General features: G+C 44.6%; 1 protein-coding gene across 9 annotated transcripts; it reads left to right on the forward strand.

Annotated features, from left to right (window-relative positions):
* Positions 1–17,343: 17,343 nt before the first annotated feature.
* On the forward strand, positions 17,344–237,319 carry COBLL1 (cordon-bleu WH2 repeat protein like 1). Of its 9 annotated transcripts, none has more exons than XM_040357844.1 (15): positions 17,348–17,495; positions 32,321–32,421; positions 169,597–169,782; positions 170,474–170,681; positions 175,024–175,252; positions 177,421–177,459; positions 179,880–179,968; positions 186,156–186,389; positions 189,176–189,335; positions 192,770–192,844; positions 201,037–201,298; positions 205,286–205,350; positions 210,215–212,052; positions 220,854–221,009; positions 236,530–237,319. In XM_040357844.1, the coding sequence occupies exons 2-15, from the start codon at positions 32,360–32,362 to the stop codon at positions 236,614–236,616; spliced, it is 3,690 nt and encodes a 1,229-aa protein (XP_040213778.1). In that variant the 5' UTR covers positions 17,348–17,495; positions 32,321–32,359; the 3' UTR covers positions 236,617–237,319. The 9 variants fall into 9 exon arrangements, with proteins under 9 accessions (XP_040213781.1, XP_040213778.1, XP_040213774.1 ...); XM_040357840.1 differs by having other exon boundaries at positions 17,349–17,540; positions 201,034–201,298; XM_040357841.1 differs by having other exon boundaries at positions 17,349–17,535; positions 201,034–201,298.
* Positions 237,320–274,806: the final 37,487 nt, after the last annotated feature.

The following is a 274,806-nucleotide window of genomic DNA, read 5'->3' on the forward strand; positions in this document are numbered from 1 at the left end:
GAAAACGTACTTATTTACAAAAAAATTAACAGAAAAAAATAAAAACGTATTTTTTTTTCAACATTTTCAGTCTTTTTTTAGTTGTTGCGCAAAAAATAATAATTGCAGAGGTGATCAAATACCACCAAAAGAAAGCTCTATTTGTGGGGAAAAAAGGACGCCAATTTTGTTTGGGCACAGTGTAGCATGACCGCGCAATTGCCATTCAAAGTGCGACAGTGGTGAAAGCTAAAAATTGGCTTGGGCAGGAAGGTGCGTAAGTGCCTGTATGGAAGTGGTTAATTGAACAAGCTGAAATTAGAAGCTGATTGGTTACAATACATAGCTGCAACAGATTCGGAGTGTGCCAGTTTTAGTAATTCTCCCCCTATGTTTCATATTTTATGGATTGTTTTTTGACCATCTTTTTTTCTGACAATTCTATTTATGGTATTACCTTTTTGATGGAGAAAGAATTAAAGAAAAGTAACGTGCAAAAAAATAGGACATTTACATTTTTTCCTGGGGTTGTACTTTAAACTTTACTTTACAGCTTTTTCCTTTAGTTTTTTTGCTGCAAAACCATAGCAGAAGGCAATTGTTGTACTCTTTAAATATTTAATGGTTTTTCAGCAATAATAATCTTTAAACATCCTTCCATAAGGGACAGGTGTTCATGTTTGAAAACCTTTTTAACAATAGAAAACTGTTTTCAAGAACCATAAAATAACTGACATATGTCAGGAATGGCCGGTAGCAGGGCCATAAATAAACCGGTTGAGACTCTTGGAGTGTATTTGTCATCTATGAAACATTTGTTTAATCTGAACCATTATTCATATTATTTCTGACACTTCAATTCACAAAGGACTACAGTGGAACCTCGGATTACGAGCATAATCCGTTGCAAGAGAATATCAAATCGAGTTTCCCCATTGAAGTCAATGAAAACGAAAAGAATTTGTTCCGCATTGACTTCAATGTCATGCAATACCGGATGTGGCCAGAGGCGGGGGGGATTTATAAAGACCTCTTATGACATCACAGTCCCATGATGGGACTGTGGCGCCGCCGCTAGTAAGAGAGCTAAAAAGAAGATAGCGGCGGCCAGCCCCGAAGAAGGCACCGGAGAGCGAGCGGGAGAAGAACCGGGGAGCGCCGAGATAACAGCGGAGAAGACGGAAGAAGACGCCCGGAGAGTGGAGAAGACCCCCCCCCCCCCCCCGGAGAGGGGAGAAGACCCCCGGAGCTGACTAATAAATTATTTTAAAACCCTGCGTTGTGTGTTTATTTTCTTTTACACTTTTCCTCCAGATTCCGATAAGCCCCCCGCCCGCAGACCCCGACAACCAACGGCCAGGGTTGTCGGGAAGAGGCCCTGTCCTTATCAACATGGGGACAGGGTACTTTGGGGTGGGGGGCTGCAGGGCACCCCCCTGCCCCAGAGCACCCAACCCCCCCATGTTGAGGGCATGCGGCCTGGTACGGCTCAGGAGGGGGGGCTCGTCCCCACTCCTTTCCTGACCGGCCAGGCAGCATGCTTGGATACAGGTCTGGTAAGGATTATGGGGAGACCCCCATGCCGTTTTTTCGACGTAGGGGGGTCTCCTTGCAATCCATACCAGACCTAAGGGCCTGGTATGCCCTCATGATTCATACCAAACGCCGTGGCTAGAATTGGTGGGAATCCAAGTCGGATCCCCGTCGATTCTCGTAGGTGGTCAATCTCGCCGAGAAAGGGAGCGAGATTGACACAATATCGCGGTCACCTACAGTAGTCCTTCTGCAGAAAAAAGAAATGTTCCTGGACTGCCGCACTCTGATAGGCGATGTATTAAAACAAAATGAACAAAGGATAAAATCCAAAGCTGTATAACATCCAAAAATTCATGCAACACTGCAATCAATGGTAGAAAGTGGTCATAGGGGACAAAAAAGCTAACATGTTTCACATCATGGATAGATGCTTAGTCATAGCTAAGCATCTATCCATAATTTGAAACATGTTAGCTTTTTTGTCCCCTATGTCCACTTTCTACCATTGATTGCAGTGTTGCATGAATTTTTGGATGTTATACAGCTTTGCACGGATCAGCGCAGAGTCTGCACCTGTCAGTACTACAGGGCGGGAGCACAGCATAGGTCGCCGGGCTTGGAGCGGTACTCTTTTCCAGTTGTCCTTCTGCATCACTTGTATGATGGCAGAACATGTCTCCGGGATGATGATCCCAAGCGCCTGGGGGGAGATGCCTGAGAACTTGAGGTCCTACAGGCTTCTCCCAGTCACCAGATACCTCAACGTGGCAATGAGCCTCTGCTCAGCCGTGATGGCTTGGCGCATCACAGTGTCCTGCCTCGTGATATAGGGGGACAGAATATCCAAAAGATGGTGAAAAACGGGGTCAGCCATACGGAGAAAGTTCCTGGCGCAACCAATTCTTGGCCTATGAACTCCTCCTCGCCCTGTTCATGGCCACAGATCGGGTAACAATATGAACTGCAGAAGACAACCCATACGAACTCGATGCATAGGAACCTTAATGCATAGGATGCATTAAGGTGAAAAACCACGAAAGTTTACAACCCCTTTATTGCATCCTATGTCTGTTTTTACTGGCCCCCGGTGATCCGTGTGAAAGGAGGTGTATCCCTGGTCCACACTATGAATCGCAAAGGAATGTGCAGCATATTCCTGTGCAATTCATATGCGATTCAGTGCAGTGCGATTTGACCCTATTCACTCATTTTGGAGACTCACTGCAACTAATTCACGTGGTACTTTTGTACCACCCGATCCAGTTCAGGCGAACACACTGCGTTTGCGACCAGTTTTTGGGGTGTCATTAACTTAACATTGGCAGATCGCAACTGCAGTGCATTTTGAACGCGGTTCAGCAAATGCACGCAGATCTCAGTTTTTCGCACAGCGTTCTGGTGTGAAAGTAGGCTTAGTGCTTTTTAACAATTTTAGTAATGCAACATTCATAAACAAATGCAAAACATAACATAAAAAAGTGTGAAATTAGCCATTTTTTTTATAATTCCCAAATCTGTTATTTTCTATCTTCTTTCCCGTGTGTTTCTATCTTCGATTTTTATGCTTATTTTAGGAAATAGGCAACAGAGCAAACAGCCCTTAGAATTCCTGGTATGCCGAAGCACACTGCTAACCTTCTCACTGTGTTAATTAAAGATACACATTAGTACTGTAAGGGCTTGTAAATAGGAACAGACTTTTTTTTACTTCTCTCCTTTAGAAACAGACCTCCAATTCATATGAGGCTGACTAGGAAGGTTGTCAGAAAAAGTGACCTTCACCTGGAGCAGCAGCTATGAAAGCCGTAGTATTTTGGAGAAATGTTGTCAGAGTTCGGAGCAGGCTTGTTTGGAAATGTAAGTTCTGAAGACAACTATGCAACTGTCTGCTAGACTTAAAGCTGAACTCCGGCTTTACCTTCGCTCTTGCAAAGTTCTACAGGCACCTCTCCTGTACTAAAATTATGTACTCTAAATTCACTGCACACTGTCAGCTTCTCACAGTATGCATTAGAAGCTGCAGCACGTTACATAGAGTTCCAATCATGTCCTGGGTGGAGGACATCTAGCATTCTCTGGTCCAGTCTTTCTCAACTACATATCCATAGCCAGGGCCGCCATCAGGAATCATTGGGCCCCTTACACAGCTTCAGGCATGGGCCCCCTGGAGCAGAGAACCGGAGGGGGTCGTGCTGCCGCCTCAAATTGAGAAGCGGGGGGCTGCCGCAAATTCAGAAACGGGGGGTGCCGCCGCTAATTGAGAAAATTGTGAAGCGGGGGGGCATGAATTGAGAAGCAGGGGGTGCCACGCGATTTGAGGTTGGGGGGCTTTGTTGCTGACGAACAAAAAAAAAAGGGGGGGTTGCCCTGTGGACCTCTGGGCCCCTTAAAAAAAAAAATATAGAAAAAAAGGGGGCCCTTTAACCACTTGAGCCCCGCGCTATTGACAAAAGACGTCAACAGCGCGGTTCTCAGGTGCCAAGTGGACGTCTTTGGACGTCATTTGAAATGCATTACCCGCGCGCGCCACTGGGGGGCGCGTGGCGGGTAACCACTGTGCCGCCGCATCGCTGGGGACCCAATGCGTGTGCCTGGCGGCCGCGATGTCCGCCGGGTACACGCGATCGTCGGGAACACAGCCTGTAACAGCAGGGACGTGGAGCTTTGTGTGTAATCACAGAGCTCCACGTGCTGTGAGGCCCCGTACACACGGCCGAGGAACTCGACGTGCCAAACACATCGAGTTCCTCGGCCAGTTCAGCTCCCATAGAACAACGAGGAAATAGAGAACATGTTCTCTATTTCCTCGCCGAGGTCCTCGTCGGCTTCCTCGGCCGAAAGTGTACACACGGCCGGGTTTCTCGGCAGAATTCAGCCAGAAACTCGGTCGGAAGCTGAATTCTGCCGAGGAAACTGGTCGTGTGTACGGGGCCTCAGAGGAGAGGAGACCGATCTGTGTCTCTTGTACATAGAGACACAGCATCGGTCACCTCCCCCAGTCACCCCCCACACAGTTAGAACCCAGGCTACACAGTTAACCCCTTCCTCACCCCCTAGTGTTAACCCCTTCCCTGCCAGTCACATTTATACAGTAATTAGTGCATTTTTATAGCACTGATCGCTGTATAAATGTGAATGGTCCCAAATTTGTGTCGAAAGTGTCCGATACGTCCGTCGCAATATTGCAGTCCCAATAAAAACCGAAAAATACGTATCGGCCTCAACTGAGAAAAAAAATTGTTTTTTTTTTTTAAAAAAATGGGAGATTTATTATAGCAACAAGTAAAAAAAATATATATATTTTTTAAATTGTCGCTATTTTTTTGTTTATAGCGCAAAAAATAAAAACCGCAGAGGTGATCAAATACCACCAAAATAAAGCTCTATTTGTGGGGGAAAAGGGACGTCAATTTTGTTTGGGAGCCACGTCGCACGACCGCGCAAATGTCAGTTAAAGCGACTGAAGCTGAAATTTCGCCTGGGAACGAAGGGGGTTTATGTGCCCAGTAAGCAAGTGGTTAATAAAAAAAATAATATATATATATATATAAAAAAAAACAGGGGTTGCTATCCGGGGCCCTTGGGACCTCTGGGCCCTTTAATATAACAATCAAAAAATATATATATATGTTTTTTTTATAAAATAAAAAAAAAGGGGGGTTGCCATCCAGGGCCCTGGGGACCTATGGGCCCTTTAATAATCAAAAAATATATATATAAAATAAAAAAAATATATAAAAAAAGGGGGGGTTGTCATCCAGGGCCCTGGGGACCTCCGGGCCCTTTAATAAAAACAATAAAAAATAAAAAAAAATGTATAAAAAAATTATATAAAAAAAAGGGGGGTTGCCATCCGGGGCCCTGGGGATCTCTGGGCCCTTTAATAAAAACCCAAAAATATATATAAAAACATTTTTTTTATAAAAACATTTTTTTTAAAAGGGGGGTTGCCATCCGGGCCCCTGGGGGCCTCCAAGCCCCTTACAGGTGTACTTCCTGTACCCCCCTGATGGCGGCCCTGTTCATAGCTCTCAACCGTCCCTGATTGCGAGGGACTGTCCCTGATTTGGAGCCTCTCTGTCTCTCATTGTCCCTGATCTATATAGTTGTATAAAAAATGCACTTTTTATTTATCAAAACACTACAACGAGCCGAGAAAAATTAAGTTCAATGATTCCGAGCATGCGTTGAATTGATTCCGAGCATGCATGTTTTTTCCGTAAATTGCATACAGATGATCGGCATTTTGCTCTCAATTTTTTGCTGTTGGAAATTCCATGCTACACTCTACACAATGATGACGTTCTTTTTTTTTTGGGCGTGTGTTGTTTTCCTATGACTGAGGCCTCGTACACACGACCAGTTTCCTCAGCAGAATCTATCAAGAAACTTGGTGGGAGAGTTTTTTTGCAGAGGAAACCGGTCGTGTGTATATTTTTCATTGAGGAAACTGTCGAGGAACTCGTCGAGCCAAAAAGAGAGCATGTTCTCTTTTTCCTCAACGGGAATGGAGAAAATTGTCTCATCAAGTTCCTCGACAAGCCTAACAAGAACTCAACGAGGAAAACGATGTGTTTCGCCCGCCGAGTTCCTCGGTCGTGTGTATGAGGCCTGAGAAATGTACAAAAAATTTCCCTGAAGCCTCGTACACACTACCGAGGAACTCGACGGGCGAAACACATCGTTTTCCTCGTCGAGTTCCTTGTTAGGCTGTCGAGGAACTCGACAAGGCAAGTTTCTCCATTCCCGTCGAGGAAAAAGAAGACATGCTCTCTTTTTGGCTCGACGGGATCCTCGACAGTTTCCTCATCGAAAAATGTACACACGACCCTTTTCCTCGGCAAAAAAAAATCCCAGCAAGTTTCTTGCTGGTTTTTGCCGAGAAACTCGGTCGTGTGTACGAGGCCTGACCCTTTTTTCAAAATCATGCAACTCCGGCACCATGGGTTTTGGCATTTGGCAAAAAAAAAAAAAAACATGTTGGCAGATGCATGGGGGTGCCATTAGGAATAATTGGTACCATCATATGTCTGCTAAGGGGCAGCGTATTTCTGTGTCTGTCGGGAAAGCATGTGATTTTGTGCGCAGTGTGAACCTAGCCTCACTGTTTTTCTTGGTAGTGTGCATACATAGGGCTAGATTCACATAGACTTACGACGGGCGTATCAATAGATACGCCGTCGTAAGTCCGAATCCCCGCCGTCGCAACTTTAAGCGTATTCTCAAACTGATATACGCTTAAATGTTGCTAAGATACGACCGGCGTAAGTCTCCTACGCCGTCGTATCGTAACTGCATATTTACGCTGGCCACTAGGGGCGTGTACGCTGATTTACGCCTAGAATCTGTAAATCAGCTAGATACGCCGATTCACGAACGTACGCCCGGCCGTCGCAGTAAAGATACGCCGTTTACGTAAGGGGTTTTCAGGCGTAAAGATAAACCACCAAAAACATGGCGCAGCCAATGTTAAGTATGGCCGTCGTTCCCGCGTCGAAATTTGAAAATTTTATGTCGTTTGCGTAACTCGTCCGTGAATGGGGCTGGCCGTAATTTACGTTCACGTCGAAAGCATGACGATTTGCCGACGTAATTTGGAGCATGCGCACTGGGATACGTCCACGGACGGCGCATGCGCCATTCATTAAAAACGTCAAATACGTGGGGTCATCAGATTTTACATAGAACACGCCCCCAACCAGCCTATTTTGAATTAGGCAAGCTTACGCCGGCCCAGTTACACTGCGCCGCCGTAAGTTTCAGCGCAAGTTCTATGTGAATACAGGACTTGCTGCTCAAACTTACGGCGGCGTAGTGTATCTGAGATACGCTACGCCCGCCTAATTCTACCTGAATCTAGCCCATACTGTGTACTCCCAAAACATGCTTGTTGGTTATAATTGGCATACATTTATTTTACCATAATGGGTCACTGTCCTCATACGCCGATGGTGTCACACCAGTGCAATTGTGCACAGACGCATATTCTGAAACACTTTGCTCCACCGATATCACTGAGCAGGCAGTGCAATGCCCAATCAGTAGGATACATGGAAAGATTCATGTTGGATGTAGTCCCAAAATGTATTCTTTACAGCTTTTATTTGATATTCCAAAAGGTTTCAACATATTTCAATATTGTTTAATAAAAGCCATGTGCTGGGAATGATTCACCATGGAATGGATGTGTTCTAAATGCACAAAGTATATGCGGCTACTAATATTTAGAAGAAATAACAATGTCGAATGTTCATCCAGGGAGTATCCAGTTGCTTTTGGGGATCAGGGTGGAGGTTTTCCTGTTAGAACACCCAGACTATACTTTATAATGGTTTTTGCCTTCCTCTGGATCAATTGTGGTTTGAATATGGATGGATGGTTTTATTTATTCGGGTGCATTCATAGGACATGTGTGTCTATGTAGCTATTCAGGATCACTAAAGACTGACCAGAGTGGCAATGTGAGCTTGGATTTAGTAAATCAAGCCTATAAACTTTGGATGTCCGCTTACATCTTTGACAAATGTGAAGTGTTTCCCAGTGGCGGATTGGGGTATTTTTATTTTGGGTGTGGGGGGGGCAAACAAACAAACACCCACCCCCCCGGTCCGGCACTTACCCCATATCGGCGGGTGGCAGGCAGTGTGGTGCAGCAGCTTTTCTCCGACGGTCCTCTCCTCCATGGCGGCTTCCAGCTCCTCCCCTCCTCCTCCTAGGCGTCCAATAGGATCGCTTGTCATTTCAGCCAATCAAGTGACCGGTGTCAAACCCTACTTCCTTATTGGCCGGGAGGAGGACCAGTGTTACAATAGCGAATAGTGATTCGCTGTTGTAACACACCTGGGTGGGCTTAGAGCGCACTCTCTGCAACCCGATATTGAAGCCTATTAGAGCCTCTCCTAATCTGTACTTAAAGCGGGGGTTCCGCGGGTTATCCTTTTTTTTTTTGCATTCTTCTGGCGCTGTTATCTTTAGCACCCCTCCACCAGTGTGTCCCACTCCTTTAGCCGCCGTAATCTGTCTTCTCGAGGGAAAGATAGTTTATAAAAACGAGCGATGGTCGTTTCCATTTTAACTGCGGGCACTGTGAAGCCCACAGGGTAGTCTTCCGGGATACGGTGAATGCTGACCTCCCAGCATTCACCGCGCATGTGCAGTGCTGACGGCGAGCGTCGCCGTCAACACTACACTGTTGCCATAACAACGGATGCCGTAATAAGCTCACGCCCCGTTGTAAAGACTCCTACCTTTCCTATCAGCTGTAGCTCAGAACAGTCACTGAGCAGCTGATAGGAAAGGTAAGCAGATAGAGTTTCCACTGTGCCCTCAATACGAGATAGTGCCCGCTTGCTGAGTCACGTGACCCGCGAGCACAGCGCGTCTCCTGGGATTCTCATGACTCCCAGGAGACATAGTGCTGGTCGGGGGAAAAGGACCATACACGCCCACTCCCCGCGGTGAATGTTGATTGACAGGACACAAACGGCAGCAATACAAAGGTAAGGATGGCGATTAAAAAAAAACAAACAGCGAATTATTTCTTGTCTATGGCTAGTATTTGATATCAGCCAAAGTGAAAATTTAGAGTGAACCACCGCTTTAACCTCTTTAGGACCAGGCCTATTTTTCAAACTTGTTTACAAGTTAAAACATTTTTGTTTGCTCGAAAATTATTTAGAACCCCCAAACATTATATATATATTTTTTATAACACCCTAGAGAATAAATTGGCGGTCGTTGCAATACTTTCTGTCACACTGTATTTGCGCAGTGGTCTTACAAGTGCACTTATTTTTGAAAAAATACACTTTTTTTTAATAAAAAAAAAAGACAACAGTAAAGTTAGCCCAATTTTTTATATTGTGAAAGATAATGTTATGCCAAGTAAATTGATATCCAACATGGGTGTTCACACTCGATTCCAGGGCAGCAAACAAATGGTGCATGCACATTTTTTGTGCAGGTGCGGTGCGATTTGAACCATACAAAATTAATGGTCTCAAATCGCACTGCAAAGAATTGCATATGATTTAAACAGGAATGCCGTGCGATTCCTATCTGAATTACACGCAGTTCCCTGCACTGGATCAGTGTGAACTGGGACTTAAAGCGGAACTTCAGTTATTTTTTCATCTTTTCATCTATTAAACCTTCTGCCCCTGTTGTTTACCTTTGGATAGTAATTTTTTTTTTTTCCTGCAAGTAAATACCTTATACAGCCCACATTAGTAATTCATAGAAATATATTATTCAACCAGTAGATGGCAGTGTTAAAAGTTTGTAGCTGCATCTATGGTATGCTCTATGTCTTAAAGTTCCTGTTCCTATCTGCAATTAAGCAGCAACGCTCATGTGAACTGTGCACTGTCTGTTCTGTAGGGCTATTTCTAACAAGCCAGCTTCATTTTCTGGCAGGAGAAGGTCCGGCATCATCTAGCCTTTTCCTCTCCAGCCAGACTCTCCTTGGCTTGTCTTTTCCATTTATTGTGTTTTAAATATTTTAAGCAAGAAGGCTAAGCCTCATGTGTGGGTGTTACCTATGGAAGTCTGCATGTAAATACAGTCTGCCTAGGATCTCCCAAACCTCCAGACTGACTCCACCCATCAAGATATTTGTTTTTTGCATAATCCTCCCAAAAGACATCCCACTGATTGCTTTATGAATGAGTGCTCTTCAGAAGAGAACTGAAGCAGAGTGCTGTGATCTTTTTAAAGCGGCGTTCCGGCCACAATTTCACTTTTGTTATCAATCTGAGTTTTATTGAATTTTTACCCATGCCCAGATATACATACAATTGTACTATAATCGTATCGACAAAACATACAGATACATAGTATATAATGTCTTAACTGGAGCCTCGAACAAACAAACATAGGAAGAAAAAAAATAAAAAAAATAAAAAAATAAAGAGAAATAAGGAAAAAAAAAATGTAATTAAATATATAAATAAAACAATAAAATAAAGAAAATTTAAATAATAAATGGAGAACATAGAGGGGAAAGAAGAAGGGAATAATAACCAATCAGTATTGATCTCCCCACCATAGCTACTCGTCGGTGTGATTCCGTTTAACCCATATTGGGAATTCATCTGATTTTCGAAACTCGGTCCATACAGACCAGATATGGGAGGACAGCTTTGTCCAGGTTATCCTTAGGGGAGTAGTCGTCCAGCTTTGCTGGATGGACACCATGTAATTCCTGTTAAAACATATCTTAGCCAAGATGGCTTATTTATTTATTTATGTATTTAATTAATTATTTATTTATTATTTTAATAAAGTTGTAACCCCCCGTTTATGGATAGCACCGTGGCCGATTTATACCATTAATAAAGGTGTTGGATTATATTTTGTGTTGTGTTTTTTATTTACATACCTTTGTGCTAGCCCATGTAACCAGGAGGAAAAACTTGAGTCCTGCCGGTCAGAAAAGAAAGCAGACATCCAAATGAATGGGACTGAACGTCACTGGATGTGTTTTGTATAAAAATGTCACCACATAGCAATTATAGAACAAGATTTTCTCCTAAAATTCCGGTTAGATGCAGGGGGGTGATAACTTTACATTTCAATGGGTACTGAAGAGCGCAGGAAAAGGAGTCATTTGGAGGGCTGAGATAAAATAAATACATTTATGAGACAATAACTCTCATACTTTACTGAACTGAGCCCAATGTGACAACAATGGCAAGTTTGTTTTTTGTGTTTTGCAAGGCTGTATTAAGGAACAGGTTTGCTTAACCACTTCAGACCCGGGAAAGATTTACTCCCTTCCTGACCAGAGCATTTTTTGCGATACGGCACTGTGTCGCTTTAACTGACAATTGCACGGTCATGCGGCGCTGTACCCAAACAAAATTGATGTCCTTTTTTCCCCACAGTGGTATTTGATGCGCTTTTTATTTTTTTCGCTATAAACAAAAAAATGACGATTTAAAAAAAAAAAAAATATATATATATATATATATATATATATATTTTACTTTCTGCTATTATACATATCCCAAATTGGTTTTCAAAATGTATTCATCAGTTTAGGCCGATATATATCCTTCTACATATTTTCAGTAAAAAATTGCAATAGGAGTAAATTGCTTGGTTTGCGCAAAAGTTATCGTGTCTGCGATACTTTTTTTTTTGTATTGTTTTTACTGGAAACGGCAGCAATCTTCAATGTAGTGGGACTGCGACATTGCGGGGGACAAAACTGACCCCAAATTACACTTTTTGGGGACCAGTGACGGCAGCGGGGGATAAGCTCACTGGGACATGACAGAGATCACTGGGAACAGAAGATCTCTGACATGTCATCTAGCAGAATGGGGATCTGCCTTGTTTACACTTACAGATCCCTGTTCTGCCTCTGTACACCGCAATCGCGGGTCGCCAGCGGACATCGCAGGTCGCCGGCGGAAATCGAGGATGCATTAGAGGTGAAAAAACACAAGCATTTACAACCCCTTTTAATCCTGTCCCTCCCTCTTCTGGTCTGGAATTCTATAGCTAGTTTTAGTTTAGGGCTCAATAACCAGCCAGGGCCAGGTTAGTCATCCAACGGTCACTTCTGGTAGAAAATAGGTCTGGTTGCATGTCAGATCAGAAACTACTAGGGACTAAGCGCAGAGTAGATAAGAAGACTCTGAGTTCCAGTGCAACCACACAGTTCCTGCAGGTGAGAAGCTGCATTCCAGGCTGGTTGGATAAAGGATGGAGGGTCTCCCTGTCACTGCACATCTTGTCTTCAGGTCTCTAATACCAGGACAAACTGTGCATCACGATCATCCTCAGGGGCCCTTGCAACTGGACTTTGCTGCAACATTCATCTGGAAATATTTTTAATAATAGCTATATACATAGGCGTGCGCACAGGGTGTGCCAGGTGTGCCTGGGCACGCCCTAATCACCTTGTGCTGCACAGATTTCCCCTGCTGCTTGGCTGCAGAGAAAGGGACTGGGAATCTTTGTCCCAAAAGTGAGACATCAGGGGTCTGTTTAGACCCCTGATATTTCAACAAAGACCCCAATGGGGCTCCTAAAAAGTTGTAAATAAAAAGAACAATGATTGTAAAAAAAAATTGTAAAAAAAATGCCTTACTGACACTGTCCATTGTCTTACTTATATATATATATATATATATATATATATATATATATATATATATATATATATATATACATATATTATATATATACACACACACACACGTGTGTTGAGCTTTGGGGTGCACATCCTAATGCAATAGGCTGCGCACACCTATGGCTATATATTCCCGGGTATATGTGCACAATTCCACCATGACTCCTCTTGGCCCCTTTGCTGATGATACCTGTTTGTATATTTGATGTATGTACTATTGGCAATCCTTTTGTAGATAAAGCTTGAATTACTTCTATACTGGTGTGCATCTATATACTTATGGTTGATGTTATTAATGTTACCCAGGCCCTGTCCTGGGTGGAGGCATATTCCCATTCTGTCAGGGGAGGATAGACAGATCTGCTGTTCCTAGTGATTAGGAACAGCGATCTGTCTCCTCCTCCAGTCACTACACTCCCCCCACAGTTAGAAACACCTCTCTAGGGAACACTTAACTCCTTGATCGCCCCCTAGTGTTAACCCCTTCCCTGCCAGTGACATTTAAACAGTAACCAGTGGCTATTTTTAACACTGATCGCTGCATAAATGTCAATGTTCCCAAAAAAGTGTCAAAAGTGCCTGATCTGTCTGCGACAATGTTGCAGTCCTGCTGAAAATTGCAGATCACCGCCATTACTAGAAAAAAATAATAATAATAAAAATGCCTTAAATCTATCCCCTATTTTGTAGACATTATAACTTTTGTGCGCAAACCAATCAATATACGCTTATTGCTATTTTTTTACCAAAAATATGTAGAATACATATCGGCCTAAACTGATGAAGATATCTTTATTTTACATTTTTTTGGATATTTATTATAGCAAAAAGTAAACAATATTGTTTTTTTTTTTTTCAAAATTGTCGGTCTTTTTTTTGTTTATAGCGCAAAAATGTAAAACCTCAGAGGTGATCAAATACCACCAAAAGGAAAGCACGACACTCCACACCAGGGAGAAAGCCTTGCATTACTGTGTGGAGTTACAGACAGAAGAACAGGAAGTGAGGATTTCTCAGAAGAAATAAGGACATTTAAAAGCAAAATGGAAGGATGAGGTAAGTGAAGGAGGACTGCACTAAGGTAAAGGAAGCTATTTAGGGGAAAAAAAATTACCTTTACAACCCCTTTAAGATACTTAGAGGATTAAAAAAATGAAAAATCCTGTAGCATGATATGTATGATTTATGTGAATGAATTGTGACAATTACCACTTCTCTGTTTAGTATCACTTTCAGGCTGAACTTGATACATATGTAACAAAGCACCATTTAATCCGGTTATGCATCACGCTTTCTCTCTTTTGCTGTCTACATTCTGCAATCCGTTCCCTCTTCAGGTGAGTCTAGGGTGCCATCCTTTAGGCTGCATTCACATCTAGGCGGACGAAATCGCGGCGTTTTGTCGCCGCAAATCGCGGTAAAAATAGCGGCGTTTTGTACCGCGATTTGCGGCGACAAAACGCTGGTATTGTCCGCCTAGATGTGCCCCAAGATGACCCCCTCTATGGAGATGATTCCCATCTCCTAGCCGAACGCTCGAAGACGCCTGAAAAAAAGGTCCGGGACCTTTTTTCACGCGGCAGGCGACAGGCGTCCGGCGTTCGGCGTGGAGATGTGAACCATCTCCATAGAGGGACATCTGTTTTCAGCCCTCTGGCGGCAGCAGCGTAGCGCTACAGGCGTAAAAACGCCTAGGTGTGAATGGGGGCTTAGGGGTGTATTATCATGCCAGCCTGGGCTCACAGGAGATTGCTGTAGAGAATGGCCCCCCATCCTCACATGAGTACCGTACTCGGCAGCATTCAGAGCCGCCCAACACTGAGTACAGAAGAGGAGGAAGAGGAGCCCAGGAAGAAGACAGTGTTTATAATTTAGATTGGATTTCTATTGCTTTTTTTTCATTTACTTTCCATTTTGGTAATTGATAAAACATAAAATATTAACACTTCTATTTCTGAAAGCATTGCTAATTGACAGCATTTCTTCACTCATGCCTAAAACGTTTGCATAGCATATGTATATAGTGATTGGGAGGTATAAAGTTACATATTTATGTATATAGTGAATTGCGAATATATAGTTATATATATACATATGTATATATATAGTGACCGGCGAGTATATAGTTATATACAGTATAAGTACATAGTGAATGGTAAGTATATAGTTATATATATATATATATATATATATATATATATATATATATATATATATATATATATATATATAAAACATATGAAAGGAGGAGGTTGTGTAGAGTATTAGTTGTGTATGTGTATATATATATATATAGTGACTGGCGAGTATATATGTATACAGTGAATGGAGGAGTGTATAGAGTAGTTATTCTGTATACAGTGAATGGCAGAGTATATAATTGTATATCTAGTGAATGGAGGAGGTTGTGTATAGAAAAAACGATGGTGGTTATGTAGAGTAGTAGTTGTGTATAGAGTAAATGGAGGAGGTTGTGTAGAGTAGTAGTTGTGTGTAGAGTGAATGGAGGAGGTTGTGTAGAGTAGTAGTTGTGTGTAAAGTGAATGGAGGAGGTTGTGTAGAGTAGTAGTTGTGTGTAGAGTGAATGGAGGAGGTTGTGTAGAGTAGTAGTTGTGTATAGAGTGAATGGAGAAGATTGTGTAGAGTAGTAGCTGTGTGTAGAGTGAATGGAGAAGATTGTGTAGAGTAGTAGTTGTATGTAGAGTGAATGGCGGAGGTTGTGTAGAGTAGTAGTTGTGTGTAGAGTGAGTGGAAGAGGTTGGGTTGAGTATTAGTTGAGTGTAGAGTGAGCGGAGGAGGTTGTGTAGAGTAGTAGTTGTGTGTAGAGTGTATGGAGGAGGTTGTGTAGAGTAGTAGTTGTGTGTAGAGTGTATGGAGGAGGTTGTGTAGAGTAGTAGTTGTGTATAGAGTGTGTGGAGGAGGTTGTGTAGAGTAATAGTTGTGTGTAGAGTGTGTGGAGGAGGTTGTATAGAGTAGTAGTTGTGTATAGAGTGTGTGGAGGAGGTTGTGTAGAGTAGTAGTTGTGTGTAGAGTGTATGGAGGAGGTTGTGTAGAGTAGTAGTTGTGTATAGAGTGTGTGGAGGAGGTTGTGTAGAGTAATAGTTGTGTGTAGAGTGTGTGGAGGAGGTTGTGTAGAGTAGTAGTTGTGTATAGAGTGTGTGGAGGAGGTTGCATAGAATAGTAGTTGTGTGTAGAGTGAATGAATGAGGTTGTGTAGAGTAGTAGTTGTGTATGGAGGAGGTTGTGTAGAGTAGTAGCTGTGTATAGAGTGAGTGGAGGAGGTTGTGTAGAGTAGTAGTTGTGTGTAGAGTGTGTGGAGGAGGTTGTGTAGAGTAGCAGTTGTGTGTAGAGTGTGTGGAGGAGGTTGTGTAGAGTAGTAGCTGTATGTAGAGTGTGTGGAGGAGGTTGTGTAGAGTAGTAGTTGTGTGGAAGAGGTTGTGTAGCGTAGTAGTTGTGTGTAGAGTGTGTGGAGAAGGTTGTATAGAGTAGTAGTTGTGTGTAGAGTGTGTGGAGGAGGTTGTGTAGAGTAGCAGTTGTGTGTAGAGTGAGTGGAGGAGGTTGTGTAGAGTAGTAGCTGTATGTAGAGTGTGTGGAGGAGGTTGTGTAGAGTAGTAGTTGTATGTAGAGTGAGTGGAGGAGGTTGTGTAGAGTAGTAGTTGTGTGTAGAGTGTATGGAGGAGGTTGTGTAGAGTAGTAGTTGTGTATAGAGTGTGTGGAGGAGGTTGTGTAGAGTAGTAGTTGTGTGTAGAGTGAATGGAGGAGGTTGTGTAGACTAGTAGTTGTGTATAGAGTGTGTGGAGGAGGTTGTGTAGAGTAGTAGTTGTGTGTAGAGTGAATGGAGGAGGTTGTGCAGAGTAGTAGTTGTGTGTAGAGTGTGTAGAGGAGGTTGTGTAGAGTAGTAGTTGTGTGTAGAGTGTGTGGAGGAGGTTGTGTAGAGTAGTAATTGTGTATGGAGGAGGTTGTGTAGAGTAGTAGCTGTGTGTAGAGTGTGTGGAGGAGGTTGTGTAGAGTAGTAGTTGTGTATAGAGTGTGTGGAGGAGGTTGTGTAGAGTAGTAGTTGTGTGTAGAGTGAATGAAGGAGGTTGTGCAGAGTAGTAGTTGTGTGTAGAGTGAATGAAGGAGGTTGTGCAGAGTAGTAGCTGTATGTAGAGTGTATGGAGGAGGTTGTGTAGAGTAGTAGTTGTGTGTAGAGTGTGTGGAGGAGGTTGTGTAGAGTAGTAGTTGTGTGTAGAGTGAATGAAGGAGGTTGTGCAGAGTAGTAGTTGTGTGTAGAGTGAGTGAAGGAGGTTGTGTAGAGTAGTAGTTGTATGTAGAATGAGTGGAGGAGGTTGTGTAGAGTAGTAGTTGTGTGTGTACAGTGAATGGCGGAGGTTGTGTAGAGTAGTAGCTGTATGTAGAGTGTGTGGAGGAGGTTGTGTAGAGTAGTAGTTGTGTGTAGAGGAGGTTGTGTAGAGTAGTAGCTGTATGTAGAGTGTGTGGAGGAGGTTGTGTAGAGTAGTAGCTGTATGTAGAGTGTGTGGAGGAGGTTGTGTAGAGTAGTAGCTGTGTATGGAGAAGTTGTGTAGAGTAGTAGTTGTGTAGAGTAGTAGTTGTGTAGTAGGGGAGGGAGGGGTGTTGTATGACAGGTGCTCGGTGTGTCCCGGTCGGATTGGCTCCCCCCGGTGGTAGAGACTGTGTATTGGCCGGGAACGTGTATAGTGATGAGGAGGGATCGGGCGCTCATGTCCCGGCATGAAGATTAGACAGTGATCGCACAGACTCAGAGGAGGAGGAGGAGGAGGAGGGAGGTTGGCACGGCGGACACAGGCGGCTCTGTTCCCAGGATCGCTCCGCACACAAGGTCAGTGTGATCTCCCCGGACACCCGGGAGAGGAGGAGAGGTGCGGTAGGTACAGAGGGGGAGGGGAGGGGTGGGTGACATTCCATATGGTGACCCGGCAGGGAGGAGAGCGGACTGTAGGGCTCGGTGACATCACATGGAGCGGGAGGTGAGGCACATTGTGTTCTGTATAGGGGAGGAATGAGACTTTCTGTCGGAGTGTACAAGTTCTATAGATCACCTGAACCAAGAACTACAACCCCCCCCCCGGACTACAACACCCACCCCGGACTACAACACCCCCCCCCCGACTACAACCCCCCATCCCGGACTACAACCCCCCCGGACTACAACACCCCCACTAAACCCCCCATAGATCCATCCATATACACGCTTCGATGGGGGCTCATTCACAGTCACAGGACTATTTTCTGCACAGGTACTTACCGGCAGAGCAGATCCTCCATGAAGTCCTCCGTACAGTTCCTGTGGTGTCTCCAGTATGTATGGATAGAATTACACATATCTGTAGGGTTGTGACATCACACTTCACGTGTACATCGCAGAATGCGGCGCACGTTGTACTTTGTGGGCGCAGAGTGTGTATGAGCCCCATTGATTCCTATAGTGAGGATCGCAATTTGTACGAAACGTCACACATCTGAAGGCGGCGGATCAGAATGAGCCCCATTCACGCCACAAACGGCACATAACTGCGCATTTTTGACTGCATGTTGAAACGCGTTTGACGCACGCTTGACATGCGCTTGAGTGCGTTTTGCTCTGCGTTTGCTGTGCATTTTCTCTACGTTTTTTGGCGTAATGGTGCACAGTGCAGGGCATTTGAAGCGCGTTTGGAACCCGTTTGTATCGCTATCCCTGTATTTGTGGTGCAGAAAAATGCAGCATGTTCAACGTTTTTTAAACTGCGCTGAACGGCAATGATGTGAACGGAGCCCATACATGGGGTTACCTGGATTTTAGGCTCGCTATGCAGTTAGAGCAGTTAGACGGCGTTTCAAATTGTAGCCAACTGCGTTCCGTGTGAAAGAGCCCAAAAGATCAATTTTTTTTCAGATCAATTTGTTCCTATAGAAATAATCACTTTGTAATTGACAACCCATCTATATGTCACACAAGGGGGGAGTGGAGTGATAATTGGATGATACGATTAGAAGTGATCGATGTTTTCACTGCGCAATGTCATAATCCCATCCAACACAATCAGCGCATATTGGGGGCTGCCGATCCATCGATCATTTTCCCACCCTGCACATTCTACGCCGTTTGATGGAATCCAATCTGAAAGGGAAGTTGTGTAGATTCAATTGTTTGCCAATTGGATCAGATAATAAAATCAACGCGTGTATGGCCACCACAAAACACGATCTACTAATATACCCAAATGGATGAATAGTAATCAATAAAGAAGAGCTGAGCTGTGTCACCTCAAAGGATTAGTTATTAACTTTTTGTTCTCATTAATAATTATACTGAGTACCCAGCTCAGGGCTTGTTATTTATTATTATTATTATTTATTGTTATTATTATCATCATTTCTTCTTTATTGTTTTTATTATTATTAATTATTATAATTTCTTCTTCTTTATTATTAGGTTTTATTTCTATTAATCTTTATTGTTATTATAATCATTCCTTCTTCTTTATTATTATATTTATTTTTTATTTTTATTATCATTTACTTTCATTATTTTGTATTATTATTTATTGTTATTATTATAATAATATCTTCTTCTTTATTATTATGTTTTATTTTTATTAATATTTATTGTTATTATTATTATCATTCCTTCTTCTTTATTATTTTATTCATAATTTTTTATCATTTACTATCATTATTTTTTATTATTTTTATTTATTGTTATAATAATAATAATAATAATAATAATAATAATAATATCTTCTTCTTTATTATTAGGTTTTATTTCTATTAATATTTATTGTTATTATTATTAGCATCCCTTCTTCTTCTTTATTATTATATTTATTCTTTATTTTTTTATCATTTACTATCATTATTTTTTATTATTATTTATTGTTATTATTATAATAATAATTTATTCTTCTTTATTAATTAGGTTTTATTTTTATTAATATTTATTGTTATTATTATAATTATTGTTATCATACCTTCTTCTTCTTTATTATTATAATTTTTCTTAATTTTTTTATAATTTATTATCATAATTTTTTATTATTATTATTTATTGTTATTACTATTATTCATCTCTTTGGGTTACATTAGTAGATCAAGCCCTAGGCTTTGTGTAGACTTGCGGTTGGTGGGGGCGGCAAAGATGCTCAGTTAAGCCACGTTTGAGCCACCCACCAACCACCCCCCTTAAGCTGCAATTAGCAGCAGATTGAAATGTTTGCATACCACGGCCGCAATGCTTATCCAGTGGCAAAATTCACCCGACATGTGGGACGCAAACCCCTGAAGGCTACACAGTGAAGCAAATGGGGAAGCATCGCAAACACCCTGCAAACGTTTTAAATGTACAGTACATTTTGGCAAAAATTGTGTTAAAACAGGCGGTGAGGAGGCATCATATCGCTTCTTCACCACCTGCCAGTAACCACTGAAGTGTGATGGCGGGCGTCAGAGGAAAGGGAGATTTAGACCCATGTCACATTGATGTTGGGGCCATTGGAGTCCAGTATTCATTTATTTTGGGGGGTGTGATTAGAACACAGACTTCAGACCCAAGAGGGGGATTTTTTGGGGGCCATTCGTTTTGAAGTCTTACACACCCAGGGGCGGACTGACCATTTAGGCCCTCGGGCACTGCCCGAGGGCCCCATGCCACTAGGGGGCCCCATCAGGGTTGCCAGCCCCAGTAAAACCAGGGCTCCGCCCAATCACAGTGCGGGAGCCTCGATACCCGGAGCTAACTCCGGGAGTGATGTCGGCAGCCGGTGCTGTGTACGGGCACCGCAGCGAGGGCTTCGATCTCAGGTTTGTACTGTATTACATAATGAGCTAGTATGCTATGCATACCAGCTCATTATGCCTTTGTCTTGCAGGTGTTTGTTTTTTGTCAATATGGATTTGCAACCACTTTAAGGGCCATAGAATTCAATGCTAAGTTGTATAAAAGTCGTACCTGAATGTTTTACATGCAACCGTGCGCCCAACTTTGCAGAGGGACAACAAGTCACATCCAAGTTGCACCCATCCAAAGTAGTGTCAAAGTTGCACTCCAATGTCCCCGACTTTGGAGTTGTACAGGTGTGAATGGAACCTTAAAGAGGAAGTAAACTCTGATGGGTTTTACTTCCTCTTTTTTTCCCTAAAAAGTAAAAGCATAATGGGCTAGTATGCATCGCATACTAGCCCATTATGTGCCGCTTACCTGCAAACAAAGCCTGTGATGTCCCCGCTGGAGGCCGCATCCATCTTCACCCCTCTTCCTTCCGGGGCCGTGGACTCTGTGACTGGCCGAAGTCATGTGACGTCACTCCCGCGCATGCACGTGGGAGCCGCCGGCCAGGCTCTTTATATGCGGCACGATCGTGCCCTTTCTTCAGTGTGAATGCGCCAATGATGTCGGTGCAAGGGCATATGGTGAATATCTCCTAAAGCGTGCAGGTTTAGGAGATATTTCCGTACACGTAAGCCTTATTATAGGCTTACCTGTAGGTAAAAGTGGTGTAACTAGGTTTACAACTACTTTAAAAGCGCGTCTATGAGATCAAAAACACCTGATGCTGCTCCTGTACTACACGGAACAATTAGAAGCGTCACGCGTGTGTACAGCGACACAAACTGTTACATTACCTGCTTGGGGGGATTTACTAAGGCTGGGTTCACACTACTACACTACTTTCATCCTACTTTGCTCTGTGTTCAATGTTTCCCTATGAGAGCGTCTTGTAGCGTCCTACACAAGTCGGTCTGACTTTGAAAATGCTCCCTGTACTACTTTTGGTCCTACATTGATCCTACTTCAGGCCCATTGAATATCATTGAAGTCGGACCAAAGTAGTATCCTGTTCATGAAAGTAGGATGGATGTAGGACCAATGTAGGATAAATGTAGGACCAATGTAGCAGAGCAAAGTAGGATGAAAGTAGTGTAGTAGTGTGAACCCAGCCTGGAGCACTCAGAATCTGGTGCAGCTGAGCATGATAGCCAATCAGCTTCTCACTTCAGCTTGTTCAGTTCATCTTTTGCAATAAAACCTGGAAGCTGATTGGTTGCACCTGATTTTTCACTCTCCAGTTTTAGTAAATAAGCCCCACTGTTAGAGATTGTAAAGTCCCTGCTACAATCCATTCTACCATTGGCTGGATTAGGTTTCGTTCTCTGTTGGGCGCTCTGTACAGCCCCCATAGTGATTCCTCGTGTGTGATGAGAGCACAGACAGGGCATGCTGGGACTTGTAGTTCTCTGGATCATATATAGCTAAAGGGTGCTTTGCATTGACTTAGGAGAGGATGGTCAAGATGCATCGAGGGCTTGTCAATAATCTGGAGCGATTGGTGTCAATTCTTGATCGAAAAACAATTTTTTTTCCCCTTTGCCAAGATAATGACTTTTTTTGGGAAATCCAGACAGTTTTTGGGGATTTCACTTAGTATAATATACGCATACATGGAACCTTAGAAGTAGAACATACACTTTACTGCACATTGCCACATCACATGCTAACGCCTGGCTATATGTGTACTGCGCACCCAATGCACATATAAAGCATGTGAAAATACAACTGTGCTGTAGGGGTTGATTTACTAAAGGCAATAGACTGTGCTCTTTACTCCAGAGCTTAGTAAATGAAGTAAGGCTTCACTTTGCAAAGAATACCAAATCACGTGCAAGGAAAAAAGAAAAAAAAAAGAACATTTTTGCTTGCACATGATTGGATGATGGAAGTCAGCAGAGTTTCTGCTCATTTACTAAGCTCTGGAGCCACTGCCCTTTGCAAAGTGCACAGTCTATTTCCCTTTAGTAAATCAACCCCATAGTGTCTACGAACTATGGCATATTGAGATATATATATATATATTCAATTCATAGCGGGACTGCGATAGTATGGCAGGCAATCTGACACTAACTGACACTTTGTGGGAACCGGTGACACTAATACAGTGATCAGTGCAAAAAATATGCACTATCACTGTACTCATGACACTGGCTGGGAAGGGGTTAAACACTAAGGGTGATCAAAGAGTCAAATGTGTGCCTAACCAGTGTTTGTGTGTTTACTGTGTGAGGTGCTTTCACTAAGGGATATGCTGGTTTTTATTTCCTGCTTTGCATGGAAACAAAAACCGGCACATCCCTGATGACAGGACAGAGCTCTGTATTGTTTACATTGGCAGAGCTCTGTTCTGTCATCCTCCTCGCCAATCAGTGGGGGACGGCGTTCATCCATTGGCTGGCATCTGCTGATCAGCTTGTGTTGTGACTAATCACAGCCAGGGCGCCAGTGGCTCGTGCTCATGCCCCCTACCCGGAAAAGCAGAATCACCTATTTATACGGGATTCTTCGCAGCCGACCCACACTGCAGCAGTAAAGCTACAGTGCACGATCGGCAAGTGGTTAAAGACGAGCTGTAGTCTGGAAATAAAAAATAAATAAAAGTCAACAGCTACAAATACTGTAGATACTGACTCTTAATATAAGGACACTTACCTGTTCAGGGATAACACAATGTCGGCACCCCGAGGCGATTTGTCAATGGGTCTTGGGCGCAGGCACCAGCATTGCAAGTAAGGGAAACCGCCAGGGAAGCCTTCAGGCTTCACAGTTGGTAACTACTGCGTACGCGTGAGTCACGCTACGCTTTCTGAATTGTCTTGTCGTCTTCTGGGACCTGTGTGTGTCCCAGAAGGCACCGGGGGGGTGGAGGAGTGGCTGGAAATGTGATAGATCGCCAATCTGTGATCTTACCTGCAAGTTGGAGCGGGTACCTGTCAAAACCAGGTACCCTCTCCCCCCCAAAAAGTGCCAAATGTGGCAGCAGAGGGGGAGAGGGTGTGAGCAAATCACCCCCATAGTGCTGAGTGGCTGCTTTGCTAATAAAGTAGGTCAGGTTATATTTTTGAGGTGCAGTCACAGCCCATTTAAAATGTGAAAGGTGCCCTAAGTTCCTAAAACCCCCTTAGGCTTCATGTACACGGGACATTTTATAACCTCTCCTGAACGATTTAACTTGACAGATAGTAACCCACGTTTAAAAACGTCCGCTTTGCTGCATTTACATGCCGCGTTTAGTTGCGTTTGGAAGTATTTTTTTTTTATCCCTTCAAATAGTCCAAAAATTGAAAATGCCTGTTAACTAAACGCGAGTTACCGCATTTACACGCTGTTACAGGCGTTTGGCGTTTCAAATGCCTCTGAACGCATTTTTTTTTTGCTTTCCAAAAAAAGCTTCTAAACTCAACTGCCTACAAATGACTATAAAGGATGCATGCATGTACCGATAAGATAACATAGAGGAGAGTTCAGGGGCAGCTGACAAAAACGCCCAACTGCTCCTAATGAGCCTTTCACACTGGGGCGGTGGGTGTGTTATTTTTAGCGGCGCTTTACCGTCAATTTGGTGGCGCTATTCGGCCGATAGCGGGGCCGCATTTACCCCCCGCTAGTGGCCAAGAAAGGGTTGAAACCACTGCAAAGCACCACTGCAGCAGCGATTTGCCGGCGGTATAGCCGCGGTGCCCATTCATTTCAGTGGGCAGGAGCGGTAAAGGAGCAGGGTACACACCGCTCCTTCACCACTCCAAAGATTGGGCTAGCAGGACTTTTTTTACCGTTCTGCTAGCGCACTGCTCCAGTGTGGAAGCCCTCGGGGCTTTCACATTGGAGAGACAGCAGCGGCTCTTTTAGGGCACTTTGCAGGCGCTTTTTTTAGCGTTATACCGCCTGCAAAGCGCCTCAGTGTGAAAGGGGTCTAAATGTCGTTTTTTTCCCAGCAGCAGTGTACATGAAGCCTTAAAGCGGGAGTTCCGCGGGAAAACGTTATTTTTTTTTAAGACGTTTTTGTAACGCTGATGGTAGAACGAAAATTGTACTCACCAGTCTCCTACTCGCAGCCGCTACCAAGACGATTTCCCCCAAAAGAATATTTTATAAAAATTGATGATGGACATTGCCATCTTAACTGCGGGGCACTCTGAAGCCCTCCTGAAGCCCTTCCGGGATGTCCCAGCATTCACCGCTCTATCCCGCGCACGCGCAGTGTGACGGCGAGCAGCGCCGTCAACACTGCGCCGTTGCTAGGACAACGGCCGGCAGCGTCCTGAAAAGGACACTCCCCGCTGTGACTAGCAGACAAGTTACTAGTCACGTGACCCGCGAGATATCGCGGGATTTCGAACACAGTGCGTCTCCTGGGATTCTCAGGACTAACTCCCAGGAGACATAGCGCTGATGGGGGATTTTGAAAACCACGCCCACTCCCGCGGGGAAAAGTGAGTGACAGCTCACTAAAGGCCCTCATTCCAAGGTAAGGAGGCTGATTAAAAAAAAAAAAAAATGGATACAGACCGTACTATGGCAGCTGGTTTTAAACAGGGAAAGTTGTCAATTAGGGTGAACCTCCGCTTTAAAGTGGATGTAAACCCGATTCATGAAATTTGCGCTGGGCACATATATCTGCAGTATTTTGTTATCTCTCTTCAATGAGCTAAAGTCCTGTAGCTCTCTTCTGAACTGTTCATTTGTTATTAGCCTGATAACTCCTGACAAATTCTCAGACATTTTAGACAAAAGCAGCCTGAATCTTCTGTCTGGGGAGGTTGCTAAAATAGATTAGCAGGGAGCAGGTCCTATTACAAAGCACCTCTGAGGCGGCGTACACACGGTTGATCCAAACCGATGAGAATGGTCCGACGGGGCCTTTCCATCGGTTCACCGCTGAAGTGGCCTGACCGTCTGATGTGCGTACACACCATCGTTCCAAAAACCGATCGGGTCAGAACATGGTGACGTAAAACACACGACGTGCTGAAAAAAACGAAGTTCAATGCTTCCAAGCATGCGTCGACTTGATTCTGAGCATGCGTGGGTTTTGAACCGATGCTTTTCTGTACTAACCATCGGTTTGGACCGATCAGTTAGCGGTCCATCGGTTCGGTTTTAAAGCATGTTTTACAATTTTGGACCGGAGGACAACAGACCGATGGGCCATACACATGGGCGTAGGAACCGGGGGGAACGCATCTCCCCCAGGAAATAATGCGGGGGGGACAGGTATGGTAAAATCCCCCCCGCCGCCGAGAGAGCCGTCGGCGCCGTCGCCGAAGCAATCTGCGACGAGCCGAGCGAGCGGGATGTGACGTCAGACTACTGAGCCCGCTCGCAGCCGCCCCAGCATCCACAGCGCGCCGCCTCTGCGGCTGGAGAGTTAGCTCCGCTCGGCTCCACCCACCTCTGCCATCTTCAGACAGCGTGGCTAAGAGGGAGAGGAGCAAGCGGAGCATTTTACAGCTGAGCCTGAGCTGCCTGCTGCCTGATTGAGCTTACCTTCCTTCTGCCTGGTCTGACAGTCTGACTGAGTGCCATCTGCCTGCTGCAGTGCCTGTCTTGCTGAGTGCTGACTGCACCTGACCTGGCTGGCTGCCCTGCACCATGTCTGTAAGTAATTAATTTACTGTTTGCCATTAAATCCAGCCACTGTGCCCATCAAAACGCAGCCACTGTGCCCTTCCAAACGCAGCCACTGTGCCCGTCCAAACGCAGCCACTGTGCCCATCAAACTGCAGCCACTGTGCCCATCAAACTGCAGCCACTGTGCCCATCAAAATGCAGCAACTGTGCCCATCAAAAACGCAGCCACTGTGCCCGTCAAACGCAGCCACTGTGCCCGTCAAACGCAGCCACTGTGCCCGTCAAACGCAGCCACTGTGCCCGTCAAACGCAGCCACTGTGCCGATCCAAATGCAGCCACTGTGCCCGTCAAACACAGCCACTGTGCCCGTCAAACACAGCCACTGTGCCCGTCAAACGCAGCCACTGTGCCCGTCCAAACGCAACCACTGTGCCCGTCCAAACGCAACCACTGTGCCCATCAAACTGCAGCCACTGTGCCCATCAAACTGCAGCCATTGTGCCCATCAAAATGCAGCTACTGTGCCCATAAAAATGCAGCTACTGTGCCCGTCAAACGCAGCCACTGTGCCCATCAAACGCAGCCACTGTGCCCGTCAAACGCAGCCACTGTGCCGATCCAAATGCAACCGCTGTGCCCATCCAAACGCAACCACTGTGCCCATCAAACTGCAGCCACTGTGCCCATCAAATGCAGCCACTGTGCCCGTCCAAACGCAGCCACTGTGCCCGTCCAAACGCAGCCACTGTGCCCGTCCAAACGCAGCCACTGTGCCCATCAAAATGCAGCTACTGTGCCCATAAAAATGCAGCTACTGTGCCCGTCAAACGCAGCCACTGTGCCCGTCAAACACAGCCACTGTGCCCGTCAAACGCAGCCACTGTGCCGATCCAAATGCAACCGCTGTGCCCATCCAAACGCAACCACTGTGCCCATCAAACTGCAGCCACTGTGCCCATCAAATGCAGCCACTGTGCCCGTCCAAACGCAGCCACTGTGCCCGTCCAAACGCAGCCACTGTGCCCGTCCAAACGCAGCCACTGTGCCCATCAAAATGCAGCTACTGTGCCCATAAAAATGCAGCTACTGTGCCCGTCAAACGCAGCCACTGTGCCCGTCAAACACAGCCACTGTGCCCGTCCAAACGCAGCCACTGTGCCCATCCAAACGCAGCCGCTGTGCCCATCAAACTGCAGCCACTGTGCCCATCAAACTGCAGCCACTGTGCCCATCAAAATGCGAGTAAAAATGCTGTCCCCCCCAGATTTGTAAGGGTTCCTACACCCATGGCCATACACACGGTCGGTTTGGACCGATGAAACTGAACTTCGGTCCATTCTCATCGGTTTGGAACGACCGTGTGTACGGGGCCTGAGAGTCTCGGCCTATGATGAGAGGGGGTGTGTGCCTTTCCTCCAATCAGCAATGTTAGCTATCTTGGCTGTATGCCCAGACATCACACTGTTAACCAGGAAGAGAAAATCTCCTAACACGATCTCAAATTTTTAAACAGTATATAAATGTGAAGACGGCAGATATACATGTAAAACCTATGTAGGGAGATTTGGTTCATCTCTGTGTATCATCTGAGGCTGTTCACTTCACTGGGTGTATGGGGGGTTTACTTCCACTTCAATGTATAGTGTTCTGGGACCTCCAGCCAGGCTGTTTCCCAGAACTTGGCTGTCTGACAGTATGAGGACCTCAAAGATACGCATTTAGGTTTTCACATTTGTGGATTGGGGGGAATGCAACACACAATTTGCACACATTTCCAGAATGCACAAAAAACACACATCCCCCTGGCAGTGCCATTCTTAGTGGCACCCAAACGCGCTTTCCTAATGCAAACTCTTTCCTGCGTTCTGAAAAGGAATAGCAACAAATTGGTTTACAAAAAGGGTCATTGACTAAATTGAAATAAATGGTCTGCCTGAAATGCGATAACGATCAAAAGAGTGTGCGCACCTTTCCATAGGTGTCAATGAAGTCCTCAGAGGTTGGGAACACCTGATGTACAGCTGCTCATGGTGTACACTTCTATACATAGCATACTTCTGTACCTCTGCAGAAAGTTGCAGATCAGCTGTGGAAAGTTTGGAACGGGGACGAGTTTGACAGCTTCCAACTTTTTTCTTTTTTTTGCCCAGAGCAGAATTTGAATGCAGCATGTGACAGAGTGGAATTTCTCCAGACTTGTATGTAGACATGTGTACAGGAGCTGGGAGATCCGGGATGGGTTCCTAAGCATTGCTGTCTGTCTGCGTGCCTCCTGCATCATACACTGCCCATTGGTAGAAGTGTGAGCCAAGGATGCCCGGCATATGCCAGACTGAGAGCCCAAGCTTACAGTGGAGCAGTTTGAAACAATTGTGAAATCATTCCTACTTTATGAATTCTTAGGTCCCATGTACACTGGGTGTTTGCCCAACTCTTCTAAATGAGAAAAGCTGCATCAAAAACACACCTAAAGCTGCATTATTTCAAACGCGTTTAGACGTGTTTAGGTGCGTCAAGTGCACTCATTTCATTAGCCAGAATATTTAGTGCTTAACCTGCCTGGCGGTATCACCGAGCGTGACTCGGGGTGGGTTTTTATGTTGCGATCGGTATCCCCGAGTCACGCTCGGGGTAAGCTATGCAGAGCCTGCAGCGTGCGCTGGCTTACCTTGTCCTGGATCCAGCGATGCCACCGCGCTGTGTGAGCGAGCGGGACCTCGCTCGATTTACACAGCGTCCTCCTGTGCCGCCGATCTTCGTTCCCTGCGACGTTACGACGCACGGGAGCGGAGAACGGCGCCAAATTCAAAAGCGTAAACAAACACAATACATACAGTATACTGTAATCTTATAGAATACAGTACTGTATGTAAAAAACACACCCCCTTTGTCCCTAGTGGTCTGCCCAGTGCCCTACATGTCATTTTATATAATAAAAACTGTTCTTTCTGCCTGCAAACTGTAGATTGTCCATAGCAACCAAAAGTGTCCCTTTATGTCAAAAGCGGTTTTAGAGCAGCTAGAAAACAGCGATAATAAATTATAATCACTTGCAGAATTGTGCGATAGCGATTTGTGGGGAAATTCGTCATAAAAAAAAAAAATAATGACAGCGACAATTTTGCAACTGAGAAAATTTCAGTGATTTTGATTTGATTACATTATTGAATAATTTTTATTAGAATTATATTATTATTTGTTATAATTATTTATAATTATTTATTATATTATAATTTATAATTTTGTTTTTTAAAAAATGTCATACCCGGGATGCCTATTAGAATCTTGTTTGGTCAGATTTAAGTGAGTTATTCCTAAAAATCACAGGCCTACAGTATAAAACGCCAAATTTCCTTGCAAATAATTGTACCGCTTTTGGTACGTAATTCCAGACAGAATCATACCGCCAGGGAGGTTAACTAATTAGTGCTTATTCTTAAGCTTGTTAAATTAATTTAGGTATGGGGGTTATTTACTAAAGGCAAATCCACGTTGCACTACAAGTGCACACTATGGCCCAGATCCACAAAGAAATTACGCCGGGTGATCTATTGATACGCCGCGTAATTTCTAAGATGCCCCGGCGTATCTTTGTTTTGTATCCACAAAACAAGATACGACTGAATGTGGGCTAGATCCGACTGGCATACGTCTTAAGGTGCATATTTACGCTGGCCGCTAGGTGGCGCTTCCGTCGATTTCCGCGTTGAGTATGCAAATTAGCTAGATACGCCAATCCACAAACGTACGTCCACCCGGCGCTTTTTTTTACGTCGTTTACGTAAGGCTTTTTTCGGCGTAACGTTACCCCTGCTCTATGAGGCGTACGTTAAGTATTGACGTGGGGCCAGCGAAGAATTTTCCGTCGTGTACGTCGTTTGCGTAAAACGTTCGCGAATAGGGCTTTGCGTAAATTACGTTCACGTCGTCTAGGCATTGAGCGGGCGGCATGCGCCGTACGAAAAAAGCGTCATTTACGTGGGGTCAAGCATGTTTTACATAAAACATGCCCCCCTGTTCATCATTTGAATTCCGCGCCCTTACGCCGGGAGATTTACGCTACGCCGCCGTAACTTTAGAGGCAAGTGCTTTGTGAATACAGCACTTGCCTCTCAAAGTAGCGGCGGCGTAGCGCAACTACTATACGCTACGCCTGCCTAAAAATACGCCGCCCTACGTGGATCTGGCCCTATAAGTGCAAAGTACATTTGAAATTGCACTGAAAGTGCACTTGGAAGTGCAGTCGCTGTAGATCCGAGACATGCAAGGAAAATAAAAAACAGCATTTTAGCTTGCATATGATTGGATGATAAAATCAGCAGAGCTTCCCCTCATTTCAGATCTTCCACTCAGATTTACAGCGACTGCACTTCCAGTGCACTTTCAGTGCAATTTCAAGTGCACTTTGCACTTGCAGTTTGCACTTGTAGTGCAAAGTGGATTTGTCTTTTGTAAATAACCCCCATGGTGCTTTTTTCTGCCAGAATGCTACTGTACCTGAATGCACTGGCAGTAGGTTTTTTTTTTTTGGCCTCTAAATGTCTGAAAGTCCTGGTTCACACCGATGTGGCTTTGAAATCACGCTGCTTCAGTGCAATTTCAAAGCCGCACATGTGTGCGATTTGCACTGCCGATTTCATTGTGGCTTGCGACTTCAGAACTCTATGCAAGTCGCAATAAAAATCAGTAAAAAGTAGCGCAGGAACCTTTTTCATAATCGCTGCGATATGAACGTGGGGTGCAACTTGTTATGTGATTTAGAACTGTCAAATAGCATGACAAGGCACACCGGTGTTACCAGGGGTTGATTTACTAAAGGCAAAAAGACTGTGGGGATTATTTACTAAAACTGAAGTAACACTGTTGTAACACACCTGGGTGGGCTCCGTTCTCATTCTCTGCGCCCCGAGCCCATCCTATTTTGAAGCCTATTAGAGCCTCTGGCTCTAGTCAGGCGCTTAAAAAAAAAACTGCCATTGTAATTCATGCATCCGACGTCCTGCAAGGGGCCGGACACATGGATAGGGAGAGGCGGCGATGGATAGGGGGGGCGGCGCCCGTGCGCCCTTAATGGATTATAAGTGCCTATAAGTGTTATATAAATTGCAGCAGAGAAAAACGAAGGGGTTGATTTACTATGCGAATAGAGGCCCAGGTTCTCAAAGGACTTACGACGGCGCAGCGCCATGTACGCCGTCGTAAGTCCTAATCTGGGCCGTCGTATCTATGCGACTGATTCTTAGAATCAGTTACGCATAGATATCCATTCGATCCGACAGGCGTAAGTCTCTTACACCGTCGGATCGTAACTGCAATTTTTTTTCCCCGCTAGGTGGCGCTTCCGTAGATTTCCGCGTTGAGTATGCAAATTAGCTAGATACGCGAATTCCCGAACGTACGCGCGGCCGACGCAGTAAAGTTACGACGTTTACGTTAGGCTTTTCCCGGCGTAAAGTTGCCCCTGCTATATGAGGCGCAGCCAATGTTAAGTATGGCCTTTGGTCCCGCGTCGAAAATTTATAAAATTACGTCGTTTGCGTAAGTCGTCCGTGAATGGTGCTGGACGTAATTTACGTCCACGTCAAAACCAATGACGTCCTTGCAAAGTCATTTAGAGCAATGCACGCTGGGAAATTTTAGGGACGGCGCATGCGCAGTTCGTTCGGCGTGGGGACGCGCTTCATTTAAATGAAACACGCCCCCTACCCGCCGAATTTGAATTCCGCCGGGTGATTTACGCTACGCCGCCGCAACTTTACAGGCAAGTGCTTTGTGAATAAAGCACTTGCCTGAAAAACTTGCGGCGGCGTAACGTAAATGAGATACGTTACGCTCGCACATTTTTGCGCCCATCTACGAGAATCTGGGCCAGACTGTGCATTTTGAAAAGTGTAGTTGCCCTCTGCAAGCGTTGGTTGCTCCAGAGCTTAGTAAATGAGGTAAGTCTTCACTTTGCAAAAAGTAACCCAATCACATGCAGGGAAAATGAAAAAAAAAAAAAAACAGCATTTGTGCTTGCATATGATTGGATGATGAAAGTCAGCAGAGCTTCTGCTCATTTACTAAGCTCTGCAGCAACTGCAGTCTATTTGCCTTTAGTAAATCAACCCTTAAGTCTCCTGTGCTACCAGAGAGGGGTGTGGTGTGTGCCAGGGCTGTGTAAATCTCAGGACAGGATGGACAGAATTGCAAATCCTTGGTTCCTTATATGTATTTCAGATGTTTGTAAGAGAATGCTCCAGCTAATGGTGTGTTTTGTATATAGCTGGTGTGAGGAAGATACTCTACAAGCAAGACACTGAGAATGGACGACTCGGGATCCTGGTCTGAGACCTCCAGCCCTGACGCCACATTGCCTTCACAGGGGTAAGAAGAACCTTAGCAAAGTACTAGCTGCCAGTTTCCTTGTATGGCAGTCTGTGGACTCCTGACCCTGTTGTGCAAGCATAGAGCGGTCTGTCACAGTGAGGCCAAATGATAATGAAGGTGAAAACTTTCTGTACATTGCCCCAGTCAGCCATTACATTTCGTTTTTGTTTATTTGCTTGCTTGATGTATTATTTTAAATGTTTTATGGCTACCAGCTAAGATCTGTAAGACCTGGAAAGCTATCAGTGACATTTTCCAAATCCGTTATACGGCACACTGTGGGCATTATTTACTAAAGGCAAATAGACTGTGCACTTTGCAGAGTGCAGTTGCTCCAGAGCTTAGTAAATGAGGGAAAGCTTCACTTTGCAAACAATACCCAATCACGTGCAAGGACATGATTGCACATGATTGGATGATGGTAGTAAGCAGATCTTCCGCTTATTTCCTAAGCTCTGGAGCAACTGGTCTTGTGAATAGGGTTGCTACCTTTTCTTCAAGTCAAACCCGAACATTTTAGCGGCGCACAGCAATTTTTTTTTTAATAGTATAAACTATACATATATTTTGATATTAAATAACATTTCTAACCATATGAAGTTAATAACAAGAGTCCCCCTTTACATCTGAACTTGCAGAGTTCCCTGTCACTGTAAGGAGAGACTCTGCAGACTCTGATGTAAGTGAGATCTTAAAGTGGAGGTTCACCCAAGAAGTTCATTTTTAACATTAGATTGAGGCTCATTTTGTCAAGGGGAATCGGGTGTTTTTTTTTTAAATCTAAGCAGTACTTACCGTTTTAGAGATAGATCTTCTCCGCCGCTTCCGGGTATGGGCTGCGGGACTGGGCGTTTCTATTTGATTGACAGGCTTCCGACAGGCTTCCGACGGTCGCATACATCGCGTCACGATTTTCCGAAAGTAGCCGAACGTCGGTGCGCAGGCGCCGTATAGAGCCGCACTGACGTTCGGCTTCTTTCGGCTACTCGTGACGCGATGTATGCGACCGTCGGAAGCCTGTCAATCAAATAGGAACGCCCAGTCCCGAAGACCATACCCGGAAGCGGCGGAGAAGATCGCTCTCTACAACGGTAAGTACTGCTTAGATTTAAAAAAAACACCCGATTCCCCTTGACAAAATGAGCATCAATCTAATGTTAAAAAAAAAAAATTCGGGTGAACTCCCGCTTTAACTGCATATTTACGCTGGCCGCTAGGGGCGTGTACGCTGATTTACGCCTAGAAATATGTAAATCAGCTAGATACGCGAATTCACGAACGTACGCCCGGCCGACGCAGTACAGTTTCGCCGTTTACGTTAGGCTTTTCCTGGCGTAAAGTTACCCCTGCTATATGGTGGCGTACATGCGGCGTACCAATGTATGGACGTCGTTACCGCGTTGAATTTTGAAAAATTTACGTTGTTTGCGTAAGTCGTCCGTGAATGGGGCTGGACGTCATTTATGTTCACGTCGAAACCAATACGTCCTTGCGGCGTACTTTGGAGCAATGCACACTGGGAAATTCCACGGACGGCGCATGCGCCGTTCGTGAAAAACGTCAATCACGTCGGGTCATGGTTAATTTACATAACACACGCCCACCTCTTCACAATTTGAATTAGGCGGGCTTACGCCGGCCTATTTACGCTACACCGCCGCAACTTTCTTTTGAGAATACGGCACTTGCCTGTAAAAGTTGCTGCGGCGTAACGTAAATAGGATACGTTTCGCCCGCACAAAGATACGCCATTCTACGTGAATCTACCCCCAAATGTGTACAGAGCAATGGAAAGAGGATCAATCCAGGGTGATGATAAGGGGACATGGAATGTCTTGTTTGTTCGGTTTTTGCTGTGGTTCTCCATACTGAATTGAGAAGTGAGGTTGGTGATTGGTGGTGTTTACATTGCAGAATGCCCGCCACCCCTTGGAATTATTTACGTAATGCCATAGATAAGGAAAGGTCAGGGATAAACCAAAGAAGCCTAAGATTGGCAAACACTTCATTCAAGTATTATGTGATAAACCAGGAGAAAACAAACACTCGAAAGAGGATCGAGAGGCTTTAAAATATTGTTCTGATCGTGTCCCATGGCCAGGTCATGTTTTCTGTGCATGTCAAAAGTGCTATAGAGTTAAATAGTGATTGCGTTAAATAGTGATTGCGTTCAGTGGTTCTGTCATGATGGGAGAGGATGCATTCAACTCCTGTATTGAAGGGACGTAAAGCTGTATCCGTGGTGTAGTATTTAATGCTGGAATAGAACATATTAAAAATACATAAGGACCCTTTCACACGGGGCGGATTCCATTGTGATCAGCAAGGGATCTGTGAGCGGACCCCTGCTGATCGGAGCAGAGCGAGCGGAGGACTTAGCCCTCTTCCATTTTTATTAGTGGGCCTGAAGGGACCTGGAGGTAGGTGGCTGTTGACAAACACAAGTCTGTTTACACCGACCTGTCCATAGGTATGAATTAGAGCTATACGATTCTGGGAAAGATGAGAATCGCGATTCTTTTGTATAAAATGAAGATCACGATTCTCAAAATTTTATTTATTTAAAGTTATTTTCAACACACAAAACGGAGCTTATGTAGTTAAATACAGAATATGTAAATCTGACAGACTGTTTACATGTTAAATTTTAAAAGCCGCAGCAAACCTGCTGACCTTACATGCGTGCTAATGTGGAAGAACACCTCTGATTTTCACTAAATGTGACATGTAAACAGGCACCTACCCCACCACACCTTTACCTACCAAGCCACTCCTCCACCTACCCTGCCACACCTCTACCTACCAAGCCACGCTTCCACCTACCACACCTCTACCTACCAAGCCTCTACCTACCCACCGCCACGCTTCCACCTACCACACCTCTACCTGTCAGGAGGACCCCACTAACGCACACCAGGGACAGGAGGACCCCACTAACGCACACCAGGGACAAGAGGACCCCACTAACGCATACCAGGGACAGGAGGACCCCACTAATGCACACCAGGGATGGGAGAACACCACTAACACACACCAATGACAGGAGTACCCCACTATTGCACACCAGTGACAGGAGTACCCCACTATTGCACACCAGTGACAGGAGTACCCCACTATTGCACACCAGTGACAGGAGTATCCCACTAACGCACACCAGGGACAGAAGGACCCCACTAACACACACCAGGGACAGGAGGACACCACTAACACACACCAATGACAGGAGGACCCCTCTAACACACACCAGTAACAGGAGGACCCCAGTAACGCGCATACATTCCTCTCACACATAAGCAGAGGCCGCCCACAATAATGTATACAGAGTCCGGGGCCTGAACTCCTTCTCCCGCCTCAGGCCGGTGATAGTGAGCAGAGCTCCGAGCTCACATACATGACAATCAACACCTCGTCTTGCATCCCCTCCGCACATTCTGCCCGGACACGCCCTCTATTGACGAGCCTGGCCAATCACAAGATACACAGCCGCCGGGTGTACCAAGATGGCCGCCGCTCCGGAGCTAGGCCAAAGCCGGGGACTTTCCTATGGCCGCACCCGAAAATCACGGGTCATCCGTCCTGGAGATCGCGGGGGGGTGAATCGAGATCGCGATTTTCTTACGATTAATCGTGCAGCTCTAGTATGAATATACCTTCTGATCAGGTCCACCTGAATAACTGATAGGACTGATCAGAACACTCTTCTGAAATGGGCCTTACAATACTTTTAAGGGGTCAAGTCAAATTTGATGTGAGTTTTTTTTTTATCTTGTAACACAGGGCTCGACAAATCCCGGTCGCCAGGTCGCCATGGCAACTAGAAATAGGGTCCTGGCGACTTGGCTTGGAAGGGGGGCCATGAGCTGGCGCCATCTGGTGGTGAGCCGTTGGTATTACAAGTTATTACCACCAGATGTGAGCTGGCGCCATCTGGTGGTGGCCGTTGGTATTACAAGTTAAGCATTACAAGTTAAACAGCAATTCTAATGTTATTTTTCACTATTTTCACTTCCATCTTCTTCCCTCTAATTAGAACCCCCAAACATTATATATATTTTTTATTTGCAATACTTTCTGTCACGCCGTATTTGCGCAGCGGTCTTACAAGCGCACTTTTTTTGTGAAAAAATTACACTTTTTTAAATTAAAAAATAAGACAACAGTAAAGTTATCCCCATTTTTTTATTTTTTATTATGAAAGATAATATTACGCCGAGTAAATTCATACCCAACATGTCACGCTTCAAAATTGCGTCCGCTCGTGGAATGCCGACAAACTTTTACCCTTTAAAATCTTCATAGGCGACGTTTAAAAAAATCTACAGGTTGCATGTTTTGAGTTACAGAGGAGGTCTAGGGCTAGAATTATTGCTCTCGCTCTACCAATCGCGGCGATACCTCACATGTGTGGTTTGAACACCGTTTACATATGCAGGCGCTGCTCACGTATGTGTTCGCTTCTGCGCGCAAGCTCGTCGGGATGGGGCGCGTTTTCTGGCTCCTAACTTTTTTAGCTGGCTCCTAGATTCCAAGCAAATTTGTCAACCCCTGTTGTAACAGACCTGCATTCAGGTCATGGTGGGGCCTCATGTGTCATGGTGGGTCTCAAATGTCTATATGGAAGATATCACTTCAGCGGTCCTGTCACTGGTCTTGTGATCGAGTCATGTAAGGGGGTGGTCTACTATACCTGTAATGGGCCATGTCAATCTAGCAATCCTGTCACTGGTCTTGTGATTGGGTCATGTTGGGGTCTGGTCTTCTATGCCTGTCTGGACCATGTCACATCAACAGTCCTGTCACTGGTCTTGTGATCAGGTCATGTAAGGGACTTGATCTACTATATCTGTAAGGGCCATGTAAGTCAAGCGATCCTGTCACTGGTCTTTCATTTAGTTAATATTGGGGCCTGGTCTTCTATGTGTGAATGGGCCCATGTCACATGAGCATTCTGGTCACTGGTCTTGTGATTAGGTCATATTGGGGCCTGGTTGTCTATGTCTTTATGAGCCATGTCACTCTAAAAATCATGTCACTGGTCTTGTGTTAAGGTAATGTTAGCGCCTGGTCTTCTATGTCTGTATGGACCATGTCACATCAGCAGTCTTGTCACTGGTTTTCCAATCAGGTCATTTGGTCATTGGCAAAAAAATTGGGCTAACTTTACCGTTTTGTAATTTTTGAATTCATGAAACCGTAAAAGAAAAAAAAAGGCGTTTGAAAAATTATTGCGCAAATATCGTGCGAGATCCTGATGTAAAGCGCTGCGCAAACTGTTGGCGCTATATAAATCCTGTATAATAATAATAATAATAATAATAAAAAGTTGCAATGACCGCCACTTTATTCCGTAGGGTGTCTGCTAATATATATATATATAATGTTGGGGGTTCTGAGTAATTTTCTAGCAAAATAATTATGATTTTTACATGAAGGAGAGAAGTGCCAGAATAGGCGCGGTATGGAAGTGGTTAATGCTCTCCCCACTCCCTTGCTATAGCCCCTCCCACGAAATACGGCTTTAAAACTATGCAAGTTATTTTTTTTTCTAAGAAAAAAGGATTATCATTTCTAAATGCTATTTTACTTTCTGGTTTCAGAGCCCTGTGTTCACAAATACTTACAATATTACAATACCTTGGAAACGTTTCCTTTTTCTATTAAAAGTTAAAGTATATCTAAAGCTAGAATGTTTTAGTTTTGGATGGAGTAGGGAAGGGTTAAAACCATAGTCAGGTCTTTTTCTGACATTGGTGTCCCATTAGGGAGATTTCTCTCGTAGACACAACTACAAGTGAAAGGCTATCTCTTCAAAGGTTTAGCTCTAGATAACCTATACATTTGGCATCCTTTTGATGGACAGTATCGTGACCAGGTATGCCATATATGATCTGCCAAGGTATGAGGGAGGGGTTAGCGCTCAGGCATAATTAGGGCTATAAGCCCCTTTAGCTGAGACCATGTGACCAAAACGTTGAACCTGGTCAGGTGACTAGGGTGACCACATTTCCAAACTACCATTTAGGGACACCCCCTTCCCAAAAATCAGCTTGTGCTGTAACGAATCACAGCACAGTGATTGGAAACAAGAGGAGGGGTTTATGATTTCTCCAATCACAAGCAGGGGGCGGGGATTGTGCTCCTCCAGGCATTCCCGGCCAGGGCAAGTACTGTCAGTGAGTAAAGCAGTGATGTGGCAGCCTTTTTGGGGGCATCAGATTGGCCTGGGGGGGGGGGGGGTGGCTGTGTCAGTTTCATTCCGGGACACTGTATTGTCCTGGAATGAAGGTGCCCGGGACAGACCTGCAAAATGCGGGACTGTCCCGGGCAATCTGGGACACGTGGTCACCAAAGGTGTGCGCAGCCTATGGCATTAGGGTGTGCACACCAAAGCTCAAACACACATGCGTGTGTAATATACCGTATATGGCCATGGGCAAGTCAGTAGGGCTTTGTCAGCAGGGCAGAGATTGGTGTCAGTGTCTTTATTTGTATTATTATTATTTTTTATTTTTACCATTTTATTTTTATTATTTTTTTATTATTTTTGTTTTAAATATATATATATTTAGTAGCCCTGTTGGGGGGCTTTGGTGAAATATCAGTGGTCTAAACAGACCCCTGATGTCTAACTTTTGAGGCAGAGAAAGGGACTGAGGACAGAGATTCCCCAGTCCCTTTCTCTGCAGCCAGGCAGCAGGGGGAATCTGCACAGTACAGGGTGATTAGGGTGTGCCCAGGCACACCTTACACCCTATGTGCGCACGCCTATGGTGGTCACCCTACAGGTGACTGAGCACCAGGATGGGTGACAATTGTGGCTTCTTATTGAAGTTTGCTATTCAGCAGACTTCAGTCCAAATCATTATGGTATAGGGTTGTTTTTTAGGGATTGGGCTTGGCCCCTTAGTTCCAGTGAAGGGAACTTTTAAGGTGTCACCATACCAAGACATTTTGGACAATTTCATTTGGGGATGGCCCCTTCCTGACCAACATGACTGCACACCAGTGTACAAAGCAAGCTGCATTAAGACATGGATGAGAAAGTTTGGGGTGGAGGAACTTGACTGGCCTGCACAGAGTCCTGACCTCAACCTGATTAGGGTTGCAACTAACGATTATTTTCATAATCGATTAGTTGGCCGATTATTGTTTCGATTAATCGGATAATAGCCTTAAAAAAAAATAGTTGTTTCGGCCCTAAACCTGATAGTACACCTTTGGGATGAATTGGAGTGGAGACTGCGAGCCAGGCTTTCTCCAACATCAGTGCCTGACCCCACAAATGTGCTTCTGGAAGAATGGTCAAACATTCCCATAGACACACTCCTAAACCTTGTGGACAGCTTCCCAGGAGAGTTTGAGCTGTTATAGTTGCAAAGGGTGGGCCAACTCAATATTGAACCCTACGGACCAAGACTTGGATGCCATTAAATTCATGTGTGTGTAAAGGCAGGCGTCCCCATATTTTTGAGACTATAGGCCCAGATTCACAAAGCACTTACGCCGATGTATAGCACGTTACGCCGACGTAAGTGCAAATGTGCGCCGGCGTATGTGTGCGGCAGACCCACGAACCAACATGCGCCTAAAAACAGGCTACACCCCGCCGACGTAGCTTGCACACGCCGGCGTAGGGTGGGCGCACATATGGGCTGGACGCATGGGGCTGCTCCAATTGATTAGCCATTCAAACATGCAAATGAGGGAAATATGCAGATTTACGAACGTGCATGTGCCCGGCGAGATGCGTGTAAGTTGTACATCCAGCGTAAAATTATTCCCCATAAATGAGGTGCAACCCGGCAAAAGACATGCACAGGTCTGCACCAGGGAACACAAGCCGGCGTATTGTGCGTTGGACGTGTGTCTGGCTGGGCGTACGTTATGTTCACGGCGTACGCGGTGATCCGACGTAGCTTAGGCAGTTGTGCCGGCGTGGTTGTGAGCAGGCGCAGGGGGGTGCTGTGTATGCGTTCACATCACGGCGCTTGCGCAGTTCGTGATACGTACCTGTCTGGCGCTCGGCCCATCATTTGCATGGGGTCACGCCCACTTCCACCTACGCCGGCGTGCGCCTTCGAAACCTACGCCACGCTGGCGCAGTGTTGGGAGCACTGGCTTGCTGAATGCAATGCTTTCCTTCTCCGCGCGACGTTGGCGTAGCGTACAGTGTTTGCTCTACGGCGGCGTAATGTGCGCCTTGCTCTCTGTGAATCTGGGCCATAGTGTATGTTTTCATTTCTTTAATGAAACATCATTTTTGTTTAAGACATGTCCACAGTTTGGTGAAGGGGGAGGGGGATATTCCATCACACATTTTCTGGGCAGGATGGAACGTTTAATCCAGACTTCGTGCTGATTCACATTTCTGTGGGCTGAACATCCTTTGCATGTCTAAGGTTGATGTTTCCATTTACTTTGGCAGTGTGTGATCGCTGTCACCTACATCACTGAGCACATTGGGAGGACTCTGGGTGGACACATCTTCTTTGTGTTTATGACGAATAATTTTTTTTTCTTAATATAAAAGATCTTCAATCTTATAGAGAACTGCTTGCTAACCACGTTTTGCAACTACTATGCATGGCCACATAAAACAACTTCATTGATATTTAACACAATTATTGTGCACATGGCAGCTACTGAAGCCGGCTGGCCATTCATGGATCTAAATGTGGCTGGTTCAGCAGGGATCGGACATATTTCCATCCATGTATGGACTAGCTGTAGAGGTCGACCGATATATTGGCCGTTTTGGAGAAATCGGACGATTTTTTTCCAAATTAGGCCGATATTTAACATGGCCGCTAGCGGTGCCACGGATCTGGAGCTAGGCCGAAGCCGCGGCCTTTCCTAATGCTGTGACCGCGGCGGCAATCCGCGGATTGCCGCCGCGGTCACAGCATCAGGAAAGGCCGTGGCTTCGGCCTAGCTCCGGATCCGCGGCCATCTTGGTACACCCAGCGTGGCGGCCCTCCTCTCTGTTTACACCCACAGAGGAGGAGGGGCCCGCGCTCGTGGGACACACACCGCTCTCTCTGGTGTCTGTACTACGGGGGCAGGGGGGGTCTGTACTGAGGAGGGGGGGTCTATACTGGAGGGGCAGGGGGTCTGTACTGAGGGGGGTGACACTATTTTTTTTGCACCAGTGCCACCTGCCAGTGCCAATTTGTGCCACTTGCCATCCAGTGCCATTTGCCAATGCTGCCTGCCAGTGCCAATACCAGTGCCACCATCCAGTGCCAATTAGTGCCACCTTCCACCCAGTGCCACCTACCAGTGCCAACTAAAGCCATCAGTGCCACCTGCCAATGCCAACCAGTGCCATCTGCCAGCGCTAACTATTGCCATCCAGTGCCAATTAGTGCCACCTGCCAGTCAGTGCCAACCAGTGCCACTTGTAAGTGTCACCTGCTAGTGCCACCTGCCAGTGCCACGTGCCAACCAGTGCCATCTGCCAATCAGTGCCACCAGTGCCAGTGTCAATTTTTTTTAAGTTGGGAGTTGGGCTTTATTCTGATTTCTTCCACGTGAAAATCTATAAAACATAAAAAAAACATGGTTTCCATTTAACTGGTTATAGTTACTGATTTCTGTAGTTTCTCGTTATAAACAACTTCCTGTTCTCCAGGAAATACCCACGTTCTTTAATCACGTTATTTTTAAATCTGAAAAGTGGTAGTGTTCATTTATACCAGTTATTTGCAATAATATGCAGTTCTGTTATATGCAAGTCTTATGCCGCGTACACACGATCATTTTTCGGCATGAAAAAAAAACGTTGTTTTTCCAACTTCATCATTAAAAACGATGTTGCCCACACACCATTGTTTTAAAAAAATGATGAACAAAGCGCGGTGACGTACAACACGTATGACGGCACTCTAAAGGGGAAGTTCCAATCGCCTTTGGGCTGCTTTAGCTGATTCCGTGTTAGTAAAGGACGATTCGGGCTTTTTTGTCTGTTGCAGCGTGATGAATGTGCTTACTCCATTATGAATGGTAGTTTTACCAGAACGAGCGCTCCCCTCTCATAACTTGCTTCTGAGCATACGCGGGTTTAAAACATTGTTTTAGCCCACACACGATCATTTTTTACAACCCGAAAAACTTTTTTAAAACGACGTTAAAAAATGCAGCATGTTCTAATTTTTTTTTTCGTTTTTCAGAAGCCGAAAAACGATGTGAAGCCCACACACGATCATTTTAAATGACGTTTTTAAAAACGTTGTTTTTTTTTATGACGAAAAATGATCGTGTGTACGCGGCATTTGTATTAATGGCTCCTAATCAGAAAACACATTTATAGTCTAAACTGAAATCATGAATATTTATAATGACTGATATATATTATGACCAAAAATTTGGACAACTACCGCCCCCCCCCCCCCCCCCCACCGCCACCCAAGCCCCCTCTCCCCCTTCACTAGCCACTAGCCGTTCTACTTTATTAGAGTAAAACGGCTGGTACTGGTACTCTTATAGGCAGTACCAGTGGGGAAGCTAGACATTATTTCACCCAGTACTTCTTCTACGGCCATTTCCCTGACAATTATTTAACCCGGGGCAAAGAATCAGTTCGGTGCCCCCCCCATGGGACAAGATTAGGCAGAAGTGAGAAACTCCCAGGCCATAGCTGTTGAGTCAGCTGTCTGTCCCTTCCCCCGTGCTCCTTCTGGTCCCCCCCATGCTCCTCTGTCATCCCCCCTGCTCCTCTGGTCCTCCCCCTGCTTCTCTGGTCCCCCCCCCCCCAGGTGAGCACTGTGGGTAGGGAGAGGAGGTGAGGGCTGCAGTCCCAATGGCCAGTCCATCCCTGCATCTAAGTCTTGTGGATTCGGAGCCTCTTTAGCCTCACATCAATCTCTCTTGCACAGCAGACACCGGAGGCTATAGAAGGTCCTGCACCCCCAGCAGAATAACAAGGTTGTCACGTCATCCCTAAAGAAAAAAAGAGACAGCAATTGAATGTATTTTTGAAGCACTGAGCGATCCCTCTGATGTTCTGATCTTCTACAATATAGGTATCACCGCAGGTGGCGGAAGATTTCACCCCACTGCCATGGCATTCCTTAGTCTCCTATGCACATCTGGAGCCTCCTGACTGCCGGTGTCCTTTACTGTAGTTTTTGTTAGATGACAAATATCAGTAGGGCTAATAGTACAACTTAGAACTCTTTAGTTTACTGTAAACGGTCATAAAGGTTAAATTGATTGCTTTTGACAGGCAATCTTCTACAGCATTCCAGCTGTTGTTTTGTGAAAAAAGTTTCTTCGGCATGCTTTGACACGCACATTCCAAATGGCGTTTAATCCTGAACATGCTTGAAGATGATGCTCAAGAATGATTAAAAACAGACCTCCAGCCAGAGAACTAAATACACACCTGAAATACATTTTAGGTAAACTGCTTACCTGACAATTTGTAAAGAATTCTGATTCACACACCTTTTCCAGGGTGCCCAGCCAAAAGGATGGCACCATTATTTCCTGTTACAGCTCTGTAGCTTCCTGGGTTACCTGTCTTCTCATTGGATAATGATTGAGTATTATCACACGGCTGAGGTCCACCTTCTGCTCTCCTACTCCTGACTATCTCCAGTATTTGGCCATCTGTTTGATTGGCAGCGCCATACTTTGCATTACAACTTTCTTTCTCAACTAGTGATCCGTGTAACCGAGAAGATCTATTTTACATGTTCATTGAGTTTTTCTGCTTCCAACGCAGGACATACATTGTATTGTAAAATCGTATTTTAATGCTAGATTTCATACGATTATACTAGCTATTAGGGTTGTCCCGATACCGATACTAGTATCGGTATCGGGACCGATTCCGAGTATTTGCGGGAGTACTCGTACTCCCTCAAATACCCCCGATACCAAAATAGAATACTTCCCCCGCCGCTGCCGCCGCCGCCCACGCATCCCGCCGCTACGCCGCATCCCCGCTTGGTTAATACGGGCGGGGAACATTACAGCTTTCATTTGAATAGCTGTAGTGTTTCCCGCCGCGCCACGTATAGACACTCCCCCTTGCTCGGGTGAACTGTCCAATCCCGAGCAAGGGGGAGTGTCTATACGCAGCGCGGCACAAAAGACTACAGCTATTCAAATGAAAGCTGTAATGTTCCCCGCCCGTATTAACCAAGCGGCGGCACGGCGCGGCAGCATGTACGGTAAGGGGGACATGGCTGGATATATGGGGGGGACATGGCTGGATATGGGGGGGGACATGGCTGGATATGGGGGGGGGACATGGCTGGATATGGGGGGGGGACATGGCTGGATATGGGGGGGGACATGGCTGCATATGGGGGGGGGGCATGGCTGCATATGGGGGGGACATGGCTGGATATGGGGGGGACATGGCTGGATATGGGGGGGACATGGCTGCATATGGGGGGGACATGGCTGCATATGGGGGGGACATGGCTGCATATGGGGGGGACATGGCTGGATATGGGGGGGGACATGGCTGCATATGGGGGGGACATGGCTGCATATGGGGGGGACATGGCTGCATATGGGGGGGACATGGCTGCATATGGGGGGGGACATGGCTGGATATGGGGGGGGGACATGGCTGGATATGGGGGGACATGGCTGCATATGGGGGGACATGGCTGCATATATGGGGGGGACATGGCTGCATCTGTGGGGGGACATGGCTGCATTTGGGGACACATTTAAAAAAAAGTATCGGTATTCGGTATTGGCGAGTACTTGAAAAAAAGTATTGGTACTTGTACTCAGTCCTAAAAAAGTGGTATCGGGACAACCCTACTAGCTATAGGAAATGTTTTTTTCATAAATTCTGGGACTGAGGCTTGGTTCACACATATGCAAATTTCCCTGCATTCCAATTTGCATGACAGGAGAGTATGCCTGGCTTTCAACGGTGCCGGTTCACACAGCTCTGGGGCGGTCGCGCGGTATGCATTTAAAAAGGGTCCTGTGTGTCTTTGGTTCCAATTCTGGTGCGAATTCAGGCAAAAATTCTGACCTGATTCACCTGAATCGGTAAACAGGAATGCCCCGGACCCCATGCTGTGAGCTGTGGCTGCAGCAAGTGCGAATCCAGCCTGAAGGGTTTTTATACATTTGCCTAGATTTCCACCTTAATTGCATTGTCCTCTTTCTGCCAAATATGACACCAGAATATGGGAACTGGAATTATTCAACTTGTCTATCTTGGTCTTTGGTGCTTGTGTAAGCTCTTGAAGTACCCACTGTGCCACTTAAGCCAGCCATAGACGGTTCGAATTTCGATCGGTTCAGCAAAGGCTGGCCCGAGATTGGGACCATGTATATATAGGCGGAATATACCCAAGTTGATTGATATCAGCCTGTCAGAATTTACATGCAATTATTGCTAGCAGCTATTGAATTCGCTAAACTCTGATGTAAATTCCCATGCAACAGGTAACTTCCTTTTTAAAGTGAACAGCCTATTTGTCTTTAGTACATTAACCCCAAGTTTCCCATCAGATCAGCCTTACTTTTGATTCAGTCCAGTAGTGGCTTTCGAATCCGCCCACTTTGTACTGTCAATCACAGGCAACAGCGGATCTCATAGGGAACTAGTCTCAGGCCCCATACACACGATAGAATTTATCCGCGAATACGGTCCAGCGGACCGTTTCCGCGGATAAATCCTCTCGAGGATTTCGGCGGATTTTCATGCGATGGAGTGTACACACCATCGCATTGAAATCCGCGCCGAAATCCTCTGGCGATGACGTGGCGACGTGCGCGACGCTGTCATATAAGGAATTCCACGCAGGCGTCTAATCATTGCGACGCATGCGGGGGATCCCTTCGGACGGATGGATCCGGTGAGTCTATACAGACCAGCGGATCCATCCGTTGGGATGGACTCCAGCAGATGGATATGTTCTGCATGTCAGCGAATATTCGATCTGCTGGAATCCATCCCAGGGGAGATATATCCGCGGAAACAGATCCGCTGGCGTGTACACACCATAGGATCTATCCGCTGAAACCCATTTGCTGGGATTTATCTGCGGATGGATTCTATGGTGTGTACGGGGCCTCAGAGTTCCCCATCGGGCTCCACCCACTCAACAGGCACAATGGCAATGAATTTGAGTTGTTGGGTGGGTGGAGCCTCATGGGGAACTCTGAGGCCGCGTACACACGGTCGGTCCAAACCAATGAAAACGGCCTGAAGTCCAGTTTCATCGGTCCAAACCGACCGTGTGTACGGCCCATCGGTCTGTTGTCCTTCGGACAAAAATTATAGAACTTGCTTTAAAATCGAACTGATGGACGGCTGACCATCGGTCAAAACCGATGGTTAGTACACAAAAGCATCGGTTCTAAACCCGCGCATGCTCAGAATCAAGTCGACGCATGCTTGGAAGCATTGAACTTTGTTTTTTTCAGCACGTCGTGTGTTTTTTTACGTCCCGATCAGGTTTTGAACTGATGGTGTGTACGCATATCGGACCAACGGTCTGCTTCAGCGGTGAACCGATGAAAACGGTCCTTTGGACCATTCTCATCGGATGGATCGACCGTGTGTACGCAGCCTGAGACTAGTTCCCTATCAGATCCGCTGATAGCTCCAAAGAGGCTATTGGACTGAATAGCGGCTATAGAATTCGGCCACTGCCATCTGCTGTCAGCCACAGGGGAAGCAGACCTAATGAGGAGCTAGTCTCTCATAGTTCCCCATCAGGCTCCTCCCACTGTCAGCTTAGTGTGATGCATCAATGGTTGCTAGGACGTGGGCAGCCTTTGTCCTAGCAACCAATGAAGTAAAACACAAACATATTAATAAAGTGATGAACACACAACACCCCTTCCCCTGTATACCAACTTTTAGTGGGTCCTAATTACTGCCTGTTTGTATATCTGCAAAATGGTGGTAATTTTTTTAGAAACTGACGCAGCCATAGTGACAGATTAAAAAAATGGCGATAATAAGAACTACGGTACCTGAATCTGACGCAGGTTTCGGTAAAGGCTTTGAAGAATCAGGTGCAGGCCATGTTAAATGAGCCATACTGCCATAAAAATAACAGTACAGATTTGACCGAATTCCTGTGATAGAATCTTCAATCTACAAAGACTTTTCTTGGATACCTATATGAAGGACCTCATAACTATTACACAATGTTGTCGACATACCAAAGGATTAGAAATGACCACATTTAGTTTACTTCGTTTAAGGCCTCATTCACACAGGATGTTTTGGAAACTCTCCTAAAAGCCTTTTCCTCCTGGGAGTATCTTTTTGGCAGAAAAAACTGACGCTTGTAAAAGTGCAGAACACGTTAAGGTGCATTTAGGTGCATTTACAGGCATTAAGCGCTTAAGGATTAATTAATTTCAGTGGCCAGAATAATAATTAATTCTGGCCATTTAAACAAATCAAGCCCTAAATGCGACATTGCGACGCTTGGAAAAGCCCAGTCATAGATAAAGCCTTAAAGGAGTCCTAAACCCTCATCGCTTTTCACCTTAATGCATTCTATGCATTAAGGTGAAAAACCTTCTGCTCTGCAGCTGCCCCCCAGAGCCCCCCCTTTCTGTACCTGAGCCAATTCGTTCCAGCGATGGGGTTAAGCACAGCAGCTTCAGCCGCTGTCTCTGTCCTCATTGGATAGATTGATAGCAGCAGCAGCTATTGGCTCCCATTGCTGTAAATCAAATTCAGGGGGGGGGGGGGGTGAGTCCTGCTGTCTGTGTCAATGGATGCAGCAGCTGGACTCGGGAGTGCAACCTCACGGGAGCCCCCAGGGAAAGCGCTTTTCTGAGAGGGCACCTGATGGAGGGGAGGAGCCAGGAGCACTGCTGAGGGACCCCAGAAAAGGAGGATCGGGCCATTTTGTGCAAAACCCTTGCACAGAGGAGGTAGGTATGACATGTTTGTTATTTAAAAAGAAATGAACCTTTACAATGACTTTAATGAAGCATAAACTCACGTGCATCATGCTAAATGAAAGAATGGTTATGCCCCATACACGATCGGGCTTTTGTCCGGCCAAACTCACATCGGAATTCCGACAGAATTCCATTGAAGTAAAAGAGATTGGCCCAGATTCACAGAGAACGGGTGCACATTACCCCGCCGAAGCGCAAATAATATACACTACGCCGACACAGCGCAGAGAGGCAAGCATGGAATTCACGAAGCCAGTGCTCCCAAAACTGCGCTGGGTTTCGAAGGCATAAGTCGGCGTAGGTGGAAGTGGGCGTGAGCCATGCAAATGAGGCGTGACCCCATGCAAATGATGGTCCGAGCACCAGACAGATACGTATCACGAATTGCGCATGCGCCGGGACGTGGACGCATCCCTCTGTGCATGCTCGCAACCACGTCGGAACAACTGCCTAAGATACGGCGGATCACTGCGTACGCCATGAACGTAACCTACGCCCAGCCAGACACACGTCCAACGTAAAATACGCTGGCTTGTGTTCCCTGGTTCAGACCTTTGCATGTCTGCTGCTGGGTTACACCTCCTTTATGGGGCTTATCTTTACGCCGGACGTACAATTTACGTACACCACTCGTAGCCTGCGTCGGGCGCACGCAGGTTCGTGAATCGCCGTATTTCCCTCATTTGCATGTTTGAATGACTAATCAATGGGAGCGGCACCATGCTCCCAGCCTAAATTTGCGCCCACTCTACGCCGGCGTAAGCAAGATACGTCGGCGGGGTGTAGCCTGTTTTTAGGCGCATCTCTGTTTGTGAGTCTTGCGCACAGATATGACGGCGCACATTTGCACTTACGTCGGCGTATCTTGTTCTATGTCGGCGTAAGTGCTTTGTGAATCCGGGCCATCATGTCCTCTATCTAAACTCCGATGGAATTCCTCGGAAAAAAGTCAGATGGGGCATACACTTTTTCCATCGGAAATTCTGATCGTGTGTACGGGGCTTTAGTGTCTTGCGAGACAAATAGCCCCTTTTCGACAAAATATGGTCTCCCTGACTTACCAATGTGCAGGTCCTGGACACAAGGTGCTGATTCCAGAAGCAGTTGGTGGTAGATCCCCGGATGGACCCACCATCTTCTCCTCTTCCTTCTTCTCACTCTTTTTTTTCCCTCCTTTTTTTTCTTTTTGTTATGCCGGTCCTGTGACCGATACCGGTTTCCCCCCACCCCTCTCCCCACATATGATCCATAAGTCATCAGCAGTGGGAAGTGCCATTCCCTATTAATTGTGTTGGGATAATGGCAAACGTAATTTAAGTTTACAAAGCAAGTCCAATGCTTTATATCTCTGATGAACATAAGGTTTCACACTATTATTTTTTAAACCTCGGGGCCTAGATATTTGCTATAGACAGATTTGTAGATCTGACCCAACTACCTTTTAAACGTTTATTCTTTTTCTTGGTATGTGACTACTGTATAGAGGACACCAACACTGCTTTATCTTATCAGGTGCTCCAATTATGTTTCCCACCCACTTCCCTTGCTTTGTATTGCCTAATGCCGCATACACACGGTCGTTTTTTGTGATGAAAAAAAATGACATTTTTAAAAACGTCATTTAAAATGACCGTGTGTGGGGAAAACGTTGTTTTATGTCTTCTGAAAAACGACAAAAAAAAAAATAGAGCATGCTTCAATTTTTTATGTCGTTTTTCAAAACGTTGTTTTTTGTGTCATAAAAAATGACCGTGTGTAGGCTAAAACGACATTTAAAACAACGTTTTTAAATCCGCGCATGCTCAGAAGCAAGTTAGGACGCAAGCTTGAATGGAACAGAGTGCCACCGTACGTGCTGAACGTAACCGCGCTTTGCTAGAGCATTTTGAAAAAACGATGGTGTGTAGGCAACGTCGTTTTTTAAAATGAAGTTTGAAAAACATAGTTTTTTTTCATGAGAAAAAATTACGTGTTTTTTTCATTGCAAAAAAACGACCGTGTGTACGCGGCATTAGTATTTATGTTGTAGAATGATAAGAGAGTGGCAAGGATTGTTTGCCACTCTACTTTGTAATGTTCATTTTTATTCTTCAGTAAACTATAAATAAAAATAATTGAAACAGAAAAGGTCCCTGCAATACTTTAGTGTGACTTTTGACGCAACCTAGATCCATTCAGTGTAAAGTCTGATTAGAGGTGTTCCAAAAATTGCATCAAAATCACGCTCCAAAGTCACACTGGAAATCGTGCAACTTTATAGTTGCGCTGTTGTGAATGAGTGAGTGAGTGAGTAACTATATAGCGCAACAAATGCGAACTTAATCGCCTCAAGGTGCTTAAACATCCAGAGTCGTACCGGTCCTTCAGAAGAGGTGGGTCTTTAGTTTTTTCCTAAAGGCCTGATGGTTTTCTTCCAAGTGGGAGCGTACAGAGTACAGAATGGATCAAGACAAGATGGTACAAAATAGGAAGTTACACTTTAAGATTGCCATGCCCTGAGGTTTTTTCTATGACTAATAGTAGCTGCAGCTACCAGTGTCTGGTGATTTGGGATGATAAAAGAGGGTTATTTGTGATGACTTGTCATATTGTTGCGTGTTTGGCAGTCAGAACCACAGAGATCATGTGAACTGAGAAAAGAACAAAAACGATTTCTTTAGACACGCAATATAGGATGTATACAGGGTAAGCCCTACACACAACCAGTCCATGCAGGCAGTCCTTAAACACTTGGGGCAAATTGACTGAGATCAGGCCAAGGTGGTCTTCTCTAGGGAAGATGAGAAGCACTACTGCCTGTCCAAAACTGCTTGTTATTGCTTGTATATATATATATATATATATATATATATATATATATATATATATATATATATACACACACACACACACACACACACACACACACACACACACACACACACACACACACACACCCCGTATATACTCGAGTATAAGCCGACCCGAATATAAGCAGGGGCACATCATTTTACCACAAAAAATGGGAAAACGTATTGACTCGAGTATAAGCCTAGGGTGTCCATCTGCATGCCTCACTGTGCATCACTTTGCCTCACTGTGTCCATGTGCATGCCTCACTGTGTCCATACCTGACTGTGTCCATGCCTCACTGTGCCCATGCCTCACTGTGTCAATACCTCACTGTGCCCATGCCTCACTGTGCCCATGCCTCACTGTGTCCATGACTAGACTGACGTTTAACATGGGTGTCTATGGAAGGGGTGCCCAGCTTCGAAAAATCGGTGCTCCCCAGCCGTAGGTCCCCCAGACAACAAACACACTTGTAGAGGAAAAATGGGGCTACATGTGTGCCAAGTTCCGGGTCCAGGGGACCTACGATCGGCTAGTACCGGGTCCCCAAATTTACCACAGAAATTACCGTTTAACATGGGAGTCTATGGAAGGGGTAACCGGCTTTGAAAGATCGATAAAAAGAAAGAGTGGGGCTACATGTGTGCCAAGTTTGGGGTCCAGGGGACCTATGGCTGGCCGGTACCAGGTCCCCAAAATCCAGGAGATCAGGCGCAAAAAGGTGACTCGAGTATAAGCCGAGGGGGGGCATTTTCAGCACCAAAAAATGTGCTGAAAAACTTGGCTTATACTTGAGTACATACGGTGTATATATATATATATATATATATTTTAAGCTGCTGATCTAGAATTGAATTAAAGTATCCCCAAGTGTTAAAATGACTGTTGCCAACAGCTAGGAGGTCAAGAGCTGAAGCCCAAATGTTTTATTTTGTTCTGGATAGTGCAGTAAAAAACCTAAGAATGGGCCAGTTTACAGTCCTTTCGACTATAGGGGGCCATTGGCAGTACTTCTACTGTGGCTATTGGAAGTAGAAAATGTCCTGGAGTCAGTGGGAGCAAACAGTGCATCTTTAGCGTTAGGGAGAGGAATAGTGCGCCATGGTTGGTGTCAGTTGGAGGAATAGTGCCCCAATGTTGGTGTCAATGGGAGAATAGTGCTGTGTTATTGATGCCAGTGACAGGAATTACGTCCCATTGTTAGTATCAGTGAGAGAGTTGATGTCATGCATGTAGACATCTAGCTCAAAGATGCAAAGTTTTATTCTTGCACTCACTGATGTATCAATACATCCCAACTGTCCGAGATGAGAAACAGGGATAATGTTTGGTACCCTGGTGCCCAATCTGCAGCCCTTTAGTATATGATATGCGACCCTTAGATCTCAGCAGTCTGTTGTGGGTAGATTGATTAGGGTAATAGCTTTGATCTCTATTCGCCTCATGTTCCCGGTCTCATATTTTCTTCTCCAGCATATCCCCAGACAGACATGTATCCTGTCCTCACTCTCTGACCCTCATCTCCTTTATTAGGTCTGCAGTTTCTGACAGTCCTCTCCAACATTACATATATTAAACATCATGGCCCGGATTCACAAAGCACTTACGCCGACGTATCTCGAGATACGCCACGTAAGTGTAAATATGCGCCGTCATATCTATGCGCCGTGCCCACAAACTGAGATACGCCTAAAAATAGGCTTCATCCGACCAACGTAACTTGCCTACGCCGGCGTATCGTAGGCGCATATTTACGCTGGGCACATTTGCCGCTCCCATGGATTTTTTTTTTTTTTTTTTTTTTTCAAATATTTTATTGAAATTTTATTGAAACCATGGATTTTCTATGCACATATGCAAATGATTGAGATTCACGAACGTACTTGCGCCCGGTGCATAATATACGCGGTTTGCGTAAGTCGTACGTCCGGCGTAAAGTTATTCCCCATATATGAGGCGCAACCCATGCAAAGGTATGGACCAGAGAACTCAAGCCGTCGTATTTTACGTTGTTTACATTGGAAGTAAATATGGCTGGGCGTAGGTTACGTTCACGCCGTAGGCAGTGATCCGTCGTATCTTAGGCATTCGTTCTGACGTGGTTCTGAGCATGCGCACTGGGATGCGTCCACGGGACGGCGCATGTGCCATTCGTTATTCATATCTATCTGGCGCTCGGCCCATCATTTGCATGGGGTCACGCCTCATTAGCATGGCTCACGCCCACTTTCACTTACGACGGCTTACGCCTAAGAAACCTAGCGCAGATTTGGCAGCACTGGCTTCGTGAATCCAGTGCTTGTCTCTCTGCGCTGCGTCGGCGTAGCGTAAAAAAGATACGCTACGGCGGCATAAATATGCGCCGATGTATGTAAATCTGGCCCTATGTGTGGCCCTTTGGTGATGTCAGGGGCCACATTTGAGGCTTTAGCTAATAAGTTGACAGTTACTGGTTAACTACAATGTAGACAATAGACACCCCCCCTCCCCCAGTTATACAGACTATGATGACATTTTAGGCCAGAATATAATTGGTTACACCCAACTGTTGTATTGTTACCACTACATTTCCTTTGTATTGGTTTCAAAATAACAAATGCAACAAATTTGAGGTTGGATGAGAGGTTTAGTGAAGTAAAATACTTTTGGTAGTTAAATAATATTTTTTTTTGTAGAAGTCTATACATCAGACCAGAAAGAGGGACATCTTAGGTCAAAAAAGGAACAGAAGGATTTGATTCGAAAAGAGGAAAACTCCATCCAAATAAGGGACAGAAGGGAGTTGTGTGTATGTCCACGATGGAACACACGTCTATATGTATATAGCAACCTCTGTTTTCCAAAGACGTTAATGGAGAACATAATGCACTGCAAGTGGAAATTTGAAAGTTCAACGCCCCCTCCCATGTTGTAAATTGTGCTGGGGCTGTGACCGTCAATACCAGCACATAAATTGCTGCCATGTTTTCCTGTTGCAGGAAAGTGTCCTCCCAGTTTTTTCCAGGGATATTGACAACTGGGGTGCTGGGTGCTTTTGTTTGTGGATCAAAGAGCAACTTTATCTATCCAGGAAACACTAACAACATAATCTTCACAGAGTTTATCATTTCTTTGAACCCACTGTAAGTGACAACTTTTATCACAACATTTCAGGTGGCAGACACGTGTCACAGTCTCTGACCATCACCTGCAGCACGTCAGCAGTCTCTGACAGTTTTGTAGAATATAATTCACTGAGTATTGTGTGCGGGCAGTTGGTGATATCAGGGGGCCACATGAGGCCCCTTCTAATTAGGGAAGTTGACCACCACTGTATTATAGTCCTAAAAGAGGGACAGTTGTAGATGACGGAGGGACAGTTGTAGAGGATAAGATGCAATAGAAGTATGTGGCAAAAAGCAGGTAACCTGCGTGAAACCCGCTGGTACACTGTGCTGCACCCATGCAGGGTTCAGGGGGGGCGCTCTCTCATCACCCCTCTTTTCCTGTGGCCTGCCAGGTTTGCGTGCTTGGATAAAGGTCTGGTATGGATTTTGGGGGGGACCCCTACGCCATTTTTTTTTTACATTTTGGTTTGGGGTTTCCCTTAATATTCATACCAGACCCAAATGGCCTGGTAATGGACTGAGAGGCGGGGGCTGGTTTCCCATGCCATTTTGAGTCTTATCTGTATTGCCGAGACCCGACAATTCATTATAGCCTTGCTTTAGAAATGTCATTTTGCTGTGGGACAGTTCTAAACACTGGAAACATGCGCTACTTTACAGGCATACTATAGACACCCCCCAGGCACGATATTTAAAGGGATTTTTAATTTCTATTGTTTCACTTTAAGCATTATTAAAATCAATTCTCCAGTAAAAACGTGAGTTTTTAAAACTTTTTTTTGCATTGATACATGTCACCTGGGGCAGGACCCGGGTCCCCCAACACTTTTTATGACAATAACTTGCATATAAGCCTTTAAAATGAGCACTTTTGATTTTTCATGTTTCATGTGCTCGTGTCCCATAGACTTTAACGGTGTACACGTGTTTTTTGTCTGTTCGCAAATTCAGGTGCGGACCTAACCGGGGGGGGTGTTCGACTCATTCTCAGTTTGCATGTTGACTATAAATGTTACCTGGAGTCACCCCTTAACATATTGACACATATCTGAGTACCTAAGGTCACGCTTGGGAGGGGCTGTGAAAATAGCAGTCTTAAGTAAAATAAATATGTCAGATACTGAATCTATTACTTCAGCTTCAATTTTAACCCAATTTTTGGTCTTGCCTGCCAGTTGGCAAGAGCCGGTGAGCTTTACACGTATTTGATGAAAAGAACGCGCAAGCTTTGCATTTCTTGGCTTTGGTTTCTGGGTATCACAAATGAGCTACAAGTATGTGGAGAAGGTTTGTGAAGTGAACTAGCACAGATTGATATGTTTCCATTGCCGACACTAACGTGCTCACTTGTGTTTGACATTTCCCATGTGTTACTCTCGTAAACGGAAACCCGATGTTTTCATGTATCAGACATATTGGATTGTAAAGGGCGTTTGGCAGAAACTCATTGACATAATGTCTGAGTGATAGATGGGATGAGAGCGTGCGGAATTCTGTCTGATTCTCAAGTTATTAGAAGGTGATGCGAGTAATAAAACGTTCTAGATTACAAAATTGCCTAAATAATGTGATTTTTATTATATTGGACTGTCTCATTTTTTTGACTAAAATGTATGCCTGGGAAGATAAAAAATGGCAGTACGTCTCTGCAATATGTGTACATTTTCCATTGCTTTATCCCTCTAACACACGGGCAGGTTCGATTGGAGTCCCCCTGCTCAGCAGGGAATCTGTCCGCTGATCCCCACTGAGCATGCGGATGGCTGGTTCCGCGTCTGCTCCACTAAGGCCCCTTTCACATTGAGGCGTTTTTCATGCGGTACAGCGCTAAAAATAGCACTGCTATACCGCATGAAAAAATCATGCCCTGTAGGCTTCAATGTGAAAGCCCGAAGGCTTTCACACTGAAGCGGTGCGGTAGCAGGACCGCTCCAAAAGTCCTACTAGCCGCATCTTTGTATAGGAGCGGGGTGTTTACCGCTCCTATACCGCGGATTCCCATTGAATCTTTCAATCACAGCCAGGTTATACTTACCTGAGTGTAATCTCAATCCAGTGCTCAGCCTTAGAGCAATAGCTCTTTCAATCACAGTCAGTGAGCAGAGAGTAGAGGGGGCAGGGCCGAGCCTGGGATCAAGCCTTTGCGCACTTCAGTGAGTTTATCCATTAGGGGAGTGTTGAGGTGTTGAGACCCATAAGTTACTTCTGCTTAGCAGAGATCAAGGTTAGGGTTCCCAAGAAGTGTGTGTTGATAGTAGTCAGGTGAGGACACCCTGTATGGGGTGTCAACTTAAGTATATCGCATACTGTCCTTTAGCGGTTGCATGGTGTTCTCTAGGGTCTGTGGTCTGCTATTTCTAGATAGGCCAAGTCTCTGTGGGATTGCGGTCATCGGACTTCGAGCAATCCCCAGGGAAAAAAGCAAGACCAGCAGGCTTGGTCATTGAATAAGACTCTCAGTGCCGTTTCACACTGCTGCGCTGTGTATTTGTTCCGTTTTTTTCAGTCCATTCTGAGGAGCGAATTTACCGCAAATTTATCGCGTTTTTACTGCTATTTTAATGCGAATTTCAGGAGTGGGACATAGCTGCAATTAATGTCTCTAGCCAATGGAATCATAATGTTAAAAAAAAAAAAAAAAAACAACAGGTGTTAACTTCCTGTGTACTTCCTGGTTTTTGTGGAGAATAGTGTGGTGGAATTCGCACATATGTGAACCATCAAATGCGATTCCAGAACCATTTACATTCATGTCTATGTTTTTGTTTAACACATCGCATTCGGTATCAACTCGCACAAGTGTGAACCGGCACTTAAGGGGGGTTGTATAGGGAGTCCGTCATGTAAAGCGATTGGGCTGGGGGTGTCTACGCAGGGGAGATACCTCATAGAACATGTTTGTTAATAATAATAAAAAAACATTTACAATCAATGGGGTAGATTCAGAGAGAAGATGCGACGGCGTATCTCCTGATACGCCGTCGTATCTTTGAGTCCGGCCGGTCGTATCTATGCGCCTGATTCATAGAATCAGATACGCCTAGATTTGACTAAGATCCAACCGACGTAAGTCTCTTACGCCGTCGGATCTTAACTGCATATTTACGCTGGCCTCTAGGGGCGTGTATGCTGATTTACACCTAGAATATGTAAATGAGCTAGATACGCGAATTCACAAACGTACGCCTGGCCGACGCAGTACATTTACGACGTTTCCGTAAGGCTTTTCCCGGCGTATAGTTACCCCTGCTCTATGAGGCGTATCCTATGTTAAGTATGGCCGTCGTTCCCGCGTCGAATTTTAAAAAGTTACGTAATTTGCGTAAGTCGTCCGTGAATGGGGTTGGACGTCATTTACGTTCACGTCGAATCCAATGACGTCCTTGCAGAGCAATGCACACTGGGAAATACGGTCCGTGTTCATCCGATCCCCCCATAGGGGAGAGTGGCGAAAAGACAGGGCGGTCCCTGCACAGTGTGCGGGGACCGCCCTGTCAGCCGCCGGTTCAGCGAGATATACAGAGCGATCCCCGCTGAGCTTACGGACACACGAGGCGGATCATTACTGATCCGCCCCGTGTGAAAGGGCCCTTAGAGGGATAAATCTACAAACACTAAGGCCCCATACACACGATAGAATCCATCCGCAGATAAATCCCAGCAAATGGGTTTCTGCGGATAGATCCTATGGTGTGTACACGCCAGCGGATCTGTTTCCGCGGAGAAATCTCCTCTGGGATGGATTCCAGCAGATCGGATATTTGCTGACATGCACAACAAATCCATCTGCTGGAATCCATTCCAACGGATGGATCCGCTCGTCTGTACAGACTCACCGGATCCATCCGTCCAAAGGGATTCCCTGCACGCGTCGTAATGATTTGACGCATGCGTGGAATTCCTTATATGACAGCGTCGCGCCAGTCGCCGCGTCATAATCGCGGCGACGGCGCGACACGTCATCGCCAGAGGATTTCCGCGCGGATTTCAATGCGATGGTGTGTACACTCCATCGCATCGAAATCTGCGGAAATCTTTGAGAGGATTTATCCGTGGAAACGGTCCGCTGGACCGTATCCGCGGATAAATTCTCTCGTGTGTATGGGGCCTAATAGAGTGGTGGAGTCCCTTTACAGGTGAGTTGATAAGCTGTGCCGGCTCACTGACCTGTCAAACAAGCACGCCATGTCATAAGCTGTCAGGCTCTATAATAAGCCATGAAGTAGATGTATAGAGAGGCCCGGGTTGTGGAATGTGTTCTAGCACACAGGGTGTAGAGACACTAATCTTTTGTGTAACGCTACAGAGGCATTTCCTTGGAGCATGTCAGAACCTGCTGTCCTTTCATTGTGTCTGAGAACGGCGAGGATTATTTGTTCAGAAGAGCCCGGCGCGTACAGCGAGGAGAAGGTAGAATTAGTCATTTTGCAAGTTTTGTTTTGAATTGCCTTACTCGTCACTGAAACTAGACGTGTTTTTCACGTGGAGGTTTGTCACTGAGTCAGTCTGTAGAAAACCGGCGGAAGGATAGTGACATGTTTATTCTTCACTTATTTGATGGTGAAAGGAAACTCCCTTTTCTAATAAATGATATAACACTTAGAATTGCTTCCCAAGCCACATTGTAACAAAATTCTGTAAAAAACCTCTAGCTAGGTATGGCTTTCTTACTGCAAACCAAAAAATGTAATATATTGCAGATTACTAGTACTTGGTGTGGTGGCTGCATTCATTTTCTATCATGTACTTGTATGCAGGTACCCTATTCTCTTTGTATTTCTTCCTTTCAGGGAAATACCTGTTGTTCCTGCCAGTCCCTCTGCTTTCTCAAGCCTCGTACACACGACCGAGTTTCTCGGCAAAAACCAGCAAGAAACTTGCTGGGAGATATTTTTTTGCCGAGGAAACCGGTCGTGTGTACATTTTCGTTGAGGAAACTGTCGAGAAACTCGACGAGCCAAAAAGAGAGCAAGTTCTCTATTTCCTCGACGGGAATGGAGAAACTTGCCTTGTCGAGTTCCTCGACAGCCTAACAAGGAACTCAACGAGGAAAACGATGTGTTTCGCCCGTCGAATTCCTTGGTCGTGTGTACGAGGCTTTAGGCTGGTTTCACACTGGCTTTCCGATCAAGTCCGCCTGTCAGTTTTTCAGGTGATCGGACCCTCCAGTCTCTACAATGGGGCTGCAGATGTCCGCTGACACCCACCGCCATTCAATCTGATCCTGTCCACCAAAAACATACAGATGGTGGTCCGTTTCCATCCAAATACTCCATAGAGGAGAGTGGGACTGTGTCCGTGTCCGCTCTGTTATCCACTAACCTGTCATCCACCTGCTCGGCAGGGATCAATGGAGCTTGGTGGAGGTGCCCGTGTGAAAAGGGGTCTTATTTAAAACTGATCACACAAGCCATGAGAGCACAGCGCGATACGTTTTCTGGCTGTGCTGGGAACTCAGCCTGCTCTCCTCCAATGATAAGACTTGTGCTGACATGCCCCCTCTACACAACCATCCAGTTCAACCAATAAAGTGGAAAAAAAAAACTATACAATCTCATATACACAATCCTATACCCAAAGTTGATCCAGAGGAAGTTAAAACAAATAAAATAAAAAACAGCAAAGCATGATCCAATTTGCTCCAGCAGGGGAAAAAAAATCCTTCCTGATTTTCCAAGAAGCAATCAGATATTCCCTGGATCAACTTTACCTATGTTAGTATCCAGTTATATTATGTACATTTAGGAAAGAATCCAGGGCTTTTTAACGGGATGGTGTCACCCCTCTAGTGGGTGTCACCCGGTGCGGCCCGCACCCCCCGAGCAACGCCACTGGTATGACTAAGTAATTGCCATTCAAATTGTGAGAGCACCGAAAACTGAAAATTGGTCTGGTTATTAAGTGGGTTTACGTGCCTGGTGGTCAAGTGGACCACCAGGCACGTAAACCCACTTAATAACCAGACCAATTTTCAGTTTTCGGTGCTCTCACAATTTGAATGGCAATTACTTAGTCATACCAGTGGCGTTGCTCGGGGGGTGCGGGCCGCACCGGGTGACACCCACTAGAGGGGTGACACCATCCCGATTTAAAAAAGCTGACATGACCAGAGGTGCAGGTGGCTGTGTAATGTAAAAGGGGTGCAGTGATGCAGGGTGTTGTGTAATGTAAAAGGGTCCAGAGGTGCAGGGGGCTATGAGATGTAAAGGGGGCCAGTGATGCAGGGTGCTGTGTAATTTTAAAGGGATCCAGTGATGCAGGGGGCTGTGTAATGTAAAGGGGTCCAGTGATGCAGGGGGCTGTGTAATGTAAAAGGGGTGCAGTGATGCAGGGTGTTGTGTAATGTAAAAGGGTCCAGAGGTGCAGGGGGCTATGAGATGTAAAGGGGGCCAGTGATGCAGGGTGCTGTGTAATTTTAAAGGGATCCAGTGATGCAGGGGGCTGTGTAATGTAAAGGGGTCCAGTGATGCAGGGGGCTGTGTAATGTAAAGGGGTCCAGTGATGCAGGGGGCTGTGTAATGTAAAGGGGTCCAGTGATGCAGGGGGTTGTGTAATGTAAAGGGGTCCAGTGATGCAGGGGGCTGTGTAATGTAAAGGGGTCCAGTGATGCAGGGGGCTGTGTAATGTAAAGGGGTCCAGTGATGCAGGGGGCTGTGTAATGTAAAGGGGTCCAGTGATGCAGGGGGCTGTGTAATGTAAATGGGTCCATTGATGCAGGGGGCTGTGTAATGTAAAGTGGTCCAGAGGTGCAGTTGTGGAGAGGGGTACACAGTAGTAACAAAAAGATATTGAAGGATGCAGAGGTATGCAGGGGGCACAGTGGGGTGTTTTTACATTTTAACGTGGGGGTGCCAGATATTGGATCCACCCCGGGTGCCAAATGCTCTAGGTACGCCCCTGGCCTATAGGCTCCTGAGATGTGAATTCCGGTTCTGGAGAAAGAGAGGTGGGGGGAGGGGACAAAGAAAAATGGAGAGAAAGAAGAAGGGATAGAAGAAGGGATAGAACGAACAAGAAAGATGGATAGGGAGAGAGAGAAAAGGGGAAGAAAGGAGAACAGAGAGCAAACAGTAGGGTAAAAAATATTTGAAATTTTTTATTGGGGGGGGGGGGGGGGGCTGGTGACACCATATTTTACCGCACCAGGTGACACCAACCCTAGTGACGCCACTGAGTCCTTTTTTTCACACAAATAGAGCTTTTTTTTGGTGGTATTTAATCACCGTTGGGTTTTTTATTTTTTGCGCTATAAGAGAAAAAACTGAAAATTCTTTAAAAAAAAAGAATTTTTCTTTGTTTCTGTTATAAAATTTAGCAAATGTTGTATTTTTTCTTCATTCTTTTGCATAATGTGAAATATGAAGTTACGCCGAGTAAATAGATACCCAACTACCCATCTCCATTCACCCCCCCCCCCCCCTCCTCTCTTTGATTCTAAGCATACTGCTCTCTCCCTATACTTTATATTATTTTACCTTACTCTTCCTTCTTTCTTTCTCCTTTCTTCTTATCACGGCTCTTAATCTCTCTTCCCCCCTTTCTCCCCTTGTTCTTCCGCTCCTATACCCATCCCCCCTCCCCTCCCCTTGGGGAGTCTACAATCGGATTCATTCCACTCACACGCTACAGCCCATTCCATTTAATACCGACAGCTGACCAACTTCAGCACCCAAATTATTAAAAGAGAGTAATTACGCAAAGTTGGTCAGCTCCGTGTGAACTAGCCATCCCTTGTCTCCTTCCGTTGCTTACACCTGCATAGAATTCGATATGAGACATACAAACGACTAACGTTGGATGCGCAGATAGTCATTAAACTTGTCATAAACTTGGCTCGCATCCCATAACTTGTTAAGTATGTCGACAAATGCTGTACTTTTTTTTTTTCTATATTCCTGATTGCATGCTAGTTCTGATTATTAATGCTGTAAAACCTACTGTTTTTTTCCAGACTCCTTGTCCTAATGTAATGTAAACCTTATTTTGTTTACCAATAAAATCAATTATGGAAAAAAAAAGAAAAAAGATACCCAACATGTCACCCTTCAAAATTGCACACGCTCGTGGAATGGCTCCAAACTTCGCTACTTAAAAATCCCCATAGGCGACGTTGCAGGGTATTGCAGAGTATTGTGGGGTATTGCAGAGTATTGTGGGGTATTGCAGAGTATTGTGGGGTATTGCAGAGTATTGCACAGGGTATTGTGTATTGCACAGTATGGGCAGGGATAGCTGAGCATGTAGGGATGGATGGATGGCTGGATCTGTGACTGCATTTGTCACAGATCCAGCCCACAGCACTCGTGCTGCATCCGCTCTCTCCCCTCTCCTCTCACACTGTACCGTTCAGTACAGAGAGGGGAGGGAGGAACCGGCATCATCACATGATGCCGGTTTGTTTACAAGTGATCGCTCCGTCATTGGACGGAGCGATCACGTGGTAAACCGCCGCCATCAGCGGTGATTTACCGTGATCCGCCGGGTCCGGAAGACCCGGCAGTCATGGACATTCCTGTGTGCGCGCCCCATGGGGCGCGGGAGCGCGATTCTGGGAGGACGTCCATGGAGCTATTAACATTGGCACAGATTGAGTGTCAATATGCTGCAGCTCAGTGGCTGTATAAATGCCCAGTGCAACCTTGCTGCAAGGCATCATGGGAAATTTATATAAAAAGCCAAATTGCAATAGTTAGCGTTTTAGAAGTTCACTGAAGGGTCTTATGTGCCGAGCAGTCCTTAGTAGCCTAAGGGAGAAAAATAAGCTAAAAAATACTGTCAGTTTTTCAGGTCAAGTAGAAAGTCCTTCTATTGACCAGAAAGGTAGAGCTCTGCTTTAGCCCATTTTTTTTAATACCAATTATTCCGGATGTTTGCTCTGCTTGTGTAGCTATAGCTGCTCGGTGTATTCATGCACGTGCTGGGGTACTCTGTGCGTGCAGCTGTGGGCTTTTATGTACATCACTTGGCAGCCATGGCGATACACTGTGCTAGGAATTAGTGAGGCGGAAGCGGTGTGCAGTATCATTGCTGTGTGTGTAGACAGGGCAGGAAAACCACAGGACAGATAGGCAACCCCAGACTTAGCAACACACTAACCAAACAGAAATTAAGGGGAAGGGGGAGTAGACAGAATCTTCCTTTTTATTACTGAGATCCTCTGTTAAATCTGAACAAGTTCTAAAAGCTTTGTCTGACATTTTATGTTGGGTGCACTATATATGGAAACAGAATTTATTTTTTATTTTTTTGTCTGAATACTGTATTATTTTTATTTTTTTTGCAAAGATTTGTTTGTGAGCATAGGAATATGTGATCCATCCATGGTCACACCATTTTTTTTTTTAGTTTGTTTCTGTTTGAATACAGTTATTTTTCTACTATAGGTCTCTTTCACACGGGACGGATCTGTGGTGATCCGCCCCGTGATCCTCCACTGATCCCCGCTGAGCCGGTGGATGACAGGGCGGCCATAGATTAAGGAGACCAGATTTTTTAAATGAAATCCGGGGACATTTTTTTTTGTTTTGTTTTTTTATTGGCAAATGGTCAACTATTTTACAGGCATATTTTACTCAAAATATATATGCAGTGTATGTGGAATGTGTTTATGGAATGATTGTATGATATATACGTTATTTCTCAAATTTCGCCCATAAATAAAGATTAAAAAAAGATACTTCTAAGAATTTTTGGAGATATGCCCAGCAATGCAACCTCACCAATGTCCAGCAATGCAGCCTCACAAATGTCCAGCAATGCAGCCTCACCATTGTCCAGCAATGAAGCCTCACCAGTGCCCAGGAATTCAGCCTCACCAGTTCCCATGAATTCAGCCTCACCAGTGCCCAGCAATGCAGCCTCACCTGTGCAGGGGATCGGAGAAGGAAGAGAGGAGAGGGTCAAATCATCACACAGGCCCGCGTCTCCTGCTGCATCAGCTTTAATTTGAATTGCAGGGTGCCCGCCGTCACACAAGTCCTGGATCGGCTCCCACCTATGATAGACAGCACATATCCTGTCATTGGACAAGTGTGATGTCTGTCAAAGGAGGCAAACCAGGAGGCAGGACTTTGACGGCAGCAAAAGACACCCAGGGCGGACCACCCCCCCCACCTCTGCCTCAGCACCCGCCCTGCAATCCGGGGACAGTGTCCTCAATCTGGGGACTGTCCCCGGAAACCAGGGACATCTGGTCACCCTACCATAGATGGATTGAAATTCTGCCAGCCCCTGCTGAACCAGCTGAATTTCCATACATCGATGGGCAGCTTTAGAGCCGGTTCACACTGGGGCGACCTGTCAGGCGACTCAGCCGCTTGACAAGTCGCGGTCCACAGTAGTCAATGGAACCGTTCTAATAGGAGCGACGCAAGTTGCTCCGACTTAGAAAAAGGTTCCTGTACGACTTTGGGGGCGACTCGGGGCGACTTGCAAGTTGCCTCTCAAGTCGCCTTGAGATCGCCTTGCCGAGTCGCCCCCAAAGTTGTGCCGCCTGTGTGTGAACCGGCTCTTATTATACAAAAAAAATAACTGTTGATCCTGCCAGATATGCAGTGTCTTTGTAACCTTCTGTGCACTGCATTTGCAGAGCTACCCCATTCGCTTAGGCTACTGTATATACAATAGCCGTCAGGGGAGATTGTCCAGCCATGCTGTTTGATGTGGATAGGGTTATTGAGTAAATTCCCTTTATCCAGCCTGCAGGGTTGAGTGAGAAAAACCAAGCCGCACATGACACGCCTAAATCCACCTCATGAACTATTTTTCTTGTATATTATCTCTCCACACTGACTGCTTATCACAAGAGAAACTCTGGCCCAGTCAGTGTTTGTGAAAAATGCACTGCCTAGGCCCGGCCTGCGTCCTTTGGACTTTTTACTTCAGTCAGCAGAGTACTGAACCCTACAGAAGGGCCAGTCACTTCAGTAAAAATGGAAGGGAGTTCATTCAAGCAACGTGTTCTGTTTTGCAGAGGTGTCAGTGAAAGGCGTGTCCCCTCCCATACAGTTACACACACCAAGGTGTGAACTCATGCTGACAGGCCTGTGCACTGGGCTGGGTGTGAGGAGAGTTCAGGGGAAAGTAGAATTGTGTCTGGACAACAGCAAACATTCTAAATGTATCATAATTCTTTATTATTGTATTTGTAGATTATTCCTTCAGTGACAATCTTTACTTCAGTGCAATGACTCAACTTCCGTGATCAACGACTATTGAGATAAAATCTGTCGCTGTCATAAAACGTTACTTAAGAAAAAAATATGGAGATTGCTGATACTACAGTCACTGACCTGGAATACGTTAGAGCCCAACAATTTAATTGTCTGTTTAAATTGGCTAAAGTTATTCCAAGCACATACACAATGCCCTGTACACACCATCGGTCCATCCGATGAAAACGGACTGATGGATTTTTTCATCAGTTATCCGGTGAAGCTGACTGATGGTCAGTCGTGCCTACACACCATCGGTTAAAAAAACGATCGTGTCAGAACGCGGTGACGTAAACCACGTACGACGGCACTATAAAGGGGAAGTTCAAATCCAATGGCGCCACCCTTGGGGCTGCTTTAGCTGATTTCGTGTTAGTAAAAGACGATTTGCGCTTTTCTGTCTGTTACAGCGTGATAAATGTGCTAGCTCCATAACGAACGCGAGTTTTACCAGAACGAGCGCTCCCGTCCCCTAATTTAGTCTGAGCATGCATGGATTTTTAACCGATGGACGTGCCTACAGACGATCGTTTTTTTCCTATCGGTTAGTTAACCATCAGATAATTTTAAATCAAGTTCCTAGGTTTTTTAACCTATGGATAAAAAAACGATGCGGCCCACATACGATCGGTTAGTCTGATGAAAACAGTCCATCAGACCGTTTTCATCAGACAAACCGATCGTGTGTACGTGGCATTAAAGTTTTTTTTCATTCAACCCAGCAGGCTGAACGAAAAAAAAAAAACCCTGACCGATAACTGAACTAACACAAGCAATGTTAGTGCGTCGACCTCTTCCTCTGTTCCTTTGTGTTCTGACAGGGAGACTCCATTCCCTCCACCCCCCCTCCCCCCCAGAACACACTGATGAGCGCTGGCAGCCATGGACTACCAGCGCTCATCGGATAAAGGTTTTCCAGCATGCCCGTTCAATAGAAGCCAGTGGTGAAACCCAACTTCTGTAGTACACACAGCTGAACCACCACCCAATTACGGCCCATGTGTACAAGCTTTAGGCCTCATTCACACAGGCATACTTAAAGGGGTTGAAAGGTAAATGTTTTTTCACCTTATTGCATTCGGCTGTATCACGGGAGCGCGCCCGCAAGGACTCCACACCATGCTCGCTCGCTCGCATGAATGTGTGGAGTTCTTGCGGGGAGGAACAGAGACAGCCGCCGAGGGACCCCAGAAGACGTGGATCTGGGCCACACTAAAAAACTAGCTGCAGAGTGGAGGTAAGTATAACATGTTTGTTATTTAAAAAAAAAAAAAAAACTTTACAACCCCTTTAAAGGATTTGTTCACCTTTACCTTTAGTTTACCCCCCAGAGCACACTGATTACCAATGGCAGCCATTGGCTATCAGCTCAGATCCCATGCGGGTCGGATGCTGGTTTTCCAGCACGGCCATTCAACAGAAGCCAGTGATGAGACACAGGTTCTGTAGAACAGTGAGCTGTACCTATAGCTAGTATGCGGTGCCCTTTAAATGGATCAAGAGGCAGGGAATCTGATCATGGGACTGCTGTGATTGGCAGTCACATGATCGATAAACTCACAAGTATGTATTGAGAGCTTTCAGGTACCCATTCGCTACGGTGCTGGGAGCACGCAGGGAGTGTTTACCTATGACCACATGTATGCAGCCGCTCAGTGTTAATGTTCACCTGCCGAGAGGCCACATATATGTGCCAGGTCGGCGGGATGTGATTTATTCTATAGTATTGTGTGAATATGTGTGAATATGTGCAAAATGGTGCGATGCACTAAGGAAAGGCAGGATCCCAGAAGAAAACAAAACCGCTGGAACTGCTTATAGAGCATTATCTGAAGTATGACTTCAATTTGTTAGTATATCTAAATCTGTTAGTTCATCTAACACTCTTCTCCCCCCCTCAGACTAACAACGCTTCTGCCCAAAGGTGCCCCCTGTAGTCCTTCCAGAGTGAAGGCACCTTAATACAGGATGTTTGTTACTGGCCAGAACACCAGGTGAAAACAGAGAGATAAAAGTAAAAAGAAAACTAATGCAACCAGCACAAGTAAACTGCAATAGATAAAATTGTTTGTTTTGGGATTAATACCGCTTTAAAGGCATAACAGCCCGGCAATGCAGCCCTCTTTCTCTTGGGAAACGTTCACTTTCAATGTTTCTATTCCTCTTGCTCACATTGTAACATTGTTGGGCCAAAGTACATTGTTACATTTTTTCTGGAAATATTTGACACATGTGACTTTCACATTCTCTGTACAGAAATACAAGGTAATGTAGTGTGCAGCAACGTGGTCATCTGAGGAAAGCTCATTTCACCAACCTTCTTGACTCACAGAGACGAGGATTGCCCGGAAAGTTGACTAATACTTCCTTGGCCCTCTTACAGCTGCAAAAAAAGAACTTTTCCGACAGTCAATTTACATGTGGTGTCCTGTGCTAACGACATCCTGTAGTTTGTACCAACGGCTGAATATCTGCTCTCAGGTTTGTATTAGACCCCTTTCACGCTGAGGCAGTTTCCAGGCGTTTTAGTGCTAGAAGGAGTGCATGTAAAGCGCATGAAAACTGCCTCTCATTCTCTGCAATGGGTGCTTTCACACCCGGGCGGTGCGCTTGCGGGACATTAGAAAAATACCTGTGAGCAGCATGTTTGGGGCAATAAATGGGCAGCGCTTCCAAAGCGCATGAAAAGAATTTCAGAAGTGCCGCAATGAGGGAGTTTTTAACCCCTTCTTTGGGGTTAAAAGCGCCCAGAAAATCGTCACAAAAACGCCACTAAAACAACGGTAAAGCGCTGCTAAAACGAGCAGCGCTTTACCGCTAACAGCCGGCGCTTTCAGTGTGAAAGCAGCCTTAGGGATTGTTTACATTGGAGTCAATCTCTGAGGAGCGGTCCGTAGTGGATCACTTTTCAGAGTGGGTGTTTGACAGGCAGTGAGGCGACATTATGTAGCAAACTCACCCCCTAAAACCCGACATACATTACACATGGGAAGTTGCAGTGCAACCCCATGCAGTATTGCCTTTAAAATGCAAAAAGGAGGAGGATATTTGCCATGTCGCAATGCAGTGTACACCCCCATCTTCTGCCTTTGCAGCTTAAGGGAAATAGTTTAGGCGTGGGATGATAAAAAACGCGCCTTAACGGGGTATTTTTACTAACCCCCAACACCCCCCCCCCCCCCAACCGCAAGTGTAAATGGGGAGTACGGCTAGGTTCACATTACTGTGCCTCAGGAAAGTATACAAATTTGGCTCTTTCCCGACACCCGGGACCTGACTTAATGGCAGCCCCACACATTGGGAAACGTGGTGTGTTTTCGTGCATGCCAATTCACATGGTGCCACAGAACCATTATAAAAAAGGGTCAGCTTAGTGAAATGAATAGCCTGCCCACACTTAGCTCCAAGCCAGCCTTAAGCCGGGTATAGACCGTTCGAATCTCCCTGCTGAACCAGCCGAGATTCGAACCATGTATGGGCCGGCTAATTATACTCAAGCTAATCAATCAACATTTCAATGGGCAGGGCGTTTTAGGAGCGCTAAATACAGCACTCCCAAACCACCCCAAAGATGCTGCTTGCAGTTTTTATCCTAACGTCCCGCAAGCGCACCGCTCCAGTGTGAAAAGTCACATTGAAATGAATGGGAGGCGATTTTCAGGCGCTTTACAGGCACCATTTCTATTGCTAAAACGCCTGAAAAACGCTTCAGTGTGAGGGTTGAGAGTATTGGGAATATTTCACCAAAAATGACATTTTTGTTGCAGGGGATGCCTGAAATCAGACTTGTATTTTTAGGCAGACTTCTGGGAAAATTGGTGAGCCAATCACACAAGCAGGAAATTATGTTTCTGGGGAGTGGTCAGTACACATTGTGTGTACAGAAGACCTTCAGGTAGCCATATTGCATTTTCAGAAAATTACAGCGGCTGCAGATTGAAAAGGAAAAGTAATTTTTCATAACATTCAATTAGAATATGACTTTCCCCCCTGAAAGCAGAATTACCCTTTAAGATGGAAGGAAAGAAAATTGCTCGATTTCATCCTTTAAAACAATCAGTATTAAAGGGGGAATCCCTCCCTCCCGCAGAGCTATTGTGTTCTCCCGGGCAGGGAGCCTTCCCTGCCGGCAGAACACAATGATCAGGTGTTACGGCTATAGCCGGCAGCACTATTCATTTGGGAAAAACCCAACAGGCTGGTTGTACACAAGTCGATTAATAGATCGACATGTGTACAACCAGGGTGCCCATACCTGGATCAAAATTCAGCCAGTCCCTGCTGATCCAGGCAAACGTCGGCCAATGAATGGCCGGCTTTAGAGTTTTATGCCATGTTAGCCATTGATGAATGTGGAGATTGGAGTTTATCTGATCCCTTTTATCTGTAAAACATGTCATTCCCCTCAAACACTCCTGAGCCCTTATCGTTATCTGTATATCCTGACATTTTACTACTTTGTATTTCCTTGTTTCTTGTTCTATGTATAGATATGTGCTTTTCAGAACGCCTGCAGCTATGAAGACGTAAATTAGATGTAAATGACTGAAAAGCGGGATGACATAGTTTTGCTCAAGCAATGTGTACCGCAAACCATTGTCATTTGTTTAAATAAAATACGTGCTTTCACCTGTTTTCCATCCTTTGTTGGATCTCAGTACAGCCTATTCCTGTCTACATGCCCTCCAGCAATGGTTGCATGGCATTTTTCAGGGCAGGTTTCCTGATGGTGGCAGCGGCCGGTAAATGAACTGCATATTACGGGTTGGAACAGCCACTTGTAGACTCCATCGGCAGCCAATGTGATGAAGGTGACAACATAGGAGCACAGTTGGGGGACATGGACAGAGCGTTGTCACCCTATAACAGGAAGTGCCCACTGCTCTCTTCTCATTGGTTCACTGGCTGTGACTGACAGCCAATGGGCTCCCACTGCTGTCTCAGCCAATAAGGAGGGAGAGTCCCCACACAACCAAAGGCTTAGCTATCATGAACATTTTTGGATCAGAGGGGGCTCAGATAAGGATTGGGGGGGGGGGGCTAAGGGGGGGGGGGCACTGCACACAGAAGGTTCTTTACCTTCATACATAGAAGGTAAAAAAAACAGACATGAAAGCTGAACAAAGCACATATTTCTAGTGTTTGCTTGTCTCCTTCCAGAGCACTACATATCATTTCTAACTGCTGTCTAGTTCTCTGTTATCAGCATGAATCAAGTTTTCCTGACACCAAGAGAAAAATGGTGACAGGGGAGGGATCTCCAGCTGATTGACAGCCTCAGCCCTGCTCCTGTGTGCTGTGTGAAGGGGTGTGTGTCCTTTCCCTCCAATCAGCTCTCAGTGTAATTTCAGCTCTCCGCTCCCTTTTTTCTGACAGCTCAAACAAGCTTTATCATTTTTGGACCTTTAACAAATGTAGGGGGGGGGGGGGTTCCCTTAAATTAAATTAGCTCTCAGAGCTCTCCTCACTGACCTCTGCAGAGTGCCCCCTATTTTCTGAACTCTCAGGCAAGCTTTATAAATTCAGCACTTTAAATGGATGTAAAAAAGATAAGAATACAGATAGGCAGGTACAACGTATACAGGAGGATTTGTTTTATCTTTGTGTATAACTTCGCTGGGTATATGGGGTATATGTAAGGATTTCCAACCACTTTAAAATAAAACAAAAGGTATTTTTTTCCATTTTAAATAGAGTCTGATGCCACGTACACACGACCGTTTTTCATGACGTGAAAAATGCAATTTTTTTTAAATTGGTCATTAAAAACAGTGTAGGCTCCAGAGCATTTTTCATGACGTGAAAAATGGGCATTAAAAATTTAGAACATGCTCTAATTTTTCGCGTTGTTTTTCACGTCGTGAAAAACGGTCGTGTGTAGGCTTTAACGACGGGGAAAAAACGCGCATGCTCAGAAGAAAGTTATGAGATGGGAGCACTCGTTCTGGTAAAACTAGCGTTTGTAATGGAGATAGGACATTCATCACGCTGTAACAGACTGAAAAGCACGAATCCTCTCTCACCAAACTTTTACTAACATGAAATCAGCAAAAGCAGCCCCAAGGGTGGCGCCACCTGAATGGAACTTCCCCTTTATAGTGCCGTCGTACGTGTTGTACATCACCGCGCTTTGCTCGAGCATTTTTTTTTTCACGATCGTGTGTATGCAAGGCAGGCTTGACAAGAATCACATAGAGAAAAACGTCGTTTTTTTCATGACATTTTGTGTACGGGGCATGACAGATTTTTTTCTCATCTGTGTGCCATAGGGGAGATTTCCCTTCACTTCCTGTCCCATAGACAAACCAGGAAGAGTGAATCCCTGGTTGTCAACAGAACTAGTGTCCCCAGTGGAAGATTTACCCTCTATTAGTGTTCTGCTGACAACACAATATGCGATTTGTGCTCATTTTCACTCTCTTTTCTTTTAAGAATACATACATAAATGGAATTGTTTCTTTTTGAACCAGAGTTTAGCGTCACTTTAAGTTAGGCTGATAAAGGACATCACTTCAGCGCCAGACTTGAAGTTCAGTTGTTGAGTTTTAAGATCTAAAAATGTGCCCAACAACGTTGTGCTTCATTGAACCTCATTTTCCACCTTCTCCAGAAATAATGACGATGGCTGTAAACTAATAAAAGGAGAATCGAACGTTCTGCCAGGTCAACAAGTCATTTCCCCAGAGCCGGCCAAATATGTCTGCCAAGAACAGAGAGATGCTTGTAGCTGAGAGCAGGTGTCCCCAGTTCTAGGTAATATTTCTGGGAATGATGGGCTGAATTAGAGCAGAGAGGATGCAGGTCGCGGCCCGCCTGTATAATAGCTAGAGGCAGAGGGTTATGGTAGACTGGCCTGCCTTAGCCCCCAGGTTCACACTGACTGCGGAATAAAATCGTGCGAGTTCAGCTGAACACACACGATTTCACTCCTGCATGCCAGTCCCGACTTTGGGGGCGATTTCAAAGACGTCAATGGAAATCGCACCCTGAAATCGCCAAAAGGAGTACAGGAACTTATTTTTGGAAATCAGCGCGGTTTTCGCAAAATATCTTGTATATAGTTAATTGTTAGTTAGCCTTTCTGTTTGTTTGGCCCTTTTCACACTGGCTTTCCAATCAGGTCCACCTGATCGAAAACTCAATTCACTCCTATGGATCGTCGGATGTCAGCGGTGACATGTCTGTTGACACCCGCTGCTATTCCATCCTGTCCATGAAATCCAGATGGATGGTGACCCTATTCTCCATCAGTCTGGCAGATCAGATCGGATGAAAACGGACAGGTGGTCCATTTTCATTCGATCTCCCCATAGAGGAGAGCAGAGCTTTGACAGGTCTGTCTCTGCACAGTGAGTGGAGACGGACCTGTCATCCAACTGCTCAGCGTGGATCAGAGGATCGATCCCCTGCTGAGCTAAGCAGAGTCCGCTGGACGGACCGTCCATGTGAAAGGACCCTTAGGTTGATTAGTTAGGTTTATCTATATTTCATGTCTTCTGAGTGTAGCCACGCACATCTGGCTATCCCTGCTGCTGATTCCAGACACCCTGCAACTGAGCATTTTGCACGCGGTTGTGGCACTGTGCTGGGGCCTTTAAATTAGGTATCCAGGAGGTGAAATATCACCTTCAAATGCTTCTGGAAAGCAACCCACTGCCATAAGTGTAAATAAGCCATTTAAATTGTTACTAAACACAACAGTAAAGTCAGTCTGTATATGCAGTGAAGCATGCTTGTTACGCTCACTGTTGAACCTAAGGGGTTAATCCTCTGCATTGTGTAAAAAGGCTTTTTGATCTGTTCTTCTCTGATCCGCCCCTTCTGCCACAGTCCCCAAAAAATCTCATGATAGAACAGAGCCTTGGGGGCACTCTGCACATGTTTGGTGTGTATTGCTACAAAGTTTTTTTTTTTCTTGGGAGGGTGCATGTGATCAGCACAGGGCCAATCAGCACTGTCAAGACAGAGGGTTGGGGGTCATGCAGCCTCATAGGACAATCAAGGGAGAATGAAAACTCCTCCTACAAGCTTTAAAGCGGAGGTTCACCCTAAAAAAATGATATACCATCCCATCCAGCATACTTGCGTCAGCTACAGTATGCCGTTTTTTTTTTTTCCGCTGTACTTACAGTTTAATCGTTCATTTTCTTTTCTTCTTCCCGCGGGGAAAAGGCGTTCCTATGAAGGGGCGTAGATGATTGATGTGTGGATAAAGCGCATCACGCTTTCCGAAAATAGCCGGACTAGGACTTGGCTCTTCACGGCGCTATACGGCGCCTGCGCACAGACTAGGAGCTGACTGCGCAGGCGCCGTATATAGCCGAGTCCTAGGTCGGCTATTTTCGGAAAGCGTGACGCGCCTTAGCCGCACGTCAATCATCTACGCCCCTTCATAGGAACGCCTATTCCCCACGGGAAGAAGAAATGAAAATGAACGATTAAACGGTAAGTACAGCGAAAAAAACTTACTGTAGCTGACGCAAGTATGCTGGATGGGATGGTATATCATTTTTTTAGGGTGAACCTCCGCTTTAACCAGACACTGATAGAAGTCACAAGACTGCTCTAACTGCTGATGAGAAAATGTTTTTAGCAGTCTATATTTACTAAAACCTCTGCATTTCCATGTTCTGCGTATTGTGGGAGATCAGATATAGTGAATGCAGGGTCCTGGGTTTAGTAACACTTTAAAGTATAGCTACCTACAGACCCCAACCATAGGGCATGGCCTGCACTGGGCTGGACGGCACTGCCATCCTCCACCAAGCTGATGGTTCAGCCAGTACTCTAATGATAAGATTCAAATGTTCACATTTTGAGTAGTGCCAGTAAAATTGTAGCCAGCCTATGATTGGCTAGTAGTAATAATACCGTTTTTGTTAGTAAGGCCCAGTGTTTTTTGTACTATCATACCTGTAATCTCCTCCGTCTGTCTTTGTGTATTTTTCCATAGAATGGCAGGAAAAGAGGATGGAAAAGAAGAGTGTGGCTGCCAGGTTGTAGTTAATATTAAAAGAACACGTTTCCTTTGATCTGGGCAGGGAGTGAGATCAATGCAACCTGATCCAGTATGTGTGTACTGCGCGCTCTGCAAGGCTCTGCACTGTGACAAACATTTCCATATGCAAGCTTCCCTTTCATGTTTCTGCTTCATTTACATGTTTTTCTATTTTCATACCTTTATTTTTAGTCCGTGCAGCTGATGGTGAAAAGGCGTTTATCTGTAGGTTGAGGTTTTGTTCTCACACCGACATTTATTCTTGGGCGGGTAGCACACGGAGTCAGTCTGTTATGCTGCAGTGCCTGTATATGTAATTGTTTTAGTTCTTTGTAAATCTAACATACGCATTGCACCCTCTGTATCATGTAAGCTCCCATCTTGAGTGTGGGCATCTGAAGTCCACTCTGAGCTTCTTCCAGAATACGGTGCAGCTGGCTACCCAGCATGCACCTCCCGATCTCACGCCTGCGCAGTGTGAACAAAGAGCGGCAAGCTCGGTGTATTGCAGGTTGCCATAGCAATTTCAGCATCAAAGGATGTTCTTGCCCCATTGATATGGCAAGCTGTCAATCAATTAGCCCATTGAATCCTGGGATTGAGGACACTTATACAGGCTGGAGGATATGACGTACCTCGCTGCGGTAAGGTAGGACGGAAGTGGAGGTCTTCATTAAGCCTACGGGTACTAAACCTTAAAGTGGAGTTCCACCCAGAAATTAAACTTCGGCTTATCGGATCCCCCCCCCCCCTCCTCTGGTGTCACATTTGGCACCTTTCAGGGGGGAGCAGGTACCAGTGGTTATGACTAAGGCCTTATAGGCTGTAACACGTCAACCTTTCCTATTTGCATTTGTCTACTGTGGCTTGTCAATAAAAACGCCAAATGTTTAAGAGCAACGACCGGAGTGTGGATCATCCTTTCCTCATTATTCTAAGAAGCCAGCGACTGTGGATCGAGCACCCGGGAGCTCTGTTTTCCATGTCATGTATGGGTGGTAGCACTGACTTTTTTTGCTTATATTCGGGAGCAGACACCTGTCTGATCCAGGTATTTGCTCCCACTTTCGGCGAAAGATCGCCGCAGTATCCGCGGTGATCTATGCCATATCCGGCCCCTCCTCCATCCCCCCGCTGCCTTCTGGGAGACACACAGATCCCGAAAGACAGTAGGGACCATTAAGAACATGCAGCGTGACTCGCGCATGCGCAGTAGAGATCCAGGCTGGATTTGGTACTTGTTTAGACTCTTGTACAGGAACCTTTTGTTGTGCTTTACCTGTGTTCGATTTCTAATTTAATTGACTCAGAATTATATATATATATCTATCATGCAAATGCTTTTTACTATCTCAAAATCCAACGACAATGAGTATTAGCGTCCTAGATTTTGCTTAATTTTGAACAATAAGTGACAGCTGTGTTCAGCATAAAACATGGGTCAACCAGCTTGGCAATTGCAACAGACGTTTATCTCATCCGTTGCAGCCAAATTCATTGTTCTGTCAGCAGGGTTTGATTCAGCAGTCATTATGACATGTAATATGTAAGCACACAAAGGAACAATTGAGGTTATTTACTTAGCTTGAGCTGAAATACAGGCAGTCGCACTCCCTGAACACATGGTTAATTGTTCACCCCAAGATTATATATATATATATATATATATATGTGTGTATGTATGTGTATATATATATATATATATATATATATATATATATATATACATATATGTATATATATATATATTCCAAGTTCACCTTTAGGAAAGAAAGTATTAAATGTGCACATTTTTGCAGAAAAAAAAATGTGCATTTATTATTTTTTCCCGATGAGCATGTGGAGCATTGCACCCATGATCAGTAGATCATGGGTGCAATGTAAGGTTTCGGCACACCAGCTGTGACCGGTTCATAAGGGGCGTAGGATCACCACCCCCCTAATCTTTAGACTCTAATTGGCTTCAAAAAGAGTGGGCTCGGGGCACAGAGCACTACACCCCGAGCCAACCCATTTGTGACATTAGCGAATCAACATTCACTATAGTCTCCCTGCTTCTCCTCCCGACCAATCATTACAGGAAGCAGGTCCTAACCCCCTGGGAGGTCACCAATGTAAGGGGCATTCTTCCTACTGATCACCAATGTAAGGGGCATTCTTCCCACTGATCACCAATGTAAGGAGCATTCTTCCCACTGATCACCAATGTAAGGAGCATTCTTCCCACTGATCACCAATGTAAGGAGCATTCTTCCCACTGATCACCAATGTAAGGAGCATTCTTCCCACTGATCACCAATGTAAGGAGCATTCTTCCCACTGATCACCAATGTAAGGAGCATTCTCCCCACTGATCACCAATGTAAGGAGCATTCTTCCCACTGATCACCAATGTAAGGAGCATTCTTCCCACTGATCACCAATGTAAGGGACATTCTTCCCACTGATCACCAATGTAAGGAGCATTCTTCCCACTGATCACCAATGTAAGGAGCATTCTTCCCAATGATCACCAATGTAAGGGGCATTCTTCACACTGATCACCAATGTAAGGAACATTCTTCCCACTGATCACCAATGTAAGGAGCATTCTTCCCACTGATCACCAATGTAAGGAGCATTCTTCCCACTGATCACCAATGTAAGGAGCATTCTCCCCACTGATCACCAATGTAAGGAGCATTCTTCCCACTGATCACCAATGTAAAGGGTATTCTTCCCACTGATCACCAATGTAAGGGGCATTCTTCCCACTGATCACCGATGTAAAGGGTAGTCTTTCCACTGATCACCAATGTAGGGAGCATTCTTCCCACTGATCACCAATGTAGGGAGCATTCTTTCCACTGATCACCAATGTAAGGAACATTCTTCCCACTGATCACCAATGTAAAGGGTATTCTTCCCACTGATCGCCAATGTAAGGGGCATTCTTTCCACTGATCACCAATGTAAGGAGCATTCTTCCCACTGATCACCAATGTAAAGGGTATTCTTCCCACTGATCGCCAATGTAAGGGGCATTCTTCCCACTGATCACCAATGTAAAGGGTATTCTTCACACTGATCACCAATGTGGAGGGAATACTTCCTACTGACCCCCAATTAATTGGTTTTAGAAGAGGTTCCCCAAAATATGGAAAATATTTTATGGGTTTCTCCTGGGTAGAAAGGCTGGGCCTCAGGAAGCAGAGAGACAGGGGAGCTGAGCTGCTGAAAATACTGTTTTGAACCTTTTCAGTGCATATTGGGTTAGGGTGACCACATTTCCAAACTACCATTCAGGGACACCCCCCCCTTCTCAAAAATCAGCTTGTGCTGTAACAAAATCACAGCACAGTGATTGCAGGCGGGATTTATGATTTCTCCAATCACAATCAGGGGGCGGGGATTGTGCTCCTCCAGGCATTCCCGGCCAGGACAAGTACTGTCAGTGAGCAAAGCGGTGATGTGGCGGCCTTTTTTGGGGGCATCAGATTGGCCCGGGGGGGTGGCTGTGTCAGTTTCATTCCGGGACACTGTATTGTCCTGGATTGAAGGTGCCCGGGACAGACCTGCAAAATGCGGGACTGTCCTGGGCAATTCGGGACACATGGTCACCCTATATGGGGTGCATATTCAGGCAAGTACTTAAACTGCCATATTCTAGGCAAAGGTTTACTTTAAATTGGTTGTAAACCGCTGGATGTTTTTTTTTTGTTCTTACCTGCAAGGTAATGTCATAATGTGCTAGTATGCATACTAGCACAGTATATGAAACTTTCATGAAAATGAAGCATTCCAGTGATGCAAAAATTAGCTTTTACTGTACATCTTAGCAGGGAGGTGTATCTACCAGGAGGCAAACAGGGCAATTGCCTTGGGTGCCATTTTTCAGGGTGGAAGCGCCACCCCCCAAGGGACCACATTATAGCCGAAGCACGGCTACAGCGCAGTTGTCCAGTTCTGAGAGGGAATCTATCTTCTCCACAACTTTATTCCTGACCTGTTTGGTGTGTTCCTTGGCCTTCATGATGCTGTTTGTTCACTTAGGTTCTCTAACAAACCTCTGAGGACTTCACAGAACAGCTGTATTTATACCAAGATTAAATTACACACAGGTGGACTTTATTTACTAATTAGGTGACGTTTGAAGTCAATTGGTTCCACTAGATTTTAGTTAAGAGTAAAGGGAGCTGAATACAAATGCACACCACACTTTTCAGTAGGGTTGTCCCGATACCACTTTTTTAGGACCGAGTACAAGTACCTATACTTTTTTTTTTAAAATGTGTCCCCACAAATGCAGCCATGTCCCCAAAGAGAAAACCAAGCCCTCGTCCCTGCCGTCGTTGCCTAGTTGATCAGCGCGGGGAACATTACAGCTTTCATTTGAATAGCTGTGTGTTCCCCCACCGCGCCTCGTCATATATAGCCCCTCCCCCTTGTCCGGGCACTTTGATAGACAGATCACCCATCCAATCCTGGAACGGGTGATCTGCCTATCAAAGTGCCCGGACATGGGGAGGGGCTATATATGACGAGGCGTGGCGGGGGAACACACAGCTATTCAAATGAAAGCTGTATTGTTCCCCCGCACTGATCAACAAGACGACAGCGGTGGGGGGGGGGAGGTCTTGGCTTTCTCTTTGAGGACTGCTCTGCTCTGCTCTCCGCCCCCTCGCCGCCCGCTCTCTCTGAAAAAAAAAAAGTATCGGGTGAAGCATTGGGAGCATTTGCGCGAGTACAAGTACTTGCGCAAATGCTCAGTATCGGTTCTGATACCGATGCCAGTATCGGTATTGGGACAACCCTACTTTTCAGATATTTATAAAAACATTTTTTGGTTGTAACATGAGAGAATGTGGAACATTTCAAGAAGTATGAATACTTTTTCAAGGCACTGTACACTGATTATCAGTGCAGTCTCAACAGTGCCCATCAGTGCTGCATATCAGCGCAGCTTCATCAATGCCACCTCATCAGTGCCGCCTCATCCTCTGCCCCATTGACCACATATGCGGCCCTTGGACGAATCGTTTCTCAGGGTCTGATGAGGAAGCTGTGAACGGCTGCAGCTTCCTCATCAGACCCTGAGACGAGAACAGTATAGCGTGGCTGGGTTGGCGGGGCTGCTGATTTCAGTCTTGCCTATGGCAGCGCAAAACCAAAATACACCACTGCATGTTATGTTGAGGGGCTTTGGGCTTTCGTCCATGGCATGACACTTCTGATATCATTCGGAATTCTTTTACTTTCTTCTGACCTGCTTCAAAAAGGGGGTTGAATTCCCATAGACCTGAATAGAGATGCAAAACCCAGTTGAAGCGAACAAAGCCCATGAATGAACACAGGCCCTTAGCTTGAATGTTACTAATATTTCGCTTGTACTGGGCTCTCTGCCATGATGTCTTTACTCACAGAGCTGCTATAAAACAGCAGAAACAAATACAGAAAAGGTGGAAATTGTTGGGTCTTCATAATGTAATGTGTTACATTGAAAAACCACATTCAGCAGATCGCGGCATACGCTGCTTGTTTCAAGTGTCTGTGCAATACATAGGTACAAGCCTCGGTCAGTACTTGCAATATATTTATAGGAAATTACAAAATGGTACAATAAAAATACCATAACGTCTTGTAGACTGGAGATGTGAGCGTTATTCCTGCTGGGCTGTTTTATAGGCAAAAGTGATTCTTAGTGTGTGTGTAATGTAAAGCAGATGCTCATACATGGATATACCCTCAGTGGCCACTTTATTAGGTGCACCTTGCTAGTACTGGCTTGGACCCCCTTTTGCCTTCAGAACTATCTTAAAGTGATTGTAAAGTATAATTTTCTATTTAAAAAACAAAACAAAAAAACATATACTTACCTCCACTGCACAGAGTGGCCCAAATCCACCTGTTCTGGGGTCCACCGGCGGCTCTCTTGGCTCCTCCCTGCACTAGATAACCCCCTTAGGTGAAGAGCTTTCCCGAGGGGGTTACCTTGCGGGCACGCTTCCGAGTCATTCATTAGGCGTCCATAGCTGCCGAATGTATGACTCGGCCCCGATCCCCGGTGTCTGTGTCATTGGAATTGATTGACAGTAGCGGGAGCCAATGGCTGCGCTGCTATCAATCGATCCAATCAGGAGACGAGACACCAGCCATAGCTGGCGTGCTCGTCCCCGAGGAGAAGAAATCCGGGCTCAGGTAAGTAAAATGGGGGCTCGGGGGGGCTGGTGACTGCAAGACGTTTTTTCACCTTAATGCATAGGATGCATTAAGGTGAAAAAACATGAGGGTTTACAACCCCTTTGATTCTTCATGGCATAGATTTATCAAGGTGTTAGAAACTATTGCAAAGTTTTGGCAAACTTAGAGATAAATAGGATTTTTAACAGATCAGCGGAGCTGAAGTTATACAGTGTACAAAAGCTGAGAGCTGATTGGGTACAGAGTACACAGGAATGAGAAGCAGAGCTGAGAATATGAATCACATGCCATGTGCTTGAGCTCTCCTCCCCGTCACCTTTTTATCTCTTGGTGTCAGGAAAATCTGTCAGAGGAACGACGCAGTAGAGAGAAATGACACCCAGTGCTTTGGATAGAGACAAGTACACAGTAAAGAAAGAAGTGTTTTATTCATATATTATGTCTTAATACATATACGAGGACTTGGTAAAGCAAGCCCTTCACGTTATGCCACATTTTGATGAGGATGGGCTGAAGCCCCACGGCCTATGTTCCTCTACCTCAGGTGTAGAGGTCGGCCGATATATCGGCCGATATTTCGCCTTTTTAAAGAAATCGGCATCGCCCGATTATTATCTAACTAAAGGCTGATTTTGTGAGGGATCTGAGGCAGGGGTGGGCTGGGTGGAAATCCCCCCCCGGCCGCCCACCGTCTATTTTAAACGGCTGCTATCGCGGCCGCTGCCTGCTGATTTTTTTTCCCCAGTGGAGGAAGTCTGCAGTGGCGGCCGCCGATTGGCTGTTACTGGCCTCACTGCATTCTGGGGTTTGTAGTCTGGAGGCCAAGGTGGGCCTCTCAACACGTCAGGGGATGAATGGAGCTGCCTTTGGCCATGCGAGGGGATGGAACAGAGCCAGGAGCGCTCCGCTGGTGGAGGTGGCAGTGAATGACATTGAGCTGGACCGATTCACAAAAGGTTTTAACATAATAAAAAACCCACAGTGTCCCATGTGAGTCATAGTGAGTGTATTGCATGACATTCCTGGCCAAAGTTTGCTCGGGAAACCAAACAATTGGAATAGAATTCCGGCAGACTGGAAAGAGTTAATATTCACCTGTGCGGAGTGGGCTGGAAGCCGCACTGGACCAGTGTAGGAACATTCCAGTCCTACCATGAGATCCTATTAAGTCGCATTCCCCCGCAGTGGCATGTCGCAGAGAAATGTGAAATTCATTAGCCGCCGTTTTCTCTGAAATTAACCATTTGACAGTTTGTTAATAAAGATTGTTTTCACTTCCATTGTTCCTCGGCCTCCCATGCTCAGTGTATATAATTAATGTGCATTCATGCTGTCAGATTGTCACGCGGAGTAATGAAGGTTGTATTGGTTTGACAATTCTACCGCGTCTGCAGCTCAGCGACTCCATAGAAGAGCTTGGGAGGCAATAAATGTTGTATTCTGCAAAGTGGATAATTACATTACAAGGACCCAGTGTGTTTTCTGCTTACTGGGGGGAAAAACCCACAACACAAATTCAAAGGATTTCCTCCCACAACCTAGATGGAAAATTGAACTTTAGGCAGATATTTTCAAAATGTAAATACATGTAATTTTTTTGTTATGCTACGTTGTATTGCCGCACCTCTGAAAAGCAATCCACAGTGAATTGCTTTTTACATTCATTTTACAGGTGGTGAGGAGATGATACCTTGTCTCCTCATTGGCTGTTTTAATCCTAGAAAATATTAGGCTCCATTCACACCTGAGCATAGCGATTTACTGGCGTTTTTTTTTTTTTTTTTTAGAATTATTGCCGCTTTCTAGAAGCGTTTTACAGCTTCAGGTGTTTCTGTTAAGCAAATAGAAAGCACTAAGGGGAGGAGAGGACATTATGGATAGACATGTGCAATTCGGATTGGTCGATTCAAATTGAAATGTGAAGAATAGCTGGTTGTTAAGTAGCGGTCTGGGAAGATGGCCGCCAGATCCTTAAAGCGGTTGTATTGCCCGCTTGGTGATTTTTACCTACAGGTAAGCCTATAATAAGGCCTATAATAAGGCTTACCTTTCAGGTTTAGGAGATATTGATCCTGCATGCTAATGTCAGCGGCGCATGAGCTCTGCAGGTCTGACGTATTCTGCTGGAACTTGCCGGAATGAAGGGCTCCCTCGCATATGCGCAGGAGTGACATCATCGCGGCTCCGGCCACTCACGGCGCGGGAGCCAGCGATCCCAGAAGAAACGCAGAGGGAACGTGTCAGCTCCCTCAGCTGTGACCGGGCACGCATTCGAAGGTAATTATTTCATAATGTGCTGGTATGCGATGCATACCAGCACATTATGCTTTTGTCTTGCAGATTTTTTTTTTTCTTTCTTCTTTTTCAGCAGTTTACTACCGCTTTAACAACCGATGAGCTGAAATGTAAACAAAAGGAAAATAAGTAGAAAAGTCAGAAAAAAACTGTGGGCTCCCCCCCAATCGAAGGGTCTGGCGTGGATTTTAAGGAAACCCCCGCCTCCCAAAAAACGGTGTGGGGGGCCCCCCATACCAGACCCTTATCTGAGCATGCAACCTGGCAGACTAGGAACTATACCATACCAGGCCACATGCCTGGGGGATGTTGATGGATGACAATGGCCTCTTCCGCACAACTCTAGGTTGTGGTTGTGGGGGTCTGCGGGCAAGGGCTTATCTGAATTTGAAAGCTCCCTTTAACAAGGGGCCCCCCAGATCTCACACCCCCTATGTGAATGAGTTTGGGGCACAGTGCCCCTACCCATTTACCAAAAAAGTGAATAAAGACACAGCAAGACTTTTTGACAAGTCCTTTATTAAAAATAAAAAAACAATGTCCCCCCATGTAGATCCATCGTCAATCACGACGCACGCTGCCACCGCTGGACCCAAAATAAAATAAGAAAGCTCTGCCCGTGACGAAGGCTACCGCCGTCTGCCTGCTCCGCCACGTGGCAGTTCTTAAATGGGTAAGGGGCAGGGCACCGCCCCCTTGTGATGTCACCGACCAGTGCATACTGGGTAGTATGCTGTTTTTTTTAGATTTGGATACAGTGGAGAAAGCCTAGAACCTTATTATCTTTCTACTTCTAAATCTCTCCAATAGGGACAGTTAGGGCTCAAAGGCTGGAGCAATAAAGCTAAACTCCAGGAATTCAGCCACTTAAAAAAAATGTGCAGGCATGCTATGTGCACAACACCTCACGGACTTTCTTTAATTTACTCCTGACATTTTTACGGAGCTTCCAAAGGATAGCTAATGCTTTTGTTCCAAAGCCCTGGCAGTGGACCTTCTTGTCTTAGCTCCGTCAACTACAGATGCAGCTGCTGTGCCCACCCCTCCTCTCTGCTGCCCATTTACAGAGCGTTTTGTATTTTGTGAACTCATTCACAAAATACATAGGCCCGGATTCACAGACACTGGCGCACATTTATGCCGCCGTAGCATATCTCCTTTACGCTACGCCGACGCAGCGCAGAGAGGCAAGCATGGAATTCACAAAGCACTTCCTCCCAAAACTGCGCTGGGTTTCCTAGGCGTAAGCCGGCGTAGGTGAAAGTGGGCGTGAGCCATGCAAATGAGGCGTGACCCCATGCAAATGATGGGCCGAGCGACAGACAGATATGAATAACGAACGGCGCATGCGCCTTCCCGTGGACGCATCCCAGTGCGCATGCTCACAATCACGTCGGAACAACTGCCTAAGATACGCCGGATCACTGCCTACGGCGTAAACGTAACCTCCGCCTAGTCATATTCACGTCCAACGTAAACTACGTAAAATACGTCGGCTTGTGTTCCCTGGTGCAGCCCTTTGCATGGATGCTGCTGAGTTACACCTCCTTTATGGGGCATAACTTTACACCGTACGTACAACTTACGCGCACCAGTCGTAGCCTGCGTTGGGCGCAAGTACGATCGTGAATCGGCGTATCTCCCTCATTTGCATATTTGAATAGAAAATTTATGGGAGCGCCACATGCGTCCAGCGTAAATATGCGCCCACTCTATGCCGGCGTAGGCAAGTTACGTCGGTGGAATGAAGCCTGTTTTTAGGCATATCTTAGTTTTGTGGGCACGGCGCACAGATACGACGGCGCATATTTGCACTTACGCGGCGTATCTCGAGATACGTCGGTGCAAGTGCTTTGTGAATCCGGGCCATAGGCTTCTGTGAATGGGCAGCAGTGGGGATGGGCAGACAGAGATGCTGTATGTGAGAGCATTTCGCCTTTCAGAGCCCTGTAGTGTAACGCATGCACCTCAATGGACCTCACTCACAGCTTGCCTGCATATTTATCAAAGTAGCCAAATTCCTGGTGCTCAGCTTTAACAAAAGAAAATACTTGAATACTTGTTAAAGCTTCCCAATTCCTATATAGTGTTAAAAAACATATTGAAACTAAAAATGCTTGTTAAGTCTCAAATAAAGCCACACACGTTGTGCAGTGCCTATATCCAATGCAAATTGTTAACGTCTGACCATAAATGTAATATGCAAACATTGTAGGAAAACACGCCTGTTTGTTATAATTGCAGTTTGCTGGACAATAAAGGTCAATAGTGTACCGGAAAGAAGTTGGGTCTACAATCGTGTGAGGGCCACCGAAGTCATGTTGCCCAGTAGTGAGGCGTACCTCTATTGCAGGAATATGCAATTAGCGGACCTCCAGCTGTTGCAAAACTACAAGTCCCATCATGCTTTTGCCTTTGGTAGTCATGCTTGTGGCTGTCAGAGTATTGCTGTGCCTCATGGGACTTGTAGTTCTGCAACAGCTGGAGGTCCACTAATTGCATATCCATGCGCTATTGGTTTCATCTTCAGAGGGATGTTCTAGAATTAAAAGCTATAATACTGACAACAACCACAGTTTTTATAACCAAAAGGAGAAAATTAGAAAATAGTAGGACAAGATCAATGAAAGACGCCATCCTCCAGCCTGCCCGTCCCATTATGCCCACGACCCTCACAGCTCCTATAGTAAGATGCTCCCAACAGTGACCCTGACCAGGGATGCCCCATAGTAAGCCTATGGGTGACGTCGCTGCTCAGGCATTTCAGCCATTGTTGGTGATCTCTCCTCTCCCCTGAAGCCGGCCGTTGGGGTGATCACATGACCTGACCGGTGCATCCTTAGAATAGGTAGATGTAAGCATCTTCTTTTTATAGGATGACTAGAAGAGGAGTTAGAAGGGGGTCAGGGCTGGTTTAAGTTTAGTTGGGAAAAGCCTGGACTTCCACTCTTAAGTGAATGGGGGAGAGTTGTGTGCAGAGCTCTTATTCCTCATCGTGATTCTTCTGTTCCGCTGATAACCACTTTAAATTCCAGGACGGAACACCTCCACATTCCTGCAATTCTGATGGACTAGAAAACGTCAGATTGGCACGTACTGTTATATTACAGCAGAGCTGTCTGTTCAGATACATGTCTCTCCGCCACGCGGTGCGGACTCAATTTGGGGGTCTGACCCTGGAGCTCACGGAATCGCCTCTAGAGGCGCTCATGTCATACTCAGATATCGAGAAACTGGTTACAACGTTTTACACTCGCCTCCAGGCGGCGGGGGTTAAACCCTTTCAGATTGCCAGACGGAAATGGGAGGTGGACATTCCGGGGCTGTCTGAGGAGGGGTGGGAGGAGGCCTCGGAGGTGTGCTTCCTTGATCTTGTGGGGTTGTGTGATCAGTATGTACAGTTCAAATTTATCCATCAGCTTCACTATACTCCTGCCAGATTGACCCGCATGGGTCTGATGTCTAGTGCTTCCTGTCCCAGGTGTGATTCCACTGAGGCTGATTACCTACACATGTTCTGGTCATGCCCTGTTGTTGTACCGTACTGGAGGGACTTGTTCTCTTTTTTTAAGGACAATCTACATGTATCGGTTTCTCTTACTCCGGAAACTGGATTGCTGGGGGTGCTCAATGACTCTGTACTAGAGGTCGACCGATATATCGGTCGGCCGATATATCGGCCGATATTTGACCGTTTTTAAGAGATCGGCATCGGCCGATTATTGTAAAAAAATCGGCCGATTTTCGGCTGCCACACTAAGTCCCGCTCCACCTCCAGCAGCACAAGAAATGAATCCCTCAGCCACGCTGCTGGTAGTCTGCGCGCCGGCCCCGCCCCCCCCTTTACCTCGGCGGGCTGTAGCAGAAAGCAAACATGTCACAAGCCCGAGCAGCTGCAGTAGTTGTCTGTGCGGAGATCACACTTGTAATGCTTCCTGCATGCTGGGACGGTGGCGGGATTACTGAACATGGGCTCTAGGCTACAGCTCCAGCCGTAGCCTAGAGTCCATGTTCAGTAATCTCGCCACCGTCCCAGCATGCAGGAAGCTTTTGTGATCTCTTCGCACAGACAACTACTGCAGCTGCCGAGGTAGGGGGGCGGGGCCGGCGCGCAGGCTGAGGCTACCAGCAGCGTGGCTGAGGGATTCATTTCTCGTGCTGCTGGAGGCTGGCAGCCTGATACTGGGGTAATGTACAGTATTCATATTATCTATGATAGGTGCCTCGGCTCTCTAGTGATAGTACTCTACTCACGTGGGAGCTCACAGGTGTCATCCAATGGGCAGTGCTGGAGGGAACAGTGTGTACATGTCAGAGCACACCCCTCTCCTGTATACAAACTCATATACATACTCCTGTATACACACACATTTTATATATATCCATCCCCCACCCATGGCCAGCTCCATCCATCCATCCCCCTCTACAAAGCATCTCGCACCCACGGCCAGCTCCATCCATCTCATCCTCCACAATGCATCCCCCACCCACGGCCAGCTCCATCCATCCACCCCCCTCTACAAAGCATCTCCCACCCACGGCCAGCTCCATCCATCCACCCCCCTCTACAAAGCATCTCCCACCCACGGCCAGCTCCATCCATCCACCCCCCTCTACAAAGCATCTCCCACCCACGGCCAGCTCCATCCATCCACCCCCCTCTACAAAGCATCTCCCACCCACGGCCAGCTCCATCCATCCACCCCCCTCTACAAAGCATCTCCCACCCACGGCCAGCTCCATCCATCCACCCCCCTCTACAAAGCATCTCCCACCCACGGCCAGCTCCATCCATCCACCCCCCTCTACAAAGCATCTCCCACCCACGGCCAGCTCCATCCATCCACCCCCCTCTACAAAGCATCTCCCACCCACGGCCAGCTCCATCCCTCCACCCCCCTCTACAAAGCATCTCCCACCCACGGCCAGCTCCATCCATCCACCCCCCTCTACAAAGCATCTCCCACCCACGGCCAGCTCCATCCATCCACCCCCCTCTACAAAGCATCTCCCACCCACGGCCAGCTCCATCCATCCACCCCCTCTACAAAGCATCTCCCACCCACGGCCAGCTCCATCCATCCACCCCCCTCTACAAAGCATCTCCCACCCACGGCCAGCTCCATCCATCCACCCCCCTCTACAAAGCATCTCCCACTCACGGCCAGCTCCATCCATCCACCCCCCTCTACAAAGCATCTCCCACCCACGGCCAGCTCCATCCATCCACCCCCCTCTACAAAGCATCTCCCACCCACGGCCAGCTCCATCCATCCACCCCCCTCTACAAAGCATCTCCCACCCACGGTCAGCTCCATCCATCCACCCCCCTCTACAAAGCATCTCCCACCCACGGCCAGCTCCATCCATCCACCCCCTCTACAAAGCATCTCCCACCCACGGCCAGCTCCATCCATCCACCCCCCTCTACAAAGCATCTCCCACCCACGGCCAGCTCCATCCATCCACCCCCCTCTACAAAGCATCTCCCACCCACGGCCAGCTCCATCCATCCACCCCCCTCTACAAAGCATCTCCCACCCACGGCCAGCTCCATCCATCCACCCCCCTCTACAAAGCATCTCCCACCCACGGCCAGCTCCATCCATCCACCCCCTCTACAAAGCATCTCCCACCCACGGCCAGCTCCATCCATCCACCCCCCTCTACAAAGCATCTCCCACCCACGGCCAGCTCCATCCATCCACCCCCCTCTACAAAGCATCTCCCACCCACGGCCAGCTCCATCCATCTCCCCCTCCACAATGCATTCCCCACCCACGGCCAGCTCCATCCATCCATCCCCCTCCACAACGCATCACCCACAGCCAGCTCCATCCATCCACCCCCCTCCCTCCATCCACAGCCAGCACCATCCATCCACCCCCCTCCCTCCATCCACAGCCAGCACCATCCATCTCTTCCCCTCCACAATGCATCCCCCACCCACGGCCAGCTCCATCCATCCATCCCCCTCCACAATGCATCCCCCACCCACGGCCAGCTCCATCAATCCACCCCCTTCCCTCCATCCACAGCCAGCACCATCCATCTCTTCCCCTCCACGGCCAGCAACATCCAGCCATCCCCCTCCACAACGCATCTCCCACCCACGGCCAGCACCATCCATCTATCCCCCTCCACAACGCATCCCCCATCCACGGCCAGCATCATCCATCCCCCTCCACAACACATCCACCGCCAGCAACATCCAGCCATCCCCCTCCACAATGCATCCCCCACGCACAGCCAGCACCATCTTTCCCCCTCCACAGCGCATCTCCCACCCACGCCCAGCACCATCCATCCTCCTCCACAATGCATCCCAATCCAAAAATCGGCCCAAAATATCGGCCGCAAAAATCGGCATCATATATCGGCCATCGGCTGCCCCGATTTCGAAATATCGGCATCGGCATCGGCCAGAGAAAAACCCATATCGGTCGACCTCTACTCTGTACCTACAACTCATGCTCGAATTCTGATAAGAATTGTATTGTTCTATGCCAGAAAGTTAATATTGTTGCATTGGAAGAGCACTTCTGCACCGGATATCCAAATGCTATACCGTATGGTTAATAAAGTTTTACCCATGTTTAAGTGTATATATAAGGGCAGGGCTTGTCACAAAAAGTTCAGCAAGATCTGGCAACCCTGGCTGGATATAGCGGACTCCTTCTGGAAGGACACCCCGCTATCCCAGTCATAAATGGCTGCGGGTGGGGGGGGGGCGTGGAGGGCTCTGAGGGTCGCAGGGGGGTGAGAGAGGGGCAGTGTGTGGTTTGGATGTGGGGGGAGGGGAGGGGAGGGTAGGGATGTCTGTATGGGATGAGGTTGTGAGTGGGTGTGTGTGGAGGTGTGTGATTGGCGGGGTATGCATGGTTGGAGTTCTAACCGTTATTTCCACTGTTTGTTGGTTTCTTATGACCGAGGGGCAAATTTAGCCCTATTAGGGTGCCCCGTAGAATATTGTCCCTCCGTTGAGGGGATGGGGTGTTTAATTCTCAGGAAGGGGTAATGGTTTATTGTGTAGGACTGTTTGACCTGTGTGTCATTCTATGGCGATACTGTAACAACAATTGTACATTACTATTTGTTGAATGTGCCTGTAGAAAATCAATAAAACATTTTCAAAAAAAAAAAAGAAAACGTCAGATTCCATGCATTAACATCTCATTCAAGGCCGTATAATGTGAAAGCATTTTTGTGGTCTGGAAACATGTCTACTGTATATTGGCGTGGACTATACACAGGAAACACTTTGCAGATTAGACAGCCACTGTGTACCATTAATCCTCATAAAAGTAGATTGAAGATTGGGGAAATGTCCGTTTTTAATGGCTGGCCTGCCTAGGGTTGGATTGGTCTAAACTCTCATGACACATCAATAGCTAGATTCAGTAAGAGTTAGGCCGGCGTATCAGTAGATACGCCGACCTAACTCGGAATATGCGCCGACCTAAGTTTAAGTGTATTCTCAAACAGAGATACACTTAAACCTATCTAAGATACGACGGCTTGCGCCGTCCTATCTTAGGGTGCAATATTTAGGCTGGCCGCTAGGTGGCGCTTCCATTGCGGTCGGCGTAGAATATGTAAATTACTAGATACGCCTATTCACGAACGTACGCCCGGCCGACGCAGTACAGATATGCCGTTTACGTAACGCATTAGCAGGCCTAAAGATATTCCATCAAATAGCTGGAATAGTAATGTTAAAGTATGGCCGCCGTTCCTGCGTCGAAATTCGAACATTTTACGTCGTTTGCGTAAGTCGTCCGTGAATAGGGTTTTACGTCATTTACGTCCATGTCGAAATCAATAGGACCGTGTGGCGTACTTAGCCGCAATGCACACTGGGAAATGTAGGCGGGCGGCGCATGCGCCGTTCCAAAAACGTCAATCACGTCAGGTCAAACCAAATTATCATAAAACACGCCCCCTCAGCCTATTTTTAATTGGGCGCGCTTGCGCCCGCTGCATTTAAGCTACGCCGCCGTAACTTAGCAGGCAAGTACTTTGTGAATCATGTACTTGCCTCTCTAACTTACGGCGGCGTAGTGTAAACACGATACACTACGCCGGTTAGGATGAAGGAAAAAAGCTGGGACAGCCGCACTCCATAAAAACTCCTCCTTTAATTAAAAATCACAAAATACATGCCACAGCAAAAAACAGCACAACAAAAGAAAAGCTGACGTTTCGCACTATGCCTTAGTGCTTCTTCATAGCTATACGATACACTACGCCGCCGCAAAGTTAGGGCGGCCTACCTGAATCTAGCTACTTGACTATAGAAGAAAATAGTTGTAGGGCTGCAACTAACGATTATTTTCATAATCGATTAGTTGGCTGATTATTGTTTTGATTAATCGAATAATAGCCTTAAAAAAAAAATATAGCATTTTTAACCACTTGACCACTGGGCACTTAAACCCCCTTCCTAACCAGATCAATTTTCAGCTTTCGGTGCTCTCACAATTTGAATGACAATTACTCAATCAAACAACATTGTACCCATCTGAAATCTTTGTCCTTTTTTTCACACAAATAGAGCTTTCTTTTGGTGGTATTTGATCACCTCTGGGTTTTTTATTTTTTGCGCTATAAAAGAAAAAAGACTGAAAATTTGGTTAAAAAAAAAAAATCTAGTTTCTGTCATATTAGCAGGTTATTTCTCACACACAGCATATGCATGCCACAAATTACACCCCCAAAACACATTCTGCTATTCCTCCCGAGTATGGCGATACCTCATGTGTGAGACTTTTACACAGCGTGGCCACATACAGAGGCCCAACATACAGTGAGCACCATCAGGCGTTCTGGAGCACCCAGGCCAATTCTGACATTTCTCTCCAACATCATCATTTATTTGCTAGAAAATTACATAGAACCCCAAAACATTATATATGCTTTTTTAGCAAAGACCCTAGAGAATACAATGGCGGCCATTACAACTTTTTATCTTGCACGGTATTTTCCCAGCAATTTTTTGAACGCGTGTTTAAAAAAAAAGAAACAGTTTTGTGCTTAAAAAAAAAAAAACCCAGTAAAGTTAGCCCAATGTTTTTTCATAATATGAAAGATGAAGTTACGCCGAGTAAATAGATACCTAACATGTCACCCTTCAAAATTGCACATGCTCGTGGAATGGCGCCAAACTTCGCTACTTAAAAATCCCCATAGGCGACGTATTGCAAGGTATTGGAGTATTGCGGAGTATTGGGGAGTGTTGGGGGTATTGAGGAGTATTGGGGGTATTGCAGAGTATTGGGGGTATTGCAGAGTATTGGGGGTATTGCAGAGTATTGGGGGTATTGCAGAGTATTGGGGGTATTGCAGAGTATTGCGCAGGGATGGATGGCTGGATCTGTGACTGCAGTTGTCACAGATCCAGCACACAGTGCTGCTGTGGGCTGGATTTGTTGTTGGGCAGATTACAAAACACAAATTGCCACAAAAACACATTACATGCTTTTCTGCAGCTTCTCCGTTGAAGTATATTGAACCAAAAAAAAAAAAAAAAATGGCATCGTTTTGCGTTAAAAAGTCCTTGCCCTTTCCAAATACGCAGCAGCTGAAAAAAAAAAATCATGGATGTGAATGTGTCCCATAGGAAAACATGTAAATGAACTGTAGTGTGTTTCTGCAAAAAGCACCAAAAAACAGAGGTGTGAACCCAGACCTGAGATGTTTAGTAACATAATGGGGTTAAAAAAACAAAAATAAGTACAAAAAGAGCAAATAATCGCTACTGTAAGGAGTTCATTTTTTTTACTGTGGGACAGTGAAAGTAATATTTACAGTAGCAATTTGCTTTTTTGTACTATAAAGGGCTAATTTTAGTTTGTTTTAACCCCATTATGTTACTGGCCGATTAATCGATTATGAAAATTGTAATCGATACATTTCATAATCGATTAGTTGTCGATTAATCGATTAGTTGTTTCGGCCCTAAATAGTTGTCACCTTCACTCAGCCCATGTGTCTTGTGGAAGGCCATTATTCTCTATGGTCAGTGCCCCTCCTCACCCAGGCTCATCTCAATATCAGCATATAGTATATCAGTTTTGGTTCTGCATGACATTTTACTAGTTTGAAGCCTATGGCCGCGTACACACAATCAGATTTTCCGTCGGAAATTTTTTGGATGGTTTTGCAGAGAGGAGTTTCACACAGCTACATTATCGTCTGTGCTTGCTAGTGCCAACCTGCCAGTGACAACTAGTGCCATCCAGTGCCACCTGCCAGTGCCATAAGGCAGGTGCCTCCAAACTTTCTAAGCAAAGGGCCAGTTTATTGGCCTTAAGGCTTTAGGGGGGCCGGACTGTGGCCAGTGGGAGTAGAAAATGCCCCAACATCACTGCACCATCAATTAATGGAAGAAACAATGCCCCATTGTTGGTATCAATGGAAGAATAGTGCCCAATTGATGGCGTCACTACGGGGAATGGTGCCCCATGTACACTGTTAGTTGGTGAAATAGTGCCCCAAAGAACCACAGTTTTGAGTGCCGCAGACCACTGTTATAAGGTCACCCAGAAGCCCTGCCTGTTGCTTCTAACCTGCTCCTCCTTATCACAAGTATTCCTCTTTCTTTGTATTCCTGAGGAAGCAATACTTGGATGCAAATTCTGGTGCTTCAACAGGGAACATTACAACTCGATGTAGGCAAAGGACCACGAATACCTTGTACTAAGTCACCCATAGAGGGCGCTGTCAGGGACAAAATCCACCCATGGTAGGAATGGCTCTGTAAATGGCCTGATCATCACTTCTGTGCCTAAAATGATTATGGCCTTTGTAATAAAAGAAAGGACATGTTACCTGAACCTGTAATTGCAGGGATTGATTGAAAACATTTGCACAATTGCCAACTCTATTGTGATGTGTTAAAAAAAATCACCCTCGTGATTTTGGCCCAGACATTTCTTCTGCAATATGTCAGGTTGCGATAGGAAGGATTTTTGCTGTTTTGTGTTGTTCCTGTGTGTTACTTTCTTCTTGCGTGGACTATTGACATTTCACCTTCTGCAAATAAAAGTATTACACACTGAGGAGTGCAATGCACGGCAAGGGCATTATGTATCCATCTAGAGGTGGTTTGGATTAAATAGCAGTAAAACTTGTTTGTGCAGTTCCCGGGATCCGAGGTTGGCACACAGGTTACTGAATTGCCTTTTGCAACGAGCAGTTTTTAACCCCAGTGGAATCTCAAACTTTGGTAATTTGTATGCTTACTTCTGATTGGCTGCCAGAGAGTTATAATATAGAATGTGTGGGTCTTAATGAGTTACCCCCCCCCCCCCCCCCCAAAAATGCAATTGTCATTTTAGATTGTATTAAAAAAAAAAAAAAAAAACAACAACATAAGGATTGGTATTTGATTATCATCAGATACACTTTTTTACTGTTTTGAAGTGCTGTTGTGCTGCTCTGGAGTTAGGATTACTGTTTCCTAAATAGCAGCTGTAAGGCTTAATGTACACGGGACATTTTACAACCTCTTCTAAACGATTTAACTTGACAGATAGTAACCCAGGGGTTGACAAATTTGCTTGGAATCTAGGAGCCAGGTAAAAAAGTTAGGAGCCAGAAAACGCGCCCCGTCCCGACGAGCTTGCGCGCAGAAAGCGAACACATACGTGACCAGCGCCCCCATATGTAAACGGTGTTCAAACCACACACGTGAGGTATCGCCGCGATTGGTAGAGCGAGAGCAATAATTCTAGCCCTAGACCTCCTCTGTAACTCAAAACATGCAACCTGTAGATTTTTTTTAAACGTCGCCTATGAAGATTTTAAAGGGTAAAAGTTTGTCTGCATTCCACGAGCGGACGCAATTTTGAAGCGTGACATGTTGGGTATGAATTTACTCGGCGTAACATTATCTTTCATAATATTAAAAAAAAAATGGGGATAACTTTACTATTGTCTTATTTTTTAATTAAAAAAGTGTAATTTTTTCACCAAAAAAGTGCGCTTGTAAGACCGCTGCGCAAATACGGCATGACAGAAAGTATTGCAACGTTTGCCATTTTATTCTCTAGGGTGTTAGGATAAAAAATATATATAATGTTTGGGGGTTCTAATTAGAGGGAAGAAGATGGCAGTGAAAATAGTGAAAAATGACATTAGAATTGCTGTTTAACTTATAATGCTTAACTTGTAATACCAACGGCCACCACCAGATGGCGCCAGCTCACACCTGGTGGTAATAACTTGTAATACCAACGGCTCACCACCAGATGGCCCCAGCTCAAAAAAAAAAAAAAAAAAAAAATTTTTTTTTTTTTTTTTTTTTTGCCCCCCCTTCCAAGCCAAGTCGCCAGGGCCCCATTTCTAGTCGCCATGGCGACCTGGCGCCCGGGATTTGTCGAGCCCTGTAGTAACCAACGTTTAAACCTGCAACCTACAGTAAGGTGGGTCACCTTCAGAATGCCCATCAGTCTTTCTTGCATGGGTCATTGCAGATGAGTTAAGCTTAGAACTTGGATGCAGAAATCTTCACATTTGTATGTCCAGACTATGTATAAAAGAGGAGTAACTCAACCTGGGGGAATCTATGCAAAACTGATGTATCAGTCTTGGATGAACTGCATCTTTAAAGTGGATGTAAACCCTCTATACGCCCAGTGAAGTGAACAGCCTCAAATGATACACAGAGATGAACCAAATCTCCCTACATAGATTTTATATGTATATCTGCTGTCATTTATATACTGTTTAGAAAGTTCAGATAGTGCTAGGAAATGTTCTCTTCCTGGTTAGCACAGAGTGTGATGTCTGGGCATACAGCCAAGATAGCTAAAATTGCTGATTGGAGGAAAGGCACACACCCCCCTCCCATCATAGGCAGAGACTCTCAGGCTGCGTACACACGACCAGTCCATCCGATGAGAATGGTCCGACGGACGATTTTCATCGGTTCACCGCTGAAGCAGACCGATGGTCTGATGTGCGTACACACCATCAGTTCAAAAACCGATCGGGTCAGAACGCGGTGATGTAAAACACACAACGTACTGAAAAAAATGAAGTTCAATGCTTCCAAGCATGCGTCGACTTGATTCTGAGCATGCGCGGGTTTTGAACCGATGCATTTTTTTACTAACCATTGGTTTGGACCTATCGGTCAGCGGTCCATCGGTTCGATTTTAAAGCAAGTTCTCTAATTTTTGTCCGAAGGACAAAAGACCGATGGGGCGTACACACGGACGGTTTGGACTGATGAAACTGAACTTCAGTCCGTTTTCATCGGTTTGGACCGATGGAGTGTACGCGGCCTCCGAGGTGTTTTGCAATAGGTCCAGCTCCCTATTAATCTATTTTAGCAACCTCCCCTGACAGAAATTTCAGGCTGCTTTTATCTGAGGTGTCAGAGAATTTGTCAGGAGTTATCAGGCTGATAACAGAGGAACGGTTCAGGAGAGAGCTACAGGACTTAGACCCCCCCCCCCCCCGTTTTACTTATCTGGGCCTCGAATCTGTTGTGTGTGTCCCCCAGCGTCTTGGCCGTCGATTGGCTAGATTTGCTAGATTCGTAGCAGTGCAGCCATTGGCTTTAGGCCGCATTCACACTGTAACGCGGCGTATTTCGGCGTATTTAACCCGCGATTTGCTGCGACAAAACGGGTCTTTTTTTTTTTTGACAACACATTGTTGTCTATGGCCAAACGCCAATGCCGCCTGAAAAAAAGGGTCCGGGACTTTTTTTCAAGCGGCAGGTGTAAGGCATTTCGGCGTTCGGCATGAGATGTGAACCATCTCCATAGACACCAATGTGAAATCTCCCCTCCAGCGGCACGAGCGTCGGGCGTCTGGCGTGAAAATGCCTAGATGTGAATGGAGCCTTAGTGTTCCTTTAATGTACCCAATTAAAGGAAGCTAATATCTGATTGTTATGGATTATTTGCATCCTCTTTATTGTTCGTGTTGCCCCATCAGATTCATTTGTTTTTTTTCCGGGTTTTGGAATAAAAGCTTTCTAGGAATGCAGTGGGGGGATGAGCCGAACACACATTTGAAAGATGAGAAGCAGAAGGAGAAAATGTAGAGGCTTCTGAACAAAACAGCTTTCCCTTGTATTTTCAATGCTGAGTTCATTACTTTAAAACAATATCTGATAAAACTTATCAAGGAAAATAAGCAGTATTGATCATTCTCATACATACATATGCATATATAAAAAGAAATATGGAAATATAAAAAGAAATTAAAGGAATATAAACCGAGAAACATTTTAGTTGTTCTAATAAAAGAATAAGCTCAACTTATCAAATAGAAATTTTATCTAGATCTATCACAAAATGACATGCCTCGGAGTTAAAGGAAAATGGATATTGGTTCAGATCAGCATTTCTGAGCCAGGCTTCCATGGAACCCTAGGGTTCCTCCAGAGGCTACTAAGGGTTCCTTGAGCAATTTCTGCCTCTCAGATTTTTAAGTAACAAGTGACATCAGTGATATTTTTTATCTATCTGTAAGAGGGGATTCTTCCTATTGACCACATATGATAGGTGTAATTGTCACGCTGACTTCCACCCCAAGGCCCTATTCACACTGATTTGTTGGGCAGCGCAGGTGCAGCACAATGTACCCATTATTATTGTGTGGGTTACCCGTGCTTTGCCATAGACTTTGTCTAGTGAACAGCGGGACCACGATCAGGGCATCAGCACTGCAGTTAACAGGCCACATCGCACCACACACCAACTGCTAAATTTTAAGGCAGTGGGTGGTGTGAATAGACCCTCAATTCAGAGCTTTCCCATGCAGTACCTCTTCTCTACCACAAGATGCCCTCAGTCTTCCAGGCTGAATGACAGCCAGCAAGACTGTGAATGCAGGGCTTCAAGGTCCCGCCCCCGAGGGGGAGAAGACATCATCAAAACACTCTAAACTCTGTATTGATGCAAAAGGGGGCTGGTTTCATCATTCAGGACTGGCTACTAAGGGTTCCTTGAGATATTTCTGGCTCTCTGATAAGTAACCACTGACACCAATGATCTTTGTATCTATTTGTAAGGGGGGGTTCTTCCTACTGATCACAAGTATAAGGAGCAATCTTCCTACTGACCACCACACTAAGGCCCCTTTCACACTGATTCACTGTGGTTTCCTGCATTGCAGCACTATGTCGAGTCATTGTTAGCAGAGAAATGCAACAGGTGCATCCAAGCTACTACCTCCTGTGCAATGTCTGGTGAGCCTCAATAACACAGCACTCAGCCTAGGAAGTCTCTGTAAACCTCCATGTAATCCATACAAAAAAGGGAGGAAGGCTAGTGCCATGGAAGTTGGCTAAAATATAACTTTATTATGGCATGTGAACAGCAGTCAAAAATCCAACGCGTTTCGGCCATCAGGCCTTAATCATGGGTTCCCTAAGATTAGAAATTTTTTCAAGGGTTGCTCTGTGTTAAAAAGGTTTACAAAGCCTGGTTCAGACTAATGTTTTATGATAAGTATATTAATATAGTTCAGTTTCCTTAAGGGCAAAAGACACAATGCAGGCCTCTTTCAAGTTTAGGATAAAATGTAATAAAGTTATTAGGAAAATCAATAAAACACGCAGTTGATAAAAGATAACACATATAGACAGGGAATTGCTTTCTGTCACTGATCATTAAGCCTTATGCCGGTGTGCAAACACAGGGTCAATGTCAGAAATGAGGACAAAAACCATATAACTTATTATTAATTCTCGGCAGAGATATCATTGTTATGGAAACATTAAATCAGAGATCCATCCAGGGAGAAGGTTAAAACTATTTTTCTGGTACATCTCAGACACCTTAAAGAGACCCTGTCCCCAGTTTTACGTAATATAATATATTTGCTTTTTATAAAGCAAAAATAATACATCCTTGCGTTCTGTTTTTAATTGACTTTTTTAATGACAATCCTTGCAAATTTAATAGGAATCAGAGTGTCAAATGCTTATAACTGCCAGCCCCCCCCCCCCCCAGCGTGTTACGTCCCCCATTATTGCAGAGCCTCCTGCTGTTACTGAGATTGGGAGTCGCTTGCACATAGTTAGCTGTAATGAAAGTTTTCCTATCATGCAGATCTGACAGCTCTGGAGAGGGTCTTGCTGGAACTTACTAGTGTAGTATAATTTCTTTACTGCTGCTGTCCAGTGGCGGCTGGTGCTTAAAATTTTTGGGGGGGCGCAAACGAAAAAAAAAAAATGCAGCCTCACTGTGCCCATTAAATGCAGCCACTGTGCCATCAATTGTCACCATTGTTCCATGCCATCAAACGCAGCCACTGTGCCATCAATTCGCACCACTGTGCCATGCCATCAAATGCAGTCACTGTGCCATCAAACGCAGCCACTGTGCCATGAATTGTCACAGCTGTTCCATGCCATCAAATGCAGTCACTATGCCATGCCATCAAACGCAGCCACTGTGCCATCAATTCGCACCACTGTTCCATGCCATCAAACGCAGCCACTGTGCCATCAATTCGCACCACTGTTCCATGCCATCAAACGCAGCCACTGTGCCATCAATTCGCACCACTGTTCCATGCCATTAAATGCAGCCACTGTGCCATGCCATCAAACGCAGCCACTGTGCCATCAATTGTCACCACTGTGCTATGCCATCAAATGCAGCCACTGTGCCATGCCATCAAACACAGCCACTGTGCCATCAATTGTCGCCACTGTGCCAATTGTCACCACTGTGCCCTTTAATTGTCGCCACTGTGCCCATTGTCGCCACTGTGCCCATTGATATCACTGTGCCCTTTAATTGTCGCCACTGTGCCCATTCATGCCGCTGTGCCAATTGTCCCCACTGTGCCTATTGTCATCACGGTGCCCTTTAATTGTCGCCACTGTTCCCATTTATGCCGCTGTGCCAATTGTCGCCACTGTGCCTATTGTCGCCACTGTGCCCATTGATGTCACTATGCCCTTCGTCGCCGCTGTGCCCCCCCCCCCGCCCATCACTTACCTTTACTGAAGTCAGCCATCCACGTCCTCGACCCTCGATGTCTTCTCCTGCCCTCGATGACGCTTCAGCCAATCAGGTTACCGGTAGCCAGAACCGGCCAACCTGATTGGCTGAGACGCCTGTCAGTCTTATCCAAGGAACGCACCCCCTCCCCCCCCCCGTGCGTTCCGAGGATAAGCTTCCGGGGACCCGAGGGCTGCTTTAGCAAACTAAACATTATTCAGTTGGGTTTACATTTACTTTAAAAGCCAGTTACAGGCTTCCCCTACCTCACCGAGGACCCCCTTCCTCTCTGGAGGCCTCAATTCCAAGCTGTATTTTATGATTTTTGAAAGAGGTTACAGTTTCCTTTTTCTGATATCTTCTGTATGATAATGTGATGCGCAGGGTCCCCTTCCTAGTCTCTTGGTGGTGGGCAGACCTGGATGATGACATAAGCCCCTTTCTGCATGAATACAGAGTTTATGGTGTTGTGATGATGCCTCCTCAGGGGTGGGTCCATGAAGCCCTGTATTTATGGTGCTGGTCGTCATTCAGCCTGGAAGACTGAGGACATCTTGTGGCAGAGAAGAGGTACTGCATGGGAAAGATTGAGGGTCTATTTACACCACCTGCTGCGTTACAATGCAGTAGTTGGCGTGTAGTTCAATGCGGCCTGTTAACTGCAGTGCTGATTGCGGCAGATCCCACTGTTTACTTATTTATTTATTTTTAACGGACATTATTAAAATGTCACAAAGTGATAATTCATTAAAGCAGAACTTCACCCAAAAGGTGAAGTTCCACTCTTCCTCCTATGCAACATTTGGAAAACATTTTATTGAGAAGGTAGGAGCAGGTACCTAGTTTTAACAGGTACCCACTTCTACTTCTGCACGATTGCCTAGGCCAGGGGTCTCCAAACATTCTAAACAAGGGGCAAATTTTCTGTCCATTAGACTTTAGGAGGACCAGATTGTGGCCAGCGGGAGTAGAAAAGGTCCAGACATAAGTGGGAAAAAATAATGTCCCATGGTTTGTTTCAGTGAGGATAATTGTGCCTCATTATTGGTGTAAGTGGGAGGGATTGTGCACCATTGTTGATGTCATTGGACTCCGTCATTGGTATCATTGAGAGGAATTGTGCCCAATCCATTAATGTCATTGGGCCTCATTGTTCATGTCATTAAGAGGAATTGTGCCCCATTGTTAATTGTCAGTGGGGGGAATTTTGCCCCATCATTGGTGTCAGTGGGGGGAAATATGCCCTATTGTTGGTATCAGTGGATGAAATAGTACCCAAAGGGCCGGATAAAAGCAGGCAAAGGGCTGCAGTTTGGTGACCACTGGTCTAGCCGAACCGAATATAAGTTATCCTTTCCCCCTCCCTGCCAGCAGCCTTCTGGGACAAGTCACAGGTCCCAGAAAGCTGCACAGTGGACATCTGGTTATAAAGTTGCAAGGAGTCATAGGCTGGATGCCCACAGTTAAAGTGTTGCTTAACCCAGTACCTGCATTCAATATATCTGGTCTCCCACAATACACAGGACATAGAAATGCATAAGCTTTTGTAAATATAAATTGCTAAATACGCATCAAACTATGATGTGAAACGCGTCAGCCATTTTGTCCCTGCATGTCCACTATCTGCTTTTGACTGTTTTTGGATGATTTTTTGGATTACATTTTTGTATTGTTTGGATTTTATCCTTTGGCATTTTCGAATAAAATTAGCTTCTACAGAGTGCGGCAGTCGAGGATGTTCCTTTCTTCCATGGATTAGTGCAGAGTTAGCACCTGTCGGTGTAATAGGGCGGGAGCGATCACAAGTGTTTGAGGGCTTGGAGTGGTACGTTTTCTTCATTTGTTACTTGTATCAGTGTCTGCTTAAAGAGGAAGTAAACCCTGATGGGTTTTACTTCCTCTATGTCTCCCTGCAAGGTTAAAGCATAACCATTATGTGTCACTTACCTGCAGGAGAAGCCTGCAGTGCCGCCGTCTTCCTCCAAGGCAGTGAGCGTCCATCTTCACCCCTCTTCTTCCAGGGGGCCACAAACTCTGGCTCTGTGACTGGCCGGAGTCGTGTGAGTTGTGTGACATCACTCCCGCGCATGCATGACCCCAGCTTGCAACGGCACAGCGTGCCCTTCCCCCTCGGGGAAATTGCAAATATCTCCGAGACCGTATAGATATTGCAAGCACCTACAGGTAAGCTTTAATCTAGGCTTACCTATACGTGTAACTTCTCCCACGAGGGTTTACAACCACTTTAAGCTTTTAGGAGGAGTTTTCATTCTCCCTTGACCCCCTGTCTGGACAGTGCTGATTGGCCCTGTGCTAATCACATGCACTCTACCAAGAAAACAAAACAACTATCTAGCAATACACACCAAACTGAGCATGTGCAGCCTGACTCCTAATGCTCTGTTCTATTGAGAGATAGATTGGAGTCAGTTAAAGAAGAGGAGTATCAGAGTAGACATGATCGCACAGCCTTTATACACAATGTAGAGGATAACGCCTTAGGGTCCACGTTGAATATAACAAGCATGCTTTACTGCAAATACGCACTGATTTTACTGTTGTGGGTTTAGTAACACTTTAAGATGCCACTGCTGGCGACCGAAGACCGGAGAAGAACCACCACGGATGAGGACAGTGTTGGATCCCTGGACAATTGAGGGTCTCCTTTTTCCAAGTCAGAGAACCTCGTTATGTTCTTTTGACTGTTATTCGGTGCAAGTCGGTGGATTGTCTCAAGTTGCGCTGTGCTGGGAAAAAGTACCCCTCACATTTTTTCCGCAAGCACCACCCAAACAGCACCACAACAAAGCATTTGTCTTGTGGTGAGACTTCACTGGAATAGCCACTCAACACAGTCCCACGTCTGATGTAAAAGGGCCTCAAGGTGAGTATTTTTCTAAACCTCCTTAGGGGGCATTTAAAAAAAATATTGTCCGAGATTCAGGCTTTAATGTTTACCGGTGAATTTTATTCTGTTTTGAGTTTTTACTATGAACCGCGTGTACAGTATGTAAAGTGATATTGTAATGCTGGCTTCCTATTCTATCTCTGCATCTGTAGGAAAGCCAATTAGACTTTTATAAGGTCTCTTTCAAAGGCCGAATTCCTGAAGGATAATTGATATTGAACTCTAATCCTCTCTGAGTTCAGGAATCTCTGTGATTACACGGGGTTGGGTGAGTGAAAGCTTATTAGAGCCCAGAATAATTCTGTTCCTATAGCTGGACCTCTGCTAACACGCATGGCCATGGATGCTACCGCATGTCGTATTAGACACATTAGCACTTATCCTTTTAACACACTGTCTTACTAAGCATGTGATAACTGCTCATTAGCACTGTAAGTTTCTTTAGAAAGGCTCAATCACTATGTAATTAAGTTGTCTTGCATGTTTGGATCTATGTGAGGAGCTCAGGATTCAAACACCCAGTTTATGGATATCACTTTGACTAATGCAGCTGTAAACAAAAGAACAAAGCTAATGCTTTCAACACCTCCATAATGCTTCTCATGTATCACAAGTGCCTTTGTCTAGAAACCAATTTGATTCTTCCTTTATAGGAAATTTTTAACACACACCTTTCTGTTTTCAAACAGTACAAAAGCCCCACGTCATAATGTACATGTTAATTTGGGTATATAGTGGTTTTATACATATATCATTTCTATGTTTACTATGGTCTAAAGTAAAATAAACCAAAAAAAATGTAGGTCAATATGAAATATAAATGTTGTGTATTCTTCTTTACATCCAGCAGATGGAGCTGTAGTCTCCTTTTTACAATATTAGCATGGTTACTTTTCAGCCTAGCTAAAAGAAGAAAGTTGTTTGTAGAATGCCAGTGAATCATCACAGTAGTGACTCGCCTCTTATATGACTAGGGTGTCAGTCGAATAAAGGTAGCTGCAAAGCAAGCTACTCTCCTATGCTGTGCTTTCGGAATAATCCATAATACTGTAGAAATCCTTAGTTATGTATTAAAGTGTTACTAAACCCACAACATTAAAAATAATCCATATGTGCAGCATACCATGCTTGTTATACTCACTGTGGAACTTAAGGGGTTAATCCTCTGTACTGTGTAAAACAGGCCTCGACAAAATCCGGGTGCCCGATCGCAATTGTGACAAGAAATTGTGACCTGGCGCCTGGGGAAGCTTAAGCCTGCAGAAGGCCGCAAAGCCGCGGCCTCAATTACTGGCCGGCGCGGGGCACGATCGCGGCGGGCCCGCGCCCGCCGGTAATTAAGCCCACGGCTTTGCGGCCTTCACAGAAGGAAACTGAGGCCTGCAGAAGGCCACAAAGCCATGGCCTCAATTACTGGCCGGCGCGGGGCACGATCGCGGCGGGCCTGCACCCGCTGGTAATTGAGCCCACGGCTTTGCGGCCTTTACAGAAGGAAACAGGCCTGCAGAAGGTCACAAAGCCGTGGCCTCAATTACTGGCCGGTAATTGAGGCCACGGCTTTGCGGCCTTCTGCAGGCCTCAGCTTTCTTCTGTGATCTGGCACCATCTTGTGGGGGCCGTTGGCATTACAGGTTACATTACATTACAAGTAGCAAAACTGCAGTTCTAATGTGTTTTTCACTGTTTTCACTGCCATCTCCTTCCCTCTAGTTAGAACCATCAAAACATTTTTTATATTTTTTATTCTAACACCCTAGAGAATAAAATGGCGGTCGTTGCAATACTTTGTCACACCGTATTTGCGCAGCGGTCTTACAAGCGCACTTTTTTGGGGGAAAAAAACACTTTTTTTAATAAAAAAGACAACAGTAAAGTTAGCCCAATTTTTTTTTATATTGTGAAAGATAATGTTACGCTGAGTAAATTGATACCCAACATGTCATGCTTCAAAATTGAGTCCGCTCGTGGAATGGCGCCAAACTTTTACCCTTTAAAATCTCCATAGGCGACAATTAAAAAATTCTACAGGTTGCATGTTTTGAGTTACAGAGGAGGTCTAGAATTAGAATTATTGATCTCGCTCTACCAATCACGGCGATACCTCACATGTGTGGTTTGAATACCGTTTACATATTCGGGCGCTACTCACGTATGCGTTCGCTTATGTGGGCAAGCTTGGCGGGACAGGGTGCGTTTTTTGGCTCCTAACTTTTTTAGCTGGCTCCTAGATTCCAAGCAAATTTGTCAAGCCTGCTTTGCATTCACACGTTAGTTAAAGAAAAAAATGCTTGAGCAAAGTGTGGTGACGTACAACACGTACGATGGCACTATAAAGGGGAAGTTCCATTCGAATGGCGCCAATTTCCCCATCTCATAACTTGCTTCTGAGCATGCACGTTTTTTCCCCCCTCGTTAAAGCGTACACACGACCGTTTTTCACGACGTGAAAAAGAGCGACAAGAAAAAATAGAGCAAATTTTTTTCGGGCATTTTTCTCGTCGAGAAAAATGCTCTGGAGCCTGCCTACTCACGACCGTTTTTCACAAGCAATTTAAAAAATTGCATTTTTCTCGTCATGAAAAACAGTCATGTTTACGCAGCGCTAGGCCTCGTGCAAACTGGTTTCTTGTAAACGCTGTTTATCCTGATAGGAGAAAATCAGTGTTCTAAACTCTCAGGACTGGTTCCCTTTAGGCAGCAAGGGTCACATTTTTCTTACTACCCATGTAGATGATTATTCCATTTTTTCCTAGTAAGATCTGGGAACGTCCTCAGATAAAAGAATTATTTTTTTTTTATTTCCAATGTCCTGGGATACACTGCTTTCCCCCCACATGTATAAGAATTTCACTTAATGCTGCTCGGAAAATATGGCGCAATCACATAGAAAAAAAAGAAGACAACCCCCGGAGCACTGCGCACAAAGATCTCATTGTGTCAGGGTAAGTCATTGCATGAACTTCACATCTCTGAAATGCCAGCAGTTTATATATTTGTTGTCGGTGTATATCATTAGAATATATATGATGGATGATTGAAATACATCCATGGCTGGGAAAGTCTTGTCTGGAATAAGTTAAAGGGGGACTCTGGCCAGACAGCCAATTACAGAATTGAATTATGCTTTATAATTGTTTCATCAGCCCAAAAATGTATAAAGAAATAAAGGGAGCTCTTGTGAGCACAGATGGCTGTTATGTATAATATATAACACTTTTTAAAGATTCTGCACATTCTGTGCCATTGCCATGTCTTCTCTATCTACAGCGCCTTTAAACGCAGTTCAGTGTTAGCCTATGGGGCCATGCACATTGGGTGTTTAGACCTCTATTTTAAGAGAAGCATGAAAAAATTCCCCAACGCTGCGCTCGGAGAGGAGCCTTTTGAGCATAATTTGCGCATGTACATGCCTAGACCCTTATTTACTCCTTTGCTCCGCTCGGGCCGTGCGTTCCACGGAGCTGCTGACGTCACTTCAAGTTTATCGCTGGCACAGGGAAAGCGGAAGTGATGTCGTAACTTGGAGGGAAAGTACCGTCCATGTCTTAGGACGGTGCCAATCTCGATCAAAGCACCCGGCCGTAGTGATACTACAGGCGCCGGGCAGAGGTATTCTGGTGCAATGGATAGCGCCACAAGGCAGGTCAAAAGCCTGCAAATGAGGCGTCTTGTCTGCAATCTCGTGATTGCATAGACGTCACGGTTCCAATAGGGCACTGTGCCCGGCGCCCGAACACAGTGCACTTAAAATAAATGTTTTCTATTTTGTTTTTGTCTGCCTGGGGAGGGTGCCACTGGTGCCACATCAATGGTATTAGTGGAACGAATAGTGCCTCATCATTGGTATCCAAGGGAGGAATCATGCTCCATTGTAGGTGTCAGTGGGAGGAAAAGTGCTCCATCATTGGTATCAATGGGGGAATAGTGCCCCATCATTGGTATCAGTGGGAGGAATGGTGCCCCATCTCTTGTATCAGTGGGAGAAATAGTACTCCATTATTGGTATCAGTGGGAGGAAAAGTACTCCATCATTGGTATCAGTGGAAAGAATAGTGCTCCATCATTGGTATCAGTGGGAGAAATAGTGCCCTATTGTAGGTTTCAGTGGAAAGAAATTATGCTTCACTGTACTGAATAGTGCTCCATCATTGTTATCAGTGAGAGGAATAGTGCCCCATCATTAGTTTAAGTGGGAGGATTAGTGCCTTATCATTGGTTTCAATGGGAGGAATAGTGGCCATTGTGGTGTCAGTGGAAGGAATTATGCTCCATCATTGGTATCAGTGAGAGGAATAGTTCCTCATCATTGGTATCAGTGGGAGGAATAGTGCCCATTGTAAGTGTCAGTGGGTAGAATAGTGCCCCATCATTGATATCAGTGAGAGCAAGGAATAGTGCCCCATCATCGGTACTAGTGGGAGGAACCGTGCCCATTGTAGGTATCATTGATAGGAATAGAGCCTCATCATTGGTATCAGTGGGAGGAATAGTACCCTATTATAGGTGTGAGTGGAAAGAAATGATGCCTCACTGGAAGGAATGGTGCCTCATCCTTGGGGTCAGTGGGAGAAATAGTGCCTCGTATCAATGAAAGCAAGGGCCAGATAAAGGCAAGCAAAAGGCCACATCTAACCCGAAGGCTGCAATTTGGAGTCCACTGATTTAAACAATGGAAAGGCAAATGAGCACATAGCTGGAGTTGTTGTCAGTGTCGACCAATCAAATTTACCTTGGATTGAAATAATATTCAGGAATTTTCACCATAAATAATGTGATATTGGTAAGCCTTGGGTCACCAGCCAGCAGACCTTGTAAAAGCAAAACTGTCTTTATTTTCAGAAACAGGCAAAACAAAATAGCTTCTCGTCAGCCTAAATAAGCAATGTCATAAATAGTTCATAGCTTCCGATATGAAAACAAACCTATGGCTCACCACCAGTAACACTCGTCCCTTATCAGGGTTCTGAAGTCCCTGCCTGCTTCATTGGTCAGGAAAGGTTGCAAGAGTCTAGCAGGGTCTCTGCCAATCAACAACCAAAGTCTCTCTGAGACTCTGAATTCCAGGTCCCAAAAAAGAACTTATAAAATCCTGGGAAAACTGTAACTCATTTCTCTCCTCTCCAGTTGGACCCCCCCAAAACCCCTCATGCTGCATTGGTGACAACCCCTGAGTACTTGTGTCTTTTATCACCCCCCTTAAAGGAACCACACCCCAAAGAAAGGGGACATGTGAGGACCCATCCCTGGCGTCCTGTACAGTAGCAACTCAATTTTCTTCTCTTCACCAATTTGAATTACTGTAAGCCCATTAGAGTAATAACCGTGCATCCATAACATGGTGTCACCCGCTCAGGTCATGGGCACAGTATGCGAGGAGAACAGCTGATAGAACCAGTTACTGGCTGCAGTGAACATGAAAACACGATGGTCAGTGAGCATTATAAAGTTCTTGAAAATTCCTTTTCGCCTCAAGTTCAGCTATTAACAAAAACATGTTGTGTCACATAATATTATTTCAGCTGACTTTGAGAAGTTGGGTTAATGAACAACTCGAGACATCAAGTAAAATCATTCAGTCAGTGTGGCTGGGGAAAAAAGTACAACTGCAATCAAGTTAGAAAAGTCCACTCATTCCACCTTGATTACAGTCGTACTGTATATATATATATATATATATACTATATTGTCAAAAGTATTGGGACACCTGCCTAAGACTGGGATGCCATTAAAGCTATTGTGCATGTAAAGGCAGACGTCCCAATACTTTTGACAAGATAGTGTACATTAAGCTGAACTCCAGCCTTCCCTTCAGTCTTGCACAGTTGTAGGCTCATCTCCTGTACTAAAATCGCTTACTTTGATTTCATTGCACATAAAAAGCTGCAGCAAGTCATTGCCCTCTTCACTTTGTGGCTTTCATACATTGGATTTCAGTTCTTTCAATAATGGAGGCTGAGCATCATATGCGAGTTTCCTTAGTAGTCTCTATGCAAATACAGCCTGCCTAGGAATGCCTACTCCTCTGGACCGACATCCACCCATCAAGGTATTTGTATGCTTATATAACTCACTGCTTGTGTCAGGGTTGATGGCTCTTGAGAGGAGGACTGAGCAGGGTGCTAAGATGTTTTCAGGAATCTATGTCTAGCACCCTTCCAGCCCCTTCCTCCGGCCTCCATCTGGCCTCATTGCATAGATCAGGGTTTGACAAATTTGCTTGGAATCTAGGAGCCAGCTAAAAAAGTTAGGAGCCAGAAAACGCACCCCGTACCCGACGAGCTTGCGCGCAGAAGCGAACACATACGTGAGCAGCGCCCGCATATGTAAACGGTGTTCAAACCACACGTGAGGTATCGCTGCGATTGGTAGAGCGAGAGCAATAATTCTAGCCCTAGACCTCCTCTGTAACTCAAAACATGCAACCTGTAGATTTTTTTAAACGTCGCCTATGAAGATTTTAAAGGGTAAAAGTTTGTCGGCATTCCACGAGCGGACGCAATTTTGAAGCGTGACATGTTGGGTATGAGTTTACTCGTAACATTATCTTTCATAATATAAAAAAAAAAAAAAATGGGGATAACTTTACTGTTTGCAGAAGTACTAATCACTGGCCCCCCTATTTAAGTACTGCCCTGCGCTTAAGATGGATCTGAAGGTCCAAGAGATAAAATCTGTCAAAATAAAACACCATATAAACAATAAAAGCAGCTGCTTAAGTAAAATAGTCCATATATAAAAGCAGAAAAATAAAACCGCTCGTACAGAGCTAGTATAAAGTCCTGCAGCAGCGCTGCAAACCACTGGTTTGATGTGTTTGCTGTGTGTGATGACTCGATCAAAGAAAACAATAATATGTGCTCCAATCACCAATCAGGATTTCACCACGTGGGGGGATATGGGGTCCCCTTTGGGGAAAGAACTCACCAGATGGCTACTTTAAAACCGCATATGATATAATGTATCGCTGTCAGATGGTGGATTGGAACAGCATACCCCTTTCCTCGATCACCGCATAGATTTTCACTTTCCAAGTATTAGCAGTTTATGTAAGGGAAGAAAACATCCACATAGCGCAATATAGTTTTGATACTGTTTAATGTAACCCAAAACATACATGCGTATCCCCTTTAAAAAACATGCGTACCAGATCAGTGAAATAGTCAGGCAAAATGTATAACAGGTATGGATGTTTGTGTCACTCTCACTGTTTCTCGGGACCCCTGAAGACCGCTTGGATATCTTTCCTGTGGCTTGCTTCCTGGTTCCCTTCCACGAGTGGAACTTTACTGTTGTCTTATTTTTTAATTAAAAAAAGTGTATTTTTTTCCCAAAAAAAGTGCGCTTGTAAGACCGCTGCGCAAATACGGCGTGACAGAAAGTATTGCAACGATCGCCATTTTATTCTCTAGGGTGTTAGGATAAAAAATATTTATAATGTTTGGGGGTTCTAATTAGAGGGAAGAAGATGGCAGTGAAAATAGTGAAAAACGACATTAGAATTGCTGTTTAAAGTGGTTGTAAACCCACTTTTTTTACTTTTACCTACAGGTAAGCCTATAATAAGGCTTACCTATAGGTAAGGAGAATATCTCCTAAAGCTGCACGGTTTAGGAGATATTCCCCTCGCAATGCGCTGCGGCGCATGCGCAGGGGGGATCTACAGCGGAAGGACCGGCAGCCGCCGGACCTTGCCGAATTTAAATCTCCCGCGCGCACGCGCGGGAGCGACGTCATCGCCGCTCCAGCCAATCACAGCGCTGGAGCGGCGATACCCGGAAGACACGCCAGGCAATAGGACATCTCGCTCGGCGTGGACCAGGTAAGTTCTACACACCTCGTTCCGCACCTTTTGCCTTGCAGGAGAAAAACATTTTTTTTTTTGATGCGGGTTTACAACCGCTTTAACTTGTAATGCTTAACTTGTAATACCAACGGCCACCACCAGATGGCGCCAGCTCACACATCTGGTGGTAATAACTTGTAATACCAACGGCTCACCACCAGATGGCGCCAGCTCACAAAAAAAAAAAATATATATATATTTTTTTTTTGCCCACCTTCCAAGCCAAGTCGCCAGGACACTATTTCTAGTCGCCATGGCGACCGGGATTTGTCAAGCCCTGGTAGATGCTTGATCCTGTCTTCTCTGACCCTCCCATTCTTCCACAGTCCCCAAACCATCTCTTTATAGAACAGAGCATTGGGGGCAAGCTTCTCATGCTCAGTTTGGTGTATAGTGCTAAAGAGGTTTATTTTTTTATTTTTATTGGAAGAGTGCATATAATCAGCACAGTGCAAATCAGCACTGTCCAGACAGAGGGTCAGGGGTCCTGCAGCCTCATAGGACAGTTCAGTGCAGTATGAAAACTCCTCCTACAAGCTTCACCAGGAACTGATAGAAGTCACAAGACTGCTATATACTGCTGATGAGAAAAGGTATTTAAGCAGTTTATATTTACTAAAATGATTGCATTTCCATGTTCTGTGTATTGTGGAAGACCAGATATAGTGACTGCAGGGTCCTGGGTTTAGTAACGCTTTAAGTTTACGTTAAAGTTTATGTAATACATACCTTCTACATATTTACAATGTTTGTGTTTTTATACCCAAAGGATCTTTGCCATTATGAAGCATTTAATGTTACAATTCACAAACAGATCTCTGTATTGTATTTATCAAAGCAGCTAGCCAGGCCGATTCTCTTCCTCTGCCACTAAACACAATGTAACAGGAGTTTAGTTACACCACAAAGAATTTCTCAGGCAATCCTGAGATGGGGATTTGAAGTGAAAACACAATTGTCTGGAAAGGAGGTAGATGAGTCCCTGATATCAGATATGCCTGTGATTGTTCAAGATATGCAGATCTTTGTCAAAGAGCACATTGAAACATCCTGTAATTCAGTGGACTGCAAAGTGTAAAAGGGGGTTCTGCTTTTAAGAAATCTTGACGATTTACAAACCTTGTTGCTTTTTTTTTTAAGACATTTCAATATCTGCTCATCCATGGAAACTCCATGGATGAGCAGATCCAGGGGTTTTTGTTCAGCGGGAAAGTGGGGGAACGCAGTTCCGTTACCTCCAGCACTGAATGTGTGTAATGGCAAGGGGTTCAGGGTCTATTAAGGCTAGCTGCTGGGGGATCTAGCTGGAAGGGGTCTATTTCCAGCTGTAGCTGGAAGGGGTCTATTTTGTGGGGCGGCAGGGGGTCTATTGTTGCTAAGGAGGTCTAGTGTTGCTGGTGGGAGATCCACTGTTGCGGAGGGTGGGTCTTATGTTGCTGGGGGTCAGTTGTTGCTGGGAGGGATATGCTTGCTGCAGGGAAGTCCATTGTTGCTGCTGGTGGTCCATTGTTGCTGGGGGAGGGGGTATTTTGTTGCGGGTGATCCATTGTTGCTGGGGGATCTATTGTTTCTGGTTGCAGGGAGATCTGTAATTGCTGCTGGGGATCTTTTGCTGGACCATCCACAACAAAATACCGTGCCATAAGGCAAAAGTGATAACCAAGTGGCTCGGGGACCAAAACTTTGACATTTTGGGTCCATGGCCTGGAAACTCCTCAGATCTTAATCCCATTGAGAACTTGTGGTCAATCCTCAAGAGGCGGGTGGACACACAAAAACCCACTAATGCTGACAAACTCCAAGAAATGATTATGAAAGAATGGGTTGCTATCAGTCAGGAATTGGCCCAGAAGTTGATTGAGAGCATGCCCAGTCAAATTGCAGAGGTCCTGAAAAAGAAGGGCCAACGCTGCAAATACTGACTCTTTGCATAAATGTCATGTAATTGTCGACAAAAGCCTTTGAAACGTATGAAGTGCGTGTAATTATATTTCACTACATCACAGAAACAACTGAAACAAAGATCTAAAAGCAGTTTAGCAGCAAACTTTGTGAAAACGAATATTTGTGTCATTCTCAAAACTTTTGGCCACAACTGTACACCAAACCATGTGGTTTTTCAGCTCTTTACTGCCACCCTTTGGGCAACTTCTGCTATTGTTGTCTGATGTTTAACATTGGTTCGGAGCATGCGTGTCCAACAGAACACATTTGCTGTCGGACAATTTGATAGCATGCACAGCCAACATTTGTTGTTGGAAATTCCGACAACAATTGTCCGATGGCGCATACAGACGGTCAGGTTATACGACAAAACACGTCTGTCTGACAATTGTTGTCGGAATATCCGATCGTGTGTACGAGGCTAAAGTGTTTACAGCTCTAGTGTAACACCTATAGAACAAATACTGATCATACATTGTCTATGCCTGTGTTTGCATGTTAGCCCTGAAGAAGGGGGAGGCAGTTCCCCAGAAAACACGTTGGCTCTTTCTGTACATGTTTTACCTCCAATAAATGATTTTTGTCTTCATCGAGAGTTTCCTTGCCAACGGCCTAACTGTAAATGTACCTCATTACTTTGACATTAATACCAGGGTTATGGCGGTAGCTAGCTGCCATAACCCCGGTATCTTTATTTCAGTCAGGTGGCCGGGTTTCGGGTAAAAGTGGTCCCAGTGGTGTATTCGGAAGTACACTTGTACTTCTAAAAAAAAGGTAATATTGGAAAAAAGAAATAAAAAATTTAGTATCCAAAAATGAAAGACCACGTCTCAAAAGTGGGTGGAGCTCCGCTTTAAGTAAAAGAAAAAGATAGGAATGGTGCGCTTATTCAATAATGTGCCATAAAGTAGTATACTCAAAGAATGAATATGATGAGTATCCAAACATACAAATAAATAAATAATTGTGAATAAAGTCCAACTAATGGTAGGAGTTAGTTCATATAAAGGCAAAAATCTCATAGAAGATAACTTGATAGAAGAAAAAAACGATAAAACATCAATCCAAACATTGACTGTTAAATTTATGAATTGGCCGCTCACCTCCAACAATGCCCCAAAGATCAAACAAGGCTCATCAGATAGTCAGATAAGGAATCCTGCTGATGGATCTGTAAAGGCATCCAGGCTCCAGGCGAAGACGAAGAACTACGTTCAAAACTTGGCATCAAAACATCTTGAAGAACTACGTCCAAAACTTGGCATCAAAACATCTTGGGTAATTCCACATATAGAGGAAACAGCTCGCTCCAAGGAATGGCACTTCTTGTATAAATGGCTCTCAAAGGAAACAAAGAACAGCCATAGTGCAATATTGCCAAATGAAAACTAAATTAATTTAGTAAAAAAAAATGCTTACATCAAGTAAGGAAAAAAACGCAGTAAAAAGCAATGGGAGTAGTGACACACAGGCCTCCTCACCGTACTTCCATTAAACACCACCGGAATCGACATCACAAGGCTCCACCCGACGTGTTGCGTCACTGGTCACGTGACTTTCTCAGGGAACCAGTGATGCAACGCATCGGGGTGAGTATGTATGTTTGGATACTCATCACTGTTTGGATATTCGTCGTTGTATGTTTGGATACTCTTCATATTCATTCTTTGAGTATATTACTTTATGGCACATTATTGAATAAGCGCATTACCATCTTTTTCTTTTACATTTATTATGCAGAGTTTTTTGAGTACACTACTAAGTGGTTGCAGCTAATTCACGGTCACTATACATGTACTATATATTTTTCTGAGTTTATTTTCACTATATTCACTGGAGGCTGATGGTTTATATTTGCTTAAAAAATTAAGACATAGTAGCGCGCAAGTTTTTCCCATATAACACTACGCTTTAAGTGGTTAAACTTTCCTCATTTACAGGCCGAAGTTCATTCCTTTGATCTTAGAACGAAAAGTTACTTTGTTTATAGTTATCGCAATTGTTATAAAACTTGTTTTTTTTTTCTTTTGACAGCTGAGTGAGCGGAAAAACTCTACGCTTGTTACATGAATGAATCAGGAAATTCTCCTTAGATATTGTGAGGGGAATGAATCGAGATCGCGATTTTTAACGATTAATCGTGCAGCCCTAGTATCCATTTTAGAATCCATACCATTATTAAGTATACTTAAAGCGGTTGTAAATACTTACCTTAAAATGAAGCACTTCAGCGGCGCGCTGTCACCGCTGACAGGACTTCCATCTTCCTCCAGTCTTTCTTTGCTTCTCTGTGTGAGTGGCCGGAGCCGCAATAACAACACTCTCGTGCATGTGCCTGGAAGCCCTCGGTTCCAGGGTGGTGCTCTGAAGGTCCAGCATGGTATGCCAGACCTTCAGGCTGGGTTCACACCATTACAAATTGGATGTGGGTTGCCCGCATCCAATTCGCAATAGCAGGAGATTTTGACCGGCTCTCTATGGAGCCGGTTCACATATCTCTGCAGCGGGTCCGGTGCGTTTTGCACAAAAACGATGCTCGTCTTTTGGTCCGTTTCAGATCGAATTCAGCCTAAAATCAGACCTAAAATGGTGAACCAGCACGCATCGGACCCCTGCTGTGAGCCACATGCGGCTCATATGTGAACCAACCCGCAGAGCGCATGCGCAGGTGATGTCATCAGCTGCATTCAGTGTGAATATCTCCTAAATAGTGCAAGTTTAGGAGATATTCATTTTACCTACAAGTTAGCCTTTTTATAGGCTTACCTGTAGGTAAAAATCACAAAGCGGACTTTACTACCTCTAAAGCAGTATTAAACCCAAAAGCAACATTTTTTAAAATGCAGTTTACCAATTCTTGGATGTGGTTGTCCTCTGTGACCTGGCCCTTAGGATTCTCATAAACACAGGAGGACCATCAGATATGAGGACCCCTTTGAGCTTGGAACCTCTGACAGTGGAGCACTCTGATGCCCTGTACACATGACCGGTTTTCCCGTCGGAATAAACTCTCATGCCACTTACACACGACCATTTTTCGTGACGAGAAAAATGCAATTTTTTAAATAGGTCGTGAAAAACGGTCGTGTGTGTGCTCCAGAGCATTTTTCTTGACGAGAAAAATGGCCGTTAAAAATTTAGAACCTGCTCTATTTTTTCTCGTCGTTTTTCTCGTCGTGAAATATGGTGTCAGAACCTGTACTCACCGAGACCGAGATGCTGAGGGCGGCTCACCTTTGCGACCCTGTGCAGACCACTCCCTGGAGTTGGGACAGAGGAGGGACGGCACAAGGAGGCACCGGTGCCGGGAGCTGGTAGGCAGACTTGGTGCAGCTGGCAGAAGCAGGGCAGGTGCAGAAGATTGGAGACAAGCGTTGGTCAGGCAGGAACTGGTAGATAAGTCCGGTAGGGTCCACAGGAAACAAAGGCAAATCCGAGTCACAGGCCGAGGGTCAAGAGCAGGAGAGTTCAGAGGGAGTCCGTGAGAGCAAGCCATGGTCAAGGGGCAGGAGACAACAGCAATCCAGGTAACGTTAGCCAAAGGGTCAGAGGTTCCAGGTGAGAGGAGAGTCGTCAAGAATTCCGGGTCAAAACAGGCAGGTACGGCAACAGGTAAACACATAGGAGCTGAAGACAAGCCAGCAACTTGTTCAGGGGATGAGGCCAGTTTAAATAGGAGAGTCAGTCCTCTGATTGGCCACAGAGCTGTCACGTGCACGCCCGTGCGCGCGTCCACGCACACGGCGCGCAGCTGTACCGCGCATGCCCGGACGTGCGCCAGTGCCCAGTTGCCCCGCGCATGCGCGGGAGCTCAATGGAGCCGGGAATGGAGCCCTGACATATGGTCATGTGTTCGCTTTAACGACGGGTAAAAAACTTGCATGCTCAGAAGCAAGTTATGAGAAGGGAAATGTGCATAATCAAGCCCAAAAGGGTGGCGCCATTCAAATGGAACTTCCCCTTTATAGTGCCATCGTACGTGTTGTATGTCACCGCGCTTTGCTTGAGCATTTTTTTATCACGATCGTATGTATGCAAGGCAGGCTTGAGAGGAATCACGTAGAGAAAAACGTAGTTTTTTTCCATGACATGAAAAACCGAGAAAATTAAGTCCTATGCTTCCGAGCGTGGGTCGAATTGTTCCCGAGCATGCATGGTTTTAAGTCCGTCGAAATTGCATCCAGACGAATGGAAATTCCGAACATATTCTCTATCTAATTCCGTCAAAATTTTTCGACGAAAAAAGTCAGATGAAGCATACACACGGATGGAATATCCGATGAAAAGCTTCCGTCTGAGGCCCCGTACACACCATAGAATCCATCCGCAGATAAATCCCAGCAAATGGGTTTCAGCGGATAGATCCTATGGTGTGTACACGCCAGCGGATCTTTTTCCGCGGATATATCTCCCCTGGGATGGATTCCAGCAGATCGAATATTCGCTGACATGCACAACATATCCATCTGCTGGAATCCATCCCAACGGATGGATCCGCTGGTCTGTACAGACTCACCGGATCCATCCGTCCGAAGGGATCCCCCGCATGCGTCGTAATGATTCGACGCATGCGTGGAATTCCTTATATGACAGCGTCGCGCACGTCGCCGCGTCATAATCGCGGCGACGGCGCGACACGTCATCGCCAGAAGATTTCGGCGCGGATTTCAATGCGATGGTGAGTACACTCCATCGCAGAGAAATCTGCTGAAATCCTCGAGAGGATTTATCCGCGGAAACGGTCCGCTGGACCGTATCCGCGGATAAATTCTCTCGTGTGTATGGGGCCTGACTCTTTCCATCTGAAATTCCACTTGTGTGTACAAGGCGTGAATATGAAAACTTGACTCGGTTGCTGGTTATTCAGATCTACTGCACTTTGCAGGTCATCATTACGCTTTGTTTTTTCCTTATTGGATAAGTATGTTTTTTACATCCAACCTCATAAAGGAATAAATAGAACACTATTTTTTTTGATAGACTAAGAAGTAAACATTTTATGCGCGGTGGGAATGGGACCAGAAGGGATAGAGAGAATATTCCCACGTCAGGTAATGATCAAACAACTTCCAAGCCTTTCTTTCAGCTTGCCTGTAATAAGTCTGTGACAGATTTATGTCAACTTGTAAAAAACAAGATGGTTTCCATTGATCCCAGCAACCTCTTTTCTTTGATGCTCTCCTCTCGTATTGTGTCTGCTCTCTAACTGGCTTTAGAAACTGCTGCTGGTGATAAACTGTTTCAAGGAAAGGAGGTCAGAAATGTTTGCACTGCTATACAGTTTTACAGCCAACTCATCGAAAGATACTCTCACATAGTCTTCTTATCAAATGTTAGACACCACTTAAATGTCTCTTCATGCAGAACATTCTTCACTGTGCTTCTGCATAGCTGAAATTCTATGAAATAAAGGGGAGCACAACAGAGAAATGGTTATGCAATGGTTTGCCTTTAGTAAACCTGGCAGGAGATGATTACATGAGCTGCCATGGCGGAATTCCTTTGTAGAGGCTTTTGTTACTAGGACAAGGGAGCACACTGTAAAGGCCCGTACATGCGATCGGATATTCCGTCAAACAATTGTCCGACGGACGTGTTTTGTCAGATAATCTGACCGTCTATATCAGGGGTCCTCAAACTTTTTAAGCAGGGGGCCGGTTCACTGTCCCTCAGAACGCTAGATTCAGAGCATGCATAGAATTTTGTGCATCAGAATTGTCTACACACGCTCGGAATTTATGAGAACGGATTTTATTGTCGGAAAATTTGAGAACCAGTTCTCAAATTTTTGTTTTCTTGGAAATTCCAACAGCAATGATGGAACCTACACACGGTCGGAATTTCCGACAACAAGCTCCCATCGAACATTTGTTGTCGGATAATCCGATCGCGTGTACGCGGCAATGGACTAGTCAGTTAGTTTATATTTTTCTCTAAATACAAATGGCACCCTGAGATTTTTCTACCCTGTTCCAACCTAAAGTAGCCTACATGCATCAGACTGCAGCTGGCAGTTTTAAAAAAACAGAAGATCATCCGTCGATAATCTCATCGCGTGTACCAGGCATTGGGGGGGAAACTAATAATGATTGTCTGCAAAAGTCAATTTCTCCAGTCATTTCTCCTCCCAAGAAGGCTTGATTGGAGGATATCTGCTCAATGGGGTTTTCAGACATCTGCATGTAAATGGCCACATTGAATAAAAGTTCATGTCAGCACGAAATTAAAGTCATACTCCCTATACCATAAAGTATGGTAGATCTGTGCACAGACAGACATAGTGGGCCAGATTCTTAAACGAGATACGACGACGTATCTCCAGATACGCCGTCGTATCTCTAAGTTGCGCGGTCGTATCTATGTGCCCGATTCTTAGAATCAGTTACGCATAGATTTCCCGTAGATCCGACTGGCGTAACTGTGTTACACCGTCGTATCGTAACTGCATATTTACGCTGGCCGCTAGGTGGCGCTTCCGTCGAATTCCGCGTCGAGTATGCAAATTAGCTAGATACGCGAATTCCCGAACGTACGCCCGGCCGACGCAGTAAAGTTACGCCGTTTACGTTAGGCTTTTCCCGGCGTATAGTTACCCCTGCTATATGGTGGCATAAGTGCGGCGTACCAATGTTAAGTATGGTCGTCGTTCCCGCGTCGAAATTTGAAAAAGTTACGTCGTTTGCGTAAGTCGTCCGTGAATGGGGCTGGACATCATTTACGTTCACGTCGAAACCAATGATGTCCTTGCGGTGTACTTTGGAGCAATGCACACTGGGGAATTCCACGGACGGCGCATGCGCCGTTTGGGAAAAACGTCAATCACGTCGGGTCACAGTACATTTACATAAAACACACCCCCTTGATCCAAATTTGAATTAGGCGGGCTTGCGCTGGCCGATTTACAATACGCCGCCGCAACTTACGGAGCAAGTGCTTTGAGAATACAGCACTTGCCCGTCTAAGTTGCGGAGGCGTAACGTAAATCGGATACGTTACGCCACCCGCAAAGATACGCGGTTCTATGTGAATCTAGCCCACAGTCTGTAATACTTTCAGGCACCGGACTGTGTATTGGCTGCTCTTCCATTACAAGGAAAACAGGTGAATGGGATAATTACTTATATTTAGAGATTTAGACAGCTTTTCATGTTAAAACAATATCCTGTTCTTTAATTAGACCGGAGATCTCCTTTAAGCTAGGAAAGAATCTTTCTTAGTGAAGCTACCATTTAACTTCTATTTTAGTAGCGTACATGACATCAACGTGTTATTTCAGATTTCAGGATTGTGGTTAAATCAGGACGTTGTACTGAAAATATTAAGGGGATGAAGGCGCTTCCGGTGGAAGGATTGGATATTCTTGGCGGGACAATTTTTAAGGCATCCTGATTTTGCCTAAACATAAGGCACTTCTATTTAAAAGAAAATACATCCATGTGTTGCTTTTACGTAGAATATGGAGCTTTGCCGACAGGAATTGAGCACAGGTCTGTCCTGATAGAATATATAGAAGGCTTCGTCCCTAGTAGACATGTGCATTTGTTTTCGTCCGAATGCATTTTCGTCCGAATTTCAGGTATTTTCGTTATCGTTTTAACAAACGATAACGAAAGCACAGAAAACGAAAAACGAAAGATCCGACATAAACAAATGCTATATTTTTGTTTTCGTTGCGGACTTGCGGTTAAATGTGCCTATTAGTCCAATATTATTCTACATAAAGAGAAAATATTCGACATAAAAAGAAAAGATTCAACATTATAGAGACATGAAGAAGAGTCGACATAGAGAGAAAAGATTCGACATAGAGAGAAAAGATTCGACAGAGAGAGAAAAGATTCAACATTATAGAGACATGAAGAAGAGTCGACATAGAGAGAAAAGATTCGACATAGAGAGAAAAGATTCGACAGAGAGAGAAAAGATTCAACATTATAGAGACATGAAGAAGAGTCGACATAGAGAGAAAAGATTCGACATAGAGAGAAAAGATTCGACAGAGAGAGAAAAGATTCAACATTATAGAGACATGAAGAAGAGTCGACATAGAGAGAAAAGATTCGACATAGAGAGAAAAGATTCGACAGAGAGAGAAAAGATTTGACAGAGAGAGAAAAGATTCGACATAGAGAGACATTAAGATTCGACATAAAGAGTCAACATTTTTTTTTTTTTTAAAGATTCTGTCGAATCTTCTTTTTTTTTTTTTCTTAGAACATTCGACAGACACCGTAAGCCTTCAATGACAGGTTCGATCTTAATTTGGATTTTCGGACGAATGCATTTTTTTTAATGAAAAACAAAATAAATAAAAACAAATTTCGGGAGTAACTAAATAAATTTATTTTTCGGACGAAAACGAAATTACGAAACAAAATATTTCAGTGTGCACATGTCTAGTCCCTAGTAGATCAGAGCAGGATGAAATAATGCATACCATTTTATACAGACACTGTCTGACTTACTGAACTGATCTGCAGTTTATGGGTTATATTCTTGCCAATTTATTCCGCGAACAGGAGTCTAAAAACAACATAAAGGGGGTTATTTACCAAGACCCCTTTCACACGGGCGCCTCCACTAAGCGGAATCCACTTGCTCAGCGAGGGATCTCTCTGCTGATCCCCACTTTGCTATGCAGAGCAGACATGGACACGGTCCCGCTCTCCTCTATGGGGCCATCAGATGGAAACAGACCACCAGTCCTTTTCCATCTGATGCCATCCAATCTGATCGACTGGACAGATAAGACCACCATCCATCTGTTTTTGGCAGACAGGACCAGATTGGATGGCGGCAGGGTGGATTTGATTTAAATCAAGTCGATTTAAATCACTAGCAAAAAAGCTTGATTTAAATCGACTCTATATAAATCATCATTTTTAAATAGCAACTGTCATCTCTGTCCTGCAGCGTTTCCTCCTCTGACCTGCTGTTGACTCACTGACAGTCCCATTCCCTTTAATGTGATGGCTGGTGATGCGGCAGTGACGAAACAAGGTGAGGGACGAGGCGGCAGCAGGTGAGTGGATGCCCGCTAATAGGCGCTGTCATAATGGATCTGAAATGACATGTGCTCTTTAACCACTTAAGGACTGCCTCCTGCACATATACGTCGGCAGAATGGCAGGGCACAATCACGTACAGGTACGTCGCCTTTAAGAGCCCAGCCGTGGGTCCGAAGCACCGCAGTCGTGGGACACGCGGACCCGATCGCCGCCCGTGTCCCGCGATCGGTCACAGGAGCTGAAGAACGGGGAGAGGTGTGTGTAAACACACCTTCGCCGTTCTTCACAGTGGCACTGTCGTTGATCATCTGATCCCTGATATAGGAAAAGACGATCAATGATGTCACACGTCCAGCCCCGCCCCTCTACAGTTAGAAACACATATGAGGTCACACTTAACCCCTACAGCGCCCCCTAGTGGTTAACTCCTAAACTGCAATTGTAATTTTCACAGTAATCAATGCATTTTTATAGCACTTTTTGCTGTGAAAATGACAATGGTCCCAAAAATGTGTCAAAATTGTCCCATGTGTCCACCATAATGTCGCAGTCACGAAAAAAATCACTGATCCCCACCATTATTAGTAAAAAGAAAATTATTAATAAAAATGCCATAAAACCTTCCCCTATTTTTGTAAACACTATACATTTTGCACAAACCAATTGATTTTTTTTTACCAAAAATAGGTAGAAAAATACGTATCGGCCTAAACTGAGGAAAAAAAAAATGTATATCTTTTTTAAATTGTCGCTCTATTTTTGTTTATAGCGCAAAACTAAAAACCACAGAGGTGATCAAATACCACCAAAATAAAGCTCTATTTGTGGGATAAAAAGGACGCCAATTTTGTTTGGGAGCCACATCACACCACCGCGCAATTGTCAGTTAATGAGACACAGTGCCGAATCACAAAAAAGGGGCAAGGTCCTTAACCTGCATATTGGTCCGGGGCTGAAGTGGTTAAATGTAAGGACTTATTCTTGCTGGTAATTAGAATCTTTAATATTTGCAAACAAAATGAAGGTTTCCTATTTAGAATAATAAGCTGTCAGATTAGTAAAACAGCGATATCAGAACCGATTCATACAGTTTGTAGTGTACATAGATTTTGCAAAACAATGGGATAAAGTAATATTCCTGAACTTTGCTTTTATCTCATGGTTACTGCGAAATTGTGTAAATGCATTAATGCAGTGCATGTTATCTCAGCTTGCAGAGCTTGGATTTATTGAATGAGTTTACCAAAAATGTCAATATTGCAGAATATACAGCCTCATGCTACATAACTAAGCTCAATTTCATGCTGAATAAACTAAATTATTAATGTATCTTAAATAGAGAACTATCTTTAGATTTTTACCCCAAGAGCATATTATTCAAATAAATTTGATACAAAATAAATAAAATTGATTGTTTTGTTTTTAAAAATCATTGATTTTTATCCACCCTGGATGGCGGTTGGTGTCCGCTGACATCCACCGCTCCATAAAAGAGATCGGGGGTCCGGTCACTGACAGGTGGACCTGATCGGACAACCAGTGTGAAAGGGGCACATAGAATCTGGTGCAGCTGCGCATAGTGACTTTTTTATTTTTAACTTTAGCTTGATCAATTCAGTTTTGCCAATAAAACCTAGAAGCTGATCTGTGTGCACCAGTTTAAGTAAGTCCCCTTTCACACATGCAGACCATTTGTTCGTTTTTCATCCATCCGTTGATGGACGAAAAAATGGACATCTGTATCAGACAAAAAACGGATGTAAACTGACAAACGATCAATATTTCATCCGTTTTTACTAGACATGTGCACTGCCAAAAAATTAGTTTTTTTCGTTTATGTTATTTTCATTTTTAGAATTTTTTCGGAAATTCGGGAAATTGAAAAAAAAAAAAAAGTTTTTTAATTTTTGTTTCATTCGTTTTTAAAAAAAAATCGTAAATTCGGGAAAATCGAAAAATATTTTTTTTCCGTTTTATTCGTTTTTAATTTTTTTTCGTAAATTCGGGAAATTCGAAAATTCTGAATTTCGTAATTCCGAATTTTCCGATTTCCGAAAAAGCAAAAAACGAATAAAAAAACGGAAAAAACAAAATTTCCGAAGAAAAACGAATGAAATGAAAAAGAAAAAAAAATAATTTTCGGAAATTCGAAAATTCTAAAAATCCTGTATTTTCGAGATCCAAATTTTCATAAATCCGAATTTCCGAAAATGAAAAATTCGAAAATTAGAAAAATAAAAAATGCGAGATTTCGAAAATCCGAAATTTAAAAAAATAGAAAATTCGTGAATTAAAAAAAAAAAAAAATAGAAAATTTGAATATTCGAAATTTCGAAAATGGCAAATTCGAAAATGAAAATTCGAAAAATAAAAAATTAGAATATTCGAAAATAAAAAATGAAAAAATGGAAAATTTGAAAATTGATTAATAAGAAAATTCGGAAATAAAAAAATTGTTAATACGAAAATTCGGACTTAACGAATTCAAATTAAAAAACGAATTAGAAACTAAACAAATTGCACATGTCTAGTTTTTACAATGGTAGTTAATGTAAAAAAAACTGATGAGAAACTGATGAATACTCCATCCGTTTTGATGTGACTGAACTGATGAAATGAACGATCCGCATGTGTGAAAGGGGCCTAAATCTCTCCCAGAATCGTGTTCATAGAGAAGAGCTGCTGAGGAACCCTATTCTAGCACAACAGTCATCCACAGATAGGAATACTTATTTCTTTTTCTGCATAGCATCAGTTATCGGACAATCTTGTTCTGCCCGTATGATGAACAGCCTTCTGAGATTAGCATCTCCTTTCTAACTACAAAAGCTGATTTAAATGTTTAGATACATAATAAAACACATCCTGGTAATTGCAACAGAAAGATCAACTGATTTACAGCAATCACAATAACTGCTTGTCCTAGAGATTGTTGATGATCTTGCTGTAGACTGAGAGCCGGTTCACACTGGGCGACTCGTCAGGCGTCCCACTCTATGCAATGGAACCGTTCTAATAGGAGCGACCGACTTAGGAAAAGGTTCTTGCACGACTTCGGGGGCGGCTCGGGGCGATTTGCATTGACTTCTATACAGAAGACATTTTGCTAATCGCCTCTGAAGTCGTGCCGCCCCAGTGTGAACCGGCTCTTAGAATCAAGAATATATATAACAGGCATTTATACTTTGTACCATAAAAAAACAAAATGTATATATATATATATGGTGGAACCTTGGTTAATGAGTAATGCGGTTAACGAGCGTTTTGAAAGACAAGCAACTTTTTTTTTAAATCCTGACTCGGTTTGCGAGTGTCTCGCAAAACGAGCAGAATTCAAGCTAATAGGTTGTGCAGTACCGCATTTGGCCAGAGGTGCGGGGGCGCCGGTGACACTCGGAACGGATCGGAGCCTTTTGTAAATACTCGGAAATACTCAGAAACACTCTGAAATACTCTGTTCCCGAGGGTTTCCGAGTTCAGCCAAGCTGTCCCTGAGTATTTCCGAGGCTCTCCGGCGCCCCCCCCCCCCACATGCAGTGTTGCAAGCAATAGAAGTTAATGCGGAACAAATTTTCTTTGTTTCCATTGACTTCTATGGGGAAACTCGCTTTGATATGCGAGTGCTTTGGATTACAAGCATTCTCCTGGAACGGGTTATGCTCGTAATCCAAGGTTTCTCTCTCTCTCTCTCTCTCTCTCTCTCACACTTTTGCCGCATGTCTACATGATTTGAGGATTGAAGTAAAATCATTTGCAATTGGAGTATATGTCCCTTTGTCGTTTCTATTGAAATTGGTAGAAGACTGGGAGCCCACCTCGAAAATTTTCTACATCACGTGAAAATTCGAGACACACACCTGAAGTTTTGTGTATGTGTATATATATATATATATATACATATACACATACACACACACATATTTTTTCTTTTTTTATAGAAGTCTATACAGAAGACCCAAATCAGGGACAATGGAGAAGGAAACAGGGACAAACGGTCCCTCCTATCTTGTTCACTGGGTTATCCTCTATAAACATATGCAATTGTCTGAATTTCTCACTTCCTGTTCTTCCTCAGTAAGCTGTTCACTAAGCTGTTCTGACTGACTTTCCACTGCTCGGATGATGATGGAAAGCTTACTGAGGAGAAACAGGAAGTAAGAAATTCAAACAAAGAAAAAAAACATTTAGAAGGGAAATCGAAGGAAAAGGTAAGTGAACCAACAATGCACTAGCTTAACCCCTTCCTTACCGGCGCATTGTAAAATGACGCCGGCAGGAACCCTCCCTCGATCCGGGTGGACGTCATATGACGTCCTTTGTTCCCGGCGATCTAGGGCGCGCGCGGCACCGCTCGGGCACCCGCGATTGCCGGTGATCACGGCAGGAGTGTGGATCTGTGTGTGTAAACACACAGATCCACCTTCTGTCAGAGGTGAGGAGACCAATGCTGTGTTCCCAGTACAGAGGAAGACACATCAGTCTCCTCCCCTTGTGAGTCCCCTCCCCCCTACAGTTAGAACACACTTTAGGGAACATTTTAACCCCTTCAGCGCCCCCTAGTGTTAACCCCTTCCCTGCCAGTCACATTTACACAGTAATTCGTGCATATTTATAGCACTAATTGCTGTATAATTGTGAATGGTCCCAAAAACGTGTCAAAAGTGTCCGATGTGTTCGCCGCAATGTCACGGTCACAATAAAAAAAAAAAAAAACGCAGATCGCGCCAACACTAGTAAAAACATTTATAAAATAAAAATGCCATAAATCTATCACCTATTTTGTAGACGCTAGAACTACAAACCAATCAATATACGATTATTGCGATTTTTTTTTTACCAAAAATATGTAGAAGAATACGTATCGGCCTAAACTGAGGAAAATTTTTTTTTTTTTTTTTTTTTTAAATTGTGATATTTATTAAATAAAAAATATTGTGTTTTTTTTTAAAAATTGTCGCTCTTCTTTTGTTTATAGCGCAAAAAATAAAAACCGCAGAGATGATCAAATACCACCAAACGAAAGCTCTATTTGTGGGGGGGGGAAACATAAAGATTTAGTTTGGGTACAGTGTTGCATGACCACGCAATTGTCATTCAAAGTACAACAGCGCTGAAAACTAAAAATTGGTCTGGACAGGAAGGGGGTGAAAATGCCCTGTATGGAAGGGGTTAAAGGAACCAATTTAGAAAATAAAAGACAAACCCTTACAATCCCTTTAAGGGCTCTTTCACACTAGCGGACCGTTCGTCCGCTCATTACAAGTCCGTTAAAGGACTTGTAATGAATCCCTATGGGAATGCGTCCGTTAGCGGATGGAGCATCCGCTAGCGTCCGCGTCAGTCGGGATCCGCTTTTCCGAACGGAAGAAACCCCATTTTTCTTCCGTTCGGCGGAACGGACCGGATGCAGACAGACAGACGGTCCGTCTGCATCCGGTCCCCCATAGGGGACCGCCCATAGGGAACCGCCCTATCCGCCGACAGCTCAGCGGGGATCCCTGCTGAGCTTTGGCGGACACACGGAGCGGACCCAGAAACGGTCCGCTCCGTGTGAAAGAGCCCTTAAGGAGAAGTATGGTCAAAGCTCTATTGGCCATACTTCTCCTGTGTGTCACAAGAGGCCACTAAGTTCTGTGCTCCTGTGACCCAAACATCACACAGCTGGTCCCAGGCTCTACAGGGATCCCGCCGATAATGTTGGAATCCGCCCCTATGCCTGAGGGGCAGCTGGCTCAGCCTCTTAGCACACGCCAACAGCCTGAGCCAGCCGCTCCTGTGCCCTCTGTAGTCTGGCACCCCCAGTGAGCGCTGAAGGGGCTGAGCAGGGAGCCGGTGACTGACACTCACTGCTTTGTGCTCAGAGCAGACCTGAGTGATCAGTGGTCTTTGATCGCTCAGTTCTTGGTGTAGAGCCAGTGGGGGACAGATCGATGTTGCAGCCACTTAGGTGAGTATGATTTTTTTTTTCTTTAAACCCGCACTTCTCTTTCAATGAACTATGACGGGACAGGCGGTACCTCCAACTGAGGGACAGTTGGGAGCCGTGGAGAGGCCAAATAAATACGAAAGCATTATCGTTTTTGCATTTGACATCTGCAAGTGTGTAGCATTATGTACAGCAGGATAAGATCACCTATGATCCTCACAGCGCGCACTATACTCCAGGCTCGCTTCGTCTGGACTCAGTTCAGCTTTGTGGGTTTACCTGCTGCTGCAGGATAGGGAAGTTCAGCTGAGGCTGAACCAGAATTAATATTCCAGCTTGTATGGAGTCAGTAAGCTGGTTTGTTCAGGGCTCTGTCTCTTCTACCAGGTTATGTGTTTTATATGTTTTGTATGCCATTTGCAACTTGTACTCTTTAGCAATTGATATATAATATGTTGGTGAATAGTAATAACAACAATTATTATAATACATGGCCTCAAAGCCCAATTCCTGCCCATAATGTATTTTGATTAGCATTAGAAAGGGTTATAACCCTAATCAGGGGAAATTTCATTAAAGGGGATGTAAAGGTTTGTTTTTTATTTTCTAAATGGGTTCCTTTAACCACTTCCATACCAGGCACTTACGCACCTTCCTGCCCAAGCCAATTTTCAGCTTTCAGCGCTGTCGCATTTTGAATGACAATTGCGCGATCGTGCTACACTGTACCCAAATGAAATTTTTATCATTTTGTTCCCACAAATAGAGCTTTCTTTTGGTGGTATTTGATCACCTCTACAATTTTTATTTTTTGCGCAACAACTAAAAAAAGACCGAAATGTTTGAAAAAAATTAAGTTTTTTTATTTTTTCTGTTAATTTTTTTGTAAAAAAGTACGTTTTCTTCAATTATGGGCACTGATATGGCGGCACTGATGGGCACCAATGAGGCGGCACTGATGGGCAACGATAGGCGGCACTGATGGGCACTCATGGGCACTCATGGGTGGCAATGATGGGTACTTATGGGTGGCACAGATGGGCACTGATAGGTGGGCACTGGGCATAGATGGGCACTAAGAGGTGGCACTGATGGACACTGAGGGGTGGCACTGATGGCATTGCTGGGCATCATTTCAGTCAGTGCCCATGTTGCCAGTCAGTGCCCATTTGTGTTCAATTTTTTAATTATTTTTTGTGCCCATTTTTGCTCTATTGAGCACCGGGGGGCACTCCCTGGTGGTCCAGTGTTGGCATCCGAAGGGGGGGCTGCGCTGATAAACAATTAGCGCAAACCCCCCCCGTCAGGAGAGCCGCCGATCAGCTCTCCTCTACTCACGTCTGTCAGACGCGAGTGAGAAAGAGCCGATCAACGGCTCTTCCTGTTTACATCATGATCAGCCGTAATTGGACACAGCTGATCACGTGGTAAAGAGTCTCCGCCGGAGGCTCTTTACCGAGATCGGAGATGCAGGGTGTCAGACTGACACCCCGCATCACCGATCGCCGCGCTGCACGCCCCCACGGGCGCGCGCCGGCATGTAATCCTGCAGGACGTCAATAGACGTCCAGGCAGGATTTCACAACCTCTTCCCGGACGTTAATTGACTATTGACCGAGCGGGAAGTGGTTAAGCTAGTGCATTGTTGGTTCACTTACCTTTTCCTTCAATTTCCCTTCTAAATGTTTTTTTTTCTTTGTCTGAATTTCTCACTTCCTGTTCCTCCTCAGTAAGCTGTTCTGGCTGACTAACCCCCAGCCAGATGATGGTGGAAAGCTTACTGAGGAGAAACAGGAAGTGAGAAATTTAGACAAAGAAAAAACACATTTAGAAGGGAAACCTATTTAGAAAATAAAAAATGAACCTTTACAACCCTTTTAATGTAGCCTTACCTGAAGGTGCAAGTAGTATCAGAGGTTTTACAACCACTTTAATCCGGAGCACTTATGCCGCGTACACACGATCATTTTTCAGGTTGTAAAAAACAATGTTTTTCAGGCTCTAGAAAAAAACAAAGTTTTTCAAGTGAGAAACTTATATAGCGCAACACATTAATTATAGCGCAATCATTAAAACGGCCTTGCCTACACACGATCGTGAAAAAAAAATGCTCTAGCAAAGCGCGATGACGTACAACGGCACTATAAAAGGGAAGTTCCATTCGGATGACGTCACCCTTTAGCCGATTTTGTGTTAGTAAAAGACGATTTGCGCTTCTCTGTCTGTTACAGCGTGATGAATGTGCTTACTACATTACAAACGGTAGTTTTACGCTCCCGTCTCATAACTTGCTTCTGAGCATGCGCAGATTTTTCACGTCGTTAAAGCCTACACATGACCATTTTTTACAACCCGAAAAACGACAACGTTAAAAACGTCGTGAAAAAAATAGAGCATGTTCGAAAAAAAATTAGCCCATTTTTTTTAGAACCCGACAAATGCTCTGAAGCCCACACACGATTGTTTTTAATGAGGTTTAAAAAAAAACGTAATTTTTTAGAACCCGAAAAACGGTCGTGTGTACGCGGCATAAGTGTAATTTCTGTCTGCTTCCCTGTTCATCTGCGATCAGCAGGAGTCACTTTTGACAAGTTTTCCTGACACCAAGAGCTTAAAGCGGATGTCCGCTGAAAAAAAAATATTAAAAGCCAGCAGCTACAAATACTGCAGCTGCTGACTTTTAATATTAGGACACTTACCTGTCCTGGAGTCCAGCGCCGTCCGCAACAGAGGACGAGCCATCGTTCGTCACTCTGCTGCCCCCCCGCCATCCTCGGTGAGGGAACCAGGAAGTAAAGCGCTCCGGCTTCACTGCCCGGTTCCCTACGGCACATGCGCGAGTTGCGCTACGCCTGCCGATTGGCTCCCGCTGTGTACTGGGGGACAGAACACAACAGGGGGGGGGAGGTGACGTCATGCCCGCAGTCTGCCCGAGACTGTGTGGCCGGAAGTGGGTGCAAATACCTCTCTTTAGACAGGTATCTGCACCCCCTCCCCCCTGAAAGGTGTCAAAAGTGACACCGGAGGGGGGAGGCTTCCGATCAGCGGGAGTTCCACTTTAGGATGGAGCTCCGCTTTAAAAGGTGACAGGGGAGGAGCTCCAGATTATTGACAGCCTCAGCTCTGTTCCTGTGTGCTGTGTGAAGGAGGGCGTGTCCCTTCCCTCCAATGAGCTCTCAGAGCTCTTTTTACTGAGCTCTGCAATGTGTAATTTCAGCTCCCATTCCTCTATTTTCTGACAGCTCAGATTAGCTTTATAAATGGTGGACATTGAATGGCTGTAGAGAAGAGAATGCTACAGATAAACCGGTATAAATTATGTAGGAGGATTCGCTTCAGCTCTGTGTATCACCCGAGGCCAGTCACATCACTAGGTATATGTAAGGGTTTATAACTACTTTAAGGGAGATTACTGGTCAAAACAAAAATCACTTTCTGTACTTTCTAATGAAAGAGGTGCTTTGATCTTTAATATGACCACAGTATAATATTGTCTTTGTTTCTGTGACGGGTCTTTCTTATATATATATATATATATATATATATATATATATATATATATATATATATATATATATTTTTTTTTTTTTATTCCACAAGTACCTTACCGCAGATTTCTGACTTCCTCTCATTACACTGCAGTATATGTAAAAATGATATTATATTCACAATAGTATCTGTAAAGAGGCAATGATGTAGCGCATTTGTTCTCAACCTTCTAGCGTCGTGACCCCTTGATAAAATTTCCCAAAATGTGGGGACCCCTAACAGTAAAATTATTATTATTCCTTTTAATGGCAACTATAATCGACAGGTAAGGTCACTGACTGTGTCTCCAGCTTCACTGTGTTTCCGACTTTGTGGTGTATCGTAGCAGTGACACCTATGCCGAAATCAGAAGATAGGGTCTCCTCCAGCCCCTCCCATTTCACATTCTTCACCAGTCAGCTGACCTCTAGTCTTTGCCCCCCCAGCCATGCCGTGAACTGAATGGGCACCTGCGAAAAAGGCTGAGTGGGCGGCTTCGGGCTCCAGGGACAGCCCTGCTGGGTGGCTCCAAAAAGGCTGGGAGAGTGATGCGGGCTTCAGGAACAGCCCAGGATTTGGTGACCCCTGGCAAATCATCATTTGACCCCCGAGGGGTCCCGACCCCCAGGTTGAGAACCACTGATGTAGCGTATATGAGGCCATATAGGTCTCAATGGAGGCACCGGGATCTGAAGGTAGCTAGGGGCCCAATCAGTATTTCTGGGGGAGAATAACAGCAGAACATTGTGCCGCTCATACTGCAGGGTGGGGGGCAGATAGACAACAAAGGGGGCAGTACTGGGTCTGTAAGGTGGGGGGCTAATCTCCAGCCCTGTGGACCTCCATACACCCCTGCTGTCACTCAATGCCGTCTTGTACAGTAAAAACATTGGACCACACAGTGACTGGTTTCCAATGCCATACACCCCCATCTGATCGCTATACCTGGAAATGACTTTATTCATTAGCACCACCCACCTTTTTTTATTGCCCGTTCTTAGCGAGACACTCCTGTTTCCTTGACAGTGTAATTGGCTTCACGCTCATAAAAAAAAAGTACTTATGTTAAAAATGTTATTAATGTGACGGTACGTCAGACTCACTGAGATTATTATGTAGCCATCACAGGTACGGATTTTTAATCACAAGCAACTCTTAACTGTTCTGCATAACCTAAAACGGGCAGCACAGGGAAGGAGAAGACATAGGACATTTTTATAAAGATATTTTATTGATTTATTTCATGCTTTAAAAGGAACAGGATTTTTTTAAGGGTTACAACCACTTTAAAGTGGAGTTCCACCCATTTTTTTTATGTTTGTCTGTGCTGCATGCTCTAATCTCATAGTGTTCAGAATGGACAATTTTTATTTAATTTGTTGCTTGTAAATACCTTTATTTTGTAGTCCTTCATTACTTCCTCCTCCTTATTTGCCTAGGCTATTTGCAAGGGTTTCTGGGATAGGCATCATGTTTCCCAGTAGTCCTTGCAAACCTGACTGAAACCTATTACATTGCTTGTGCACTGAGCATGTGCGAGATATGCAAAGCTGAAATCCAGGAAGTCATACAGTCTGGCTTCATGATGCCCACACTTAAGATGGCCACGGTCTATTTCTAGATTATAAACTATCTAAATGATGTAACAACCTAACAAAACGGACCTTAGTTTACAGACTAACTTTACTAGAATACATTAAGCTTGTGTATTACAGGTGTATTTATATTTAAAAAGTGAAATTGTGGGTGGAACTCCGCTTTAAGACTGTCAGCCAGACAGACTTGAGACTTATTGCACACTTTATGCGTATACCATATTAATACAGTAAATAAATAAGCCCTGCCCCGAAAATAAGCCCTAGTGTGTTTTTTGTAGCCAAAATTAATATAAGACCCGGTCTTTTTTTCAGGGAAACACGGTAGGTTGATTGGCTCCTATCTAAATAGTCCCTAATATGTGTATGAATGTGAGTTAGGGGGCCTTAGATTGTTAGCTGCTTGAGGCAGAGACTGATGTGAATGTACAATAGATACTGTATATGTAAAGCACTGCGTAAATTGATAGTGATATATAAGTACATAAAATAAATGAATCTCAATTTTACTCTGATGGTAAACATGACCTTTGCAGCATATATACAGTGGGTATAGAAATAGAAAATAATCACCACACCCCCCCCCCCCCCTTTAAAATAATCACATTTTGACTAAAATGAAGACAGACACAGTTTTTGTTTTATCCAACTGTATTTATTAAGTGCAACTTACAATGTGAAAAATATAAGTGAAAGATATATCATCAACATGACAGAAAAAAATATAAAAAAATATTAAAAAAACTCAATCACTGAGTTGGAAAAAGGATCACCCCCTTTTATCAGTATTTTGTTGAACCACATTTTTCTTTAATTACAGTACAGCCCCTCTATTAGAGCCTGGCATAGCACACTAAGTACTTTTCAAAAACAAGCATTCTAAATACCGAATTTGAGCTGTCTTCAGGCCAGTCACATAACTCCCGGCCGATTTACAGCTCCGATGGATGTCTTCTGCGGGAGGGGCCGAGATCTCCTTCTGATGTCAGCCGGGGAATCCCCTCTGCAGAAGCTCTGTCTCAGCTGTAAAGCGGCCGCGAGTCACGTGACCGGCCTGAAGACAGCTCAAATTCGGTATTTAGAACGCTCGTTTTTGAAAACTACTTGCATAGCGTGCTATGCCAGCCTCTCATAGAGGGGCTGGCAGTGAAAATTTTAGGTCTTTATTTTACAATAATAGCAGCGGGCCGGGCCTGAGGCAAACATAGAGAGGGAGATGACAGGCAGGAAGAAGGGGGGAGAGAGAGGAGAGCAGAGGGGACATATATGTATGATGCCGGGACATACTCTGACCACGGTGGTCAGGGCTCAGCACCCCTGATTTTTGTGGTCAGCGCAGAGAGGGGATACAGGAAGTGTCAGGTTCAGGGAGGTTTTTCTTTTAGGCCCCGTACACACGACCGAACATGTCTGCTGAAACTGGTCCGTGGACCAGTTTCAGCAGACATGTTTGGTCGTGTGTACGGCCAACCGGACAGGTTTCCAGCGGACATTTGTCCAGCCGACCGTTTTCCAGCGGACAAATGTTTCTTAGCATGCTAAGAAACATGTCCGCTGGAAGCCTGTCCGTCGGACATGTTCGGTCATCTGTATAGACTCACCGTACACGTATCCCTCGCATGCGTCAAAGTGATTCGACGCATGCGTGGAAGCATTGACCTTCCAGGGCCGCGCACGTCGCCGCCTAATCGTCGCGGCGACGGCGCGGCCACGTCACCGCGTATCGTGTACGCGCGGATTTCTGTCTAATGGTGTGTACAACCATCAGACAGAAATCTCCGGGCGGACATGTCCGCTGAAAACGGTCCGGGGGGGGGGGGGGGGGCAGATTGCACAGGACAAGCACTGTGCTGTGTAATCTGCTTTAAGGGACCAGGATCTGTATATATTTTTTGTGAGTTAACAAACACTTTAACGACACCCTAAAAACGGTTTGCAAAATGCAGTGCGATTGGCAGAATCCCACGGCATAGGTGTGAACACCCATGCATGCACCTTTTTCGTGCGGGTGCCGTGTTATTTGAGCCATACAAAGAGAATGGGCTCAAATTGCGCTGCAAAGAATCACATGTGATTCTCTGCAAATCCTCTCAAAATCACATGCAATTCCCTGCACCTCTCCAGTAAGGATGAGCTCCGGCGTGTTCGCAAAGCCCACGTGCAGAGCCCGCCAGGAATTCGGCACTGCGCTGCACTAATCACAGGCAGTGAGACATTGTCCCGATGTGCGGCCGCAGAGATTGGGAAATGTGATTGGCGCAGCGCTGTGCCGACTTCCTGGCAGGCTCTGCACGTGGGCTTTGCGAGCACGCCGGAGCTCATCCTTACTCACCACTGTGAACCCAGGGTCAACGTGGAATCGGTATAAGGAGAATTCCATCTGGGCTTCTTATAGATTCACCTGCTCTGCAATAAAAGAGTAAATTGCTTTCAGATGTTGGCAGGTTTTATGCAGGATATGAGGCAAACCTATACCATGTAGTAAGAGTTCAGGCTTTTGTCCCAGCTCCAGTTAGGTTTGCCAAAATAAAATAAAAAAATTGAATATATATCATTTCTGTGGTTTCTTAAAAGTGGGTAATGCGAATATCCACGAGTGAGACTGGGTGATTCGTATTTATATGAATTCATAAAATACATTTTATACTACAGATTTATTCTGCAGGACCCTGCAAAGAACATTTATAGCTCCTGTAGGTTATGCATTGTGGTAGAACGCATGATTTAACGAACGTTACCACAATGTAAGTACTGTGTTGCATTACAGAACCATAAATGCTAAAGGACAGCTCAACACACGGCCCCAATGCAGCACAACGCATGGTAATGCGCATACTGTGCGTTGCGGTGCGCAGTGTCTGAAAAACGTCTCTTTCCACTGATGCCTTTTTACCACACTTTTCCAGGGTGACAAAGGTGCTTAAAAATGATTTCTCATTAAATCCTTTGTAACTGTTCACACTGCAGGCGCGCTGCTCTTTGAAAAGTCCTGCATGCTGCATCTTTGGTGCGTAAAAGCGCACAAAAAAAAAAAAAAAAAAAAAAAAAAGACACCCTCCATTGTAAGTCAATGGAATGCATCCTATGGTCATCAGTGTGAAAGGCCCTAATGCTGCATTGTGGTGCATGGGCATCCAATCAAAATGCATGGGCTACCTTAACGCAATGCATTTTAACCACTTAAAGTGGAGGTTCACCCTCAAAAAAAAATTGTGACATCACACGGAGCCGCGCTATCCTACCGACAGAATGCCGGTGTTTTTTTTTTTTTTTCTCAGCACATACCTCTTAATCACGATTTTGACCTCACGGCAATCCCGCGGGAGTGGGCGTTCCCAAGCACTGCCTGTGAGTCACAGGTTGCCGAAAAAACCCGAACGTCGGTGCGGCTCTATATGGCGCCTGCGCACCGACGTTCGGGTTCTGTCGGCAACCTGTGACGCGCAGTATGCGCCGTTCGGAAGCCTGTCAATCACAGGCAGTGCTTGGGAACGCCCACTCCCGCGGGATTGCCGTGAGGTCAAAATCGTGATTAAGAGGTATGTGCTGAGAAAAAAAAACACCGGCATTCTGTCGGTAGGATGGCGCGGCTCCGTGTGATGTCAGACATTTTTTTTAAAGGGTGAACCTCCACTTTAAGGACCCCTTCATGCCGATATACGTCGGCAGAATGGCACGGCTGGGCACATCAACGTACCTGTACGTTGCCCTTTAAGCCCAGCCGCGGGGTCGCCGGCGCGTGCACGCAACCTGGTCCGAAGCTCTGTGACCGCGGCCTATGCATTAATGTGAAAACCTTTTGTGCTGCAGCTTCCCACCTCCCTTGTCTTACCTGAGCCCAATCCAATCCAGCAATGTGCACAAGCGCAGCGACTCCAGCTGTTGTCTCTCTCCTCATTGCACAGATTAATAGCAGTGGGAGCCATTGATTCCTGCTGCTGTCACTCAAATACATTGACATGGGGGCGGGGCAAAGTAACGCTGTCTGTGTCAATGGACATAGCAGCGGGACTCAGGAGTGAGCCTGCACGGGTGCCCCCAGTGAAAGCCACTTTCCCTGGGGGCACCCGCTGAAGAGGAGGGGCCTGGAGCACTGGTGGGGCACCCCAGAAGATGAGGATCGGAGCAGCCAACCTTCTGTGTTCACAGTGCATCAGGCCGGCCCCTCAGTACAGGATCTGGAAGCAAAAGGAGATCACTGGAATAGCAGTGTCTACTCCCATGACTTCCAGCTTCCAGGTATGGTATTACATACATAGTATTAGTTACATTGGTCCAAGCTAGATGTGAAATTATACAATACTTGGAATTCCCTTTTAAAGCTCTTTCTGTAAGAAAACCTATCCCCTCAAAAATATATTGGCATCACTTATGATTCCTTTAGAAAATGCTGGTTGCTTGGCTGCAGGTCCTGGACAGGGAGGGGGGGGGAGCTGCCCCGGGCGCAGGGAAGCAAGGGGGCATAGAATAGACGCAGGGTGGTACACCAATTCTATGGCATGTATTAACAATAGGCGAATCCTTGCCTGGGCACTGGATGACCCTATCCCAGCACTGCTTGGCTGTCATGCTGATCCTTTCTTCAATGATAATAGTAGTAATACATTTACTGACCTAGAAAAGTTATTTTTCTCATTCACATCTGTGGCTGCTGGGGCATTCCCCGCCCCTGTTCCAAATGCTCAACTACCATGCTGCCACTGCGTGCATTAAACACCATAGCGGTTGCAGTGCGTCCCCATTCATTTTACAAAGTGCGACAGAGGGCATAATTCCTGTTGCGTCATGTGTACACCCTCAGCTGTTGCCTTTATAGCTAAGGGTAGAGCGGTTGAGGGGTGGCCAAAATGCGGCTCAACTGTGGCGTTTTACCGCCATCCAAGCCGCTCGTGTAAATGAGCCCCAAGTGATCCACTTCTAAACACTTTTCAGAAGGGTGTTTAGCGTCACTGCTTGTGAGAACGGGGACTGAGTCCAATTTTTTTTTTTATAACTTATTATTTATAAACAGTATTTAAAGTGCCAAAAAATATTAGTTACAACTCACTTCTAATCATCAGCTTGGCAGATATGTAGTTCTGCTGGTGTCTCTCCTCGGCCTACACATGTTTAGGAACTGTGCCAGCAATGCAGGGAATACTAATGATTATCTACTTAATGATAGGGCCCTGATCATGTGACCTGCTGGCCACATGACCACACCTGAGCAGGAAGGGGAGACAATCTAGCTGAGATTGGAAAGTGGGTCTGAAGATGAGTTTTTTTCTGTGCTTTAAAAGGTAGGTGAGACGTCTTAGAAGTAGGCCTGGTTCACACTAATGCGATGCCAGACATTGCATGTGATTCGCACCGCGCTGCTGTGCACATCACATGCGATTTCAGCCATACAAATTGCATGGTGCAGGGCCCCTTTCTTGGTCCGCACTGGAATCAGATCGCATGGGTGTTCACACTGATGCCAACCGATTACTGCACCATTTTACAGTTCGCTCTGCAATCTGCAAACCAATCTTTAGATTGACACCCACAGCAGGTTGCAGATCTCAGTGAACCACTGTGCGATTCAGGTGCGATTCTGGAACCTGCACTGGATACGCAGGGTTCTCGCATCGCACCAGTGAACCAGGCCTCAGTGACAAAACTGAGATCATGGACTGCAGAGAGGATACCTGACTTGGCTTTGCTGCAAGCTGGAATGGATTCCCTAAATTCTCCTGAACATGCTTTTTGTTTGACAAACTTCTGCACCCCCGTGCCTCGGGGATTGGTTCTGTATTTAGATGCATCGGGCCAGATTCTCGTAGATCCGGCGTATCTCTGCGGCGGCGTAACGTATGTCATTTACGTTACACCGCTGCAAGTTTTACAGGCAAGTGCTTTATTCACAAAGCACTTGCCTGTAAAGTTGCGGCGGCATAGCGTAAATCACCCGGCGCAAGCCCGCCTAATTCAAATTAGCCGGGTATGGGGCGTGGAGCATTTAAATTAAGCGCGTTCCCGTGCCGAACGTACTGCGTATGCGCCATCCGGAAAATATCCCTGGGTGCATTGTTCCAAATGACGTCGCAAGGACATCATTGGTTTCGACGTGAACGTAAATGGCGTCCAGCCCCATTCATGGACGACTTACGCAAACAACGTAATTTTATAAATTTCAACGCGGGAACGACGGCCATACTTAACATTGGTTGCCCCTCATATAGCAGGGGCAACTTTACGCCACGCAAACCTAACGTAAACGTCGTAACTTCACTGCGTCGACCGCACGTAAGTTCGGGAATTCGCGTATCTAGCTAATTTGCATACTCGGCGGGGAAAACGACGGAGGCGACACCTAGCGGCAAAAAATAAAATTGCATTTAAGATCCGACAGCGTAAGAGCCTTACGCCTGTCGGATCTAATGGATATCTATGCGTAACTGATTCTAAGAATCTAAATACGACGGCCCAGATTAGGACTTACGACGGCGTACATGGCGTTGCGCCGTCGTAAGCCCTTTGAGAATCTGGGCCATCGTTTTTAGGTAAGTCGTGTTACATGTGATGAAAGATGTAAATAGGTTAAAAACGTTAAAGTAAAACTGCATGAAAAACTTTTATTAAATCCTCTACATAGGACCCGATCCCTTATTCACAGTTCCTGCTCTCTGTAATGGGATGCACAGATCTGTACAATGAACCCAGCAAACATGTTTATGCGAGAGTCATCCCTATGAATGATTGTGATGTTTATTTTCAAGGTTCAATATATAGGATGAGCCGCATTATTGTGCATAGCAACCAGTAAAATGTGTCTCCAATGGGAACATTTAAGGCCCATTTAAAACTATGCGTGTAGAGGTGTGTGTGTTTTTTATTTTTTACCTCTTTGCGTTAGGCCTTATTCAAATGGACGATTGAAAATGCATCATACATGGCCCTTTTGGCCGTTGTCATGTTAACAACAATGGTTGTTAGGCTGTAGACCGCAGAAACTGTCAGGAAGATCCTACATATTTAGCTGTACGTATGTAACGTACTGTGATCATGTGTGGAGCTAGAGAATAACAGGTGCCCCTACTGGTACTCGGAAAGTGGGAGCGGGTGTCGGGCACTAGTTTAGATGCGTGGACATATGTCCCAGTACTTCAGATGTGGATATAGCTGTGTATGGCCTCAGCCAGCGCTGCACCAGCCACGACCCCCTGATATGCGTACAGCGGTCCATCGTGCATGGGCCTTATCAGAGATTGCCACGTTAATAACAATGGTTGCTAGGATGCAAGCGACAAAGTGGCAGGAAGGTTTTGCATTTTTAGCTGTTCGCAAGCTGTGCACACATAGGGGTAGATCCACGTACCTCGGCGCATTAATACGCTGGGCGCAGCGTATCTAAGATACACTACGCCGCCGCAACTTATATATTTTTTTCGAATCCTGAAAGAATTTGCACCGTAAGTTACGGCGGCGTAGTGTATCTTTTGGCAGCGTAATGGCGCGGAATTCAAATGGATGTAATGGGGGGCGTGTTTTATGCTAATACGTCGTGACCCGACGTAAACGTTTTTTTTTTAACTGCGCATGCGCCGTCCGTGGGGGTATCACAGTGCGCATGCTCAAAATTAACCCGGAACAAGCCAATGCTCACGACGGTGACGTCATTCTACACAAATCCCTATTTGGGAACGACTTACGCAAACAACGTAAAAAATTCAAAATTGTACGCGGGAACGACGGCCATACTTAACATTGAGTAGGCCTCATAACAGCAGCTTTAACTATACGCCGGAAAAAGCCGAACGCAAACGACGTAAACAAAATGCGCGGGCCGGTCGTACGTTCGTGGATCACCGTAAATAGCTAATTTGCATACTCGACGCAGAATTCGACGGAAACGCCACCTAGCGGCCGCTGAAAAATTGCTGCTTAGATCCGACGGCGTACTTAGACCTACGCCTGTCGGATCTAGCCGAGATGCCGTCGTATCTTGTTTTGAGGATACGCGCAAAATTTGAAATTACGCGGCGTATCAAGAGATACGCCGGCGTAATTTCTTTGTGGATCTGCCCCATAATGTTTGTGTACCATCTACAGTGGTGTAGCATACATGGGCCATGTTAAGAACAATACTGGTTGCTAGGATGCAGGTGGCAAAAACTGGTGAAAGTAAGGTCGGTGTATCCTTTTACATGCGATCAGTGGTGCGTCATATAGTACATGGGCCTTATTGAAGGTTGCCTTGTTAATAATAATAATAATTGTTGCTAGGGTGCAGGTGGCAGGAAGATCCTGCAAATTTAGCTGTATGCATGTAACGTTTGTGTACCGTTTACATATGTACAGTGGTGCGTCATACATGGGCCTTATCGACGGTAACCATGTTAAGAACAATGATGGTTGCTAATAAGGATGAGCTACGGCGTGTTCACACAGCCCACGTGCAGAGCCCGCCAGGGTGACGGCACTGCGCTAATCACAGGCAGGGAGACCTTGTCCCAATGCGCGGCTGCAGAGATCGGGGAATGCCTCCCTGCCTGGCGGGCTCTGCACGTGGGCTGTGCAAACACGCCAGAGCTCATCCTTAGTTGCTAGGATGCAGGTGGCAGAAACTGGCAGTAAAATTCTGTATAGTTAACTGTATGCATATAATGTTTGTATACCGTTTACATACGTACAGTGGTATGTCATACATGGGCCTTATTGGCGGTTGCCATGTTAAGAACAAGGATGGTTGTTAGGATGCAGGTGGCAGGAAAATCTTGCATGCCTAGTTGTATGCATGTAATGTAATGTCCATTTACATGCGTACAGTGGTGCGTCATACATGGGCCTTATCGACAGTTGCCATGTTAATAATAACAATGGCCCGGATTCAAGTAGATTTGCGCATTTTTTACGGAGGCGCAGGGAAACGTTTTTGCCCTGCGCCCCCGCAAATTTACTGCACTGCCCTTGATTCACTGAGCAGTAGCTCCGTAAATTGCGTGGGCGCGCCGGCAAAATGCCCGGCGTAAGCGCGCGCAATTTAAATGATCCCGTAGGGGCGGGAATCATTTAAATTGGGCGCGTTCCCGCGCCGAGCGTAGAGCGCATGCTCCGTCGGGAAACTTTCCCGACGTGCATTGCGGCAAATGACGTCGCAAGGACGTCATTTGCTTCAAAGTGAACGTGAATGGCGTCCAGCGCCATTCACGATTCACTTACGCAAACTACGTAAATTTCAAATTTCGCGACGCGGGAACGACGGGTATACGTAACATTGGCTGCCCCTGCTAATAGCAGGGGCAGCCTTACGCGAAAACCGCCGTACGGAAACAACGTAAATTGCGTACGCAGGGCTCGCGCAACGTTGTGAATCGGCGTTAGTATGCAATTTGCATACTATACGCTGAGCACAACGGGAACGCCACCTAGCGGCCATCGCAAGAATGCAGCCTAAGATATGCGGGCATAAGAGCCTTATGCCGCGCATATCTTAGGCTGCATTCGGCGTAACGAGGTTCCTGAATCAGGAGCATTCGTTACGCCGGGGCAAGTAAGCAATTGCGCTGTGTAACTTATGGTTACACAGGCGCAATTGCTTCTTGAATCCAGGCCACTGGTTTCTAGGATGCAGGCGACAAGAAGGTCTTGCAAATCTAGCTGTACACATGTAACCTAATGTTTGTATACTGTTTACGTGTGTACAGTGGTGCATCATACATGGGCCTTATCGGTGGTTGCCATGTAAACAGCAATGATTGCCAAGATGCAGGCGGCAGAAACTGGCGGGAAGATCTTGCGTATTTAGCTGTCTACATGCAGTTAGCATGTAACGTTTGTGAACTGTTTACAGTAGTGCAGCATACGTGGGCCTTATCGGCGGTTGACATGTTGACAACAATGGTTGCTAGGATGCAGGTGGCCAAAAGCCTGAAATAATGCTGTACAGGTGTAAACCTTATACAAATGATTACCTGTGTACAGCACTGACATTTAGCCCTGGTTCACACTGGGTATGATTTGGAACGATTTGAGATGCGATTTGACATGTCAAATCGCATCTCAAATCGGCGGCAATTGTCGGCAATGGCACTGTCCTAATCAGTGCGACGCCGCATCTGCGATTTCAAAAAGTAGTTCCTGTACTACTTTTTGTGATTTCGGGCCGCGATTTACATTAAATTGCGGCCGAAATCGCGTAAAATCGCGGCAAAATCGCAGCCGCGAAATCGTGGTAAAATCGCGCATTTTACCGCGATTTTGAATTCGCAGCAGTGTGAACCTAGGCTTACAGGACAGGATGCAGTTGTGTGAATGGGCCATTGGACTTCTATATTGTTGTGTACATAAATATACACTGTATGCACCCATCCATGTATGAATGAGGCCTCAGGGTACATTCGCACCAGCCACATGCTAAGGCTAGGTTCACACTGCTGCAAATTCAAAATCGCGGTAAGCCCAGGTTCACACTGGGTACGTTTTGCTTCGATTTGAGATGCGATTTCACATGTGAAATCGCATCTCAAATCGGCGGCAATTGTCGGCAATGACACTGTCCTAATCGGCTGCACCGATTTCAAAAAGTAGTTCCTGTACTACTTTTTGCAATTTCTGGCCGCGATTTACATTGACATCTGTGCGGCCGAAACGGCCGAAATCGGGACTGCCGGCAGGAGTGAAATCGTACAAGTTCAGCTGAACTCGCACGGCTTCACTCCCGCAGCCCAGTGTGAACCAGGGCTCAAATCGCGATTTAACGCGATTTCGCGGCTGTGATTTTGGAGACGTCTGTGCAGGGTTCAATGTAAATCGCGGCCCGAAATCGCAAAAAGTAGTACAGGAACTACTTTTTGAAATCGGTGCAGCGATTAGGACAGTGCCATTGCCGGCAAATGCCGCCGATTTGAGATGCGATTTGACATGTGAAATCGCATCTCAAATCGAAGCAAATCGTACCCAGTGTGAACCTGGGCTAAAACCGATTATTGTATCATACTGCTGGTGTTGAGCGTTGTCTTACATTTTATCAAGCAAGTCATAAAGTGTTCACTCCATTCAATCCTCTGCACAGCAGAAGGTGTCCTGCGCTGACCTGCGATTCCATACAGTGCGATGTGGAAGAATGCAGCTTGTCTACATTTTTATTTTACCAATATGCTGCACATCAGTGTTGTGGTGTGAACAGGGCACATGACGGTGACCTGCCATGATCCCTTGTGGAAAAATGCATGTCACTGCAGTATGTGTGAATGAGCCCTTAGGTAGGTGCATTGTCATGTGTCAATGGGTGTTTCCTGTGTGCGTTGACATAACTATTAATGTCTTTTTAATGCATTTTTGAATTAAGGACTCTGTGTTTTGGAGTGGATAGTTTTATCAGACATTGACCTGGTGTAAACGCATAAAAACACATTATACGCATTTTCATGAGCTGCCCATGAGTTGTATGGGCTTTCCAATGCACTAAAACGTAGGGAAAAATTGACATCTTGGGGGTTATTTATGAAAGGCAAATCCACTTTGCACTACAAGTGCAAAGTGCACTTGAAATGGAACTGAAAGTACACTTGGAAGTGAAGTCGCTGTAAATCTGAGGGGTAGATCTGAAATGAGGGGAAGCTCTGCTGATTTTATCATCCAATCATTTGCAAGCTACAGTAGGTGTTTGTGATATTGTGCTTTTAGCACGACAGCGTCGCGCTGATACTCGGCGACAGGGTGCCGAGATCTCGCCGACATCTCACACTCACTGGAATAGTGACAGCACATCCCAGCAAGCGCGTCATAGAAGCGACGGGAGATCCGACTTGGATTCCCGCCAATTCTACACGTGTGCGGCGTTTGTTATGAATCCTGAGGGGGAAGTCCCCGCCGGATTTTAAATAAAAATCCGGCATGGGTCCCCCCCTCAGGAGCATACCGGGCCCTTAGGTCTGTTATGGGTTGTAAGGAGAGCCCCCCTACGCCGAAAAAAACGGCGTAGGGGGTCCCCCTACAATCCATACCAGACCCGTATCCAAAGCACGCTACCCGGCCAGCCAGGAAGGGAGTGGGGACGAGCGAGCGCCCCCCCCCCCTCCTGAGCCGTACCAGGCTGCATGCCCTCAACATGGGGGGGTTGGGTGCTCTGGGGCAGGGGGGCGCACTGCGGCCCCCCCCACCTCAGAGCACCCTGTCCCCATGTTGATGAGGACAGGGCCCCTTCCCGACAACCCTGGCCGTTGGTTGTCGGGGTATGCGGGCGGGAGGCTTATCGGAATCTGGGAGCCCCCTTTAATAAGGGGGCCCCCAGATACCGGCCCCCCACCCTAAGTGAATGAGTATGGGGTACATCGTACCCCTACCCATTCACCTGCAAGAAAAGTGGTAAAAACACAAATAAACCACACAGTGTATTAAAATATTTTATTTTTCTGCTCCGGAGGCCGCCCCCTGTCTTCTTTATTAGCTCTTTTACCAGGGGGGGCTTCTTCTTTGACGTCTTCGGGTGGGTGGGGGCCGCCGTCTGGTTCTCTTCCACCGCCGGGGGGGGTGGCTTTTAAAAAAGCCCCCACCCCCCCGGCGGGTTTCCTCCGGCGTCTTCGGCGGGGCTCTTCTTCTTCCGCTATCCCGACGGGTCTTCTCAACTCTCCGGGGTTCTCCTTCTGTCTTCGCCGCTCTCCGTTGTTGACTCGGCGCACCCCGGTTCTTCGTCTCGCTGTCCGGTGTCTTCTTCCGTGATGTACGTCTTCTCCTTCCGTGCTGTGATGAGTTCTTCTTCCGTGCTGTGACGTCATGTTCTTCACTTCTCTCCTTCTCCCGATGTTGCCACGCCGGTCCTCCTCGCTGAAATGACGGATGCGCGCCTTGCATCGGACCTATATAGGCCTCACAGTCCCATCATGCTCTGTACCTACCCATGTGATACCTACCACGTGGGTAGGTATCACATGGGTAGGTACAGAGCATGATGGGACTGTGAGGCCTATATAGGTCCGATGCAAGGCGCGCATCCGTCATTTCAGCGAGGAGGACCGGCGTGGCAACATCGGGAGAAGGAGAGAAGTGAAGAACATGACGTCACAGCACGGAAGAAGAACTCATCACAGCACGGAAGGAGAAGACGTACATCACGGAAGAAGACACCGGACAGCGAGACGAAGAACCGGGGTGCGCCGAGTCAACAACGGAGAGCGGCGAAGACAGAAGGAGAACCCCGGAGAGTTGAGAAGACCCGTCGGGATAGCGGAAGAAGAAGAGCCCCGCCGAAGACGCCGGAGGAAACCCGCCGGGGGGGTGGGGGCTTTTTTAAAAGCCACCCCCCCCCCGGCGGTGGAAGAGAACCAGACGGCGGCCCCCACCCACCCGAAGACGTCAAAGAAGAAGCCCCCCCTGGTAAAAGAGCTAATAAAGAAGACAGGGGGCGGCCTCCGGAGCAGAAAAATAAAATATTTTAATACACTGTGTGGTTTATTTGTGTTTTTACCACTTTTCTTGCAGGTGAATGGGTAGGGGTACGATGTACCCCATACTCATTCACTTAGGGTGGGGGGCCGGTATCTGGGGGCCCCCTTATTAAAGGGGGCTCCCAGATTCCGATAAGCCTCCCGCCCGCATACCCCGACAACCAACGGCCAGGGTTGTCGGGAAGGGGCCCTGTCCTCATCAACATGGGGACAGGGTGCTCTGAGGTGGGGGGGGCCGCAGTGCGCCCCCCTGCCCCAGAGCACCCAACCCCCCCATGTTGAGGGCATGCAGCCTGGTACGGCTCAGGAGGGGGGGGGGGCGCTCGCTCGTCCCCACTCCCTTCCTGGCTGGCCGGGTAGCGTGCTTTGGATACGGGTCTGGTATGGATTGTAGGGGGACCCCCTACGCCGTTTTTTTCGGCGTAGGGGGGCTCTCCTTACAACCCATAACAGACCTAAGGGCCCGGTATGCTCCTGAGGGGGGACCCATGCCGGATTTTTATTTAAAATCCGGCGGGGACTTCCCCTTCAGGATTCATAACAAACGCCGCACACGTGTAGAATTGGCGGGAATCCAAGTCGGATCTCCCGTCGCTTCTATGACGGCTCTGTATCCATCGCGGCAAGCCAGCTCGGCGCTGGCTCCCGCGATGGGGCTCGTAGGTGCTCAATCTCGCTGAGAAAGAGAGCGAGATTGACACAAAATCGGGTTCACCTACTGTAAAATGCTGTTTTTTATTTTCATTGCATGTCCAGACTGATTTTTTTTGTAGTGGGTTTAGTAACACTTTAAAGCGGGAGTTCACCCATTAATCAATTTTTTCAAACTATCCCCTTAGATTAATGCTCGTTTTGTCTAGGGGAATTGGCTAGTTGTTTTAAATATGAGCTGTACTTACCCGTTTTCGAGATGCATCTTCTCCGTCGCTTCCGGGTATGGGTCTTCGGGAGCGGGCGTTCCTTCTTGATTGACAGTCTTCCGAGAGGCTTCCGACGGTCGCATCCATCGCGTCACTAGTAGCCGAACGTCGGTGCGGCTCTATACTGCGCCTGCGCACCGACGTTCGGCTTCTTTCGGAAAATCGTGACGCGATGTATGCGACCGTCGGAAGCCTCTCGGAAGACTGTCAATCAAAATAGGAACGCCCATACCCGGAAGCGACAGAGAGGATGCATCTCGTAAACCGTAAGTACAGCTCATATTTTAAAACAACTAGCCGATTCCCCTAGACAAAACGAGCATCCATCTAAGGGGAAAAAGTATATTGTACGGGTGAACCTCCGCTTTAATACAGTGTTTCTCAACTCCAGTCCTCAAGGTGCCCCAACAGGTCATGTTTTCAGGATTTCCCTCAGATGAAACGGCTGTGGTAATTACAAGATAGTGCCCAACCTTTTGAAGAGCGAGGGCCACTTAGGCAACTTGGTAACCAGTCGAGGGCCACAATGTGTGGAGCGGGCGGAAGACGGGTCACGGCTACTCTATAGGCCCTCCGATCCGCCCAGGTGAAAGGGGAAGAATTCCCTTCTGTTTTTCGGATTGGAGGTAGGCGGGCGTAATCAGACATCTGTCGCTCTATAGAGGTGAATTGAGCGTCCGATAGTGTGAAAAGGGCCTAAGACTGCTTTCACACCAATGTGCTGTGGTTTACCCACACCGCGGGTGCAGCGTAGTGCACCTGTGTCTATCCTGCGGGTTAGCTAAACTTTGCCATAGACTCCACCTGTGGCAAAAGCAGATGCTGTACAGGAAGCATCGGTTTATGGGGCTCTGCTCCGCAGCCGCTTTCTTCCTCTACTAACAGTTTCATTCACAACACTGATGCTGTGGTATGGTGGGTTGCAACCTGCGATCTGGGCTTGCCAACCCACCATTCCAGAGCAGGAGGTCGCGGGCCACATCAGAGGGCTCCGCAAGCCACTGGTTGGGCACCCCGGGTGTAACTGATCAAATCACCTGTGCAAAATAATGGAAAGCCTGAAAACATGACCTGTTGGGGCGCCTTGAGGACTAGAGTTGAGAAACACTGCTTTAATGGATTCATAGATGTTGCTGGTTTTTACACGCTTATCAGCCCAACATTGACATTGGAAGCCATTCCCTAATCCCAAGCTGGTGATGGTAGCTGGCATTGTATTCTATAATTGGCCATACCAGTATGAAGACAGTAAGGTTTGGCACTAGTGCACAGAACAGGAAGGGTGCAACCCATATAGGGTGACCACGTGTCCCGGATTGCCCGGGACAGTCCCGCATTTTGCAGGTCTGTCCCGGGCACATTCATTCCAGGACAATACAGTGTCCCAAAATAAAACTGACACAGAACCCCCACCCCCCCCCCCCGGGCCAATCTGATGCCCCCAAAAAAGGCCGCCACTTCACCGCTTTACTCGCTGACAGTACTTGCCCTGGCCGGGAATGCCTGGAGGAGGCCAATCCTGCCCTCTGCTTGTGATTGGAGAAATCATAAATCCCGCCTCTTGTGTCCAATCACTGTGCTGTGATTCGTTACAGCACAAGCTGATTTTTGAGAAGGGAAGGTGTCCCTGAATGGTAGTTTGGAAATGTGGTCACCCTAAACCCATACCAATCCAAGACGGATATTTTGTCATATTTCTAGTGCAGGTTAAATTTGTTTTATAAAGAATCTTTTGTACCGCTAAATTGGAACTCCTACCTGGCTCGCTGGTGCCTTTGCACATACCGTATTTATCGCGGTATAACGCGCTCCCGCGTATACCGCTCACCCCTTAAGTTGGCCCCAGAAATTCCTGTAAAAAAAAATGTTATATGATTTCATCACTTACAGTTTTGGTGTCTTCCCAGCGTCCATCGTCCGGTCCGGCGTCCGTCTGCGGCCTCGATGGTGTCCTCCCGGCTTCTCCAGCGCACGCCTCAAGTCGAGTCCCCGCTTCCCGCGCTCAGTTCGAACGCCTCCGCCGACATATACCGAGTGCAGTACACTCGGGTACATTCGGCAAGGCTCGGCGTCGCTCACGCTCTGTGACGTTTATGCGTGAGCAAGAGCGAAGCCGAGCCTGGCCGAATGTACCCGAGTGTACTGCGCTCGGTATATGTCGGCGCAGGATTTCAAACTGAGCGCGGGAAGCGGCTATCGGCATGTATATCGCACGCCCACGATTTTCCCCTTATTTTAAGGGGAAAATAGTGCGCGATATACGCCGATAAATACGGTAATCGCAGGCTGTTGCTTTATTCATTTATTTAATTAATTTGCAATAAAAGTTAAGACACTCTCTAAAGTTTTACGCAGGCATTTTATAGCACATTGTTATGTAGGCCCCCTTCAATCCAGCAACGTCGATAAGAACGCTCATCAACTTTGCATGACTGAATTCTGCTCATGGGAAAAGTTGATGGCTGCGTAGCCGGCATTATAAAGCCTCTTAATAACCTGAGCACTCATTGAGAAGGATTAGCACTTGCCAGCAGATCTGTTGCTGGTAGTGAGAGAAGTCTGCAGGAATATAAATAAGCCAGTTAACTGAGACTGTCAGTAAGAAGGTGGCGCCCACAAATAATGAGCCAACAAAAGACGCCTTATTTTTTTTTTTTAATATACGTTTTGTGACTTTGGAAGAGGATAGACACCGGTGTTTCCAATGAAGGGAAAGCTGCAGAATCTATTATGTTGGAGGTAAGAAAAGCATATATAATATGAATATTTTATTAGGGTTACTGCAGGGCTGTATACATTGATGGGAAAGTCAGGAGCCAGTCACCATGTTGTTGTAGGGCTACATGTGTGCCAAGTTTTGCGTTTAGTGGACCTACGGCCGGCCTGTACCGAAATTACCATTTAACATGGGAGTCTATGGAAAGGGTGCCTAACTTTAAAAAATCAGTGCCGTAGGTCCCCCAGACAACAAACTTTGCACACTTGTAGAAGAAGATACCGGGTCCCCAAAATACGGAAGATCAGGCGCAAAAATGTGACTCAAGTATAAGCCGAGGGGGTCATTTTCAGCACAAAAAAAATGTGCTGAAAAACTCGGCTTATACTCGAGTGTATATGGTATTTAACGCGGAGCTCCACCCTAAAGTGGAACTCCTGCTGATCGGAACCCTCCCCCCCTCCAATGTCACATTTGACACCTTTCAGGGGGGAGGGGGGTGCAGATACCTGTCTAAAGACAGGTATTTGCACCCACTACCGGCCACACAGTCTCGGGCAGACTGCGGGCATGACGTCACCTCCCGTCCCCCCCGTTGTGTTCTGAGAACACTCGGCTCCCAGTACACAGCGGGAGCCAATCGGCAGGCGTAGCGTGACTAGTGCATGCGCTGTAGGGATTCGGGCAGTGAAGCCGGAGCACTTCACTTCCTGGTTCCCTCACCGAGGATAACGGGGGGCAGAAGAGTGACGAGCGATCGCTCGTCCTCTGCTGCGGACGGCGCTGGACTCCAGGACAGGTAAGTGTCCTAATATTAAAGGTCAGTAGCTGCAGTATTTCTAGATGCTGGCTTTTAATATATTTTTTTTTCAGCGGACATCCTCTTTAAAATAATTTTAAGGAAGTTTTAAATGAATGCACATAACGGTGAATGGGGGCATTTGATATCTCCTACACTTCTGTTTTCAGAAGTTCATGGCTTGTTCAGGGGTTAGATTAAGTAGCGGGTTCACTTAGGGGAGGGCTAGGTGTTTGGGTGTGTGTTGGGGGACATTCCTATATTTTATGATATTTGGCATTGAATGCTCAGCATCAAGAACTAGCACTTTTCTCTTGATGTTGAAAACTTGAATTCCACTTTTGGGTGGAATAACCCTAGAGTATAGAATAGCAGAAAGCTGAGATTCACCATCATGAATTTTATGTTTTTTTTTTTTTTTTTTTTTGTGATACAAGGGACATACAATTCAGCCAATTTGTGTTCACTCATTGACTTACAATGGAAGGTGCCTTTTTGGTTTGTTGAAAAAGTGCACCAAAGATTTAGTGCAGTGCACCTGCAGTGTGCACCGTCGCATAGGATTTCATGGGGGGTGGCTTTTGTGTGCTTTTTGTCACCCTTAAAGAGAAAGTAAAGTCCAGTTTTTTTTTTTTTTTTCTTTTTTTTCTTTTTCTTTTTTTGACCTGCAAAAGTTAAGGCATCACATACTAACACATTATGTTAAACTTACCTGCAAACGATGCCGTTGTCATCCCCCGCTTGAAGCTGCATCCATCTTCCGTCGGTGCATCGGATCAGATACCAATCGGATGGAAACAGATTGCATGTCCGACCGCCCAATAGAGGAGAACGGGTTGTGTTCGTGTCCTCTGCATAGCGGCGTGGACACAGTCCTGTCATCTGCCTGCTCATTGGAGATCAGCGGAGAGATCCCCTGCTGAGCAGGCAGATCCACTTGGACAGATCCACTTCGTTTCAAGGGGCCTAACGGACAATTAAAGTAAATGTAAACCCAAATTTTTTTTTTTTTTTGCTGGCACAATTTAGAGTATAAGATTTCCTATAATCTGTGCCCAGTCTTGCCACATAGAGTTAATCCAGCTCTGAGCAATCCTCTTTTGTTGTTCAGTGAGATAAATCTTGACAAACAGAGAAAAACTGGGTATTGGTGATCATAGCAGAATTTAGTGTAAGGAATACACAAGAGAAAATGCATATTGGCAAGGAGTGTAGCGTTGGGCGGGGAGTCTACTGACGTCACGACTCCACCCACCGAGCTCAAGATAACAGACCCACTCACAGAATCTGCAGTTTTTCAGTTCTTATAACAGACAGAGGGGAGACATTTGACAGGTAAGGATACATGCAGGAGGCATCTATATCCTTATAGATCAGCACTATGGCAGTAGTTTAGAAAGGATGAGAGTGGGTTTACATCCACTTTAAACTGGCCAATTGTTTAGAAAGCTTATCTTCCCTACTCCAGATAAAGAGACTGTTGATTGACCCAAGTCAACAATTTATTAATCGTGCCCGTACACATGAGTGATGTGTCGTTTAACTGGTTGCCGACCAGCCACCGTAAAACAGGTTGGCTCCCCTGGGCGAGAGCCCGTAGCTATACGTCAGCTCTCGCGCAGGCCACTAGGCTCCCGCGCCCGGCGGGCGCGATCGCTCGTTACAGAGTGAGGACCGGAGCTGTGTGTGTAAACACACAGCTCCGGGTCCTGTCAGGGAGAGAAATGCTGATCTTCTGTTCATACAATGTATGAGCAGAAGATCAGTCATTTCCCCATGTCAGTCCACCCCCCCTACAGTTAGAACACACCCAGGAAATAGTAATATTTATAGTAATCCAATGCATTTTTTTTAGCACTGATCGCTATAAAAATGCCAATGGTCCCAAAAATGTGTCCGAAGTGTCCGCCATAATGTCGCAGTACCGAAAAAAAAATCGCTGAACGCCGCCATTACTAGTAAAAAAAAAAAAATGCTATAAAAATATCCCCTATTTTGTAAACGCTATAACTTTTGCGCAAACCAATCAATAAATGCTTATTGCGATTTTTTTATTTATTTTTTATAATGAAGAATACGTATCGGCCTAAACTGAGGAAAACAATTTATTTTTTTATTTATTTTTGGGGGATATTTATTATAGCAAAAAGTAAAAAATATTAATTTTTTATTTATTTTTTTAAATTGTCGCTCTATTTTTGTTTATAGCGCAAAAACTAAAAACCGCAGAGGTGATCAAATACCACCTAAAGAAAGCTCTACTTGTGGGGAAAAAAGGACGCCAATTTTGTTTGGGAGCGCAATTGTCAGTTAAAGTGACGCAGTGCCGAATCGCGAAAAGTGCTCTGGTCTTTGACCAGCAATATGGTCCGGGGGTTACGTGGTTAAGGCTCATCATTCAAAAAAAGTATGCAAGCTTATTTTGGGGTAGAGTTGTACATTTTGGCACCAATGGACTCTAATGGGAGTGGCATAAAATTACCATAATGTGTGTTTTTGCACATAGCAACTATCTTTCTGTTGGCTTACAAATGTCCGTATATAAATGCTAAAAAAATGCCCCCTTTCCTTTTATATATAAATACTTTTTTCTATCTCTGCATACTGCAGCCTTACTCCTACACATTGGAGAGGGAGCTGGCTTAGCAGAGAGTTATGTCACCTAAGAGGCTGTGCACATGGACATCTGTTCATGTCATAACTGTTTTTGTTTCCATACAAGTCAATGGAAATGTGAAAGAAGCTTGATGCAGCTTAGTATGAGGTCAAATGCAGGCTAGAAGCACCTGTGAAGAATCTAATCTCAAAGCCAAGCTGAATGCACCTGAACGCTTGCCACAATCCTTTACACAAGATGTAAGGATTATAGTAACAGCTAGAGGCACCTTGAAAATCTGTCTGGATACCGTTAAAGTCCAAGTGCGATCAAAATAAAGAAAACAGCACAACAGAAAAACTTACAGCCAGTAGGATGTGTCCCTTGTGCTAACACCTTATCTGTTAGTAGAAATTTCTAATGCCCCCCCCCCCCCCCAACCCCAACCCCTGCCACCATCATCACCCATTGCAGCAGGGTTAATATAACTAAGGGAGCTGACCCATGCTCTCATTGAGTGCCTGACTATGCCTGTCCTTCCGTCCAGTTTCTTGATGCATATGTAATGCCTGTGTACTTTATGGTACCGGTGCTAGTCAGATTTAAGGGTAAGATCAGAGTGTAGTTAGACTCTAATCCAGATTGTTGGGTGCAGGGCGGGGTCTCTGCCTCAGCTTGGCTGTGCTGCGGGCTTATTCTGTTGTACTGGGGTGTTCTTCCAGCCCCGGTGCTGCAGGGGGCAGCAGTGGAGTCGGGGTTTGGGTGCTTTTTTCCAGTGGCAAATCGGAAGGGGTTTGACCTCGCTGTGCATGCTGGGGAGGGGTATTTATGGGGCAGACGCCATTGGTTCTGGGTCTTCTTCGTCCAGTGTGGCACCCACTTTTAGGATGGCCACATCACGGCGCCCGGCGCTATGGCCTACCTGACCAGGGTGTCAGCAGCTCCTCCGGGGGTAGTGATACACATAGAAGATGTACTAAGCTCCTATGAATGAAAAGCCTTGTATGAATAGAAGGGGGGTGGACCTTTCAATAACCTTCCTGCCCTCCATCCATGGATCACTTTCAGCAGTACCACCAAACACAATCCATTCAAGCAAATGGAGATGCTTTTTAGAGACGAGGCAGTTTAGATCCAAGAGACATTATATTCTTACAGCGGAATCTGTCTATCGGTGCCTGATGGGCAAGAGTATTCCAGCTTGCCTATAGTCCAGAACATCAGTAGGACATCCAGGCAACTAGCATTTAACAAAAAGAATGGTCCGTGGCATCCTCCATGATCTCTCATGACAGGTTTCCTTACATTGCAATAAAGACATGTCTGTCCTGGCTAACTGTTTGGCAAGAGTGTAAATCATACAAGTGGCTGAACTGAATCTCCAATATTGTAGCAGAAAGGCCTCATGTACACAGGTCTTGCAGTGTAAAATGCTGGCTTTTTTTCTGTGCTCAGGAAGCCCAGGTGCTGCCTTTAGCCGCCCATAGATATGATGGGCTTTATAGTGTGTATACGGTACTTTTGTGTATGCCTGCTTTTAGCATAAGGACGCAAGTCTGCATTTTGTGCTGCCTAACAAGACTAAAACCGGTTCCCCCCTCGATCTAAATTTGCCCCACCACTTCCTGTTTCCACCCCCTTCATCTGTAAACTCCACCCCTTCCTCTTTAGGCTCCATCTCTTCCTATTAGAGTGCCACCTCTTCCTTGCTGTACATAAAAGCTGAATATATATATAGTTATCGTTATCTTGTTGTACAAGTCCCAGCATGAACCTGTGACCCCTTAGATCTCGCAGGTCATGCTGGGACCTGTAGTCCTTCACTAGTTGCGGGGAGGGGAGGGGAGGGGGGTGGTGTCACATTCTCAGCTCTGAGGGGCTCATGCTGGGACCTCAGAGTCCTGGCAGTTCCCTTTCCCTTTCCTCTGAGCATGCCATGCTGCCAGAGAAGATGGAGGAGGTGGGCGGAGCTAAATTAATAGGCGCGTAGGAGGAAGTTAAATCTTCCTCTGTTTTTGAAGGCTGGGCCCTCTACCTCACTCACTCTGCATTAGGGTAGTGACGTGACATCACTGGTTGCTAGAGCCGCGGCACCTGGTGTCTAGCAACCAGGTGGCAGTAGAACCAGCGGTGGAGATGGAGAAACCAATCTGTCTCGCCGGACAGGACTGGTACTGTCAGTTAGTAAAGTGGCTCTATCTACAGCAGCCTTTTTTGGGGCATCAGATCAGAAGCCCAGGCCGCCCCTGTTCTATGCAGTCCTTGCTAATGTCCCTTCTGCGTTCCTAGGGGAGTGGCGCCGCCCCCCCCCCCCCCCCCCCCTGTAAAATGCCTCCCAAGGCAGAATTTTGCATTAGGTCAGGTCACATGTATAGAAACATTTAGCTGTTTGGCCATAGGTCAGCTGTATTTTTTATAGTTCTCCTCTTTTTACATTATTGGTCTTTGTTCACAGGGAGTATCAATGCGTGTTCCCCTGTGAGGTCATGGTTAGGAGCACAGGGATGCACAGGTGTTCATGCACCCCAGTGCAAAGAGTCCCATTTGATGTCAACTGGTATGCAGTGGCTGCACGGGCACAATTCCCTAGCTGACATCTGTGCCCACATGGATGTCATATCGGGAGCACTGCCTGTGTCTGTTCAGCCACTACATCCCAGTGGGACTGCCTGCAAGCGGATGCATGGAAAATGGCCCTTTCATGGGCCAATGCTTCAGTATGCTTCATGTGACCAAGGCCTAATTCTATTTCTTCTATTGTAGAGTACCATTTAATCCACTATTTATAGCACTGCAAAATTAAACCGATTTACATTTTGTCAACAATGCCTACCGTATCTAAACTTCTTTTTTTTGCCTCCCTTTCTAAAGACGAGTTCTAAAATTAACTTTTTAGAAGACGCCCATTGTAGATTTACTAAACAAAAGTTTCCTAAAATAATCAGGGTGTTGTATTGGAGTCGGGGGGGTTGTGATGTTTGGAATCTGTGTGAACTTCGCTGGGCCGCCACTATCTCAGGAGGAAAAAACTTCCTTTTAAGTCTCTCCGACATTTCCCCCCGTTGTTCATTCGAAACAATCAGTCTTGAGTAAAAACTTTGGCGTTTCTCACAAATGTTTCTTAATTTTTCACTGAGGTCGCTCTGACCTCACCCTAATTGCTCAATTAGTCTCTGGCCTGCTTGTTTTGAAATGGGTTATTTTTGTTCCCGTCTAAAGTATGGGTGTCTGACATGAGCCGGATCCCATAGGAGAGCTGAGCTGTTCAAATCTCTTTAGTACTGAATGAGTTGTACAGCTCTCTGGCCTAGACAGCACTTTATATAATCATGCCTTTCCATGTGATATGGTGGAAATTGCAGGAAGTCAGGGGGTTCATGTGCATGTGATTAGAGGCTTTTTCGTGTCTGGTTGCTGTTTCTGGACTTTTATTGCTGTACATTAGGCCAGTATTATAGACCATGTAATCCTTCCCAGCTCTCTGCTGAATTCCTGGATACAGTGAAATGTGTTCTGTAAAAGCCCAGGTACATTTTTTTTTTTTTTCTTCTTCATTCAATATTTGCTTTGCTTTTTCATTGTCTATTGTTATTCTTCTTCTTGACTATTTTGAGTTTTCCTGGCTGTTCCAGCTTTTTTAGAATTGTCAGTTGTTTTAGGAGATCTGTTTTTGTGCAAAAAACAAAACTACAATAATCTCCTTAATGTGAGTGTAGGGCAGTGTTGCCAACCTACCAGATTGTAATTTACTGACCCGACACCCACAATTTACTGGCACACCCAAGTTTTTTGCTGGCATTTCCAAAAGTTACAAAATTACAGTTTTGAGGGAAAATGTCATTATTTAGGCTACAAACAAGTACTATATGTGATTTAAGGTTGATATTAAGGCAAAAAATATATTTCTTATTTAATTTTGTGTGTGTGTGTGTGTGTGTGTGTGTGTGTGTGTGTGTGTGTGTGTGTGTGTGTATATATATATATATATATAATCTATATCGCGTATACCGCGCACCCCTAAAGTTGCCCCCGAAATTCCTGTAAAAAAAATGTTATATGATTTTATTACTTGCAGTTTTGGTGTCTTCCCAGCATCCATCGTCCGGTCCGGCGTCCATCTGCGGCCTCGGTGGTGTCCTCCCGGCTTCTCCAGCGCGCGCCTCAAGTCGAGTCCCTGCTTCAGTTCGAACGCCTCCGCCGACATATACCGAGTGCAGTACACTCGGGTACATTCGGCAAGGCTCTGCTTCGCTCGCGCTCACGCTCTGTGACGTTTATGCGTGAGCACGAGTGAAGCCGAGCCTAGCCGAATGTACCCGACTGTACTGCACTCGGTATATGTCGGCGCAGGAATTCAAACTGAGCGCGGGAAGCGGCTATCGGCGTATATCACGCACCCACAATTTTCCCCTTATTTTAAGGGGGAAAAAGTGCGCGATATATGCCGATAAATACGATATATATATATAATATATGTGTGTGTGTGTGTGTGTGTGTGTGTGTATGTATATATGTGTATGTGTGTGTGTGTGTGTGTGTGTGTATATATTCAGGAGGGCAAGAAATTAGAATGGGCGGCACACGAACATGAAATTGACTCACACTGACAGAAACACGGATGACACCTCACCTCCACGACACGTCCCCTCCTGAGTTACAGTGACAGTCTCTCTCCACACTAGGTGGTCCCTTCAGTCCAAACAGCACTGACAGTCCTGCTCCTAACTTGCCTTGCTCCCATCCCATAGACTCGCAAGCTTTCGGCAGCTCCCCTCGCTTGCACTATGACCTCACACAACCAAGACGCTCAGGCACCACCTCCGCCAGACCCACCCCCTGCTGTCGTTGCCTGAACATGCTGTAGCAGGCACTCAGAAAGTCTAGGCTAGCTCTGGACCGGAACTGCACATGCACAGTTCCGAGCCGAGCATCACAGCTATATTTGTAATTGGTAACCTTTTCCTGTTACTGGCATTTACTGGCAGGAGAAAAGTGCTGGTGTGTGTGTGTGTGTTTTTTTTTTCTTTTTACTGGCTGCCAGTAAAAATACTGACTGTTGGGTATACTGGTGTAAGGCCTCCTTCACAGGAGCATACTACAGCGTATGTCGGTGTGCATTTTTGGTCGTGTATCTGTGCAGCTTCTGCATCCCAATTGACATGAATAGGACTGCCTGCACTGGGATGCATAGAACACCTGCTCATCCCCATGCGGGCAAATGTGGCCCTCACACGGGTGTACACTATAGTATACCTGTTTTAATGATGCCTAAAGCTGGCTATATACGTAAAGATTTATTTTTTGTCCACCCTGCAGGCTGAGCAAAAGGAATCCAACAGATTCATCCATGCTAAACCACTCAGATGAGCGAATCTTCCCTTGCAGTCTATTGTGTTTTGATAGTCAGATCCAATGGCTGTCCAAAATTTCACTTTGTACTTGGTTCATTAATCTGCACGAGCCTGACATTGTACTTGGTGCAATGCTCTGTAAGCTGCTTCGAAAAAAATAAATGCACATTTTCTTGCCTGCAAAAATATGTGCATTTATTCTGTATGTTTTAAAGGGGTTGGGTTTTCCAGCAAATTGCATTGACTTTCTTCTCTACCTCCCTCCATTACAGTATACAGTCTTGTTTCAGAGCCTAAAAAAAAATTGCCCGAACAAGTTGACTTATTGGCAATCATGCTTCAAACCTTCCGCTAGGGAGATTTGATTCATTAAGTCTGTAAATATAAAAGGCAGTGGATGTGCACAGACTTCTCTTTCTAATCCCCGCTAGAAGAAATAATGTTGTATTACAGCCATATTTGGGTATAATCATAGAAGTGATGTCACCTAATATTCCTGCAGTAACGCTACTGTAACTTTATGTACCTTCAGGCTTAGTAGTTTTGGCTGTAGTTGTATGGTTTCTAAATTAACGGATAACTGTACCTCTAAGACATGTTGGCTTTTTTTATAAATCCAGGGACAGCAAGTAGCTTAAAAAATGTCATGTGTTATATTTTCCCATGCGCAAGCTCTAGGTCTGTAACTTGCCATGTACAGTAGATAAAAATAAATGAAAAATCCATTGATAATTGTGCAAAAAAGTGTCCCCAACACATACACCATACCTCAATTTATTCTCAATGTCCTTTGTTCTGATGGTCTCCTGAAACCTTTTTACTTGGGTATCCCTTGGCCAGTTGCCATAAATTGTATCCTCCTATTGGGGAGGGGGAAGGGTTAATTGGGTAATAGATTATTTAACGGGCCCCAGCGTCAGTGCAGTCATCTGCCTAGACCCTAATGCATCCTAAGCCCAGGTCATAGTCATGGGGCGGACAGCAGGAGACCTAAACAAACCATTGACAGCTCAAGTCAGCTGATCAGGGGAGAAAAGAAGGGGAGTCCAATGCATCCAGAGCCCTGTCAAACAATCAGGGGTACACAGAAGGCAAAATATGATCAGCAAATTAGGAGTTGGCTAGTAGGTGACTTATCCATGTGGGCCCACGCCTAAGGTCCCTCTCCAGTCACTTGGGAGGACAACACTCATATCCCTAGCCCAGCACAAGTCTGACAAATGGTGCCCCTTACCAGAGCATGCAAACCACCTACAGCATGACAAAGTTGAGCTTGAGTTCCAGTAAGGTAGGCTGTCTTTGGAGGGGTCAGGGCTGGCCAGAAATTTGGGCGGACAGGTGGCATTACCTTGGGATCCCACTGGAGGGGTCAGGACTGGCCAGCAATTTAGGTGGATAGGTGGCATTACCTTGGGATCTCGCGGGAGGGGTCAGTGCTGGCCAGCAAGTTGGGTGGACTGGTGGCATTACCTTGGGGTCTCACTGGAGGGGTCAGGGCTGGCCAGCAAGTTGGGTGGACATGTCGCATTACATTTGGATCTCACTGGTGGGGTTAGGACTGGCCAGCAAGTTGGGTGGACATGTCGCATTACATTTGGATCTCACTGGTGGGGTCAGGGCTGGCCAGTAAGTTGGGTGGACATGTGGCATTATATTTTGGATTTCACTGGAGGGGGTCAGGGCTGGCCAGCAAGTTGGGTGGACATGTTACATTACATTTGGATCTCACTGGAGGGGTCAGGGCTGGCCAGCAAGTTGGGAGGACATGTTGCATTACATTGGGATCTCACTGGCGGGGTTAGGACTGGCCAGCAAGTTGGGTGGACATGTGGCATTACCTTGGTATTCTTTGACAGCTGCAGGGCAGGAGCTTTTTTGCCGCCATTATTACTTATTTTTTTACCTCTCAAAATACTGGTCCATGCCCCTGGATGTACTCGTACCACAGGCTGAGTACTATTCAGAGAAACTGGTTTATAGAAATGCTTTAGAGAAACCGGTTTATAGAAATCATGGAGTTTTTATGTATAGTTTGTAGCTTTACGGCCTTCCATACAAGACTTGTGGTTAGAGTTAATGGTGATTTGTGCTGTTTTAATAGGCTGTCCACACACAGCATGCTTAGTAAGACGGTATAAATCAAAACTAACACACAAGGGAAGCCCTGAGAAGGGAGGAAATTTACACACTGAAGCCCTTTTCTTTCAGTATAATCCAGAGTTTGTACAACACTACGACATGTGACTCTCCGAGGCCCGGACACAACGATGCTCTGTTTACATTCCGCAGTCTTTAAGTAATTGGGATTCGAGCAAAACAGAACATGTTTTCATTTTCAGTTTCTTCATAATGCAGAACGGCAGCAGCTTAAACATCTGGGCCGTCAGCCTGCCAGACTGCCATATGTTTTAAATCCTGCTTTTATAGAATTTTTCATTCTTATAAAAGGCTTTTTTTTTTTTAAAGCATACTATTCTTTAGCCAATGTTTACACAAAAAAACTGGCATATATGAATTATTCAACATATAAACCGCTTACTGGTGCATAAGCAGTGAACGAAAACTCTTCTCCTTGTCACCTAAGATGAAGCTCGTCTCCCATTGTGTTACCATCTTGCCTCTTGCACATCGTCACATTAAAGACGTCAAAGATACCTCTGCCCTGCCTGTGCCAGCTGAGGGGAGTTGCAGCACAGAATGTAGATGGAATGCATTAAGGTGAAAAACCTTGAGTCTCTACAACCACTTTAAGTCTAGGGAGCTGAATATGCCCCATTCCATTCCAAGTACCCTTTTGAGCTTTAAAGCAGAGTTCCACCCAAAAGTGGAACTTCCGCTCATTTGCTCCACATTTGGACACCTTTTAGGGGGGAAGGGGGCCTGTTTTTGGCAGGCCCTCCTTCCCCACTTCTGGAGGCAGCGCCATCCCTCGGAAGTTTGCCCTTCTCCTTCCCCTGCCACTGGGCCAATTAGAAAGTGCAGCGTGCTTCGCGCATGTGCAGTAGAGAACTGCCTGTGAAGCCAAGCGGCTTCACTGCTGGTTCCCCTTTAGTGGAGATGGTGGCGGCAGCACCTGACAGCCAAACCGAAGATCGGCTTCAGGTGCCGACATCGCTGGCTCCTTGGACAGATAAGTGTCCATATATTAAAAGTTAGCAGCTGCAGTATTTGCATTTTTTTCCCCAGGCTGGAACACCTCTTTAAGCATTGGGCTACAGACACCCGAGCACTCATATGTAAACAGGGCAATTTAAAACGAAACTTAAAAGGATAGTTCACCTTTACAAAAAACCTGCCTATGCAGGTAAGGGATGTTTGTAGATTAAAACAAACTGTGAGTTTCTGACTAAAGATGAAAAATACCCTTGCTATAGGTGTAGACCATTTGCATACCTTCTGAAGCCTGACTGGAATACTCCCTGGATGTTGCCAAGTACTACCTGGACATTTCTAAGTGAGGCCTAGTCATCACTGTCCACCACCACCATAACAGGAGTGTGGTCTTTCTCTGATTTAAAACACCCTCACATCCTCGTTCTCTCCCCTGATGCAGTAGCTCAAATTTGAAAGCTCACTCCTGTGTTGGTGGAGTTGAGCAGTGACAACTAGGCCTCACTTGACAAACGTCCTGGGAGTATTCCAGTCAGGACTCAAAAGGTATGTAAATGGCCTACACCAGGGGTGCCCAACCTTTTGAAGAGCGAGGGCCACGTAAGCAACTTGGTAACAAGTCGTGGGCCACAATGAGCGGATGACAGGTTACAGCTACTCTATAGGCTACTCCATAGACTCCGCCTGTGGCAAAATCCGGCGCTGTAGAGGACGCATCGGCTTATGGGGCTTTGCTCCACAGCCGCTTTCTTCCTCTACCACCAACTTCATTCACAACACTGATGTTGCGGTATGGCACGTCGGCAATCTGCGATCTGGGCTTACCAATCTGCCATTCCAGAGCAGGAGGTCGCAGGCCACTGGTTGGCCACCCCTGGCCTACACCTAAAGCAAGAGCTTTCTGGTCGTGTGTATGCTTTTCTGAGGGGGGGGGGGACGCGCATGCTCAGAATCAAGTATGAGACAAGAGTGCTCTTTCTGGTAAAACTAGCGTTCTTAATAGAGATCGCATTCGTCATGCTGAAAATTATTGCATTGTTTAATGCAGTGCATGAAAAGCTCTCGCCAAACTTTTACTAACACAAGGATCATCAAAAGCAGCCCAAAGGGTGGCGCAGTTTGAATGGAACTTCCCCTTTATAGTCCCGTCGTACGCGTTGTACGTCACCGCGCTTTGGACGGGCGGTATTTGACCTGAACGTGTGTATGCAAGGCAGGCTTGAGAGGAATCCCGTCGGGAAAAACATATATATTGTTTTTCCTGCCGAGAAAAACGGTCGTTTGTACGAGGCATTACAGTGCAGCCCTCCCATGCTGCAAAGGGGTCTCAAACTGGCAACTGTCAGTCCCATCATGCCTCTGCCTGTGGGAGTTATGCTTGTAACTGTCAGCCTTGCAATGCCTCATGGGACTTGTAGTTTGGAGGGCCACCAGTTTGAGACCCCTGGGTGCATGAATAAGTTGCAATTCTTGCCTTATTCCTCGTTCCAGCAAGGTCCCTCTAGTGGTGGAACTGGACCCACAAAGCCTCTTCCCTAAGGCGCTCCTAGCCATGGTTGCACCCTTGCCTCCTTCAAGAAGTTCAGCCCCCCTTTAACTTTGGCCCCTTCCCTTCAGCCGGAATATCCTAATGTTTGGGGGGGGGGGGGAGGCAAAGGAAAATAAGTATTTATTTACAAAGGATTGAAACTCCATTCACACCTGAGCGACAGCCGCGTTCGGCGGTAGCGGCGTATTTTGCCGCGGGTGTGAAACTTTCAATTTTTTTTTTTTTTAAAGTCTTCCCATTGCTGTCAATGAGAAAACGCCACTGTCGCCTGAAGAAAAGGGTCCGGGACTTTTTTTCAGGCGACAGGCGTTCGGCGTCTATGAGATGTGAACCATCTCCATAGACGGCAATGGGAATTCTCCCCTCTAGCGGCAGAAGCGTCCGGCATCGGGCGTTTTGTCGCTCAGGTGTGAATGCAGCCTTAAGGCCCTGCATTGTATGTGATGATGCTGAGGGATGGCCCACAGCCTGTAGCTCTGGGAGAAGAGCTCCAAAGCCCTGTAAAGTGGGTAAAATGTAAGCACGACGGCCTCTTCTGCTCCCCCTAGATGTAACAAGCATTTAACACTCGAAGTGCGCAGGTAGGAAAGGGGGACACTGGAAAGGTACATTTTGTCCAGTTCCTGTAGATGGGCCTTTAATCCCTGCAGTTTATGGCGTTGGCACTCAGAATACACACGGAATACTTGGGTAAAGTGGTTGCTAGTACAGTTTTTTATTCCGTGGAGATGATATGCAAAACCTGAAACCAAAGTTGAACATTTTGCCTTTAGCAAGCAGCAAGGAATTTAGTTGTTCTGGATGAGACTCTTCATTTTTCGGCAGCATGTGTGTGTTCTCTTCTTCTGACTCTTTCACCTTTAGTGTTGAAGTTACAGATTAGTAGATCAATCATTGAACGAAACTACAGATGAAGAGGGGTGGAATGTATTTGCAGTTCCTGTTTGTTGGCAGCAATGCGCTATCTCTTCAGTGAACTAGAACCTGGGTGGATGTTTAACATGAGGTTAAAGTGAACCCGTGCTTGGCCCACTTTAAAGCCGTATTAAACTCTCAGTGCAAATTCCTGTTTTTTTTTCTTTAGTTCCAAGTAGCTAAATGTAGAACAAATGTCTTTTCTCCCAAAACACATTTCGCCTTTTAAAAGCTCTTCATGCCGTGTCCCTCTCAGTTGCGTTCACTTGAACTTCCAGTCAAGAAGTGCACACACAGGATGCAAGCGGGCATGATGCTAAGGACTCTGGCCATGCTGCACATGCCACCCAAATGGGCAACTATTGAGAAGGACCACCTGACCGCTGATCACAGATCGGGGTAAAGAGTCAATCACAGGGGCCGTTCACCCTTGTGATCAGCTATGTCCAATCACGGCTGATCACAATGTAAACACATTTACCGATTATTGCCATTTCTTTCCTCATGCGATGTCACAGCGCAAGGAGAGGAGAGCCGGTAACTGGCAAGTATGATGGGACATGAACACTAATAATCTGTGTTCTGATCATCAGTGCAAGCACCATCGGCGCCCATCAATGCGGGAGAAAAATTACGTATTTGCAATATGAGGGAGGGGGTGTGCAGGGGCAGACTGCCCATTCAGGCACTCGAGCACTGCCCGAGGGCCCCATCAAGGGGTGCATTTTGCACTGGGGTATCGGCGCTTAGTCATAGCTCAGCTATGACTAAGGCCTGATACCCCAGTGCGAAACGTGTCAGTATTCCACCCCACTGTCTGCTGTGACTTGTAGTGCTGTTTCCATTTTTTACTATTAAAAGCAACATTTTAAGAATTTCGTGGAAGTGCGGCTGTCCAGTTTTTTTCTCCAGTCTTCGCAAGAGGTACCCTGGTTGAAATAAGCTGGTCTAGAGTACAAGTTTTACCCTTTTTCCCTACACTGCAGATTGCAGGCAGGCCCTCAGCATTCTCAATACAATGCAAGACTGTTGGTCCTGCATTGTACACGATGATGTCAGAGAGTGTGACCGCGAGACAAGTGATGAAGGGAAATGGCTTCTGGGGACCAATCACTTGGAAAGGAGTCGTCTGCGGAGGCAGGAATAAGTCAGTTACACAGATTTTTAATGGTGCCAAGCATTAGGCAGGGGAAGTTTCACTGCAAGGGTAGTTTTTAAATTTTAAAGTTCGACTTTAGAGCCCTTTCACACTGGTGCGTTTTTGCCGCGTTTTTGCGGTAAAAATAGCGCTATTAAAACGCTCATAAAACACCCCTCTATTGAAATGAATTGAAAACGCTGTAAAAACACAGTAAAATCGCTGTTTTACCGCTATTTTAACGCTCCGCTATAGGCGTTTCCAGTGTGAAAGGGCTCTTAAGAATGTAAAACAAGAATGTCATCACTTAGTAAAACACCTTTTGGCTTCCTGCTAATGTAACTTAATGTGATTGTTTCCATATACATGGTCTGTGCTTTCTGTTGATGCCAAAAGTCATGTAATGCCAATATTACTAAAAATAGGTTTAAATGAGGTTTCAAAAGAACACAGATGAAAATGGCTGCACTGTGTTTTTATATCTGATAAATATGGTTAAATCTTGTGATTAAATATTAGTCATGTATCACGCATCAGCTGCCCTGCCAGTCATGAAAAACAAAAATGTTCAGGCTATGTAGATAAGTTTTACGTTTTTAATGTTTTCATGAAACCAGTATTCACACTAAGGGCTCTTTCACACGGAGCGGACCGTTTCTGGGTCCGCTCCGTGTGTCTCCGTCGGCTCAGCGGGGATCCCCGCTGAGCTGTCGGCGGATAGGGCGGTCCCCGCACACAGTGCAGGGACCGCCCTGTCTCAGCTCCGCTCTGCCCTATGGGGAACCGGATGCAGACGGACCGTCTGCCCGTCTGCCCGTCTGCATCCGTTCCGTTCCGCCGGACGGAAGAAAAATAGGGTTTTCTTCCGTCCGAAAACCGGATCCCGACGGACGCGGACGTTAGCGGATGCTCCATCCGCTAACGGACGCGATCCCAAAGGGATGTATTACAAGTCCGTTAACGGACTTGTAATAACGGACAGGCGGAGCGGACGTCTGAAAGGGGCCTAAATGTTTGGGGCTACCGAAGAGACGGCTTTGGATGTTCAGCTTTTTATGGTTTGTATTGCCCTACTTCTGCCCTAGTGACAACAGGGATGGAAAGTAAGGGAAATGTTCCCGTACATGGAGACTGGCAAATAATTGGTTCCCATCACTCAGACAAAAAAAGACACATTCTAGCCCTTCCCAACTTAACCACTTGCTTACTGGGTACTTAAACCCCCTCCTGCCCAGACCAATTTTCAACTTTAAGCGCAGTCACACTTTGAATGACAATTGCTCGGTCATGCAACACTGTACCCAAATAACTTTTTTTTATCATTTCTTTTCACACAAATAGAGTTTTATTTTGGTGGTATTTAAAGTGGATGTAAACCTGAAATTATTATTATTATTATTATTATTATTATTATTATTATTATTTGTATTTTTTTTTTTCTATCATCTGTGCCCAGTCTTGCCACAAATGGTTAATCCAGCTCTGAGCTCTTTTCTTTTTCTAGTGAGATAAACGGACAAACAGAAGAAAACTTTTGTCCGTTCTTCCCCCTTGCTGTGAATGACAGGTTATTTACATATCTCATGCACTAGCCTGAGACAGGCATTATTTTTTAATTGCTACCCCCACTCCTTTTCTGAAGTCATGTGGATACTTTTCTGGATTTTGACTGGATGTTAGTGATCATAGCAGTATTTAGTATAAGGAATACACAGAAGAAAATGCATGTTGACAAGGGGTGTGTAGAGGTGGGCAGGGAGTCTACTGACATCACGACTCCACCCATCGAGCTCCAAACAACAGATCCATCCACAGAATCTCCAGTTTTTCAGTTCTTATAACAGACAGAGGGGAGACATTTGACAGGTAAGCGTACATGCAGGATAGGGTTGTCCCGATACCGATACTAGTATCGGTATCGGAACCGATACTGAGCATTTGTACGAGTACTCGCGCAAATGCTCCCGATGCTTCACCCGATACTTTTTTATTTTTCTAGAGAGGGGGCGGAGAGCGGAGCAGAGCAATCCTCAAAGAGAAAGCCAAGTCGCCCCCCCCCCCCCCCGCCGCCGTCGTCTAGTTGATCAGCGAGGGGAACATTACAGCTTTCATTTGAACAGCTGTGTGTTCCCCGCCACGCCTCGTCATATATAGCCCCTCCCCCTTGTCCGGGCACTTTGATAGACAGACCACCCATCCCAGGATTGGATGGGGGGGGGGAGGCTTGGCTTTCTCTGTGGGGACACATGGCTGCATTTGTGGGGACACATTTAAAAAAAGAATCGGTATCGGCGAGTACATGAAAAAAAGTATTGGTACTTGTACTCGGTACTAAAAAAGTGGTATCGAGGCAGGCATGTATATCCTTATAGATCAGCACTATGGCAGTAGTTTACAATGGATGAGAGTGGGTTTACATCCACTTTAATCGCTGCTGGGGTTTTTTTTTTTTTTTGCTAAACTAACAGAAAACTTTGAAAAAAAAAAATACATTTTATATAGTTTGTTATAAATTTTTGCAAACAGCTATTTTTCTGAGGCACCGACTGGTGGCATTGATAGGTGGCACTGCTGTGCACGGACAGGTAGCACTGGCAAGTGGCACAGGTGGGCACAAATCACTCGGCTTGGCTCTCCGCGATCGGGACCGATGTCCTTCTGACAGCCGCTGGTGATGGGCTTTTTTTTTTTTTTTCTTACGCTTTTAGCACGAAGAGAAAAAAATGCTGATTACTGGCTCTTCTTGCATCACATGATCAGCTGTCATTGGCTGACAACTGATCACGTGGTAAAGGGTCGGGATTGGTCCCTTACTCCGATCTGTGATCAGCCAAGTCTCGGACTCGCTGATCACAGAGCATGCGGTGCGCAGGCCGCTCGAGCACGGGAGGACGTGATAGGAGGGCCTCCCGACAAAGTCGGTCCGTGCGGTAGTCGTCATTCAGCTAGAGCGTGGAAGGGAAGGGGTTAAAGCTCGTTTGGCTGTACTCCTTCTATGGATGAGTGCAGTTCGTTCTGCACTCCTGTGACCCGTTTTTTGCAGACAGCTAAAACCCACTTTCGGTTGACGTCACAGAGCCGTTCCAGGCTCTGGAAAGATCGTGACCATATGGTCGGGATCCACCCACATGCCTGGACCGGCACCTGGCTCAGCCCCTTTTAGAGCCTGAGCCGGCCGCTCCTGCCCCCTTCACAGTCCAGAGCTCCAGTGAGCGCTGGAGGGGCAGAGCAGACAACGGCGACTTACAGTGAGCTTACATTATCAGTTTAAAGCCTGTGTGGGAGGTTTGTTGTGCCCCATAAAGCTTTACACTTCGCAGTAATTAGTTTATGTCAGAAAAACTGTGCAGAACATCTCTGCAATGCAGATTCCCTGTGTTTTTTGTTTAATTGTAAATGTAGCAAGTACAGAAAATAACGCTAAACAATTCCTCCACCCCCCCCTTTTTTTCCTTTCTATCTCTTTTCTCTTGTCCTCTCTCCTTAAGCCCCCATTCACATCTAGGCGTTTTGTCGCCTGTAGTGTGACGCCGCTGCCGCCAGAGGGATGAAAACACATTTCCCTCTATGGAGATGGTTCACATCTCCACGCTGAACGCCTGCCGCCTGAAAAAAGGTCCCGGACCTTTTTTTCAGGCGGCTTTCGGTGTTCGGCTAGGAGATGGGAACCATCTCCATAGAGGGTGTAATCTTGGGGCACATCTAGGCGGACAATACCGGCGTTTTGTGGCCGCAAATCGCGGTACAAAACGCTGCTATTTGTAGTGCGATTTGCGGCCACAAAACGCCGCGAATTTGTCTGCCTAGGTGTGAATGGGCTCTTAGTCTCTCATTTCCTTTATTTATCCTCTCCTCCTTTTTATTTATGTATGTGTTATATATATATATATATATATATATATATCCTTTTCCATTTTCCTTTTCTCCCCTCTCCTATTAGTCTCCTTTACTTTCCTTTTATCTATTCCTCTCCTCCTACTTTCTTCCTTCTTCTTTTTTTTTTTTTTTTTTCCTTTTATCTACCCCGCCTCCCCTTTTTTTTTTTTTTTTTCCTTTTTAGTTTTCTCTTTTTTCTTTCTTAGACATAGCATGGGGGAAATGTGCATATGTTTGCGAGTTCTTTTTCTTCTTTTCCTCCCCCAACATACTACCATGTGGTGTGATGATCAGTGCTGAGACTGCTAGTCACTATTGGTCTGTGTGTGATCTCATTAATACATTTTAATATTTTGCATGAACTGATGCCACTTGTGTAATGTGTGTGTATATCTATATATCCTTTATATCTTCAGGGCATTAGAACTTTTTCTTGGATAAGGAATCTTCACACTTGCACAGGACAGACTTGCCAGCTGGAAATGTGTTGAGTGAAGTTAAGACAAAGTGTTTATTTGTCTTTTTATTTTCAGGAAAAAAGCCAAAGGCAAGGCTCCTCTTCCTCCCGGGGACACGAGGTGCTCTGACAGTCTGCCGTCGTTTGATTCTGCAGACACCTTCCAGTTTAACATGGATCAGAAGGAGAATATCGACAGAGACATCGAGCTCAATGTAGTTCTTCCAGGTGACAGGGTCACATCCACCACCGTGAATGGCAGGTAAGTGGTTGTGTGATTTGTGGCGTCTGGTTCGATTGTAATGAGGTTGTATTTTTAGCTGAGCAGAAAGGTGGGGCCAATTATTACAGCAGAGTAGCTCATTATCAAACGCTCCCATTCATGATTAAAGGCTTTCATATCACTGCTAACATTTTAAAGCAAACCTCTCAGGAGGCTGCCAGTGTTGCCATCTCTTCTGTTGCCTGGTTTCCCTGGCTTAAATACTTTACTCTGACTTGTCTGTTCTGCATATTTTTCTTTACCGTGCAGTGGGGCTAGGCCTGCACTGCATGGGTTAACTGCTTGTTTTGGTCTAGGGGTTCAGAAAGCCAAGATATTCTCACCTAATCCTTTCAGAGCAAGACCGGTACACCCCCCCTGCGGTCTTGTTTGGTGGACTGTTCCTGACCTCATTATGCCCATGGACTGGATCTAGACGTGAAGAAGTCAGGGCCAGTCCACTGCTGGACCTGGACATGGGGGAGCTCTGTTTTTCCAAAGGATCAAAGGTTCAGGTGAGTATAGGCACTGTGCTCACCCCTAGACCAAACAAGAAGATAACCCAATGCATTGTGGGCACAGCCAAAAGCATGGCTAGTGAAAGGGAGTAAAAAACGGCTGAATCCTAAGACATTATTGATCAGTTTTCATTAATCATAAACTGTACTTATTTTTTATTTTTTATTGCCAGCAAACCCATGATGGACCTGCTTGTATTCCTTTGTGGACAGTATCATTTGAACCCATCCGCCTACACAATAGAACTGCTCTCAGCAGATCAAAACGTGCTCAAGTTTAAACCAAACACACCTATTGGAATGCTGGAGGTAGAAAAAGTTATCCTGAAATCTAAAAATGTGGAGGACAGACAAAAAAAACCCGGGCCAACAATGCCAGAGGTGAGTTTCCTGTCTTAAAATATTTGCTTGGGAGTTTATTTATTGTTTCATCATCTCATGATCGCAATGGGAGTCTCACATTTCTATCACGTGGCTTAGTTGTTTGTGTGCATTAATAAAGCTCGGATTTCACAAAAATAAGCCTACTTAGTTTCGGTGTGGTCCCATAGGTTGGCAGCGAGGAGAAAGGGCAAACTCTTTTTCATTGTTCTGATAGAAGTACTCTCAGCTTAAAAATGGAAAACATCTTTTTACCCCCAAAATTCAAAATCTGAGATGATGTAGTGTGTGCAAAACTTAAAATGTAACTGGGGGTGAAAAGGGAGTCAATGGGGGTGTGGCTTGGACATGGCTGAGTGAGGACACATAGTGCACAAGCTCCATAAGCTACAGATTGACCCCCCTGTACAGCTTGAATAAGCGGAATGATTCCAGCTAAACAGCGGGACACTAAAACCTCCTGTAAGGCAGCGAAAATAAGTGATACTCAACTGGAGATTCAGCATTACTTCACCGTCCCACATAAACAGGGACCTGGGAATAAAATGGCAAACTTAAAAGGTCAGGCTGTGGGATCTCCAAAAGCAGTGAGTATCCTACCTGGAGGAAAAGAGAGACTGGATAATAGAATGGAGATTTGGGAAAGTGTGTTTGCAGACAGAGCGAACCGCTCTCTACAGAGATTAGTAACTCCTAGTAACATAGAGGATCTAAGGACACTAATACAAGCACTCCCAATGAGGACAGACATAGAGGCTCTCATTCACAAAGTGGAGGATGCTCATCTTTGGGAATACAGTAGGTGCAGACAGAGATACAATCACTAGCAGACCGCCTAACAGCAGGTGAGGTAACAATGATCTCCCTGGAAGAGAGAGTAGTTATATTGGAGAGTTAGAGGGGAACGCATTCGGGAAAGGTTGGCGGCATTACAGCTTCAGATCGAGGATCGCAGCCGCCTCTGTAATTTGTGGCTTTGGGGTATTCCAGAAGCCACGAATCAGGAAAACCTCCAGGACAAAGTAATGGCTATTTTTCATAATGTTTTGGATGGCGGGGTACCATCCAATATGGGCCTGGGCAGGGTACATAGGGCAATGGGTCCTAAATCCTTAGACACCCAACGCCCCCGGGACATAATCTGCGGCCTTCACCGATTTACACACAAGGAGACTGTACTCCGGAAAGCTTGGGAGGCAGGTATAATTGAAGTGGATGGAACATCTGTTAAAGTATTACCCAACCTGCCCCGAGCTACAATACAACGCTCTGCTCTGTCCTGTATTGGACAGTGCGTTAGGAGGGCTGCACATATCGGTGGAGATATCCATTAGCAGTAACAATAAGGAAGGGTCTGTCTACATTCACAAAGCGACCTCCTAGACCTTTTTTCCTTTTTAAAAGTGGAGCCTTTTGTGGTTCCGAACTGGCTGCAACCCTTATCACAGACAAAAAGTCGCAGGGAAGCTAAGGCCTCACAGAGAAATGTTCCAATTGGAGATCGAGACTGGAATGGGAAGGGGAATTTTTTTTTAAAATTGCCATAGGAGATTGGAAGAACATTTAAAGGGGTTGTAAAGATAAAAATATTTTCCTCTTAAATTAAAGTCTGACAGTAGCCGATAAAGTAAAAAGCAATGTTTTGCATTATAACTAGTTTGATACCTGTTGAAATCGAGCTGTTTTATTCACCTCCGTCACTCCTGAATCATTATTCTCACTAACTTCCTGGTTTGCGGTGCGCATTCATTCTTGCTACATCACGGCCTAATGGGAACTACAGTTCCCATTAGGCTTAGCCTCCATGCCTGTGAGGGATAAGAGAGCATCTTCACGCAGGTCTGTAGTTATAGGGAGGGGATGAGCACATTCTGCTTTCCACCATGCAAAACGGCTCAGATGCTGGTGGAAAGCAAGAAGGAGAGACAGGAAATTGCATTTTCAAGCCTGGATTACTGTATTTTGGAGGTCAAAAGGAAAAACGAGTTAAGTGATATTTAAATGCTCTAGCTTACAGCAATCAATTGATCTAATAAAAAACGAACCTTTAGTGTTCCTTTAAATGTGGTGGACTTAAGGATATATAAACCCTCTCCATCCTATAATTATTATATATATATTTTTTTTCTCCCCCTTTGTTTTTCCTCATTTGTCTTTTTTTCCTTTGTGTCTTGTTTGGGGGATTGCTAATCTTAAAGGAGCCACCCCAGTTCTTGCTTCATGAGTATTTCCCTAACTAATGGATTTAAATAATGGAAGTATAGAGACTAACAGAACTCCCCTGGTTTTGGCCTGGTTCGCACTGGTGCGATGCCCGACATCTGGTGTGAACTGGCACTTGCACAGTAAGGAGGGAGCTGAGGTCGGATATGTCGCAGAAATGCATGCTCTATTAAGAAGGAAAGAAAATGAGGGTCAAATATGGACCTTTTGATGAGAACTGGGAGGACATGTGAACACAGACCTCACCCAGATAGAGGAGGAATGTATTCGTAGATTGAATGAAAAGGGATAGTTGAAGTGTGAATGGTGAAAGGTAGGGGGAAATATAGGAATATGCAAGGGGGGGGGGGGGGTAGGGGGTACTAGCAGTAGGGTAATGAATGGATTGAGTAGGAAGCGGACAAAGTGGAAGGAAAAGAGGGAATGAATGGAGGAGTAAAGAGCAAGAGATGGAGAGAGAGAGAAGAGAGAGCGAGTTGGAGGTTAGAAAGGTGAGACAATATTAGAATAAGTGGACAAGACTGCTTGGGATTAGGGGGGGGGGGGGGAGGTGGCCCTTAGAATACACAATATTTTACTTAATTTTTATTGTGAGATCGACACTATGGTTTTGGATTTCATCATTTACTTATTTTTATTTTAACTAGTTATCATCCTTTTTTTTTTTTTGCACTGGAATATGATAAAAATCCACCATTTGATCACTAATTTCAAGCACACATGAAGTATAAAGGGGAAGAGGGTAAGAGAAGGGGGGGGGGGGGATAAGAAGCAGGAAAAGCATGTATAATATATGAATAAATATATACAAATAGTTTTCACTTAAATCCCTTTTAAGGGAAACACATTTTTGTAGAATGTTTTATATAATCCCTATGAAGGGATACACATTTTGATTTTGTTTATCACTATTTTTTTTTCTTCTTGGGGGTACTTGGCCTGAAGGGGTCTGTTTCCCCTTTTGGAGGGTATGTGAAAAAAATAAAGTTTTTCTCACCGGAGTTTCTAGGGGTTCTTCCCCTCCCCCCCTGCCAACAATGCCCCCATCGGCGTACTTTGCCTAGCATAATTAAGCTATTTAAGATAGGTTTCCCTAGTTCTTGAATGAAGCTCTAAGTCCATACATAAAGGGTTTATATGGGCCTCCTAGACTGGGGGATATAATATAATACAGTTAAATGAAAGGAAAGGAGATAGAGGTATTGGGGTGTATAGAGTATGGTATCGCCTGCCTGGAAAATATTGTGTGTTGTGTGTTTTTTTTTTTTGTGCATTAAAATTCAAAAAAGTGTTTTATTCCCTCCAAAAAAAATTGCGTTTGGAAAATCGCTATGCGAATACTGTGTAAGGAAAAAAAAAATTGCAATTCTGTATGGCCTCTTCTTTAAAAAATATATACTGTTTTTGGGAGTTTAAATAAATTTTATAGGACAAAGGAGAAAAAAAGTGTTTTTTTTTTTTTTTTTTACACAAAGTTGTCACATAAATTTATATATTGCTCAAACATGCCATGTGTATGTGTGAAATTACACCCCAAAATACATTCTGCTGCTTTTCCTGACTACGGGGATACCACATGCGTGAGGCTTTTTGGCAGTCTAGCTGCGTACAGGACCCAAAAAAACAATCACCGCCTTTAGGATTTCTAAGGGCGTAAATTGCTAATTTCCCTTCCTGACTACCTATCATAGTTTTGGAGGCCATGAAATGCCAAGATAGCACAACCCCTGGTGGAAGTAGGATGTACCAATTTCAAAGGAACAGGATGTCCTTAGCCTTGGTGTCATTGTGAGTAGGGTGCCCCTTACCATCTTGACGATGGGAGTAAATTGCCCCTTACCTTGATCTTTAGTGTTTGTTTACCCAAGCAAAGAAGCTCCTAACCCTACATTGCTGTTTCTGGCTTTGCCAAATTACATCAGCACAGGGACTATAGAGGCACTGCCAGACTGGAGAGCAATTGGTTTGACAGTGCCTACAATAGATCACACAAGCGTGGTGGTTAATTTTGAAGGTTTGGCAGGGTTTGAGCCTGGAAATCAACCCCCCCATACCTATGAATTATTGACATTTTGTTTTGCCAAAGGCAACTAAAGAAAATATTATTTTTCTATTTCAGCAAACTGTTCGACTTGTCATCAACTATAAGAAAACACAGAAGACGGTGATGAGAGTTAGTCCTTTTGTTCCATTGCAAGATCACATTCCCTCCATTTGTAGTAAATGTGAATTTGATCCAGAGACTACGGTACTCCTACATGATTACCAGTCTCAGAAACACCTTGACACCACAAAGTCTCTCAATGACCTTGGTTTGAGGGAACTCTATGCTTTGGATCAGAATAAAGGTAAATCGGGGCTAAAGTTAAGATAAACAAAATAACTTTTAACTGATTAATGTCTAAACAATGATGTCCTTGTGATCTAATCGGTGCTCAATGGATGACAATGCAGCAAGTTAATGGATGAAGACCCTCCATGGGAGGCAAGCTTGGCTGAATATTCAGCAGACATTGCATTTTATTGTCAAGTCCTCTGCCCATTTCTAGCATCTCCAGATCTATTTCTACCCTACATAAAGTGTTACTGTGGGGCATGTGCAGGAACTAGTGTTCATACTGAAAAAAAGACAGGAACACTGTTTGATTCTTGTGGGACTTATTTTTTGACCAACTGGATAAAACCAGCTATATACATTTTCTTTATTTTGGGGGAAAAAACACTAGTTCCTCATGTTTTTGTGAGTGAAGCCTCATATGTCTTCTACAATATTTTTTTTTGCATGCCCATGTTATCTTCCCCATCATCTTTTTAAAGAGACCCTGTTACATGTTGGAAAAATTCAGGTAGATGCATACCGGTAGAAGAATCAAGTATTTAAAAAGCTAATTTCTAGCATTCCATTTTTTTATTAGACAAGCAATGTGCTTCTGAAGTGGCTACAGTAGAAATTCCTTCTTCCCTCCCTTCACCAGCTTACATAACCTATGTAGTGGCAGGAGGAGGAGTGAAGAGGAATTCTATAGAGCAGGGTTTATCAACTAGGGTTCCTCCGGAGATTGCGATGCATTCCTTGAGCAATTCATGCCTCTCAGATAAGTTTCCAGTGGGACCCCTGATCTTTTTAGCTCTCTGTAAGAGTTTGAAGAAAAGGAAATTTTACCCCTAGGGGCTTTGTGTTGCAGCAAAATGTAAATGATATACGAGTTTGGTAAAAAAAAGTATACATTTTATTAAAAAAAAATATAGCCCCAGAAAAATAGGACTCAGGATTTGAGCTTTGACAGAAGAAAATCGATCAAAAACATAATCACAAAATGGTAGCAAATACAAATTGGAACAGTACTGTATACATGTGAGCACTATGGGCGAGAAAGCCCCTACGCGTTTCGACCTTAGTAGCGGTCTTCTTCAGGGAGCAATAATTTTTATCGCAGCCATAGGTTCTATAATAAGAATACATGCAAGTAAATAAATAATATAGGCAAACATATGGAGGTCACATCCACCCAAATGTAAAAAGAAGGGTGCAAGTAATCCTCCTACATGGATATAGCAAACATTAATATAAAGAATCTATACATGCCACTTACCAAGTCACATGTCGGGAAACAGACCGGGATCGAACACCAAGCCACACCATCAAGAAGCCAAAATGGGTTGGGGGACCGGCAGGGAGGGGACTGGGAAGGCCCCAAAGTCAGTTGGACAGAGAAACTCCAAGGGGAAGCACAAGGAAAAAAGAGTAAGGCCCCGTACACACGTCCGAGGAACTCGACGTGCCAAACACATCAAGTTCCTTGTCGAGTTCAGTGTGGAAGCCGCTGAGGATCTCGGCGGGCCGACTTTCCTCATTGAACAATGAGGAAATAGAGAACATGTTGAAAAGGGAACACACGACCGAACACACGACCGAGTTTCTCGGCAGAATCCAGCTCCGACCGAGTTTCTGGCTGAATTCTGCCGAGAAACTCGGCCGTGTGTATGGGGCCTGAGAGTGTAATTCTTCCCAATATCCAAGTGTAAGGAGCATTCTTCCTGTTGACCATCACACTTATGTATCATGAGTTGTAGCTATAGTCCTTTCTAGCCAGGGTTCCCTGAGACCATAAAGTTATTTCAAGGGTTCATCCTTGTTAAAACGGTTGAGAAAGGCTGCTATAGAATGTACATTTGAGTGACAGCCCTAATTTCGATAGACCTGCTAACATCGCATCCAAGATGGTGGTGTCCAGCAAAGGTCTTGAGGAGAATCTACACAAAGGAGTTTTTTTTTTTTTTTCAAATAAAATAATATGCACGTAACCTTATGGGAACATTGTTGAAATGAATGATCTGGTAACAGGGTCTCTTTAACATTAGAGCTGACTTTATTTATATTTTATTATATAGATATATAATATTGGATAACTTTGTTGTGTACCATCAAAGTTGGCACCATTTTTTTTTCACATGGTTGAATAAATCATAGATTCTTGCATTTTTATTAACAAACTGTATTTCTGCTTTATTTTAGCAACGTCTCCAACAGAATTCAGACTGCCACCTTTACAAGGCAAGTATTTTTAGTGTAAAAAGTCTTCTTTTCAGTCTCCGCTTACTTCTTTTGTGACCTTTCAGAAGAACATAATAAATAGAACCTTAATATGCACAGATTCTTATATACTTGGCAATGTAATGGCCCTTTGGTCAACCTGAGATAACTTAGATTTTCTCTGAAACAAAAACTTCTATAGTTCGTAGTGCCAGATTGTTCAGATCTCTAAATATATCTTCAAGTCGTTTTCTCTGCTTCATGTCTTAAGCTGGGATGGCTGCTGCTATGAAAATTACGGTAGCTCATTTCCTAGGCCAGACACCCAGAATAATTTGTTATATGTATCCATCGTTAAACCAAACCTGTGCTTTACCCACAAAGAGCAAAGGAAAAGGTAAGTATAATATTTATAATTAATTTTCAGGATTTATATATTGCCAACAGTTTACTCAGTGCTTTACAAAATAAGGGGACAGTACAATAGAGTTCAATTCAGAAGGTGTAGGAGGGCCCTGCTCAAGGAGCTTACAATCTAAAGGGAGGGTGAGATGGTACAAAAGGTAATAGCTGCAGGGGATGATCTGATGGAGGTGACTCAAGTACAATTCTTAGGTGGAGGTGGTTTAGGCTTCACTAAAATAGATGAGTTATCAAGGATCGCCTAAAGGCGGACAGGGTAGAAGCTGACCTGACGTACTGGGGCAGGGAGTTCCAGAGGATGGGAGAGGCTCTGTAGAAGTACTCTAAGCAACAAGGGTAAAGCACAGGTTCAAATTAAAGCTAAACTGTGGGCTGGAGAAAGTTACCATTGCAGTATAATCCCCCTTTTAAATGTCAATCCTATTTATATCTGGTTGCCAGCTAGAAAAAGTTTAACTATAGGTGAAAATATGGACATTTCAATAAAGATTACAGCACTGCAAGGTTAACATTTTGAGTAGACTTCAGGAACCATGTTGTCTGATTTAGCTTCCACCACTGGCAGCTTTAAGATGCTGTAATGAAGATTGGGTCATTTTATGTTCTTCAACATACACACAACTGTTAAAAACATGGGGTACTATAAAAAAAAAAAAAATCTTCAGAGGAAAGCTAGCAGTTTTTCTAGCTAATTTACACCTAAATGATCGAGACCTGCAGCAGGTTGAATGAAATGCAGCAGACCCCAGTTGCAGGTCATACCAGAGATTTCTGTCCTACTGTTTGGTCAGTTGTCGTCAATCAATTTTGATTAAAATCAGACCCGTGATTTGTTCTTGAGAGTTTGAAAAACACTGTGAATTAATGACCCCAAAAATATTGTTCCCTTAAAGCAGGGCCTTTTTTTAGGGGGAACTTGGTGGTACTCCGTTCCACCACCTCTGGCTCAGAGCCTTTGGTTCCTGCTCACCACAATCGCTTGTAAACACAGAAGTCTGGTTTCTGTGTTTACAAGCGACAGCTCTGCACTCTGGGCCAGATTCTCGTAGATTCCAGCGTAGCGTAGCATAAGCTATTTACACTACGCCGCCGCAACTTACTGGAGCAAGTGCTGTATTCTCCAAGCACTTACTCCGTAATTTGCGGCGGCGTGGTGTAAATGGCCCGGTGTATCCCCGCGTAATTCAAAGGGGGCGGCTTGTATTTAAATTAAGAGCGCCCTAATGCAGGACGAATTGCGCATGCGCCAGCCTTAAACGTAGGCCACTGCGCATGCTCCGTAGTACGCCGCAAATACATTGCTTGAGACGTGAACGTAATGAACGCACATCCCTATTCGCGACGAGTTACGTAAACGATGAAAAAACCTGACGCTGTCCCGACGGCCATACTTAACATGGCATACGGCGGACCGACGTAAGGTTACCCCTCATATAGCAGGGGTAACCTTACGCTTACGGAAACGACGTAAACTACGGCGAAGCGGCGCAAAAACATTCGGGAATCGGCGTATTCGGCTCATTTGCATATGCGACACTGAAATCGACGTAAAAGCTACCTAGCGGCCAGTGTAGTATTGCATTTAGGATCCGACGGTGTAAGTGACTTACACCAGTCGGATCCTAGCCTAATTCCGGCGTATCTTGTTTTGAGAATACAAAACAATGATACGTCGGCGGGATTTTCGAATTACGCCGGTGTATCTGTAGATACACCGGCGTAACTCTTTTGAGAATCTGGCCCTCTGTGTGTAACCCCCCTGAACCCTGTATGTAACAAAATCCTGGTATTTAATGACCTTAAAAGAACCCCCTACTGCGTGAAATTTGACTGACCACACCCACTATTGTGATTTGGAGGCGGTGGATGGGGGGACGTGGTTTCGGGGCATCGTGGTTGAGTTCCTGCACCTATTGTTTGAGAAAAAAGCCCTGCCTTAAAACTACCAATGTCACTATTAGAGATTGCTTTGTATTGTGTAAGTCTTGTCCTAAGCATATAAGAAATATCATTTACAGAGTCTTGTCAGAATGTGGAGATGAAGCAGAATGATGACAAACGGTTCTTTAATTTTTTCCGGAGAAGCACTAAAAAAAAGCGGGATCAGGTAAGATGATTACCTCCAATTACTGTACCTGTATTCTGCATGGGATCTGTTTTTAGTTGGAACAGTTATGAATAGTCACTTAGATTAACAGAATGTTCTGGTCTTCGCTAGACTACGCATGGTCCACAAGAAGCATTTGTAGGGTAAGGATTATGGTCATTCCCACTAAAGCTATAGAAAACCTCAGCGACATGCTCTTGTGAAGAAGACATCTACCTATTTGAACATAAAGGCAATGGGTTTATTTACTAAAGACAAGTGCACTTGGAAGTGCAGTTGCTGTAGATCTGATGATTGGAGGATAAAATCAGCAGAGCTTCCCCTTATTTCAGATCTCCCCCTCAGCTCTAAAGCGACTGCACTTCCAAGTGTGCTTTCAAGTGCGCAGTGGTTTTACATTTTAGTAAATCAACCCTAATGTGTTTGCCGGTGGAAATAATGGCAGCACAGTGGCTTAGTGGCACTTTCACCTAGCAGCACTATGGTCATCGGTTCGAATCTCCAAAATGGCGTTACCTGCAAGATGTTTGCGTGTTCTCCCTGTGCAGGTTTCTTCTGGGTACTTTAGTTTCCTCCCACACTTCAAAGACTTGCATATGAATGAATGTGAGTTAGGGACCTTAGATTGAGGACAAGGATAAGGAGTTTTTTTTATACACAGTGGAACCTCGGATTGCGTGTAACGGAAATACCCAAGTGTTTCCAGGGGGGTTTCCGAGGGCAGCCGAACGATCTCCGAGTATTTCCGAGTCTCTCCGTCCCCACCTCTGGCCACATGCGGTATTGCATGCCATAGAAAAGTCAATATGGAACAAATTATTCTCGTTTCCATTGACTTCTATGGGGAAACTCGCTTTGATATGCGAGTGCTTTGAATTACAAGCATTCTCCTCCACACATATATATGAGAGAGAGCGAGAGAGAGAAAGAGATTGACCTCCCTGTAGAAGTACCTGTAATAATCAGCAACTAAAGTGAAACTCCATCTTTTATTTATTTTAGTGGACGTGAGAATAGGGGTAAAACTGCTGGCCAAATTTCTTCTCTCTATAGCCACTTATGATCAGGAAAGGAAGTGAGGAGACACAGATGGTAATAAATAACCAGCAGAGTTCTGGCTATAGTTGCTTTAGGCTGGGTTCACATATGCGGCTGTGGTCTGCAGTCCAGTGCGTTTCTGTTCACCAGTTCAGGTGCGACTCGGGTGCAGATTTTTCCTTGAATTCGCACATAAACCGGTCCCAAAAAATGCACAGGACCCTTTTCAAAACCGCAGCGCGGCCGCCCTGCACACGTATTAACCGGCTTCATTGAAAGCCAGTCACATTCACATGTTATGGGAATTGAATAATATAAAAAACGCATCCAATTCGCATATATGTGAACTCAGCCTCATAAGAAAAAGAAAATGGCTGTTGTGGTCCCAATCTTGGTTAATTCCCCACCTGGGTGAAATAGCAGACTCTAGCTACATGTAGCTGTAATTTTATCATGCAAATACTAACATCCCCTTGCCTTTCTATTGGTCAGTTAGGCCTATCATTACAACAATGGACCAAAGGGCCACTTCCCTAGCCGAAAAAATTATATTCATAAGAGAGCTACTGGTGCCACATGCTGTTTTATCCACTTGCCAACGTTATCAATTAACCATGTAAGCACCGCCGCAAAACTTTTTAGGTCGACCGAATGGCACGGCTGGGCAAATGGGTGTACAGGTACGTCCCCCTTTAATTTGCCGCAGTGTGGTCGCACGCGGCCGGTGGATTCGATGTCAGCTGGTGTCCCGCGATCGGGTCACAGAGGTGAAGAACGGGGAGATGTCAGTCTCCCCGTTCTTCCTAGTGACATGTCACTGATCGTCTGTACCCTGTCATCTAGAGCAGTGATCAGTGACATGTCACTCGTAGCCACACCCCCCTAACAGTTACGATCACTCCCTAAGACGCACTTAACCCCTTCAGTTACCGTTAACCCCTTCACTGCCAGTGTCATTTTTACAATAATCAGTGCATTTTTATAGCACTGATCGCTGTAAAAAGGACAATGGTCCCGAAATGGTGTCGAAAGTGTCCGATGTGTCCGCCATAATTTCGCAGTTGCGATAAAAACTGTTTTTTTTTTTACCAAGAATATGTAAAATACGTATCGGCCTCTTCTGTCGCTCTATTTTTGTTTATAGCGCAAAACATAAAAACTGCAGAAATTATCAAATACCACCAAATTGCAAAAAGTGGCATGGTCTTTGGCCAGCCAAGTGGTCTGGGGCTTAAGTGGTTGAAGGCACACGTTTAAGGTTTATATTCCCCATTATTTACGAGGGCAGACTTTTGCTTTGTTTGTGTTTTTGTGCGATTTCTTACTGTGACCAATAAGCAGTTAAGAAAAACTCTTTTCAGCCCTATTTTCTTACACCCCTCTCTACATTTTTTTTATAATATACAGTATTTTATTGTATGATTCCCATTTTCAAAGACACCCATTGCTCCAGTAACTGCCATATGTATTTACATTTTTAGTAACAGTTTAGAGACAACAGGCCCAGTTTACTGAGCTTGCCATTGTGATTGGTGTTTGCAGCCATATGGCTGCTTTTTCAGCTCTCACTGCTGAAAATAACGGCTGTAATCGCTAAGTGGATTGAGCTTTATCGGTGCTGTTCTAGAAAAGGGGAGGGGGTGTTCTGGTCACATTATTTACACACCACAGAGACCAACTGTTGTTTGAAAGCTTGCCTGCTGTTTGCTCAAAGAACCAGACTTCCAGTTAAAAAATGTGAAGGGACGAATGTATTAGAGACGGCATAAAAAAAAAAAAAAAAAAACTGATTTGTGAAAACAGCAAATCCTTCTACTCCTACTATCACTGAAACTGCACAGCAAGGACAAATTCTGTTCTAAAGTATACGCTTACATTAACCACTTAACCCCCGGACCATATTGCTGGTCAAAGACCAGAGCACTTTTTGCGATTCGGCACTGCGTCGCTTTAACTGACAATTGAGCGGGAGTGCGACATGGCTCCCAAACAAAATTGGCGTCCTTTTTTCCCCACAAATAGAGCTTTATTTTGGTGGTATTTGATCACCTCTGCGGTTTTTAGTTTTTGCGCTATAAACAAAATTATAGCAACAATTTTGAAAAAAAATTATATTTTTTACTTTTTGCTATAACAAATATCCCCCAAATATATATAAAAAAAAACTTTTTTTTCTCCTCAGTTTAGGCCGATACCTATTCTTCTACATACTTTTCTAAAAAAAAAAATCGCAATAAGCATTTATTGATTGGTTTGCGCAAAAGGTATAGCGTTTACAAAATAGGAGGTATTTTTATGGCATTTTTATTAACATATTTTTTTTTTTTACTAGTAATGGCGGACACTTTTGACACATTTTTGGGACCATTGGCATTTTTATAGCGATCAGTGCTATAAAAATGCATTGTATTACTATAAAAATGCCACTGGCAGTGAAGGGGTTAACACTAGGGGGCGGGGAAGGGGTTAAGTATGTTCCCTGGGTGTGTTCTAACTGTGGGGGGGGGCATGGCCTCACTAGGGGAAATGACTGATCTTCTGTTCATATATTGTATGAACAGAAGATCAGCATTTCTCTCCCTGACAGGAGCTGTCCCGGTCCTCGCTCTGTAACGAGCGATCACGTGTGCCCGGCGGCGGGCCCCTAGTGGCTTGCACGAGAGCCGACGTTGTATTATGTGCCCTCGTGCAGGGGGGCCGACCTGCTGCCGCAAAGCGACGGCGGCTGGTCGGCAACCAGTTAAACAATGCCCACCCTTTTCCATCTTCATTGTCAAAACTTTAGAATTACAGTACTGTATAACACAGGCCTCATATTGCATGATCAGCCACTTCTAAGTACTGCCGCTTCTTCTGGACTGTCTGGGTGTCATTCCGTACAAAATGGATTACAGCGCACACATACAAAAATTACATCTAAATGCTGCAAGGATATTTAAAAACACCTGACAATATTTAAAAAATATGGGGATCCTACAATAGTAATAGAATGAAAGATCCTGCGTCTCAACCATGGGAGATACTCGTTTGAATACAAGAAAGGGCTGGGACAGCCGCACTCCAAAAAAACTTCTCCCTTTATTAAAAATGGATCACAAAATACATGCCACGGCCAAAAACAGAACAACATCTGACGCGTTTCGCACTGTATCTCAGTGCTTATTCATAGCTATGAATAAGCACTGAGATACAGTGCGAAACGCGTCTGATTTTTTGTTCTGTTTTTGGCCGTGGCATGTATTTTGTGATCCATTTTTAATAAAGGGAGAAGTTTTTTTGGAGTGCGGCTGTCCCAGCCCTTTCTTGTATTCAAACCTGCATCCTGATTGCATTGCCTGCACCCTAGGTTCGGACCACAGGAACTTGATTATCTGGTTCTCTTTGAGCGGTTACCCTTTCTCTATCATGGGAGATACTCCTCTTTATCGAAGAACTGAAGTTCTAAAATGTTCTTTCACCTCTTCCTTGTTGGTATCAATTTCTTTGCCGGATTTTTGTCGCAACTTTTTTTTGAGACGTCTTTCTAATATCAGTTTCAAAGTCAAACATTTAACATGCTTTCTATTGTGAATAAAATAGGGGTTTGAGATTTGCAAATCATTGCATTCTGTTTTTATGTTTGATTTTACGCAGCGTCCCAACTTTTTAGGAATTGGGGTTGTAGATTAACCACTAGTGGCCGAAAGATTAACCAGTACAATCACTCTGCCTAACTGCATTGCAACTGTTCATGTTTATATCTGCCAGAGTACATTGCTTTCAATGAGTTAGCTGGCCCATAGACTTGCATGGGGAGAAGGAGCAGTAAAGCAAAACCACTGTGTAGCACTGCAAAGCAGGGAGCCAGTATGTAATTGGCATATTGCTGCCCCTTAGGCATACATATGTAAATGGATTGTAAAGCTTTGTGTTTTTTCACTTTAATGCATCCTATGCATTAAAGGGGTTGTAAAGGTAAGAAAAAAAAAATCCCTAAATAGCTTCCTTTACCGTAGTGCAGTATTCCTTCACTTACCTCATCCTTCGATTTTGCTTTTAAATGTCCTTATTTCTTCTGAGAAATCCTCACTTCCTGTTCTTCTGTCTGTAACTAAACACAATAATGCGACACTTTCTCCCTGGTGTGGAGAAAGCCTCTTGAGGGGGGAGGAGGCGAGCAGGAGGGTCAGGACGCTATCTACTTTGCAGATAGAGAAAGGAGCTGTGTGTTAGTGGGCGTCCTAACACTCCTGCTTGCCCCCTCCCCCCCTCAAGAGGCTTTCTCCACACCAGGGAGAAAGTGTTGCATTACTGTGTGGAGTTACAGACCAGAAGAACAGGAAGTGAGGATTTCTCAGAAGAAATAAGGACATTTAAAAGCAAAATGGAAGGATGAGGTAAGTGAAGGAGGACTGCACGAAGGTAAAGGAAGCTATTATGGGGATTTTTTTGTTTACCTTTGCAACCCCTTTAAGGTGAAAAAACACCTTGCACTCTTCGGCCCCCCTGAGCCCCCATTTTACTTACCTGAGCCCAGAATCTCCGTGGGTCGTTCTCTCAATCTCTGAACGACTCCCCATTGGATAGATTGATAGCAGTGCAGCCATTGGCTCCCGCTGCTGTCAATCAAACCAATGACACGGCGCGCCGTGGGGCGGGGCCGAGTCACACACTCGGAGGCTATGGTTGCCGACTGTATCACACGGGAGCACGCCCACAAGGTAACCTCCTCAGGAGAGAGCTTCCCAGAGGGGGTTAGCTCTTGCGGGGAGGAGCCGCCGTGGGACCCCAGAAGAGGACGTTCGGGGCCACGCTGTGCAAAACAAACTGCACAGTGGAGGCAAGTAAGATATTTTTTATTTATTTTTTAAACTAATCCTTTAGTGTCCCTTTAATTACAAACTATGCAAGTTTTTTTTTTGTTAGGCTGATCTATCTTGCATGTGTTTAAAAAAAATAAAATGAATGATGTGCAGTTGCCTGTCCGTCATGATGGCAGTGAAAAATATAGCCCGAATTCATTGCATCAATGCTGGAAGTAATCTAATCTACTGTGAGCAATCTAGTAGGACAAATCTAAAACTGTGAAATGCATCATTGCAAAAAAATGTAAATCAATGATTTCCTGCAACTTTTCAAATGATATCCAATTCTCCTGTTCTCTTTCCAGACCTCCAGTGCTCCAGCCACTCCAGTGCTCAATAAATCAAGGCCAACCCATGCAGTGAGAGCAAACACTATTATCAAATCCTACGACTCCAACACCATGCCTTCTGATGTACCAAAGAAAAGGAGAGCTCCGCTGCCACCTATGCACCCCTCTCAGAACAACGCTATAGCCCGCGGACAGATCCGTACCTCCTCTTGTGTTGTAAAGTCTGTCAGTATGGACGAATCAGAAAAAGTATGTGTGTGTTGTTTTATTTTATTTCAATTTTGTAAATTTAAGAAATGGTGTGAAAAGACTTCCAGGCAAAATACTTTTAATTTTGGGTACATGTTCAGATGCATTTAAATCATTAACTTAAGTGGTTATAAACCCTTACATAAAGCCTGGGAAGTGACCAGCCTCAGGTGATACAGAAAGGTGAAACAAATACCTAAGTTGTTCCTGTTTTACCTGCATCTTTCTCTTCGCTACAGCCGTTCAAAGTCCAGAATTTATAATGCTTGTCTGAGCTGTCAGAAAAAAGGGCGAGGAGAGTTGAAGTCGCACTCTGCAGAGCTCAGTGAGGAGAGCTCTGAGAGCTGATTGAAGGGAAGGGACACGCCCCCCCCCTTCACACAGCACACAACTACAGAGCTGAGGCTGTCAATCAGCTGGAGTGCCCTCCCGTCACCATTTTTTTTCTTGGTGTCAGGAAAACTTGTCAGAAGTGAATCACACTGATTGAAGAGGAATGAAACAGTGAAATGTATTGTAGGGAGCTGTAAAAATGCCATCATCCCATAGGACATAGGGAAAGGAAAACACTCCAAAAATGCGGGACTATTATAGGCAATACGGACAAGTGACCACAAGATAAGTTTTATTAGAAACATGATAAGAATCATCTTGGAAAAAAAAAAGGAAAGGAATGAAGCAGCAGACAGAAATCACACTTGGTGCTCTGAAATGAAATAAGACAACTATACACTATATGCTTTGTTCAAATTTCATGTCTCAGGTGTACAACCACTTTAAATCTATCTGCACAGACTTTGCCTGTGCTTTTGTTGGTTTTCCTAACCGAGCACCATCTCGATCCAGGAATGTTGCACGAGAGACTTGGCTGTCCCTCCTAATTGGCTGAGACACAGCAGCGAGCGCCATTGGCTTCCGCTGCTGTCAATCAGTGAGCCAATGAATCGAGAGGGAGCGGGGCTGAGCCATGGCCTTGTGGCTAAATGGACAAAGAGCAGCGGCTCGGCTCAGGTGCTCCTATAGCAAGCTGCTTTCTATGGGTGCACTCGGCAGAAGGGAGGGGCCAGAAGCATCGGCGAGGGACCTGAGATGTGGAGGCTCTGGGCTGCTCTGTGCAAAACCACTACACAGAGCAGGTAAGTATAACATGTTTGTTATTTTTAAACAACAACAAAAAGACTTTAGTATCACTTTAAAGCAGAGCGATCACCTGCTAAACACTCTGTCCTGTATTAAACCTTCTACTGCTCTATACTGAGCTAAATGTGCTAGCAGAACCTGTTTGTGCATACCTGTCCTGAAGAATCAAGTGTCCTTCCCTGGAGATATCACATTGCAGTGCTTTGTGGCATTGGTCAAAGTTTACAGCCAAAACGGCGTTCTCTTTTTGAGGAGACTACGTAATCAATGTCTTATTGTTGGACACGTTGCATGCTATTAGGGTAGGGGTAGGAATGGCATCTGAAATGAAAACTTTTTTTTTTGCATTTTATAAAGCATTGTAGCATACCAACTACATAGCTGACCACTGTGTGCTAGGTATCCCATGGTGCCACCTAAACCCACATCATAAAAAAAGATCAATAAATGGTGTATTACATACTGTTCATACTCATTAACTATGGCATTTGTTTTCTGTAATTTGCAAAAAAAATGGTTAATCCTGCTGTTCTCTATCTCCACCTTCTGTTCATGTCCCCAACGCAGTTGGGAATTTTGCAGAGCTGTGGTGGCAACTCTGCACATGCTTGGTTTTCAGTGAGTTTCTATGCTGAGCATTTCCTCCCTATGACATCTGAGCAGCCCATGTAACTACTGTATTTATTGGCGTATAACACTCACTTTTTTACCCTGAAAATAGAGGGTAAACTGTGCCTGCGTGTTATATGCAGAGGGCTGTGGAAGTTCTTTTCCTGAAACTTCCCTCTTAAAGTTAGGGTGCGTGTTATACGCCGATAAATACGGTATATAGAATCACACATGTGGGTGTATACACAGTGGTAAATGACAGCCCACTCCCTCCCTCCTTCATGTCCACTAACCAGCTAAAATGAGGACGGGATATTGCATGTATATTAATGGAGACTTCACCTCCCTCTTATTCTAAAGCGCACGCTGGAGGGGCGTGACGCAGCCTATGACTGGAAGAAATCCGCCAACACCATGTTATTCCCATAAAATAATAAAGATTTGATTTTAAATATATATTTTGTATGATGATTTAAAACTGTTTTGATATTTATTTTTAATCTATCCCAAAGGCTGCTTTTTTTTTTTTCATGTGACCAGTGGCAGAAGATCTGGGTCATGTGGCAGCTTTATGTCGATTAGGAAAAAACATACTTTTATTTTATGAAAATAATTAGTGCCATCATCCACATGCAGAAATGGAAGGGAGAATGTAAATTAAACAGTGTGTTTTAGTATCAATTTAAACAGAACCCTTGTGCTACACTATCCCAAACCCCCATGGTGCTTAAACTGAACCCTTGTGCTGCACTACTCCAAAATGTAAAGCACCATAATACAATAACTAACATTATGTGGTATGGTCGGTGCATGCACACTTTTTGTTACATGCCCCCATTCTGTCGGGTGACAATTCATGGGCCTAACAATTGTCTGTTCAGGCTTTGGGCACCGCTTGAGATAATGGTGGCTCCACCATTAAGGATAGGTTCTGGCATTGGAGAATGCTTATAGTGGAAGGGGGGGGGGGGGGTTTGGGTTTTGAATGCTTATGTTTTTTTCTAAACCAAAACTTTATTTACCATACTTCTTTGTAGTTTGTTTCAGGATTTGACCGATCAAGAACTGGCTCTTTTCAGCACAGTGGGACATCATCCTTTAATTCTTCTATAAGAAGAGCAAAACGCAAAGCCCCGCCGCCACCAGCTCCACCAGGCAAACCACTGCAGGCCAGTGACGAGAATAGCAATGATATCGGTAAAGCTTTTACACTGTTGACAATTAAATCGCTCCTATGGTCATATCATGTTAAAGGGCATCTGTTCTCTAAATACACACATTACAATAAAGCTAAGGGTTGATTTCATTTTAAAAGCTTTCAAACATGACGGATCTAATTTTTGTGACCAGTGATTGCGTTTATTATAGCAGAGCAGCAATGTAGAGCCGTTTCTGAATGCAATGATAGACTGCTGATTAGCTGGGATCTCATGTGGGATGCAAATGCCAATCAGCAAGAAAGGGAAACCTTCACATACATACCTTGAACTATTCCAAACACAATGCAAAGCAGGTTCCTTTTTTTTACATTTATTTCAAAGGAATTTTTTTTTTTTTATAAAAATATGCTTTAATAAAAAAATACCCTGCAAGTACCTGTTGATCTGCCAGCAATTCATTCAGCTCTTAAAGTACTATAGGCAAAACTATTTTCAATTTTTTTACATTTTGGATAGAGTAAGGCAGGGTTATAACCCTTGTCAGATGCATTTTTTTCACCATCTGTGTCCTAATACTAGAAAGTTCCCTTTACCTCCTGTCCCATAGCCAAGCAGGAAGTGAGAGAAAATCCCTGAAAATTAAGAAAATACTTTGAACCAGAACTAGTGTCCCCATTGGAAGATTTCCCCTCCTATTACTTTTGTAGGGACAACCCAAATATAAAGATTATCTTTTACTTTAAATGATAATGGTAAATAGGACAAATAGAGAGGATGAATCTTCTTAAAGTGGTAGTAAACCCAGCTTGGTCATTTTTACTTACAGGTAAGCCTATAATAGGGCTAACCTGTAGATAGTAGATATTCACCCTGGATGCAGCCAGTTATGTCACCGGTGCATGCGCTCTGAAGGTCTGGCATACCTTGGGAAGGGAGTCACCGCTCCAGGTGGATCTTTAGCAGACAATTGGAGGAACCTCCCAGGAGTCCAAGGTGCTGGCAATGCACTAGGCAAACATGGAAAACATGGAAATCGATGGACAGCCGCACTCCAGATAAACTTGAGGAAGTTGTCTTTATTGATAAAAGTAAGACATGTACATCCAAAGATAGTCACATAAGGGGACGGCATACCCAGGGCTGTCTTTTCCATTGGGCACGCTGGGAAGTTGCCCGGGGGCCCCACTTGCCTGGGGGGCCCCCCCCATCGGCTGCCCAGTGACCCCAGTAAAAAATGGTGGAGAGCGGCGGGTCAGAACTGTAGAACTGTATCGTGTCTACAGTCTCTGAGGGAGAGTCTGGAGAGGAGTCAAGAGTGGGAGCGTCGCCAGGATGGGGGTCATGGGAGAAGTCAGACACGAGGAGACTGTAGGATAAAACCAGAGCAGCCAAGCTGGAGCCATCTGACTGAGCCTTGCATGGTGCACCTTAGAGGAGGTCAGTGATAGCACTGCCAGGCCAGTCTAAGGGGCAGGTGGTTGCTGATGTAAAGGGGGAGTGAATACAAAAATATTAGTGACCCCCCCCCCCTTTACCTTAGTGTATTTACTCTACGGAAGGTGGTCTCTGGTCACCAGAGTGCCCCACACATCAGAGTTCCTGGTGTTCCCCTTTACATCAGAGTCTGCAGGATTCCCCCTTACAGTGCAAGGGGGAAATCAGTCTTAGGACCCTGATGTAAGTGGGAACTCTGATGTAAAGAGAAAGCAGTGGACTCTGATATAAGGTGGTCTCTGGTCACCAGAGCCCCCCTCCACTTCAATGAGTTCCCCATTACATCATGATCTGCAGCGTTCCCCTTTACATAAGAGTTCCCTTTCACTGTAAGGGGGAATCCTGCAGACTCTGATGTAAGAGGAAACTCTGAGCAGGCTGGGTTATAGTAACCTAACCTTCAATGTCAATGAAGACATTTGTAAAACTGTAATTTTAGGTACTTTTTTTGCAGTGCCGGTAAAAAAATGTGGTTCTGCCAGTAAATTTCATAATTTTTGTCAGTAAATTCTCATGCGTGATTGTGTAGACAGGGCCCCAGTGCACTGTATTGCCCGGGGGCCTATAATGCTCTTAAGATGGCACTGGGCATACCTTGGTGGACCTTCAGAGTTTAATGCGGGAACCAAGGGCTCCCACGTGCATGCTTGTGAGTGACGTCATCGCGGCTCCAGCGCATAATGTGCTAATATTGCCTTGCAGGTGTGTTTTGTGTGTTTGTTTTTTTTTTTGTTTTTTTATTACAACAGCTGCAGTTTACTATGGCTTTAACAGGAGTACAGACAGCAATAACTAACAGGTGTTCTAATCCATCTCCATTTTACCCAAAACAATAGAAAAAAATGTTTTCCCCTCAGGTATACCTTTTAAAAGAGATGTTTGGGATTTAAAAAAAAAATAAAACAAACTTTTATACTCACCTAGGTGGATGCTTTCTTGATCTGATGCTGTATCTATCCCCTGCCGGCTCTGCAGTGAGAACTGCGCGATCAAACACTGCTGAACCCTCAGTTATCCCCTCCTCTTTGAGCAGAGAGCCGTGACTGTCAGCGGGGGTGGGAGGGGCTGGCTCAGGCTCTTGGCGGATCACTGAGGGGCTGAGCCAGGTACTGGTCCAGGCTTCTGGGCGGATACCCACCATATGGTCGGGATCTTTCCTGATCCTGGACTGGCTCGGTGACGTCTGCTGCTTTCAGCTGAAAACTGGTCACAGGAGTGCAGAACGAACTGCACTACTGTGATCTATAGGAGATATATGGCCAAAATAATCTTTGCCCATACTTCTCTTTTTAAGTCCTGTTGTGGGCTCACAGCACAGCATTTTGTGGACTGAGTACTGTCAGTCCTGCTATTGTAATTTGCTAAACTACTCAACCACTCCTACTCTCTGATCTCTACAATAGAAAGGCTGATCATTCTGTATTCCAGGATAAGAACTAGGAGAAACCTTGGAGGAAGGAAGTGGATAGTGCACACGGCAGCTCTGAATTTCTGAAAAGTAAAAAAAAATTCAAAACATTTTAGTTTGTACTGCTGATTTTGAAAAAAAAAATTAAGTGATATATTAAACAGATCAAAAGGGAGCAAATAAGTTTATTGTTGGGGTTCTCGTACACTTTAAACTCTGCAGATAATAGACTCTTGTACAATCACATGTGTGATATGTATGGAGAGGTTTTGTTGCTTGTAGTAACTAATTAGATTCTCTCCTTATGCATTGGAGTAGTGAAACAGAGGATTTGATTGGTTAGTATAAGGGTTTCTTCCTCACAGGGTTCAATAACCAAAGCCAGGTATTTCTACACAAATAGGCACCACATTTCAGCTGATGCCCAGTATGATGTGTTAGAAGAGGATTCCTAACTTTGACATGCCCGGCTATTATCAAGCACATTTTAATACATTTTGATCAATTCTAGATTCAACCATCCAGAAGAGTAACCGCAATAACAAGTACACCTGATTTTTTTATTTTAGTACATGTTTCAGAAGAAGCGACTGTTGCAAAAGTGGAAAATTACGAAACAAATCTGGATGGCGCTGCTCTAGAAGGTATACTTGTTGTTTATCAGCGTTGCCCCACATTTTCTCATAACATACACGTGTGATGTGTAAATCTAATGCTGGGAAGTAGAGCAGCACGATTCTGGCCAAAATGAGAATCACAATTTTTTTGCTTGGAATAAAGATCACGATTCTCGCAGAGTAAAATCTTTCACATTATACAACAAAATTTGGGCTTACTTTACTGGTTATTTTCATTTAATAATTAAATAAAGTAATTTTTCGCCCAAAAATTGCATTTGAAAGACCGCTGCGCAAATACAGTGGGACATAAAATATTGCAACAACCACCATTGTATTCTCTAGGGTCTCTTCTAAAAAATATATATATATATATATATATATATATATATATATATATATATATATATATATATATATATATATATATATATATATATATATATATATATATATATATATATATATATATATATGTATGTGTGTGTGTGTGTGTGTGTGTGTGTGTGTGTGTATATATGTATGTATATGTGTGTGTGTGTGTGTATATATATATATATATATATATATATATATATATATATAATATATTTTCTAGCAAAAAAAGAGATTTTAACTTGAAACCAAGTGTCAGAAAAAGGTTCAGTGTTTAAGTGGTTAAACTTTCCTCATTAAGGCCTCATTCACACGAGGCGGATCCGTCAGTGGCGTCCGCCAGTTCGGCAGGAGATCTCACCGTTGATCTCCGCTGAGCTGACGGATGACAGATCCCTCTCTGCTCATTGAGCTAGGAGGGGCTTGTCGAGCGCCGCTGCTTGTCTATGGAGAGATCGGGACGAAAACTGACAGCATATGCGTTTTTCATCAGATCTCACCCGCTTCGATCTGCCATGGACAGATGGGGACGTATCGCCATAGTCTGATTATAGCAGATTGGATGTCAGCGGACATGGTCACGGCTGACATCCGACGTTCCATAGACTTGTATGGAGTGCCCTTGCAGGCCCCCCAAAAAAACTGCCAGTCTATTCCTTTGATGTAAAGGACAAATTGTTACAATGTTTAGACTTAAAGGTGTTGTAAAGGTAAAAAAAGAATCCCTAAATAGCTTCCTTTACCTTAGTGAAGTCCTCCTTCACTTACCTCATCCTTCCATTTTGTTTTTAAATGTCCTTATTTCTTCTGAGAAATCATCACTTCCTGTTCTTCTGTCTGTAACTCCACACAGTAATGCAAGGCTTTCTCCCTGGTGTGGAGTCTCTTGAGGGGGGAGGGGGCGAGCAGGCAAGTCAGAACACTCTCTACTTTGCAGATAGAGAAAGGAGCTGTGTGTTAGTGGGCGTCCTGACACTCCTGCTCGCCCCCTCCCCCCTCAGGAGGCTTTCTCCACACCAGAGAGAAAGACTCGCATTACAGTGTGTAGTTACAGACAGAACAACAGGAAGTGAGGATTTCTCAGAAGAAATAAGGACATTTAGAAGCAAAATGGAAGGATGAGGTAAGTGAAGGAGGACTGCACTAAGGTAAAGGAAGCTATTTTTTACCTTTACAACCCCTTTAAGTTCTACTGATAAAGAATGTTGTGATACTTGGCAGACTGCCCAGATTTTATGACTGTGGCTTCAGCAGAGCAAAGAGAATTCTCTGCATAGAAAGATCGGGAAATTCATGCAAAGGGGGAAAAAATCGCGATAACGATTTTTGACGAATTAATTGTGCAGCTCTACTGGGAAGGAATAGATTTGGATAATGCAGGCGTCAGCAACTTGTCCATCACAATCTACCCATTGATGGAGGCCCTGTGATGGTTAGATCACAACACCACTGTGCCTTCAGCTTCTGTCCCACCCGCTGCCTCTCAGACCTTGGATCAGAGCGGCAATGTATATACAGAGCCAAGAGAAGTCCTAGGCTACTCCTTTTCTCTGACCTGTCTGCTGTATCTGAGCTCTGGTGATTAAAGATTTAGAGAGGGAGGGGGAAATTGTGCTTACTATTGACCTCTGAACTGTTAAACTCAACACGCTGCATTATTCTACTGACCTCTGCCTTGTGCTACTGATCTCTGCATTATACCTCTGACCTCTGAACTCTGCATTACTTGCCTCTGAACTCTGCATTATACTTCTGACCTCTGAACTCTGCATTATACTTCTGACCTCTGAACTCTGCATTATACTTCTGACCTCTGAACTCTGCATTACTTGCCTCTGATTTCTGAGCTCTGTTTCACACTACTTATCCCTGCAATCTGCATTAATTGCTCCTTTTGCTGATGTTTTGATTTGACTTGAAAAGCGTAAAACAAAAGTAATTTTCTAGCTTTTCATGATAAACCTAAGGCCCCCCTCCCATACACACTATTAGATTTCCTGCAGATTTTTGTCTTCAGATTTACCAAAGCCATATAATATGAGGTCAAACTTTAGGAGTTTCAATTTGTATGCAATCAGGCAGGGCCTTGTACTACATGGTTTTGGTAAATCTGAAGACAAAAATCTGCAGAAAATGTAATAGTGTGTATGGTGTCTAATGCTGGCCTTACACTCCACGAAAAATCGTCCGAACTAACTTTCGAAAAACGAAAGTTCGTTCGTGAGCGCAAACGATGGTGCCATCATGTAATGACCGATAAATCGTTCAGTGGACATAAAAAAAAAGAAAAATGTTTTGTTTTTTTTTTTAGATATACCTAGTGCAGAAAGTTCGGACGGGAAACACATTAACCTTCTGATTTATCGTTCGTTCGGCAGAACATTTCCAAACTTGTCCTTCGTTTTTTTGGCTCAAAAACGTCCAAACGATTATCGATTTGGTGCCCATTAACTGGCCGAAAAACGAAAGATCTTTCTTAACGACCAAATGTCGGCCGAATTTTCGTATAGTGTATGGCCAGCATTAGTCTCACAGTATACCTTTTTTTATGATTTCTATATAAATTATATGTCCAAGTAAATGTATATTGTCACTGTAATGTGTAACAAGCGTATTATCAGGATTCTAAACTAATAGAAGATCATTTAATTAAACACTTTAGTCTGTTATATCTGATTGGATCGTATTGGTTACTCCTTTTTAAATGTGAAAATAGATTTTTATTTTTAATCCTAAGTCACATCAGCGGCATGTCTCTTGTTTGTTGTAGTACTTTATCGCCACCTGCTGGAAATGATGTATATAGCAGTCTTCCCTAAGGAAAAAGTCACTAAATGTTGTTCAGTGGGGCTACTGAACAGGAACAAAAGTATTTAGAGAGAGGGTCTGTGTCCTATATGCCCCCATCTTAAATATTGTGTACAGAACATCAAAATAGTTGTAGCAATGGACTTTACAGGGCATTTAGATGGGCAGCATAGTGGCTAAGTTTTTATCACTTGGCAGCACTGTTTGTCGGTTCAAATTCCAACCATGACATTACCTGCCTGGAGTTTGCATTGCCTCTCTGTGCCTACATGGGTTTCCTCTGGGTACCCTCTTTCCTCCCACACTCCACAGACATGCTGGTAGGTTATTTGAGTTCTGTCTAAATTTGCCCTAGTATGTGTATGCGTGAATGAGAATTGGGGACGTTCTATTGTAAGCTCCAAGGGCAGAGACTGATGTGAATATATATATATATATATATATATATAATTATGTATGTATGTTTGTATATGTGTGTGTACACACACACACACACACACACACACACTTGTGCCCATAAGTTTAGAGAATATGAATGATAACACACATTTTCACTCATGGTTAGTGTTTGGCTGAAGCCATTTATTATCAATCACTGTGTTTACTCTTTTTAAATCATAATGGCAACAGAAACTACCCAAATGACCCTGATCAAAAGTTTACATACCCTGGTGATTTTGGCCTGATAACATGCACACAAGTTGACACAAAGGGGTTTGAATGGCTATTAAAGGTAACCATCCTCACCTGTGATCTGTTTGATTGTAATTGGTGTGTGTGTGTATAACAGGTCAATGAGTTTCTGGACTCCTGACAGTCCCTTGCATCTTTCATCCAGTGCTGCACTGACTTTTCTGGATTCTGAGTCATGGGGAAAGCAAAAGAATTGTCAAATGATCTGCGGGAAAAGGTAGTTGAACTGTATAAAACAGAAAAGGGGATATAAAAAGATATCCAAGGAATTGAGAATGCCAATCAGCAGGGTTCAAACTCTAATCAAGAAGTGTTAAATGAGGGGTCCTGTTGAAACCAAACCATGGTCAGGTAAACCAACTAAAATTTCAGCCACAACTGCCAGGAAAATTTCCCGGGATGCAAAGAAAAACCCACAAATAACTTCAGGTGAAATACAGGACTCTCTGAAAACATGTGGTGTGGCTATTTCAAGATGCACAATAAGGAGGCAATTGAAGAAAGATGGGCTGCATGGTCGAGTCTCCAAAAGAAAGCCATTGCTATGCCAATGCCACAAAGTATCCCGCTTACAATACGCCAAACAGCGCAGAGACAAGCCTCAAACCTTCTGGCACAAAGTCATTTGGAGTGATGAGACCAAAATTTTGCTTTTTGGGCCACAACCATAAATGCTACATTTGGAGAGGAGTCAACAAGACCTATGATGAAAGGTCCACCATCCCTACTGTGAAACACAGAGGTGGATCACTGATGTTTTGGGGATGTGAGAGCTACAAAGGCACAGGTAATTTGGTCAAAATTGATAGCAAGATGAATGCAGTATGTTATCAAAAATACTGGAGGAACATTTGCATTCATCAGACATGAATCTGCACATGGGACGTATTTGGACATTCCAACATGACAATGATCCAAAACACAAGGCCAAGTCGACCTGTCATTGGCTACAGCAGAATAAAGTGAAGGTTCTGGAGTGGCCATCTCAGTCTCTTGACCGCAATATCATTGAGCCACTCTGGAAGATCTCAAATGTGCAGTTCATGCAAGACAGCCCAAGAATTTACAGGAACTGGAGGCTTTACCATCTGAGAAGATAAAGAGGGGGTCATTTGGGTAGTTTCTTTTGCCATTATGCTTTAAAAAAAAAAGTAAACACACTTGATTTGATAATAAATGGCTTCAGCCAAACACTAACCATGAGGGAAAGAGAAAAGTTTTTGTGTTGTTGTTCATATTCTTTGAAAAATGGCTAATGCCCCGTACACACCATCACTTTATGTGATGAAAAAAAACGAAATTTTCTGTGAAGTAAAAAACGACGTTTTTGAAACTTCAATTTTCAAAGACGAAGTTGCCTACACACCATCGTTTTTCTCACAATGTTCTAGCAAAGCGAGGTTACGTTCTCACCACTTTTTTCCATTGAAGCTCGCTTCATAAGTAGCTTCTGGGCATGCGCGGGTGAAAAAACGTAGTTTTAAACGACGTTTTTTGCTACACACGGTCAATTTCTGTGAAGTAAAAGTTGACGTTTTGAAAAACGACACATAAAATTGAAGCATGCTTCAATTTTTTTTGGTCGTTTTTTAGAAGACATAAAACAACGTTTTCCCCCACACACGGTCAATTAAAGTGACGTTTTTAAAAACGTCATTTTTTTTCATCACATAAAGTGATGGTGTGTACGGGGCATTAGAAATCATAAATTCTACGTGTGTGTAAATCTAATGAATAAATATAGATATTGGCACCACATCAAGAATTGTATAAAAACATAAGATTTATTGTACAAATGAGCTGATATGTGGATTGTTCGATGAAAAAGATATGTGAACCCGGTGTTAAAGTATTGGACATGGACATATGTGTTTTAACATTTGTACAATAAATCTCATGTTTTTTATATATATTTTTGATGTATTGGTATCTATATTCCCTGTAAAGTTGGCGGCTACAACTGTTCCTATGTTCTGTTACTAAACAATAAGTTGGTTTCCTTGCAAAGGTGTAAATAAAATGGAAGATTCACGTAGCAGGTTTATTTTACCTGACAGTCCTAAATGAGTCAGGAGGAGAGAATGCTTGCTGCTGTGCCGTAAATAGGCCAACCGACATCCCACAATGCACACTTCTGCTTCAGGATCCTACTTGGAAAATAGACCATCGTTGATTGATATAAAAAGCATTTCTCCTAGGAAGATCTATAAGGAAAACTCCATGGGCCGGATTCTCGTAGAGCGGCGCATCTTTGTGCGGGCGTAGCGCATCTCATATCCGCTACGCAGACGTAACATAGAGAGGCAAGAACAGTATTCACAAAGCACTCGCTCCCTACGTTGCGCAAGTGTAAATTATCTGGCGTATGCCCGCCTAATTCAAAGTAGGTGGACGGTGGGCGTGACCCATTTAAATGAATCGTGACCCCATGCAAATGATGGTCCGAACGAACGGCGCATGCATGCTCAGAATTACGTCGAAGATACTCCCTAAGATACGACGGCTCAATGCCTATGACGTTAACGTAACCTACGCCCAGCCCCATTCACGTACCACTACGTAAACAACGTAAAATACGACGGCTGTTCCGTCGTATATACCTTTGCATGGGATGCGCCTCCTATAGGTGGAAAAACTTTACGCCAGACGTACGCCTTACGTAAACGGCGTATACTACTGCGACGGGTGCAAGTACGTTTGTGAATCGGCCTATCTCGGTCATTTGCATATTCGACGCGTAAATCAATGGAAGCGCCCCTTGCGGCCAGCGTAAATATGCGCCCAGGCTCCGACGGCGTAGGAAACTTACGTCGGTCGGATGAAGCCACATTTCAGGCGTATCTTGCATTAAGAATCGGGCGCATAGATACGACGGCGCATCTGTGCACTTACGTGGCGTATCTAAAGATACGCCAGCGTAAGTGTTACCTGAATCCAGGCCTAAGTGTATTGGTGTGTTAACAATGGCATTGAGCAAAGTATAAATCCTGACCGGGTTTGTCCTTGTACTGAATCAGAAGACTTTGCTGAGCCTGTGTATTGAAACTTTAGGGCCAGTTCACACCAGACGCAGTTCCGTGTGCTTTTTTTCTGCACAAAATGCATGCACAGAGTTTTCCATGTATTCCAATGGCTCTAGTTGGCTCTAGTTCACACCATGCAGTTTGTTTCCGGTCAGTTTCTGCAGTTTTCTTCTTTTTTTTGTGAACTGCGTGGCATTAGAAAGCTTTTTCTTAACTGGGTGAATTCCTGTCTTACAGGACTCCTGTTATGATGACAACTTTGTAATATTTATAGCAGAGTTCCACCTAAAACTGGAACCTTCTCTTATCTGTCCCCCCCCCCTTCCCCTCCGGTGCCGAATTTGGCACCTTTCAGGGGGGAGGGGGGGGTACCTGTTCTTGACAGGTACCCTTCCCCACTTCTGGAACACGGCACCGTCCCTTGGGAGTTTCGGCTCCTCCTTCCTCCACAGCCGGGCCAGTTAGCACAGTGAAGATGGCAGCACCAGACAGCTGATCCGAAAATGGTCTGGAGTGAGGACATGGAGGGATCCCTGGACAAGTGTCCATAAATTGACAGTCAACAGCTACAGTATTTTAATTTTTTATTTATTTTTTATCCCAGGTGGAACACCACTTAAGCTCCCGTCTGACCGCTTTTAAAGTTTTGGATTTCCAAACCCTTTTCTATGTTGGTGACAGTGGTCACCAGGACAGAGGAAGGCAACAGACAGCAGTACAATTTTTGAAAGGGGGTTCTAAATCTTCCTTACTGTATCCAAAACTAAAAATAGTTTTTGCTAAACCTACACTGAATCTGTTAGGATATAAATATGCCTGGTGCCTTTGCTAACCTCTCCTTTAGAGAATTTGAGTTGCCTGTCATTCTATTGCATTGGCTTTGTTGCTTGCGCATTCACTAATCTCAAACAATGATCAAGATGAGGAATTCAAACGCTCAATTACAGCATACGTGTTCTAGGTCTATGAGTAAGGCCTCATTCACATGGGCATGCTGATCAGTACACCCATTTGAAGGGCCATTTTTTCCCACGTGGTATGCACGGGTGTTCAAATCAGTGACGGGTGAGAGACTGGGATGCATTTGGAGATCCATGCAGGTCTGTGCAACCGCCTGTATGTCACTGATTGGAACAGGTTGCTTGCATGCCACTGCATAGATCACTGGTGCACTCTGCGTGGGTGAAAACGGCCCTGTACGGATCGGTACACTCGTGAGAATGAGGCCTAAATAAGAATTACAGCCAGGCATTTTTTTGGAGGTGCGAAGACTTTTTAATGCCCAGATTAATTCTCCTTCTATCCTGTTCATTGCAGCAGATGTAATTCTTGAGTCAGACCAGCAGAAGGTGGAGGAGAAGAATGAGTCAAGCGTCTCTCTGAAGTTAGAGGAGAATACCTCATTAAAGGAAGAAGCCACAGGCTCTGGAAAGGAAGAAATAAGTATATCTTCAGCTGAAGAACAAAGTGTGGAAACGCTGGTCACAGATGAAATTGCAAGTTCAGAAATGCACAGTTCTATGGTTTCTAATGTAGAAAATATTTCCAAGATTTCAGAAGATGAGATCATCACCGAGATCACGTAAGCATTGCACAAATTTAGTTTCTTTAACATTTCTGTCGTCTAGTAAGGCAACGACCAATGTTCATAGTGCTGTAACCCATCACAGCTGTTGCAGATAATAGATGATTGCGCTTCTTTGTAAGTTGTATAATCCTCTCGCAATTTAAAACCAGGCACTGAAATGCTAAAAGAACTACAAACTACCTGTACAAAGCTATTATTTTTGGCCACAGACATTTCTGTCCTGCTCGAGGCCACCACCTATGCCATGATGCCCTGTGTGCCAATATCCTTGTTATCTGTGAATGTCATGCCAAGTTGCAATTTAGTTTTGCCTAAAGTTTACCTATTGTTAGAGCAACCCTGTCAGAAAATGTAAATAATAAATCCTACCCAAAAAATGGACTGGGCACTCTTCGGTACTTAAACTTCCCCTTAACTCTTCTGCCCGCACCTCAATGTTCACTGTTGCCTGGTTTAATAATGCTACTCTGAATTTGACCAGGCAGATATCGCATGGTCTTTAGCTATCGGATTATTGGTAAAACACTGGGGGAGATGTACTAAAACTGGTGCACTCAGAATCTGGTGCAGCTGTGCATGGTAGCCAGTCGGCTTCTAACTTCAGCTTGTTTAATTAAGCTTTGAAAATAATACCTGGAAGCTGATTGGTTTCTATGCAGAACTGCATTAGATTTTGCACTCTCCAGCTTAAGTATATCTCCCCCACTGTCTGGTACACTGGAAGTGATATAAGAGAAGCAGCAAGCCATAACATGGTACAGAGCTGCTAAGCAGAGCCTGCATATATGACCAAAAATGGCTTCCCAATGTATATCTATATTGACAAACTACTGATGCAAGGTGTTTTGAAAACTTAACACACCTAAAATTATTAACATTAGCTCTAAACCCTTTGCAGTGCTAATGCACTGTGTGTGATTCCATAATATTCTGATAAAAGTGTGTTTAATCTTTTTTGCATCTCAGTGTTGCTGATCTTTTGCAGCCTGTTTCAGACACTTCCTGTCTGCCTCCACACATCCTAGCATTGACTGTAAATTAACCAGCTTCCTGATGGTGACCGCAGTGCAACGTGGCTGAGCAATGCTTTGGCAGTGCTGCTTGCAGTCTCCACCAGGGGGAGCATGTGAGAGATTATCGATGCAAGAGCATAATAGACAGCTGTCATTTCATAACAGGAAGTGTCTAAATAAGGACCCTTATAGCAGGAACATTGGGTATTACTGTAATGAAAGCTGCATGATTAACCACTTCCATACCGGGCCTATTTTGGCACTTCTCTCCTACATGCATAAATCATAGTTTTTTTGTTAGAAAATTACTCAGAACCCCCAAACACTATATATGTTTTTTTTAGCAGACACCCTAGGGAATAAAATGCCGGCCATTGCAACTTTTTATCTCACACAGTATTTGCGCAATAATTTTTCAAACGCCTTTTTTTGGGGAAAAAAAACTGTTTTGTGAATTAAAAAATAACAAAACAGTAAAGTTAGCCCAATTTTTTTGTATAATGTGAAAGATGAAGTTACGCAGAGTAAATAGATACCTAACATGTCATGCTTTAAAATTGCGCACACTCATGGAATGGTGCCAAACATCAGTACTTAAAAATCTCCATAGGCGTCGCTTATTTTTTTTTTTACAAGTTACAAATTTAGAGTTAGAGTAGGTCTAGTGCTAGAATTGTTGCTGGCGCTCTAACGCACGCGGCGATACCTCACATGTGTGGTTTGAACGGCGTTTACATATGTGGGTGGGACTTCTAAACGCGAGCTACCGGGGATAGGGGCGTTTAAAAAAAAAAAAAAAATGTATTTTTTATTTTACTCGATTTCTTTTATTTTCACACTTTTTTTGTCATTTCTTTTTTTTAATCACTTTTATTCCTATTACAAGGAATGTAAACATCCCTTGTAATAGGAATGTGTGTGACAGGTACTCTTTATGAAGAGATGCAGCGTCAATAAGACCCCACATATCTCCTCCAGGCTGGAAAGCATTAGATCGTGAAAAAAAATTCACAGATCTCATGCTGACAGCCGCGATTGCGGCTGTGTTTACATTTCAGGACCCGGGCGTGACGTCATAACATCGCGCCCGGGCCTCCGACGATCATAGAGATGACTGGTGACCATCTGGTCACCAGTCTACTCTATGCTTTGCATCTGACGCTGGCGGATCGTTTCTCCGGGTCTCCGATGGCACGGGAGAGCCCGGAGAAGCACCGGATGGCGGCGGGAGGGGGGCGTCCTCTCCCGCCGCCTATAAGAACGATCAAGCGGCGGAACCGCCGCTATGATCGTTCTTATGGTGCAGGGATTCGCCGGCTGAAGAGATGGATAATTCAATGATGCCTGTAGCTGCAGGCATCATTCAGATATCCCCACTGAAAGTCCAGGACGTCATATGACGTCCTTGGGCGGGAAGTGGTTAAAATACATTGGAATCAACTTTTGAATCTGCATTCACAGTAAAAAAAAAAATTGAAACTAAATGATTTTAGATCTACTTTTAAGTTGTTTTTATTCATGTATGTATGTATGTATGCATGTATGTATAACAAACAATAAAAGGACTACAAAGATTTTATCAACCTTAATTGCAGACTCTTTCTCAGAGGTTATAAGAGTGGCTTTATTAGACTTACTGCAGGATGAGAAGGTCTGCCTTCTATCAGGCTTGGTGTGGTGCAATCAGAGAGCCTGCATCCCTGTATATGTATGACTATATTATCACAATAGATCTGTAGTAAGTCTAAAGAAAGTGCTACGGAAGGGCAGTGATATCACCTCAAGGTTTGTGCATGTTTTCTAGGAAAAGTTTTATAAACCTATCACAGGTTCACAGGAAAGGAGATTCTTAAGCTTACCATAGATCAGAGACCGGTTCAGCAGGGACCAGAAGAATTTCCATTGTGTATGTTGGCAGGCATATTTGCTACTCCACCAAGTAGGTGGCAACTGGCCACCTTGGGAATGGAGTGAAGTTCTAAAGGGGAATGATGTTCCCTGCAGCCATTGTAGGTGTTGTCACAAGGTGCTTTGGGATGCAGGGACCCCCCTGCCCCAAAGCACCAACCCCCCCATAGCGGCTAGCTTAGGCGCTCAGCGCATCACAGAGATGCTGAGCTGGCTGCTGGTTCTGGCATGTGGGTGGATGCCGATTTGTAAAGTTGGAATCGATCCAGAGCCTGGACAGTTGGCCATTTAGTTGGCAGCACTGTCGCATATCTCTTAATTACCGTACTTCTATTATTGCTATGTCTTCCTTGGTGGCATATCTAGTCTGTGCCTCAGTCATCGTGAATTCAAGCAATGCTTTTGTTCTGTTTAATATAAAATGAATGCATATACTACAGTGTGCCTGTAGTGGGTAGTAGCTGAAAACTCAATTCAGTGTTTTTGAGAGTGATGCCTTGTACACACGATCAGAATTTCAGATGAAAAAAGTCAGACAGAATTTTTTCATCGGATATTCCGACCGTGTTTGGGCCCCATCGGACTTTTTTTTTTCCGTCGGAGTTTAGAAGTAGAACATGTTTTTTATTTATTTTTTCAATGGAAAAAAATCCTATCGGAAATTCCGATTGTCTGTGTGGAACTCCAACGGAGAAAAAAAGCATGCATGCTCAGAATCATGTCGACGCATGCTCGGAAGCATTGAACTTAATTTCTCTCGGCTCTTCGTAGTGTTTTAATATCACTGCGTTTTGGATGGTCGGAATTTGGTCTGACAATGTGTATGCAAGACCACTTGAACGTAATTCCGAAGGAAAACTCGGATTTTACCCCATCGGAAATTCCGATCGTGTGTACAGGGCATTAGAAAAAAATTAGCAACTCTAAGTATCAATTCAGGGTTGACTGACGCTTTAAGCAGTACTGAATGTGTATGAATGGGATGTGTTTGACAACACTAAAGTTTTCTTTCTTCATGTATTGTTCATTTAAAACTTATTGTGATGTCATTGACGTGCAGGTCAAGCCCTTTGTCAAGAGATGATACGGTGATGGAAAATACAACACTTGAATATGATAAGATTGGTAAGTATGGACATCTAATGTTACGCTAAATAAGAGGCAAGCAACCAGTCAAGAGTACAGTGTCTTACACTCATTTATTCCATCCATTATTCTTGGTTGGACACTGATCAACACAGCAGAAACAAGGCAACTGCTGTAGATGAGTGATGTTGTAAGAAGAGTACTTTAGAGGAAATTTATAGTTTTTTTTTCACATATGTATGTTGATGTAAATAGTTTTAATATAAGCAATACAACAGTCTCTAGGTAATTTGTCCTAAGATCTCAGTGGTTTATCATTAACCTCCCTGGCGGTATGATTCTTTCAGAAAAAAGATGCTGAAAGCGGTACCATTATTTTCAAGGAAATTTGGCGTTTTATACTGTAGGTCTGTCATTTTTAGGAATAACTCACTTAAATCTGACCAAACAAGAGACTAGTAGGCATCCCGGGTATGACATTTTTTTAAAAACAAAATTATCAATTATAATATAATAAATACTTATAAATAATTATAACAAATAATAATATAATTATAATAAAAAGTATTCAATAATGTAATCAACTCAAAATCACTGAAATTTGCTCAGTTGCAGAATTGTCGCTGTCATTATTTTTTTTTTATGACGAATTTCCCCACAAATCGCTATCGCACAATTCTGCAAGTGATTATAATTTATTATCGCTGTTTTTTAGCTGCTCTAAAACTATTTTTGACATAAAGGAACCCTTTTGGTTGCTATGGACAATCTACAGTTTGCAGGGAGAAAGAAAGGTTTTTATTATATAAAAGTACATGCAGGACATTGAGCAGACCACTAGGGACAAGGGGGGGTGTGTATTTTTTACATACAGTACTGTAATCTATAAGATTACAGTGTACTGTATGTATTGTGTTTGTTTACGTTTTTGAATTTGGCGCCGTTCTCCGCTCCCGTGTGTCGTAACGTCGCAGGGAACGGAGATCAGCGGCACAGGAAGACGCTGTGTGAATCGAGTGAGGTCCCGTTCGCTCACACAGCGCGGTGGCATCGCTGGATCCAGGGACAAGGTAAGTAAACACAGTCTGTGGATCCAGCGAGGCAAGCCCGAGTCTGACTCGGGGTTACCGCTTTTGGTATGAAAATCTCACCCCGAGTCTGACTCGGGAATACCGCCAGGGGGGTTAAGGGGACTGGTTAACTTTAGATTGAAAGCTTTGGACCCTGTTCCCCAGCCCCCTATTCTAACGGCAGTGTCCTACACGGTTTTCAGTCTGACATTGCCTACAGGCCCGCAAGGTAAATCCATACAGATAAGGCCCGTTTTAAAGGATAAGTTCACCTTTGGGAACATGTTACACCCATTATTAGGGTGAACTTGTAAAATATTCCCAATGCTGCCCAATACCCCAACATCCATCCCCGGATTATGGTGCAATGCTTTACAGGCTCCAAAAAAAGTAGGTCAGTAGGTGACCGCGATATTGTGTCAATCTCGCTCCCTTTCTCGGCGAGATTGACCACCTACGAGCTCCGTCGCGGGAGCCAGCGCCAAGCCGGCTCGCCGCGATGGGAAAAAGCCGACATAGAAGTTTTTTCGCCGTAGGAGTTCTCCTTACAATCCATACCAGACCTAAGGGTCTGGTATTGTATGCCCCTGGAGGGGAACCCATGCCGGTTTTTTATTTCAAAATTTGGCGTGGCGTTCTCCCTCATGATTCATACCAAACGTCGTGGCTAGAATTGGCAGGAATCCAAGTCGGATCCCCGTCGCTTCTATGTCGCGCTCGCTGGAATGTGCTTTTCCTATTCCAGCGAGTGCGAGATGTCGGCACCCTGTCGCCGAGAATCAGCGCGATGCCGTCGTGCCGTAAACACATTCTCGCAGACAGGTACTGTATGTAGTGGTTTTGCACAGAGCAGAGCAGTTTCTCCTCCTCTCGAGTCCCTCTTTGGCACTCCTGGCCCCTCCCTCCTGCTGAGTGCCCCCACAGCAAACCACTATGGGGGCACCCCCTGTGTCTATTCAGACATCGAGCGGCGGCCCATCCCCCTTCTTTCTTTTTTCTTTTCTTTTCTTCTCTTTTCTTTTCTTTCTTTCTTTCTTTCTTTCTTTCTTTCTTTCTTTCTTTCTTTCTTTCTTTCTTTCTTTCTTTCTTTCTTTCTTTCTTTCTTTCTTTCTTTCTTTCTTTCTTTCTTTCTTTCTTTCTTTCTTTCCTTCCTTCCTGACTTTGATTTGCAGCAGCGGGGGCCAATGACGCTTCGCTTCTTTCTCAGCCAATGAGGAGGGTAGAGTCCCGGACAGCCAAGTCTCTCCTGCAACATCGCTGGATCGAGATGGGGCTCAGGTAAGTGTGAGGGGGGGCTGCTGCACACAAGACTTTTTAATCTTAATGCATAGATTGCATTAAGATAAAAAAAATCTTCTGCCTTTACAACCACTTTGAACTTGTTAAATATGTTGATGGCCTCTGAAAGGACCCCATACATATGTGTTTTAAATCATATTTTATTTGATGTCTACAAAAATTTAGGTATCGTTTTGCACACCCTTTGCCTTGGATTTAGGATAAAGTATAGAATAGTTAAACTGTGTGTCATTTTTGGAGGGGACATCTGTGCCCCCTCTATTTTTCTACTGGTGAGGACTCATATTTTTATTCCCATCACTCCCAGTTTCTGTGACAATGCTCATTGGGACACACAGGAGGAAGGGCCTTTCCCTACTTTATCAAAAACTGTATTTAGATGTATTTTTTCAGTTTTTACCAGCATTTTTTAAGTTGGTCATGGGGTCTCTTTAATCATATAAATATAAGGGATATTTTGTTTTAAAAAAAAAAAAAAAAAACAAGAAAAAAAACCTGCACTTTTTCCTTAGGGTTGTCATGGTAGGAACATTAAAATATAAAATGCAAAGCTCAGACACTAGCCTTTATCTTGTCTATCCAGCTTAACATTTGTGACGCAGTGTAAATGTTCCAAGATATATTTTCCATGAGTGATATGCATGGCTAGAGTTTTCCGTTTGTCATCTGGTGACGTATGGAAAATGGCTGTTGAAAATTGTTACTGTGAAGGAAAATTTTAAGCTACTGCTTTAGAAGCATATAATGTGTAAAAAATATTGTTATATTGAATCTGTAAAAGGTAACTCAACTTTTTGTGGGGGGAAAATGGTAAATAAAGAAAAAATAATATAGTGTATACAATTGCGACACAAGTCATATTGTAATTGAAAGGTATTAAACATTTTCAATCTTCAGCTTTGTAATTTTCTGAAAGTGCAATATGGCTACCTGGAGGCGTTCTGTACACACAATGTGTACAGAATGCTCCCCCAGATGTGTAATTTCCTGCTTGTGTGATTGACTTACGGATTTTCCCAGAAGTCTGCCCTAACATACAGTCAGATTTCAGGTATCCCCTGCAACAAAATTGTAATTTTTGGTGAGACACGCTTAATAGGAAATCGTGTCTAAAGGGATGCAGGCCCAGCAGCTTTCTTCTCTAGAGCCCTGCAGGTGCACAGCTTATTGATAATTATGAAACCTCTTCTATTAGACTCGCTTTTCCACATGGATATAGATAAGCACACAGGGATTTCTTCAGAATAACAAAAGGTAGGAATCTACAGCAAAGTTTGTTAAAAATCCCTGCAATGCACATAGATCACCCAGAGGGGAGAGTTTTCTCAACAAAAGTGAAGTTATGCCGCGTGCACACGATCATTTTTCAGCATGAAAAAAAAACTTTGTTTTTCAGCATGTCCAAAAAAATTACGTATTTCCAACTTCATCATTAAACTACGTTGCCTACACACCATTGTTTTAAAAAAATGATCTAGCAAAGCGCGGTGACGTACAACACGTACGACGGCACTCTAAAGGGGGAAGTTCCATTCGCCTTTGGGCTGCTTTAGCTGATTCCGTGTTGGTAAAAGATGATTCACGCTTTTTTGTCTGTTACAGCGTGATGAATGTGCTTACTCCATTATGAACGGTAGTTTTACCCGAAGCGCTTCCATCTCATAACTTGCTTCTGAGCATGCGCATGTTTTTTTACGGTTTTAGCCCACACACGATCATTTTTTACAACCCGAAAAACGACATTGTTTAAAACGACGTTTAAAAATGCAGCATGTTCAAATTTTTTTTTTTTGTCGTTTTTCAGAACCTGAAAAAAGATGTATAGCCCACACACGATCATTTTAAATGACGTTTTTGAAAAACAAAGTTTTATTCATGCCGAAAAATGATCGTGTGTACGCGCCATTACGCTTTAAAGATGTTTTAAATTCACAGCTCAAAGACCAAAATGACATATTCTTCATAACATGGTTGTTTCAATTTAAGGAATCCTAAAATGATTTCAGTACTGTTCGTCCCATCTGTGTAGTGTCAGAAAGCTAGGGGAATTTGAATGCAGGGAGATTTTTAATTGGTTTAATTTGTCAGCAATAACTTTAGTTGCAGTTCATTATTTTTTGTTAGAGGTAGTTTGCAGCCCCACTAACCAGTGATTATAGCTGTATTACTGGTTGAATCACCAGGTGAAAATAGAAGCGGAAAAAAAATCTAAAAAAGGAAACAAAATTAGCTACCGTATCTAAAAATTGGTAAGCTGCAATATGATACATTTTTGGGGATTTAATGCTTCTTTATTTGCTAGCCCAACCTTGCAAAAAAGGAACAGTTCTGGATTATTATAATTTCCATATCTTGGTTATTCTTGCCATCACTTAACAAGCACAATCCTTTCTGGCTAAATGTTGAAACCTGTAATTTTAAGTTTAGTTTTGCCACCCGAAATGTTACAAATCTGTAGTAATTTTTAATGAAGTTGGCCTTTGCTGTGTCACATTTTGTGTAATATTTTTTTGTCTTTTTTTTCCCTCTTAAAGTGGAGCTTGAAAACAGAACTTCAACCCCAACTGCGGAGCTAGAGAACCATCAAACCTTTACAACAAAAACAGTAGTTATGGAGCAGGGCCCCCAAACTCTGTCCTCTGAACAACACACCAAAGATACAAATATTGTTTTTCAAGATTACCGCCACATTACAGAGAATGAAACATGTGAGCATGTGAAGATCACCAACACAGAAAAGGGAAAAATGCAGGATTCAGCTGTCCAGACAATGCAGGATTCAGCAGTCCAGACTGTTAACTTTGACAATGATGCAGAGAAACTTGCAGAGGAGTTTTTACATTCCCGGGAATCTACTTACCTAAAAACTGCGAGTAGCACAGACAATGTTCAGCATAAACTTAATGGTCACATAGGCCAGTTGACACAGTTTAATGGCCAGCAGATGGCTGTAACTGTGAAAACACCAAGTAAGTCGGAACTTGTTGACAATCTCAGGGAAAGTATGCACACACAGACCATTGATGAGGGCAGTATTGAGAGTTCTTTGATTTCACAATCAAAAACCGTCCCATTTTATAGACAGCATTCTGATCCCAAGCCCAAGCCTTCCAATGAAATCACTAGAGACTACCTTCCCAAGATCGGAATGACAACTTACAAAATTGTTCCTCAGAGATCGTTTGATGCAGAGCAATATATGGAATCTGAAAGTCCACAGGACGTCCATAATATTGAGTACAGACCAATGAATGAACATGTGATAAGTCATACTGTTACACATGGCAATAATACATCATCTGTAGGTGAAAAGCCTATACTGTTGTCACAAACAAAAAATGGACACCATTTACCAGAAGGGTCAGCTACTTATTCCTTTAACACTGCTTCAAAAAGTGTTTCTGAGCCTAGTCAAATAGACCATCTTGCCTTATCTAGAAGTTTATCTGCAGCACCTGCCTTAAGCACAAATAAAGTTGCTCCTGAGGTCAAACCAAAGCCGAAGCCCACAAGCCCAGTCAAAGGTCCAAGTTCCTTTTACTTACAAATGCAGAGGAGAGCTTCCAGTATGTATGTGACATCTGCAATTGCCAAGACAAAGTCTTCCGCTAGTGCAGTGAACAGCACAGCTAAACCTAAGGATCTGAGCAATGAAGCTTCTCTGATTACTACTGCAACACTTCCCTCTAGAATTAATGTAGTAAATATGTCTTCCGGTTTAGAGGAAAGGTTGCCTGGAGATAGATCAGAATTATCGGGAAGACCTTATGAGGTCAAAAATGGTGGTCTTGGATCAATCAATGAAGTAAATTTGGAAACTGAAAACATCTACACTTCACATTCTTCCATGGAAAGTCTTGTTAAACCAATACAAAGTGAGGTATCTTCTGTCGGTGTGCCAGTAGAACACAAAAAGCATGTAACGTTCCAAGAAACTATCCAGACTGATGACTTGGAACCACCTCTGCAAATGAAGATTTCTGATTACACCAGCACTGTACCAGAAATCTACCGTGCTGACAGACCATCTGTCCCACAGGATTATAAACCTGAAGTTCTTTCAACAACATCACATAGCAAGCTGACCAGAACTTTAAGTTCTCCAACTGGCCAGTCTGCTCCATTGACCTTGCCGAAGTTAAGTACTTTTATTACTCCCAAGCCTTTTACAAGTACAAATTCCAGTTCTTTTTCTTCTGCTGTTACATCACCAGTTAAAAGATCTCAGTCATTCAGTTCTAGTATCTCACCTGTCAAACAGCAATTGAATGCGAATGCTCCCATTGGTTGGTCATCAGTCACTTCACCAGTTGAATTCAAGAAAGATTCCCTGGTCTTCCCTGAGAGTTCAGAAGAAATCCTAGAAAATGAGGTAATAACTAGTATACCAAAAATAGCTGATTTTGCTACAGTTCTATCATTTACATAATTGTGTGTATTTGCCATGTTTTCAGCCCCTTTCTCTATTCCCAAAGTGTATTTGTAATTATAATTTTTATCACTATTTTGTTGACTGTTTATTGGGTTGCCATGCAAGTAATTGTTATACACATAGAAGATTTCTCAAATAGAATCTATGTGGGTAATTTTTCTTCTGCATGTTGTAGCCAAGCAGGTCTGAGGCAAGACCAAAGGAGCTTGTTTAACCAGTATCTTTCCTTTCCGGTGCTTCATGTATCAGTATAGGCCTGGATGAAAAAGTACCTTCTACCTATGATGCTGATCTAAGATGGTCCAACCAAAACTTCTTTGAGGCAGGGGTGGGGCCAAAGGGACAATTGTTCCCCCCGAGAAAACTATACAGACTTTGAGACCGAGCACACCCTGGGTAACCAGACCTGTGATCGGGACAACTCACAGCCATTCTTGGCATGAATTACTGCCCACTGTGGCCAGACACAATGGGACTGCACCCTCTGCCCCTTTACCCCTCAGAGCAGTATTTCAGCCTCTCTCCTGCAGGTTGCTGCTTGAGTTGGTGGGATGGGGATGTGCCTGACCCCTGAGTATGCACCTGTCTGGAAGAGGGATGTGTAAGCAGAGGGAGCCGGATGTATGTTCCTGGATGTGAGCTCTGCTAGAAGTACATTGTGGATTCGTTTACAGGCACTTCTATGCTGAGTTACTGCTGCTTAGCATAGAGGTGCTGTTGGCTGACAAATGGGATTGCATCTCCTTTTCATGTAGACAAGTGAGAAATTGAACCCATTAAAACATTGTGATTCCTTTCTGGTGTATGCCCTCCTCACCCCCCCCCCCCAGCACGTGCCATTCTGACCCCCCCCCCCTTCAGCGTGTGCCGTTCTGACCTCCCTTGGTAAAATGTAGTCCTTTGCTCTACGGATCCCTGTACACTGTCTTACATTCTAATGACCTCTGTACACAGCACTTCATCCTACTGACCCCTGTCTTCCACCCTACTTACCCCTTCTCCTCTGTCCTGTCAACTACTGTCCTCTGCCCTGCTGATTCCTGTTCTCTGCCCTACTGTTCCCTGTACACCACCCTACAATCTACTGACCCCTGTACACTGCCCTGCATCCTATTGACCCCTGTACACTGACCTACATACTACTGACCCATGTACACTGTATTATACATGAAATTCAGTTCCATAAGCAACACCTTTATTTTATGACAGTGCCCCTCTTGAGACTAGACTCTGGATCTGCCCCTGCTGTGAGGTGTCTGGTTTAGCCATAGAGATAAATTTGTATAATATTGCTTTAAAAACTGCAACAAAATTATCATAACCCTATATTTAGAGCTGTAAACCTCTTTTATAGACCATTGTTCTTCTAAAGTAACTCTGTATTATCATCAAATTATATTGAATAGTAGACAACATGAGCTGAAACTTTGCCTCCCCAGGATGACAATCCACTTCCAAGTTTGAGAAATAGGCACACTGCCTTCAATATTCCACAGTGCATTGTTCATAGTATGTCTGTGCTTGTGCAAATACAAACCCATCAGATGGTCAGTTTCATTATAGGCTTTCTATAAGGGCTCCCGTACTACACTAGGAAGAATGGCAAACTTTTAACAGTCTAGGTACACTTTAGGCACTTTATGGTGCCTGCATGCAGTTCTGTTTTACATTCTTTTACTTTGTTCGATATATTTGACATATTGCTCAACCTCTTTCTAACAAGTTTCTATCCCTGTCTGCAGGGCATAGCAACTGGTTTGCCCTTAATGCCCCCCCACCTTCCCTAGCCGCACATACTCAACTTTGTGTTGCCCCACCATTCCGTTCAGCTGCAGGGAGCAAAGAACATGCTGGTGATACGTAGTATTAAGAAACATGTTGCTCTCTCTCCTCCCTCTCATGTGCTAGTATTGGGGCTTGGTGATTGGCTCAGTGCTGTCACTACACAGGGCTTCCTTTCCCCGCTGCTGGCAGCTAAATGGAGTTGTGGCAAGTAAGAGTTATGTGCTGCTCCCGAAAGGGACATAAAAGTGACCCGTTTCTTTTGTCCTACATGGACAAAACATAGGTTCACTTTAATAATTTCCAACGCTCTGTTTCTGCATGATTCTCTGGGTTATTTAAGCAGATATATATATATATATATATATATATATATATATATATTTATTATTATTATTATTATTATTTTTTTTTTGTTTATTAAAATTGGGCTAGAGACAGCAGAAACCATGGGAATCCTATTAAGAAAAAAAGATGTTAACAGCTGGATATTCCCTCAGTAAAAGTCTGTTGAAGAGCTATTGTCATTAAAAGGGTAAAATCGACAGACTCCTAGAAGCTACCTGAATCTTCCCATAGATAACAGACCTTTCCGAGACTGACCTGTTAAATGAATACCAACACAGTACCTGTGATATTTATACACAGGACAGATTAATATAGAATCCAAGAGCCAGTCAGTCAAATATCGGCACCATCATACATTTTTAAAGAGCCAAGGATCATATCCTTATTATTGATAAATAAAAACGAGAAAAGATATGGCTTTCTTTTTTTATACTCCTAGACTTCAAAGCTCTTATATTAAAGTGTACCTAAGCCAAATTTTTTCTTAAACATACATCACAGGACACTAGATATTCATGACTGCTTGGGTTATGCTGTCATTGTCACATGAATGGACACTGACCAAATAAAACAAAGAAATCCCTGCCCTGCTCAGCTAAGCCTCAGTTATTAGATTGTGTCCCTAGGGGATGATTATGGCTATGGATGCTTTCTGTAGATTTTCCTTGTAAGGGCTTAGTCCTGATTCCCTGGCTTGTTCCCATTAATCCTAATAGTCTAGAGGGCTTCATCTGGATCGGTCACTGCGGCCTAATTGCCAAGTGAGACTGTACTCGAACATCAGGTGGGGACATTAGCCCTGAATCCCTGCCCTTATCTGGTATTTCCACGGGCCCAATCCTCCACTTTGTGTTTAAGGGAGAAATTTTCACTGAGAAGTCTTTGATCACTCAGTTCTCGGTCTTATGCCTAGTACACAGTAAAAAGTCAGCCGGGAAAACCGAGAATCTGCTCGGTAACTTTTTCCCCCCTACAGATGACCGGGTTTCCCGACAGGAAAACTGCCATGAGAGCTTTGGTCGGGAAACCTGGCCGCGTGTATGCTCCACCGCAGTCTTTTCCCATAGGAAAACTACCGGCTTAAAAACCGACGGGAATCCCAGCAGGAAGAAAGAGAGCTGGTTCTCCTTTTTTCTTTTCGGCAGTTTTCCTGTCTGGAAAACTGCGATGGAGCATACCGGTCGGTAAGGATGAGCTCCGGCGTATTCGCACAGTCAATGTGCAGAGCCCGCCAGGAAGTCAGCACCGCGCTGCGCTAATCGCAGGCAGGGAGACATTTCCCGATCTCTGCAGCCGAGCATCGGAAAATGTCTCCCTGCCTGTGATTAGCGCAGCGTGGTGCCGACTTCCTGGCAGGCTCTGCACATGGACTGTGAGAACATGCCGGAGCTCATCCTTACCGGTCGGGTGTATGAGGCATCAAAAGCCAACAACAGAAGCCCCATAGTAACTCTGTGGATGACGTCGCTTCCCCGGCTTTTTTTATAACCGTTGTGAGCTTTCTCAATGTACACAGCAGCTGACACCGTACACTGGACCGGATCGGCTTCAGAAAAGTATAACGATTCTCTCTATAGGGTTAGATAGATTAGGTTTAGAATGTGGCTGAGATTGGGTTTAGTGTTCGGTTTTGGCTGTATTCAAAACCAGAATAAGCCTGCCATTTGGAAGCTCCTGGAGGATTTTCAGAGTGCATTGAGTTGCTCAGTATATGCCTTGGAAGAATCCATACACCAGCTTTAAGAGGTTTCCACATGAGAAGGGTCCTAAGGCTTAAGTGTTGGTTGGTGGAATTTCTCTACAAGAAGCAATTAAAGAATGTCCTTTGAGGGTGAATGCTTGTTTTAACATTCTTTGGAAGCCTTCATCCACAAGGTGACTTTGGGTAAAAGCATGCTATTGCCCCCAAAGAAGTCGACTCGTCAGAAACCAATGATGACTTTTGGGATCCAAGAAGAGTTCTTTCCTAAGCAAGAAGAACTGAAACTGGACCCCCAAGTCGTCTGGTTCCGGTTTGTTGCCATTACTTTGGCTCGCTGAGTTGAATCCGCTTTCCTGCAAGGAACTTTTTCAGGATCTTCACCAGGATAATATGGTGTTTGAGGCTTTGCTCCTTCTTCCTACCTAAGGTGGGTTCTTAATTTCAGCTGAATGGGGACATTGTGTTGCCATTTTTTTTCTCTTTTTGTTCTAATCCAAAGCATCCCAGTGAGAAAGTGCTTCCCTCTCTGGATGAGGTTCGAGCTGTTGCAGGCAGCCTTATAGTGGGGTTTCCCCCTGTTCTATTATTGGGTTTTGGGCTTGTTACTGTGTTGCCCATCCTCCAGGTTCAATGTTTTCAGACCGCACAAGTCGTCATGAATCCTGTGTCCCCTGTGCTGGACACAGGATACAGAGATCCTTCCCCTCTTGTCTGATCCTCATTGTTTGCTACAGAACTGAGGCTTTATGGCTGGACAACGATTCCTGCCTTATTTGACCAGTGTCTATTCACCTGAAGGTGGCAGCATAACCCAAATGGTCATGAATATCAAGTCATCTGTGCTTTGTGACATACTCAAAGAACAGAGTTTTATAGGTTAACCAAAAAATCCCCCTTTTTAGGGAATGGATGGGTTTTTGTGCTGTTTGGTATTTGCATCTCCCTACCTTCCAGTTCAGGTAGCAATCTTAAAAGGTTGGATTTCCAGTTGCTTTCTTTCTCAGGGACAGTGGTCACCAGGACACCACTCCACCATATATTTTCCTGTGCATATTCTGTTCTCCCATGGAATGTCAGTGCTTTTATTACTTATCGGTAACTGTTATTGTTTGTCTTCGTAATTGACAAATTTATTTAACCATTTGGTCATTGGATAGGATTACTATTTTTGAATACAGACTGATTAAAATAATGATGCCCTTTAAAACCGTTAACAAATTGCATTTATTTTTTTGTGTACAGGTTAATTTTTACTAATTTTCTCACAGTTGTCTTGTTCTTAGAACTCGTGCTCATGGGCTTTTCCTGGTAGTTTGTTCATGGTTAGATTGTTTTCCAGAACATCTATAAATTGACTAGGAAGGTTTTTCACAAGGTTGACATTTTTCATGACTCTATGTAGTAATTTAAAGTAGAATTTAACTTGCAATTTCAAAAAAACACTGACAGCCAGGGTTTTTATAATAGAAAAGATCTCAGTGGTCTCTCTGTCATACATGCTTCCCCCTGCCTGTTAGCGGCAATGTACACTGAGCTGCGCATGCGCAGCTCAGAGTACATTTATGGCACTGCTCTATGCCGCAATGAAGTGACTCCCGTGTGCATGATCTCCCGTGTGCCATTCAAATGACTGAACAGAGCGCAATGAGAAGCAAGAGTGGGCAATGATGGCACCTGGGACCAGCCGGGCGCGCTGGCACTGTAGTGCTGGAGGACTTCATTTGACTTCTAAGTGTGCCATAATGTGCTGTGCATACTAGCACATTATGGCATAAACCACCTGGGGGCTCATTAAAATAAAAATAAATCTGCTTTAGGCTCCTTACAAACATACAGAGTCTGCCCAGTCAACAGGGGATCTCTCCACTGATCCCCACTGATCAGGTGGATGACAGGTCCTTGTCTGCTCTGCTGATGTAGAATGGACAGGAGCCCACTATCCTCTATGGGCTTTTGGATGGAAGCGGACCGTCTGTCTGTTTCCATCTGTCATCCGATCCTTCGGACAGATGGGGAACATCTGTCTATTTTTAGGGAACAGGATCAGATGTCAACAGATACATGTTCATTGACATCCGCCGCTCCATAGAGAGCAATGAATGGTCCGATTGGGTTCGTCTGAAGAACTGACAGGTGAACCCGATCGATCTGTGAAAGGGGCCTAAAAGATGTCTCCCTTTTCTTGTCTTCTTCCCATTGTCTACTGGAGGCTGCTATTCTAGATTTCACTTGTGTGCTGTGATGTTCTATGAGTTTAATATAATGGAATACCTTTGGTTCACCAGCTGAATTAAAAGGTCCTCCCTTATGACAGGGCGCTGGGGAGGGTCTAAGGCAGTGTATATTTACAATTGCACATTTTCCCCTCCTAGAACTATTTTTCTTGCACACATTTTCTGTGTTTTTGGTAAGTCCCCAGAATATTTTCGATTTTCTGAACCCTGTATAATTAAAGTGATTGTGAAACCTCAAGGTTTTTCCCCTTAATGCATTCTTGGTGAAAAACCTTCTGTGCCGTAGCTCCCTACAGACCCTCTCCCCCTTTTCTTACCAGAGCCCAATCCGATCCAGCAATGTGCAGCAATGTGCACGTTTGCAGAAGCTCCAACCGCTGCCTCTCTCCCCATTGGACAGATTGATAGCAGCAGAAGCCATTGACTCCTGCTGCTGTCAATCAAATCCAGTGACACAGGAGCAGGGGGTAGGGCGGAGTCCCGCTGTTTGTGTCAATGGACACGTGAGGGTGTCCGATGAAGAGGGGGCCTAGAACTCCGACCGGGCTCCCAAGAAGAGGAGGATCAGGAATTCTCTGTGCAAAACCTAGGCATGTATATTTAAAAAAAAAAAAGAGGGTTTACAACCCCTTTAATTTTTCTGCTGCAGTTGAGTGACACTTTTTTACAGGACATGTCCCTCCCTCGGCATGTAACTGGACAGTGAAGGGAGAAGCAGCAGACTTCTCTAATGCCTCTGTCACTCTGCGCTCTCCTCCTTTCAGCATGTTCCTTGTTGGCACATAAGCACTACAGCTCACCTCACAAGCTTCTTCTGCTTCTTCCCCTCTTCTAATCCTAAATACTAGGTCCAATTCAGATGTAAGTGAGGGCCCAGTTAGACTTTTGTGTCCTGGTAATGCGTGTGCTATCGCAATATGTGCTAACACTCATTAAAATGCTTTCTTGCATTGAAACATCATTCATTTGGAATGCCACCCCAATGCTGCAAGGCAACGCTCTTGCGCTGTAGTGCACCGCAACCTGCGGTGGTGTATTGTGGTTTAAAAAAAAAAAAACTTAGGCCCCATATAATTTTCTGCATGTTTAGGTGTGTTGGCAGCGTGTTACTGCACAGCAAAAATGTAAATGGTCCATTAAAGTAGTATTCCAGGATATACCTAACTAATTGTAAAACTGCTGCCTCCCATCGCCTAATACCTATACCAAATAACCCATGGGTGCTCAACCTGTGGCCCTCCAGCCGTTGCGGAAGTCCCATCATGCCTCTGCTTTTGGGAGTCATGCTTGTATCTGTCAGCCTTATTATGCCTCATGGTACTTTTGTAGTTCTGCAACAGCTGGAGGACCACAGGTTAAGGACCCATGAACTAACCTTCTGGAAGAAAGATCTGCATACTTATTTTTAGGCCGTTACGGTCTGGTCACGTGATCCCCTTCCCTGTGTTAGCTAGCGTGACAGCTTCAGGGGAGAGGAGGGAGTGCTGACAAGGGATGGGCCATAGTCAGCCTATGGGTGAGGTCACTGCTTGGGTATTCCAGCCATTGTTCAGCACTCTCCCCTTCAGCCGGAACGGAGGAGGTCACATCACATGACCGAACCAGAGCGGCCTGAATATAGATAAGCATACTGGGCCAGATCCTCAAAAGGGATACGCCGGCGTATCTACTGATGCGCCGTCGTATCCCTGTTTCTATCTTTGGAACTGATCCACAGAATCAGTTTCCAAGAGATAGACAGAAGATCCGACATGTGTAAGGGACTTACGCTGCCGGATCTTAGGATGCAGTGCCGCATCCGCCGCTGGGGGCATTTTGCATCGAAATGCCGCTTCGGTTATGCAAATTAGCACTTACGGAGATCCACAAAGCTTTTACGCTTCGTTTTTTCTCCGTAAGTATTAAGTTGCATGTGTAAAATTAGGGCTGCTTTTACAAAGTGTAAACTGTTTACACCTTATAAAAGTAGACCCTTCTTACCCGCGACGCTGTTATTTATTTATTTTTCCGCCGTATCTTTTTTTTTTTTCCCCCGACGCAACTTTATTGACCCGACGCGATCCACAAAGCTCGGCGTAACGTAATTTTGCGCTATGCACGTCGGGAAAATGACGTCACGAGCATGCGCAGTACGGCCGGCGCAGGAGCGCACCTAATTTAAATGGGAATCGCCCCCATTTGAAGAGGAACGCCTTGCGCCGGCGGAATTTAAGTTACACAGCCGAAAATTTCTAGGTAAGTGCTTTGTGGATCGGGCACTTAGGTAGAAATTTTAAGGCTGTGTAACTTAAATGGGAATTTTTACGTTACGCCGGCTCTTTGTGGATCTGGCCCACTGATCTTTATTCCACAGGTTAGTTAGTATAGTTGTTGGGAAAGGGGAAGGCAGCAGTTTTAAGATGAATTGAATATGTCCTGGAATTCTATGTAATGATCTAGAGCCGCATTGGTTTGTGTCTTCCATATCTGTTCAGCTTTGAATGAAGCATGCATAAGCACCTTGCACTTTTTTTTTTTTTTTTCCATTCATTTTTTCACATATTTACATCCCTTGCCATGTGAATGATAAAGCCCATGTGCATGAGCACTTAAGAATTCTATGTGTGTTATGCTTGTGATTTTGTATTAATCTTAACTTTATACATGGTGTTACTGCAAGCTATTTTGTTTTGTAGACACTAACCCCTGAACTAAAATACAGAGTGCATAGTCCACCTCCTGTTCCCGAAAAAAAGACAACAGTATCCCTTCCGAGCTCTGACCCAGAAGAGCTCCGCCAAAACATTCTGTCTGCCATTCGCTCAGGAGAGGCAGCTGCCAAGCTGAAAAGGGTGAGTGCATCTGTGAGAGTGCAGAGACCTGGACAGACCTAGTGTGTGTGTTTTATGCTCCAATAGAGAAGCACATTAGAAGTGCCACACTTTTTTTGTGATGATCCTTGTTCATTGTTCAGTTTGATGCATGTTTTGATAGAGAGATTGAACTCTTTCTTTGCACTGGGAAAAAAGATTTGTGCAGTGATCCCAGGGTGTGGGTTCATAACAGCCTGGGGTTAAATGACAATGGCTGATATTTAGCCTGGAAGACTGGTGAACTAGGGATGGAACGAAGGGGAAGAGTGGTAAGGGTAGCTCTGGATTAAAAGTGAGTATTGCGGCACATGATTTGTTTTTATTTTTACAATTTTGGCCATCTTCACTTTTTTCGTAATTGTAGTTCTGAATTAAGTAATGGTGATTTGCAGAGCATGAAGAAAAATATACTATTTTTCTCTTTCGTTCATAGACGGACACAGCATCCTTTGACCTTAGGGTTATGCTTCTTCCTACCAGGAGATTTAGGCAGAATTCTACAGCACTTAAGGTGTTAAAAACTTTCCTTCATGCCGCTCCTCCCAGGGGGCGTGGCTCCCCCAGGCATAACCCCCACTCTGCTTTAGCAGCCTCAGTTTGTTTCTGCCTAACCGTCAGGAGAGTCAGGCTCTCTCTGGAGTCCTGGACTCTGGAGTTTTTTCTTGCAAATTTTTTTGCATTTTGCGAGTTTTTTCCTCGCTTTTTTATTTTATTTTTATTTTTGAATCCTGCGATTCTTCTATCAACAGCCGACTGGGTGACAGGCTGGGTCCTCGACCCTTGTAGTCCCCCCAGGTTCGGCCTTCGAGCGTGTGCCGGCCCTCAGCTCCGCTTTGGGACGTCCACGACAGGCCCCATTGCTCCAGGGGCGGCCGGGGAACTTCGGTTCTAGGGCACACATATGACCGGTCTCTATGGCCTTGTCACAGTGTGTCTGGCTGACAGCCATGCCGTTCGCGGACGTTGGTTCTGTCTGGGATACCTCCAGCCAGGTAGTCGCAGGACAGGTAAGTAGTGGCCCCTTACTCAGGTAAGTGGTCTGGCTGGAATGTTTTCCCTTGGGAGGTCGACTGAGGGTTTTCCCCTGCTTTCCTCTCTCCCTTATTCCTCTCCCTCCTTTCCCCTTTGGGTGACGGCTGTGCAGGGGGTTTTTTCCCTGGGGCTCATATTATTATTTTTTTTTTTTTTTTTTTTTTCACTCGGGTATGGCTGGGGCTGTTCTGTGTCACTGCAGGGGACTGTGGTGGACATTCTGGGCATTTTTGTGTGTGCTGTGTGCTGTTTTGGTGTACTGTCATTTTTGGGTACACTGTCTTTTTAAAACTGCGCAACGGCGGCCATTTTGCCGGAGCCGCGCTTGTATTATTCGGCGGCCATTTTCTTGTGGCCGGCGCCATTTTCAGCACTAGTTCGGCCTCTAGTGGCCGTTTCGGCGGGGAAAAAAGACCGCGAATCATCTGAGGGGACAGACGCAGCGCTGCAGCTTCTCCTCAGCACACACTTGCCTTCACAGACCGCGCTGTACCAGGGGGTGGTGAGTCTCAGGGGGCCCCATACTGTGCTCTAGCGGCCGGGAGGTGACCTGTGGGGGACTTTTTTCCTGCCCTTGGCAGTAGGGGTGAAATGGCAACGGCAATATGGAGCCTGAATCAGGCCCCTCATTTCTTACAATGCCGGAATTAACCCTTAAGCGCCCCTCCCCCTGCCACATCTGTTGAATCGGTGTCGGCTGTCCTGGAGTCTTTTCTCACCAGGTTTGAAGCAGCCAGTGCTCGGTTGGGGGGTAAAAAAGGCGCCCCCCCCCGGAGGCTGTTTCTGGGGATATCTCTGACGCAGAATCTGATGCTTCTGGTTCTGTCATGTCAGAGGATGCGGGCTTAACCCACATGGACAGCGAGGATGACTCTGCTGCGGAGTCTGCTGATAAGGAATTTGTTGGAGCTCTTATTACTGCGGTGCGTGAGGCTCTTCATTTAGAGGATTTGGCGGAGACACCAGCGGTGTCAGTCCTTTTGGATTCCGCAAACCACCGCGTACCGCTAAGGTATTCCCCTGTGTTCCTTATTTAGACAATATGTTGTATAAGGAATGGGATACACCGCAAAAGGCTTTTACGGTTCCTAAAAGCTTTGCTACCGTTACCCCCTGGAGGAGGACTTTTTTAAAAAAGTGGGTCACTCCTCCGTCGGTGGACCCTCCTGTGTCCAGACTGAGTAAGGCTACTACGTTGCCTGTGGAGGGGGCTCCTGCTTTCAAGGACCCCGCTAATAGGAGAGTGGAGGCCGTGGCCCGCTCCCTGTTCTCGGTGGTGGGTTCGGTGGTAAGGCCGGCTCTGGCCGGAGCCCTGGTAGCTCAGACGCTGACTGAAAGGGCGAAGCTCCTGCTGCAGGACCTGGAGGTCCAGGGGGCTTCCGAGTCCTCTAGGGACCTGGCTGAACAGTTGATTCAGGGTCAGAAGTTTCTCTGCGAGGCGGATATGGATTAGATTCCTTTGCTTTCCAGGGCTTCTGTCTACGCAGTGGTTCTGCGCCGCCTTGTATGGCTGAAGTGCTGGTCGGCTGACCAGTACTCAAAAAAGGCCTTGGTAGATTTGCCCTTTAAGGGCGGACGGCTTTTGGGGGCATCCCTGGATGACATCATTAAGGATGCCACTGGAGGTAAGAGCACCTTGCACCCTCAGTCGGGGAAGGGTAGGGAACCTCGCCGCAAGCAAGGTCCTACTTTTACTACCCCCTAAACGGTTTTTTTCGTGCGCCAGCGCGGCTGGAAAAGGTCCGCAAGGTGCAAAAGCCCTTGCTGCCGGGCGTAAGCGCCCCTGGTTCAAAAAACCGAACAAGCCTGCGGACAAGCCTGCTTCCGCATGAAGGTCTGCCCCCGCCCGGGTCTCGGGTGGGGGGACGGCTTCACGACTTCGTGGATCGGTGGAATTCTCTTCTATCCGACCGTTGGGTTTGCGAGGTGGTCGCCTCGGGGTACAAGATAGAGTTCATTTCTTGTCCCCCAAACAGATTTTTTTTTCCATCCAACCTCCAGCTTCCTCCGGATCGTCGGCTAGCCCTGTCCGGGGCTGTCCAGGATCTTCTGGACAGGGGGGTGGTTGTGCCGGTCCCCTCGCTGGAACGGTTTCGGGGGTTCTACTCCAATCTGTTCGTGGTCCCCAAGAAGGGAGGGGTTCGCCCTATCCTGGACCTAAAGGCCCTCAACTCCTTTGTCAAGGTGCAGCGATTCAGGATGGAGTCGGTCCGTTCTATCATGGCGTCCCTCCACCAGGGGGACTTCATGGCGTCCTTAGACATCATGGACGCATACCTGCATGTTCCCGTTTGCACAAGCCACCAAAGGTATCTGCGCTTTGCGATCGGGGAGGACCACTATCAATTCGTGGCCCTCCCGTTCGGGCTGGCGTCGGCACCACGGGTGTTCACCAAGGTGCTCGCCCCGATCCTGGCCTTGCTACGGCAGCGAGGGATCGCTATCGTGGGATACCTGGACGACCTTCTCCTGAGAGCTTCTTCAGGCTCAGAGTTAGAGGAGGACGTGTCCATCACGTGTCGGACTCTGCAGGAGTTCGGCTGGTTTCTGAATCTCAGAAAATCAGTGTTGGTTCCGTCCCAGAGGCTGGAACCCCTGGGGCTGGTTTTGGATTCGGGGGAGACAAAAGTGTTCCTCCCATCGCAAAACCTGCTGACCCTGCAATCTGCAGTGAGACAGTTGTTGACCCAGAAGTGGTCATCTCTTCGCTTCTGCATGCGGGTTCTGGGTCTGATGGTGGCCTCCTTCGAGGCAGTTCTGTATGCCCAATCCACACCAGGGTACTACAGAAGGAGATTCTGTCACGATGGGACAGGGTCCCATCTTCTCTGGATCACCAGATTCGGTTGAGCCATCTGGCCAAGTCTTCCCTGGCATGGTGGCTGACGTCTCCGGTGCTTCGGTCCGGGAAGTCTTTTCTTCCGTGCCGCTGGACAGTGGTCACGACGGATGCCAGCCTCTTCGGCTGGGGGGGCACCCAGTCAGCCCAGGGGCGCTGGACTCGGGAGGAGTCCCGCCTGCCGATCAATATCCTGGAGCTCCGAGCAATCAAGCTGTGCCTTGTCAGGTGGTCGCTGGAGCTACAGGGCCGTCCTGTCAGGATCCAGTCCGACAACGCCACGGCCGTGGCGTACATCAATCATCAGGGCGGCACAAGGAGCTCGGCCGCGGCGACGGAGGTCGCTCACATACTTCGGTGGGCCGAAAGGTCCGTTCCGGCCCTGTCGGCGGTATACATTCCGGGAGTTCTGAATTGGCAAGCCGACTCCCTAAGTCGCATGACTCTGGATCAAGGGGAGTGGTCTCTCCACCCGGAGGTGTTTCAGATCCTGTGCCAAAAATGGGGCACTCCAGACGTGGACCTTCTGGCGTCCCGTCTCAATCGGAAGGTACCACGGTTTGTGGCTAGGTCAAGGGACCCGTGGGCAGACGCGTCAGACGCGTTAGTGGCTCCCTGGGTCAATATCACCTGATTTACGCCTTCCCTCCTCTAAGGCTCCTACCCCGCCTGCTGCGCAGGGTGGAAGCCGAAGGTATTCCAACGATCCTGATCGCCCCGGATTGGCCGCGTCGCTCTTGGTACGCGGACCTGGTACGTCTGGTGACAGACGCCCCCTGGCGTCTGCCTCTGAGGGAAGATCTCCTGTCTCAGGGCCCGATCTTCCATCCTGCTTTACGGTCACTGGCTTTAACGGCGTGGCTGTTGAGAACCAGGTACTGAAGGACCGGGGCCTGTCGGGCCCGGTAATCTCTACCATGCTGCGTGCACGGAAGTCCACTTCTCGAAAAATTTACCATCGTACATGGAAAGCATACATCTCTATGTGTGAGGAGATGAAGTGGCACCCCCGTACTTACGTGGTGTCCCGGATCCTGCTGTTCCTACAGCGGGGAGTGGACCAGGCTCTTGCCTTGAGCACGATCAAGAGTCAGATTTCTGCTCAGGCTGTTTATTTTCAGCGTCCCTTGGCAGCGAATTCTTTGGTTCGCACGTTTGTGCAGGGGGTCCGGCATGTGGCCCCCCCGGTGCGCCCTCCGCTACCTTCTTGGGACTTGAACTTGGTCCTCTCGGCGCTTCAGCGTGCCCCCTTTGAGGACATTCGGGAGATCCCCTTGCTGACTTTGTCGCAGAAGGTGGTCTTTCTGGTAGCTATTACCTCTATCAGACGAGTGTCTGAACTGGCGGCCTTGTATTGCAAGGCCCCCTACTTGGTCATCCATCAGGATAAGGCGGTGCTGCGCCCGCAGCCCTCTTTTCTTCCGAAGGTCGTTTCGGCCTTTCACATTAACGAGGACATTGTTGTTCCATCATTATGTCCTCAGCCGAAGAACCCGAAGGAGGCCTCTTTACATTCTCTGGATGTGGTTCGGGCCCTTCGAGTTTACTTGTCGGCGACAGCTCCGTTCCGGAAGTCGGACTCGCTGTTCGTGTCTGTGTCCGGTCCCAGTAAGGGCCTGGCAGTCTCGTCGGCCACCATTTCCAGGTGGATCCGACAGGTTGTGCTTCAGGCCTTCGCCCTGAAGGGGCGGGCGCCTCCCTTTCGGGTCATGGCGCATTCGACCAGGGCGATCGGGGCCTCCTGGGCTTCCGACACCAAGCCTCTGTGTTACAGGTGTGTAAGGCAGCGACCTGGTCGTCGTTCCACACTTTTTCAAAGTTTTATAAGGTGGATGTGAGTGCATCTTCTGATGCCTCCTTCGGCCGCAGGGTGTTACAGGCGGCAGTTTAAGGTTGGAGTTCCTCCGTTGAGTAACTCCGATTTTGTTTGGGGTGTAACCTGTTTTTGCTGTGTTATTTTCCCACCCCTCGAATTTTTTTGACACTGCTTGGGGACGTCCCTAAGGTCAAAGGATGCTGTGTCCGTCTATGAACGAAAGAGAAAAAAGGATTTTTGTACTCACCGTAAAATCCATTTCTCTGAGTTCATAGACGGACACAGCACCCACCCCTCCTTTGTTTGTACTGCTTGTTACGAACTGAGGCTGCTAAAGCAGAGTGGGGGTTATGCCTGGGGGAGCCACGCCCCCTGGGAGGAGCGGCATGAAGGAAAGTTTTTAACACCTTAAGTGCTGTAGAATTCTGCCTAAATCTCCTGGTAGGAAGAAGCATAACCCTAAGGTCAAAGGATGCTGTGTCCGTCTATGAACTCAGAGAAATGGATTTTACGGTGAGTACAAAAATCCTTTTTTAATAATCGACTAGAAATAACCCTGAAAATGATCCGGTCTCTCTACAGATAAACAAGGCAAAACATTAGACTCAACAAGGTCAACCACACCACCTCTGTTTCAGTTTTGCATGTTTAAATTGCATACAGTCTTTAAAGTGGTTGTAAAGTGTGTATGTATGTAATATATATATATGTGTGTGTGTGTGTGTGTGTGTGTGTGTGTGTGTGTGTGTGTATATATATATATATATATATATATATATATATATATATATATATATATATATACACACATCAGGATTTGACAAATTTGCTTGGAATCTAGGAGCCAGCTAAAAAAGTTAGGAGCCAGAAAACGCGCCCCGTCCCGACGAGCTTGCGCGCAGAAGCGAACACATACGTGAGCAGCGCTCACATATGTAAACGGTGTTTAAACCACACATGTGAGGTATCGCCGCGATTGGTAGAGCGAGAGCAATAATTCTAGCCCTAGACCTTCTCTGTAACTCAAAACATGCAACCTGTAGAATTTTTTAAACGCCGCCTATGGAGATTTTAAAGGGTAAACGTTTGTCGCCATTCCACGAGCGGACGTAATTTTGAAGCGTGACATGTTGGGTATGAATTTACTCGGCGTAACATTATCTTTCATAACATTAAAAAAATGGGGATAACTTTACTGTTGTCTTATTTTTTTATTAAAAAAAGTGTAATTTTTTTCCCCAAAAAGTGCGCTTGTAAGACCGCTGCGCAAATACGGCGTAACAGAAAGTATTGCAACGATCGCCATTTTATTCTCTAGGGTGTTAGGATAAAAAATATATATAATGTTTGGGGGTTGTAATTAGAGGGAAGAAGATGGCAGTGAAAATAGTGAAAAATTACATTAGAATTGCTGTTTAACTTGTAATGCTTAACTTGTAATACCAACGGCCACCACCAGATGGCGCCAGCTTACATATCTGGTGGTAATAACTTGTAATACCAACGGCTCACCACCAGATGGCCCCCCCTTCCAAGCCAAGTCGCCAGGACCCTATTTCTAGTCGCCATGGTGACCGGGATTTGTCGAGCCCTGTGTGTGTGTGTGTATGTATTTTATATATACACACACCCCTAAACCTTGTGGACAGCCTTCACAGAAGAGTTGAAGCTGTTATAGCTGCAAAGCACTTCTCTCCTTCATGTAAAAATGAAAATTAGTTTTGCTAGAAAATTAATCAGGACCCCCAAATATTATATATTTTTTTAGCAGACACCCTAGGGAATAAAATGGTGGTCATTGCAACTTTTTTTCTCGCACAATATTTGCGCAATCATTTTTCAAACGCCTTTCATGAATTAAAAAATAACAAAACAGTAAAGTTAGCCCAATTTTTTTGTATAATGTGAAAGACGATGTTACGCCAAGTAAATAGATGCCTAACTTGTCACGCAATTGGGTTGGACTGGCCATGTGAAAGGGGCCTAAGGCTGCTTTCACACTGATGCACTGCGGTTTACCTGCAACGTGGGTACAACGCAGTGTACCTTTTGGCTTTCCTGCACTTTTGCAATAGACTTCTATTATATTCTGCAGGTTTGGTGCACTTTCAGAAAGCTCACCAAACTCGCAGGTAATAACAGAAGTCTATGGCTCAGTGCAGGTAACCAGCAGGTGCGCTGCTCTGCATCTGTGGATTAGTTTGAAAGCAGCCCAGTAACCACTGCAGAACAGATATGCCCATATATACACTGTGATTTTAGTAATAAACTGACCTTTAATAATGGGCACCTCTGACATAGAGCAAGGATTTCCTGTTTTCTCGGCGGCCTCTGTAATACAAGGTTTTGCCTCCTGGACTGGCATTGGACCAGTGTTCTGCCTATCATAGGAGCTGGTCCAGAAGGCAGGTCGCCGAGTAAATGGGAAATCCTCGATCTGTGTAATCTGATGTGAGGCTGCAATGGTGAGGCTATAGATGGGCACTGATCAGGCTGCAATGGTGAGGCTATAGATGGGCACTGATCAGGCTGCATTGGTGGACGATGGAGAGGCTGCAGATGAGCACTGATCATTGAAGATCCTGCAGAATCTGACACTTCAGGAGTGTTCATTTCCTGGCCCTCTGCAGTGTACAGTGGTTCCTCTCACTGACCACTATGTCGTAACAGTACACATGGTATTGGTGTAGGGTATGGTGGATCAACCACTGAGCACAGCCGAGGACCAAGAAATCAACAGTTCTTAAAGTGACAGATTGTTCAGCAAGTAGTTTTTCTTTAATATTGCCGAGATCAAAAGTGCGGGCTGCAGGGAAGTTAATCAAACCCAGGACCTTGCATTCTCTATATCTGGTCTCCCACAGTACACAGACTTGCAATAGTTTTAGTAAATATACCGTATTTATCTATATATAGCGCGCCCCGGCGTATAGCGCGCACCCCCAACCTGGAAGGGAAATTTCAGGAAAAAATAAAATACTTAGTTTGAATGCCCCTCGTCGGTGTCTTGCCCGGCGTCCATCGGCGGCATTCACCAGTCCGGCGTCCGTCTGCGGCCCTGGTGGTGTCCTCCCGCTTCTCCCGCGCCGTTTCTGAGTCGATCCCCGTTTCCCGCGCTGTGTTTGAACGCCGCTGCTGACATATACAGAGCACAGTACACTCGGGCACGCTCGGCTCCTTTCGCATTAAGGCTAGGAGGCGGCACAGGGCGTGACCGCGAGGGGAGCAGAGCCTGGCCGAGTGTACTGCGCTCGGTATATGTCGGCGGCGGCGTTCAAACACAGCGTGGGAAGCAGGGAACGGCGTATATCGCAGACCCCACGATTTTCCCCTGATTTTAAGGGGAAAAAAGTGTGCGGTATACGCCGATAAATACGGTAAATTGCTAAATACCTTTTCTCATCAGCAGTATATAGCAGTCTTGTGACTTATATCTGTGTCTGGTTAAAGCTTATAGGAGGAGTTTTCATTCTCCCCTGACTGTCCTATGAGGCTGCAGGACACCTGGCCCTCTGTCTGGATTGGCACTGTGCTAAAAACGTGCACTCTCCCAAGGAAAAAAAAAAACTCCATCAGTACACACCAAACTGAGCATGTGCACCTTGCCCCTAAGGCTCTGTCCTATCAGGACATGGTTTGGGGATTGTGGAAGAAATGGAGGATCAGAGAAGGCAGCCTTTTTACACCATGTGTAGAATTAACATACAGTAGGTTCCACAGTGAGTTTAACAAGCATGATTTACTGCATATACAGACTGATTTTACTGTTGTGGGTTTAATAACTCTTTAAAGGGGTTGTAAAGGTAAGTTTTTTTCACCTTAATGCATTCTATGCATTAAGGTGAAAAAAGTTCCGACTATACCGGCCCCCCGTTATACTTCCTTGACCCCTCGAAAGTCCCGCGATCGGCCCCGACATCCTCTTCGCTGCTCAGCCTGGCCATTGATTGGCTAGAACGGATGGATTGAAAGCAGCGCAGCCATTAACTGGCGCTGCTGTCAATCACATCCAATGATGCAGCAAGCCGAGGGGCGGGGCCGAGTGATACAGCGAGCGGCCATAGCCTCTTACTGTATCATGGGAGCGCGCCCACAAGGACTCCACACAATGCAAGGGAGCTTGCATGAATGTGTGTAGTTCTTGCGGGGAGGACCAGAGACAGCCGCCGAGGGACCTCAGAAGAGCAGGATCGCGGCCACTCTGTGCAAAACGAGCTGCACAGTGGAGGTAAGTATAACATGTTTGTTATTTAAAAAAAAAAAATCTTTACAACCCCTTTAAGTATTTAATGTCATCTTTTCATGGACCCTTATAGATTCAGTTGTAGGCACCAACAGGTAAATAATGGTTTCTTCTATCTCTGAGAATCTACGAAGAAGATCTCTTTCCTACAGCACTGATCGGTGGCATGGGCAGCAGGAGAAGTGAATGCTTTTAAAACGATTTGAAGGTTCCACTTGAGGAAGGTCATGCGAATTGAATATCTAATATTGACATGTTCTGTCCTGACAAACATGATTTCCCAGCCAATGCAATGGGCTTTTTAGCTTAAAATGTTCTACACAGATTACTTTAGTGTTGAGGACATATTTCAATGACATTGAACTTACAGTACACTATGTCTGAGAACACAATTTCTCTTTATACTATTGTGATTAGACCTTTACTTTGTAAACCAGTTCAGTTTAGTTTGAAGTTGGTTAATGTTGGCTTTTATCAGTAGTTACCTTCTAAGCCATGTACATATGACCAATTAGGCTAATGTATAAACTGGTCAAAAGTTTGATAAATGGCCTTTTTTTTTTTTTTTTAAGAAGAAGAAGAAAAAATAGTTCACTTTGGTCTGACTGTGCTTTCCACTAATGTCAAGCCCAATGTTCTGCAGGTCTTGTGAGCAGAGGCGTATTTAAATGTCAGACATAATCCTCGGTGCTTTTTAATTAAATATGAACTTTACATTACCTATGCTTGATGGAATTTGACTTTTCACATTTCTGCACCATTTTTTAAGCCTGTTTACTAACGCGGCACGATAAGCAGGTGTATAGTTGTAGTTGTGTGCTACTTCAGTCTCCCGGCATAAGCGCAACTTAAGTAACATGATCACCAACACAACACAACTCCAGCCTTAATATAAAGCTTATAGTAATGTATATAAGCAAGCTCAAAAAGTCATTGTGCACTTGTTTATTTATTGGCTGTCCAGTTTGCAAATTCGCTTTGTTAATGCCATAGAAAGCATTTCAACTTTTGCATTTTGTTGGGTTTCTTACTAAAACTGATCATTTGCTTATTGCTTATTTAGATGATTCAGATTTTTTATTTATTTTTTGGATAAGGTAGTGAACAACAAAATAGAAAGAACACCAGGCAAGTGTTACCCCTGGCAACCAATGCTACACATTTTGGCAGTGTCATCTAGGTGTTAAAACTGGCCATGTAGACATTTTGGGCCAGATTCAGAGTTCTAGGAAGCGCCGGCGTATCTTCTTTCTGTATTCAGAAAGCAAGATACGCCAGAATTTTACTAAGATATGGCCGGCGTAAGTCTCTTACACCGTCGTATCTTAGTTGCATATTTACGCTGGCTGCTAGGTGGTGCTTCCGGAGATTTACGTGTCGAATATGCAAATTAGGTAGATACGCCGATTCAGAAACCTACGTGCCCACGCCTGGCGCAGTTTTTTTACGTTGTTTGCGTAAGGCTTTTTCCGGCGTATAGTTACCCCTGCTCTGAGGCGTACGCAATGTTAAGTATGGACGTCGGGCCAGCGTTGAATTTTTTACGTTTTACGTTGTTTGCGTAAGTCGTTCGCGAATAGGGTTTTGCGTAAGTTACATTCACGTCGAAAGCATTGACTATTTGCGGCATAATTTGGAGCATGCGCACTGGGATACATCACGGACGGCGCATGCGCCGTTGGTTAAAAACGTCATTTACGTGGGGTCACACTGAATTAACATAAAACACGCCCACATCTTCCAATTTTGAGTTAGGCGGGCTTACGCCGGCCCTTATACGCTACGCCGCCGTAACTTCGGGCGCATAATCTTTCTGAATACCATACTCGCGTCACAAAGTTACGGCGGCGTAGCGTATAGGAGATACGCTACGCCCGCCTAAAGATACACATTTGTATCTGAATCTGAATTGCAGGCGATTGAGTAAATGCATGAATGTAAAAATACCTCCTTTTGGTTGGTGCGTAGTTGAGTAATAAATCCTGGTCACCTCTTGAGCCTCTAATTGGACAGTGAAGGCAAATCAGACAACTAATGTGAGCAACAGACCTTTCTGTATTTTTCTTGTCATGTTCCTTTTCAGTATACAGTAAAAACTTGGTTTGGGAGCGTTTTGCAAGACCAGTAAAATGCTTTAATAAATTTTGACTTGATATACAACCAATGTCTTGATATACAAATAGCGTCATGTTACCACTGAATCTAAAAGAGAAGAGAGGCGCCTCTAAGTGTAGCAATATGGTTACATTTAATGAAGGTACAACATTTACCAACATACTGTATTGCTACACTTCGAGGCGCCTCTCTTCTCTTTTATACTCTGTAGCTCCTGCTGGATTTTGCTTCTAATCCACTTGTGGAGGCTTCCATTTTGTGGATGGACATTTTCCACAACCTATCACATTGCTTATAATATTTTTAAATAAACTATAAACAGAAGGACCTGTGAAAAAATGGCTGTGGAACAATTTGTTTGAGTTTCCATGGGGAAATTTGCTTTGATCTACAAGTGCTTTGGATTACAAGAATGTTTCTGGATCCAAGGTTTTACTGCATTTGCTTGTTGCACACCTCATTGGCTATTAGTTTTGTTCTATTGTACAGAGGATTACAGGAGCCTGATATTAAATTGATACCAAACCTGAAAAAGTTTTTACCTTTTATTGCTTGCATTAAAGGTAATTTTTTTCCCTAAATGGCTTCCTTAACCTTAGTGCAGTCCTCCTTCACTTACCTCGTCCTTCGATTTTGCTTTTAAATGTCCTTATTTCTTCTGAGAAATCCTCACTTCCTGTTCTTCTGTCTGTAACTCCACACAGTAATGCAAGGCTTTCTCCCTGGTGTGGAGAAAGCCTCTTGAGGGGGGAGGGGGCGAGCAGGCAAGTCAGGACACTCTCTACTTTGCAGATAGAGAAAGGAGCAGCTGTGTGTTAGTGGGCGTCCGGACACTCCTGCTCTCGCCACACTAAGCACAGCTTTTCCATCCGTTTGTTTTTATGTTGCTATAACAGCATGTCACTGCTATAGGAACGTGCACACCAAGCGCTGGAAGCACTTGGCAGCTTAGTGCGCAGGCGAGTATAAGATGTGGACTCTAGTGCACATGTGTGATATTTTACATTGAATGACGGGCGGATTGGGTGGGCCATCACTTCACATGCCCACAGTTAGGATGACCACATGCAGGGCAAGAGTGAATAATAAAACAGCCCACTTTTAAATGTGAAATAATTAATAACATTGAACTGCTCATTGAAAAGCCTAAAGCTGTATTTTTTAAAATTTAGCAGGTTTGCCTGGAGTACCTTTTTAAACGCCTCTATTGACACAAAATTGTAAACCCAAATCGGTACGACTGGCAGTGTTTATAGTTCAATATTATTGCATTTATGTTTTGCGTTCAGAGTACATTTATGAGCAAACCCAGATTGAAAAAAAAACATAGAATGTATCTGCCACTAGGAGGAATCCTAACTCTTTTTGTTTTATGAATCTTCTTAAAAACGAGATCCCTGCAAGGTGAGGGGAAAAAATCCCCATTTAGACAGTTGTTTTTTTTTTTATAAATTCTTTATTTATTTTTTACAATTTTCTTAACATAATTCCAGATAATCTTGCATAGTCTTAGTTTCGCATTTATATTACATTCTATCAATTAGATAAAATACATTTTGTTACTTTTAGACTTAGTACTTTACTTATTATAAACTCCACTTCCCCTTTCTTTCCCCACCCACCCCCTTCCAAAAAAAAAAACCCCATCCTCTACCGTGCCTCGTTCCTCCCCCCCTCCCCCCCCTCGCTACCGACCGCCGCATTGCCTTTTAGACAGTTGTCACTGGAACGGGTATCCGTGTTGGGAAATTTCCCCCACTTCTCGTTCTAGTGAATTTGGAATTTTTTCCATCATTTTGTGTCTTGAGACAGTGGTCAGAAGGACAAATAGTGAGGTTGAATCTTGCCAACGAGATCACACAAGATCACGAGGCACAAACATCAGTAACAATTTGGCAGAGGTTTTAATTTTCCAACTCTATCCAAAACTAAAAGAAAGTTTTGGCTATACATGCAGTCTAATCCATGAGAATGTCAAAAACTTGTGTTAGCACTTAATGTACATCAACATAAATTCAAGTATGATTACAGATTCAATTACAACTATACAAAAGCATCCATACATTTAAATGGCATAGGATACATATTTCAGTTTTGTGTTTAGGTTTACATTTTATTTACCCACTTCACATCCCACCCATATACATATGATGTCCGCAGGAGGGATCTTCCATCCTGGGCGGGCATCATATGATGTCCTGGACGTCTAGAGAGCCTGTGCACATGCCGGCGTCCACAATGTCCGCCGGGCACCCACGATTGCCCGTTAACATGGCAGGACCGTGGATCTCTGTGTGTAAACACAGAGATCCACGTCCTGTTAGGTGAGCGGAAACCGATGGTGTCTTCCCGATACAGAGGAACACCGATCGGTCTACTCCCCTTGGGAGTCTCCTCCCCCTACAGTTAGAATCACTCCCTAGGACAATCAATTAACCCCTTGATCACCCCCTAGTGTTATCCCCTTCCCTGCCAGTCACATTTATACAATAATCAGTGCATTTTTATAGCATTGATCGCTGTATAAATGTGAATGGTCCCGAAATTGGGCAAAAGTGTCCGATATGTCCGCCGCAATATCAGTCATGATAAAAACAAAAATTGCAGATCGCCGCCATTACTAGTAAAAAAAAAAAAAATGCCATAAATCTATCCCCTATTTTGTAGGCACTATAACTTTTGCGCAAACCAATCAATATATGCTTATTACATTTTTTTTTTTTTTACCAAAAATATGAAGAATACATATCGGCCTAAACTGTGGAAAAAAAAATGTTTCTTTGAAAAAAAAAAATTGGGATATTTATTATAGCAAAAAGTAAAAAATATTGTGTTTTTTTTTTTTTTTAACTTGACACTTTTCTTTTATGTATAGCACAAAAAATAGGAACCGTAGAGGTGATCAAATACCACCAAAATAAAGCTCCATTTGTTGGGGGAAAAAATTATTTGGGTACAGCGTTGCATGACTGTGCAATTGTCATTCAAGTTGTGACAACGCAGAAAACTAAAAACTGGCATGGGCAGGAAGGGGATGAAAATGCCCTGTATTGAAGTGGTTAAGTAGTACATTTTAGGGGCATGAAAATGTGAGTAAGTAAATGGTTTAATGTCATTGGAAAGAAGAAGAGATGTTAGAAGAGGGGGAATAAGGGGAGGTGGGGGTAGATACTTGAGTTAGGATCTTGGGGGAGGGTTGGATCCCAGCTTCAAGTGTTGGCTTGGGGGGAAAGCTAGAAGTACTGCTCAGAGTAAAAAAAAGACTCCAAATCTGCTTGAACATAATGGTCTATGAAAGGCTATCATGCTCTGGTCAATTTTGGGAGAACATTTGTTTATTCTACTTTTTTCCTAAAAGAAAAAAAAAAAGGATATATATAAAGAGGTAAATTATGCTTGTTATTTATATATTCCAGTGCTCTAAATTTACTATTTTTCCCCCCTCTTGTTCCAGATCACTATCCGCTCTAACACCATTTCCGTTAATGGAAAATCTCGAATCAGTCATCCAGCTTTCTCACAAACATTACCCGAAAACTAGACGCAGTGCCAAGAATCGTTCTTACTGCTTCACATCCTTCGAATGTACCAGTTGAATACTTAAGTTTAAGTTTTGTTAAATTAAGGTATATATTGATATATAATATCTCAGTAACTTTCATAGGAAAATTTAAATAAAACATATATATATTTTTGGGCTTTGTAATTACCTATGCAGCCTGACGTTTTCTATAATTCTAATTATTTTTGTTCTAATGACTGGTTGGTTATTAAAATTTAAAAATCTCTCAAATAGGAAATGCCTATAGAGTTCAGTACCTGCGAGTTATTTGTAAATTGAAATGCTGCAACTTGTTTTTTTTTTTTCCTGTTTTCAGAACATGATGTAATGATTCTTTAAACCATTTTGATTTCTGAAATTGACTGTATATAACTGCCATTATTGCCTCGGTGTCACAGATAATTTAAATAAATCTGCTGCAAGCAGTGTTGACAGAATTTCTAATCCGAATGTTACTGTATGTGTTCTAGTGACTGTAATCTACAAATTCCTTTAAATATCTATGTTTGTATGTATTTTCTGACAGATGTTTTAATGTTGTAAAGGTAAAACATGAGCTTTAAGGAATGTGTTCACTTGTTGTATTGTCTCTTGTTCTGTAGGCATACAAAAATTTCCTCTGTAGCCTACAACTTCTAATTGGATTTTACACTGCCAAATAAAAGGATTTAGTTGGAATTAAGGAATCATTCTTATATTTTTGCACAGAGCTGTTTTTTTTTTTTTTTTTTTCTTTTTTTACAAAACATATTTTTTCCCCACGATTTAACACTTTTATTTTTTGTGCCATTTGAATACTTGTACACTGTCATTGAAAAAATGTATAATTGCTTAAAAGCCATTTTGTGTTTCAATTGTATAAAATTACCTCTCCTATTTAAACTTAAAGCTACCAATTCAGTGTCAAAATTTTGTATTCTACTTTTTGAAGTCATGAGGACCGTACCATGTGTAAAGGACCAAGCATTTCTATCCCCCTACTTCTGTAATTGTGTGACTACTTTCCCCAGAATACAGCACTGAGATTGAGATATAATTTCAGATATCCCTAGATATTATTATTATTATTATTGTTATTATTATTATACAGGATTTATATAGCGCCAACAGTTTACGCAGCGCTTTACAACATCAGGGAAGACATAGTTACAATACAATTTAATACAGGAATGATCAGAGGGCCCTGCTCGTTGCAGCTTACAATCTAGAAATGTCCTTAGATTTACTTCATATTTTTTTTCAAGGGTGCTTGCATTTTTGCAGGGCTGGATAGAAAGTACCACATTTAGGACGGATGTTGGTTGCAGCCTCCCCTAATAGAGCTCCCACACGGGGATTCTAGGAATAGTAAAAAAAAAAGTGTGGTGGATGGCGCTACCTACTGGTTACAAGTGGTATGTGATTTAACACTATGTGAAAGTGATATGAATGCTATATGTCCTCATGCATAAAACCAACCTGCATGGGCATACGACAAATTAAAAGTAACTACCATCTATCTGTGATTGTGATAAGAACACCTATAAAAGGTTTATACCAATAATAGTGAATCAACATAAATCGCATAATACACAAAACTGTGTGGGTATACCTGGTCCATTTGGCGTAAATAAACCTTGTCCAATAGTGTTTCCAGCAAATTATATAATATGCAACAAAATATATATTCAAAAAAGATGCTCAAAAAAGAAAAGGGGAAAGCCCAAAAAACAGAAAAAAAAAAATATAAATATATATATATATATATATATATATATATATAAGTTCATCAGAACCAGCAACAAATCCAAGGTGACTTGTGAAGACTGCATGGAAATTGGGTGACTGTTGTACTCCCCCGCTTGGGTCCCCACTCACCAGCTACCACCACCCCTGCAGGGTTAAATGGCATGTAGCGCAGGACGAAGCTTGAATCCTGGTGTATCTTCCCAGCCAATTGCCTACAGTCTTCCCTCTGAGATATCCTATAATGCAGCTGAGATGTGAATCCACTCCAATATAGCCTTAAGGAAGAGATAGCTCCAATAGTGTATTACCGAAAGATAGTTTATTTAAAAATAAATAAAACAGGCAATGTGTGTAAACTGGCCAAAAAAACAATACACTACAAGGTGAGGGTCTTATGCGTAGCGTACAGGAACTTGAGGAGTGCGGCATGCGGTTCACCTGCGCTCCACCAGATTCCCTTGTGACCCGGAAGTAAAGTTTTTGTGTGCGTGACTCCATCTGATGCGTTTCGTCATAGACGTCTTCAGGGCTTTCTGTAGTGTGTTTACTTATTAGAACACAGGATTTTTGATGGACAGACCTTTTCAGCACTGGCATTCCGTAATTCCTCTATTGTTTCTCTTAGGATATACAGAATAAAAGCAGGAAAGATTCTGCAGTGGCATTTCCTAGAATCCCTAGCAAAAAAAGTATTGGGATGTCCCTCCAAATTGAATTGAGGTGTTCCAATCTCCTCCATTGCCACAGGTGTAGAAAATCAAGCACCTATGCATGCAGACTGCTTCTACAAACATTTGTGATAGAATGGGTTGCTCTCAGGAACTCTGTGAATTCAAGTGTGGTACCGTGATAGGTTGCCATCTGTGCAAATAAGTTTATCCATGAAATTTCCTTGGTACTAAATATTCCACGGTCAAGGCTTAGTGGTATTATAACAAAGTGGAAGCAACTGGGAACAACAGCAACTCACCCACAAAGTGGTAGGCCACGTAAAATAACAGGGTGGGATCAGCGCATTCTGAAGCTCTCAGTGCGCAGAAGTCACCAACTGTCAATAGCTACTGACCACCAAACTTAGTGTGGCCATCAGATAAGCACAAAAGTGCGTGGAGCGCTTCGTGGAATGGGGGTTTCCATCACTGAGCAGCTACATCCAAGCCTTACGTCACCAGTGGTGTTATGCACAACGCCACTGGAGACGTTTTCTCTGGAGTGACAAACTGCGCTTCTGTCTGGCAGTCTGATGGACATGTCTGGGTTTGGCAGTTGTCAGGAGAATGGTACTTGCCTGACTGCCTTGTGCCAAGTGTAAAGTTTGTGAAGGGGGAATATGGTGTGGGGTTGGGTTGGCCCCTTAGTTCCAATGAAGGAAACTCTCTTAAGGCGTTGGCATACCAAGACATTTTGGACAATTTCATGCTCCCAACCTTGTGGAAGCAGTTTAGGGATTGCCCTTCCTGTTCCAACATGACTACGCACCAGTGAAGCAAGGTCCATAAAGGCATGGACTTGACTAGCCTGAACAGAATCCTGACCTCAACCCAATTAAACATCTTTGGAATGAATTATAGTGGAAACTGCAAGCCAGGCCTTCCCGCCCAACATCAGTGCCCGACCTCAGAAATGCGCTTCTGGAAGAATGGTCAAACATTCCCACACACACTCCTAAACCTTCTGGACAGCCTTACTAGAAGAGTTGAAGCTGTTATAGCTGCAGAGGGGGGGGGGGGCAACTCAATATTAAACCATACAGACTAAGACTGGGATGTCATTAAAGTTCATATGCGTGTAAAGGCAGGCGTTCCAATACTTTTGGCAATATAGTGTGTATATACACAGTGGGTATAGGAAAGTATCACCCCCCCTTTTACCATAATCACAGCCTGAAATGAAGAGACAGTTTTTGTTTTATCCAGCTGTATTTAAAGTGGTTGTAAACCCAACCACACATCTTGCACCTACAGGTAAGCCTAGATTAAGGCTTAGCTGCAGGTAAGATATTAATACAGCCTTACATAGAGTACATCTATACAACAGCTCTGCTATTTTACACATAACATCTTCTTTACATTGATGTCAATTACTATTTCACCAAAAAATTCTATAATACCGTATCGCCTCTATCTTTGTTATATTTTCATTAACCTGGGCCCCGCCCTGGTTATCCCCCTTGCAAGAGAAAAGTACAAAAGAGATTTAAGCAAAAGGACCGAAAAAGAAACAGAAAAAGAACAAGGAAAAAATAATAATAAAAAAAAAAAAAAAAACACACACCTCCCTATCATCAACCCCCCCCCCCCCCCCCACATCGTTATTTATTACTTGAAGAAATTGTTCCCTATATATAATATAGGGAGTCCAGCTTTTCCAGTATTGCTCCCTTAACATCATAGTAGTATTTTCCATTTGTTGGATTTCTGTTATTTTAGCAAGCCATTGTAATCTAGTTGGAGAGGCAGTGCTTTTCCATAAAGCTGGAATACATGCTTTCACTATTGTAAGCAAATGCTTCAACAGTGAATTTTTATATTTTTCAGTCAATAGGAGGATATCAAACAATAAAAAAAAGCAGCCGGATTCTCTCCAAGAGACACATCCGTAATTTCTTTGACTGTTTCAGATACCATTTTCCAAAATTCTTTTAATCCCAGACATTCCCAGCATATGTGTAGCAGAGTACCCACCAAGCCTTGGCATCGCCAACAAAGATTCAACACCTGTGGAAATATCCAATTCAACACTACTGGGGTTCTGTACCACCTACTCAAGATTTTATACCCCCCTTCCTGGTATCCAATTCAGGCTGCAAAGAAACACACAATGTGATTATTTTAAATGGTGGGGTTCTTTTCTATACCCGCTGTATATATTCTTTCATTTTGTGTTTTTTATTTTTAAACAAAACTTTATGGATTGTTAGGCTTCATTTCCATGGACGTTTTTGGATGTTTTTACAGCCACTTTTCTGAGCGTTTTTTGCAGCTTAAAAACAGCTCTCCATGTTAGTCTATGGCCTCATGCCCACCATGACGTTTTTGAGCTGTAGATGGCTGAGCCGTTTTTAAGCTGCAAAAAATAAAACAGGACCAGTGCGTTCTGAAGCTCCAGCTTTAGAGCTGTAAAAACGCCAGACGTTAAAAAATGCGCAAAAACGATACCGCTGCGTTTTTGAGCTCCAGCTCAAAAAAAAAAAAAAAAAAAACATGGACAGGCGTTTTTAAGCTGTAAAAAAGGTGGCTGTAAAAACGTCCATGGAAATGAAGCCTAAGGGGTAAGTGAAGATATTCTGATGCTCAGCACAAGCAGAGCAAAACTCTTTGACAGTGCACATGCTCTCCAAGTCAAAACCTCTTTGTTTTCATTACATAGTGCCTGGAACAGTGTGTGGAGGAGACCCTGTATACTGCCAGTGACTGTGATGGGTAGAGATTCTGCTGAACATTTGTGTTTATGCTTTATTCAATACCGAGCACTGCGTTGCAGGAAATGGTCAGAAGCCCTGGTGACACCCAGCCCCAGTGAGAAGGGCTATGTTTCTGCCATCTCGTTGAATAGGCTTCCAACACTCCTTTATTCATATGTCAAAAGCAACAGTAATAAGTGCTATCTTCATGAATTTTAGTAATATGGACATGTAAGATGTTATGTTGTGACAGGGTCTCTTTAACCGCTTGCCGACCACCGCACGCATTTTTACGTCGACAGAATGGCATGGCTGGGCAAATGGGAGTGTATATATATATATATATATATATACGTCCCTTTTAATTTGCCGGTCCTGCATGCGGTGGCGGCGCGCTCCCAACCGTGCCCACGGGACCCGCGGACTCTGCCTGCCAGTGTCGCGCGATCAGGTCACAGAGCTGAAGAACGGGGAGATGTCAGTGTGAACACATCTTCCCGTTCTTTCTAGTGGCATGTCACTGATCGTCTTTTCCCTGTCATCGGGATCAGTGACATGTCACAGCAAGCCACGCCCCCTAACAGTTAGAATCACTCCCTAGGTCACAGTTTCTTTAAAGTGGTTCTAAAGGTTCCTTTTTTTTTCTTTAAAATAATAAACGCATCATACTTTTCTATGCTCTGTGTAATGGTTTTGAACAGAGCAGCCTGATCCTCCTGTTCACGGGTCCCCCATCGGGGAAATGCATGAAGGTAAAATAAAACTTCCCCTGTTACAACCACTTTAATGTGTTTATTATCATAACTTTAATGTACTTATACCGCTGTACTCTGTTGTTCTATTTCTGAGGTGTCTAGGCACCTTGTAACAGCAGCTGACATTATATATCTATTGTGACAAAGCATAGGTGACTTTTGGTAAATGTTTCCTTTAACATGATAGGGACTCAATGGTTCTCCATTATTTTACACATCCAGAAGATATCCAAAGAAGGCCAGGTCTGGAGGTACAGAAGAAAGTTGTGGCTCTCGGGTCAATGTGTTGTGCAAGAATTCTTAACAAATAAGGCTAAGTAATGGTGGCTAACTATAATACACTGAAACCATTACTGGTTGCTATGTTACACAGTGGTTTTATATTCTCTGGGGAATTTGCTTACTTTACACTGATATTAAATTGGCATTGACTTGATATCTAGTCTCGGCTGCTATAATTAGGTCCTGTGTTCTGTAAACATGGGCTTGCTTGGAAAACACAGACTACGACATCCTGAGAACGTGAGGATTGTTACAGATAAATGACCAGCAATTAGCAGATAATAGCATGTTCCTTTATAACTTAGGATTCTTAAAGGGGACTCAGTAGCTTTACATGTTTGCATAAATTACATTCCTGCAGGTTAAAGTATACAGAATCCTTATCATGTCCTATATGGAAAACTCTACTTTTTAGCAGAAATGGCAGTTCTCAAGCTCCACTCAAGTAACTTTGCCTAGACTGAGATGATTGCAATTTCATGCCTGCAGCTGACTATTTTCTCTGCCTCCTCTCCCCTAGTGATCAGACTGCCACTTTATAAAGTGGGACTAAAGAGTTCAAACAATAAACTGCAAGCAGGCAGTTGTTTGTTTTTTAACACAGAAGAGACTTACTACAGTGAGGGAAACAAGTATTTGATCCCCTGGTGATTTTGTACGTTTGCCCACTGACAAAGAAATGATTAGTCTATCATTTTAATGGTAGGTTTATTTTAACAGTGAGAGACAGAATAACAACAAAAATATCCAGAAAAACGCATTTAAAAAAAGTTATAAATTGAGTTGCATTTTAATAAGTGAAATAAGTATTTGACCCCTTCGCAAAACATGACTTAGTACTTGTTGGCAATCACAGAGATCTGACGTTTCTTGTAGTTGGCCACCAGGTTTGCTCACATCTCAGGAGGGATGTTTGTCCCACCTCCTCTCCAAGTCATTAAGGTTTCGAGGCTGACATTTTGTAACTCAAACATTCAGCTCCCTCCACATATTTTCTATGGGATTAAGGTCCAGAGACTGGCTAGGCCACTTCAAGACCTTAATGTACTTCTTCTTGAGACACTACTTTGTTGCCTTGGCCGTGTGTTTTGGGTCATTGTCACACTGGAATACCAACCCACGACCCATTTTCAATGCCCTGGCTGAGGGTAGGAGGTTCTCACCCAAGTTTTGACGGTACATGGCCCTGCATTGTCCCTTTGATGCAGTGAAGTTGTCCAGTCTCCATAGCAGAAAACCCCCCTCAAAGCATAATGTTTCCACCTCCATGCTTGACGGTGGGGTTGGTGTTCCTTTTAAGGCCGGTTTCACACTTGTCCGACAAACGCTCCGACATTAGGAGCAAATGTCGTATGACGTATGAAAATCAATGTTAACCTATGGAAGCCGTCTTAACTGGTCCGACACAAGTCGGTCCGACTTTGAAAAAAGTTCCTGCACTACTTTGGTCCGACTTTGATCCGACTTTGATCCTACTTCAGCCCATTGAATATCATTGAAGTCGGATCAAAGTAGGATCCTTGTCCTAACCATTCGACTTTTGACATCCGACATGGTGATTACAGCAGCAGTAAAAGGAATTTATCTCACACTGGGATTGTTTTGATTGGTCAAAGAATAAGTCAGACTATCACAAAGTTGGATCAAAGTAGTATCCTGTTCATGAAAGTCGGATGGATGTAGGATCGATGTAGAACTGATGTCGCAGAGCAAAGTAGGATGTAAGTCATACTACTGTCATGTAGTATAGTGTGAACCCAGCCTCAGCTCGTTATCTGTAAAGAAGACACTTGGGAGCCAGAAATCTTTCTGATTGATAGGCGATCAAATACCTATTTCACTCATTAAAATGCAAATCAATTTATAACTTTTTTTTAAATGCATTTTTCTGGATATTTTTGTTATTCTGTCTTTCACTGTTAGAATAAACCTACCATTAAAACTATAAACTGATAATTTCTTTGTCAGTGGGCAAACCTACAAAATCAGCAGGGGCTCAAATACTTTTTTCCCCTCACTGTATGTGTTTTATGCAATAACATAAACTTACCTTCTGTGCATGTACAGCTCAGGGTATGTCCTCAGCATGGTGCCTGTGTGCTGAGGTAAATAAATTCATGTGTACGCTTTAAATGAATCCTGTACCATCCAATTATGATAGCTGAAGACCCGGCACCCAGAAGAAGATTGCTGGATGTTGCAGCAGAGATAAGTATTTGTGACTTTGCTATCATCTTTAGCAAAGATTTGTCCACTAAATACTTCTTACTTATTCCAAGATAAAGAAAGCTCCAACATATTTCCTGCTGTACTCACCACTTTGGAAAAAGAGCACTATAGAGCAGCAACAGTTTGCGCAGTGCTTAACAATATGAAGGCAGACATTACAGTTACATTACAATTTGGTACAAAAGGAATCAGAGGGCCCTACTCGTTAGAGCTTACAATATAAGAGGGTAATAGCTGTGGGGAATGAGCTCATGGAGAAAGTAAAACAGTGTATTAGTTAGAAGCAGTATGGGTTACTTTAAAGGGTAAGTTCACCTTTACAGAAAAATCTGTATGGTGAACTTACACAGGTCCCCCATCTCAACAAGCTGCAGCACTGAGCCCTGTGCTGCATCCTTCTAAAGGCTCATACACACAGTCACACATCCAACAAACTTTCCCTTGGATTTTTGTCTTAATTGATTTGTCCTGTCACACCCATAGCATACACACGGTCAGACTTTTCTGCAAACTTTTCAAAAAATTACCCAACATCAAGTGGTTTTTTTGCTCTTTTGTGCTCTTTACCGCCACCCTTTGGTTAACTTCTGCTATTGTTGGTTGATTTTAACATTGGTTCTGAGCATGCGTATTTGCACTTTGTCCAAAAGTTGGTTGGCTTGCTGTACACATGGTCAGACAAGGCACCATCGGACTTTTGTTCCTGAAAAGTTGGTCCGTTTGCAGACCCAACTTTTTGTCGGATGAAACCCGAAAAAGTTGGTCCGATGGAGCGTACACACGGTCAGACAAATTAGAAAAGTTGACGATTTTGAAGTTGGTTGGCAAAAAGTGTGACCGTGTGTGTTTAGTCAAGCAGAGTTACCCAGTGTGCTGTGAACAAAATATATCGTCCCTGCTCATGCTTGCTGGACCACGTGTCAGCAGTAACCTGGACTTTGTAGCTGACTGCCTTGCCCAACAATGCCACAACATTGCCTTACACATGATGGTAGAGAGCTGGAATGGCCTTACGTGAAAATAAATATTGACTGGGAATCTGCCATTGTGGTGCAGCACATTCTGCAAATTTGCGGAAGGGGGCAGAATCCACCAGGCAAAAAGGGAGAAGTTGTAGAGCCAGCAGCTTTGACAAGCTTGCATTTAGACACTGGGCATGTACTGTCAACATTTTTTATGCACCTGTTTGACAGGTGCATATCATTGCAATTTTTGACAGCAAGGCCAATTCTTGCTTTCATCAAGAGTACCTGTATAAGCCATGAATAAGCACTGATTTTGTGCGAAACGTCAGCTGTTCCCCTGTTCCTGTTGTTTTGATCTGGTGATGTATTTGCTGTTCATTTAATAAAAGACAACCTGTACGGTTTTTGGAGTGCGGCCATCAATCCTTCATCTATCTTTTATGCTTGCCTAGTGCACCGCCAGCACCCTTGGAATCCTGTAACAGTGTGTGACTTTCTTTCTTCTAAGAGTACCTGTATAGGGTTACGGTTTGAGGGCCCCACGACACCCAAAGAACAATTTTTCCACACCCGTTACAGAAGTAGAAATCCAAAGTCTGTGGTAGAGACACCAGAATTTATTAAAAAAAATCCCTAATCTTGTTACCAGTGCACTACATTGTGGCCTCATCGTACAGACTGGCTCCCCAAGCTGTTGCTTACAAAATAAAGAAAGCTTGCAGGTAATGTCATTTTTTGGGCTTCATAAAGATAATTATTGCTGCAGCAGCATCTATACACAGTACAGATGTGCCACTTTACAGGTGGACTAAGGGGACCCCCCAGGCACTATATTGAAGGGAATTTTTCATTTTTATACTTTCACTTTAAGCATCAATGAATCACTGCTCATTTAAAAATGACGTTTTTTATCTTTCAGTAAAGGCGCTACGCTAAAGTTAGTTGGGAATGAGAGAGATAGTTTGCTCTCATTCAGAATTATGTCAAATTTGTCTGTCGCCAAATCTGTATTGTTCTGTGTGCTAGACTGAGTTCTATTGATGCGGTGCCATCCCTGGGCGGCAGGTGGCGCCAGAGAGGTCCAGGCGGAGCCGCTTTTCCTCAGCAGCCAATTAGAGGAGTTTTCCCTCGCAGGGCATGCTGGGGAGGAGTATTTCTGTGGCGGAGGCCGTTCTTGGTTCTTCGCGGGTTCCTGGTTCCAGGTGCGGCACCTTTAGGGTGTGCGCACATCGCGGGCCCCACCACTATGGCCTACTTGGCCTGGGGTCGCGCGCAACGCGGAGTTCCTGACTCTGGGCCCTCCTGGCCTGGAGCAACTGATGCCACAGAGGAGCCCCAGTGACTGACTGGGTCCCCCTGTCTGCTGAGGAGATCCCAGGCTGTATGCCGTTCGGTGGGGGGTCGGCTTGAGGAGAACCCGGAGGCAGGTTGTCCAAAAGGTTTTGAACGAACCATCTGGATCTGGTGACCGGGACATTGACAGGTACACTTCCACTGTCAACCGGTGACCCTAGTGCAAATTTACTGGGAGGATAAGCTCAACCATTTAGCTCATCCAAGTTCTAGGCCTGTGGCAGGGGCTCCATCAGAGCCAGGTCTGTGGCAGAGACCTGCTCCTCCCAGCATCCTTAAAGTGACACTTCGGCTGCCAGGCCTGTGGCAGGGGTCTGTCCGGAGGCACTTCACCCGCTCTGGCTGGAGTGGCGACGAACTGTATCTACTACTACTGAAAGCAGGATTGCTTTCTTCTTCTATCCAGGCCTGATACTGCAAGGTTTTCTCACTTAATCAACCTTTCCTGTGCTACCTCATGTTGATGTTGGTCGTGTTGGGCCGAGAAATAAAGCATTCAGAAAACCTATTTCGCTGATTGGACATTCGTTTACTGCTCTACTCACTGCTATCACCCTAGACAACGATTAGATGTAACTTAACTCGCCGATCCCAAAAAACAACCAGCGGCTCCTGAGGGGGTAGCGCTTCATTTACAAACTTTTTTTTCATTGATACATGTCCTCCAGGGCAGTACCCAGACTCCCATAACCATTGTATGTCCGATTACTTGCATATAAGCCTTTAAAATGGGCACTTTAGATTTTTCACATTCAGGTCCTATAGACTTCAATGGGGTTCGTTATTTGGTTTCTAAGGGATGGTGGACTTCTGCGCTAAGACTGGGTAGATGAGCTGCTGCCCCCTGGATGGTCTCTCGGGACAGTTATTTGGTTTCTGAACTTTCCCGATGTCCGAAAGTTCTGTTGCGAACCAAACAGGGGGTCGTTCGACCCATCCCTTGTGATCACCTAAAAAAGGGGGTTAAAAGAGTGTTTTTTTTTTATAACTATACACAAATGTTTTGCTATTCATTTTAGGCCTCTTGCACACGGGAGTAAAAAATGCCACTTTTTTTAGTGATTTGAAATGAGATGCATTGTTGTCTATGGGACATGCACACAGCTGAGTAAAGATCGGTAATACAGCATTGAGTACCAAGCCATAAAACAAAAGTAAAACATTTTACATTTGAGTAATTTACTCGCATGTGTTTATGCATCTATGTTTACAAGAGTATAAATTAGTTCAATATAAGAATGGCAATGAAGAAGAATTTTACTCATCTATACACTTTTCATACCTATACTCAACATTACTCAGGTCTATACACACTGGCCCGGATTCAGATAGGAGTTACGACGGCGTATCTCCGGATACGCCGTCGTAACTCTGAGTGTGCGGGGTCGTATCTATGCGACTGATTCGTAGAATCAGTTACGCATAGATTTCCCTAAGATCCGACCGGCGTAAGTCTCTTACACCGTCGTATCTTAGGCTGTATATTTATGCTGGCCGCTAGGTGGCGCCTCCGTAGATTCACGCAAGGAATATGCAAATTAGGTAGATACGCCAATTCCGAAACGTACGTCCGCCCGGCGAATTTTTTTACGTCGTTTACGTAAGGCTTTTTCCGGTGTAAAGTTACCCCTCATAAAGCAGGGGTAAGTCATGTTAAGTATGGACATCGGAAACGACCGAACAGCATCGTATTTTACGTCGTTTGCGTAAGTCGTTCCCGAATAGGGCTGTACGTAAGTTACGTTCACGTCGAAAGCATTGACAGTTTGCGGCGTAATTTGGAGCATGCGCACTTGGAAACGTTCACAGACGGCCCATGCGCCGTTCGAAAACAGCGTCAATTACGTGGGGTCATGAGAGTTTTACATAACACACGCCCACTACTAGCCACATTTGAATTAGGCGGGCTTACGCCAACACATTTACACTACGCCGCCGTAACTTAGGGCGCAAGTTCTTTCTGAATACGGAACTTGCGCCCTAAGTTACGGCGGCGTAGTGTATCTGAGATACGCTACGCCTGCCGAAATATACGTAAATGTATCTGAATCCGGGCCAGTGTTTTTTTACTCAAGGACTTTATGTCGACAAGTTCCTGAGTAAACATCAGTAAATTATGACGCCGTGTGCAAGGGACCTTAAACTGAATGTATTGTTTTACAAGGTGAGGGTTTACATACACTTTAAGGGTGCCCTTCAAAATTACTACAGTGCTCATTATCATTAACGCACAGAACTAAGATTGGTGCATTGTGGTGCCATTCTATATGAAGTGCACTTGTATATAGAAACTTACCATGCTACCCTGCATGCTGTAAGTAAAACATCAGCAAGCCTCCATTGGCTGAGGTTCATTTAAAATGTTAAGGGTTGCTGTAAAATACAGTATATAGTCCAAAAACCGCTAAGGGATTTATATGTTTTAAACGATTTTCCAGTTTAATGTTTTATTTTGTTGTCTAATTTTATTGTCTCCTTAACAGATCTCTTTTTTTCATCCTTGTAGAGTGAAACTCGTCCCAAGGATAAATACATTTTTATGTCCAAGAAAAGTTCAAGGCAGTTGCAGTGTCTCATACTTTGTGATAGAACAAAATCAAAACTACACCACATTTCAAGGAAAAGAACACATCATTCCATAAAGTGCCAGTTCCCCTATAACTACAATCTGTTCTTGGAATAAATGTATTTTGTGATTTCTGTGAAAAATGGTCAAATACATAGCAGGAATGATGCCTGTCTATGTGGTGTCAAAAAAGATCAGGAAGTAAAGTAAAATCTCACTTACTAATTGACAGATGACACGACATAAGATAAGGATAAATCTCCCCAATCGGAACACAGTTTTAGAACCGTTGCAAGGTTTTCATTGTTGAGGGATATTTTCCTTCACTACCTGCCTATATGGCAGTTGTCAAACAGCATTTACAAGCTGTCAGAAGTTCTTATCTTTCCCAGCTCTATGCAATATTTAAAAAATACCATTTGGCTGAAGTTGGGATTTAAAGTGACAGTCCTTTTGATTGGACATAAACTGTAGACTCCCTACAGTCAGGCGTACACTTGGGGAATAGAGGCTTCCACAGGCATATGCTTAAAACAACTTGAGAAGCTTCTCACAAGTCCATTGGTGCATTTCCTCTTCTGGTGGGCCTGGGACAAATCAAAATTTAATAAAAGGCTCAATCATACTGTTATTGTCTACAGCAGGGGTAGGCAACCTTGACCCTCCAGCTGTTTTGAAACTACAAGTCCCATGAGACATTGCAAAACCCTGACAATCACAGGCATGACTCCTAGACGCAGAGGGCCATGGCTGGAGGGCCGAGGTTGCCTACCCCTGGTCTAAAGTATTATGGCATGTCGTGAATTTATTAAGGTAGACTTGCAAATTTACTGAACGACCTGGTTTGAAATGTAACTTTACATACGTCACAAAAGTATGAAATTTAAAACTATGAGCCACAAAAAGGTAAAGACTTGAATTACCTGGGCAATGTTGGATACATATGTAGCCAGTTGCTTGGCTAGGAATGGAGAGTGAGGAAAACACTAGTTGCAGTTGTATGTGACTGGGTGGTGAGCTGCAATATCGCTGGGACTGATGAGCTACTGGTGTGGGGATTTGCTATCTCCTGCTAGAGAGACTGAGCCCTTTAGGAACTGACCATACAGCCATCTAGTAGCCTTATTGCTTCCTGCAGGCTTGACTGGTGCTATTCTAATGTGCGCCAACAGTACAGTTTGGCTCCATCGCTAGCCGGCTGAAAAGTTAGGATTATAGACTGTGCCTTTACAGCTGTTACACAGAGACCTTCACCTATTGCTTATGCTAAAAGGTACCTTTCAGGGGACATTGCACCATATCCTAGCCATTCTTCTAGTGGGCCCTCTAAACTAGTTATAGCAGGGCTCAACATTTTAAGTCCTGAGCTACAAGCCAGGCCTCAATGGTTACTCGCCACCAGTTGCCACACCCAACCTCTACCCTGCCCTTCCCCTAATTCCACCCCTAAACACGCCCTCATAAATTATCTCATGAAATTACACATTAAATGTTTTATGCAGAATTATGCAAAAGTATCCGTGCTCATTAATGCAGCCTACCCGTGTCCACCAATGCAGCCTCACCCATGTCCACCAATGCAGCCTGCCCGTGTTCACCAATGCAGACTCATCCGTGTCCATCATGCTGCCTACCCGTGTCCATCATGCTGCCTACCCGTGTAGATAATGCTGCCTACCTGTGTCCATAATGCAGGGGAACAGAGGAGAGGAAGAGCATTAGCCGGCCGGATGATAAGAGCGCAGAGGGACAGCTTTGATTTAAATCTCTGTGTGTTCCCGCTGTGCGGCGACACAATACAGCCCCGCCCCCTGGCCGGGGAACTTTGATTCATGTCACTCGTCCCGGGATTGGACAGGCGATCTGTCTGTCAAATTCCCTGGGACAAGGGGGCGGGGCTGTGTGTGACAGAGAGTGCGGGGAACATTCGGCTATTGCAAAGAAAGCTGCTAGTAATGTCCCCCGCTCTCTGAATCATACAGCCGGCTCTCTCCTCTCTCTTCCCCTCCACAAGCACTGGGAGAAGGACTCTCATACAACCCGCTGGCTGGCAGTGCTCGCCCCCCTCTCTCCCAGGCAACCCTTTCTCGCCAGACCTCAAAATCCACTCGCAAAATGCGAGCAGGCGAGTGGATTTTTTGAGGGCTGAGTTATAGTATTGTTATTCACATTGCACTTAATGCTTACATGCACTGTTTATTGCTGACTTTGCTGATTCATAAATTAATCCCATTTACTCTAACACATACCATTACACTAAGTTCATTTACCACTAAACATCCTTGTATTTATTTCCTGGTGCTAATTCACAGCTGAGATAAAGATATCTAGATAACAGGTAACAGAGAAGCCAAATTAACAAATGACTCCTGCAGGGGTAGTGTTGCAGATTCTACAACCATATTTGAGAGAATCTGGTTGCTTAGGGTGAAACATTACCTACATCCTAACTTTGGTCAAAGACACCTTAGACCACGGGGGTCAAACACAAGGCCCGTGGGCCGAATCCGGCCCTCCAGGCCTTTTTATGTTGCCCTCGCACCCTCCAGGCCTTTTTATGTTGCCCTTGCCCTCGCACCTCTCCTGCCGCTGCAGGAGAGCTCCAGCCCTCTTCTGTTCCTCCTCCAGACCCCTACTTTTTTTCTTCAAGCAATGCATCCAGCTTCTTCCCAGCAGCAGCTTAAGGAAAGGGGGTGCACTGTGATGTAAGGGAGAGTGGGGAACTCAACTTCTGATGGTGGGGTGGCTCTTGACATCTAATGTAAGGGAAGGGGATTCGCTGGACATCTAATCTTACAGATTCAACTGTCCCTTTTGAGAACAATCATAATGCTGATGCAGCCCATGATGAAATTGAGTTTAACACCCCTGGGTTAGACTTTAAGTTTAGCAACTGACATGGTGAAAAACTCCACCCAGCCTCGACCCTACCCCTTCTTCTTCTGACCTCCCCAGTCACTACCCAAACACACATATCCCAAAACCTTTTACTTACCCTCTGTGTTTTTTTTACTGGAACCTTACACTATACTCCACATAAAAACTCAACACATTGAAAATGCATGTGCATTGATATGCGTTTAGGGCTGGTTCACACCAGATGCAGTCCAGTACGTTTTAAATCTGCATTAAAAAACACATTCACAGTGTTTTCTATGTATTACAATGGCTCTTGTTCATTGCCAGTGCATTGTGTTCCGTATAGAATGCATCTGGAACGTGGCAAAATGCATTAAACATCCTGAACTGAGATGAGAAAAAAAGAGGGGAGAAAAATTCACCAGAGCACATAAAAAACACACATACAGAAACACATCTGGAACATAGAAATTGTGGTGTGAACCTGCCCTTAATGCACATTGTGTTGCATCACGTTGCTTTTTTAAGCAAGTTGGCAAGCGTTTTCATGTCATCTGTTGTAAAGTGACAGGTCCCTGGAAGATTCAAAATGCTAACACCAAATCATTTCTTATATCTTTACTTTCAGTTGTGTTGCATGTGTGTCTTGTTAACTTGCAGACAGGTTGCACATGTACACAACATTATGCTGTGAACGAGGCACATAGAAAAACATTGTTTTCTTGTCACCCTAGCAGTGACCTGCGTTGATCTGGTGTGAAAAAAACAAAGGTCACTGAACATGGTATGAATAAGTCCTTAATGTTGTATGAGTAAATGTATTTACAAGTGCCATTTATCCTGTCAAGTACAGTTGAAACAATCAGAGTCATGTGTTTGCTCTGCAACTTTTTTGCAATGTATTGGTTGACCTTATCAATTTAACAGCCAAATATATTGTAAGTTGATCTCATGCTAAGATAGTACCCTGCCTGAACCTGAATGATATGATGATGTTTAATTCACTAAGCAATCACTTTATTGTAAATAAACGTATTTATTGGCAATGTACTCTGTTTTGATAACTGAAATAAAATTTTACTGCACTTAGAAGTTAAATGTATTTGTGCTGAGAAAAAAACCCATTACAAGCATTCCTCTTTAGGTCAGTTACATACATTGGAATGATAAGAAAATGTAAAGTGGGATATAAGGTCAACTCTAACTTTTCTTAAAAATGCTCCATATCCCCTCCTCCTATCTATCCTGCATACCATGTATAAATACTAGATATGTGTACTTGTAGGCAGGTTGCCTATTGTAGTTAGTTAACAAGCCAGCTGCCCAAGTCAGAGAGAAGGGTATCCATGTTTTGCTGCCTTCTCTGGTCAAGTTTGCAGGCTTTTTGGGGTCCAACATCCCTTCCCATCTATTATAAAAGGGGAGAGGTTTGGGTCCCCAGAGAGTGAAGTAAAGAGTGGGAACTATCAAAGAAGAAGGTTGCTGGGACATGTTGTACACTACAGAGATGCAGACATGTGAGGACACCATTGTTATGGACACTGCCACTCTGGATTTTCCAAGTATGGACTTTACCCATAAGGACTTCACCTGTGCAGGTATGCTGGGGCAGCTGCAATTGGTGTTCATTAGGAAAAGGATGTTTACTCTGTTGCTGCTGTTATGACAAGTCTACAGTACAGTTATTTAATCTGTTCTGAGCCTGGTTTGAAGTTATTCAAAGGGGTGCATGTTGGGTTATGGAGTATCCTAAAGAACTTGGCTCTGTAAAAGCACTATTGGGTATGTGTAACATTGCTACAGAAGGTTAACTCACAAGGCAATGAAGATCATTTACAGCAGTTGCCATGGGTAACTGAAGATAGGAACAGCTACAACAACCAGTCGTTTGGCATGGTACCTGGTTATGTGACAGGTCCTCCAGTAGCAAGTGGGTCGGTGCACTGACTCCCTCCCTAGCTGTCCATCTCCTCCGGTTAGTGTTACAGAGATTCAAGGCCTAATCACTATCTACAGGAAGTGAAAAAATATGCATGGGGACAGATATGTGCTTGGTGGGACACTATTCTGTTACTGGGAGTGAGGTAACAGAGGTATGCTGGACTGGTGGAGTGGGTGAAGGCTCTGCATACCCATCCAAATGCAACATATGTCAGTTACAGGTGTGCAGTGTCATGGGACAAGACATCTCACAGAGAAACTCTGTACATTATTTCTGCATACAAGTCGCTCATTTCTAAATCAGAGACTTCATTTTTGATTTCTCACATGACCGCAGCCTCCGATTGGTCTCGGGCATTTGTGAGCATGCTTTCAGACGAGGTGTCACTCCATGTGACACCTTACAGTCGACCCTGCTCACATACTTACCTATTTTCAATCCGACCCAGTCAGGTCACGTGATCTAGCAGTTCTGGCTCCCCAGTGGGAGAGAGCAGCGGCTATGGGTGACGTGATATCTTTGGGAATTCACACTCGTTGTGGTGTGCTTCTTTACACAGGGTAGCCGGATCTGCTGAATTATGTAACCAGTTTGGACCAGATTAAAATAAGGTAAGTACACAGATTTTACTTATATAGGGTATACAGGATAGGTAGGAGGAAAGGTGAAGGAATGTTTTTAAAAATAAAGTTAGCCTTTACTAAAACTTTAAACTTTAAAGTTTTAGTAAAAGTTTAAAGTGTACTTATGGTCAAAATGTAAACTCATTTCTAACCTGCTCCTATTATGCATGTATTGTATCTGAACAATTTTACTGTTTGGAAAACTTACTTTGCGGAGATCCCTGCACATTTACTTCCTTGCTGTGTCACACATCTTACAGAGCCTGCCTTTCTCATCCATGTCTTTATGGACTTGGCTTTGTGCCCTGGTCCAAATCATTTGGTGGAGGGGGGATTATGGTGTTGGCTTGTTTTTTAGGGGTTGGGCTTGGCCCCTTAGTTCCAGTGAAGGGAACTCTTAAGGTGTCACCATACCAAGACATTTTGGACAATTTCACACTCCCAACTTTGTGTGAACAGTTTGGGGATGGCCCCTTCCTGCTCCAACAGGTCCATAGAGACATGGATAAGCAGGTTTGGGGTGGTAAAGCTTGACTGGGCTGCACATAATCCTGCCCTCAACCTGATAGAACACCTTTGGGATGAATTAGAGCAGAGATTGCGAGCCAGGCCTTCTCGTTCAAATCAGTGCCTCACTGAACTTACAAATGCGCTTCTGGAAGAATGGTCAATCATTCCCATAGACATTCTCCTAAACCTTGTGGACAGCCTTCCCAGAAGAGTTGAAGCTGTCATAGCTGCAAACGGTGAGCCAACTTAAAATTGAACCCTACGGACTAAGGCCCAGATTCACGTAGATGGGCGCAAACTTGTGCGGGCGCAACATATCTCATTTACGTTACGCCGCCGCAAGTTTTTCAGGCAAGTGCTTTATTCACAAAGCACTTGCCTGTAAAGTTGCGGCGGCATAGCGTAAATCACCCGTCGGAATTCAAATTCGGCGGGTAGGGGGCGTGTTTCATTTAAATGAAGCGCGTCCCCGCGCCGAACGAACTGCGCATGCGCCGTCCCTAAAATATCCCAGCGTGCATTGCTCTAAATGACGTCGCAAGGACGTCATTGGTTTTGACGTGGACGTAAATTACGTCCAGCACCATTCACGGACGACTTACGCAAACGACGTAATTTTATAATTTTTCGACGCGGGAATGACGGCCATACTTAACATTGACTGCGCCTCATAGACCCAGGGGCAACTTTACGCCGGGAAAAGCCTAACGTAAACGTCGTAACTTTACTGCGTCGGCTGCGCGTACGTTCGGGAATTCGCGTATCTAGCTAATTTGCATACTCGACGGGGAAATCGACGGAAGCGCCACCTAGCGGGCAAAAAAAAATTGCAGTTAAGATCCGACGGCGTAAGAGACTTACGCCTGTCGGTTCTAATGAATATCTATGCGTAACTGATTCTAGGGCCCCATACACACGAGAGGATTTATCCGCAGATACGGTCCAGCGGACCGTATCCGCGGATAAATCCTCTCGAGGATTTCAGAAGATTTCTATGCGATGGCGTGTACACACCATCGCATTGAAATCCGCGCTGAAATCCTCTGGCGATGACGTGTCGCGCCGTCGCCGCTATTATGACGCGGCGACGGGCGCGACGCTGTCATAAAAGGAATTCCACGCATGCGTCAAATCATTACGACGCGTGCGGGGAATCCCTTTGGACGGATGGATCCGGTAAGTCTGTACAGACGAGCGGATCCATCCGTTGGAATGGATTTCAGCAGATGGATATGTTGTGCAGCACAGCAAATATCCAATCTGCTGAAATCCATCCCAGAGGAGATTTCTCCGCGGAAACAGATCCGCTGGCGTGTACACACCATAGGATCTATCCGCAGAAACCCATTTGCTGGGATTTATCTGCGGATGGATTCTATCGTGTGTATGGGGCCTAAGAATCAGTTGCATAGATACGACGGTGCTAGGCAGAGATACGACAGCGTATCTGGAGATGCGCCGTCGTCTCTCTTTTGAGATTATGGGCCTGAGGCCCCATACTCACGAGCAAACATGTCTGCTGAAACTGGCCCGCAGGCCAGTTTCAGCAGACATGTTTGGTCGTGTGTGGGCGCGAGCGGGCCGAATTCCAGCAAACATTTGCCCGCCGGGCCTTTTCCCAGCAGACAAATATTCCTGGACTTGTTTTAAAACAGTCCGCTGGAATTCAGCCCGCTCGGACATGTACGGTCGTCAGTACAGACCTACCGTACATGTCCAGGCGCCCGCCGTCCCTCGCATGCGTCGAATGACTTCGACGCATGCGTGGAAGCATTTTAAAGGCGGGCCGCCCACGTCGCCGCGTCATTGTCGCGGCGACACCGCGTCATCGACGCGGCGACACCGCGGACACGCCCCGCGTATTGTTTACGCGCGGACTTCTGTACGATGGTGTGTACAACCATCGTACAGAAGCCCTCTGGCAGACATGTATGGTGGAAACGGTCCGACGGACCGCTTTCACCATACATGTTTGTCCGTGTGTACCCGGCCTAAGACTGGCATGCCATAAAAGTTCATGTGCGTGTAAAGACAGTCGTCCCAATACTTTTGACAATATAGTGAAAATAAAAGAAAGGATGAGATATCCAAATAATGCAAATTCCTTTACTTCAAAAATTCATATCCATAATGTACAAAGATCAAAGCACAAGGCAACTGTACAGTTCCAAAAAAATAACTATGTTCTATCTCAAGCCATGTACTGGATATTTATATATATTTTGGGCCGCTCTTCACATAGAAGAGCGGCGGCGTAACGTATCGTAGATACGTTACACCGCCGCAATTTTTCATCGCAAGTGCCTGATTCACCAAGCACTTGCAATGAAAACCTACGCCGGCGGCCTCAGGTGCAAGGCGGGCCAATTTAAATGGGCGTGTGCCATTTAAATTAGGCTCGCTCCCGCGCCGGACCTACCGCGCATGCTCCGTTTCCGAACTCCTGTCGTGCATTGCGCCCCGTGACGTCATTTTTTCGAACGGCGACACGCGTAGCGTAATTCCGTATTCCCGGACGGCTTACGCAAACGACGTTATTTTTTAAATTTCGATGCGGGAACGACGGCCATACTTTAGACAGCAATACGCTTGCTGACTAAAGTTAGGGCACCAAAAACGACGACTAACTTTGTGACGGGAAACTATACTAGCGGCGACGTAGCGAACGCGAAAAACCGCCGTGGATCGCCGTAACTGCTAATTTGCATACCCGACGCTGGTTTACGACGCAAACTCCCCCCAGCGGCGGCCGCGGTATTGCATCTTAAGATCCGACAGTGTAAAACAATTACACCTGTCGGATCTTCTGGCTATCTATGCGTAACTGATTCTATGAATCAGTCGCATAGATAGAAACAGAGATACGACGGCCCTTTGTTATTAACAATTGTGGACATTTCCTTTAATTAGGTAAATACCAACCAGCCGTTGCCACCTATCCCTCTGGACTGTGCAGTAAAGCCGCACTCATCACCGTAAAGGAAAATCGCAATGTGTTGGCGTTATTGAGTGCCTGGGGTTTTAGGGCTCCTGCGGTTCTCAGGAGGGCAAGTTGCATTTTGTTGCTTCCCTGAAAACAACGTAAGAAGTTCTCTATCCTTACAAGTGCAGACTACAACCTTTTCAAATCTTAGCTGAAAGACAAATAGTTAGATTCGCTTTCCATGAAATTACTGTAATAAATACACGCGTTGGCCTAAATGTCATGTGTAATAATTACAGTGGAAATGGCTGAAATTATGTCTTGCGATATTGGATTATGTTATAGTGTTCTAATAATTGAACTTTAATACGAATTTTTAGTGTGTGTGTAGCGGTCACAGTGACAATCTGTCATTTCTATGTGTATATTAGCGCATGTGGCTCACTTGATGGCTTTTCTTTTAAGAACACACATTACAGAGAAAAGTACATCGAGGCCTTGGGGATTTTCTTTTTTTTTAAAACAGCTGCGTGAATTTGATAACGATGACAAGATTGACCAGCTGTTTCATTGTTTTTGGAACATTTCTCTCTGCTTTAGGTTATATATTGTCCGTGTTATGTGAATACAATAAAATATGAAGGTTACACTAATATTAGATCTCCGATAATAAACTTGTCCTGAAACGAGTAGGCTGTTTAAGGTGGCGCATTCGATCAGCTAAATGGAATTGCGTTGCTAAAAAAACATCTCTGCCTTTTTTTTCATCTACTGTTATTGGAATGTTTTCATTCTAAATGGGAGCTAGGGTCTTTTTACGGGTTTTTAGTTAAACTAGCAAGTTAGTGAATGACGTTCGTTCATACTTGGAAGTATTTCTTCCTTCCTGAACATATGCTAGTGGGGAAGAGGGGTTAAAACAACATTTTGCATGGCTCTAAATGGGCAAATTACAGATTTTCTCTAATGTAAAGTGTCAGTGGTGCTGACTGGCTCCAGCATCTATACAACCACTTCCTACCTATATGCCAACACTCCAGCAATGGCTGCATGGCATCTCTTGGGCAAATTTCATGATGATGACAACAGTAGACCATTCCGATGTAAGGTACATTGAAGAGGTCACTTGTAGTCTCCATTGGAAGCCCATGTAACAACACAGGAGCACAAATGGGAGACTTGGACAGAGCACTGTCACCCTATAATGGGAATTGACTGAAAAAGGACCCTCAAGGAAGGGCCATCAGGTTTTACAAAAAAAAAAGTTGCAGACTTACAAATACTGAAAATTACTTTTGAAAATACAATTACAGTATATCTTAACCTCCTGGGACCCGCGCTATAGTCGAATGACGGCTACAGTGCAGATCCCAAAATCCAACAGGACGTCAATAGACGTCCGCCCCTTTGGGCGTTCCCCGCGCGCGCTCCAGAGCGCGCAGCGGGGAAAATCTGTGTTGGCCGTGTCCCTTGGACACAGCCAATTACAGATCGCTGCGAACGGCCAATCAGAGTGGCCGTTTGCTAGGCGATCTGTGCGGCCAATGAGAGATGATCTCATATGTAAACATATGAGATCATCTCTCATTGCCGTTTTACACAGAGACAGCGGTGCTGTCTCTGGAGAGGAGACCGATCTGTGTCTCTTGTACATAGAGACACAGATTGGTCACCCCCCCAGTCACCCCCCCTCCACCTACAGTTAGAACACTATACAGGGATACATTTAACCCCTTCCTCACCCCCTAGTGTTAACCCCTTCAATGCCAGTCACATTTATACTGTAATTAGTGCATATTTATAGCACTGATCGCAGTATAAATGTCAATGGCGCCAAAAATGTGTCAAAAGTGTCCGATGTGTCCGCCATAACGTCGCAGTCCCAATAAAAATCGCAGATCGCCGCCATTTCTAGTAAAAAAAAAAAATAATAAAAAATAATAATTCTGTCCCCTATTTTGTAGGCGCAATAACTTTTGCGCAAACCAGTCACTTATTGCGATTTTTTTTTTTTTACCAAAAATATGTAGAAGAATACGTATCGGCCTAAACTGAGAAAAAAAATGTGTTTTTTTTTTTTTAAATTTGGATATTTATTATAGCAAAAAGTAAAAAATATTGTATTTTTTTCAAAATTGTCGCTCTTTTTTGTTTATAGCGCAAAAAATAAAAACCGCACAGGCGATCAAATACCACCAAAAGAAAGCTCTATTTGTGGGGAAAAAAGGATGTCAATTTTGTTTGGGAGCCACGTCGCACAACCGCGCAATTGTTAGTTAAAGCGACGCAGTGCCGGAAGCTGAAATTTCACCTGGGCAGGAGGGGGGTATATGTGCCCAGTAAGCAAGTGGTTAAAGAATATGTTATCCATATCTCCCAACTGTCCCTGATTTGGAACAAAGCCCCTCTGTCCCTCTGTCTCTCTTTTCCCCTCTCTTGTCCCTAATTTTGGTCTGATCTATATAGTTGTAAATAAAATGCATTTTTTATCTTTCAAAAAGTGTTCGACAGTGTTAAACCTTTCATCCAATTTCTAAATTGCTGCATTTGTAAATTTTAATAGCCAATATAAAAGAATAGTAGTGGTAAAAAAAATGTAATTTATTTTTTGTATAATTCTCTATTAAGGGAGCGTGACAGCGGGGTCCCTCCAATGCCTAAATACTTTTGTTAATAGGTGTCCCTCGTTCCCATCTAAAAAAGTTAGGAGGTATGCATTACCCCAACATTCCATATTCCAGATATGTGCTTGTTGTTGCTCATGTACTTGTGTTAAAAGTATCCTTTTCTCCTTGTATTGATTCCTTTGTGTAAAATACCTGGTGTTCCTGACAGTTTCCCTGCTTTCCTATCTCAAACTGACTATGCTAGGCCTAAGAGCACATCCATCCCAGCGTGGTGGGTTTTCTGCATGTGCTGGGAACACAGCATGCTTGTCCTCCAATGTTCAGACTTGTGCTGACATCCCCTTGCATAGCACTTTACTGGGAAGATCAGTTTAATGCTGTTTTCCGACCCCCTACATGTTTCCCTATAGTGTAAATGGGCCTACCAGCTTAATTGAGTAATAAGATGAAGCTTTCCTAAGTTTTTGTTAGGTAGACTCACTAGGAGAGAAAAATGTAGGAATCTTATAAAAAGGCAATTATATAGAGCACAGGTGTAAAAAAAAAAAGCCCGCGGGCCGAATCCGGCCCTCCAGGCCAATTCGTGTTGCCCTTGCACCTCTCCTGCTGATGCAGGAGAGCTCCAGCCCTCCTCTGGTCTTACTCCAGACCCTTATGGCCCATACACACGATCCAAATATCGTACGACGGATCGTACAACTTTTTTCGCTTAATAGTCGCAAGTAAAATGAAATAGGTTATTAAAGTCACGAAAATTCTCGTACGACAGAAAAAAATAATCGGAAGTGATGTCATGTGTTGTAATGTATTTGTATTGTATTTTTGGACGACAACTATACTGACTAAACGAAAATCGTACGATCTGACATCGTACGAGGAAAATTTTCGTGCTTGTCCGATCTAATAATATCGGATGGACTGTCGTGATCGGCTCTCGAAAGTAGTGTACACACGATCCGAAAATCGTACGATTCTTCCTCGGACGATCGTTTTCGTCCGATATTCGGATCGTGTGTATGGGCCATTACTTTCTGCTTTCAAGCAATGCATCCAGCTTCTTCCCAGCAGCAACATAAGGAAAGGGGGGTGCACTGTGATGTAAGGGAGAGTGGGGGACTCAACTTCTGATGGTGGGGTGGCTCTTGACATCTAATGTAAGGGGAGGGGATGCGACATCTAATCTTACAGATCCAACCGGCCCTTTTGAGGGCAATCATAATGGTGGTATTATGGCAAATTAGGACACAAGAGTTTTCCTTATAGCCACAAACCCGAGAGCCAATTCAGACCTGTTGGTGGTCCATTATTGCCAGTTGTGTAAACAAAAAAAAAGAATCAGCTTAGCCTTTTGGGGGGGGGGGGCTTAAAAACCTACAACGATGGGTTCAAGCAGCTGATTGGTTATTACCCAAGCAGGTAGACTTTCCATATTTGCTCTGGTCACTGAGTGGCGTAATAATTCTCCAATTTAATTTTGCATGTAGAAAAGCCCTTTAAGGGAAATTCCCTAAGGACTCTAAAAATATTTACTTGTCTCTTAGTATGCCTCGTACATTAAACAGGTTTGTGTTTGCACAATGTGTTCTAACATATTTACATAGTTTCATAGTTGGCAAGTCAAATCAGCAGAGGTTCCTCATGTTTAAGCTGTGCTGAAATTATATGCTGCAATACAACACATACAGGCACTCGTTAAGGCAAAGCGTAGCAGCAAACAATAGTAACCCACAGCAACCAAATATAATTCAATATTTACTGTTCTTACTATTGTTGACTGAAGTCATCTTCTGAGTTCAAATTTTGCCTTCTTATAGAGCTAGGGAAGCGACAGATGTGTCGGATAGCACCCCCCCCCCCCAAATGTGTGGTTTCTCCCACTGGCTGCTACTTTGGGGAAAATAATTATTTAATCCCCTGCTGATTTTGTAAGTTTGCCCACTTACAAAGAAATTAATGGTCCATAATTGTTATCATAGTTGTATTTTATCCTCCTCTCCCCCACACTATAGCCGAATGACGGCTACAGGGTGGGCCTTAATTCCCGGGAGGGCTTCAAGACATCCTCCCGTGCATGAGCTGCCTGCGCGTCCCCTGAGGCTGATCCCTGCTAATTACCATGTGATCAGCTGTCATCCAATGACAGCTGATTACATGATGTAAACAGAATATCGGTTATCTGCCCTTCAGTGACACCCATCAGTGACACCTATCAGTGACACCCATCAGTGACACCTTTTAGTGCCCACCAGTGCCGCCTCACCAGTGCCCACCAGTGTCACCTTATCAGTGCCCATCAGTGCAGCCTCATCAGCGCACATCAATGAAGGAGAAAAATTACCTGTTTTCAACATTTTATAACAAACTAAAAAATCTGTCTTGACAAAACCAAGCAGTGATTAAATACCACCAAATACAAGCTCTATTTGTGTGAAAATTACATCCCTAGTAATAATTTAAAAAAAAATGTTTACTCTTAAAACACAGTTTTAAATGCTAAAACTTTCCTGTCAAATCTACTTTGGGCAATGCAGGGATTAAAAGAGATTAACTATTGCTAAATGTGCATTTATTTTGTAGAATTTTTAGCCTTTGAGCGCTTGGCCAATATTGCTTAACACATTTTCTAAATGCAAACTCTGGGTTAATAAAATAGATTTTGTATGTCGGATCTGCTCGTTGTAAATCAATAAATAAAAAAATAAAAAAATGGCAGAAGGCGTTAAGCTTATTGACAGGCAAATAGATGTTCGTAATACAGTGTTTACCTTTAAAAATATGTTTGGTTTTAACATCAGCAGAGAACATGAAATAATGATTAATCTGCAGAAGCCTCGTGTGTGTGCCTTGTCAGCATCTTAGATGTGTATCTAATTAAAGTGGTTGTAAAGGCAGAAGTTTTTTTTTACCTTAATGCATTCTTTGTATTAGGGTAAAAAAAAACTTCTGTGTTCAGCTCCCCTTCCCCTAAATACTTACTTGAACCAGATCTTGATCCAGAGCTGTGCCTGTGAGCAGCAGCTCTCTCCTCTCTCTTTCCTAACTGGACATGGAGGCAGCAATGGGAGCCATGGGATCTTGCTGCTGTCAATTAAATCCTGTGAGGAGGGCGTGGGGGCAGAGCCAAGTCTCAATGTGTGTGTGAATAGACCCCCACACAAGTGCCCCCATAGCAATAGTTTAAAGGTGTGCCTCAGTTTAGGTAGTTTTTGAATAGGGGCGGGTACCATCATCCACAATGGTTTAGTATTAAAAAGGAAAGCCTGGGGCTGCCCCAAGCATGCCCCTGGCAAAAAAAGATAGAGTTTTGGATCTCGATACCCAAGGATTGAGCAGAAGATATAATTAAAATATAACAATTTATTAATAGAAAGACATAGTTAAAACAGGGGGATGAAAAAAACATTTGTACAAAATTATCTATACAATCAATAGTTACAGCCATGCATTATTCTTAAAAAAATTCAAAAGGTCGATGAACCCCAATGATATGATAGCGAGTATCGGATATAGTAGATCTTGTCCCTTACATGTTTCGCGGCGTGAACTGCTTTCTCAGGAGGAGACAGTCATTGTCATCTACAAGGTAAGTCATTATCATGATTTCATAGTCAAACAGCCATAACATATAATATATACAGTTACATACAATTAAAAATAGGAAAGAAAGCAAATATACTAAATACAGTAGGTGTTTGTGATATTGTGTTTTTAGCACGACAGCATCGCGCTGATTCTCGGCGACATGGTGCCGAGATCTAGTGCGCGGCTTGCATTGGACCTATATAGGCCTCACAGTCCCATCATGCTCTGTACCTACCCATGTGATACCTACCCACGTGGGTAGGTATCACATGGGTAGGTACCAGAGCATGATGGGATTGTGAGGTCTATATAAATCCGATGCAAGCCACGCACTTCTCATTGCAGCGAGGAAAGGCGGCGTGTCAACATCGGGAGAAGGAGAGAAGTGAAGAACATGACGTCACAGCACGGAAGAAGAACTCACAGCACGGAAGGAGAAGAAGACGTACAGCACGGAAGAAGGCACCGGACAGCGAGAGGAAGAACCGGGGTGCGCCGAGTCAACAGCAGAGAGCGGCGAACATAGAAGGAGACCCCTGGAGAGTTGAGAAGACCCCCTGGATAGCGGAGAAGACCCGTCGGGATAGCGGAAGAAGAAGCCCCCCCGCCGAAGACGCTGGAGGAAACCCGCCAGGGGGTGGGGGCTTTTTTAAAAGCAACCCCCCCCCGGCGGTGAAAGAGAACCAGACGGCGGCCCCCACCCACCCGAAGACGTCAAAGAAGAAGCCCCCCCCCTGGTAAACAGAGCTAATAAAGAAGACAGGGGGAGCCTCCGGAACAGAAAAATAAATTATTTTAAAAACCCTTGTGTGGTGTGTTTATTAACTTTGACATTTTTCCTACAGGTGAATGGTTAGGGGTACGATGTACCCCATATCCATTCACTTAGGGTGGGGGGCCGGTATCTGGGGGCCCCCTTATTAAAGGGGGCTCCCAGATTTCGATAAGCCTCCCACCCGCATACCCCGACAACCAACGGCCAGGGTTGTCGGGAAGGGGCCCTGTCCTCATCAACATGGGGACAGGGTGCTCTGAGGTGGGGGGGCCGCAGTGCGCCCCCCTGCCCCAGAGCACCCAACCCCCCCATGTTGAGGGCATGCAGCCTGGTACGGCTCAGGAGGGGGGGGACGCTCGCTCGTCCCCACTCCCTTCCTGGCCGGCCGGGTAGCGTGCTTTGGATACGGGTCTGGTATGGATTGTAGGGGGACCCCCTACGCCGTTTTTTTCGTCGTAGGGGGGCTCTCCTTACAACCCATAACAGACCTAAGGGCCCGGTATGCTCCTGAGGGGGGAACCCATGCCGGATTTTTATTTAAAATCCGGCGGGGACTTCCCCCTCAGGATTCATAACAAACGCCGCACACGTGTAGAATTAGCGGGAATCCAAGTCGGATCTCCCGTCGCTTCTATGACGGCTCTGTCTCCATCGCGGCAAGCCAGCTCGGCGCTGGCTCCCGCGATGGGACTCGTAGGTGCTCAATCTCGCCGAGAAAGGGAGCGAGATTGACACAATATCGCGTTCACCTACTGTACGTAACATACAATTGACATATACTTTGGGGATCCATACATTGCTTACCCGGAGAGACCCATGGATAGAGAGACAGCACACCAGAGGCACCCGAAGATTATCCCCTCCGCGGCGGACATGGGAGACACTTAAGGGATGCTGGGTTCTACAATTTCAAAATTCATATATAGTAAAATAAGTAATCCATTACCAAAAGAGGATAACTGAAGAAGAAAAACAGTCAGAAGGAAAGGAACAGGAAGAAAATGGGGGGGGGGGGGGGTGTTGGGGGAAAAGGGGAGGAAAGGGGAAAGGGGAAAGGGAAAGGGAGGGGTAATTATATCTTCTGCTCAATCCTTGGGTACCGAGATATTCAAAAACTCTATTTTTGCCAGGGGCATGCTTGGTGCAGCCCCAGGCTTTCCTTTTAAATGCCCTCATAGCAAGTGGCTTTCTATGGGGACACTTGGAAGGGGGGAGAAGCCAGCAACACCAGCAGGGGGCCCTCGAAGAGGAGGATCAGGGCTGCTATGTGCAAACGTATTGCACAGAGCAGGTAAGTATAACATGTTTGTTATTAAAAAAAAAAAACAGAATCTTCTAAATCACTTTCAAGTGAATACTATTTATTATTTTGTTACATTGGCATTTGATAGCGGGATATAATAGGCAGCAAGTAAACATGTTGTCCCTAAATGTGATGTGTTGAAACTGAAAGCAGAAAAAATGGGCTTGCAGTTTGTTTGTGTATGGGCCTACATGGCCACAGACCGGTCAGGGTGCCCATGCTTATCCGTGTCCACAGCCACAATGTGCCCACAATGGGCATGTAAGCATCAGAATTAGACCATGGAGCAATGGAAAAAGGTGGCCTGGTCTGATGAATCACCTTTTCTTTTACATCATGTAGGTGGCCAGGTGCTTATGTGTTGCTTACCCAGGAAAGAGATGATGCCAGGATGCAGTACAGGAAGAAGGCCCTTCAGAGGTCTAATGGAGTCTATGCCTTGACATGTCAGGGTTGTGTTGGCAACAAAAGGGGGATCTACTAAATATTAGGTGGGTGCTCATAAAGTTATGGCTAATCATTGTAATTGGCTCATTGAAAGTTACGATACATCCTTTTTTTTTTTATTTAATTGAAGATTGCTGATGCAGAACAAATTGGATTTGCTGGAAGGGCTGGATTCCATAAGTGAAAAAGATATTGCCTGTACCAATACCACCAATTAAGTTGTCTCAACTTCAATGGCCCCACCCCTGCAGTGCTACATATTAGTGCTTTTGATGTGACTGTGCATATAAAAAATATCTTATATAACTAATGACCTGCTCTGTCTAATAAGCTTTTATACACTACTAGGTTATTTAGACACTCAACTTAAATCCCACCTTAAATAGGTGTTTATGATTGCTATTTATTTTACATCTGCTTATATTTCAAGATAAATATATAGGTGTATATAGGTGTATATCGTGTTTGCAGCTTTTGGTCTGTAAAGTGGAAGAATTTTGTTATTTCCTGTTTGATAAGTACAAAAAAAACACCTGTTGATCTTGTCAGAAATTCAGAGCTGTCCTGTGCACACTTCCTGTTTTATCTCAAAGAGACTCTTTAGCCCTCCTAGTTCTTAGTGGATGAAAAAAAAACTATTCACCTTTATGTTGTAGAAATCTGAGATCAAGAGTGTTTGAGTAGTTTAGCAAAATACACTGAGCAGGGCTGACACTTCTCAGGTTGTCAGCCTTCAACATGACTTATGGGTGCATTTTCACAGATTTTGTTTCTCCGTGGGGGTGAAAATTCAAAAATGTCTTAAGAAATAAGAGTCCCCATTGAAAAATGTCCCCTATAAAAGAAAGGAAGTCGGATTGTTTCCAGAAACAGATGACAGTGTCTCACAATCCCATAGTTTGATAAAATAGAAGAGAGAAACAATTGAGAGGGACAATAGCTCTCCCAGAGTGAGGGATTTCAAAGTGAGGAACGTCAATACTGTTTAAAGGTAAGCACACGAGACACAAATTGTTCAAAAAATGTATCAAAATGTAATAATACTCATTAAAAACAGATATTCAAATATTAGCATGGACCACAATAGTTACAAAAGCGGTATAGATATCAGTGTGCAGCTGGCCAATACGTTTTGCACAGGGGTGCTTCGTCAGGACCTTGCAACTTTTCTTTTGAATTGTGTGGTCAACTCTGCTAAGAACTGAATTATATGTGCCAATACGCAGCCCACAGGTCCCAAGACGCCGTCTTGGGAGTAGGAGGCACAAGCCCCTGTTAAGCCGCCCATGACTACCTATCGTACGCTGTACTGGACGTTCCCCAAACCTGTGGACATAGAACACTACCATGGTTATTCACAGACTTCTGATCTGTTGATTGGGTCTCCTAACGTTCTAATATCCGCACATCTTGACCTAGTGGATCTGACTACCACTGGTCACTGCCGTGGCCGGTTGCTCCTCTCAGCCTTTGGGACCTGTGGGCTGCGTATTGGCACATATAATTCAGTTCTTAGCAGAGTTGACCACACAATTCAAAAGAAAAGTTGCAAGGCCCTGACGAAGCACCCCTGTGCGAAACTTGTTGGCCAGCTGCACACTGATATCTATACCTCTTTTGTAACTATTGTGGTCCATGCTAATATTTGAATATCTGTTTGTAATGAGTATTATTACATTTTGATAAATTTTTTGAACAATTTGTGTCTTGTGTGCTTACCTTTAAACAGTATTGACGTTCCTCACTTTTAAATCCCTCACTCTGGGAGAGCTATTGTCCCTCTCAATTGTTTTTCTCTTTTATTTTATTGAAAAATGTCCCCTCTATTTCCTTTTTGGTGGGATGCAACATTTTGGATTTACCTTCACGTCCAATGATATTAATTATCAGGCCAATTAAAAAGAGTAAATCTCCCTAACTGAAACACATACAACAATAAAAACCTGACAGTGGTCCTATCTCTTCACCACTCTTATCCAAATCTAAGAAAAGGTTTGCTATTAGTAAAATTTGAATTTGCCTTTGCAGTCCCATCAGGAGGCAACACTGCTAGACTATCATCTGCCATTGGGCAAAGTAATGGTGGGCAAATGTCATAATATATACTGACTCTGGTAGGGCATCCCGCTCCATGTCCAGTGGTAGTGATGGTAATGACAATTTCTTGATGCAGTGGTAGCCAGGATAGCAAAACTAGGGATGCGCTCCGGTGTGTTACTTACACTCCACGTGCAGTGTCCGCCAGGAAGTCGGCACGGCGCTGCACTAATCACAGACAGGGAGACATTGTCCCGATGCTCGGCTGCAGAGATTGGGAAATGTCTCACTGCCTGTGATTAGCGCAGTGCCGTGCAGACTTCCTGGCGGGCTCTGTATGTGGAGTGTAAGAAACACACCGGAGCTCATCCCTAGTTATAAAGAGAGAAAAAGTGAGTTTTTACACACTCTTATCTTTGGATTCCAATTATTGCATGCTCTAAAGCAGTGGTAATTAACACTGTCCTCAGGGTCCACTAACAGGCCAGGTTTTATGTATTACCTTGGGGAGAAGCAGACTAGAATACTGCAATCACTGAGCAGCAAATGATATCAACTGTGATAAGTTTCAGTTATTTTGCAAACCTGGCCTGTTAGTGGGCCCTGAGGACAGGGTTGCTGACCACTGTTCTAAAGCAAAATGACTGCCAGACAGGACTTTTGTCGATCTGTGTGTATGTCATGTGATGTCCTCCTAGATCATGCCTCGCGCAGCCCTGGGGCTACTCTACGCTGTGATCTGTCACCGGCTGTGTCAATGGCTGGGTCAGTGTACCAGCCTGCTGCCAGCGCCATGTAACTGCTGTGACCAATCACAGCAGCACATGACAATCGTAAACAATAGATGGCTTCCTTTTAGTGCCATCCATTGTGTACAATTGTGTTGCTAGCTGTGATTGGTCACAGTGACCACAAGGTACAGACAGACCAATCACAGCCCATCTGTACCATGTGATTAGATATGGTCAATCACAGCTAATCACAACAAAACACACTATATAAATCAGTTTCATTTAGTAAAAATGGCTGCGTAAAAAAAAAAACTTAAACAAAAGAAATAAGTTAAAAAAATAATTACTTACTGTTACCAGTCAGTGTCCCTGATCATCAGCACACCTGTTATATGACAACACTGTACTGCACTGGTGACAGTATGTAAAAAAAAAAAAAAAAAAAATGTGCCTTTTTATTTTTAATTTCCCAAAATATTCTGACCGAAAAATCACAACGTTCAAAAACTCACCATTCCTCTAAATAACTTGGACTGTCTATTTTCCAAAAAGGTGTCATTTTCTTTTGTACAGTTCTCCCTCAAAAAATGAAATAGGCCATCAGTAAATCAGAATTGATCGATTTTCAGATATGTAGCATAGTTTGTGGACTATAACTTCCCTGCAGACTAAATAATACACACTGATTTGGGTTATTTTTGCCCACAACATGTGGCAGAATACATTTTGGGCCAAATTTATGAAGAAAAATTATTTATTTGCAAAACCATTGCACAGAGCAGGCAAGTATAACATGTTTGTTATTTAAAAAAAAAAAAAAAGTAGACTTTAGTAGTTCTGTAGTTAAGTAGGTCTATTTATAAAACTTTCATTGGACAAATATCGCAAGCATTTGTCCAGGTTGCACACATTTTTCCCATATTCTCCCAAATACTATGACTTCCTATGATCATCAACCCCAGCTAATGACCAAAATGTGGTATCATTTCTGATTGAGGTATATAAAGAAAATGTACTGTATTTTGGCCACTAGATGGCACTGATGATCATAGGAAGTCATAATATCAGAGAAAATAAAGGGGAAATAGATAAATGCTTGTGACAGTCATTCAACAAATGTTTTAAAAAAAAAAATTTTTATTTTCTTTTCTTCTATTTTGTGTATTGATTACTTGTGTACATTCACTTAGCCAAAAATAAAGTAATATAATAAGGTTAATGATGAGGCCAATAGCTGTCCCCCAAACAGGTCCTGGTAAGTTGGAAGGAACTTCTGTGACCCAATTGAACCCTAAGGGCTCATTTACAATTCCTTTAAAGTAGTTGTACATTTCAGTCATGAAATCTAAACATATATCTGTAGTGTTTACTTGTCTCTCCCTAAGTGGCGTTTCTCTCTGTAGCTTCGTTCGTCTGTTATCAGCATGAGTGTCTTCTGATAATTTTTTCTGACACACAAGATAAGATTTGTGTTGGGGAGGAGAGCTCAGTATACAGCTTATACAGTTACAGTATACAGTTCTGCTGTGTGTGAAGGGGGTGTGTTCCTTTCCTCCAATCAGCTCTCACACATTGTCTCAGACCTCTAACTGCAGCTTTCCACGCCCTCTTCTGTGATGCTGAAAAATGTAGAAGGATTTCATCTAAAATCAGCACTTTTGAAGGGATGTACAAAAGAAAAGACTGCAGGTAAACAAGTAAAACTTATGTAGGAGGATTTTTTTTAATCTCTGTGTATCATCTGAGACTATTCACTTGACTGGGTATATGTGGGGGTTTACACTGTTTCAACATGCTTTTTTAGGTGTTTTCAATGCTTTGGTGATGCTTTTTTGAAGCTTCAATGAAGCTTGGTAAATGCCCTGTGGGTGTTTATTGTCTATTTGTTTTAAAGGGGCCCAGTAGAACCCCAGCTCAGTAGTACCCCCACTCAGCAGATCTCCAGCTCATCAGTACCCCTGTTCAGCAGATCCTTGGTTATTGGTACCTTTGTTCAGCAGATTCCCAGCTTATTAGTACCCTTGTTTAGCACCTACCAGTACCCATCAATGCAGCCTCACAGTGCCCATCAATGCAGCCTACCAGCGCCCATCAAATAAAGCCTCACCAGCGCCCATCAAATGCAGCCTACCAGTGCCCATAAATGCAGCCTCACCAGCGACCATCAAATTAAGCCTCACCAGTGCCAATCAAATGCATCCTACCAGCTCCCATCAATGCAGCCTCACCAGTGCCCATCAATGCAGCCTACCAGTGCCCATCAATTAATGTTTGCTTCCATTCAATCGGGAGTCCGGACACAGACACAGTCCTCCGTTGCACCTCTGACACTATGTGTGAACAGAGCAGCGGCTGCCTGCTCATGCTGAGATTTAGTTGCTTGCTACAGACAGAAGAGAGTAGGAACACCAGTGGCCGGGGGCACCCTAGGCAGCCAACTAGTTTGCCTAGTGGTGGCACCGGCTCTGAGTGTTCTCATGTTGCACTCCAGGTGTGCTGTCCGCTAGTTGCTCTGCTCCAGTCCAGACCCCGCTCACCTTCCTGCTGCTCCACACTACACACCAGATGAGACGTCTGCACCAGACACTTCCAAAATATATACACATGAACTAGAAGTGCCTGATGATGACATCTTTCCGGTTTCGCTTGTTGGATTCCTAGTGTATCTTGGGATTACTCACACCGGCAATACCTCCAAAACAAAGCAAAGCTTACTAAATAAAAGCCTCTCAAAAGTGTCAGGTGCTGTTATCAAGCATTGCCATAGACTTCTATGGTGGCTTTGGATATTCTTTATAGCACCAAGAAAGAAAGATGGGGTATAAATTTTGGAGCAAAGCAAATGCAATGGATAACAGGACTGTAAGCTTAGATTGGCATTCAGAGTGCTTTAAACACTTGACCTCCAGAAGATTTACCCTCCTTCATGACCAGGTGTGGTTGTGCCACGTTGCGCAAACTGACAATTGCGTGGTCATGCCACGTTGTCCCCAATTGATGTCCTTTTTTTCTTACAAATAGAGATTTCTTTTGGTGGTATTTGATCACCTCTGCAGTTTTTATTTTTTGCACTATAAACAAAAAAACAGCAACCATTTTGAAAAAAAAAAACAATGTTTTTTACTTTCTGCTATAAAACATATCCAATGAAATTTAAAAAAAAAATCGAATTTCTTGATAAATTTAGGCTAATATGTATTCTGCTTCATATTTTTGGTTAATTTGCACAAAGGTTATAGTGTCTACAAACTATGGGATATTTACTGGAATTACATTTTTTCTTTACTAGTAATGGCAGCCAGCGATCAGTGACTTATAGCGGGACTGTGATATTCCGGCAGACATTTGGTCAATAACTGACACTTTTCGGGAACCAGTGACACTAATACAGTGAGCAGTGCTAAAAATATGCACTGTCATATGACACTGGCTGGGAAGGGGATAAACATCTAGGGCAGGGGTTCCCAACCTTTTGAAGAGCGAGGGCCACTTAAGCGAATTAGTAACCGGTCGCGGGCCACAATGAGCGGAGTGGGTGGATGACAGGCTCGTGTCCACTCTGCATATGGAAAGAGGACACAGACACAGCCCACTCTACTCTATGGGCACTCTCATCCAATCCTCATCCAATCCGCCCAGATGGAAGGGACACAAGACCGTTTACATTGCTGCTCCATAGAGATGAATGGAGGGTCGGACCAATCGCGTGAAAGAGGCCTAAGGCTGCTTTCACACTGATGCGCTGTGGTTTACCCATACCACGGGTGCAGCTCAGTGCACCTGTGGCTTTCCTATGGGTAAGCTGTACTTTGCCGTAGAATTCTATTATATCCTGCAGGTGTGGTGCACTTTCTGAAACTGGACCAAACCCACAGATAAAAAACAAAGGTCTATGGCTCAGTGCATCTCTGCAGAACAGATATGTCCATTTATACACTGTGATTTTAGTAATAAACTTACCATTAATAAGTCTTCCATTCAGGTATCACCAACTATTGTGGCCCCAGGTAAAGTGCGTTTGGCCTATGACAGGAGCCAGTACAGGAATACAGGAAGCATCAGCTTATGTGGCTCTGTTGCGCAGCGGCTTGCTTGTGCTACCGCTGGCTTCATTCACAAAACTGATGCTCTGGATGGCTGGTCGGCAACACCTGATCTGGGCTTGCCAATCAGAGGGCTCAGTGGGCCACTGGTTGGCCACCTCTGATCTAGGGCATCGAAAAGGGTTAAATGTGTTCCTAGCAAGTGTTTTGGTGTACTGTGGGAGGTGTTTTTACTAGGGGAAGTAATCGAAATTCCTGACGATTGCCGGGAGAGCCCTGTCCTGTGTAAATTCCTGATGATCGAATGTGCCCACTACCCTGAAGTGTCAGATCACATACTAGGTAATGTGATCTGGCGCAGCCGAGCTGCCTTGCCACTGTATATCGATATTATATGGTTGGGTCAAAAAAGTGTGTCAAATGACACATTTTGAAGCAAGTGTAAATTAGATAAGTGGTGCTAGTGTATGGAAGAGAGACTTGAAG

Source organism: Rana temporaria, chromosome 6, assembly GCF_905171775.1.
Source record: "Rana temporaria chromosome 6, aRanTem1.1, whole genome shotgun sequence".
Lineage (NCBI taxonomy): Eukaryota > Metazoa > Chordata > Amphibia > Anura > Ranidae > Rana > Rana temporaria.

Coding starts and splice junctions, on each gene's coding strand:
- COBLL1 (XM_040357840.1), top strand. CDS start 32,360: ATGGACGACTCGGGATCCTGGTCTGAGACCTCCAGCCCTGACGCCACA. Junction 179,969..186,155: donor CTAAAAAAAAGCGGGATCAG/GTAAGATGATTA, acceptor TTCTCTTTCCAG/ACCTCCAGTGCTCCAGCCAC. Junction 221,010..236,529: donor CAGCTGCCAAGCTGAAAAGG/GTGAGTGCATCT, acceptor CTCTTGTTCCAG/ATCACTATCCGCTCTAACAC.